Source organism: Arvicanthis niloticus, chromosome 7 (assembly GCF_011762505.2).
Source record: "Arvicanthis niloticus isolate mArvNil1 chromosome 7, mArvNil1.pat.X, whole genome shotgun sequence".
Classification (NCBI taxonomy): Eukaryota; Metazoa; Chordata; class Mammalia; order Rodentia; family Muridae; genus Arvicanthis; species Arvicanthis niloticus.
Window position 1 is genome coordinate 47,678,259 of NC_047664.1, and position 247,147 is coordinate 47,925,405.

The 247,147-nt window shown below is 43.8% G+C and overlaps 3 protein-coding genes, 1 non-coding gene and 1 pseudogene across 26 annotated transcripts in view; 2 read left to right on the plus strand and 3 right to left on the minus strand.

The window, feature by feature from the left end:
* Window positions 1-2,586, plus strand: part of Cd38 (CD38 molecule) — a 43,579-nt gene extending 40,993 nt beyond the window's left edge. The window contains exon 8 of the mRNA XM_034508256.2: window positions 1,314-2,586. Within this exon, the coding sequence (XP_034364147.1) occupies window positions 1,314-1,368 (55 nt within the window). The 3' untranslated portion in view covers window positions 1,369-2,586. The remainder of the gene's footprint in view (window positions 1-1,313) is intronic.
* A 1,617-nt stretch (window positions 2,587-4,203) lies between these two features.
* Window positions 4,204-6,038, plus strand: LOC117712391 (DNA-(apurinic or apyrimidinic site) endonuclease 2 pseudogene; annotated as a pseudogene).
* A 48,923-nt stretch (window positions 6,039-54,961) lies between these two features.
* On the minus strand, window positions 54,962-57,980 carry LOC117712825 (fibroblast growth factor-binding protein 1). The gene is made up of 2 exons (XM_034508992.2): window positions 57,872-57,980; window positions 54,962-56,094 (listed from the first exon to the last, which is right to left on the minus strand). The coding sequence occupies exon 2, from the start codon at window positions 56,072-56,074 to the stop codon at window positions 55,319-55,321; it is 756 nt and encodes a 251-aa protein (XP_034364883.1). The 5' UTR covers window positions 56,075-56,094; window positions 57,872-57,980; the 3' UTR covers window positions 54,962-55,318.
* Window positions 57,981-77,809: 19,829 nt separating this feature from the next.
* Prom1 (prominin 1) lies at window positions 77,810-217,271 on the minus strand. 23 transcript variants are annotated; one of them, XM_076938441.1, is made up of 33 exons: window positions 216,938-217,270; window positions 210,397-210,495; window positions 197,983-198,139; window positions 187,251-187,393; window positions 185,853-185,970; window positions 171,523-171,890; window positions 139,817-139,872; window positions 135,520-135,546; window positions 132,404-132,609; window positions 122,773-122,893; window positions 120,775-120,838; window positions 118,623-118,712; window positions 117,271-117,488; window positions 114,098-114,172; window positions 113,236-113,299; window positions 109,890-110,049; window positions 107,228-107,380; window positions 103,403-103,526; window positions 101,793-101,896; window positions 99,721-99,805; window positions 97,902-98,048; window positions 97,245-97,316; window positions 95,931-96,023; window positions 95,560-95,577; window positions 94,214-94,267; window positions 91,347-91,427; window positions 90,520-90,588; window positions 89,231-89,323; window positions 86,544-86,659; window positions 86,042-86,065; window positions 85,565-85,633; window positions 79,469-79,508; window positions 77,810-78,681 (listed from the first exon to the last, which is right to left on the minus strand). In XM_076938441.1, the coding sequence occupies exons 6-32, from the start codon at window positions 171,806-171,808 to the stop codon at window positions 79,493-79,495; spliced, it is 2,685 nt and encodes an 894-aa protein (XP_076794556.1). In that variant the 5' UTR covers window positions 171,809-171,890; window positions 185,853-185,970; window positions 187,251-187,393; window positions 197,983-198,139; window positions 210,397-210,495; window positions 216,938-217,270; the 3' UTR covers window positions 77,810-78,681; window positions 79,469-79,492. The 23 variants fall into 23 exon arrangements, with proteins under 23 accessions (XP_076794556.1, XP_076794554.1, XP_076794563.1 ...); XM_076938439.1 differs by having other exon boundaries at window positions 210,397-210,513; XM_076938448.1 differs by lacking the exon at window positions 86,042-86,065 and having other exon boundaries at window positions 210,397-210,513; window positions 216,938-217,271.
* Window positions 197,545-197,651, minus strand: LOC117713253 (U6 spliceosomal RNA). The gene has a single exon (XR_004607421.1). It is a non-coding gene; the product is annotated as a U6 spliceosomal RNA (small nuclear RNA).
* Window positions 217,272-247,147: the final 29,876 nt, after the last annotated feature.

Sequence of the window (247,147 nt, forward strand, 5' to 3'; positions counted from 1 at the left end):
GGTTAGGTCTTTCTCAGTGCTGTCTCTGAGCTCAGATGTGTGTGGATGCTTAGTGGTTAATTTTTGGTAGCCATGGAGGGTCTTCTTTCATTGATGAGTTGGGCCATAGTTACATCATTCTGTCCCTTTTCTCTTAAAATTGTTGTCACATTTATATTTATTTATTTACTACATATGTATGTATGTGCACATGTGTGGGACCGTGATAGGATAACTTGGGTTTTGGAAGTAGCCCAGAGACCCAACAGGTATCCATTGCCTGTGAGGGACGAGCATATATTCCGCTGCCCAGTTTAGTCACAGTAGGGCAAGGCTCCTACCCACCCCTCCACAGGTAGAGGGCATGACTGCAGGTCTCAGCTTCAAGAGATTTCCATATTAATGAGATACCTAAAGGCCAGAGGGCATAACCAATTAAGTATTCTTTCCCAGACTCTCCTCTCTCCTCCCTCGCTATTTAAGTCAGGTCCCTCCCCCCTGACCTAAGTGGAGGGTGCATCCAGACCATCTATCATTCACCTTGTCAGTAAAGCTCTTAGAACCCTGGACTTCCTCCTGTCATTGGGGCCTGCCATCGTGGAAAGCTTCTCTGTGTTTTTCCACAAAACTAGGAGGGCATCTTCAAACAAGCCGCCTTTCATCCAAGCGTGTACAACAAGCAGCATTTCCTACGGGGTGTGGCCCAGGCCTCTCTCTCCCTCGTTTCTCTCAGCTGCGGGCCAGTCCAGCGCTTGCTCATATGCTCCTCCTCGTTTCCGTTCCTCTCAGTAGAATCTGCATGCCCCTGAACGGATGCCAGTCGGTCCCAGGCCACCTCCTGGCCAGGGGATCCCCACTCGAGAGCCCTGCGCCCCCATAAAACCTCAGACTGAGTGAGAATTCCCCCACCAGGCGGGTCCCCCGCTGCTTCTCACAGCACAGCACCCACCAGGTGCCTCAAGGAACTGACTCAGTCAAACTTCTCGCACAAGCGCTTCTGCTTCTCTCCGAAGGCGTGCCACCCCCTCCCCCCCCGCTCCCCAGGCGCCTGCGAAGGACAGAAGACACACGGGACCCACAACACAACAGAGATCCACACCCATGCGCCTGCATGCAAGCCTTCATTTTCCACACACACGTGTATGCACATACTATAGCCTCCGTGTGGACATCAAAAGACAACTTGTAGGAGTCAGTGCTTCTTTTGACCACATGAACTCTGGGGATCAAACTCTCAGGTCATTGGGCATGACAGTGAGCACTTTACCCTGTGATCCATCTTGCCAGTCCTCATCCTGTTCCTGACTTCCTTTCTTGCTTCTTCTCTCCCACAGGCCTGTCAGGTTTCTTCAGTGTGTGAATAACCCTGAGCATCCATCGTGTAGATAGATTTATATGTGAAGGATTTGGATCTTAGACCACCTGTAGCCCAGATTGAGATAGAGGGGCTCAGAAGCAACACTGGTGGAAAGCTGAAGCCGTCAGGGAGAGGACTCTACTACAATGTGAACACCAGAGATGGAAGAACTTCCCAATACATTATGCCAAAATGACACGATCAACTTAGTGCTTATTGTATACTACCAATATTCAAGAAAAATTACTCCATAAACCAGAGTTAAACTTCTATGTTGTTATTTTGGTCTAACTTTCTCATGTGGTGCTTTTATATTGTTTATATATTGCTAGCATCCTTTTTCTCCCTCTCTTTTAATGAGCTCTCTCTCTCTCTCTCTCTCTCTCTCTCTCTGGCTGAGAATCAAACCTGAGAACTTTCACACATGGTGGATAAGCCTATATTCCACTGAGTTAAATCCTCAGCACAGCTGATAACATTATTTTTATTGAAAAATGCCCAATCAAAATTTCCATTAGACAAAGAAAGTCAAATGTCAACTTTATGAATGACTTAATTTCTGTAATGTTTTTTCATTCTTCCCACAAATATTATTCACATGGTAAACCTGAGGTCACTGGGTCGTTATAAGGAAGGTGCTCTGTGGGAACTACCCACATGCCCCTGCGCTTTGATCTTTAACCCATCCAACATGTCCCTGATAACTTTGAGTATTATTTTTCTTTTTTTTTTTTAAACAGAAGAAAATGGATTTTAGAGAGATAATTGATTTTCCTAAAGTCACATTCTTCAGATCATGGTTACATCTGGAATTAAATCAGTTCTGTCAAAGTCTACAACATATGATAATTTTTTTTCTTTTCTGAGCTGTTATTGCCAAATTGATAGTAGCCTGTGTTATTGTCTGGCAAATGCTTTTGTATTAAATTGAATATAATAAAATCTGAAATGTGATCTTTATGGAAGATCTCAAAACTAATTGCACTGTCTTTTTCTTCCTCCTCATTCTTGGTGCCTTCATAGGTAGACAGGAGTTAACATATATTTGTTGCTGACATTGACAATTTATGTTTTCTATCCTTTTTTCTTAGACCAGTCTTGCTCAGAATCACTAATTTTGCTATGTTGATGTCATGTTATTGTTGTTGTCTTTTTCAAAGCTCCAATCTTTAGCTTTCCTTGTTTATTTATTTAATTGAGCTTTTGTCTTTATTTTTAAAAACAGCAATTTCTTCTAGCTATCTTGAATATCTTCATTCAGTTTTTTGAGGCAAATGTTTAGACCATTGCTATTTCAGCCTGTTTTCTTTTCTTATGTATATATTTTAGGACTCTAGGTTTCCCCCTGAGCCCTGCTTTCACTGTAGCACGGGATTTCTGTTTGCCTTTACTGGTTAGTTACCATTCAGTTCAAAATAATTCCTGATTTTATTGTTATTTTGGGATGTGATATTTACTTTTCAACATCTAGAAAATTTCTTTAGGTTTTTTTTTTTAATGTCCTTGGTGGGTATTAATAAACTAATTTGAGAAAGCTCCAAAGAATCTGCTTTGTTTATTTAGAATAGCATAAATGTTGGAGTCAGGTGCTTCTGTGTTCATGTTTTGATACCGTTTTGTGATTTTGAACAATATATCTGTTTTCTAAACTGTTTAAAAACTACTAAAAGACATTAACTTGCTCCCTTGCAATATGTTGAGCTCTTGGGGACGGTTAAGTCCATTACATGTTTACTTCGTAAGTATGAGGGCTTGAATTCAGTTGCCCCAAACCATGTAAAGGTTAGGAGGCAGAAGCAGGTGAATCTCTGTGGGTTTGAAGCCAGCCTGACCCAGGACAACCAGGGCCACATAGAAAGACCCACGCCCCCCACACACACACACCTGCTACAGACACCTCAGATAAAACATTAAAAACAAAAAACCAGGTGAGTAGTGCACCACTGGAATCTCACGAATGAAGAAGAAGAGACAGGTTCCCCACTCCCTTCTTCATCCCCAGCCTAATGGATAAATCCAGGTCTCAGAGAGAGGCTTCTTCAAAATCAAGGTAGAAGGTGTAACAGATGACAGCTGAGTATTTTCTGTAGCCTTCTTATGCATGTACACACATAGAACCTGCTCTCTCTCTCTCTCTCTCTCTTTCTCAAATATGGCGTTAGACTATATGATAAAAATTGTTAACCTGTCACAAAGCCTTGACAAGTTGGGGGTTACACTGTTAGAATATATATACAAAAACTAGGTGGGTGGTACACTACTAGATTCTCAGTAATTAAGAAGCAGAGACAGGTTTTCCACTTCCTGTATGAGGGAATGAGAATTATATATAATTCTTATATATAATTATAACTATATATTATTATAATTATATATAATATATAATATATTCATATATATATGAATAGCCACAGTAGATAGCTCTCACTAGTGTCTGGACCACTTACGCATCCTTATAGAGAATTTAAGTCTTGGCTTCACAACCCAGTTCTGATAGGGATTCAGATTTGTCCCAACTTTCAAGTAGCTTCCCCTACAAAATGTCCTCAGAGCCAGATGCCTGCTGGTCCAGCCTACGACCTGGAACTTTTACAAAAGCCTTCCTCCCTTACTAGGAAGGTCGGTTGCTAGATTCAGGATTTACTAATGGCCTTGCTCAGGAACATCTTTTGGAGATGGCTGCTGTGTCAGCAACTGCTGGGCCTTCTCATCCCCTTTCAAGATGAAGTAGACAAAGTAGAAGTCAACTTGTAAGACAAGCCCAAGTTAGAAATCAACTTGTAAAACGTGACCAGCAACACTCCTCTGAGGGCAAGTTTTGGGCCAGTGGAAATCTCAGAGGAGGCAAATCCCAAGATTTTCACACGATGCTGAGGAGGGCCCTCAGGAGCCACAGAGGTGCCTTAGATGTTCTTCCCCTCCCCCCACCCCCACATCTCCCTTTTACAGCTGTTCTCATCCTTCTGAATGTTGCAACCTCTGAATGCAGTACCTAGTGCTGTGGTGACCCCAACCATAAAATTATTTCATTGCTATGTCACAACTGTAACTTTTCTACTGTTATGAATTGTAATATAAACATCTGATGTGCAGGATATCTGAGATGGGACCCCCAAAATATCATAAATAACCCACAGGATGAGAACTGCTCCGTTCTCACCGTAGCACACTATCCTGAACCTTTTCTCTCTGTAGTTCTGACTTTGAACGTCTATACCATCGACCCTGCTGCCATTTCCAGCCCTGAGAACTTGATGGTCTACGTGTACAGTAGGTTGTCCATTCCTCTTCTTATGTGACTGTTTGCTCATAGACCTTCTGTACCTGCTCTCCATCTCTGTCTTCCGTCATAGCTACTCAAGTGGTGTAGAAACAACCTCAGACCTAGTGTCCTTCTAGTTTCCTTAGGCTCACCCGTTTCCTATCGTGATAACTTTTGACTTTACAATGTTTGAAGCACAGTTTCAAAGAGTTCTGAAATGGTAGGCTGAATGCTTGAAAGTGTGTGTATGTGTGGGTGTACATGTGTGTGTGTGTATGTGTGTGTGTTTCTGACAATGTACAGTAATTACATCTATTGTTCTTAGCTGACAAGCAAAACTACTAAATATTCAGGGAACCCTGAGCGGCTGACCTTTAAGATGCGTATTGCTTGCTGCAGATCCAAGCAGAAGAAGCACTCCTGGCAGCTGACTGTCATGTGATAATCCTGGGGGATATGAATTCATCCCACCGTCCCATTGACCACTGTGATGCTGGCAGTCTGGAGTGCTTTGAAGAAGACCTGGGACGTAAGTGGATGGATGGCTTGCTTAATAACTGGGAATACCAGGCTGGGTCCCATAAAGGGCCTTTCATGGATAGCTACCACTATTTCTATCCAAAAACAGGAGAGGGCCTTCACGTGCTGGTCAGTCATCAATGGTTCCCGCAGTCTTAACTATGGTACCCAACTTGACTACGTACTAGGAGACAGGACTCTAATTATAGACACTTTACAAGATGCCTTCCTGCTCCCTGAGGTGATGGGCTCTGACCACTGCCCTGTGGGAGCTGTCTTGAATGTGCCCTGTGTGCCAGGGAAACAGTGCCCAGCTCTGTGCACCCGTTTCCTCCCCGAGTTTGCAGGTACCCAGCTCAAAATTCTTGGCTTCCTAGTCCCTATGTGGGGGCAGTCTATCCTGCAGCCCAGCAAACAAGTCCAACTACAGAAACAGCGAAAAGCCCAAGCCCACAGGTACTCAATCCAGGCCTCAAAAGCATCAAGGTGGTTCTAGAAGACGCCAGAAAAACCTGATGAGTTATTTTCAGCCTTCTGTTAGCCTTTTCCAAACTTCTCCTGATGTGGAACTACCTAAGCTGCCTCCGGTGGGCACCCTTGTAACTCCAACGATTCTGGAAGGGGATGTGATAGCCACAAGGACTGATAAGCAGGCCACGGTTTCTGAGGTCAGAAATGAGAAGGAGGCACAGACTTTGCTCTGGAAATCTGTGCTGAGTGGGCCCTCACCCATGCCCCTCTGCAGAGGCCACAGGGAGCCGTGTGTGATGCAGACTGTGAAAAACCAGGACCTAACCTGGGCCGCCATTTCTACATATGTGCCAAGCCACAAGGTCCTCCAAATGACCTTGTGGAGGTCATTTGTGGAGCTCATCAAGCTGCAACTTCCTCCTGTGGAGCAAGCCCAGACGAACCAACTGAGGCCTAGTGTTGCCTAGCCTGGTCATCCCTACACAGGGACAAAGATCAATGATTAATTGTAGCCATCTAGCAACCAAAGGACAAACTGGGTTCACTTGAATCCAATGGGGGCTGGAAATGAAAAAGAGAAAAGGGGGTGGGGGTGGGGCTAGAGAAGAATGAAGCCAAGACAAGGTTCTGATCAAGGCTCCAAGCTTAATATTCAGCACTGTATTTATACAGGGAAAGCCCTTGGAACCCATCCTTTGTTTCAGCTGGATTATGTTGCAAAGCAAGGTCAGCAGGCAGTCTATTCTTCTAAGTTCCTGTGGGAATTTACACAAGCAACCAAGGCAGATGACTCCACCAAGGTCAATAAGGTCCATTGTGGCAAGGTCTGTTCAGCCTGCTTAAGGCTGGGAAAGGGCCTGCTCAAGGCTGGGAAAGGGCCTGCTCACGGCTGGGAAGGCCACAATTAATAAACTGGACTTTATGAAAATAAATAGCCTCTGTTAGGCAAAAGATATCTTTCAATATGACAAAGTGGCAGCCTAAAGAACGAGAAAAGATCTTCACCAACCCTACATCCAACAGAGGGCTAATATCTAAAGATATATAAAGAAGGTACAGAGCTAAACAGAGAATTCTCAATAGAGGACTTTCTAATGGTGGAGACGTATTTAAAGAAATGTTCAAGGTCCTTAGTCATCAGGGAAATGCAAATCAAAATGACTCTGAGATTCCGTCTTACACCCGTCAGAATGGCTCAGATCAAAAACTCAAGTGACAGCACGTACTAGAGAGGATGTGGAGGAAGACAAACATTTCTCCATTGCTGTTGGGAGTGAACACCTTTATAACCATTTTGGAAATCAATGTAGTGGTTTCTCAGAAAACTGGGAACACTTCTACCTCAAGATCCAGCTATGCCACTCCTGGACATATGCCCAAAAGATACTCCACCATCGGATGCTTGGATCTCACTCAGAAGGGGAAATAAAATAGACATCGGACATTAATGGAGGGATAGAACTGCATGGGAGGGGGGATTTGGGTGGGGATCAGGTGTGGAGAGAGCAAGGGGTGGGGGGTGGAGGTGAGAGGGCCAGGAGAGAGAAAGGAAATGGGGGGGGGGCATCTCTGAAACAAACCAGAGACCAGTGACGGGGAGGCTCGTGGGAGGATATGGGGATGACCCTGAGACTTCTAGCAGTGCAGAATATAGAACCTGAAGTGGCAGTACCCGCAGTGGGGGGAGCAGGACACCAACCCACCCATAAAACCTTTGACCCAAATTTTGCCCTGCCTACAATATATGCAGGGATAAAGATAGAACAGAGATTGAGGGAATGGCCAACCAATGACTGGCCAAACTTGAGATCTACCCCGATAGCCAACCTCTGACACTAGCAATGATACTCTGCTAGGCTTACAGACAGAAGCCTAGTATAACCGTCTGCTGAGAGGCTTCATCCAGTAGCTAATGGAAACAGATGCAGAGACCCACAGGCAAACATTAGGTGGCGCTTAGGAAGTCTTGAAAGAGTCATAGGAAGGATTGTGGGAGCTAGAGGGGTCAAGGACACTACAAGAAGACTTACAGAGCCTTCTAACCTGGGCCCACAGGGGCTCACAGAGCCTGACCCACCAACCAAAAAGCATGCAGAGCATGCAGAGGCTGGATCTAGTACCCCTACACACACACACACACACACACACACACACACATACATACACACACACACACACGTAGCATATATTCAACTTGGTCTTCATGTGGGTCCCCTAACAACTGGAGTAGGATCTGTTTTTGACTCAGACTCTGTTGCTTGCCCTTAGATCCCCTTCCTCTAGCTAAACTGCCTTGTCTGACCTCAGTGGGAGAGGATATGACTTTATACACTAGGGAGGGTTGGTATGGTAGGTGGAAGGGAGGGTGGGGGAAGGACTCATCTTCACTGAAGGGAAGGAAGAAAGAGAGAAGGGGATGATGGTAAGATGGTACTGGAAGAAAAGGAGAGAGGGGGCTGCAATTGGGATGTAAAGTGAATGAATGAGTGAATAAATAAATGGAAGAAAATCATCAGATTTCATACCATGGGTGGATGATGAAGCTCTCTCACAGTAGCATCCCATGTAAGCCACAACTAGAGCAATCTGAGAAAACATTGTACTAAAGACAAGGTCACCAACTTGTCCCAGTTTTCTCAGGACAGTTGTATTTTAGTAGATAGTCCCATATTTAGGGAGCACTTTCAGTCAAGTGGAACAGTTGATTATTTAACTTGAAGGCAGAGCTTGGTGTAAATTTCCTATTCATTAGTTGTGGAAATCTGAGGATGTCACCTGGTTTCTCAGAATGTGCCACCTCTCTCCCAGAGCTGTCGTGAAAGTCACATGTAACTGTGCTGGGCCTGAAGAAGAGCTTGTGCTAAAATTCACACTTACTAGTGGCCGTTGGTATCAAGAAAGGCCATACTTCCTGGAACTGTGCTGGCCCACCACTCAGTGAGATGGGAGTCCTCTCTGATACATGTAATCCAAACTCTCCTTTTTCTTTTTTCTCCTTTGTCTATTTAACCGAAGAAAGTTCTGAGTCTTGCTAGTGTAAGGTGTTGCCCAACCTGAAGCCTGACATCTGGATATGCATGTGTATGAACCATGTGCTTGGCTATGAGACTGTGGTCTATCATTGAGTTTTTAATGTATGCAGGGTCATAGCAGAGAGAATTATGAAACAGGCTACTTGTGTTCAGTCATTTTCAGAAAGCCATGCTTTCGAATTTAAACATAGGTGTCACTCGATTTTCCAGGAAGATAGAAGTTAGGCCAAGTCTCAACTTAATGAAGAAAATTGAAATTTTCCATTTTCTGAGTCATTTAAGACACTGGCCTGGGTCATGGAAGAGGGGTGACCTGGGAGCTTTTCCTGGTCTGCTGAAAATATTGGTTGATGTGGAAGGGCAGTTGGCCTATTTTCCACATGCTCTGTATTTCACTTCATTTCTTTGCTGAAGACTAACAATTATTTTTTAACAAAGGCAATGAGGTAAAAACCTGGAAGAGGCCAGGACAAGTGCCGCTGGTTGATCCAAACACAAGGGGATTTGACGTGAGAACTCGGAGGAAAGGCAAACTGTAACCTTATGTCTTTAAGTCCAAGAAGCTCACCCATTTCACAATACCCTACTATCTAGGCAAGTCTTTGATTTCTTTAAATTTGGGGGTGGGGGGGGAAGAGAAGCTGTTATTTATTGATTAGATATCTAATAATGAGTAGCTGGGTGCCAACCTATCAAAGTACTTCTCAGATACTTCACTTAGTTCTAAGAAAAATCACTGTGGAGTAGACCATGTGACTATCAGCACGCGGTATAGAAAACGTATGTAGCTTGATGGGAGTTTTAGAGCTATCGTAGGTTGGAACTGACTTCAAACCCCGTGGCTGTACACCCTAAGACTTCTTAATCTACATGATGCTTCCCACTGCACTTGAGACCCTGTGATATGTTATTTATGTAAACTCTTGGTTATTTTCGTCTCCTCTAATGAAAATGTAAGTTCTAAGAAAACAGAGACCCTCTGTTTTATTCTATTCTATATTTCTAATATGTATGATAGCCCTAGCATGTACTAGATATTCAGTAAATATTTATTGGGTGAATTAGCAAAACAATTTATTAAACTACATACTAAGTAGCAGATAAGGCCCATGAAGGAAGGATTGTCCATTTGTGGTGAAATTCTAATATCTAGACAAGTCTTTGGTCCTAATCAGACTCTCAGCAAGTATTCCTGAACTGATGGCTACGTTTTTATCTTTATTACTTTTTAGGGTCAGACGGCCTCTGAGATCTCTGTGCTTGGAAGGCTCGCACTGCCCTCCCTTCATTCATGCAATCTCTCATTTAGTTTTCCTGCCTTCACAGACACCCTGAGGAAGCTCACTGATTCTCTCGCAAACACTAGCCTATTGTCTACCATTTCCAGCACTAGTAGGTGATGGTGAATTAATCCAAGGTCAAGAGAGTGTGTCAGCTGGAACATCCGTGGAGTGTGGATTGCTTAAGATATCTCAGTTTACTGGTCTTTTGGCTTTACAGCTGTGTAAAAGTGATACCCATTCAGCAGAAACTGTGCTTCCACTTTGGAATGAAACAACAGTGAGCCCGGCTCCCAGATAGCCACACTGCCACAATGAGAAGCAATTCATAAAAAGAGCACTGGGGACTAGTGGTGGAGCTGTCCTTGAAGATGGCATTGAAGTCTCTTGGCTTTGGTATTGATGGAAAGAGCCTACAAATTTGACAGATTGTTGACTAGCAAATATGTAGTTTAGGGAAGGTTTTTTTTTAAATAATGGCTTAGAGGATAGGAGCAGTATCAATAATTGCAAATCCCTTGAAAAAGAAAGACATGTGGGTAGCACACTAAACTCAATAAAGGGACCCTCTCCCTGTACTGAGTGTACCAAAACACTTAGCCCCTACTTGTGCTTCTGCCTGCCATCTGATGACACAGCTCCAGGAAGTTCACAGCAATGGCAGCCACCTTCCTTCATAGGATGGTTAAGTCATGCAATTCTATGGGGGAAACTGCAACAGCCTTGAACATGATGAACACTCTAATTCCCAGAGCCCTTGCTAGAGTTGTTATTTCCAGATTGAGAAAACTGGGGGAAAGTGTTTAACAGAGTCTCAGCCAGCTCTTTGAGCTTCTCAATCTAATTTCCCTCCTTAATTACACCATGTTCCATTAGACCAGACAGTCCCACCCAGGATACAGCATGGCATGGAATCTGAAGAACTAGTTTTGTCTTGTAATGTGGAAGGCATCCGGATTATCTTGTCTTTCTCTTGGCTGGACAGAAATTATCAACTGAAGAACTAAGAGAAGTGTCCCCATGTTGCTAACAAATTTCTCTCAAGACTGGTCATTATGAGAGATATAGGAAAGCCTATTTACTTATGCCAATAAAAAAAAAAGGCAAAAGAAATGTATTGGGAAAGCAGGAACATCCTAAGACATTTTGTTCAGAGTATCTGTTTATCCTTAAGTTATAAATATACATCATTTCCCCTCTCTGAAGTGAAAACTAGAGCAAATATATTCAGTGAAGAATACATCTGGATGGACAGGGAGCAAATTAGAGTAAGTGGTTATAATTTCTGCATGTCAGTTTCCAGACTGGTCCAGTAAAGAATGTCAAAATGTTTGAAGACTGGTCAAAAACTGTCAAGCCTGTTTGTGCTTTCTTACCATCTACAGCATCCTTGTCAAAGACAACTTCTGTGTCCTCTCTCCTTAGCCTGAGGTTGGTGGGAAGCAGTCACATCTGTTTTTCCCAGGTTCCACTTGCAAGTGGTTCATTAAAAATAACAGGCTGTTTAGCAGAGACCTGCTGACAAGCCTGCATACTCTAAATCCAGGAACGCTCAAAGCTTGCTCTTCCACTTCTTCTAGAACAGTGGCTTGGTTTTATGGGTCCTGAGCTTTTTGGAGCCTAAATTCAGGTACATGTCCTATAATCACAGCAAAATATGTCTAGTGAAATGTTGTGAGTAGATCTGCTTATATCTGCTTTTTTAAATGAATCATAAATTTTATTTCAAAATGTAAATGCCACTAAACATGCATACATGTTAAAACAATAAAATTTACAATTTCATTCATTTTTTTCTTTTGCATAGGACATTACAATATAGAATCTATGCCTTACAAAATATATAACAAAGTTTTATCTGAGCAAGCCAAGGCCAGACTGGGAACTCTACAACAGTAATACTTCACTGTAGTGATCCAGGAAAGATGGAACATGGCCTTTGGAAGCATGTTGGGGGCTGGGGGAAAAAAAAAAAGTTCCAATGGAAAAAGAACCTGGGGACTTGATGGAAATGGCCTTGGATGCTTGGATTTTGCCTTGGAATTTTGGCAAAGGATCCCACAGAAGTTCCACCGATGACTTTGGATGGGAAGCAGTAACCTGGGCCTGTCCAACAAAACCACAGCAGGGATTTCTAGTCACCAAGGAGGGAGAGGAGCTCTGACCCCTCAATGCATAGTGGCTCAGCAGGGAACCTTATGGTACATGGGGTCCCCACACTGGCTACCCAGAGCCTCTCCTGTGCACAATGGGGGAACAGAAAGATCCTTCCACCCTCATACTAGGGTAGACATTGTAAGTCAGGTATGCCCCTGGGGCAGATGACCAGGCAGTGTCTGAATCACGAGAAGTAGATCTAGCTACTCCTGGGGGAGGAAGTCTCCTAAGTCTAGGCTCTCAGTACTGAGACAAGCAACCTGGCCCATAGGCATTGAGTGAATGAGCACAAGCAGCCGACCCACAGCAAGTACTCTAGGGAAACAACAGGAAGAAAACCCGCCCCCATGCCTGACCTATATTTCCTGCCCACCCCAGAAATGCAGGGGAGGTATCTTCTCTGCCATCCTGTTAGTTTCTAAATAAAAGTAGTGAAGTTTTAAAGCTGTGTGAGATGGGGAAGGTTGGGGGGTGGGGGATGACACTATGAATGGGCTGGGCTAGAGAGTTCCAGAGCAAGTCCACTAACTCTGTAGGCGGCAAAGAAACCAAGCAAGCCTCTCTTCCCTGGTGGACTGGGGCCTCTAGGCCACCAAGAGGAAGGGCCTCTCCCTCATCAGTGCTCAGGCCTGTATCAGTAGTAAGCTGGACTGTGCATCCACGTTCGGGTACAAAATTCTCTGGAATGTGTCCAGGACAAACCTTCGAAGACTCAGAATTAGGAAAATTAGTCTCAGGACCGGGCTCTTCCTAGTGCCATTCTGATTTCAAAACAGTGCGTCAAACATCTGGAAACCCAACGGAGGAAAAGCATCCATAGTGTCTCTAGCTAATGACCATAGTTTGATATGTTTTATTTTAGAATAAGGAAAAAATATGTTTTTTTTTTCCTCTCTTTATAAAACAGGGAACTTCCCAAAATGCCACAGCCACAGCTAACAGGTACAACGCTTGTCACCCCAGAAAAGAAGCTTTGAGGGCAAGTGTAACTCTTTCTCCTGCCTTTCAGGGCATCAAGCATAAGCTGATGTGGAACACAAAGAAACACCGTATGGCCTTGGGTGAAGATATTGAAAAACAAAACAAAAAAGAGTTTCACCAGCTTGTGGGTGTGCCTGGGGAACAAATGTAAACAGCAGTTTTAAAGCTGTTGAAGATTCTAGTTTGATTAGGAATGAATTCTGAGCTAGCCACCCAGGTGGGTAAACAAGATAAACAAAGATCACACTAAATATGAGGAAATTCCCTAGAAGGAAATTTAGACACCCAGACCAGAAGACAAATACCCAGAGAACAATCAACAAAAGAAGAGTTAAGCAAAAGATGTTATATTTAGATACAGGAGAAGAAAACTATAACAAGATACTATGACGATAGTTAATACTGATTGTCAGCTTGTCCAGCTCTGGAATCACTTCAGAGATAAAGCCTTCGGCATGTCTGTGGAAAAGTTTGGAGACTTGCTTACTTGAGGAAAGAAGACCTTAGTAAGTTCCAAATGGAAACACATTTGGAACAACAAATATAACTGATTGCGTAAAGAAAAAAATATTTAGAAAAAATGTAGTTGGAAGCAATATATATATATAAAATATATATATACATATGTATATATATATTTTATATATATTGCTTCCAACTACATTTTTTCTAAATATTTTTTCTATGTATATATATACATATATACACATATATATACATATTTTATATATATGTGTATATATACATATATACACACATATATACATAATTTATATATATGTGTATATATGTATATACACATATATATACATATTTTATATATATATATATATATATATATATATATATATATATATATAAGTATAAAAATTCAGTGGAAGGAGTAAAAAAAAAAAAATCATTAGTTAAGTTAGGAAGAAAAGGTATTGGAAACGAGACAGAAAGGCAAATGACAGGGACAACCCAAAGGTCTGCACCTTAACAAGGCTGCAGGAAAACAACTGCAAGTCCAGAAAATAATGGGGACGAAACCACAAATAAAGGAGCCAAACATTTTTCTGAACAGAAAGACTTAAATTTCAAAGTCAGAAGCGGCTAGGGTGTACCCCATATGGAGCAGAAATGGATGGTGTCAAGGCTTAGCACTGTGAAATTCTAGAGAGTGGACACCATGAAAGACAGGGTGAACGGAAAAGAGCTACCCTTCTCAGGCAGAACAATGCAGAAGGTGGAGAGAAACCTGACCTCTGTGCTTTGAGAACCTCAAGGTCTTGTGACATCTCCTAACCAACAGAATTGAGCTCTCAGTTTGCTCACTGAGGCAGAAGATGAAGGACCAGCCATTTCCCCCAACTTCAAGAAAGGATAAGTGGAGCAGAAGCAGGGTCCTTCCAGGTCTGCTTCTTTTGTTGGTTGTTCTTTTCTTTTTGTTCCTGGAACCCCTCTTTTTTTTGGCCAGAAACCAGCTTATCTTACAACAGATGTTTCCAAGGACACATTTGTTACTGTCATTCCTTTTATATAATTCTGATGACCTACCTGTAGCATTGAAAGACTGAGCAGTATAGATTACTGTAGACTAGGACAGGCTTCTTATTTCGGGCTGTAATTTAGTGCACTTTTCCCTCATCTCCCTTGGAAATAATAGGGTAAATGCCATTCGGGTACTTTAGACCATTAAGAAGTAAATAAAATGTGATTGGAATATTGAATTTTATGGAGAAGGGAACTGACATCCAGAGAAATAAAAGAGCATAACATAGCCTCACATGTACAGAAAGACATATATAGTCACCAGGGTTCTTTTCTCAAATGTTTTTATTTAGTTTTTGAGAATCTCATATAATATGTATTGATCACATTCTAAATCTTTTAAATCATTCTTAATTTGCTTATTTTACAGAGTACCCTATGGAAATTGCATATAATATTTAATAAGCATATCAGGCTAATAAATACTCCCATTTCTTCAGCAATTGACCATTTTCAAAGTTCAAAACTGACAGCTGAAAGTCTTATAGTGGGTATCATTTTCTACCCCTCCATGCTGGAGCCATGTGTCTCCATACTCACTGATTCTAGTATTATTTGCACGCCCAACATTAACGTCTCCTCCGGGATTCAAGGATTCTTAATTGTAAGACCCTGTTAAAAAAAATTTTTTTTCTTAAAGTCCTCATCTTTATCGAATATACAATTCAAAAAGTAAATATTTCTATCCCAAAAAGGAGAGAGGAAAATAGCCAAAGCAGATTGGACTAAGTCAAGAACAAACCTCAGAATGGAAACACGAAGTTCTATAGTTCCATGTTTATCATCTGGGGTATGGGATGACACGTTATGAGCACCGATGGGCTTTGGCATTCTGGCCTCAAAATTCTTGTTATTTTCAGCTCATGTAGATTGCCTATCAGGTTATATGTATTCAATTCCTGTGGTGTTCATCAGAAGATGCTCCACGTTCCTAATATTTCCCATTACCGTGGAATATCCATTACATCTTTGTCTTCATCCCAACAGCTTGGATGTATTACAGACTTCGGAGCTGCCTGCAGAGATCCTGAACTGGCTATGTCTTGCCTGGCCTGTTGACTTTAAATCTTACTGGAAGTCTTCATGATGGTTTAACACATGCATTCTGCACATCTACTAACCCGGCATCACATAAATAATGCTAAAGTCTTCCACCAGTTGAGCAATATCCAAGTCCCACAACAACAATGTGGCTGAGGAAAAGGTAATCTGGTTGAGCAAAGGCATCCTGGAAACTCTTGGGAAAGCTCTTCAGGTTCTTTGAAGGGTTTTGGCATCATCATACAATGTTTCTTGTGAAGGAAAAAGATAGATGACTAGAATAATGTCTATTGTTCTTAGGCAAGGCACTGCACTGACTGACGAACTCCCTTCCAAAAGATACATGAGAAGAAAATACATCAAACTTGCACATCCCCCTGTTAAGTTCTTATTTAAAAGACAAAGTTTCAGGGCTGGGAATTGGCTCAGTGGGATCTTAGACTTTCATAAAAAGCCTGGTATAGGTGTACACACCTATAACCCAGCACTGTGAGAGACAGAGACAAGAGGACCACTGGGTCAGCTGTCCACCAGTCTAGCTCTTGGATCAATGAGAGACTGTCTCAAGGGTGAGAGTAATAGGGAAGGACACCTGACAGCCTCACTCTGGCCCTGTGCAGCCACAGAAGCGTGCACACACACACAGTTCCACAGAGTAAAGCCTCTAGAAATAGACAGAAGAATGTTGACTCCTTGGGACAGAAGAGGACATGGAGGAATAGAGATGGCCTAGTTGTGGGTATAAAATTATGGTTGAATAGGAGGCGTGTGCTTTGGGGCACAGAAAGGTTTGCCTTTTCTATCCTATCAGTCCTTGGGGTAGAGTAAGGAGACATTGTATGTGACTTTCCTCTGACTTTGGGTGACATAGCTCTTCCTATTGGTACTGTCATCTTCAACAGTGCTTCAGAAACCAACTGGATGAAAATCCCTGAAGAACGTTTCAGTTGCTGTCATGGAGATAAAACTATACACTTTTCTCCCATCCTCCTCCATGCTCCTGTTTTTTTTTTCCTGGGTGACAATGAATACCTGCTATTCTTGCCCAGCCCTCCTCCTCCTGCTGCTGCTGCTTTCTCCTTGGTCTCCTGTGTGCTGACATGTTCCATCTGCTTATTAGTATCCACCAGTGCTTTGAGGATAAAGGGGTTGTCATCACATATGAACAGTAAATGTTTGGTCAATGAATAAATGACAGAAACATCAATGCATTGACATAGGAACAAATTATCATATTTAGAATTTTTTTAAAAAGCACAAAACAAAGAAACAAAGAAACAAACAAAAAAAACCAACAGAGATTGACCCAACAGGTTTTATTGAGGAACAGAATGGTGATGATGATGATACAATGGCCACTGTCATCTTTGGCTCATCTGGCTCAAGCATAAGATTGACTATAAAGAGTGTAACAGAAGGTTCTTCACTCAATTAATTGCCAATGTTTGAAAGCTGTTACAGCTGTCCTGGGCATATGGAAAACCGACTTTCTGCAGTTATTGGAGGCATGGGCCTGTGTGGGTCAGGCTGATCTCAAACTCACTATGCAGACAAGGATACTTCTGATCTTCCCGTCTCCATTTCTTAAGTGTTGTGATTGCAAGTACGTAGTACCATGCCCAGTCCAAACTGACTTCCTGTAGTCATCATAAGTGATTCTGTGGCACATGGGGAAATTTATGTGAGCAGATGAGTCAATACAGAATTTCCTGGTGGGCAGAGAGGTCTGATAACCTGTCAACTGTCTTCATGTTCAAACACATTCAATACAAGTTTGATGGCTTGGTATTTTTACTACATTTCCTAAACAGGGAAGTTTCCATAGTCCAAGAATCATCTATAGAACAATAGACCTCCATTGGGACATCTGACTCACTCTTATATGTCAGAGTGTTGTGATTCTATGGATATGATACATACGTTGGCACACACATGGGAATGGTTATGAATCTGCTGTCTGCACTGCAGAAGCTGTGCTCTGAAGCGGCTGCTGATGCACCCACTGATGCCTGCACTCGCAGGCAAGCATTCATCCATCTCTGTTTCATGATGGATGTGATGTGACCAGCTCATTCAGGATCCTGCTGCCTTGATGTTTCCACCGGGATGGACTGTACATTGAACTGGGAGTCAAAATAAACCATTACCCCCCTCAAGGTGCTTTGTCGGTATTTTATCACAGCAACAGGCAAAAAAATGAAGGCAGTGACATTCTTGTTGGGAGCCGACTTTAGTAGAAAGCGGCTGGATCAACTTTGCAGCCATCTGGAACCATATACCCTGATGAAAGACTTGGTTGTCAAAAGCCTATAACAGCTGAAGCACACTCTGATAAATATCTTGTTTATCCCACATAGCTTGTTTTGCTGTTTAGTGACCTCAGCTGTATGGTGTACGTGGTAAAGTGTTTTCACCTGTGTTCTCCTGCTTGTGTATATAAATACCTCAGAATTCCCTTCAAGGAGAGACATGAGAAAATAAAAGAGACTGAATCACACCCTGTCTTGTCTCCATTCTTTGTGTCTCTTGCCCCAAGAGCCACACTCTCTCTTGACCAGAGCACTTAGCCCCAAAAGTGTTGAGGCAAAGTGTTGAGGCAGAATGTGGGCCTCAACACATTCTGTTGGCTCAAGTTACTGCAAAGAATCCAGATGGTCTTAGCTAGACCTGGAGACTCACACTATTAATATGGGTATACAATTAAAGATGTTGCTTCATTCCACTACTGACAGAATTGTTGGTAGTTTTCTTTCTGGTCCTCTAGTGTAGTGTCAAGAGTCTTTTAGTCTCACATGTCTTTCAGCCATATCTGATGGATGCTTCCTGCACCTACCTTCCTATGGTAGCTGTCAACTTGCAATAACCTAGAAGCAGCTGAAAAGAGTATCATCTCCCAAATGACCATGGCCTCCAAGAGGACAGCAACTGTTTCCCCATTGTGAGACCACTGTGAATCTACAACACTGACCAACTCCTAACACAGGATTGGCATTACCTGCACACAGGAAGAAGTGACTTGCGTTGCTCTGAAAGATGGATCCTCTTTGGGTCATAACACCTGCTAGTGAATCCTGGGATTACATCTCATGGTCACCAGAGCGATGGTGACAAGCTCTTTTCCACGCCTTTCCTTACTCTTTCACCACCCAGGGCTGCAAAGATCTCTTCTGGTCTGCTTTTCTGTAAGCCAGAAACAAATCTCCTCCTTGGAGGCCAGCCTGAACTCAAAGGAAGTACCACTAAAATGTTTGCTTGCCTTGTAGGAAGCTCTCTCTCCCTGAATTCTCTTTTCTATGAAGAGGAAGTAATCTACATATCTTTGATGAGTATGTGAATAGAATAATAAGGAACAAAACATAAATGAGAGGGCAGCAACACCCAATGTACGAAAGTTGGGGGCTCAGCCATTCTTATTTGACCTAACAACTAGGTGCCAGCAGGCAGCCACACCTTCCTGGAGGCTCTGAAGCTTTTCTTCTGTTTTCCATCATTTAGAGGTACCTTTTTCTGGCCACTCTTCATAGGCATGTTTTCCTTTTAACCACAGGAAAGTAAGATTACCTCTCAATAAGGGTCCATGTGATGGGCTTGGGCACCATTAAAATACTACCTCTGCCTCAAGAATGCCCTTCCAGACTCAGGTTTTTTTACCTTCATCTGCAAAGTTCCCTTTGCTATGAAGATGACAGTCTATGCACAGGTCCCAGGAAGAAGGCATTGACACCTTGGGATGGGAAGTGCTACTCTACTTCAGATGTGATCCTGCCTGTGTTACAACAGCAAGCTCATTGGTGAGCTTGATTAGTGAAACTCTATTAGCCCTCTGTTAGTGAAACTAAGTTTCAGGGAATTTGAAGACAGAAGCAGTCAGCAGAGCTGTAAACCTCAGAAGTCCTTTACTGTAAGGTAAAATTTACATCTCTCAGAGATTCTGATTCACTGGGCAGGCCTGATAGTCACAACTCCAGGTCTTTGTTAGGGCTTGAATATAAAATTTGTCCCACAGTATATATATGAAACCTTCAGTTTCAAGATAAAGAGAGCTTATAGAAGATTTAGGAGATGGATCATTCCTGAAAAAGTAGGTCAGTGTAAAGTGGCTCCTTGGAAATCTCTCTCTCTCTCTCTCTCTCTCTCTCTCTCTCTCTCTCTCCTTTCTACTATAGAGTGAATAGCCTCCACTAACATATCCTGTTGTCATAATATTCCATTCAAACACATGGAGTTAAATAGTCAAATACTGAATTCCATGAAACTGTGACTCCCAAATAAATAACCCCTGCCTTATGCTGTTTTTACCAAGCATTTGATGGGGAAAAAAATGTTACCAATACAGTTCTCTTGTCTCATTCAAAAGTTGGTGATTCACATTTGCACAAGCTCAGGGCCTGGCTCTGAAGGAACCAGGGCAAAGACACCGGCTTTTTTTTTTTTTTTTTCTTCATGTAGTAATTCTTTTTTTTTTTTTTTAATTTTATATTTTATTTACATTTCAGATGCCATCCCCTTCCCCAACTTCCCCTCCCTAGAAAACCCCTATCCCATACCCCCTTTTCCTTTTTGCTTTTTAAAAAAATGTATAAAAGACACCGGCTTTTGTCTTGATCTTTTGTCTTGATTCTCTCTGTGCTCCGGCCTCTCAGGGACATCAAAGTCATAGAGTTACCTTCTAACTTGTCAACAGTTACCAGCAAGCATGAACATTCAGATGACAGTCACATGGGTGAGTTCCCTTAAGGAACAGGCTGTTAACAGATCTCTTCTATTGGTGATGTCAATGTACCCATCCTTTCCAAGTAGGAAGACAAGGCTCAACAAGACCTCTTTGCCAGAGTCTGTCTCCCTCTGGGAATATTTGGCATTTGAATGATATGAATATATTTTCTTAATTAATACAAAAAGATAATACATGAGCAAAAGATTGAAAGACACCAATGTGTATAATATAAAAGGATAAGCAACCCTCCTTAGTTTATCTCTTTAGCAACAGTGGCTATTATGAGTCTCTTATGTTCCCTGCTAGGAATATACAAACATATTTAAGAGAACACATTCACTCAAGGCTAGCCTGGTCTACAGAGAGAGTTCCAGGATATCCAGGGTTACACATAGAAACCCTGTCTCAAAAGTGCCCCTCACGAAAGTACCCCCATGCCATCCCTTAAAAAAGAAGAAAATATATTCACTGATTTTTAGACAAATAAGACCATTTAGTTGTACACACCTTTTGTGTTTTTAGTTTATCCCTTAGACTTGGTCTTATGAGAGCATATAAGGCTGACTATATTACTTTTCACAATGGCAAATCCCAGCTGGATGGATGAGACTAATCTATTGCTTCCATAGTAAATGTTACTTGAAGTTGTTTCCAGATTTCACTGTCACAAAGACTGTACCATAGCCAAGTATGTATGGATGTTTCTCTTATGGCTGAGTCTATTTCCAGACAGATATCTAGAAAAAGATTTTCTGGGATTTACTCATTTAAAAGCTTAACTGCTGCCCTAAAGCTGAAAGCAGTGGACACACTTCCCCATCTCTAACCCAGAAGCTATTTCCAATTGACAAGCACTTGAAAACGAAATAGTAATTTTCTCGAATGGAATCTTACGTGGGAAACAAGCCACTCTTAAAGGCAGCCCCCACGCACAGCAGTGGATGGCCAACAGAAAATGAGTTCAAAGGCATCTTTGGAGGTCCTTTGTCTCATAATGCTAAATCAGGACTTCATTTTTTTTCCTACTTTATAAGTTGTTTATATATTCATTTTGGTCTCCTGGTTTGGGTTTTTATGGGATTCCCGTGTGTGCAAATGTATGCGTTTATATGCATTACTCAAGCTTTTTCTTTGGCTTTTTTCCTTACTTGATTGTTCTGTCCTGTTCCAACGTTTGTTTTTTATTTTATTTTATTTTATCATTATCCCTTAGATTCCTATTTGGTTTCTAAGGAGAGACAGAAATGTGGTGGATCTAGGTGTGAGTGGAGGGAGGAGGGAACTGGGAGGAGTACAGGGAGGGGAACGATAATCAGAATATATTATATAGGAAAATATATTTTTAATAAAAGAAGTCTAATAGGGAGGGCTAAAGAGATGATTCTGTGGTTAAGAGCACTGGCTGCTCTTCCAAAGGACCTGGGTTGGATTTTTAACACCCATATGGCAGTTCACAATTACCTGTAACTCCCAGAGGAGGTCAGTGCCTTCTTCTGGCCTCTCAAGGCACCAGGAACGCATGGCGTACATATGCACATGTAAGCAAAACACCCATACACATGAAAAAATAAAACCAAAACATTTAAAGGTTTGATTGGATTTTGGTAAGTTGCTTTCTAAAAGGTTACAGTAAATGCTCTACCACCAACAGAGTAGAAAGTCTATTTTCAAACACCCTATTCTAAGCCCATTCTTAAGAGATGAGAGTCTAGAATTGGACTTTGGTCTGGGAGGAGCCTTCTTCATGGGCTGAAGCTTTATGAGCATAAAAGAAACTCAAAACTCCCACATTCTGGTTCTAGCTCTCTAATCCCCTAAAAGTCTTTGGGAGAGTTTCCTTCCCCTCCTGGGACTCAAGTGTCTCATCAGCTAAAAATCCCTTTGAACTAAAGATATATTGATTCTGTGGTTCTGGGTCTGCAGTTTCCATCTGATAGGGCATGCTCAGACTTGCACTGTAAATGTCTCCATTAGTGAACACGGCATAAGTCCTACCATGAGCTGAACTCCAAATTTAAGGAGCTCTGTGAGTTACGAAAGGAGGCAGCAATTCTAAAGCAATTAGCAACAAAGGATTACAGACAACCCTGTATCCTATCTCATGACTGTGGGGGCTATATGGCCCTGGACACTGAATCCTGTAGGGGACTTCACAAAAAGATGCTACTTGGGAATAATGAGGGGGCTCAGTGGGTGAAGGTGTTAGCCATGTAAGCCGGGTACCTGAGTTCAATTCCAGGACCTTACCTAAAGGTAGAAGGAGAGAACAAACGCTACAAAGTTATCCTCTAATCTCTGCAAGCACACACACACACACACACACACACACACACATGTCCGCCGTCTATGACCACTGTAGCACATGCAGCTGCACAGAGCTATCACATACACACAATAATAATAATTAACAGATACCTTTTAAAAGTTGCTGTTTGCTGAAGTTGTTAAATACAAATAGAAATGTATCTAGTGGTGGTTATCAAAGGAATCTGGGCACATACTGGGCAGCAATACAAAAGGGGTCGGGGTGAGAGAGTCCAGTTAACATATTGAAAGAAGATGGAGGGAGAGAGAGTTATCATAGGAGCACACAATTGCTGAGGAACAACAGTGAACGTCCCATCCCCGCCATTAGCATTTTCTGTCTCAGGTGACAGCTCCCATCTCTCCAAGTCAAATCTTCAGTTCCTGATATTCACAGCCCATCAAATTCTACTGTCCCCAACTTCAAAATAGACCCTCAATTCTAGTCCTTTACTGCTCAGGAAAGGAGTCAGGAAATGAGAATGTCTAACTCCGCGTCTCAGTTGTCAACTGATCTCTTAGGGGTTAAAAGAGAAGGAAACGCAGTGGCTCCACTTCCTTGCCTGTCACTTCAATTGTTTAAAGTCACCCTCCGTTGATCTCAGATTCCTCATTTGCAACTTAAGAGCAAAGCACAGGTTTCCAAGGAATTTAGAAAATGAGTTTGCCCAGTAGCAGGATCTAAGAGGGTGCCCGCAGTTTCTCAAAAGCGCGGCAGATCTTAACTAATTAATATGGTATAACAGAGAGCTCACGGTTGCCCCCTAGAGTGCGTCAGAGTCACATAAATGACCTGCCTCGGAGGAAGTTCAGGATGTAGTGGGGAAGGGGATGGCCGTCTCCCACTCCTCTCAGTTCTCCTATCTAAACTCTCCTTCAGGCCTATTTCCTACTCCCTCCAATTACCTCTCACTTTTAGTCTTTGTAACATCTTAAGAGGCAAAATAATTTTTGTTAAAGCCAAGCCCCTTAAAAACAATGATAAAAACTATCTTCCTCCCGACTTCTCTTAGGAATGTAGGCAGCTGTCTTTCCAGCCAGATGGGGCCTCGAAAGAAATGAGCTAGGGGGAATCTTGGCAGAGCTGGGTTGCAAGTTCCCAGAGTTAGGGCTGGGAAAAGAACGAACCCTCCCGGTTCCCGCCCAGCTCGCTGCAGACGCACCCGCCTGGTACCAGCCGAGATGGCTGCGTTGCTGATTGGCCTGGTGTATATGGGGCGACATCAGGCGGTGGGGCAGGCAGGGCAGGGCAAGCTAGCCTGCGGCGCCACTGCTCCATTCTCCCAGGTGTGTTTAGGCAAGCCAGTGAATAACCCAGACCCAGCGGTTGCCAAGTGCTTGACTAAGATACCTGCGGGGAGGGGAGGAGAAAGTGAATTTAAAGTGTCAAAAGGTTCCTGTCGAGAGGTACTGGACAGTCTTCAAAAGGCGTTCCTCGACCCTGCTCTGTTAGACCCGCCAGGCACTGTATACAGCAGGCTCATAAGAGTTGCTTGCTGAAGCTTGGTTCCTCACCCATACCAAATGAATGCTATTTTTAATTCCTAATGTATACACAAGGAAACTGAAGCTTACAGAGGTTACAAACATCAGCAAGCCGCTACATCCGCCTACACCTCCCTCCTGCGTTTACCTGAACTGGAACAGAACCACCACTAGCCTCGACTTTTTTTTTTTTTTTTTTTTTTTTTTTTTTTTTTTTTTTTTGAGCAATATAAATTCAGCCGACTGCACATCTGGAATCCCCTGGAATCCTGAGACCAAGCCAGGGTAGAGAGAATTAGAGATTAGTCTGGGCTCTCTATTTAAATCCTGTCTTAAAAATGAACAAACGAACAAATAAAGCTATTAAACCTGTGTCGTTCTCCCAGATTTCCATAGGGACTTCCAATCAACTTCCTCCATTGTAGGCGGTGTCAGAATCCCCTCGGACCTCACTCTCTCGCTGGGAAATCCCTTGTATTCCATGCTTGGGGGTCCTTTTCAGTGCTGAAGTCAGACACATGGCTTCCCTCGGTCCATGTATTCCATGCTTGGGGGTCCTTTTCAGTGCTGAAGTCAGACACATGGCTTCCCTCGGTCCATCACTACTTCAGTTCTCCGGGCAGTCTAGCCGGAGAGGCGAGATCACGCTGTGGTGGTGCTGAGTGAGCCCTCTCTGTGAGTCGCTGCCTCCGCCTCTGCCCCTCACCTTCCCACTCCTCACACCGTAGTAATCTCTGGCTTTTGCTTTCGTCTTAAAAAATATGTAGAAAGCTTTTGTTTCCATGAGCTCTGGCTAGTCATATTTACTGGAATTAAGACTATGATAGAAAAGCCATCATCTGAGGTGAGTAATAGGCCTGGTCAGATGGCTTTGTTGGTAAAGTACCGGACTTAAGTTGGAAGCCCAGAACTCTCATTAAATAAAGCTGTTTGTGGTGGTGCTCAATTTGTAACCCTGGCGCTGGGAAGGCGGGCACAGGTGTATTCTTAAGGCTCCATGACTACACAATCAAGACAATTTGATAAGATCTCTGTAAAACAGAGACCCTGTCTCAAACACCCGAGTGGATAGCTCCTAAGACATGAGATCTGAGAATGTCACATGATGAACATGTCCATGCATACCTGCATATATATACCAATACACAAATAAATGAATAAAATAAATACTAAACACATGAAATGTCTAAAGAAACGATTTGGGGTGAAATAACTACCTTCCAAGACCAAACATAACTAACTATAAGAGCGACATCCTTTTCCTTTTTTTTTTTTTTTTTTTTCAATTCTCCTTCATGCTAGGCTCAGAGAATGCCAGCTACATCTCACCAAGTACAGTCCCACAGTCCCATCGTGCCTACTGGAAAACTCCACTGTTTCATCCAGGAGAGAGAATGAATGAGGCACATAGTATTCTCATTTAATAAGGCAATAGCTACTACCTCAAGAGTCCTTACAGGGGTCTCAGCAGTTCCTGGGCATCCTGGACAGTGGCCTTCTAGAAAGATTAGCTTTCTTTGTCTTAGTCTTTTCATTTCTAATTCATTTTCTGCCTGACATTTCTACTCTCTGCTCATGGTTGACAGTAAAAGTCACACAGGTTCTAGCCAAAAGTGGAGCAAAGGCTTTATCCTAAAACAGTGGTCCTTGACCTCCATACTGCTGCCACCCTTTGATACAGTTCCTCATGTTGTAGTGACCCCAACCATAAAATTATTTCATTGCTACTTATAACTGTCATGTATGAACCACAGTGTAAATATCTGACGTACAGGGTACTAAAGACATCACGACCCATAGGATGAGAACCACTGCCCTAAAGCAAACAAAATCAAACCACTTTAGAAAAAAGGTATTTTTTTTCCTTATACCAATTTGCATCCTTCCCTAACTTGTTTCTTGGTTAGTGTGATTAAAACTCTGACCCAAACCAACTGAGTGAAAGAAAGATTATATCCTCTTACCACTCCCAGGTAATAATCCTTTATGGGGAAAAGTAAGGGTAGAAACTTAAGACAGGAACTTGGAGGCAGGAACAGAAGCAGAGATCATGGAGGAACACTGTGTTCTGGCTTGCTTCCTCTAGCTAATCAGTTGGTTTTTGTATATAGCTCAGGCCCACCTGTCTAGGTATTGCACTGCCCAAAATAGGCTACCCATTCCTGCATCTATTAGTAGTTAAAAAAGTCTCCCCGCACATATCCACAAGCTATCTGATGGAGGAAATTCCTCAGCTGAGGTTCTCTCATTCCAGCTAACTCCAGTTTGTGTTACAACTACACAACAATATAATCAATAGTTGTTACTACCCACAAACTGCTATATCCAATGTTTGTAATTGTTACCATCTGCAAGGGACTGCCAACCAGAGCAGGAATGTCGTGGACTTGTGATAACAAAATAATACCCTCCCCTTAAGAGGTCCATATTTTTATCCTTGGAGCCTGTGAATATGCTTGCTTAACTGGCAAAGACGTCACATAGATGGAATTAAGTTTAAGTGTCTTAACATTCGGAAGAACATTTTGCATTATAAGGTGATCCCAGTCTAATTACATTTATCAATGAGAGGCAAGGGACTGTTTCTCAGCTGTAATCAGATGGCAGTGTGACAAAGGAGATAGGCAGAGAGGGAGGTGATGGTCTTGGCTGGGAGGATGGGAAAAGGACCAGCCAGGAGCCATCTTTCAATGGGTAGAAAAGGCTAAATCAGAAACTTTCTCCTGGAACCTACTAAAAGGAACAATGCCTATGGAGACCTGTGTGGCTTTTGACCCATGAGATAATGCATGTGAATTGTTTTTAGCCCCTAGGTTTATGGTGATTTGTTTCAGAGGCAATACAAGGCCAGCATCTTGCCTCACACCACCTGAGATGGCCTCAGTCCACCAGGGGATGCTTGTGAGGCCTAGGGGTTGGACCCACAAAGAACGGGGTGCTCCCTTTCCTCTCATTTTGAAAGTACCTTAAACCCCTGAATTTGTAGCATGAAACTACTTAGTCCAACCTATGTGAGCCTCTCCCGGGTCTAACCTCAAAAGGATGGGCCTGCTATTAATGTTCACATCCAATAATCTTAAAGGAGGCTACGAGTATTTAGTGAATGGGTTTGAACAGGACCTGGGTGTGTATCCCAGAAGGGTCCTCAGTGTTGGGTCCTGTGGCTAGCAAGAGGAGATACAGGCTGCTACACAGATCTGAGCTGAGACAGAGAAGGCTGCAGAGGAAGTGACTCCCCCTGTCACTGGAAGAGCTGGGGTTCACTTTGGGGGTTCTTAGTCTTATTAATAAAAGAATTTAGAAATGGACTCAGAAGGAAGTTTGAGGACTATTTTGTTAAAGTTGGGATAAAAACAACAGAGCAGGCAGGTGTGACTCTCAGAAACTGCCTCGAAGAGGGAATGTAGAAAAAAGAAAGCTGTGCCTTTGGACCTAGGGCCCCAGAAAGAGTCAGATGCAGCAGTGGAGACAAGCAATTGTCCCCATGGAGAACTAGCAGCTTGTGGCAGAAAGTGAGAGATGCCTTCAGAGAACAAGTGAGAAATCCTAAAGTGTCCAAGAAGACATGCTCAGGCTTTGGGCCAGTATTGGAAGGAAAACGGGAGAAAGAAAAAGTTATGCTTTTTCAGTAAGGACTCAGAAAAGAGCACAGGCTTAACGGTGCTACCCATAGAGAAAGGTTGTAGTTGGCTACACTAAAGGAAGGGTTTCTGAGAAGGGTGAGTATATCATCTCATTAAGGGGATAATTATTTCTCCCACCTCTTTAGCATAGCTTTAGCTGAATCAGGCTTTCTGAGAGGTAGTCCCCTGATCAGGTGATTGACAGGCCCAACTAAATTAACTCTTAAGAAGCAATAGAATGTAATGCTCCAATCTTTGAAGTAAGTCAGAGGGTCATATTTTTACTCTAACCCAGAGATATTCCATTCTTTTGTTCAGGTGGCCTAAGGAAGAGCAGTTGTGTAAAGAACCAACCGGAAGCCATTTTGAATAAAACTTCCATTTTGAATAGGGGTCAAATAAAGTTTTAGTTCCCAAGACCTTCCTGGATAATTGACATCCTGCTTGGCAGAGAGACATGCATGGATAACTGACATACTGCTTGGCAAGTTGAGACATGAATGCTAGGCAAATTGCTCTGCCACGTTGAATAAAGCAACCAATGAGAAGAGAATAAGTGACCACAAAGACAGACGTGCTCCTAAGGAAGTCCCCTATCTCTAAATTCTTATTGGTGGAGAAATGTAACTGGAACTTGACACAGATGTTTATGGTTTTTAAGCTTAAAAGTTCTATAACATTCTACTTTGAGGTTGCAGTTCTGCTCCCTAGTCCCTGTTCTGTCACCCTGATCGATCAGTAGTGGCTTGATTTTAATAAATTCTTGTCATCTGCATAGACCTGATGCTTGAGTTGTGTTGGATCTAACAGTTATGATCTAAGAGACCATAACAGTTGTAATGTGGCATTAACTTCATATACTTGTGTATTCTAGTTGCAAATACATTATTCAAAATGGTCCAAATTTAGTAGGTTAGATTTTTGTGTCCCAGGGTGTGTTTTCTAAATGTTTTTTTTTTTTTAAAATAAAGAAACGAAAAGAAAAAGAAAGAAAGAAAGCTGGCATGTGGAGGGAATCTTTTATGCAATGTATGGAAGGAAGTTTCACCTGTGGCCAATGAGCTGAGGCTCACTGAGGATTAGAAGGTAGGATATCAGGCAGAGAAGTGGGATGATGCTGACAAATACTCAGGTAGAAGATTTGCCTCAGAGTACTGTGGAAGACGGTCACATGAAAACTGAGAAGTGCCGGGCAGTGGTGGCACACACCTTTAATCCCAGCACTTGGGAGGCAGAGGCAGGTGGATTTCTGAGTTCAAGGCCAGCCTGGTCTACAGAGTGAGTCCAGGACAGCCAGGACTACACAAAGAAACCTTGTCTCGAAAAACAAACAAAAAACAAACAACAACAACAACAACAACAACAAAAAAAAAACAACCCCCCCAAAAAAAAAGAAAACAAATAAAAGAAAAAAAAAGAAAACTGAGAAGTGGTATCCAGCCATGTGGCACTCATAGGATAGAATAAATGGGATAGTTGACATATGAGCTAGTCTTCTTGGGAAAAACTGGCCTAAGCTATTAGCCTAGGCATTTATTCGTATATAAGAAGTTTCAGAGTTGTTGTTTTAGGGAACAAAGAGGATGGGCAGAAAAATACAAGGTTACAGATGGTACCAAATACACTAGAGGAAGAAATATAGCTCATTGGTTGAACATTTGTCTAGCATGGGCAAAGATCTAGATACAAATCTCAGCACAAGAAAGAAAAGAAAAAAGGGGAAAGAAGGGAGGGAGGGAAGGGAAAGGAGGAAGGGAGGAAGGGAAGGAGGAAGGAAGGAAGGAAGGAAAGAAGGAAGGAAGGAAGGAAGGAAGGAAGGAAGGAAGGAAGGAAAAAAAAAAAAAAGCGAGCAAGTTATGGGTTTTATGGAAGGAGCTTACTTGAGTGTTGGAATCTGACAAACCACCACAAGCTCAGGGCACACTGGGAAATTCTCCTAAACTTGCTCTGACTCACCCCCTTTTAATCCCACAGAAGCAGCAGTTTTAAAACATCAAAAGATTGAGACTAGTCAGAGACCTTCTTCCATCTAAATCAGCTAAGCTGTGTAGAAAAGGTTTCCAAAGTACCTCTAGCCTCCTGCACAAGGCAGGTGTTTATAATGCAGGCTTAGGGGCCTGAGGAGATGGCTTAGTCAACCAAGTATTTGCTATGTGTGGCTGAGACCTGAGTTCTGATCCCTGGCACCTAAACAATAGCTGGGTGTGGATGTGGGAGGATTTCTAGGGCTTGCTGGTCTGCCAATCTTGGCCAAACTAGTGGCAAGGTCAGTGAAAGTCTCAAAAAATAGTGTGGAAAATAGTCGTAGAAAGCACCCGTGTGCCGGGCGGCGGTGGCGCACGCCTTTAATCCCAGCACTTGGGAGGGAGAGGCAGGCGGATTTCTGAGTTCATAGGCCAGCCTGGTCTACAGAGTGAGTTCCAGGACAGCCAGGGCTACACAGAGAAACCCTGTCACGAAAGATAAAATAGAAAGTGTTGCGGCCCGCTCTGTCCCGAAGGTCAGGGTTTAGCAAGAGAGAGAGTGGGGGGGGGGGGGGGGAAGAAGGGGAAGAGACTCGAAGAATAGAGACAAACCAGAGGAGCTGTAGTCAAGTCTCCTTTACTGTTTCCCACAGACTATATTCACACCTCCTACTGATCACCACACACACCACACCACTACAAGGAAATCCTGGGTATTTATAAGCACAAACAGGAGAACACAGGTGAAAACATTTTACCACGTGCACCATGCAGCTGGGGTCACTAAACAGCAAAACAAGCTATGTGGGATAAACAAGATAGTTTATCAGAAGTGTGCTTCAGCTGTTGTAGGCTATTGAAAAACAAATCTCTATCAGGGTATATGGTTCCAGATGGCTGCAAAGTTGATAACTGCTTTCTAGCCGATTTCTGCTTAAAGTCGACTCCCAACAAGAAAGAAAGACGAGAGAGAGAGAGAGAGAGAGAGAGAGAGAGAGAGACAGAGAGAGAGAGAGAGAGAGAGAGAAAGAATCCAGTGTTAGCCTCTGTTTTCCATGTACATGCATGTGTGTGTGTGTGCGCACACACAATGTATATTTAGTAATTACTTAGGTTTGGTAAATCAACAGATCAGGTAATTACAATTGAAAACTGACTTGCAGTTCACAGATCCCCAAAGGAGAAGACCTAGTTTTTCACACCATGTGCATAGCCACATAAGAAAGCAGGAGGGTCAATGCGCTGGTTTGTTTTTGTCAACTTTCCTCAAAGGAGAACCATCTGGGAAAAGGAAGCTTATATCATACTTGCCAGTAAGCATGTCTGTGGAGTGTTTGCATGATTGATGAGTGACATGGGAGGATCCAGTCCACTGTGGGTGATGCCACCCCTATGTAGGTCATCCTTGCTGTATAAGAAAGCAGGCTAAGCCAATCATGAAGAACAGTAAACAGCATTTCTCCATGGTCTCTGTTTAAGTCCCTGCCTTGGCTTTGCTCAGTGATGCCCTGTAACCTGTAAGTCAAATGAACCCCTTCCTCCACAAAGCTGGTTTTCAATCATAATGTCTATCTATCACAGCAACAGAAAGCAAACTAGGTTAGTCATTGAAAGGTCATGGAGTTGGGATTCAAGGATGCTGAGTGTCTTCTTGAGTAACAGCTATTTATTAGAAGAGTTGTTTATGCTATGGAAAGACAGCATGGCGAGGGCTCTAAGGAAAGACAACAGGTCAATTAGGCAGTGCGTGTGCATGTGCATGTGCATGTGCATGTGCGTGTTCCTTCTTAGAGGCCTCAAAAGAAAAGGGTGGTATCATACCTCATGGTGGATTTTAATCTGTTAAGATTTGCAGTCAGGCTATCTGTGACTACTGGAGGGAGAGAAAAGAGAGGAGGGTCTTGAAGAAACCTCATTAATGTGTGACTTAAAGGATGTAGAAGTGGGGAGGAGAGACAAATTTAGTTGACAAATGTCCATGACTCTCTGGTATCCTGGAGGCTCGTATCCTGAACCTGTAAACTTCCCCTGGGGAAGTGAAACACAAGGTCTGTTATTCTGGAATCTGGGTTCCTGAGGAGTCTGTAAGACCTTTACAGATGGGCTCTCAGTAAAGGCCTTGCTGTTTTCTTTAACCTCATAGGCAGGAGGGAAGGGTAGGGCAGAAGGAATTGTGGCAACTGTCTTTACTGTGGCTTTATGGGAAATGCCAATGCAAAACAAACAAACAAGCAGTTTTCTCCTTAGAGGGAGTAAGAGATAGTTTATTCTGGAGCCATTTTGAATGACCATGACCCAATTACACCGATACCCCAAACTTAATGTTCCAATGTGGAGTTTCATATAGTTTTGTAGTTTTACAGAACAAAGACAGTTATAAATCAGGGCAAACTTCGAACACATTGAGGCAGTTACAGCAAGATGGAGGAAACTTTTGTCAATGGAGTGACTGGGGAAGGAGAATTCATACTGGAGCCCAGGAGTCTTATGAATGCTTTCAAAAGCTCTAGAAAGCAGGTGACTAAGAGAATAATAGATGTAGCGCACAGCCTCGCCAATAAGGAGAACGCCACATTCAGGATTCTTCTGACAGCATTTATTGAACAGCTCTTCAAGATGGTGAAAAGGGGAAGGACGCCGAGCTCAGAAAGCCCGCTGCTTAAATAGAGCTTTGTGAGACGTGCAAATCCCTCATTGGCTCAAATCTCTCATCCAATTGTCATACTCGGTTTTCGAGCCATGCGCAGGCTCATTCTCAAGTAAAGCTTCCGTGAAGAACCAGGAAGCAGAAGCCTGCGCCATCTTTTAATGGCAAATGCGGCTCCTCACAAATAGATCCCTTGTGTATTAGGGTTCTCTTGAGTCACAGAAGTTATGGAATGTCTCTCTATATTGAGGGAGTTTATTGGAATGACTTGCAGTCTGCAGTCCAACTAATCCAACAATGGGCAGCTGTGAATGGAAAGTCTAAGAATCTAGTAGTTGTTCAGTCCCAAAAGGCTAGTTGTTCCAGCTGATCTTCTGTATAAGCTGAAATCCTGAAGAAGTGGGTTCCAACAGATGTGCTGGCAAGTAAGTGCAAGCAGTTGAAGAAGAGTGAGTCTTCATTTCTTCAATGTCCTTGCGTAGGCATTCCAGTAAAAGGTATGGCCTGAATTAAAGGTATGTACTATCTCGCCTGGATCTGGAACTTGCTTTGTCCCAGGCTAACCTTGAACTCAGAAATCTGTTTGCTTCAGTCTTCTGGGATTAAAGGCCTGTACTACCTTGCTGGGGTTTAAGCTTTTCATGGCCACTGTGCCTCAAGATCTGGATCCCAAGTGTGCCCACCATTTCTGGATTGTAGTTCATTCTAGATGTAGTCAAGTTGACAACCAGGAATAGCCATCACACTTTCTGTCCTTAAGGAGTTGCTTTCAGGACTTTCAACAAACACCAAAATTCTTAGATGCTCATGTCCTTTATCATGTCCTTCCCCCGGGCCTGAGAAGGCCTGCAAGTCTTTTATCACAATAGACCAAGCAACAGTAGGACCTGAGATGCATTGCATTACCAGCTTTGGCCCTTGGAGCCTGCTACCTGAGCTAAGAAGAATGGACTGCCTGATGAGCTAGCCTTGACACCTTCCGGACTGCTATCTCCTTGCCCAGCCCCTGGGTTGAACCGAGAAGAGACTTTGGGGGGTGGGGCTTCCCCTTTATATGTGAAAGCAAATTATTAAACTTCGGGCCTTGATAGAATACTTTGTCTTGGCCCCACGTTTCTCTCGCCCTCCATTCCCGTTCATTCCCAGGTTTCCTCTCAGGAGAACCCGGTTTCCCATAGCTGCAGGCAGCTACACTTTATATATGACAGAACAGCTTTACATGTGACCTACATACTTCTTGTATACTTTACATCAATCCTAGATTACTTATAACACTTATCAGTGTGCAAGCTACAGAAGTGCTCTACTGATCTGCTGCAGCCTTGCATGTGAAAGGAGCACTTGCAGAGAGCAATTTGCTCTCTCAAGATATATGAGGCTTTGGGATGGGAATGCAGCTCAGTTGGTGGTGTGCTTGCCTAGCAGGTGTTAGGCCCTGAGTGTGATTCCATGTAGCCCATAAACCAAGCACAGCAGCACCCACCTGCAATCCCGGCACTTGGGAAGTGGAGGCAGGAGGGCTGGAAGTTCAAGGTCATCTTGAGTTTGAGGCTAGCCTAAGCTATATAATACCCTGTGTCAACAACAACACTAACACCTCTCTCTCTCTCTCTCTCTCTCTCTCTCTCTCTCTCTCTCTCTCTCTCTGACTTTCCTAGGAGTAGAAGTCTTTCCTGGCTCATCAAAGGCTACAGGAAGGAAATAACAGAAAATAGCTAAAATAAAGGTTAGTGTTGTATGTGTGTGTGTGGTGGTTTGAATATGCTTGGTCCCAGAACTTGCACTATTAGGAGATACGGCCTTGCTGGCATAGGTGTGGCCTTGTTGGAAGAAGTGTGTCACTTTTGGGGTGGGTTTACGACTCTCCTCCTAGATGCCTGGAAGACAGTCTGCTCCTGGCTTCCTTTGGATGAAGATATAGAACTGTTAGATTCTTCAGTGCCATGCCTGCCTAGATGCTGCCATGCTTTCTGCCTTGATGGTAATGGACTGAACCTCTGAACCTTTAAGCCAGCTCCAATTAAATGTTGTCCTTTATAAAAGTTGCCTTGGTCATGGTGTCTTTTCACAGCAATGAAAACCCTAACAAAGACGGCATGGCAGTTTGCCCAGGGCAACAGCGGGTCTTCAAGACACCGGTAAGATCCATAGCCTCAGCCAGTTCTGCCTTGGAGGTATGAGAGGTACTGGGGCCTGATATATCTTATTGGAGCATATTCCCCACTTTACTTCTTTATTTGCAGCACAGGGTAACAGGGTTAGGTCATCCTGTTCTCTATCAGAAACACAGTGCTCAGTTGGCAGCCACCAAAACAGGGGGTTGTGCAGAAGCAGGGGGCTATGCGTATACATGTATACATCGGGGCCTATGTAAATACAGGGGCCTGTGTAGAGCCAGGGGGCTGTGCATAGAACTTCTGCAGACTGTGTTTTTTCCTTCCTCCTAACTGCTTTGGCCTATATCTCTTTATTTCTAGGAAAAGACCACACAAAGCCTAGGGCCTGGTTCCAAATTTTGTTTTCCATTTACATCTAAGCTGAGGATCTGTGTCCACAGCTGTCTGTGGTTAATCTAAACACTGGGCCAAACACCCCCACAATGGAACAAGAGCTCTGACCCTTCTGGGCCAGGACAGACAGAACCTTTTAACATTTGCTTCTTCCTGACAGATTTATCCGGGTTTCTCTAAAGTTTGACATTACCCATATAAGAGCCAGGGCTCTACTTCAAAGGGGTTGGCTTGTGAGCTTCTTCCCCTGGAGGCACTGAGCACAAGTGAGGGTCCAGCAAGTAGTTCCCATCTGGAACAGGTGGCATTAAAGCACCTGAACATCATTTGACCAATTAACAGCTTTCAGAAACATGTGCATCACATTACTGTGCATTCAGCATTGTTTGTATATTTCAAGATACCTACAATATTTAATTATTACCTTACCGTGATCAAAAGTAGCATTTGTAAATATTCATATTCTAATTTTTTTAAGATTTATTTATTTTATGTATGTGACGGCTCTACCTATTTGCATACCTGAGTTCCAGAAGAGGGCATCAGATCCCATTATAGATGGTCATGAGCCACCATGTGGTTGCTGGGAATTGAACTCAGGACCTCTGGAAGAGTAGCCAGTTCTCTTAACCCCTGAGTCATCTCTCCAGCCTCCTCATACCCTATTTTTTTTTTTTTTTTATTGAGCATCAATTCTGCCTATATAAAATTGACATCATTAGCTGATTTTTCAATTAGTATCTCTGGGAGAGGCCTCTGCCCTCTGTTCTCTGGCCCTTGGAGTCCTAGCAACATTGTAGAAAGGCACCAGTTAACAGAGGAGGGCTGGTGAACTAGCTTATGATGCTTAGTTTTGCTTATCAACTTGACACTGTCTAGAATTGTCTGAGAACATCGTCCCACTGAGGAACTGGTTGGCTTATAGGCATGGCTGTGAGGGATCTTCTTAGTTGGGCTAATGAATGGGGGTGATATAGAAATATTGAGGTGTCTGTGAGAGATATGGGGCCTTTCTGAGCTCTTTTTGTGCTTGGATTGGGGATCTGGGAACTGGATGGATGATACCAAAGCTGCTGCAAGCCAGAGGCTTTTTCGTTCTTGTTTTGTGAATTCAAGAAGTAAAACTCATAGATCACAAAAGGTGAGTTTTAGAAATATTCTATTATAGAAAGCTTAAGAGAGAAAAATCCAGAGCTCTTGTACAGTAGGGGGGTTCCCTAGAGTAGTATACCATTGGGCTCCTCTGCGTTGGAGTTAACAAAACCTATGCTGGAGGGAGGAAGGGGGAGGGGAAGAGGGATGGTCAGTGCAGCTGCCATTCCAGGTGGTCCCTGAGAGTATTCCTTTAGGGGAAATAGATAAGGAAAAAGCAGATTCCCTTTCTGGCATCTGCAGCCTCTGGCCGTTGTGGAGCAGGAGACTTTTCCGCCTTTAATGCTCTGGAAAACTCAGGGTTGAGTATTACGTTTGTGGGGCAACCAATAAGGGCAGAAGCTGACCTCAGCAGGTCAGATCTGTTTGGTTTGCATGTGTCTGGCCACCAGGATGGTGTGACTCAGCAGTGAGGATGCTCTTGTCTATCATGGACCATCTAGTTCCTAGAGCCATACTGAACACAGAGAGGGGGGCTCAGATACTAACAGCCACACATTGACTTCTTTGTTGAGCCAGCCAACTACAGTTCCAAGATATTTCTACTGCTAGGTGAGAGGGGTGAGTACCGGAGACAAGGTTTTCCAAGCTCTTGATCCAACCTAACAAGAAGCCCACCCCACTCCCTCCCAACCCTGCCTCCCCTGCTCACATTGCAAGTGGCTACCCACTCCATTGCCCTGGGAAAGCAGTTCAACTAAAAACATAGTAAATGCTTTCAGGACAAATCAGTCATGCCCATGCCAAGATAAATAGCCATAAACAATAGCCACAGCACCCACTCACACCAAATTAAATAAGTAATGAAAAATAAATATCGGTGCCATTCAGACATCCAATTAATGTAAACTGGAGGATGTTGGCTTCCTTAATGTAAACAGGAGGAATGCTGGTTTCCAGCCTCTCTGATTCTGATCCAACCACAGAGACCTTCATCTACCCTGATGGGGCTGGCCGTGTTGCTTTCTTCACCACAGCCCATTATCGTACGTACTAACATTGTGGCTCTGTTGGATGGATTTCTATTGTCAGCCTTGACTTTGTCATGAAAGTTGCAGAATCTTTGCCCAAAACTGTTTCTCTTCTGTCTTATTTCAGGACATAACACCCATCCATCACTAGCTCATCGATCTACTACTACCCAACAAGCATCGATTGAGCATGCCTGCGTGCCAAGCATGTTGGCACACAACAGACAACCTGGTCCAATTCACTGACTACTCCTTCTCCTTGGAACATCTCCACTCTTATAGTTTTAACTGCAATTTTCTCACTGATGGTTTTCCAGTATAAATCTCCAGGTGGAGACCACCCAATTAGTTGTATGCATGCCTGAGTGTCTGCTGGACAATCTGCAGTTTGGAGTCCCATAAACAGGCTACATTCAACCGGTCCCAAACAAAACTCAACAATCACCTTCTCTAAATATGTTGCTCATTTCTCCTATAGTTTTAATCACTGGCCCATAAAAAGTCATCTACTTACAAACCCTAGCTTTTCTCTTCATTGAGATCTATCAATTCCTATTTGTTTTTAAGTCAAGGATTAATCGTATATCAGCTCATCTCTGATCTGGGAAGACTGTACCTCCTTTCGGCTTCACTCTTTACTGTCCCCTACCCATAACCCTTCACTTCGTTAGTTCATACCTCATCATCCATGTATGATGACTGCTCTTGGCATAGAGGAATTGATGGCTTTTTAGCCAATTACTATTAGTTCAAGTGTGTCTTTACCTGTTGTTGTTGGCTTTTTATTTGATGTGCCCACATCCTTGTTAATGGTATCTACTCTAACTGTGTTCCAGTCCTTCCACCCCCCATGTGGTGCATGTGTTTCCTGGCAGGATCCACTCGTTTGCTGACAAATGGTGTTTTCTTTGGCCTAGCCACTTCCTTGTGGCCTCCATACAATCTTCAGGCAGTGTATTCAGCAGCACCCCACTATGTCTGCTTAGGGAAGTGTTTCCAACCTGTGGGTCATGACCCCTTTGGGGGTCAAAAGACTCTCTCTCAGGGGTTGCCTAAGCCATTGGAAAAACAAAGATATTTGCATTATGATTCATAACAATAGTAAAATTACAGTTATGAAGTAGCAATATGAGAGTCACCACAACATGAGTAACTGTATTAAAGTATCGCAGCATTAGAAAGACTGAGAACTACTTGTTTAGGGAGTCTGTGCAGGAGCCCTGTGGCTCTTATCCAAGCCTTTGCCCAGGTTAATCCTCTACCTATTGGGTTCTTCTCACTATTCTGGGTTTTTAAATTCCTGTCTTAGTTAAGGTTCCTATTGTTTTTATAAAGCCCTATGACCAAGAGCAACTTGGGGAGGAATGGGTTTATTTGGCTTATACTTCTATATCACAGTCTCTACCAGCTGGTTTTGTGTCAACTTGATACAAGCTGGAGTTATCAAAGAGAAAGGAGCCTCCCTTGAGGAAATGCCTCCATGAGATCCAGCTGTAAGGCATTTTCTCAATTACTGATCAAGGGTGGGAGAGTTCATTGTGGGTGGTATCATCCCTGGGATGGTAGTTCTGGGTTCTATAAGAAAGCAGACTGAGCAAGCCAGCAAGTAACATCCTTCCATGGCCTCTACATCAGCTCCTGCTTCCTGACCTGCTTGAGTGCCAGTCCTGACTTCTTTTCGTGATGAACAGCAATGTAGAAATGTAATCTGAAAAAAGTCCTTTCTTCTTCAACTTGCTTCTTGGTCATGATGTTTATGCAGGAATAGAACCCTGACTAAAACAAATTGGTGCCAGGATAGTGGGGTATTCTGTGACAACCTGGCCATGAAGAGGACAGTGGAAGGACTTTTGAACTTTGGGCTAGAAGAGCAATTGGGTATTAAGAGCTCTGCAGGATGTTCTGTAGGAGCTTGGAAGATAATGTTGGAAACAGTGCAAATGATGAAGGGCTGAATTGTGAAATTTCAAAGGGAAGATTAAAGACTGTCTTATCAGGGCTATTTTGATTGTGAAGATTCTGTGGCTTTAGGCTGAAGAATCATCTGTGATTAACAAAATACCAGAACTACTAAAGTGAAATCTTTGCATTACTGGGGCAATTGATTCTGGTTAGCTGGAGCTAAGAAATTAGTAGTGAGTAAGAAGAGAACAGCATCACCAAGGTGAAATCTTCTGGGAAGTGTTTCCTGAGAGCACAGAGAAGCTGTGTTCCAGAGGCAGCCACAGTTGTACCTCATGTTGGTAGCCAGACTTGGTAATATATAAGGGCCACCCAGGTGGTACTGGTTTTGAAACATGAGGGAGTAGCAGCTGATGCTTGGCACTGTGAAGCCAGGAGAGACCACTGGTGAAGGTGCAGCCTCAGTGGCACTTGAAGGCTCAGGACTGAAGGGGTCGTGCAGAGAAGTTGAGGCTTGGCGCTGTGAAAAGAGCCTATGAGAGGTTGTTTGTGAAAGTGCAATCCAGTTGCAACAGAAGACAGCAGTGTTTTGGAGATGCCAGTACTATGAGATGACTACCAAGAACAGCAGAAGCAGTGGAATACAGGTAGCTGGAGCCTAGAAGACAAGGTGTGTGCTACAAAGTGCAGAGCTGGAGAAGTGACCCAAGCCCTTGGAGGAGCCCAGAAGATCATGAATGTAACCCAGACATTGAACAGTTAGAGTTTGATTTTGCTTTTGGTTGTGACTGTACCCTGATATTTTTCTTTCTTGAAGGAAGAACGTATTTTAATGGCACCCACAGTTGAGAGGCTTTGAATTGTAAAAAGACTTTGAATTTCAAAAGACATTGGATATTTTAAAGGGATTGAAATTTTTAATATATGAGAATGTAAAGACTGTGGGGCTTTTAAAGTTATATATAGATCTTGGGCTTGAACAGGAAAGTAAGGGTTGAGGCTTAATAGTGATGTGTTTGTGTGTCAGATTGATAAGGGGTCAGTTGTACTGGCTGGTTTTGTGTGTCAACTTGATACAAGCTGGAGTTATCAAAGACAAAGAAGCCTCCCTTGAGGAAATGCCTCCATGAGATCCAGCATTTTCTCAATTAGTGATCAAGGATGGGAGGCCCCATTGTGGGTGGTGCCATCTCTGGGCTGGTAGTTCTGGGTTCTATAAGAAAGCAAGCTGAGCAAGCCAGGGGAAGCAAGCCAGTAAGTAACATCCCTCCATGGCCTCTGCATCAGCTCCTGCTTCCTGAGCTGCTTGACTGTTTCCTCCTGACTTCTTTTCATGATGAACAGCAATGTGCAAGTGTACATTCCTCCCCAACTTGCTTCTTGGTTATGATGTTTGTACAGGAATAGAAACCCTTGGTTATGATGTTTGTGCAGGAATAGAAACCCTGACTAAACCCTAACACAGTCTATCATCAAAGGAAGTCAGGGCAGGAGCTTCCGGAAGGAGCCTGGAGATAGGAAGTAAAGCAGAGGCCATGGAGGAACACTGTTTACTGACTTGGTCTTTTAACTCACTCGATTTGTTTTCTTATACAACACAGGCACACACATCAGAAGTGAGACTGCCTATGATGAGTATCTTAGGGTTTCTCTGTCGCTGTGATAAAACACCATGACCTAAAAGCAAGTTGGGGAGCTTATACTTCCACATTGTTGTTCATCACAGAAGAAAATCAGGATAGAAACCCAAACAGGGCAGGATCCTAGAGGCAGGGGCTGATGGAGAGACCATGTGCTGCTTACTGGCTTGCTTAACATGGCTTGTTCAGTCTGCCTTCTTATAAAATCCAGGACCACCCACTATAGCCTGGGCCCTTCCCCATTGATCACTAATTGAGAAAATGCCACACATCTGGATTTCATGGAGGCTGCTAAGCACCTGGACAATCCCTCTAGAAATTAGGTTTTCCTAGAGGATTTTGTTTATCTCAGGCAGGTTTTAAAACCTTTATTTATTTGAAGTGGAGTGTTTAATGACAATCTCCTTGTGTTCAAACCCTGAACTTAATTTGATTTTCCCCTCTGAAAATGGAAAGCTGTCACCACATAGAAATTTAGTTCTTTAATATATGAGGTATGTCATGGTTTGGGCAACATAGAAAGTTGGCAACTACGAACTGGTTATCTCGGTTTGTCTTTTACACTTGACCTCCATGATAAAAGGGACTTTTTTGGGGGGGGGGCGTCGAGACAGGGTTACTCTGTGTAGCCCCGGCTGTCCTGGAACTCACTCTGTAGACCAGGCTGGCCTTGAACTCAGAAATCTGCCTGTCTCTGCCTCGCAAGTGCTGGGGTTAAAGGTGTGCACCACCACTGCCCGGCTAAAAAAAAGGGACTTTTTGTTGACCAAATTTTATCCTCCAAATACAGTTTAGCAACTGGTATGTAGTAGGTGCTTAATGAAAAGGTATTGGATGGAAGGAGGAGGAAGGAAGAAGGGATAAAAAGAAGGAGTGTAGAAGGAGGGAAATGTCATACAAGAGAGTGGGGGAGGGGTGAAACAAACTTCCTAGAGGCAAAGCAGTCCAATCAGAACCAGATGCATGGTGAGAAGGCAGCTTCTGGGAAGGAGAGAAGTTGGTCTTTGCTGGGCAATAGTGTCTAGCAGAGGCTTAAAGGCAGTGAGCTGAAGAGAGACTAGCGAAGCAGGGCTTCTGTAATCCGTGTTCACTTGGATGTATTGGAAGGCAATAGGGAGCTAATGGCATGTTAGACGTAGAGGATGGCCTAGTAGATGTACTGCTTGAAGCCACATCTGATCCTCAAGTAAGTGATTACCTACTTGGCATTGCCCATCTGATACCACGCATCTTCAATACTTGCTGCATCCAGTATAATTGTCAGAATGAACCTTGCTTGTATGAAGGTATACCAAGGTTCTGCACCACCTTAGATGGTCTCTTGATGTCATTTTTCTATGAAATAAGCAAAGTACCACCCCTTCCTCATGAGCTGCTGTAAGGCCAGGCATCAGTGAGATCAGTGGGCACACTTGGTGCCCACCAGCACTCTCTCCATTTACTGGTTTCTCTACTTTCTCCTAGCGCTTCTGTCCTGAACAAATCTCTCCACCTTCTCTGGAACTTTCTGTCTTGGCCAAAGCATCTGAGGGTACCCTGGGCTGCTCTTGTTGAACCTGAAAGTCTTGTCATTTATTGCAGGCTCCAGAAGTCCCTCTGGTAGTAAAAGGCCTTGGAGATTTTTATCATGAACTCTCAGGGTTGCTCAGGTGTCTTTTCCTGTCTCTGAGTGAAGAAAAATATATTTATGTTCCACAAACGTATGTACACAGTGTGCCTACAGAAAAGACAAGGATATCTTTTGATTCCTACTTTGATCCCTGCCTTTGACAGCATTCAGAGCTGACAAAAAACCATACTCTCTCACTTGCAGATACTATAAAGCTGTATTGAGAATTGGCAAGAGAATCATGTATAGTCATTTTTCAGAAGCCATTGGGCTCCTAGTTAAGCTCAGGGCCGACACAAATCACATATGGGTCTACTCCAAGTTTAGGAAACTGATCTCATCAGTTCCTCATACATTTTTTAAAATGAGCTATTTTATTTTAATCAATAGAGACATTCTACTTGAGCTACCTAAGAAACAAGCTTTGACTTGTTTGTAAACTGTTGGGACCTAGGTAAAATATTTAGGCCTAAATAGGATGTTAAAGCCTAGGTAACTGTTACCTAGATAGCGTGCCATTGTAAGAAAACTTTCTCATATGTTTCTTCTGTTACTAGGAAACTTTCTAATGCCAAGATATATTACATACTCTGTTATGTTCTGTGCCCTTGGAATCCAATCATGATAGAAGCCAGTAGAACTGTTTTATGTAATTACCCACAATAAGCTTGGACCCAAACCAACTACACTTCCTGCACCTATCCATAAGCGTTTATGGTATTTGCCTTTAGAAGCTGTCCCTAGGATGGATTCCAGCATAGGGGAGACATCTGCACCAATATAAACTATTTGAATTAAGATTTCTATTTTGGGGCTGGAGAGATGGCTCAGTGGTTAAGAGCACTGATTGCTCTTTCAGAGGTCCTGAGTTCAAATCCCAGCAACCACATGGTGGCTCACAACCATCTGTAATAAGATCTGATGCCCTCTTCTGGTGTATCTGACGACGATGACGACAGCTACAGTGTACTTGTAATAAATAAATCTGAAAAAAAAAAAAAAGAAAAAAAAGAAAAAAAAAGAAAAAAAAAGATTTCTATTTTGAGTAGTAGTCTATTAAAATTTAAGTTCCCAAGACCTCCCTGGGAACTGACATCCTACTTGGCAGAAAGAGATATGTACGTGGGAACTGGCATCCTGGTTGGCAAATTAAGACATGAATGTTAGACAAGTCCCATCCTGGTAGACAAGTTAGGACATGAATATTAGACAGGCAAGTCCCCTGCCACAGTTGACTAGCCCAACCAATAGAATCAGGATAAATGTAAAACAAAGACATGTTCCAAAAAAAAAAAAAAACAAAAAAACAAAAAAACAACCCCATCCCTAAATCCTGATTGGTGGGATACGTTGGCACAGATGTTTGTGGATTTGGAGCTTGAAAATCCTGTAGAATCTTAACTCGATGTCATGGTTCAGCTCTCGAATCTGGACCATGGCCCTGGTCAACCAGTCCTGGGGCCTGTGCTCAATAAACTATACCTGTCTGATTGAGATTGGTGTTGTGTGGTTTGTGAGGCAATTCCTGGACCTCAACATGAACAAAATAATCTGAGGTCTTGCTTCTAAACAAAGTGGTGGGTGAGGCGGGTGGTACACAGATTCAGGGAGACCACCATGATGTGACAGCTGAGCAGCGGTAACCTGCTTGAACACTGACCACAGCCATCTCTTTGTGAATGTCTGAATTTTCAGTTATAAAATGCATTCTTCCAAAAGCATAATTAGACTTTTCATTCTTCCTCATAGATATTTATTCTAAAGGAAAATAAATTCCTGAATGTTAAAAAAAATTGGTTTCTCTTTAGGAATGTTTTTAACATCATTCTTTATAATAAACAGTTACAAATGATCTAATTTTCCATCGTAGCATGCTCCTGTCAGTGTTTCTAATATAGCTGTGTCCTGAACACCACTCAGGCTTGAGAAGCTGGAGAATAAGAGAAACAAGCTTTTCAAGGCAAGGACTCAGTATGTACAGCCTGGTGATGGAGGGAAGGAGGGAGGGTCATAGAGAAGTAAGGTAGTAACCACACCACTTCTTTTGTTTTTTTTTTTTTTTTGAAGCCCTAATTTTTTTATGGTTCATAATGTTTTAAAATGAAAAATCATACAAAACCTTTTGACAATCCAATCAGATTTAAAAAAAAAAATTTAAGAGAGAGTCTCATATATCCCAGCCTTGAGCTCACTTTTCTTGTTTGGTTTCCATTGTTTTTTTGTTGGTTTGAGACAAGGTTTTACTATCCAGACTGACCTGGAACTGGCTCCGTTCTCGCTGGCCTCAAACTCAAAGAGATCCACCTTCCTCTGCCTCCCGAGTGCTGGGATTAAAGATGTGTAGCACTATACCATGTGTCGAAATCACTTGGTATCAGAGGATGACCTTGAACTTCTGATCCTTCACAGGCTCCACCTCCTCAGTGCTGAGACCAATAGGCGTGCATCATCATGCCTGGTTTTATGTGGTATTAGGAATTGTCCCCAGCTCCAGTTAAATCTTCATACTTGTCTAATGGAGAACTAGAAGGACACACTCAAGTTTAACAGTGGATGGTGCTGGCTGCTTTCTTTCTCCCTTTGATGGCCTTTGGATTTTGTTTGTTTTTCTTTTCTTTTTTTTTTTTTTTTTTTTTTCTGATTAATTTTCCTCCTGGCATCACGTTATGTATGACTCCTGACCTCTGAAACACATCACTTCTTCCTCTTTTCTGTCCACATCTTTCTCAAAGAACACCCCTCCCCCCCCTGCAGCCAGTGTATTGGAGTAGATAGTGAGAGAGTCTCCCTTCAGCTTCTCTTTAGCAAACGCCATTTATGTTGAGTTTTTCCAGGCCGGAATTCAGAGAGTATGTACAGGCTGGTGACAGAGGGAGGGAAGGGGAAAGGGAGGGAGGGAAAGAGAGAGGGAGTGAGGTTCATAGAGAAGTCAGGTGATCACACCACTTCCTTTGCTGTTTTGAAGCTCTGATTAGCCATGTGCAAGCTCTGGGGTAAGAATGTGCAGTGGTCACGGGGTGGGTGGGACCTGTGTGTGGCTCCTCCCACACACCCCGCTGCCCTTCTGAGTTTGGCTTTTACATTTGATCCTTGATCCTTGACCTTCAGCATAAGGGCTCTAGTTTGGAGGGGTGCACATTCTCTGCACCCACCTTCCAGACTGTGTACCCAGCTTTGACAGTGTGGATTCATAGGGATACATAAAGAAGCACCCTTGTAGGTGTCAGAAATATTTTTAGAAGGGGTGAGAAGGCAGCTCAGTTGGTAAAGTGCCTGCTTTGCAAACTGGCCACGGTAGTTACACTTATAATCCAAGTGCCAAGGAGGCAGAGATAAAGAAACTCTTAGGGCTCACGGGCTGCCCAGCCTGGCACAGCCCACTTCTGAGGTCTCCGAGGACAGGCTGCCTAGGGCGATCCTATTTTGATTGATGTTGGTCAGTCACAGATCCTGCAGTAGAAAGAGAAGCTCACCAAGATGTTAAGCCTTCACTTCCCAAAGGAGTAGAGGGGTTCAGCCTTCTTGGAGAAAAAAAAATAACACCCAGCTAGCTCATTCCAGTTACTTTGTTCAAACAAGGTTAATTGGAGCTGGGAAAGCTTCCAGCTACCAAAGTTTTATCTCGACTTTGCTGCCAGTGAGAGCAGACAGCCCCCACAAATCCCAGTCCCTTTTGACCATGGCTAGCCATGACCGAGAGTAAGAACTCCAGGTTTGTTAGGAGTAGCTTAGGACCAAGGTTTGCGCAGCTGCAAGCCCTCATGAAGCACCAAGGACAGACTTTCCTGGGAGACAACATTTCTTCAAGGTTCCAACAGTCTCAAAACAATTTCTCAGCCTCTTCTGATTGACCCAAACATAGCAAAGACTTTGCTGAAACATTTCACTCAAAGTCAGACACGAAGTCTTTACTATACATACACCACATACCACGTACACATCCTAGTCTCTGCCTCTCATGCAGTGTCCCTGGCAAGCATGGAGGCTCCCATAGCCCTGCTTTTTTAGTCTTAGGACAGTACTGACAGACAGGTATTTGTGGGGATAAAATGAGATAACACTATGGAAACACTTGGATCGGCGCCCAGTGGGGTGTAGCTCCACCTTGGCTGCCCATATCAATCACATGATTAATTTATCAACCGTCAATGGGTTATGTTAGTAGTCTGCTTGCTATAAAAGCCCATTTCGTTGAGTTTCCCACCACCCAACATCACCTGATGACTCTGCCAAAAAAAAAAAAAAAAAAAAAAAAAAAAATCTGCCATTTCATTCTCCCTAGCACACTCATTTTATTCTGTAGTCAGTCGATTTGTCTGTGGAATCCTATCTTCTCTCTTCCCTCCCAGAACAGATAAGCAGCCTAAGGGACCTGAGAAGTGATATCATTACCCCATGGTCTAATTGTTCTCAGCTGGGGATGACCCTCCCTTTAGGGATGTTTAGCAACTTCTGGGGGGTAATTTTGGCTGTCCCAACCGAGGAGAAGGTGGCTCTAGGCTTCTGGAGTTTAGGGCTTAATGTGGTTGCCAGCTGCACAAACCCTCAGCACAAAGTGTTATCAGTTCCAACTGTCGACAACAGGAAGGTTGAGAAACCCTGCTGTTATCTCTGAGATTTATTGAACATCTGCCAGGAGCCAGGTGGGTGCTAAGTCCCAAGAAGAGAGCGGGAAGCTAGACAAACTCATTTCCTGCTCACCTGTGGCTCACAGCAGAGGTGTGCTCATTCCTGTGAGTTGTTTCACCAAACACTCAGCCTAAAAGCAGCACAAATAGAGGCTTCTGCATCAAATAGAGGCTTCTGCATCATAGAAACCTGCCCAGTCTATGTAAGATAAACTAGACTTCAGTGTACCATCTTCTTACATAGATGATGCCGTAAGGGGTGGGGCGTAACATCAGTATTAGAAAGCTAAACTCTGGTTCTTTTTATCACAGGTAAGTTCTCTCTAAAACCCTGTCTGGGCCACGCCCTGATTCTTGGTTTCCCCAAACAGGCTCACTCTAAGAGTCTTGGTTAATCAATTTCCTTGTCCAAGAGCCCCCCCCCCTTTTTTTTTTTACTTTGATTGCTACTCATGTATCTTCAGACACCCAGTGTTCCTTTCTGATTGTATCCTGTTATTTTAATCTTAACCCTGTTTGTTTCAGGCTCACTCTAAGAGTCTTGGTTAATCAATTTCCTTGTCCAAGAACCTTTTTTTTTTTTTTTTTTTTTAATTTGATTGCTACTCGTGTATCTTCAGGCACTCAGTGTTCCTTTCTGATTGTATCCAGTTATTTTAATCTTAACCCTGTTTGCATCCCAATGACAAAGTTATGTTGGAGTTCTTGTCCTCCTCTATGTCATCTTTGACCATCCTTTCTTCCTCCTCTGTTCTCCCTTCTTTCATTTTTGTCTTCTAGTTTTTCTTCTCCTGTGGTACTTGAGGTCAAAACCAGGGATTATGCATGCTTGCACGTCAGCTATTCTCCTAGCCCTCAACTTCTTGACAGCTCCATGGTGGTCAACAGCAAGGTCCTTAAGATGCAGTACATGGATTTCACCTTCTATTCTGGTGCTTAGTAACCATGATAGTACAAAGTTTCCTATCTCTCTCAGCTTCATTATGTGGATAACTGTAGCTGTCATGAGTCCACTGTGTCAGAAACATAGACAGATATCCTTGTGTTTTCCATGATATCAAAATCTACTAACTATAAGTTGACAAGATATGGCTTGTCAAGATATGTCAACTATAAGTTGACAACCTTGGCTGCTGGTTGTCAAATATTTTGATTTTGCTCAAGAGACATTGTCAATCGCAGGTTCTTTCATTTGAATCTAAATAACTCATCTTAACTCTCATATACATTTTACTTGATACAAACTTATACAGGTTATCAAATGGCTAAGGATTTATTAGCTACAGAGAGCAGATACAGATGGGAAAAAGACTTCACAAATAGTTATAAAGATGTTCAAGGTCCAGAGTGCCCAATGTATGTTTTAGTAGCTGGCCATAGACAATGTCAGTCGTAAGTGGGGTTAGGTGGCACTGCAAGCAAGAGAAATTGCCCGCAAGCTGGACTTAAGGACAGAGGCAGAGGTTCTTAGCTGGCCATGTTCCTGGATGAGACTCCTAACAAGTAACCAGGTGATGGGTTGGCACAACTGACACATCTCAATCTTAGGATGCTTTCCATTTATAGTCCCAGGGAATCACATCAAGTGTGGTTCAGAAGTTCCTCCTGTTTCTTCTCTTACTTCTCTGATGTGATTGGCTTATTCAAAAAGCATCAATTTTACTGTCATGGATAAGTCATTTCTTAGCATGTGTTTCTTAGTGTGCTGGCCGATGATGGTTGTTTAGTTGGGTTAACAATATGCAGAGTTATGCTTTCTTGGTACTTACACTCAAAATGGTGTCACTCTTGTCAAGACTCTGCTTTATGGAGTGAGTCATGGCTAGAAGCTACTGCTTTATGTAATCCAGGGTAGCGGTGGGAGGCTGTGAGAATCAGAAAGATCATTCCTTTGTATAGCAGGTACCCGGCCCATGAACCCTGGATGTTCTTACTGTGTATGTTCACCAATAACATATGCTCAAACACTCAATCATGCTTGCTTAGGGACTAAAGCCAAGTTTTGGAGATGCTAAGGAATGTGCCCAGGACTCACAAAGCTAGAAAGTAGCTGAGCCAGCATCTGAATCCACACCTCTGTTGCTGGAGGCCACACCACTCCCTGCCACATCCACTCCATGGCTACTCTGCCATGCCCAGCCTTTATGAGCTACCTGGAGGGAATGCCAAGTACTTGATGGAGCTCCAAGTCTGCTACGAAGACCTGGCACACCTTTTGGATGGGGACCAGAATCTTCTGCCACTTGCGTTCTGAGAAAACAGCCCTCTCAGCCCCGTTCCCTTTGATTTAAGGCAGATGTCTCCCTGCCATGCAGCCCCTTACTCTCCCGTGCCCCTCTTGCCAGTTAGGGCCCCTATTGACCTCTTGGCAATGCATTACTTTAATTCAAGTCACGTAGGGGTGACTGGGATGAGAAATGCAGAGTAGGGTTGGGAACTAAGGTAGCTTTTGAGCTGAGATCTGAAAAAGGTAAGAGATCTTTCCTGGTGCAGTTGCCAGTAGGTACAAAGGGGTGTGTAGGGCAAGTTTCCGGAGCAGCATAGAGCAGTATAACCATGGAATTATCACAGAGGGAGTAATGCTGGTAATCAGTGAGGGAAGGAGGTCACATGGCTTTGTAAAGCATCTAAAGACCTTTTGATGTTTATTTTGCATGAGAGACAAACCATTAAAGAGATTTTTGCAAAAGAAAAAAATGATATGACAAGGTAAAAGGGATTATATTTTTTATTTTTGCCACTATGTTGAAATAAGCTACTTGAGATAAAACCAGAAACACAGAGGCCCATCAGGACACCACTACAGTCACCCAGGTGAAACAGGCTGAGCTTCCACAAGGCTGTGGAATTCTGACCAAGCAATTGGAAGGTTATGTCACCATGAGCTAAACAGAGGAAAGACATGATATGGAGGGGTGGGCTCTGGCTGGAGTTAGAAGTGTGACAGGTACCCAAAGCAATAGATTCCTGAAGAGATGAGCCAGGAAGTCCTGGTAGATGGCCCTCAGTTCAGACTGCCAAGTCGGGGTTAGGAAGAGGAGGACGAGGGGAGGGGGAGGAGAAAGAGAAAAAGGAGGAGAGAGGAGGAGGGAGAAGGAGAGAGAAAGAGGAAGAAGAAAAGAAGGAGGAGGAGGAGAGGAAGAGGGGGAGAGGAGAAGAAGGGAAGAAGAGGAACTGGTAAATGCTGGACAGGAAGGCACAGACAGGAGTCTCAAGGGTTGCCTTCATATACCAGATTTGTCACCACCTTGCTCCTAGATCAGAGACAATGATTCTGTCTCTGGCAGGTGTGGGGGGCTTCTGAGGACCATGAGATAGAGAGTGCTGTTGAGAAGGTGACTTGGGGACAGCCAGACTCACAGGCAAGCCAGCCCTGAGTTTTGCTTTCCTAAAAACCAGTCTTATTTCATCTCTTGACTATCTACTCACCAATAGCAAGTTCTGACTTAATGACAATCACTGTGTGTGCTGTTAGTGCTTTTGATATCAATCACTTACCACTCTTCTCGGATACCTTCCCCTTACTCCCATTTTTTGGAGGGGAACTTGAAATGGAAAAACTTGTCCCGGCTAGCACAGTCAGGAACTCTAACCTAGGTTTCTTTCACCCAAAATCTATTTTTGTCCTTGCTGTGATTTCTTCTCTCATTCCCTCAAGCAATATTTATGGAAGACACACCTTGTGGCGAGCCTGGCACTGAGTGTTGGCACTATGCTGCTGAGCCAGACAGGTTTGAGCGAGCGCTGCATTATCACACACATTTCCAAGTAAAAAAAAAATTTTTTTTTGCCCTGGATAGCCCAAATCCAACAATCCAGGTCCCAAATCAGCCTTTTTAGGGAATCTCCTATGCTTCTTGAGTCCCTATTTAAATGGACCCTAACAAATATGTTCTTGTATGTGCTTGTTGTATGACATATTCATTGAGGAAGATATTTCAAGGTTATTAAGGAAGATACTTCAAGGTGTACATAGAGACATTACGAAAAATCAAGACACTAGCGGGTGGCCAAACTTGTACATGTGTGGGAGTTTCAACCCCTGACATTTTGTATCTCTTGCTTATTCTGCCGAAAGCAATTTATGAGAGAAGTTAATGAAAGAAGGTAGATGGGAAGGAGGCCAGGTGAGATGTGCCTAATTCCAGCCATTCAAGTTTGTACTAGTGTTGTAGTGAGTAACTAAGCAGAGCTGGATGCTGGAGGGAAGGGGCCTCCTGCTCACTTATGGGCAGATAGGTACTCTCCTGGTGGTTTCAGAGGACACACATATATCTCCAAACAGAAGGAGGGAGGAAGGGAGGGGGAGGGAGGAAGAGAGGGAAGGGGAGAGAGAAAGTGAGAGAGAGAGAGAGAGACAGAGAGACAGAGAGAGACAGAGAGAGAGAGAGACAGAGAGAGAGAGAGACAGAGAGAGAGAGAGAGAAGAGGCAACTCCTTTTGGGGGGAAGGGCTCGTTTTGTTTTGAGATATGATTCTCTGTGTAGTCTAGGTTGTCCTGGAACTCACTCTGTAGACCAAACTGGCCTTGAACTCAGAAATCCACCTGCTTCTGCCTCCCAAGTTCTTGTTGCTCCACTACCACCCAGCTAGAAGCCTCTCTATTTTACTTTCAGAGAGAGATCTCAGGGAAACTACACAGTGACGATTTAGGTAGAATCCAACATAAAGTCGGATTATCTTTTGCTTTTTTTTTTTTTTTTTTTTTTTTTAATTTTTACCACCTTCCCTCAGGATGTGATTAGGATGAAAAGTTGAACAGAGATGCACGTGTTAGTTTCTAGAATTTTCTCTTTGTAAACGTTGGAAGGGGCTTCACATGGGGAGGGAACTGGTGGACTCTGTGTACATCCAGGTTTGGTTCATTGTCTGAATATCATAACTGTCAGTCTTAATCAGTGAAGAAAACTCTCAGGTTCCCCAGTTACACGGACTCATGAGCTCCCAAAGCACGTATTTTCCTCACAGGCTCTGGCTTTTCCGTAGCTCTCAGAAGTTCTTCCAGTCTCAGTCCCTTCATTTAGGACACGATGTTGAGGAGTCCTTTCATACTTGTTGAGAGATTACATAAGAGAATGAGGACAATGCCATTGTCACCTTGGTAACACCAAGGCAAACATGTTGAGACATGTCCAGATTGGCGATACTGAGGAGGTTGAGGCAGTAGGATTATGAATTTGAAGCCAGTCTGAGCTACAGACTCAGTTTATGAATAGCCTAGGTTGCATATTGAGATCATATCACAAACAACAGTTAATAGCACACAAACAACAACAAAACCAATGTCAACCTGAGGTTAAGGAGAAGAAAACCAATTCCCACCACCAAAAAAAGCCCATTACAAAAACTGTCTCTTCCCCCTACAATCTTGTCTCACAGCATGGACTCTGAGTGGCCACTTGGGGTGGGCCCCCACGATATGAAGGGAACAGAGTAATGTGTAGCTTTTTTTCTTTTTTTACTTTAGCCCTGGAAATTGACCTGAGAGATGCATGCATACTAAGCAAGTACTCTACAATAAGAACAGGTTTATTTTGGCTCCTGGTTTAATAGATTCTGTTCTCTGACCCCTAGGCCTTGTCCTTTAGGCTCTGTGGTGCTACAGCACACCATGATGGAATCAAATGCCAGGCAGAGAGAAAAAGGAAAAAAAAAGACTGGCTTTCCAGTGACTCCTTGAAGGACATATCTCTGATGACCCAGCTCACTCCCATGAAGCCCCGGTTCCTAAGGGTTCCACCACCTCCCAACAGGGCCCCAAATTCAGGGCCAACCTTTAAAAGGTATATGTGTCTGAGGGAAGAGTCCAGATTCAAGCTATAGAAGGGAAAGCCTGGGAGGTTGGTTCAATTCCTGCAGTTGATGGTTAGATTCTTAAGCCAGGTCTAGGGCCCCACCTTGTCATGGCAGTCCAGTCTTTGACATTCCAATAGTGTGTGGAGCACAGTCCCCATCATGGGAATACAGCATGAGGATGGGATACATTTTTTTTTTTGTTTTGTTTTCCCTGATGTTATTTTTTAAGTCGGGAGGAGGGTCTGGAAAACAGTGGAAATGTAACAGAGAACAAAGAAATTACCTGTGATGTCAGACCTTTGCTCTGACAGCTCCTTCTGGAACATTCTTAACCCTGACCATCACCTGGCTGGCTCTCTCTCTTTAGACCTAGACTCAGGTTCCTTGTAGAGAGGGGTCCCTGGCAGGCCATGTAAAACTCCTTCCCGTGGTTCACTTCTATTCCTACCCCCAGCTTTGCTTTCTTCTCTAACTCTCGTAAGACCATATTTATCACCCCCACCCCCACCCCCGCCAGTGAGAGCTGTCACAGCAGAACAACCATCCCTGCTGCCTCGCTGTGGCTGTGTGCCCAGCACCTGGTACACACCTAGGAGGAGTCTGTGCTCCGTAAACCACATTTGAATGAATGAGACGGTAAGGGAGTGAACATAATTACGGGAGAGTCTTGGCAAAGAACCAGGCCCATAGCAAGTGAGGGACTTTGGTTTTGGATTTTTTGTTGGTGGTGAGATTTTTTTTTTTTTTTTGCCTTAATTTTATTTCTAGTTCTTCAAGAATTAATAATCTATTTTGATCATATTTACTCCCACCTCCCAATTACTCCCAGATCTCCCCAACTTCCCCATCTGCCCATGCATGGCCTCTCACTGGAATGTGGTTGACTTACTAAGGACCACACCCTTAGAGAAAACTCCGCCCCCCCCTCCCTGCACCTATCAACTGATAATAGCTCCTTAGTTAGGGCCGGGACTCCCTTATCACCTCTCCTCACAATGTAGGATTTTGTCTGGATTGAGCTTGTGCAAATACTATGCATGTTGTCACAAGCACTATGAATTCATATAACTCTTGTTAGCCTTACAAAGCTGCGGATATCCTCCTAATGTCACTGTGAGGCCTCCTACATCCCTCAACACGTGTCCTGGGAAGATGAAAACAGCACAAGACTTTTGGCATCATACCATCAGAGATGCTAAGGGTGGGGCTTCTGCTAACTGACTCTTTCCCACTTGGTGAAACATAACAAGGCATTGGGGATAGTCCTCTCTCCTCAACTCCGGATTCAAAAATAGCTTCATCTCTTTTCTACTAACATGTACACAAGTAGGAGCTGTCTTGACTACATATCTCAACAAACCACCTGGCCACTCTCAGCTTCCGAGACTTTGCTCTAACAATGTGCTGTCATATGGAATGTGTCTTAATTTACTTCATCTTTTTAAAAAAAATGTGTTAATATTATTTTATTGTTTTGTATGTATGGGTGTTTTACCTCCATGTATGTCTGAAGAGTTTGTTGGATCCCCTGAGACTGGAGCTACAGATGGTTATGAACTGCCATATGGGTGCTGGAGATCAAATTCAGGTCCTCTGGAAGAGCTGCCAGTGGTCTTAAGTGCTAAGCCATCGCTCCAACCTCCCCGTCTGTCTCATTATTAAATATGCTCTCTCCAGAGCCCAGCTCTATCATTACTTCCCTGGGAAGCTCAGCCCACATCGCCCTCATCTCTCTGGTTTTCCATGCAGCACCCAACCTCCTGTTATAGCTGTTATCACAGGACAATGCTTACCAGGCCTCTGTTCCCAATAGGCTCTTTAAGGACAGTTCTACATATGATGGATGGACATGGGGAGATCAAAGGTGAATCCTCAAGCTTGTGTTCTCAATGGCTATAATTTCTGAGTCCCCGGGTTAGTGAGATGGCTCAGTGGGTAAAAAGTTTGGTTCGTGAGGAATTTTCACCTCTGGCACTTATGTAAAAATGAAAGCTACCCTACAAGGTGTCATCTAACACTCACATGCACACCATGCATGTACTCTTACACATCATATAGATATACACACAATAATACTAGTAACAATAATAATAAAATTAATTTAAGATATTCCTGGTTCTAAGGAATTACTGCCTCCTCTCTATTCACCTGCGACACCATGAGAAGCCACCATGATGCCATGCCCAGAGCCCATCTGAAAACAGATACTGATGACTATATTTTACTAAACATCAAACAATACTGGGCAGTGGATCCAAACAAAATATGGGTTGGATTGCCTCAGGGGATAACTTTGGATGGGTAAACCCTGAAGTGAGCCTTACGTGTCTCATCTACTCACACCTGGAAGCTTGTTAAAAACGAGCCACAAGCTCTTTCAGAATGAGAAGTATCAGAAGGAAACAGTGGTATTTCTGAGCATGCCCAGAACTTTATTATCCTGGTAAATACAGCCAACAATTCCTTGCATGGACATTATCACTTGGATTTATCCACTACTTATATGCACTTAGGTTTGTTGTCCGTGGAGGAATACGCTGAGGTAAACAGTCTCTGAAAAGCACATCCAAGGATGTGAAGAAAAAAAAAATAATAAAGCAAATTCTAAAACACAAAACCAAAATTTACAAAATCTGTTTAAATACTTCATTTTGTTCCCATATTGGAAATGTTTGTATCTTGTGGGGGAACTCTGGGAGATTTCAGCAGACAGCGGGGCTCTAATACCACATGTCTTAGGCGGCTCCCTCTGACTTCATTAGCACGATGTAGCCTGTAACATATTGAGGAAGAATGTGCACAAGGAGCTCCAAGATTCCCCACAGAACTCCAGGGCAGTCTTCCTCTGGTTGAGCATATCTGGGTCCTCTAGACACTCTGCATCCTTGATGGACACAGTTCTGGTCACAGCTGGACTGGAGGTGATGTTCTCTTTGACCTTGTTTGGCTCCATGGAGACAGCTTCTTGGACCTTGTTGTGTTCCCTTGAGGAGACCTCTGCTTTCTCCTTCCTGGGCTTCATGTTCCCATGTGCACTGGGGTTTACTAGCTTGAGGTTAGACTCTGGAAATTTCTTTCTGCACACTCTGGTCTTCAGGACACTCTTGGCGTTCCCACAGATATTCTTCTGTTTGCGCAGTGTGCGGGCAACTTGTTTCCAGTAGGTCTGGTCTTTGTCATGCTTAAGGCAGCCGGTTGGATCACCCGCAAAAACACAAGAAAACTCCTGATTGGCTTGTGTGCACTGGACCTTCAGGCTGATGCCCAGTTCCTCCTCGGTCACAGCCCATCTGCATGTGGCTTGGTCTTTGGTGACAAACTTGCCATGGGTCATAGATTTGGATGTCTTGCTTCTCTGCTTATTCTGGCCCTTCCCCAAGGAGGGAGATGTACCCTCTGTACCCTCCTCCGTTGAGCTGTGTGGTGCATTCTTGGCTCTCTTTCTGACCTTTTCCGAGAGCACCTGAGCAGCCAGGAGAAGGAAGGAGAACAGGATGAGGCTGTGGAGTCTCATGGCATCGGCTGGGTGGACACCTGTTTGACAAAGGCAGGTGAGTGAGTGGCAGCATCCAATGGCTGAGACTGCAGGCTGCCTCCCTCCACTCCCACAGGGCTGGCCCACTTTAAGGTCTGCCAAGCGGCCTGCCTGCTCTCATTTCCACTTTGAAGGAAGTTACACCTCCTCTCCTTCCCGGCTGCATGAGCCCATGACTCTCCTCCATTCACACAGCTTCTCACTTTCTCAGCCCTTGATCTATTCATGCAACAAACTCCAAGTGTCTACAACATAACAATGTCCTTAGCATTATGGCCACATGGCGCGAGAAAGCCCCAGGCCTTAAAGAATTCACCCGATACAATGATACAATCGGAGGCATTTAAATATCATCAGCTAGGGACTTTCTCCCTTCTCAGCCCTCAGTCTCATCTTGGAAAAGCCACTCTTCTCCTCTAGAAAATGTTGAATAAAATAACCACTGACCCCTTGACTAGCTCCAGAGAGAGTTGGGTTTCTACCTCATCATCCCCGTGGGTACCAATGACCACCAGTTGGGGAAAAAATGTATTAGGAGTCATAGAAGTGTCATGAAAAAGATATGTTGACTCAGCTGAACATGCACAGGGTTTGACGTACTGGGCTGGGTGTGGCTGTGGAAAGAGATGGGGGGGGGGTCATGAGGAAGAGCCCGGGAAGGCAAGAAGGTGGGGGAGGCCACTGAACTTGATGGGGTCAAGTTGAAACAGGGTGGAGAGGGATGAGTTTCAGATTGTAGAGACTGCAAGATCGAAGGTAAGGATCATGGCTGAGTTCAGTGGCACAGTGCCACTCATACAGGAAATATTTATTCAGTGCTCCCCCTTTTATAACAAAAATAAAATGACTATCAATGGTGTATTAAATAGCATGGTTTTTCTGAGGTATAAAGCTGTAGGTAAAGGCAGAGGAGGCCCTCGAGGTTATTTACCATCTCCTTGGTGTTAAGCAGTGCCTCAGCATATGATTCTCACCCCTCTTAATTCACAAAAGAGCTTGCACAGGGCTGTTAATGTCACACCCCCAGGCAACCGCTGGGACAGCTAGGGCTCAGACACATAAGCAAGTTGATCAGGGTCCCTGGATGAACAGAGACAGAGGCATGGAAAGCCAGAGCTGCCTTCCCTGGCTATCATTCCTTACTGCTCACTTCTTGCTTTTCACCTTTATTCTGCTCTTCAGAAAATAGCAAAAAGAAAACAACGGACTGTACAAGGTTTGGTACAGCATCAAACACAATCACTAGATAGTTCTTCTGAAAACATTAAATCTGTGTTTAAAAAAAAAATAGAGAAGTTTTGTCTGAAAGGTAGGAAAAGCCCAGGAAATCGCCACAATTTTATGTCTGCCCACCTGGAAGGTAAAAAAAGGAAAAGGCCCTGAGAGAGTTTGGGGTAAAGCTTGGCTAAGACAGGAGGCTAAAAGAGCCAGGGACAGACCTGTTTCTCCTGGCGTTGTGATATAGCTTTCATGTACCCGTAATGCGATTCAAACCCAAGGAGGTCCAGGGGCTAGGAAGTGAATAAAATAACTCTTAAGAGGGTACTGGATGAATGGCCCTGAGGATGGAGGCACTTGCCATGCAGGCCTGATGACCCAAGTTCAATACCCAGAGCCAGTGTAAAGATGGAAGGGGAGAACCAGCTTCTTTTTACATGTTATCCTCTGTTCTCAGCATATAAGCTCCCATCCCTGAAATCACACACACACACACACACACACACACACACACACACACACACACACACAGAGAGAGTTTAAAAGAGCCAGGCTCACCTTTCTATGAGTGGACAGATCCAGGTGTGCTGGGGAATGCAGGCTTCCAGTGCTCACGCTGGGGTGCAGGCTGTGCTATTTATACAGGAGCCCAAGCTGGCTTTTACAACTCAGTACCTTATTCACACTCCTCCCAGCCACACCCTTCCCGGAGAGCCAGTTCCTGGAGGGAAGGCTCTTGCCTTGCAGGGGTTTGCATTGGCCTGGAGCCCTCCTCCTTGGAAGCCCTTCCTTTCCCATCCAGTGGCCACAATCAAAGCGTAGCTAGTAGCTCGGCCTTGCAAAGATGAGGCAAGGATCCCAGCAGTGATATTTATTTATGAACAGAGGAAAAGAACCATACTATTTAATTGTAGCTGCCAAACACGGAGCCTATTTCCTCTAGTGCCTTTCCTCTAGTGCCTTTCTCTCTGCTTTCTCTTCCCATTTCATAGATGGGGAAATTTGCACTTAGTCATAGTAAATGGGTCAGGGTTCACAGAGCTGGTCAGAGTGGATCTCTGATTTACAGCCAGGACTCCCAACATCTGTGGTCAGATCTCATCCCACCTGGCTGACTTCAGGGAATATTTGGAGAATGAGTGACTAAAGTTACTGAAATCTGTCTCTGAGTTCCTGGTTGCTCTGAGCCAGATGGATTTACTGTGAAGACAGATGAATCTGTGGGTGCCACAGGTGGTAGAGAGAGAACTCTCCACTAATGGAGTTTCATTTGAAAATATTTGCCTTCAGTTTATCAGAGGGAGCTTGCACAGGTCATCGTGTTGCAGGTAGAGTCTCATTCCAGATACATGAAGGTCTGGAATCCAAGCCACAGCATGCGCTGAACTGCGTGACAGTCCACACTCTCCAATCTCCTTCTCCAGCCCCTATGTGGCTACTTTGTGCACAGTGCAGAGCTTAACAACAGCATCTCCATGCAGGCAGCCCATTGAAGTCTTTCCTGAAGCTGAGCTGTTTAGATCTCCTAAGCTGTTTTCTTGAAAAATGGGCATTTGTGTGAGAGCATGTCCTTTGTGAGTGTCCTTTTTTGAATGCAGTGTTTCTCATTAGATTGGAAATTTGTCATTGCGTAAACTTTTTATCAAAGAGTTGAAATAGCAAATGCAACCTGGCTTTTGGTGATGCTGAGCAAAGAACACAATGGATATTACTGATGACTTGGTGGTTGCCCACCAGTGAAGGCTGGTGACTGAATGCCTCTCTCCTCCAGGCTCATTGGTCACCGGGAGAGAATACCATGTTCAAAGCTGGTTTTATTCACATGCCTTTTACATATAACTGCTTGTCCTGAAGTCACCAGAGAGTGTTTGAGTGGGTGTGTTTGAGCTCCAAGGTGACCTTTAGCGAAGAGCAATGCTACCAAGCCATCCTAACCATCAACCCACCTCTTTGGAAGTAATCTTATAAACAGAAGAAAATGCTGAGTTACTTCATTAAAGCAATATCAATCTGTTGGTCAAATAAGTACATTGAAGCCTTTCTGAGTGACAGAGGAAATGGGGGAGGCGGGGGTGGGGTGGGGGTGGGGTGGGGTAGGAGGCGGTCGGGCTAAACAAACAGGAAAATCCAGTGAGTGCAGTAAACAGGTACTCATGTGGGAACTATGAGAAGAATTTGCATTCCAAGTTTTAATTCTGAGATTTCTGAATCCCCGTGTAGCAAATCAAAAGACACCTGCTGCTAAAGTCTCCCTTTGGTAGAGCATCCAGAGACAGTGTTGACACTACAGATGTGCTGTGTAGGAAGGCAGACTGAGGAGGACTTAAAATTCTCCTCAGAGAAATCTTAAAGAGCTTTTCAAACCGTTCAGTATCAGCTCCTTTGGTTAGTTAGGCTCGTTCAACTGTTTCAGATTCCGAATCAGTCTAAGAAATAGCTCTTAGCTTTAGTCTAGACTACTCGAGAAGAAATTACTAGGGATTTATTTTTTGTAGGTTGTAATACTATCATGCCAATAATTGAAAGTAAGACAATTTCACTCGTTCTTGTGTAACAGTTATTTCAGACACTACCCTTCTTTCTGCAAAAGCTTTCTATGGTGGTAGACGTGGTGGTAGGGGAGGCGGTGCTAGAGGGTAGTGAAGTGGGGGAGGTGCTGGTGGTGCTGGTGGATGTGATAGTTAGTAGGGCAGTAGGTGATAGTAGTTTTTTTTAGTTTTGCTCTTTTATAATTGTCCCCTCAAATCAAGCTTATAGACCATCATAGAACTTTTTAAAGTATATTATTTTTAACACCAAAGATTCCTTAAAGGAGTCAGAGTGATTTAATAATTTTTCACAGCCTCTCTCTGCGTCTACTTAGATGCACATGATCATGCACACGCACGATCTCATGACATATAACACACAGAAATACACATAAATATCCAGCATGCCACCTTATTATCCTAGAGCGGAAGATGGTTCTAGAGAGTCTCTTGTTTAAGGTTTTTGCCTTTCATCTCCGGGTTACCAAAACTCTGCTTGCTGCTCTAGGAAGGGGAGAAGGGAGAAGATAAATGCCCCTGTTTTTGTGGTGACACTGTCACTATGTGGGTTGACATGTGACCATGCTCCTTTACATAAACTCTGAAGATGTTTGGGTGAGAACCCCAGAAACAACTCTGGAATGGCCAGTAAAGGCACATGGATCCACAAAGCCAAGACACTTCCATGTAGGGGGTCTCTTCAGAGAGGAAGGGGAATAAGAGCAGCTTGTGAGACCTCACCTATTCCATTCAATCATTGTCAATTCCTTTATTTGTCTAAAAAAACTACTAAAAAAAAATGCAGGCTATTGGCTAACAGGAGTGTAATCAAGGCTGCTGGACTGTTTGCCCTCAAGGAAGTGGTGGGCAATAAGGAGATAGGCTTATCTTAGATGACAGTGCAGAAGTTAATTGCAGGTTGGAAGGAAGCCTAGGGGTCTACCCTTGAGGACATCTTTCATAACCAAAATAGAGAAGAATTTCTCAGGAGCCTGCAAAGACAGCAATAACTGGGAACTGGGGGTGGAAGCTAGTGATTCTATTTTTGTATAGTAACTATTCCAGGTAAGTCGCAGTATTAGGTACTCAAGGGAATGTCAACACAAGGTTGATTTGACTCCTGTCCTCAAGATCTGGCAGGTTTGCCTGGCTCTGAGATACTGATAGTTTTCATAACACATTCAAAAGCTGTGGGGTCATATGAACTGAGGTTGTGTCATATCCAGTGGTGAGCTTCTGAGATGCACAATGTCCTCTGAGATGCCTTTTTCATCTAAGAGAAACCCTACTGAGATTGATGTCTATCATAGCATTTGTAAAGGATCTATTCAGTTCATTCGTATACGATTAGTTTATTTATTTTTGGTGTTTAAATTTGTGAGTTCTTTATATATTCTGGAATTTAATCCTTTGTGAGATGAATAGCTGGTAAAATTTTTCTCCTATTTTACAGGTCATCTCTTCACTGTCTTAATTGTTCCTCTGTTAAACAGTTTGTCAAAGCTACGATGTCTCTGGAGAACCTGGGCTTCTGGATTGTAAATCAATAAAAGTGTCCAAATCTGAGAAATAATCAGACCGATGATCAGCCAGAACAGTCTCTGGGTGCACTAAGTGTTTTTGCTGCGGTTTTGGTGAAAGCTGAAGTTTAAATGGGTCCTGTATCACATGAGCAGGTCCTGGCTGATGAGCACTTACAGTTCATCAGTCCTAGGAGAGTTTGGACTCTCCACTGTTCCTTCTGTTACTGTGGGGTGACGGCAACATGGGAAACTCATAATGAAAGGTTAAGTCCTAGTGAAAATACAGACACTCTTTAGGGGGTTATTTGAAAAAGTTAAAGCTTTTTAAAGGAGTTGACTGAGGAAACCTCTACATCTTCTAATTAACCTAGTTTTTTGGGCTATGAGCCTCCTATTGACTGATGTTCTATTGAATGATGTTTCTTCTACCAGATATGCCTTTGGTTTCTGAGAGTGGCATATGTACCTTGGCAATTCTTAGTAATACCTATCTCCAAAAGGAATTAGGAGTGCCTTGGCACTTGTGTTGTGGGCTTGGTACATGTAGAGGCATGTGTAAGCTTGATTTATACGGTGACTATCTAGGAGATGGGAAATTCTCCAAGTTTTTTCAACATGGAGAGGACAAATGTTAGGCAAATGTCCAATGGTTTATAATAAATGTCAAGACAGAGCACTTGCTAGACTGGTAACCAAATGAAGGTGAGGTTTTTTTTTTTTTTTTTTTTTTTTTTTAAGTTTAGACAGTGAATTGTTTCCTGGGTTCTGCCCTTCATCAGAGACAGCCTCACTAAGGACCCAAAGCAGCTACAGACACATTCTGCAGAGCTCTAAGACATATGTTGACAAGAAGAGCCATTTGCATAGTCTGTGGCATCTCATCAGTTTTTAGCTAGCCAATTCCAAAAGGCTCCTCAGTTAACTGAGGGGTGATGTGTTTATAAAAACATAAAGAGATAAAGAGAGTATGTTCTGTGGGTATGTGAAGAGGTATGGGGGAAGGGGATGTCTCAGCAGGCCCATGCAGAGGCACCTCTTCCCCCTGAGGGACCAGTCACACACCAGTATAGCATAGAATAGAGTTTATTCAGGGCATGGGGAGGGGAGCCAGGAGGGTAGTAGAGGCAGAGAGAGAGAGAGAGAGAGAGAGAGAGAGAGAGAGAGAGAGAGAGGAAGAAGAAGAAGAAGAAGAAGAAGAAGAAGAAGAAGAAGAAGAAGAAGAAGAAGAAAGAAGAGGAGGAGGAAGAAGAGGAGGAGGAGGAGGAGGAGAGAAGAGAAGAGAAGAGAAGAGAAGAGAAGAGAAGAGAAGAGAAGAGAAGAGAAGTAGAGGCCAGCCATGACCACGTGGAGAGAGGGGGGAAGGGAAAAGAGGAGGGGCAAGTGGACAGAGAGAAGCTAGAGGCAAGAGATCAAGAGATCAAGAGAGAGAGAGAGGAAGGGGCAAGCAGCCCCTTTTATAGTGGGCCAGGCCTACCTGGCTATTGCCAGGTAACTGTGGGGAGGAGCATACCTGGCTGTTACCAGGTAACTGTGGAGGTGGAGTTTAGACAGAATACTAACATTCCCCCATTTTGGTTTAATTGAAAAAGAAAAATTAGAAAGAGGTGACAGCAAAGCAGGAATAGGGTTGTTGTGATATCTGGCTACTTCCTGCTGGCATTGGGGGTGATGTGTCTCTAGGGGGAACCTAGAAGAATGGGTATGGGGGATGTTTTTCTGGTCTTAGGAGAGTTGGCTGTTTTCTGCTGTCCAGAGTCTATGAGCCATCTGAGGACAGGTCAGAAGGAACAGGTCCAGTAGAAGCAGCTGTGTGTGTGACAGGAGATGAAGCATCTGGAAGTTGTTTCTCTGGAGCTGTTTTGGATGCACTTAGAGTTGACAAGATGTAGGGAATAAGATTAAGTACATTTGGGAGAAAGAAAATTTTTTTTTCCAAGATGTACATTTGAAACCCAGAGGGATCCACCCTTTGGAATAGGTATTAAGTGGGAACTTTAGGCAGATGTACTTATCTGGATGGCGTCTATTTGGTCCATGAGAGGCAGATCTGAGTGGGTTTCCTGTAGTTTATAAGTTTACAAAAGAGATAACAGCATGAGTTAATAACACAAGCAGTCTTTAAGATGAGACTTTGCTGGATCGTATAGTGGAATGTTTTATTAGAGTTAGGCAAGTTTATAGGAACTCAGATAATTTAGGACAGTGGTGTAGCAAGAAGAGGAAATATAAAGCATTTAATTGATGGTGACTGAGTTTAGGTAATGAGGTAACAGATTACATCTGTGAAAGCTTAGCTGTCAATGTAGTCAGACGTCTGAAAGAGTAAACAATAATCTACCAGTTATATATTATTTTTAAAAAAATGACAGAGTCCACTAGCCAACAGTTCCCGTGGTCTTCATAGTCTCTTGGGTGAAGTCAGTTTGGCCTCCAAGCATAGAAGATACAGGGCTTTTTTTCTGTGGAATGGATACGTGTGACATGAGAAATGACTTATCTTGGGTTAGCCAAGTCATTTGACTCAGGGCATCCAGTTTTGTTCACTGCGTTTGTTAGTGATTATATCATTGCATACAATCCAGGCTGTATCTTCTAGGTGTCCAAGTCTTCTGAAACCATCTTGGGTCAACTGTTAGAGGCTTTGGGAATTCTGTCGGCCATAAACTTAAATATACTATTATCAGACTTCTGACAAGATTGAGAGTTATAGGATTGGTTGTAACTGAATAGAGTTTAATAGCAGTAGTAAAAGTCTATTAAGACAGGATAGGAAAGAGTCTTAAGTCACTTTGGCAGGTTGTGTAGGTAGAGAAAAGCACATTTTTGTATTAGCAAAGAAACATTTGGTTAGGACCAGAATAAGAAAGCTGGCAACAATGGGATAGGATCATATGGCTGGCAGGTTGGGGCTGTGGGCCAGAGGCCATGACCTGGGGTTGTGCTATGGGCCCACAGCTGAGGGCATAGGTGCTGTGGGTGAGATCCACAGCGGCACTTTCTACCAGCGGCTGGAAGTCACTGCCCAGTGCCTCTGGCGGCTAGAGTCTGCAGTGAGCAAGGAAAAGCAAGCCTGTCCCGTATCACAGCAACATTCATGTTAGCTGTTCTTGTGGCAGAAGACACCGTAGCACCCACTTTATAGGTCCCAGGCAGAGAGGGAGAGAGGCTCCCTCGAGTGCATGAGCAGCCAAGCCCTTTGCGAGGGTGGTTGTGCACATGGGGAAGCAAGTCTCAGAGAGGGTCCCTGGCAGGGTGCAAGGAGTAGACCCAGAGCAGAGCTAAGGAACACAGAGGAGATGGAAGCAAGCAGGGTCCCGGACCCTCTGCTTCAGGCGAACCGGCTGAACTAAGTGGTTGCAGCTGGCCACAAATGACAGCGGAGCAGGGGAAGAGGCCTACACTAGCAGGCAGTGTGCAAAAGACTGACCCCTGGGGGAGACATGCTAGGGACTAGAGCTTGGAGCCGGTGCTCCTGAGAGACAGAGAGGACAGTCTGTCCAGGCCCGGCCTGAGGTACTCAGCTGCGAGAAAGAAAGTGTCTCAAGAAAATGAGAAATGTCTCACCCAAGGGAAGGAGTCCTAGAACGAGGGCCAGGGAAGCACAGAGTTAGCTCCGAGCTCAAATCTTTCCTGGGACCATGTAGATGGTTACTCTGACCATTGGGGGATGGCTAAAAGAACCTGGGGTGGGGAACAGGCAGAACACATGGAGAGATTAGAGCGAAGGTAGATGAATGCTTGGATACAGGGAATCTCTTTCCATTTACCAGACTGCTGGCAGTATGTATGAAGACCCTTTAAAATGATTGGGTCTAGTGTGCCATTAGGTGGCCATTTTAAACCATTATCTAGAGGGTACCGAATCCAGACCTTATTGCAGAGGTGTATCAGTTTGGAAGATCTCAAATCAGGCGTTAATTTTAGAGATTTGAGGTTTTTTTAGGAGACAATCCAGTGGGGTGTCTGGGGGTACAGTCAAAGACAATGTAGTGCCCATTGGGTGATAGGAAGTGGGGCTATTACCGTACTATTTGTATCAGCGTCCTGAGAGAAAAGTTGGTAACAAATCAGGCAGGCAGCCTAGATATCAGGTCATTACAAGAATATCTAGGGGCCTTGGGCTGTGGCAAACTCCCGGAGATTGCCAGAAAGCAGTTCAACCTGGTGCCAGGATTTTCTAGCTGCTTCAAGAGCTTGGGGGGAAGGGCTGTGAACTGTTTTCAAGGAGGAAAGTCACCCAACAGCCAAAGTCCTAAGTCGTAGGTCAGCCAGGAGGCCAGTCATATGGACTGGGGCATTGAAACACCAACTCCTCAGCCCAGGAAAGGCTGGCCAGGCGCTATCTGGACACTTAGGGATTTAGGGTCCCTCCTGCCAATTGGAAACTCCTTACCAATCAATATGCCAGTGTGTGTTTGTGGGCTTCCACAGTCTGGTATCAGGAAAGGTGGAACTGTGAAGTTTGTGTGGGCCTGTCTGGTTGCCTAGCCCACGTGGCAGAGCACCATGTGGGGGGCCACAGTGGCACAGCTCATGTGGTGGAAGTTTCATGAGCCTCGCAGCAATGGGTGGAGTTGGTCTGCAGCAGCAGTGGAAATTCACGGGGTCGGTGACGGCAGGTAGTGGCGGATGGAGTCCACATGGTGTAGCAGTGGCAGCAGGAAAGGTAACCTCCACTAATGCCATGGCATCTGGCAAGAAATAGAGAGCCCAGAAGTCATGTTCTCCTGCAGAAAGAATGTGCTAGAACACTCAGTTCCCACTCTATCCTACTTTGAAGCTCCTAGCAGCTGTGCTGAACATGGCAACTGGATGAGAAGAATCATGGGCTCAGGTCTTGAAACCATCAAGATGATCTGTAGGTGGCCAGGTATTGCTGTTTTAGTGGTAGCCAGCATGAGACATATTTTTATTGGCAAAGTTTGTAAATTTTTATTGGTATACATAATTATACAAAATAATGTACTTTGTTGTAACATTTTCATGCATCCATATACTGCTCATTAATAATAATCACCCTTTATTGTCTTCTTATGTCTCCACTCCGGTTGTTTTCCCTTCTCTGCCTTAACAGTCCTTTTTCTGTTTTTGTGATGTTTTCCTTGAGCAGATTCCATGCATAGAAGGAAGCCTGTAATATTTCTCTTGCTGAGTCTGGCTTCTCTCCTTTAAACAGGATGATTTCTAGATACACTTACTTTTCTGCAAATGGCATGGTTCCGTGTTTTATAACTGAGAAAGATTCCGTGATGATTCACCCATTGCTGGGTATCTAGGCTGATTCCATAAGTTGTCTGCTATGAATGACATCACATTACACATGGGTATGTGAGTCTCTATCGTATACTGACTGCTTTCTTTTCGTGTGTACCCACAGTGGTTGCTGGATCATATAATATGTCTAATGTTAGGTTTGAGAAGACCCTTCAAAGTAATCTCCATAATGGATGCACCAATCAACAGTGTATCAGAGCTCCCTTTCCTTCCACACTTTACCAGCATGGGTGTTTGCTTTCTGGATTGGACAGCCAATGGGATGATGGGAAATCCAGCAGAGTTCTGAGGAGCTCTAAGTTACATTTACCTGATGGCTAAACTTGCTGGACATTTTTTCCATGTATTCACTGTCAACTGTACTTTCTGTCTGTAATGGGGTCTATTCAGGTCATTTACCCTTTTGTTTATTTGATGACTTGGTTTCTGATGTTTAATTTTGGTATAATCTGACAATGAATCCTTGTCATATAGACAGGTAGGAAAGATTTTTCCCCCATTGTGTGGGTCATCCCCGAACTCTGTGAATCACTTCTTTCTTGGGTATGTATAGAGTGTGTTCAGAAACTCTTTGTTGTTGTCGTATCTTGAAGTATTTCTACCACCATGGAGCAAGTTCTTATATCAGAACCATTGGCTTCTTTGTAGCCATTAGGAGCCATGAGTAGTTGATAAGGCATGTACAGTTTCCGTAGAGGGCTCTCAGAGGCTCAAGAGGTGCTCCTGACTTTGAAATACAAATTTTAGCTAAGATATATATTGCCATCAGAACCCCCTAAAACCTCAATACATATTTTATTTGTATTTCCATAATGAGCATGTCTGAACATTTCCATGGAGGAGGATAGTATCGAGAGGCAAGCCTAGAGAAAGGTGAAAGCAGTTAGGATGGTTTAAGGTAATATACAATGTCCAAGCTGGTGAGGACCCTGTGCTGGCCTTGATGGTTCCACTGTATTCAGGAGTAGAGGCAGAGGCCAATGGCACTCAAAATGCTGTTGATAAAGGCACTGAAAAGAATGCATTGGTCAAATCTTCAAGAGCTGAATGAGCTGGAGAAGGTCAGGGTAGGCAGAGGAAAGGGGCAGTACCTACACACTGCAGTTTCCATCCTTCCTTCCTTCCTTCCTTCCTTCCTTCCTTCCTTCCTTCCTTCCTTCTTTCCTTCCTTCCTTCCTTCCTTTTTACTCTTTCTTTCCCTTCTCCCTCTCCTCTCCTCTCTTCCTTCTTTCCTTTCTTCTTTTTCTTTCTCTTCCTTCCCTCTTTTCATTCATTCTCTCTTCCCTTTTCTCCCTCTCTCCCTTCTTCCTTCCTTCCTTCCTTCCTTCCTTCCTTCCTTATTATATCCTTCCCTCCCCTCCCCTCCCCTCCCTTTCCCTTCTCTCTTCCTCCTTTTGTCTCCTTTCTGTGTCACTTTTCCTTTGGGGCATTTACCTGCTAAGCTCCTGATTTCCCCAATGGCCAGGGTCTGCCCCAAAAGGGCAAAGTTTGCAGTGTTCTGATTTATAAACAATAAAGTTGTTAAATGAGTGTTTTAACAGGCTGATAAGCTGTGGGTTCTTGAGGCCCTGAAATATTAGCCAGAAGATTGATAGCCTATTCCAAACTGGAAATGTTCTCTGGGTGCATCAGAGAGAGCAGAAATAAAAGGCTTTCTCCCTTTGCTCTTGTTGTGAGACTCAGGGCCACAAGGATGTGAGGCCTCTTGGACAAGGGACTAATGGCAGCAGCAAGGCAGACAATCACAAATAGAGGTAAGGTTAGGAGTCACGGCTTTTCATGAGGAGGTCCTAAGGCAAGCTCCCAACCACTAGGAATTAAACAGAGTAATGTCTGCAGAGGGTAGGACATCAGAGGCCCAACTAAGTCAGCTTCAGCCCCAAATAGACTGCAAAGGGGAGACCCTCATTTACCAAGGACTATTTGCTAGCAGAGGGGAGATTTGTCCAAATACAGAATTCTGCTTGAGGCCGGATACCTAGCTCCAGAGACATCTATGGTACTCGCTGTTGGTGTTCTCTGACGCTGCCCTCAAAGAACAACCAAAGAAACCACTCCCTGTCTCCCCTCTCTATAGAAAGATTTGCTTGCCAATTATCCCTGGAAACCTCTTCTCATCATATCTAACGGAATGCCTTTCCAACCACATGGTGTCTATGGGACTTTACAAAGTGTTATTCATGTGAGGTAAGAATCTGCAGTCCTCTTCGGTCCATCAAGGAGGGGAAAAGCAGTTATTGTCCATGTCCCAAACATACTCTCCAGGGATAGATTGCTGATGGGTAAAGCCAGTGACGAAGCAAGAGCAGATAGAAGCTGGCCTTCCACGGAACACTGAGCTACCCTGGTGGCTGACAGTTGTCTCAGTGTGCCTGCAGTACTTTATGAGGCTAACTGAGTGGTCCTGCAGAGAAGTTAAAGCCATGAAAATATGGCTTTATCACTTCAGTTACAATGAAAGGCAGCATGCCATACCACAGAGGGCCACAGTAATTTGTATAAAGCTTTGGTGATGGCAAGGAGTAGAAGTGGGGATGAGAGGAATGTTGGGCCACAGCCCTGGTTGTTTCCATGGGATAATCAAAGTTGGCGGGATTCTACCTGCTGTAGGATGGGCTGAACCAGACTTGGACTTGGAACCTAGCTGTCCCTGGGATAATTTAAGGGGGAGGAAGTTGGCTTGGATTGAGAGGGTTAGATAGGAAGAGTGGCCGGTTTGCACAGGAAGGGTGTGATCCCAAGTGAGATGATTATCTTCAGGAATTAGCTGACCCTGGAAGAGTCAGGCTCTGTAAGCTCCCCAAAGATACCATCATATGATACAAAAAAAAAAAAAAAAAAATCATCAAAACATATTAGGCTGAGGAGATGGCTCAGTTGGTGAAGCACTTGATGTGCAAGCATGAGGAGCTGAGTTTAAGCCCAAGAAAACACTTGTTATCCGAGCACTGAGAAGGCATAGACAGGAGGATCCATGGGGTTCACTGGCCTGCCCATACACAGCTGTCTGAGTGTAGGAAAGAGATCACCCTGGCTTCTTCTGGATGTTTTCATAATATCAACACCCCATTTGGTTCAGGCGAATGCTAAGGGGTTCTCCCAGCACTCAAGTATTTCATCAGTATGGGGGTTCAGGCAGCAGCTGAGTGTGTGTACATACGCCTGGAATTTGTGAAATACGCACTGCTGGATTCAGGAGCCCAAGGGGCTTGCTGTGAATTGGTTGTGAACTAAAACTTCTGGGATCATTTGACCTCTGTTAACATCTGCTTTAACTGGGAGGTAGGGGTCTGTACACCATTATTAGACTAAGTATAGCAATTTGGCCACTAATACAATGAGTCCAAAATGGACTTCTAGTACTTTCCCTGGAGGTGGAAATACCTCTGCAGGACTAGTGGTGTCTGTCGGTACATTGGCTTGTCAACGCTCAGCAGTGACTCTGTGAAAAGTACAGAACTGAGCACTTAAGGGAAGTCAAAGGCCAACATGACTTGGCTTCTGCCTTGTCATGTCTGTGTCTGCTTAAAGGTAAGCAAGGACCCCTGAACTCTGGTACTTGTTCCTTTTGCTGGGCAAATAGACCACTTGGTGCTCTGCTGCCATCCGGTGGCTACCACTGGAATGTGGCAGTATGTGGAACAGGGCCACAGATTTGCATTCTGCGAGGGGCAGATGCTGGCCACAGTCATGGTAGCGCCAAGAACCAACTATGTGTTTCACTTACCTTTTAGTTGATGCTATGCTGTTCAGGACACAGAATTACCAAGAGCGACCTGATTGATGTGTAAGACCGGTGGCTCACACCCTTAGCATTCTCAGCTTGTGGTCTTTGCAAGCATTGGAATGCGCTTTATTTGACTGAAAAAGATGCCGGACAGATTACATACTTGTGATGAAAGCATGCAAGGTGTTGGTGTGAGCAGCCTGCAGCTTTGCAGAGAAGACTCAACACTTAGAGAAAAGCAAGGGTCATTGTCGATGCTCAGCAGTGACTCTGTGAAAAGTACAGCACTTAAAGGAACACAAAGGCCAACGTGCTTGGCTTCTGCCTTGCCGTGTGAGTTCCAGGCTCATTCTCTGACCCAGATACACTGGTGACTGCTCATCCCTCTCAAGCTCCAAGCTCATTGTGTTAGTGGCCAAATTGCTATACTTAGTCTAATAACGGTGTACAGACCCCTACCTCCCAGTTAAAGCAGATGCTAACAGAGGTCAATGATCCATGGAGTTTTAGTTCACAACCAATTCACAAAAAGCTGTGCTAGCTTTCTGAACTTGTATTCACAGGAAGGTCCAGGCACTTTCCCTAATCCCAATTACTTCTCAGCTCATTCCCTGCATCTTCTGCACACAGGCTCTGAGGCTCAAGCTCTGGGGTAAAGCCGTCCACCATTTAAAGTTCTCAGGATGCTTTCTTTGTCTTTGCTAAACTTTTGGCCTGAAATCTCCTTCTCTGCTAGTCTACATGGAATCCTCTCTCCCTGACTTCTATGTTTGGTTCTTCATAAGCCAAGGTTAAGGGTTCCCATAACTTTCCTAGTGCTGTTAACCTTTGTCTGGTTGATGTTCTGTTCAGCATGGCACAGTGCCATAGTCAAAGCCCTTCACTGTGTGTTATTATATATCTTTAACTTAAAAAAAAAAAAGATGTGGGCTGGAGAGATGGCTCAGCAGTTAAGAGAACTGACTGCTCTTCCAGAGGCCCTGAGTTCAATTCCCAGCAACCACATGGTGGCTCACAATCATCTGTAATGGGGTCTGGTGTCCTCTTCTGGTGTGTCTGAAGACAGCGACAGTGTACTCACATAAAATAAATAAATAAATTTAAAAAAAAAGACTTGCTTTGTTTTGTGTGTATAAGCATTTTGCCTACATGTACGTCTGCACACCATGTACATAGCTGATGTCCCTAAAGGTCAGAAGTGAGTGTTATGGAAGTGGGGTTACAGACGGTTGTAAGATAGCATGTAGGTGCTGAGACCCGAACCTAGGCCCTCTGCAAGAGCAGCCAGTGCTCTTAGCTGCTGGACCATCTCTGCAGACTCGGATCTTATAACACTCTCCAGCATTTGCTGCGGATGCCAAATCCCCTCATGACTCTCCCGTTCCAGACATAACATTGGTTCTTGCTCTGTGGCAAAAGACTAAAAGTGATATGACAATGCTCAGCTAAGATTAACGGTATCTGAAAGCTGCACAAAAAGCCCAAACAAGTAAACAAACATACAAAATCCAACCAACCAACCAATCAAACAAACAAACAAAAAACAGCAAAGGCACAGCTTAGAGCATCCAGCATGGCCTCTGGAAGCAGAGAGGGCAGAGGAGAGAGAAGGAAAAAAAAGAGACTTTTCTCAAGACCTGTGAAGTAGAGGATTTGTCAAAGGCTGGAGGGGTGTGTGTGACAAATACACTTTTGCATAAACTAGTCACTGTCACTCACTAGTTCTTAATCTTTTTCAAATTCTAGTTACTAAGGTGTCAATAGATACACAATCGCTTCGGAGACACCTAAAAACTAATTCTGTTAAAGCAACAGCCACTTGACCTCTTGTATACCTCAGGATGACATCAGCTGTAAGATTTACATACAGGTGGAAAATACCCTTGAAAGGGATGCTTTGTGTCAATCAACTGTAACACTCCAGGGATCATAGATCTGAATGTATTTGCAACTAACACACTGAAAAAGCTTTTCATGCACGTGCACTGCGTAGCTCTTTCATTCAAAGCAGCAACACTCAAACCACAGTTAATGACGGTTAAAAAGATCAATAGCCATACCAATACCTAAACGGTTTAAAAAGAAATGGAATTGCTTAACATGAGAAGGAGATACTTAAATGCTTCAGTTCTATCACAGTGACAACTTTTTACTGAGTGCTTGAACATGCCCAGACAGGCTGGGTTATGTGACAAGTCCTTCCATCTGTAAAGTGGCAGAGTGGTTTGCTGTGTTATGTCAATTAATGTAATAAATGAACAAACTTCAAGTTCTGGAGGCTTAACACATTAAAAACTTCCTTCTGTCTTGCACGAACTCCAAAATAAATGCTTCTAACCCAAAAGGACAATGAATCATCACCAAACACATCTGTTGTCAATAGCAACCAACTGGACTTGTCAATGGTTAGGTTGATTGCACAGGTTGGTCATGGCCAATGCTTGCTCTCCAATTCCCTTCCATTGAGGATCAACAATTTCTTTCTCTATACCCCTCAAACTTGTCTAATTGTTCCTACCACCACCAAATACTGAAGTATTCCTATTTATTGTAGAAGGATGGGCGAAGACATGCGATAGCCATTCTTTTGAGTGATATCCTGCTCACAGGCATCACCAAAGGGCATGTGACAGATTCTTCAGAGTAACTGCTGTCCCATAGAAAAGCCCAGCCATTTGTGGATGCATAGAACCCTTGGACTGAGAGTCACAGACTGGTTCCTGAGAGAATCAAGTGCACCATTCATTCAACAGAGTCACCTCCAATACAGGAAGCCTTGAACTTGTTCAAACTAATCGGGAACAAGAGATAAGAGACACCTCAGGCAGATACTGTTTTGAGCTCTAGCTACAACCTAGCTCCAAAATTGGCCGAATTTATCTGAGGACCTAGCAACAGGCAACAGATGCATTTGATACAGTAGTCCAATAGGTTTCTCCTCAGTCTTTCTCTTGGGGACCACAAACTCCAAGGACCCACATGATTTTCAGGTTTGTGCTCAGTGGAACCTCTGGCCTAGGTACAGGTTCTGCCTTCAGTTACGCACTGAGACTCTGATCTCTTGGAACACAGCTCCTTTACAGCACACCTGAGAACCCTGCTGGAGCGTGGCTGGGCACTCATGGAAGCAAGAAAGTCTTAGAGTGGACCTTCATTTGTCTTTTCACTTAGACATCTCCTTGCTGTGTTGTGGTCCCTCAGATGCTAACGACAGGGTAGGGAAATGCCAGGAGACTTCTCATATTACATAGAAATGGAAACTTCCAGAAGGACAAGTTCTCTGAGATTGTAAGCTCTGAAATGATGCTAGTCCAGGCTGGTGTGACGCTTTTTGTGCCCCGAGTTAAAGCTCATTGGAAGCATGGCTGCCCAGAGGAGAGTTTTGTCATTTTTTTTAAAAAGTAACCTCCCTGGTAGCTGTGAAGTGGGCTCCTGTCACAGCTTTGAGCCGTCCTTCCCCAACTGATGGTGTTCTTGAGCACTTAGTCACTAATTTCCCATTTGTAGGCCTTCATTGGAGAAACAGATTTTCAAGAACTTGCTTAATTTTTGAATGGGTAGTTTTCTTGCTAAGTTTTAGAAACTGAAGAGATTGTTCCACTATCAGGAGCATAGCTCAGGAGTAGTTATCAGCAGTGCCATGCAGTATATACAGTTTTAAAATCTCGGGCAATTTCCCAGCCTTGACTGTATACTAAAATCACCAGTGGGAATTCAAATTCTTCCTGCTCAGGACCCACTCCTGACCAATTACATCCTAACCTCTGGGGTGGAGCCCAAGCTGCAGTGCAGGGCTTTAGGAAGTTCTCTGGGGCGACTTGTTTAGTGATGGTTGTGCTAGGCTCTCTGGGCTAACTAGAGACAGTTCAAGTTTATGAGTAACAAAATGCTGTACATTCTTAAACCAAGACAAAAAAAAAGTGGGGGAATGACTCAGTTTTTTGTTTATCTTGAGTAACATTTAATTTTTGTCCTTTCTAACTTCAGTAATTTTATTTTGAGCATAGAGATCTGTTCCTTCTAAGTTCATCTTCACTGTTTTGACCATGTGCTACTTTGGTAAGCGAACTGTGCTGGGTTGAATAGTGTCTACACAACATTCATGTCTCCCCAGATGCTGGGAATGTGACTGTGGAAACAGAGTTAACATATGGAATGAAATTTAGGTAGAGTCATTCTTGAGTGGGATGGGATCTATTCTTGCAACTAGTGTTTGTAACTTTATTTATTTATTTATTTTTATTTATTCTTGTAACTAGTGTTTGTATAAAAAGGAAATTTGGGCACACAGAGGAAAATGAGAACCGAGACAGCACCTTAGAATGATCTGTCCAGAAACCAAACCCACCAAAGGCTGTGAGTGTCGAGAAACTGGGGAGGAAAATCAAACAGGGACTCTGTTGCATATTCATGAGGAGCTAATCACATGACACCTGAAATTTGGACTCCTTGCCTTCAAAACTGGGGGTGAAGAGTTTTTATTGTTTTAAGCCAGGTGGTTTATACAGTTAAGGTTAGCTATAAGAAACTGCTGTGACCTAATGGTTACCTTGTAACTAACTTACAATGTACATTGTACTTATGATATCTAGGTATGTAGTTTTCCAAGAGATCCCCTTTCTCCCTTGTCCTCTTGCTTCCTCACTCACTTCTTCCTCCCTTTACCTCTCCCTCCTCTCACTTCCTCCTTTCCCCTCCCCAATCTGCCTTCCTCCTTCATCCTTTTCTCCATCCTTCCTTCATCTCTTCCTCCCGTCTTCCTTCCTCCTCCCACACTTCCTCTCAGTTCTTCCTTCCCTTTCTGTCTCCCTCCTTTCCCCTCACTTCCTCTTTTCCCCCTCCCCCAATCTGCCTTCATCCTTCATCCTTTTCTCTGTTCTTCCTTCGTCTCTTCCTTCCTCCTCCCACACTTCTCATTTCCTTCTTCCCTCCCTTCCTCCTCTCTCATTTCCTCCCTCTTCCCTTCCTCCCCTGGAACTCTCTATGTAGACCAAGCTGGTTCACACTTATAGTGAACCTTCTGCCTCTGCCTCCCAAATGCACATTAGCATGTCAGACCCAGATGGTCACAAGTCCAAAGTCATTCCTTTCTGTACATTGCTCCTTTCTGGACTTTAACAAGTGTGTGTCCCTATGCAATTGAGGATGGCACATTTCTGCTCAGAAAGCTAACCTGAAAATCAATTAGCATCTAAACATTTAAACTTTCATAGGGAACCCCACTTAGTAAAGGAAAACCTGAGCCATTCTTGACAGGCCAGTCTAAGATGGTCAGTAAAAGGCCCATTCCCCATCATTGCTTTTCCCTGTGGTGTCACTAAACTCCTTAAGTGTGTGTGTGTGTGTGTGTGTGTGTGTGTGTGTGCACACGCGTGCGCCCAAGCAAGAGAGAGAGAGAGAGAGAGAGAGAGAGAGAGAGAGAGAGAGAGCATGTGTTCATTTCCAGTCTTTGTAGGTTCTGCAGTCTGTTCTGATTTGAAACTCCATACATCCAGGTCATCTTTGGGAGACAATAAAGTTGTTACTGTGCCTTGACTTGAACACCTCTCAAACCAACTGTTGAAGTCTAACCTGTGCTAACTTGGAGATGGGATCTTACTGAGGTGATTACAGTTGGGGTGGTCAAGGTTGGAGATTAAAATGGAGATTTAAACCTACCTGGCTGGTGTTCCTCAAGAGGCAGTTAAGATCCAGACACTCAAAGGAAAGAGCTGTAAGCCATTAGGAGAGGGCAGCCACCAGCAAACCTGGGCAAGAGGCCTCCTAAGACAGCAGCCTACTCATGCTTTGACTTTAAACTACCATTTGAACTTCGAGAAAATAAACTCAATGCTAAGCCACACAGTCTGCGGTGAGTTTGTGTTGGAAGCTTTGGGAAGGTGAGGCAGAAGGCACAGGCATGAAGTGTATTAGATGAAGACACTGGTTTAGCCTGACAGGCCGCAGTACCTGTAGGCAGACTGTGTCCACTTCGGTCAGCATGGATATGCCTCTTGAGTGTTGGCATTATTACCTCTGCATGCAGGGACTGTGGGTGATCTCTGTGCTTCTCTATTGTGTTTGGTGTGTGTGTGTGCGTGTGCGTGTGCGTGTGCGCGTGTGCGCGTGTGCGTGTGCATGTGTTTACATACAGGTTTCGGTTGAGTATACATTTTTTCATCTCTAGGGAACTTGTTCTACAATAATATTGCCTCTTGTATGGGCACAGTCTTCTTTATCAGCAGTCAGGCTATGCCATGGTGTAGTAGAGATTTCTAGACAGGTCTGATGTCCTAGAACTCCTGCTGGTTTTTGCTGAGGTCCTTCTCTTGGAGGCCCGTGGGTTTAGTTAATCTAAAGGATGCTGAAGTCCTGTGAGACCAAGTCATTGAGATGGCCAAACAAATGCAACAATCAGACAAACAGAAAACCATGACTAGCCAAACAAAACTCACTAAGCATATGAGAGAGAGAGAGAGAGAGAGAGAGAGAGAGAGAGAGAGAGAGAGAACTGGACATGCTGTGTACAGGATGGGCTGAGAGCTTCAGGCACAGCACTTAGTAGCACTTGACCTGGTAGAAAGGGACACCCTGTTACCTACACAACAGAGGCCAGCAACAACTGAGTGACACCCAACTAGGTACGATGAATGTTGTTCACCATGTGACCCAAAATATATTTCAAACTGTGGGGTATATTTTAAATTAAAAAAAAAAAAAAAACCAAATACTAAACGTTAATTGTGATCCAGAAAAACTAACTTTAAAAATTGTCACTGGACTTACAAGCAAAAGAAATTGAAATGTTTGATTCCGTGTAAAGAATCCTACTGTGCCTGTCACAATTGTCTGTCTTGTAAGCCCTTTAGAGGATATTTTTGTAGGGGCATATTTGGGTCTGTATAAAGATCTGGACCATTTGTAAGAAATGTACTTTTGGAACTACAACGGTGCTAGATTAGGTAGCCCAGACTGGTCTTGAACTTGCCACCCTGTTGTGTCTGCTTTCTTCTGTGAGCTGGGATAACAGGCATGCGTCGCCATGCTTAGTAAAACAGTTATCTCCATTAGGTCTGAAAATCTGTTATCCCAAAAGACAACTGAGTGAGGAGGCAGGATGCTCCACCAGCTCTGCATGGGGATGCTGTAACCCCTCTGCCAGCTCTGCATGCATGGGGATGCTGTAATCCTGGAAAGTACGGGAATAATCAATCAGAGCAAAGGCTTCATCACAGGCAGTGCACACTACGGCTCCTTTATATTTAAATGAATCAGGACTGAGATCTCATATGTAAAGATCTGGTGTAAAACAACCCCTTTACCTGCAGGACACGGCGGTCTCTTTGACCTGAAGAGCTTTCCCCCACTGCTCACTTTTGGAAAGGTGAAGGCTAACAAGGATAACCCACAGCAAACGGAAATTCACTTTACACTTCGGTGCATTTTAAGGACCAAACGCCAAAGGCCCCTTCCATTCCTGCTTTATTTCAATTCTCAGAATCAAGATGGGAGCTCTCGCACCTCAGTTTAGAAGCTCACAAATGATCAGATGACACTGAAAATAATGCCCATCCTTACAAACCAGAGAGTGCCACTAAACTGACCCAGGACCGGTGACTGCGAAAATGATTCCAGCTGAGTGGCAGTTCCTTCTCTCAAGGTCCCTCATTCTGAATTTGGCAGTGGTGTCAAGCAGGACACTCCATGATTATTCTTGAATTCTATTTCTAAACCACAAGCAGATCCGCAACGAGCAGATGGAAGTCCACAAGGAAGGTTATTGCCCGCTCTAGGGTTGACACGCTTTTAGCAAATGCAGATACCTTTCTACAGCATCACTAAGTCAACCCATCCCAACAGTAACCTCATTTAGAAGAAAAATCTAGCGTATTCATTGGTTTAAAAAACTGAATGTGGTAAAAGGGTATATATACAATTTACTATACATAAAATACATCTCTTCTGTAAACTGGTTTGTGTTTAGCACACTTCACATATGGAAGTAAGTTAGATATCCAGCTATGACATCTGAATAGCTGGCTCACAGGGAAATGTATCCAGGGGGAACAAGCACCCCCATATGTTTTAGTGTCTAAATAGAAATTCAGTGTAAAAAAGTTAAAAATGAAACAGGAGAGACTCATTCTTGAATAGCAATGGATACGTGGATTATAACCATGACTTCATTCCCAACAAAGCACTACCCTATGACCACTGATGCCATGTTCCCAGTGCCCGCCTGAGTCTCCACCATGGTTTCTTCTGCACTTGGAAAGTTCTAGAAGACTCAGAAACTCTCCAAAGTCTGAGATTCTTTCCAGGTTGATTATCTTGATGCTGAAATGGAAATTAAACATAATTTTAGAAACCAGCTTTTAGTTACAAAGGAAAGCAAGAATGCAGACTCCTAAAATGGTTCTGTCAGAAGCCTGAGAACCACAGAAAACATAGATTTATTCAAGAGGCAGGTGGGTGGGCCTTGTGTGCATCATCTCATCATTACATTTCAGTTTAATTTCTTTTTTTTTTTTAAGATTTTATTTATTTATTTTACATATATGAGTACACTGTAGTTGTCTTCAGGCAAGCCAGAAGAGGGCATCAGATCTAATTGCAGATGGTTGTGAGCCACCATGTGGTTGCTGGGAATTGAACTCAGGACCTCTGGAAGAGCAGTCAGTGCTCTTAACCACTGAGCCATCTCTCCAGCACCCTTCAGTTTAATTTCTGACATTGATTTTTTTTAAAAAAAATATGTTTATAGGAGTTTATTGTTAAACACTGTTTTACAATATTAGCACAGTTAAAAAAAACTCTCAATTAATTCCATAATCCTCAATTACCGTGTGAATATTGAGCTGATCATATTTGCTACATTTAACACCATCTAATTTTATACCCTGTACATCTAGATGTAATCATGGTGCATGTGTGTGTATCCACACATATCTACATACACACAGTATCTAATCACATATATAGTTGGATTCCATGTAATTAAAAGCATGTTATATAATCTATATACTTATTTAGATTTTCTATTTAATATGTTAGGATTACTTGTGTTTTAGACACTAAAAACAATAGTCCTATAAATTCGCTTATATGAAAGCATGGAACTTACTTCAAGCAGTTTCAACTTCAGTTGTCAGTATCGAGACGGGCTAGAAACAAAAACAAAACAGAGGGCTGTAGCACTGAGGGCTAGGCTGCAGGTGGTTTCATCATTGTGCTGAGAACCAGGATGTGACTATAGTCACAGCTGAATACAGACCAATCCCCAGAGAGTTTACCAAGGAAAGAGAATGCCAGAAAAAGCAGGCTGTTCTATCTATCCGTGCTGCATTTGAACGTGTGGAGGACAGCATGAGGCAAGCTGAGACATGCTGTGGTTAAAAGAAGATGCGTGTGGTAAGGGTCACATGTGTGTAGTACATCAGAGTAACAGAGACTAGATGGCGGGCAGCTAACTGGCCACAAATGACTCCCTAAAACTTGATTATAGGATCAGGAGGCAGAAACCAATGGAAGTTCTGCAGGGATCTTGCTGGATTCCATGTGTGTGAGCCCAGATGTGTATATATCCTGTAAGTAGTTTCTGATTAACAACCAACACTAACCCCACCATCCTCTCACACTTTGTTATGACCATGACCTTGACCACCATGAAGAATTTGTGCAGGGGGAGATAGGAGAATTCCATCTGGAGGGCCCACCCAGATCACTGTATGGCAGAAGAATATCCAGGAACCTTCTATAAAACAAGCACACATGGAGCAGTGCAGGCAGGGATCCTGTGGCCGCACTAGCACTTCCCTAGGATCAAATGTGTTTTCTCCTTTGGGTAGGAGAAATATGGGGAAGGAGGGCTCTTTGCGTTTCTTCCAAAACATCCATAAGCAGATTGCACAAAAAGTACCCTCCACAGTCAGTGACCAGGCATAAGTTTGAAGACATATTTCATAAAAACGGTACAGTGTATTTTCCCCAATATAGTTTGGTAACATTAGATGAGAAAACATCAAGCAGGGTATAGTGGCTAATGCCCATAATCCAGTACTTGGGAAACTGACACAGGAGGATTGCCATGAGTGTCAGGCCAGAATGGGGTACAGAAATGAACTGGTGTGGAAAGGATACAAATCATGCCATCTCTAGTTGATTGGACCCAATTCTTTCTATGATGGTAACTTGGTGGCAGTTAGCATCACCATGAAAACACACCTCTGGATGTGTCTGCGTGGACTTTCGAGGTTAGGTTAATTGAAGTGGAAGACCCACCTCAAATGTGAGTGGTTCCTTCCTACAGTGTAGGGGTCCTAAACCAAATAAAAAGGAGAAAGCAAGACAAATACAAACATTCATGTTGTGTGCTTCCTCACTGTGGATACACTGTGACCAGAAGCCTCATGTTCCTGTTACCATGACTTCCTGCCATCACTGACTATACCGTGGAACTGTGAGACAAAATAAATCTTTCCTTCTCTAAGTGACAGGTATTTTGTTACGGCAAATACACTTCCTCAGAGGAAACTACCTCTCCTTGTTGCAGACTATGTGAGAGGCAGAATTAACCCTATGAAGAACGTCCCAGGCTTCATGGCTTAGCGGGGAGCCCATTGCTTTTTTTTCTTAGGCAAAAGCAAATGACAGGTTCTATGGCAAAGTAACTAGAGGCTGAGAAGGCATGTGTATATTTGCATGGCAAATATAAAAGGAGGTTATATTAAATTTGTTTATGAAGTTGAATTTACCACTAACAATATGCTTCTTACTTATGAACACTTTGCCCTGCCCAACTCCCCAAGAGGTAACAGCTTGGCCAAACTGACCCTACCTTGGTTAAGTGTCAGTGAGTGCTTTGCTTGTCACAAAGCTTTTCCTAAAGGGCCAAGCACCTTCAGGAAGCACTCACACCTAGCTTTGTTCTGGTTACAGACAGCATGTCAATGCTTAAATGGAATCATATTACCAAGTCCACTTGAAGGGATCAGGTATCCAGGTTTATGTGTATAGAAGGTCTCTCTAGGGGTCTTTCCCTGTAATCCATGGCTCTGTGGGTAATAAAGGGAGGCTGAGTGGAACTGGCTTGGCTGACAGGTGAGGGATGCACCTTTACTTATTTTCTTAACGTTTGGCTATGTTTAGATTCTGTCAGAATCATCCAGGGAATTAGAATGTCCCTATTATCATGAACTACAAACCCTCAAAAAAGGGACTGCACTAAATTGATTGAATATTTGACCCTCAGGAGCTCATTTTACCTCACAACTTCCAGGCAAGTAGGGCTCTTATTGACATCCTCTAAAGATGTGGCTTCTGGGGCTTAGGAACATCATTAGCTTTTCACAATGAAGCAAGCAAAGTGAAGATTTCCTCCAATCTAGACCTCAGAGTCTTCTGACAGGAGTTGGGGGTCTTGTTGAGGCTGAAGTGACTGCATCCCTAGGGCTTCTGAGGTGTCACTCTCTCATTTTCAAAACATAAGCAAGCCTTCTAATTACCAACTGACTTTGAGTTCTTTTTTCTGCCCAGGAAAGCAGGTTCCTCAGGCGACCCACCAGGTCCCCATAGGACAGCAAAAAATTTCAAGAAAGAAAGATGGTAGGTCTTGGTGTAACTGTCACTGAGAAAATGGCTTCTGTGACACAGGATGGGCCCTGCCATCTGTCTTTGGGACTTAACGGTATGGCACAATCAAAACAAAGCTAGCAAGACCTTCAACCTGTCTTTGAAGCTATCCTGTGGAATGCAGAAAGCCCAAAGGAATCCAGATGTCCTATGGAGCACCAAGGAATGACTTTAGGCACAAACATAGTCCAGGCTTCACCTCCCACAGGATGTGGAATCCTGTGTCCTTTCCAAAGACCTTCAAGGCAAGGTGTGTGCAGGGATTGTGCAAGCAGAGTCATCATCAAACCACCCTGACACATTAGGCACTTAACGCTGCTGGAGCTTTCTGTCTGTTTGGAACCTCTGCATTCATAGCCCCAGATGAACTGTTCAATAAGTGGCTCCCGTTTTTCCTGTTCTCTATCACAATCACCTCCTTCTCCTCTGCAGGAAACCAAACCGAAGCTTCAGCAAGGCTTCCTGCAATCCCTTTATACAGACATGAACTGTTATTCAGGAGAACCAATAGCCCAGAAAACCAAGTGTTTTGCCCTAGAAGCAGTGTGCCCGTGGAACTGAGTGGGGACTTAGTTACTTCATCTTTGATGCTTAAAGAGGACACCTGCCTCTCCTTTACACCGAAGGGCTCAGGCCAGGGCATGGCCGGATGGCTCCAAGGAAGAGAATTGGTGACTTCCTCACAGACGTGTCCAAACTTCCACCCTTCAGAGTCCCAGGTGAGCTAAGAATGGAGCCCAACACAAAATTGTAAACTTACTGAAAGCACGACGAGACTTACTTTATTTTATTTTACTTATTTACTTACTTTATTTTATTTTACAGCTTTTGTTTGTAACTTGATTGCTTGACTGCTGAGTGTGAACTTTGCACATAAGGATCATGTCAGTGTCAAAAGTTGGACACACCTGCTGACTCTGACACCATTTCTAAGTGGCAAAGTGTCCACAGCTGGACAGATGTACTAAAAGGTTCCCAGTTCTCAACGACAGTCCTACCACTGGCAAGCTAAGCCCTCTCTTCTTACTGGAAACATTTTGTGGCTTCAGCACACTCTGCCAGCCCTACTGGAGCTTTTACTCCCATTGCTTCTTGCACTATACCACCATGCCCTCTTCTAAGATGGGCTTGTCACCAGCTGTGGGGCAGTCAGCAGATAGTTCTTCCACTAGAGCCAAACTACTCCACCTGAGGCTTGAACAGATCTCACACCTGAGGGAGGTGAGGTACCAAGGCTGCATCTGGCCCATGAGGGTGACTTCTAACAGGCCACATTTGCTCCAGAGCTCCCCACAGCTGAGATGAGGCCTAAGGCAGGTCCTCCTGAACTTCTCCTCCTTCCTTTCACAACTACGGATCCTCATAAACATCTCGCACCTCAAGTTCCATCTCAGCATCTCTGCCAGAGACCCAACTGGCCACACCCTTGCACTCAAGCAGGCCTCTCCTCAGCACTCTCCATGCAGCCTCAATGAAATGTCCTGCTGGGGGTTTATATCTGTGTAATAAATAACTGGATGTATGAAAACATGAGAGGCCAGAGCCAGGAGAACACCAGCCAGTTAACGCTGGGATAGACAGAATTACACAGGCAGAACCAGACTTTCTATTGTTGGATGATCTTAAGGGAGTGGGTTTTTGGGGAAAGCACTGGGGGAAAAAAAGAGTCTAGAATATTTTACATCAGGGTACAATTTTTCTTCTGCCATTCAAATGCTGATAAAGGACACCCAGAAATCATGGAAGCCATGCTAATAGCCACTCAGCAATGTTAGCAATGCTATTATTATAGCCAAGAGGGTCTACCTTAAGTTTCTCATTAAATTCTATCACAAATCAAAAAAAAAAAAAAAAAAGTCCTGCTGGGAGTGGGCATTTGGAGACGTCCCACCCAGGAGGCCAGCACCAGACCAGACATCAACTCTACACACTCAGCAAGTCCTCAAAGCTCACCTCTGACCTGGAAAGTCTCAGTTGAGAAATGGAGACTCTCCAAGCTCGCCATGCCAGGAAGAGGGAGGGCGGTATAAAGTGTAGGCCATACCACTATGTGCACACTCTGGACAAAACCTCAGAAACTGATAATTGTCTTGAAGCAACCTCACAGCACTCTGGCAGCCAAGTTCAGCAAATTATCAGAAAAAAAAAAGTCTTTCTCTCCCACTTAAGAGCCTTACTGCCCCTCCCCAGCATCACCAGATGCTCTGACTTGTGCATCTACATAGTCCCAAATTCATCAAAAAAAGATTCTGGTCACCAGGATGGGGGTAACCAGAAAGCAGGGGATGGAGGTGGTTGTGGGGTGGTGGTACATGCTTTGGGAAAGTGATTAGGGTATGAAACACCAAAGAACTCACAGACCACCACAATGTGAAGACACAGTGAAGAAAGGAGATGTCCTGTATGACGTCTTCCCTTATCAGGCACTGTATCTGGGGGCACCTTGATCTCCCATTCCCCAGCCTACAGAACCATAAGGAAGAAGTTTCTGTTCTTTGTAAGCTCCACTGCTTAGAGTGTTTTGTTAGAGCAGCTCAGACATTAAAATGATACCTCTCCCCTCCCTGTATATGACAATTGAAACAAGGGGATCCTAAGCTTTTAGAATGCACCAAGTTGCAAGTTGGGGGTGGTGGGTGGAGGAACCCTTATCCTTCTGAAAGGAGAAATTTTAACCAACGTTCTTGTTCTCTTCCTCTTGAAACCTGAAGCTGATGTTTCTAGGCAACACTTCTTAAGATCAGGATGTCCCTGAGTAGAAGGGGAAGTCTTATGGGGAAGCATCAGGTAAGGAGCCCACACTGGGAACCTCCCTGAATGTGGTCTCTATTCTTTAAAAGGAATAAGCCCCATGTGGAGCATGGGGCTTTTGTGACAAGAATGATTTCACCTGCACCAATGTTCGATTCACTGCTTTGCAACATCTCCTGAGGAGCCAACCATTGGCTGACCATGGTCAACTCTGTGGACATGGGGAGGGAACAGTTCTCGACAAAAAAGTGGCTCCTGGTGGACTTGTCTAAAATTTTAGTGGGGTCCAAGAGAATTCACTTGGCAGGTAATACTCAAAGTTATCTGGCAAATTCATACCCACAGGAAGTCCCTTAACTCCACAGACCATAAAAGCATGAGGATTTTGGAGGAAAAGTTCGAGTTCTTTTTCTGGATGATTATAGTTAATTTGCTAGAGAGAAGGAAAGAAGGAGGGGAAGGAGGGAAGGTGGGAAGGAGGGAGGGAGGTGGAGAAGGTCTTCACATCACTGCTTTGTGATTTGGGTAGAGGAGGGCTCAGTAAAGGTGTTCATGCATGGATCCTATTAGGATCTAGAGTCGCTCACAGCATTTAAAGATGACATTCAGTCTAGATACTACTCAGTCCCATTGCTGAGAAATCCTCTGAAGATTTCTCCACTCAGCATCCTGGAATGCTGTGCAGAGCATGGTGGCTGGGGCTAGTCAGCGACAGTGCAGTGTCATGCAGAGAGAAGTGAAGGGCACCAAGAGCATGCAGACGACTCAGTGTCAGGTCTAACAGAGAGAGACAGAAGGCTCACCACAGACTAGGCATGCACTTCAGGCTTTGTTTTACCTTGTCATAACAGGATTGTGAACACCATATAAATGATCTTTATGATAACCATTACTACCGTTTTCCAAACTGCAACAAAAATAAATACACCAGAAACACCAAGTTACCCCTAGGATGAAATATTTACGTTACAGATCACAAAGACAATGTCAAGGTTACGAAACATGCGTCACAAATTGTTGGACCTGCAAAGAAGGTTTGAGGGTGTATTACATTTACGTCTCCCCTCTTTCAAAACCACAGGGGCTTTATGGATCAATACATTTAATATGAAAAGCGTTCATTCACCCAGTGAGCGGTTTGTAAGCACCTTCTATGTGCCAACCCTCTTTCTAAGAGGTGTCATGATTCATCTTTACGCAGATTTATCTACTGTTCTTTTCTCATATCAATTTAACTAAAGGTCTGCCATGTAATAGAAACCTCCCCCATCCCATCTGTGAAGATAGTTTAAAAAAAAAAAAAAAAAAGGCTTACTTTTTCATAGGTACAGTCTCAACACTATAAAAATACAAAAGGGGGAGACAGGGTTATTTACTTGTTATGTCACTATTAAGGCTCAGGATCTACCCCCTCCCAGTGTTTTCACTGCAGTGCGTGCTGACAGTTCCAACTGCAGAGACAATGAGGACAGAGAAGTCAAAAGGAAGCATGCATGTTCACCAGACACAGAGCAAAGGCGGGCGGCAGAACTGGCGGAAAGGAGCAACAACAGTTATAAAGTGAAATGCCACATCCCCGAGACAGACGAGCTGAAACAAGAAGGACACGGGTTAAAGAGGCTGAGATTAAAGAAGAAAAAGTCAGAATCGTAAGATAAGATCGGTTAAAAGCAAACAAAACCAAGAACAGCAACAACAGTAACAGAAACGATGGAAACGAGACAACCCAGTGCTTAAGCAGACGCCAAGTTTTCCTCTTGAGAACTCGGCTTGGGTGGCTGTCTGAGGACGGCGCCCCACAGAAACCCCACACTCACTCGTCATATACGTCCTCTGAATCCATCCTGCGGTAGTACTTGGCCAGCTTGGTAGCAATGATTACAGCAGGAAGTAAGAGTGCCGTGGCTTTCCCTATGCCGAACCAGAACAAATTCTGGGGAGAAAAATAACAACAACAAAATCAGTAAAATTAAATGCTTGAGATTTGGTAATAGGAAAGAACATTTGCTAGGGGGAAAATTCTTTGTGCTATTTTTGAAGTTCTTATTTTGCTCTCAAAATCAATTGTGAACCTAACAGGAGTCAGCCCCAAGGAAGAGTATAACGTATTAATGTAACCCAGTTATTCTTTCTGAAAGACGAGCAGATCCTAGGCTCATGTTTATTTTGTAAAAGAGGTATAGAAGCATCTAGTGGTGAAACTACGAGTTGGTCTAAGACAGTCAAAAAGCATATAATCACATACCACATAGGGTACTGCTGAGATCTGGTCTTTTGCTATGCATTACAGTGCTGAATACTGGCCCCATAGGTCTAGCTGCCCTAGGGACGAGGAGCTCCTCATGTACGTCAAGTGATGCTATACAACCCTGCTCCTTAGTTTAAAGCTATTGGTTGAATAAAGATGCTTACAGCCTATAGGTGGGCAGAAGAAAAGAAGGTAGAGCTTTGGTTCCTGAGCTAGGGATCAGAGGCAGAGACAAGAGAGGGAGGAGAAGATGCCATGGGGTAAGGAACTGTGAGAACTGGCCATGATGGCTGGCCAGTTGGAGGAAGAGCAGCCCAGGTGGAACATGGCAAGTCATATCTCAGGGTTATTGATAGAGGAATAGATACTAATGGTTAAGAGGGTAGATATCTGGCCAGCTCTGGTGCTGATCAAGGCTTATTATAAATATAAAAATTTTGTGTCTTTTATCTGGGAACAAAATGATCTAAGGTGGGAAAGAAACCCCCAACTGAGATCAAATATTTACTACAGCAGCATACTTTTGTTGGACAGGCTGTCTAATTAAAATGGTTAAAGCCAGAACATTTTGGGGGGAACCCTGGTGTGTGCTGAATGCCACTATGTCCTCTGGGCTGAACTGTTACAGGATGAGGATGCCACTGTCTTAACTATTCAGAAGTAGAACAAAATCAGAAAAGTCAACTAGCTGTGGTAACATTGAACTACATGGAAAGGCACTTAAACTTGAGTGTGTTGGCTGACCACAGACTAAAGTTTAACCATGTTTGCTCAAAAAGCAATGTTAACATTAAAAACAACCACAACAACAAAAACCCCTTGCTGTGCCAATATTTGTAAGTACACTTAATCCTGCACTATGCCTTCTTGAAAGTGGGAGGAGTTGGGGGAAGGGCCAATCGAAACTAAAGCTGTGTGAAAAAGCCACAAGAAAACCTAGTATTTATTAGGTCATTCAAATTCAAATTTAAAAAAATTAATACGAGTTTGTCCCTTGCATAGGTAGATAAAGCTACTCTCAAAACTTATAAATTATTAATGAATTTCCAATGCCAGAGCTGGGCTCCTGAGACCTCCAAAACAATACTGGTAATTGTCATTGCCATTGTGGGCAAACCAGACTGAACGGTAAGACTCCGTGACTGAAGCTACCACACACTCTTCCTGTGAGACATACAGAAGCCAGGCTGGAACTGGACTAGAAGCTTCCTCACTGCTGACTACACCTCCAAGTCACAGGGGATGCTGTGCAGGCTGCCGTGACTTCTGTCTGCAGCACTATCTGCAGGCCAGAGGAGATGAGCCCATAGGTGTAGTAGTGGTGACTCTGTGAGGGGGGTAACCAACCTACTTCTCACTGGATTTTGACGTCTGCTCCACAGGAGATAATTCCTATCTGGTACTAGTTATTTAGCCAAAGACTATGCCTAGGAGGTTACAGGCCCCAATGAGGAGGCTACTTCTGTAGCTGTGCTGAATCAACATGATGTACCCGTACAATGACCTTCCAAATAATTACATTTATGCTATTGGTTGGCGCTGCTGTCGGGTTTAGTCAGAGAGGCTTCTTTTTAGAGTGAGCAGTGGCAACTGCAGATGGTCATAATTGGTCAAAATCTCAATGCGACTTTTGAATATCTGACCATTAAGTGCTGCGTCTATATCACCCCCAGAAAGGCTCCGGAAATATCAGAGGAAGGGGCGCAAAGAATACAAGAGCTAGTGTTGTGTGGTGCTGTGGAAGACTGTCTTCCATGCATGGCACGGCTGTTGCACTCTTGAACAAAGAGCAGCTGTGGTTCCCTGCACAGGACCTGCCCAAGGTTGGATCCATCAACATCCTGTCACAAAGACGGTAGGGCTCCTGAAGCCTCCCAGGCCTCCCTGGGAGTTTATAGGCAGTTAGTGGTTGATGGGGAAAGAAAAAAATAATAATTCTTTTGTGGTATATCACTAGTAAGGGCACTCACACTTCTCTAAATGACCCTTCAGCCATGTTTCTGTAAACAATTCTAATGAAGACCATTAGGTTAAGAAAAACTAGTCTGGAAAAAGGAGCGAAGGGTGTGAGACAAGAGAAGATAATGATGGCATCCCACCAGCCCATAATCTTCAGAAAAATAGCTTTGTAAAGCTGTAAAACTCTCAGAAATAGGTTGAAAGCATAGAAAACTACCAATAACACAATATGGGGGGCTTGCTGGGAGAACATGTTTACTTAATATGTCTTCTCTTTTTGAAAGATGAAATTCTTACCAGAGGGTCAGCAACATAGCCACACAGAATGCCATTAACAGCAGAGTCCATTGCGGTGGTCATGGGTTTGCAGGGTGTCATCTTCTCTGTGATCTGTGGGGCGGGAAACACAGGCAAACATTCACTGAGCCAGGCTAACAGAAAAATCATGCCATAAGTCGGGACCCCTGGCTGGACTTACAAGGGCATCTCCAAGTCCCGGAAGCCATGAGGCCTGACAGCTGCTGAGCACTGAGGACTTCTACAGCTGGTACAATTACATACATTTATAGCAAGACCCTTAGCCCCCGTGAGCCCCACTTTTCCTCACTTATTATCTGGAATACTAAGACCCATCCTACAGAACTTCTGGGAAAACCAAAGAGCACGAATTCCCGGCCAAGGGTGGCAGTGGGCGTTTATCTGATGAAGGAGTGGGCAACAAATGAAAGATGCCATACAGCAAGCAAAGGTGAGCAAAGGGCTGCCGGGATCGGAGGGTGGGGTGCTTGCCCTTATGGGGAGGCTGTCCCACCCTAAAGGTTCTGGTTGCCCACAACCTCTCAACACATGCAACCAAATCCTCTCAATGCAGGCAAGTATAAGAAGTCTTGGCACTACAGGACTCCACTTGGCTTGATCTGTGCACTCGCCGCTTTGGCCTCCCACAGCATCAAGCTGAGCTGCGTGCACACCCCACCCCCAAGATCACAATATGTCAATTCACCACAACAACCTTTATGTAACTCCCCGAGTCCACTCAAAAACATTGGAGAGCACACCATGGGACCTGAAGAAGTGGCAGAGAAATGGGAATTCAGCCTGAGTGTATATACTAATTTGGGGTATATGCACAGTACAGTAAATTGTGTTCTCTGAGTGACCATTTAAGGAAAACCCTTACATACCTTCTTATGCCTCTGAGTAATTGGACATGTATATAATTAAAGTCACACACACCATGGGAAAGGACATGTGATTTACATAACCCGTGCCTTTAATTCAAAGAGAAAACCACCCCAGTCCCAACCCTAGCAACTAGCTTTTCCTTCTGAGGACCCCATATGAGGAAGCCTCAGAGAGCCTGCTGCTTCCTTTACCTTTGAATAAAATCCTTGCTGTTTTGCTATTCTCTTCCTCAAGTTCTCTGTATGAGATGTGGGGGACCTGGAACACCAGGTCCAGACAGGCACTTTTATCTATCTCCAGTTGAAATGACCAGGATTTTAATATCCTTCAGAATTTATACATGGACATGACTCTCCTGAGATGTGGCACTCTTTATGCTCATAAAAGACAATGCTACTTACGGCGTACAAGACCCACTGCAGATAATGTTCAAAGTAGCCTATTATTGTTCTCCCAAACTTCTTCGTCTCCTAGAAAGAAATCAAAGGTTAAGATTATTAGTAAAAGGACTAGAGCAGAGGTTCTCGACCCACGGATTGCCTATCAGATATCCTGCATATCAGATATTTATATTACAACTTATAACAGTAGCAAAATTACAGTTATGAAATAGCAATGAAATAATTTTATGACTAAGGGTCACAATAATATGAGAAACTGGGTTAAAGGTGTTTAGTTTCAGACCCGGGGACAAAGGGCTGAGATGCATATCTTACATATCAAAGCAGACATGGCCTCCAGGTTCTCCCAGCATCCTTCAGTCCCTACCTGCTCATAACCCTGAACTCTACTGCCCACAAGCCTGAACTTTCCAGCCCAGGGGCTGGGCTGCCCTTCCCCCAGATGCTCTTTCCTATATAATCCAGAAATTTTGGTCTCCTCTCTCTCTTTCTCTCTCTTCTCCTTCCTTTCGTTCTCTGCATGCACCCCCATTCTCTCTTTCCCTTCTCTCTCCCCCACCCCTCCCCATAATGACTTCCCTGGCCTTACGGCCAGTGAACTCACATGAGAACAGCTTCCCAATAAACCTGCATTTAATATAATCTAATCTGGTTTGAACTGGCTGATTTCACCAGCAGAAAAAAAATTTATCAAAAGGGTTGCAGAGTAAGGAAGGTTGAGAACCATTGGATTAGAGCATACTTAATGGGTATAGCCACTTTATCCTGTAATATACTCACAGGGCACATTATTTATCTACACATTTGTTTAAGAAAAGAAAACTCACTCCAATAACGATGGAGGAAATGTTATTGGTAAGGAAACTCTGAGCAGAATCCAAAGAGGCAAGAATCTTCTTCACTTTCTCCTGGAAAACACAATAATTGGGATAGATACAAGAAATTTAATTAGGCAGTTTGCAAAACAATTAGAGGTCCCCTGGGAAGGCCAGTTCTAGGATCCCCACTCCTCTTGATCAAAATTTGAGGGCCTTGGATTCCACTCTATAAAACAGAGTGGCACTGTCATATAATCCATGCAATCTGCTTGTGTACATATCTAGTACCACGTACCTGCCCCGTCAGTAGCTGAGATACTGTGACACAGCTGTGTGTGTTAACTATAACAAAACAGGGGTCTATACATGTTTGTGGTAGACATAAATCTACCCCTCTCCCATATATTTCCTCCTTCCTTCCTCTTCCTCCTCCTCTTCTTCTTCCTTCTTCCCCTCTCTCTTCCTCTCCCCCCCCCTCTCTCTCTCCCCCTCCTCTCCTCTTCCTCCTTCTCCTCCTCCCTCCCTCCCTTTCTTTTTTGTTTCAGTACTGGGGATTGATCTCATGGCCTGTGCTCACTACACAAGCATTCTACCACTGTACTAAATCCCAAGGGCCTCTATTCAATATATGACTCTTTGAACCCACCCACAGACACAGAATTCTTGTTGATGGAGAGCCATCTAGTGACTAGGGACTATAATGTTAAACCCTGGCTCAGCCTTCTGAGGACAGGAGGAAGAGATGAGATGAGCTCAGGGTGAGGATACACTTGGGCTACATGCCCCAGTGGGTCCTTGATGGGAATGCCCTAGTTGTTTGTGAATTCACATGGCTGGAAGAACAGCCTTGATGACTTCCTTTGGAGGAGACAGCTCCTTCAAGGTTGCCCAGCTAGCTGGCTTTTTTTTTTTTTGAAAATTTTGAAAGCTGACACCTGTTGAAGCGTCAGACCAAGAGGCAGCCACTCCAAACCCATGTGAGGGCTTGTTACAAACAGGAAAAAGAGGCTCCTTTTCCATAGAAGTCCAAGGGAACACAACTGGGCAAGTGAATCAGAACTGAGTTCTATCTACTGTTCATGTCCTAAACTGGGTCCCAATAGGGGGCTCACATGGAACTGCAGGGCTCATCCTGAATGTGCAGAGACAGCTGGCAAGGACCATGAGCTCACCAGTATGTTACCAGGTCCCCTTGGCATGGGACATACATGTATGAAGTGCACTGGGACCAGGGACACAGGCACAGCCCTTGGAGAAGAACAAATGTACTAATCTTCAGAGGGACCGTGTCTCAATATTGGCCTCACTAAAGAAAGCAGAAGGAGCATTTTTTTTAAAACCATGGGGTTCGCACCTCAGAGCTCAACAAAGATACTTATTTCTGATTCATCCACAGCAGTTCTGCATATAAGATGAACACAACACAGCCTTGGGGCTCAGTTTCTGTTTCAGGGTGCCTCTTGTGGTGGAGTAATGAACTTTTCAAGATGACTCATGCCCTTCCTGACACAGCTTCCCAGTTGTAAGATGGTATATGGTCAGTCCTCTCATCTAGGAGTTTGGAGTCTGCGACTCAACTAACCTTTTGCAGCAGGGAAGGGAAAGGTTTACTGAACGTGTAAGGATTTTTCTGATCATTTTTTTCCCTAAACAATACAGGACAGCAGCTATTCACATCCTATTTCTACTGCACTTCATGTAGAGATGGTTTCAGTACAGCAGAAGTACCTATGTTGGACACATATACTATGCAATTGATGTGAGGGAACTGAGTATTTGTGGGGTGTCTTGCAAGCCATCCCCTCCCCATACTGAGGCAGAACTGTACTTCTCATCTCACCATGGCAACAATGGTTGTGACCAAGTGACTTGTTCCAACTAACGGGCGGTAAGACAAGAAGAGGTACCCTGAGCAGCAGCTTAAAGGCAATCCATGCCTTTGCTTATGCCCTAAGCTTGTGTCAGTCTGTTATTGTTTAATAAATGAAATGATCTCCCTCAAAGCTGCAAACAGTATGTTTGTCCAGGGTGTGTGTGTGTGTGTGTGTGTGTGTGTGTGTGTGTGTGTGTGTGTGACATTATGGTGGATTGAATGAGAATGGTTCCAATAGGCAAGTGTATTTGAAAGCATGGACTCTGTTTGGAAAGGATTAGGAGATATGTTCTTGTTGGAGGAAGTGTGTTACTGGTAGTGGGAGGTTTAAAAAGCCCATGCCATCATTCTCAGTTTCTGTTTCTGTTTCTGTTTCTGTTTCTGTTTCTGTTTCTGTTTCTGTTTCTCTCTCTCTCTCCCTCTCCCTCTCCCTCTCCCTCTCCCTCTCCCTCTCCCTCTCCCTCTCCCTCTCCCTCTCCCTCTCTCTCTCTCTCTCTCTCTCTCTCTCTCTCTCTCTCTCTCTCTCTCTCTCTCTCCCGTCCTCTCCCTCCCTCCCTGTCTCCCTCTCTGCATGCCTGTGGATCAGATGCAAACTTTCATCTACTGTTCCAGTACCATGCCTGTCTGCCTATTGCCATATCCCCCACCAGCTGTGACAAGAGGCCACTCTTCCAGGCTGAGTCTTTTAGGGGATAAGCAAGTTGTAAAGCTGTGATACACCCAGCAGTGGTGGTGAACATGTGTGGTTAACAGTGCTGAGACTACCGCTGATATGCAACAGAGTCTTTATAAGGGTAGCCACACTTAAGCTTGCCTCCTACACAGCAAGACCCAGAGTCCTGAAACTTGAATTAAAAGCAGCACTTGAGAGATGGGAAGCCATGGGAAAGCAGGTTTAGTATTCAAAATACTCCCAACCTAACTTAAAGTACTTATGAAAATCAACACCCCTGAAATTCTAGGTGTGGTACTTGATAACAAACCTCATAGAAGAAACTCTTACCGGCAACTTGTTGCTTGTTTGCTCAAGGGTCCTGACACTTTGTTTTAAAGTATTCTGGTGGAGAAAGGAAAAAGACTTCAAAATTCTCATCCAAAACATCAATACCATAGGCCTTGGGTCAGCCCCTCTCCCAATACAGACATCAGATCTGACTGTATAGTGTCATGGCTGCATTCTAGAGAATAGAGCAGACATGAGCAACAATGTGGAACTTAGGCACTGTTCATGTGTAAGAAAACCTATAGAAGAAAGACAGAATCATATTCAAAGGGCTGCATATCACACACAGCATACAGGAACTCCTTCAAAAGAGGTTTAATAGGTGGGAAAGCTTAAAAAAAAAAGTCTGCCCATCAAGGCTGGTTTACCTAAATGGTTTAGGTTAAGGTAGGCAAACTTTATCTCTAAAGAGCCACATTGCAAATACTTCAGGTTTTACGGGCCATATTCTATTCTCATAGCCAACAGCAGCCAGAGAGTTTTCTAATAAACTCCAATGGCTGTGTCCCAATAAAACTTTATTAAAAAAAAAAAAAAAAAAAAAAAAACTGGCAGCAGGGTGTATTGGGTCAGGCTGTGGTTCATGGGGTTGGGGCGGGGGCAGTTTGCCAGCCCCTGCCTGGTTTGGATGATAGATCTATGGCCGGATTGTTCTAGCTCTGAAAAGACCAGGGTGTCCTGTCTACTTGAAGAAAAGCATTGAAGAAAAATGCAAACAACAGTAAGTATGCTCACATATGCTCACTACGTTCTAGGTGTGCACAAAGGCAGAGAACTGTAGAGAGCCAATACACAGAGTATATGAATACATAGGAAAATCCTGTGGAATTCTAGCAAACCAGGAAGGAGGAGAAGAGACAGAGACAAACAGAGTAAAAACTGAATCCATACATGTCTATATCAGAGAGGACAGACTTGCATGCATCGAAAACCCAAGCAGCTGACCTAGTGACCCAGTTTCCACAGTTCTCCTTTTGACAGCCACAGACAGGCCCGAGAGTAAGTGTAACATCAATTCCCCTGGTTCCTGAGTCCCCAAGTTCAGAGGTCGGACATTTCCATGAACCAAATGATAGTGAGTAGGAGCCACCCCAGTATCCCAGTCTTCTCGCTTTTATTATTCAAAACCTTACAGTTTGATGAGGACACTGGAAATCATTATGTTTTAGAAGGACAAAGGAGGGATTTGAAACCGTATCTGTGGGATCTCAAACTGCAAAGCACCTTTGGTTTCTATAGAACTATAGAAGTGAGGGAACAGAAAGTTGGGAGGTTTGGGGTAGAACAGAGGAGAGAGACTAGCCACGGATAGAGCCAACAAAACTAAAGGAAACAGAGGTACTTACCCTCACCCTCATAAATTTCTAAGCAGAGTTTGGAGAGAAAGAATTGGAGAATGTGTCAGCATGGGCAAAATCACACCACCCAGGAGGCCTACTAGCCAAGGTGCAGGCTAAAGTGAGGTGCTGGACACAGGTGTGGGGGGAATCTCACTGCTCACACCCTCATGGAAGGAAGAGAGTGGAGAGCAGTGAAGGAAGGCATGATTTAAGGTTGCGGCTTTTAAAGCCCAGTTCCGTATTTGAGGCTGAGACTGAGCGGACGGGCCTTCTCTCATATGAGTGTGTGTCTTGAGGCTATCTGCAACTAAACTAGCTAACAAGGTGCTGGATTTCACTCAGGCTGCCAGAAAATGCCATAGGTTGTTAGCTGTTACCAGTGACTGCTGCACAGGAGGGATGTGTTGCTGGTGGATGGCTCTAATATTCTGTGCATCCTTTAGCAAGGCCTGTTTCAACTTCCCTTCAGGCTACAAAGAAAAGAAAACATATAAGGATCAACAAGACCACAACACACTCTTTAACCATAAAGGATACCAAAAGACACTGCATAGCTACAGGATCCCCTCTTATACAATCATGACAAGGGTAGGCATCAGGGCTGCCCAGAGATGCAGCAACTTAGACAAATGTCTTCAAACTACGAAGCCACAGATTCAGCAACAATTCACACTCCTAAACACAAGATGCTGTGGTTTCTTTTCCTCTGCCCCCAAATGATATAGCCACTAAAGTTCCCTGTTTTACTATAGAGAAAAACCAAGGCTCACTTGAGAATTAGTCAAGTTAATTTACACTTAAATGATGGTCAGTATATGGACTATAACAATCTTGTAAGGCAGGTATAATTTCTGCCTCTGTTTTACAGATTGGAAAACTAAGGCACAGGTGGGTGAAATTCCTTGCTCAAGCTACTAGTATTAGGAGTAGACCGAGTCAGGGTTTAAACCTGGGTCTTCCTCCAGAGCCCAGCTTCCTTGTCACCACAGCCTACTATTTGTTAGAGGGGACTGGTTGGGCCATGTAGAAGAGCTGATGGGGGGGAGGTCTGTGGGCTATGATGGTGCCTCTGCACAGTCTTCTATGCTCACTGTTGGTGATGCAAGGGACATCTCAGTTACCACTCCTTACAATGCAAGAAAAATGTGCATGTGTAAATATGCATGTGTGCATGTCTGTATGCTGTGTATGTATATCTGTATATATGTGTATAGTTGTGTGTGTCCCTATGTGTGCATGTCTGTGTGTGTATATTCTGTGTGTGTGTGTGTATGTATGTGTATATCTGCATGTTGTGTGTGTATATATATATATATATATACACATGTATATGTCTGTGTGTCCCTATGTGCGCATGTCTGTGTGTATGAGTGTGTATATATTCCATGTATATGTATGTATGCATGCATATGTGTGTATCTGTGCACATATGCATGCTGTGTATGTGAATGTGTGTGTATGTATGTGTTTGAAGTGGAGGTGAGGATCTGTGAAAACACACACAAAGGTAAAAGCCTTCTGGACCATGTAGGAACAGTTACTGATGGGGCCTCTAATGCACTGGTGAGGTGCTTGTGAGACACTGTCAAGCCCTGGTGACAGGGACCTCTTTGTGGCTTACCAAACAATCAGTGCTAATGACATCTGCTGTTCCAACTACCACAGTGTTTAACCAGGCTACTCAAACTCACCAACTGGTTTGCTTTTGCTTCCAGAGAAGAGGCAAATGTCAGTAGATCCACTTTGGTAGGGGATTTCTCGGCCTATCAGGGAGGAAATGAGAAAAAAAAAACAAGACAAAACAAAACAAAAACAATTTAGACAAGGGCTTTTGAAATCTGAACTATCAAAACATAACATTTTGAACAGAGGGCCACAGCCATCAGATAACAGAAGCTAGAAACTGTTACATAGCTACCAACCTTCGCATTTCTATGTGTATGTATTATTTTCATGCCCCCATGAAGAAGAATGCTACAAATACACACTGTAATATTCATGGATCTTAAAAGCATGCTCAGTGGAATAATCTAGAATAACAAGCCACAAAGTATATGCTTCCACTTATATGGGTTATACAGAATAGAGCACAGATGGGTGGCCGCCAGGAGTTTGCAGCTGGGGAACGATTGCTTTTGGGTAGAGTGCTTCCTGTGGGCGATGAAATGATGCTGGGGCTGGAGGTGCTAACTATAAATACATTAAATGTCCCTAAATTGCTGCCCTGAAAAAGGCTGACCTTTATGCCATGTGAACCACCACTGTGATAAACAAAAATGAAAACGAAACACATGTGTGCAGTACTCTAATTTCTCCCCCAATACCATGCATCTGTATCTGACTCATACCTCCTCCAAGTACGTGGAATAACTGATTGCATCTATCCCAGAACCTGCAAAGTCCTCAAGGCTCTTCCTTCCTGTGTTATCCAACAGTTCGATGTTATCTATGTTCACATTTAGATTCTCCAGCTCCTTGACTATGTTTTCAGAAAGCTGTGTTAAAGAAAAGCATCGTTTCAGTCACTTACTCAGTGCCTTCAAGAAGAATGGGGGTTACTAGATCAAGAGAGATGCATACATTTTGATTGGAATCACCACCTCCTTCTCTGTCTCCATCAGCATTCCGTCTGGAGGTGCAATCTAAAGAGAAGTAAGATGACATCTCCCCCCCTTAAAGACCTCAGAGCAAAAGAATGAGTCATAAGAGAGGAACACACGGACTCTGTCAGAAGACCAGGCAGAGAGGACTCAGTGGAAATGGGCTGTAGAGAAGAAATGACCTCTAAGCATCTAGCCTTGACAGAGAGGCTAAAAGGACAGAGCAGGCTGTCATTCCAGAAAGGAGCAGCAGTAGGAAAGCATTAGAGATATCTTCTGGGAGACAAAGATCGTGGGACTGTGGTTACTGATGTGGGGTTGTTTTAATAGCCAATTAATAGTTTCCATCAGTGCCTGGCTACCATTCTCAACTGTTACATAGTGGGGAAAATAGCCCATGGCATGTTGGACAAAAGAATGCAAAATATCTATATCTAAATCTAATATATATATATTATAATATATAATATAATATATATATAATATTATATATATATAAGCATGCTTAGGACTTTGTCACAGGATAATATTTAGTGGAGGTAATGCATACAAAACTCACATAAACCTTTCAAACAAAAGGTCCTCACAATAAAAAGCTATATAGTCATCTTGGTTCCTCTAATGATGCCAAAGTGAGCAAGATGTGGGGCGGGACCTTCTCCCCTGGTCTTGCTTAGGTTCCAGACAGAATCTCATTATGGAAGCTGACAAGACTTAAAAAGGCCTCCTAGTAGGAAGACTGAGGACAACTAAGCTAATTGTTCTTTAGACCAAGAACGGGAACTCCTCCTCTTTTTTCTGTCCAGTGTGCTCTGGGGTGGCCTTTCCTCAGCATCTTAAGATATAAGAAGGGTGCGGGCTGGAGCACAGGTAAGAGTCATTCTCCTTTGGATTCCATCCTTTCTGCTCCTCATCACAGGTGGGTATGGCTCACATAACCTATTCAGGAGTCCTGGGGTGGCAGTGCTTAAGGTGTAAGGAATGAAGACAGTGGCAACCATACTTTTCCATCTCTAATTCCCAAGTCTGGGACCTGGCAGAATAGAGGAACTGGTCGTAAAGAGCCAATGTCCCTGGAAAGTGAGTAGGCGTCTTCTTGTAGAGCATGCTCGCTCAATGAAACTAAGGGTTTCGTCTTACATGAGACCTCTTTGGAGCATCTTGCATAGTCTATAGAATAACTGTGAAGAAGATAAGGACAACTGGTTGGCGGTGAGGAAATGTTTGGAGATTAACAGATCAGAGTGAGGATTGCACACAGCTGCCAGAATAAGCAGATCCTAAGCAAGACTGAAGGAGAAAGTCTTGGCCCACATCTTGCTCGTTTGGCATTATTGAAAGCCATTAGAGGAACTAAGGGGGCCATGATGGCTCTACAGCTTTCCCATGCGAAGAGCTTTTACTAGAAAGGTTTTGATGAATTTTGTACCCATTGGAAACTACTTGATGTCACTTTAAAACTGCGTTTTAACTTCTGTGGGCTTCACATCAGCCTTAACCAAAGGGAAGAAATAAACCTATGTTTAGTAAAACAAAGTCAAGGTTATGACTGGCTCTGATGACGCACCTTCTCAATGTTGAAATTCTCACTGATGTTGAAGACATTCTCAAGCTGAAAAGCAGCATACACACCTCGACCTCTTTTGCAATCCCTATGGAAAGAAACAGAGAAAACTCGACCAGTTCAGCAGCATGGCAATTTCAGGTTCTCATTAAAGATGAAGGAAGAGGTTTGTCATCCATCAGACTAGTAGGAACATTTCTCTACCTTGTCAAAACTGCACGATGGGAAGTGAGTACCCCCAGTTACTCCAGGTTTAGAAAGAAGGTAATATTACACACTATTTAAAGGCTTCCTCTAAAAGTTCAACTAAAGACAAAAAAATTTTTCTTTGAGTGAGTTCCAACAATGGAGAGCCCTCAGGCCTGATAACCATGAGTTTGAGGCGTTGAAGCAAGTCCTCTAGAAGTCATCTGGTTCTTTCACCTATGCACCCATATGGCTATTGAACATCAAAAGACATTTATGAACAAAAGTGGAAAGACACAAAGAGGACCATGAAAATGACCAGCTCTTCCACCCAAAAGGAAAGAAACATTATACAGAAGAAGATGCTTTCCAGGGCAAGGATGCTGATTGCTTGAATGTTTTCTCAGCCAACTCACTACCAGTGGGAGGGAAAAATGAAAGAAAAGTTTTAAAGTGAGGGGTCCATTACACACGAGGAGTCTGTGTCACTTTACTGCTGCAGGACTTGAAGATTTAAGGTTATAAAGGGTTGGAGATATCTATGTATTCAGTAGCATCACAGGGATATTAGTGACAGAAGTCAGGATATTCTGCCAATGTCAAGGGTGGAAGATGCATGGAAATGAACAATGCTAGAACACTATCTTATCATGTTCTTGAGTCAGGCACTACTGCAAACACATGCATCTCACTTGGCTCTAACAACTCCAAGGAAGGATTCCTGTGGTTATACATCATATTGAATGGAGAAGAATTAAATTGTCCAGATCCATAGGAACTAGGTTGGACACCAGGTGATCTGATTGCACAATGCACAAGCCCTAAGGCTGACTCGCTGTTGAGTGTCTGTGGTATGTGCCACTCTCTGAGTTCTTAAAAGATCCTGTTAATGCCTATTATTGTTACCTTAGCCAGGGAATCTTAGGGAATACCAAGATAAGAGAACGGGAAAAATCACCAAGACCGGGTCACAGGGGCTTTAAATGATTATACTTTGGGGTTATTTCTTATAATATTTTGCTGAGACTAGAAAACACCTTATTTCTGAAATTGTAACTTTATGTCATTAAGTGGGGGGAAAAACACTGAAAATAAAATTGTCATTTGTAAGGAGAGAAGATGAAGGAGAGGAGAAGCTAGGTGATGAGAGAGAGAAAGAGAGAGGGGGCATGGAGGCAGATGTTCACATGTCTCCACCAGTCAAAGATAGTTTTTATATCTAGGTTGGGTATTGGTTTACACTTCTGATTAAGCATTACCAAACTTATAAATCCTTTGATTAATATTAAAAAAAATGTATAAAAGCAAAAAGGAAAGGGGGGGCATGGGATAGGGGTTTTCTAGGGAGCGGAAATAGGGAAAGGGGATGGCATCTTAAATGTAAATAAAATTAAAAAAAAAAACAATAAAATTCTCATTCTTAGCAACAAGAAAAAACATTGTCAGCAGAAAAGTTGTTGGAGATTGGTTCTAATGCCTTGACTCTGTGTGTCCAGATGCTGAAGGCCTTTGTCCCCAATTGGTTCTAATGCTTTGACTCTGTGTGTCCAGATGCTGAAGGCCTTTGTCCCCAACTGGCTTTGATCTATCAATAAATAAAGATGTCTGTAGCCAGTGGCTGGGCACACGGTGGGATACTGAGAGTTGCATGGGTAGTGTGGGAGAAAGAGAGGACTGGAAAAGAAGAAGGGGACACAGTAGCATTAGGAGACAAAGCCAACTAGCCATGTGGTCACTGGCCACTTCCCCAGTTGGACCTGGGATATCAGGGGAAGGTTTAGGAGAACCCAGCCTTTGAAGTAGCCAAGGTAGCGTGGTCTGCCCAGGAGCATAAGGTGGGGTAGCAAAACCTACCCACAACAGAAAATGTCTATTGTGAGAATTAATACCTGTAGACTTGCTGAAAGGTCATGTTAATGTCTGGGTTATTGAGCAGCATGCCAGAGAGATAGAATTGCCATTGTTCCTTGAGCAGGTAGGGAGTGTCCAAGACCTGGAACAAACACAAAAGTTGGTTTAAAGACAGTTGTACAACGAACTCATACAATCAAATGTATCATTCGGTGAGATATTTTTGGGATATTTTCTACTGTGGTATTTCTTATTCATTTCAAGATCAAAATGAGAAAACAATGGCACAATTAGAATAAATCAGAATACGTGGAGCACCAAGTTAGCATCTGTCAGAGCAACGTCAGTTTATTAGACACACGTGAGGACCGGCCAGACTATTTAGCTTAGAAAACCAGGATCAAGTCATAAAGCAATAGTCTCAGTCCCTCAGGACAAAGTGAACATTTATTTTTCAGTTGCCTATGAGGGTGCTTGCCTTTAACCCCTGTATTTAACCCCTGCATTCTGGAGGCAGATCTCTGAGTTCTAGGCCAGCCAGAGCTACTTAGTGAGATCCTGTCTTAAAAACAAAACAAAGAAAATCAACCATCACTTTCCAATTCTGTGACACACATTAAAGAGAAGTACAACAGCGTGTGGCAGTGCATCTGCTGTCCAAGCCCAGGCTCAGCACCCCCTTCCAAAATGCTTAGTGTTGCAGATTTTGAATTTTTTTTTCTGATATTAAAATATTCACACAGGTGTAAAGAGACATCTAAGGTATAGGACCCAAGACCAAACATGAAGTTCACCTATGCGTACTTATTTTCCTGTGCACATAATTTGAAGGTAATGTTCTACCATTCTTCTTTTAGGAAGTTAAATAGAGATGATGCAATCCATTGGTGGTCTCAGTTTAGTTTCTCTCGACTAACGATAACTGAAGCGACAATTGGTTACCTGGCTTGTTACATTTGCTTGTTTTTATAACAGATGACAAGTGAAAAGCATACACACAAGAAAAGCGGGAGATATAAACAGGTTTCCAAAGTAAGGCTGTGTGGCTGGAAACAGGGCTCTGTAGGTAAGTGTTTACTCTGCAAGTGGGAGGACCTGAGTTCAGATCCTAGCACTGATCTAAAGGAAGAATGCAGGAGTGTAACATTAGTACCACAGGGCAGAGGAGGGCAGACCCTGGGGACTTACTGGCCAGCCAGTGTAGCCAACTTAGTGAACTCAAGAGCTCTTGTCTCAAAATGTAAAGGGGAACAGACAAAGACATCCGACATTGACCTCTGACCTTCAACCATGCATACACAATACTACACACACAAACATCACACACATGCCCACACACAAATCAGAATCTACAGAAAAATACTAGGAAGCCAGACATATGAACCAAACCTCTATATAAATGAAGAAAGTGAAAGTACAGACTGAGTCCTGGAGTCTTGTGAGTTGGTCTCGGGGAAAGCAAACCTGAAATTCAGCTCTTAACTGTGCCCCCTTGATATCTACCACACTGTGTGTGTGTGCAAGCAAAATTTCAACTTGTTGACTGAGAGCAAAGTCCCCATAGTTTTTCAGTTGATACAACCCACAAGATACGGTAAGATGCAACAATCTGTCCAAGCCTCCAATATAAGTAGGAAACCATATTTACCTGTAATAGTTTCTTGTTTTCATAAGGTTCACAGAGCAACTTTTCCACATTTGCACCAACAACAAAAGTAAGAACCACAAGGATCATCAATATCCAGCAAAAAAGGAAGCTGAATCCAACCCCACTGGAAAAAATACAAAGACATGAGTGATACCTGGGAGAATTCCACCTACTCGTCATGTACAGTGGACCTGCCATCTCCAGTGCTTTTGGGTTAAAAATACTTTGACCTACCACAAGGAAAGAGGCTTAGAAAATGCTTACAGAACACTTAGAATGATAGTGTTGGGTATACCTGTGGTCTCACATGGTCTAGAGCCTGGGATCTGGGGTCAGCTCAGAACTAATTCTGAGATATAATTATGTATATAATTATCTATCTACTGTCTATCTGTCTATCTGTCTATCTGTCTGTCTATCTGTCTATCTGTCTATCTATCTATCTATCTATCTATCTATCTATCTATCTATCTATCTAAAATATAATTATGAAGTATAAGCAGGAAGTGTGCCTGTGGAGATCCATAGTGCCAACTTCACAGGCTCTGGAATCACCTAGGAGCTAAGCCTTGAAGCACACCAGTGAGATATTGTCTTGGTTTGATTTCTACTGCTGTGATAAAACACCATGATGAAAAGAATTCACTGAAGGGCTTAGCTGGTTTACAGTTCCAGAGAGATAAGGTTTGGTCATGGTGGTAAAGCATGGCAGCAAGCAGCAGACATAGAGGCTACAACAAAGGCTGAGGGCTTTCATTCCAAACCATAAGCAGGAAATACAAGGCCTACGGTGTGGAAGTGACTTTCATTCACATTGTATTAAGGTGTGTCTCTTCATATTCAATTGTTAATTGAGGAAATGGCAGTGAGCTAAATGCTTAACAGATGCTGGTATTGTCATTAGTGTGACCCATTACTGGCCTACTGCTTTATAAATCTTAAAGGAAAGGTTACACTGTCCTCTATCCCAATTGTTTAAGAGCTGTATCAGATGTATCTTACTGCTGATTGGTTGTCATAAAGATCTGATGGCCAATAGCTAGGGCAGGAAGTGGAAAGTGAGACTTCTGGGCAGAGAAAAGGACTCTGGGAAGAAGAGTCTTTTCATCAGGAGACAAGAGAGGAGGGAGACATGACTATGGGCCTAGAAGATACAAGTAGCCCTGTGGTGGAGCAGAGCTAGATGGCCGGGTAAACTAATGTGAGCTAATTGAAAGTCTGCTCAAATAAGGCTTAAGCTTTGAAGTAGTGAAAAGTCTCAGTGTCTTTATATTTGGCTGGTGAGTCCCCAGGTTCCTGCAACAGCACTGGAAATGGTATGAGGCCTTTGAAACCTCAAAGCCTTCCCCCACCCTACACCTCACCCCACCCCCCCTGTGACATACATCCTGCAGCAAGGCCATAACAGTCAACCTAGTGCCCAACTCACAAGTTGCCTTTACTCTGACTAACTTGTCTGTCCCGCAGATGGACATTCAGACCTTACCACATTTTTGGTTTTTGGACACAGGGCTTTTCAGTGTAAGCGTCCTGGCTGTCTGAGAACTAGCTCTAAAGACCAGACTCCTGAGTTCTGGGCACCACCACCACCTGAACACAAACTATGGAAACACATCTTTGCTCAGGAGGGATCTTCCAGAACTCACTCTCCTTCCTTCCCAGAGTTGCTAGGATGTGAATTATCAGACAAAGGGCATGACAGTGTCTCTGTGGCCTTTGCTAGAGTCTGGAGAACCTTGACAATGGACAACCAGCCATGCAGATGTAACTATGTGAACCAGTGACTCTCCTGGAATTAATTTTTCTTCTGAAGTCTAGAATGATGACCTGGACACTCTAGTGAAGAGCTAAAGGAGAAAGCTTTGCAATGGGCTTCAAAGAAAGACACTCAAAAGAGCTTGTAGTCAGTCACTGCTGGGTCCCCTAATCTTTGAGGAAGCCTGAAATTCTATGCTGTGTTCACCATTGTATTCTATGCAGTCACTAAGATGCTCTGGGGACCCTCATAAGACACAATGAAAGCACCTCTAGATCTTCATGAGAAGCCTTTTGGGGAATCAATTTTTGAAAGAGAGCACACTTCCGAATGGACAGTGTTACTATGTGCACAGAGTATGTGGGGATGTGGTCTCAGCAGAACTGGAAATAGGTTCTGCAGTTTCTACAAGCAAGGACACAGTTTAGAAGCAGACACTGCAGCTTTCTCACGGGTCTGGGGTGAGCTGAACTGGAACCCAACCTTCCCTTTGTAATTGTCCAGTTGTCTATCAGATGTCTCAGGGGGTAGAAATGTCAGCAAGCATAGTCAAGCTTGCCATGAGCACAGTGGAGCTCAATGATAAAGAAGCCATAGGCACCTTCATCTGTGGCCCGCCTGGAATGAATCTGATGGCATCTGACACGCTTAGCATTTTTCCTGCCTCCATCCCAAATTTTTCTATGAGTCTTTGACTTTGTAAAGACTCCTTAATCTACAGAAAAATATCTAAACAGAAGTAGCTTGTAAGCCTTCGTCAACTTGTGGATGCTTGTTTGTTTGAAGCCAGATATCAGATTTTTGTCTTTGTTGTTGTATCCATAATTTTTTTTTTTAAACAATTTCATTAAGGGCGTAAATGTTTAGGCTAGTTTAAATTGACCTGATGGAGTATATATGCCACCAAAGTGTTCCAAACAGCTAGTTACTTGGGTTGTGAAAGTCTTAACATTAAACTAATCTACCTGTATCTATGACTAATTGAACAAAAAGCAAAGTAAATACATTTTTTTTTTTGGCTGGTGTAATTTGTTATTGCTTATTTCCTTCCCTGTTGAGAGGTACTCTCACTTGGAGATGGCTCCCTCACTCCCTCCATCCCTGCCTGGGTTGTATCCAGAGCCTAGCAAGGCCTTTATCTCTAGGCCATTTCTCCAGTCCTGAAGAAGAATGCTTTAAAACTACATGTGTGAGCAAACAGGCTTCTGGTGTGGAACACATTTTTGGGTCCTGACAGGTCCCAGGCCATTCATTTTAAGAATGCTTTTAGACGTATCTACATTAATGTTAATGAAGGCACATGATATAGAGCCTGATTCGGGGGAAATACTTAGAAACACAGAGCATAAAGAAATCTGATTGAAATCTGTGTTTAAAGAGGTAGATCAATGCACGACACCTGCTCTCAGGTCTTCCTCGTCATACTAGTGATAGTAAAAGCCCATGGCTGATAGTTTGGTTCTCCATCTCCCAAAGGCCGTGTTTCCAATTCTCACTTTCTCACTTCCCCTTGAGCCTGCTTATGTACTTAGTACTATTCTCATTGAGAGAACTGGAAGGCCACCCAGCTTCCTCGGAGACACATTCATTGCCACTGCACCTGAATGCCATTCTGGTGCCATCTTTGGACACACTGTTCTTCTTTGTCTCAACATCCCACAGGAAAGCTTTTCCAAATACATGAACGTATATATGGATGTCTTTAAAGCAGGGTTAGCCCCTCCTATCTTCCAATAGGCTCCCCACTGTCCGAGTACCTATCACCTACTCTGGCCCCTAATTCAGACTACCCATCTAAATACCAAGGGTGCTGACCTTAAATCAAACCCTGCTTTAAATCAAGTCCCTGGAGTTTGAAGTTAGCAGTACTGCTGACAGGAGACAATGGCGTCTCTGCTTCTCCTGCGTGAGTGGGTGAGTGAACGAAGATAATGAGAGAGCCATAGGTACTGTGCAGCTCGAGATGACTCTCGTGATAGCTGCTTTAAAAAGGAGCCCACCATATGTAAATAATGTGACTTCAGAGGCTCCAGTGTGAGCCCAAGAGGCTGTAGGTTCCATAAACTCACGCCATGAGGAAGATGCCTCCAGTGTTGGACACGCAGCCTCTTCTGGTTGGGGTGGCATGCTTGTCATAGCCATACATACCACACAGCAAGCCCAGGAAAAAGAAAGTCACAATGAGGGTCAACAGGAAGCAGACAATTAAGCCACCCAGCCACCTGCAGCAAAAGAAAAGAAAGAAAAAAGAAAAAAAAAAAAAGAAAAGAAAAGTAGTGTTATCATAGAACTTCTGGTTGTGAGTCTAGTCTTTAAAGCCAGTCTCTCCAGTGCCATGATTACGTCAAACAGGCAACGGCTATATTGGCTGAACATGGGCTAAGGCTGGTGTCGTCTTGCTCACCTAACATCAAGGGCAAGCCTTCATGACAAGAGCCCTTTCCACTCCTGCTTCTTAACCAAATCAGCCAATATACTTTCCTTTGGCTTAGTGGTGCCCTCTCTCTACGGTAGCCGTGAATACACACAAGCATCACATGGGGCTCATAGCAGAACCCAAGCTTCCTCAGGGCTCCGATCAAAACACACCTGAGACATTCAAACCCTGTCAAATTCTTCAGTGTTGGCAGCTGTGGCAATGGTTCAGGTAGGTGACGGAGAAAGCAGAGCAAGCTCCTCTCCCTTTCTCAAATCTCCATTGGGGTCACAGGAGTATTCTGGGGGCATCATGTTCCTTGCCGAACCATAAATACTCTGAGTGGCAGACGCATGAGACATTTAGAATTTTATGAGCGTCCTAAATCAAATGTCTGCAGAATGCAGAACTTAATTTTGTAATGGTCCTGGGAGACGTTTTCGGATAATGGAGCCTCAATTAGGTCTTACTGGCATTCCTGGGATACGTACCAACTTTCCCCCAAGCTGAGGAGCACTCAAGGCTAAGAATGCTTCCCAACATAAAAGACACTAAAAAAAACCCAGCAGTATCTGTTCATCTTGGGGCCTCCTGACAGAAGTGGACACTAAAGCTTTTCATACAATTAAAAGCAATTTTGGTAATTACACTAATAGCTACCAGTAGTCATTCTGTGGGAGGTTCATTCCAGATATCAGGAAAGCCAAATCAAATAAACTATGGGGCTCAGCTTCAGAGCTTTCGGGGGTTAATGAATCAAATGACTAGTTGAAATACTTTTTCTTTTTTTAAAGAAAAAAAAAAAAAACCGAAAACAAAAACAAAAGCTTTATGGTCTCCAAGCAAGGCTGGAGGGAGGAGCGGAGAGTAGCTGGAAGGGGCAGACAGATAAATGTGCTATGCTGTCTTATTTGTAAAACAACAATGACTTTGCAAGGTCTCTGAGGGAGGTTGTCTTATGTCTGCCCCAATGTCTGCTGGGGTGTCCTAGCCCCACAAAAGAAATGTGACATGAGCCCCTGGAGCCTTATCCATCGCAGTGATCTAAGGCAGCCAGATGGTGTGGCTTTAAAAGAGTCCTTTCCCTTTTCTGAGCCCCAAAGTCGTTATCTACAAAACAGCCATGCACAGAACATAAACTCAGCAGATGTAGGGGAGCACTGCTGGGGAGCACTGCTGGAAATATCATGCATAAAATGCTTAATAAATACGTTGAACCCCTTCCCCTAAAGGTGACAATCTTATCATCTGTCTTGTGTATTCATGCAAAAAAGGAATCCAGGTGAGAGAGAGCCTCTAAACTCTCCAGAGGACAAGTCCTAAGACTGTACCCTTGAGAGAAGAAAGTATACCTTATTCCTCATGCAACCCCTAAGTCCTTCCCTCTGCATTCTCTGTCTGGACTGTCCATCACCACATTCCATGTCCAACCACACAACCTGCATTATTTAAGCCCTGGGTACAGCAGCTCCCACAAGCCCCCCAGCCCCCAGCCCAGATACGAACGTAGTAGCCTCACATCACAGCTAAGAAAAACAGATTCCTTCAGCAAATACCAGCCTCTGTGCATTTGTTTCACAAATCAATGAGGATATTTTTTAAAATACACTTCTTGATTACGTTTACACTTCCAGATCCCAACACACCTTTGGCTTACTAACCATAGCAAAGATTCAAGAAGCAATTAACATCAAAACCCTAAACTGTTAGCTATGTGGCACAAGGATTTCTACTCCCTCAATGTTTGCTTTTAAATAAGGAGTGTTTCATGAATACACACGTCACCATTACCTGGAAACCGCTTCTATATTGTTCCTATTTTAATCTGTGAGCCGCCTTAGTAGGCATTTGGGATGTGTGTGTGCAGGGTACGTGGCTCAGGCATGTGTATGCTTTTATAGGGCAGAAGTTGATATCAGATGTCTTCCTCCATCACTCCTCGCCTTAATTTTTGAGGCAGGATGTCTTACTGAAGCCAGAGCTCATCAATTGACTGGTCCTGGACTGGTCAGCCAGCAAGCTGTAGGGTTCCATCAACACCCCTTCTATCCGGCCCCAGTACTAGAGTTACTCTGCCCCTCTTCCCTGACTTTATTTTTTACTATGGGCTCTGGAGATCCAAACTCAGGTCCTCACACTTGTCCTGCAAGCAATTTACCACAGTTCCATCTCCCCAGCACCCTCAACTTTGAAAAAGGAATACAGTTAGGGTTGCTCACACCAGCCCCATTTGGCTTCATAAGGTTATACTGGGATTATGTCATGTTTTTATACCCGTACAAAGCAAGCTTCATGGCCCTCATTTGCCAGCTCACCAGTATGAGTCGTATTCTTCCAGTTTAGGTATCTCCTGGTGGAAGTATCTGTTGCTATTATTAAGGTAGTGGGAGACCTGAGACAGCACCTCCTCAATAGGAATACTTTGGCTCATGTTCTTAACGTCGGAGCTAATGGAATCCAAGGTCTTCTTGACATCTGCAAACAAAGGGACCACAGTGACTCACTGTCAAACATAGAAGGACAGAGATCTTGTTTGGGCACAAGGAAAAGTCACTTAAGGTTTCTTCATGTGAGTTTATTTTATTGTTTTGTTTTGTTTTGTTTTGTTTTGTTTTGTTTTTTCGAGACAGGGTTTCTATGTATAGCCCTGGCTGTCCTGGAACTCACTCTGCAGGCCAGGCTGGCCTCGAACTCAGAAATACTCCTGCTTCCGCCTCCTAAGTGCTGGGATTAAAGACGTGCGCCACCACTGCCCGGCTGATGTTTGTTTTAAAGAAGTCCTATCATATGATTTCTGAAACAAGAAGAATGGAAATCCCACTACTTAAGAAATGGCCTTCAATGGCAGGCATGGTGGAAGTGTGTATACAGTAATTCCAGCACTTGGAAGGCAGAGACAGGTGGATTACAGCCAATCTGAGGACAACGTGGTCCATGTAGAGAATACCCTTTGCCAAAGACACAGGGGTGTGAAGAGGAGGGGAGTAGGGAGAAGGAAGGAGAGGGAGGGAAAGAAGGAACAAGAGAGAAGGGAAGTGGAAGAGGAATGGACTAAAAACAGGGAGAAATGGCATTCATGGGCATAAGGCTCTCACATTACTATCTTAAAAAGTGACCTCAGTTGTTGTTTATTTAAAAATTGCTTGCCAGTGGGGGCGTGATGGTGCAACCCTTTAATCTCAGCACTTGGGAAGCAGAGGCAGACAGATCTTTATGAGTTAGAGGCCAGCCTGATCTACAAAGTGAGTTCCAGGACAGCCGGCAGGACTGGTACACAGAGAAACCCTATCTCATAAAAACCCTAAATAAACAAACAAACAAATAAATAGTAGCAATAATAATAATAGTAATAAAGTCGCTTGACTCATCCAATTAAAGACTTCTTACAGAAGTCCACCTGTGTTTCCTACATTTCAAGAACAACACAATTCCTGTGCTCAGGTTCCACTCAGATCCATAATGGCTCCCCAGAGTGGAGATTTAAATCCAAGGACATAGCAGATTTCTAGAATGTGCTGCTCTGTCCCAACAGATCCTGGGTCACAGCCACCTGCTCACACTGTGTCACCTGGACCAGCACTCCCACAGAGCTTAGGTTCTCACTCAGATGTGTCACAAACACACACAATAGTTAAAAGTCTCCCGGCCCTGGCTGGCAAAGAAACAGAAACTGCCAAGGTAACAGCAAAGGTAACCAGGGCCAAAACTCTCCAAACTTCTCGGCACTCTGCTGGACTCTGGGTAAGTGGTAGAGGTCTGAGGCTTGGTTCAAAATGTGATTGTATATTAAAATGGTGGGAACCTTTTCAAACGTGTTTTCCACTGGGATTTGAAATTGAGAAACAGAGAGCAGCTCAGAGACCTCCTCGGCACCTCACTGCCTCCACATCACACTTGTACAAAAACTTCTTAACTGCAGGCTCTCCACCAGCCACTTCAATGGATGTAACATGAAGACCCAGTCTGCATTAATGGCCTGTCTTGCCTTTGACTTCACAGCAGATAAGACACAGCCTTGTCAGCGTTGGTATTCTTCAGGCCTCAGGTGCAGGGTGCCTTTTTGAGGAAGGCTCCTACTGCTGTCTCCCCAATGTGCCTACCTTGCACATACTTCGCTGTGTTACCAGAGTGTGATCTGTGTGTATGACTGGCTGAAGGATAGTCAATAGTCATGCCTAATGCTTTCTCGCAGCCCCAACACGTGGAAGAGCCTGATACAAAGCAGGCACTTAAAAAAAAATATTCAGGCGCGGTGTTGGGCGGTGGTGGCGCACGTCTTTAATCCCAGCACTTGGGAGGCAGAGGCAGGCGGATTTCTGAGTTCGAGGTCAGCCTGGTCTACAGAGTGAGTTCCAGGACAGCCAGGGCTACACAGAGAAACCCTGTCTCAAAAACAAAACAAAACAATATTCAGGTTAGGACTAAAGGCTCAAAGTATGAGAACTAAGGTCATAAACATAAACTAACATCCAGGCTGAGAGATGGGCACTTGTCTGGCCCTGGGATGAAGCTGAATCGTGTTTAAGCAATGACACCAGAAACACTGTGTGTTAGCTCATGCATGCAGCACACTTACAACAGAAGACTGCTCGTATAGGCAGAAGAGATCCAGGGAGGAGAAATAAGAAACCAAACACAAAGATTAGTAAGCAGGCATCCAGCATGCAGTAAGCAGCCTTCAGATGTTACCCAAGGTGAGCGTGAACTTGCCTTTAATATCTTTTTTTTATAAAGTTTTATTTATTTTCTTTTATGTGTATAGGCGTTCTGCCTGCATGTGTGTCTGCATCACATGCATGCAATGCCCGAAAGAAGACAGAGGGGGGAACCAGATGCCCTGGAATTGGTATTGGTGATGGTTGAGAGCTGCCATGTGGGTGCTGAGAACTAACCCTGATCCTCTGGAAGAGCAGCCAGTGCTCTCTCTTAACTGCTGAGCCATCTCTCCAGGTCCTAACATAGAATACAATGTTCTGAAAAATCATGTGGTAAGTGGAGAAAATAAGTACTGGGAAGATGATCTTCAAAGAGAGGCTGTAAACTTACTCATCTTCCAGCAAATAATCCCAAGAGCACGCCCTGCTTGGTATGAAGAGCTGCCTATCAGTCTGCAGCACCGTAACCTGAATGTAGCACAGTTTAGAAATTCCTAAAATCCCCTCAGCACAGACTTGAGTCTCTAAACTTCTAAGCAGCCTTGAAGCCTAAAGGACCATCACATCAGGACCATGGACAAAAAGAAAACACTTCCACAAAGACAAATTCTTCTGTACAGTCACCTCAGAAATATAATAATCTGGGGGTGGAGTTCCCCTCCCCAGGAAGATAATTATAACAGGACCTTCCAAATTGCAACTGTTGTAAGCCCCGGAAGAGACCAGCTTAGGGAGTGACCACCCAGTGACACCTTTACCATATAGCAACAAACATTAAATATGAAATTGGTGTTTTTCTTTCTCTTATCTATATCACCACTGACTACAGGTGGCATAATCAAAATGTCTGATACTCCATATCTGGTACTTCATATCAATACCTGATATTCCATAGGGTGTAGTGACAGACCTAACAGTAACATTTATAACAAGCCCTTCCTTTATACCCATCAATCATAACATTAACAAAAAGAGAAGCAGAATGACCTTGAAGTGGAACTCTTACCTTTGATGACATCCACAGTTTGGTTTTGTATCATATCGGGTATTTCATCAATCGACGTATACCCCTAAAAATATTTCAAAATGAATTGAAGATCAGTTGGCTTATATTCCATTTTATATTAAGTAGAGAAGCAAAATTAAGACATAATATTTGTCTTAAGATTGAAATTATTATCTTAATTATCTTAATATGACCATCAGGGGTCTAAACACAAGTGACCTTTCGAATAAAGTGCTGGTTTTTGTGTTGGGCATTGAACCCAGGGTCTTGCACTCGCTGGGCAAGTGTTCTGTCACTGCGCTGTATGCCTAGGCTGAGACCATGTTCTTTTAACTGGATAAATCATAGATCATCTTAAAGTCTTTTTACCCTAGAAGAAAGTCCTTTGGACTATATGCAGAAAGCCCAAAGAAGGATGAAGCTGTTGTTTTCACCAAGGAAATAAGAACCACAGGCCATTGGGACACTAAAGATGTCAAGCAAAGACATTCAAAAAGGGAAACATATACAATTTTTTTTTGTTTTTTAAGCAAAAGAGAAAGTCGTATATGAAGGCTAAAACCACAAAGTCGCAGATAAAGGAGAGGGAGTGAGAAGGGAGTGCCAGGCTGAGGGCATAGTGTATGAAAAAGCATAACATTTAGGAAAGAAATAAAACCAAGTCAGTAGAGCAGCTCCTGGGCAGAGCAGGGCAGCACTCCATGTCAAGAAGAAGGTTTGGTGTACATTTCCTGCACCCACAACCAAGCCTTAAAAGAGCAGAGGCTGAGGCCATCATGGAATCTCACTGTTTCCTATGTTCCTATGTACCGGACTGCCCTTGATATAGAGTAAGCTACCTTAGTTGTTCCAAGGAGCATACCCTTTTGACGAGATTCTCCAGATCAGTTCTGTCGACATCATTAATGGTGTTGAGTTCTTTATCCACTGATGGGAGCTGGAAATTTATGAAACAAATAATAAGAAAAGGTGATTAACCTTCACACATGTACACACACACACACACACACACACACACACACACACACACACGGAGCATCATCTTATATCCAGGTCCCAGGATGTTAACCTTGAAGGGCTTAACTTTATTTTCTTTTGAAAACAGAATAAGGTTTGGGGAAATTATATTCTGTTCAAGGTGACATCCGTGAGAAGTGGTTTTTAAAGTTTGCAATCAGCACAGATGAGGTATGTGTGGCTACTAGCACAAGTGCTACTGATGAACACATTTAGTGAAGTTATAAGCAAACTTAAGCCGGGCAGTGGTGGCGCACGCCTTTAGTCCCAGCACTTGGGAGGCAGAGGCAGATCGATTTCTGCGTTCCATTCGAGGCCAGCCTGGTCTACAGAGTGAGTTCCAGGACAGCCAGGGCCATACAAAGAAACCCTATCTCGAAAAAACAAAACAAACAAACAAAAAACACAACAAAGCAAACTTAATAAAATCACTTTTAGAAGTAAAACAGGGGCTTAGACTTCAGTCTAAATGAAGTGAAATATGCGCCAGGCTGGGTTGGATCCTTTACATTAAACAAAACAAATAAGTAAACAAACAATACTAAAATACACACCAAGGACACAACACGACTCTTGAAATAGGTCCTTGGTGAATGTGGAGAACTTGTCTCATCAGGAGAGACCACACATAAACCTAACTGAAGGCCACTGCCCTGAACAAATGGCATATTCAAAATGCCAGTGTCACAACACAAGAAGATTGAGAAACAAACCCCATATTAAAGAGGAAAGAAAGACTCAATACTATCATTAACAGAAGATTCGGAGTTGCAAAGAAAGAAGTGTCAGAAGCCATCTAGGATACACTAAAGCTAGCAGGTGACCTTCCTGGAGGTGGCCCACCATTTTTACATGGTCTGTGATAGATGAGTTCGACGGCAAGGTTCCAAAGAGACTTCATCTCAGGATTGCTTCTTACAGCCAATATGCCCTTCCTGTTATTATTAAATGAATATGATAATTTCCTGGGTGCCTGGGATATAATAATTCTGGCTGCTTGGACAGGGAAGGGAGCAATAGCAATAAAATTTTAACTGCTAATTCCCCACTACTAGGCAACAGTTGTTAGTTGTTCAAGCCAGTGGTTTTTAACCACAGAATAAGCAAGAAAGTTTTTTTTTTTTTTTTTTTTTTTTTTAGAAGTTATCAGCAAGCATTCAGTATAGTTAAAGCCAGAAAGTCAGAGACCATCAGTCTTTAAAGCTCTCTCTATTTCCAACTCTGTGTCCCACTTGAGCCTGTTCCAAGCCAGGCAGGCTCCTAGCAGAGAAGACATCTATAAATGCATTTTCATTAAACACTTGACATTGGAAGAGACCATGTAGAAGGGACGGGAGTAATGGTTCTGTGTTTTCTGTCCTAACTTTAATATGCACATGATGATTACACAAAGTTTAGAAACATATTAAATTATTTAGCTATAAAAGGAACAAGTCAGCAATTTACTGCAAACTTAGCTTTAAAGAGAAGAACTGAATACAGTATTGTATAACAAACAATATGAAGAAACAGATAAAGTAATTGAGACAAAATGCTGAACATTGGTGTCCTCCTTAGGTTTAACTGTCAACTTGACACAAGCACCAGTCAACGGAGAAGGAAATCTCAACTGAGGGGTTGTCAAGGTCAGATTGACCTGAAGCATGCCTGTGGGGTATTATTTTGATTAGTAACCTATATGGGAGGACCCAGCCCACTGCAGGGGGCACCATTCCCTAGGCAGGCTATGTACGAAAGCTAGGTAAGTACAAGCCTTCCAGCAAGCCAGCAAGTAATGTTTCTTGATGGTTTCTGTATCAAATTCCTGCTTGAGTTCCTGCCCTTATTTTTACCTTGAGAGCAGACTGTGATCTGGAAGTATAAACCAAAGAAATTTTTTTTCTCCCCTAAGTTACTTTTGGTCAGAGTGTTGTATTACAATATCAGAAAGGGAAGATATTTGTGAAAAGTATCCAAAAGCATGAAAGGAGTGCTGTGTATTTACAACTTTTCCACATATGCAAAAATCATATTAAAAAGCAGTAGTTCCAGGTGTGGTAGTGTATGCCTGCCTTCCCAGCATTAGGAAGCTGAAGGCAGGGGGTAAAAGTTTGAGGTCTACCTAGATTGCTTAAAAAGTTCCAGGCAGGTGTGGGGCTATTATGAGATCCTGTCTCAAAGAGGCAAACAGCAACAACAAGGTATAAAACGTTATTCTCTCAAAAGATCTATTCCAAACAGCTAAAATAGAACTGACCTTTTAAAAGTACATCTGATGACTCCAAAAGTAATTCAGCAGATATGCAATAATAGTATATGTTAAGTCCTTTTTAAAAAGACTCATAAACTATGAAGGTGAGAAAAAGTATTTTAAAATACTATTTTCTATAGACCATAATATATTAATTAATTAACAATTAATATCACAAATAGGAAATTGTATACATCTCAAATGAGATAAATTATAGAAAGTAATGGACTTGCTATTCTAGCATATATGGTTATTATGCCTGGTTTTGGGGTGTTTGTAGCATTTTATTTTACTTAGGCTTATTGTATGTCCATATGGATGTATGTACACATGTGAGTGCAGTGCATGTGGGGAACAGAAGAGGGCACTGGAGCCCCTGAATCTGGAATTTCGGGCAGTTGTGAGCTACCCAAGTGTTGGGAACTGAACTCAAGTCCTCTGCAAGAGCAGCAAGTGCTTCAACCTGCTGAGCCTTCTCCCACATCCCAGTGTGCTGAGTTTTAAAACTATTTAAATGTGAGCATGTATCCTGCTCCTTTTCAATCTGAATTTACCTTGATAAACCATCAAATGGCACAGAACTTCTCAAAAGCCCCCTCTCCTTCATACTGCTTACTTCTGTTACATCCATTCCAGCAAAGTGATTAGAGGTCCCGAGAAGACTCCCAGAGCACCAGATGTTACTCCTTTCCAGCCGAAGCCACTGTGCACTCAACGGGTGCACCCAGTCTTAGCCCCGCTTGGCTCCCTCTCGGTCTCCTGGCTGTGGTGCACTTACACCTGCTCACCTGACTCGAGTTGTAATTGCTCCCCAGATTGCTCAGCCCTGGTCTGAGGCTATCACAGATCTTGCTGGCTGGATCTGAAGCACAGTCACTGCTGTTGAGTGAATTCTCGATGCTGTTTCTCACAGAGGTCAGGTTGGTACTGAGCTGGGTGCTTGCATCCTGGAAACTTTTCAGGCTGCTGTTCATGTTCTGCAGGGCATTCTTGGTCTGTTTGATGACTGTAAGAAGACAGTCAGAATCAGAACTGACCAGAAGAGTACCTCAAAAAAATACTGGTTGGAAACAAATGCTATCTTTTCTAGAAGAGGAAAGTAGCTGGCACAGTAGCTCCAGGGTAAAGGTCCTGGCTATACAGGTCTGACAAACTAAGTTCCATCCCTGGGACTCTCTCAAAGGCAAAGGGAAGGAACCAGCCCCACAAAGTTGACTTCTGACTGCTACATGTGATGAGTGGTGTACGTGCATGCATGTCCACGTGCACAATATTAATAAATAGTGTTAACAGGAGGAGGAGAAGAAACTGGAGAAGTACATTCATCCCAGGAAATGACATTGGAGTGAAATGAGCAGAGGCAAGCAAAGGAGAATGGGAGAGAGAGAGGGAGGAGAGGAAAGAGGAAGGTATGGAGAGAGGAAAAGAGGGAAGAAAGAAGGAAGAAAGGAGGAAGAAAGGAGGCTGACCAGTCTTTGAGGTTCACATTTCTGGGTTTCTAGCCTGCAAAGGAAATGGTTGGGGATGGACAGAATTGATATCTGAAGATTTCAAAAGGCTGCCCCCTTTTAATTAATTAATTAATTAACCTATTTTTATTTTTTGATTCAAGGTTCTACATGACTCCTTCATAGCCTGGGGGGGGGGCCCTCAAAGTCATGGTGTCCTTGACTTTCTAATGCCAAGGTTTTAAGTGTGCTACCACATCCAACACATCAACAGATGTTTTGTTGAAAATCCAGATAGTAAGCGACCTATAAGCTTTGTGGGTCTAATCTTCTCAAAAACCACCAAACTGCCACTTCACTACAAAACCAGCCATCAACCATACATAAGCATGTGCATATAACTGTGTTTTGATAAAGCTTTATTCACAAAAGCAAGTGGCCAACCCCTATCAGATTGGGTCACTATTACCTCAAGTGACTTTGTTTTTCCAGTATCATAGGTTTAGCACAAGCTTTTAAAAAACGACACACATCCCGGGACGGCTCGCATCTTTGCCAGACCTGTTTGCATAGCGAAATTATATTTCTCATCCCTATCTACTACTGGAGAACATGCAAGTCAAAGTGAGGGACCCTGGGAAGCCAGAAATCCAGGATGGGCTATTCTTGGTCACTTTTGCCACCATGCTTACCTGTTGCCATGGCCTTAATCTCTTCGAGAACTGGAGTTACTTTGGATTTTAGTTGGTCCTTTATTCTGCCTCCCAGTAGAGAATCGATACCTAGATTCAAAGCAAAGGAGTTCATGAGGACAAGCTGACTTCACCGTCAGCTCTCAGGAGCTCCCCTCACACCCCAGGAATCTACATCTGGAAAGCATCTCACGGCCTGTCCTCAAGTCCCGGCCTCTACTCCAGACTGTGGGCCCTGATGTGAGATGCCATCAGCTGCCTAGGAATCTGCAAACCCTCATTCCCCAGGGGAAAGTTATTCCCCGTGGACCCTCGGACTTTGTGTGAAGAACACAGCATTTGCCATCTTGAATTGTGTTATGTAATCACTGTCTCTGGCTCTCCTTCTACACTGGGTTTTCTCCACTGCAGTACCACTGGCATTTGGGAGCAGATATTGCTTGGTTGGGGGTAAACTGTCCTGTGCACTGCAGGATGCTGAGAAGCATCCTCTGTCTTGGCTGACAGATATCAGTACCACTGCCCCACGATCCAGCAAATGCTGACAAATGTCACCTTGTGTTCATAATCACTTAACCAAGCTGCACGAGAACTTGAATGAGACATAGTCCAGCCAAGAATGGGGGCGGGCTATTTCTAAAGCACATCTGCTGGGGCATTTATCAGAGCTGCACATCCTCTTCTACATGAAAAATAACTAAAGGAAAGGAAAGGCTTTGCAATAAACAACATAAAATTGTATTTGCTTGTTTGTTTATTATTATTTGTCATGGTTTTAATATACTTAGCCCAGGGAGTGGCACTATTTGGAGGTGTGGCCTTGTTGGAGTAGGTGTGTCACTGTGGGTGTGGGCTTTAAGACCCTCATCCTAGCTGCCTGGAAGTCAGTCTTCCACTAACAGCCTTCAGATAAACACATAGAATTCTCAGCTCTGCCTGCACCTGCACCGTGCCTGCCTGGATGCTGTCATGCTCTCATCTTGATGATAATGGACTGAACCTTTGAACCTGTAAACCAGCCCCAATTAAATGTTGTCCTTATAAGAGTTGCCTTGGTCATGGCATGTCTGTTCACAGTAGTAAAACTCTAACTAAGGCACTAGTAGTAGCAGTAGAGACAGTGCTTCTTTGTATAGTCCTGGCTGTCCTGGAACTCACTCTGTAGACCAGGATGGCCTCAAACTCACAAAAATATGTCTGCCTTTGCCTTCTAAGTCCTGGGATTAAAGGTGTGCACCACCACTACCTGGCCCTGCAAAGTATAATTTTAAAACAGAAACCCAAGTCCCTCTACTTGTGAAACGTAAAAGTTGAGTGGCTGTTGTGGATTGCCCTGGTTCTGTTTGTATTTTGATGCTAATTCTGCTTCCTCAAGAGGGGCTGCTCTGAAGAGGAGTGGATGACATGTTCAGGTGACTTCAGGTGAACCCTCTCCCCATTTTAACTGGTTAAATAAAGGCTAGAGCCTGTGGCTGGGCAGTGGAAGGGAAAGGTGGGGCTGGAGGTTTTAGAGAGGGAGAGAGAGGATGAAGGAGAGAAAAGAAGACAGAGGAAGAAGGGGAAGATGAACCAGAAACATGTGGCCTGGAGGAGCCACAAGTAACAAGGGATTTCATAGCTGAGAAATAGAAGAGTAGATCTGCCCAATAGAGGCGTGCAACTTATAAATATTATAACTGAGTTGTGTGTTCTTTGCATGGGCTTATTGGGGTTGGAGATTTACTGCAACAAGTGGTTTTCCTTTTAAAGGTTTACTTATTGAATTTATGTGGATGAGCGTTTTGCCTGTGCGTGTGTCTGCGTACCAGGTGTATGCCTGCTGTCCTTGAGGAAAGCAGAAGGCATTGGATGTCCTAGAACCGAAATTATGGATGGTTGTGAGCCTCCATGTGGGTACTGAGAAGAGAAACCTAGGTTCTCTACAAGAGCAACAAGTTCTACTCACCATTACGCCATCTCTCCGGTCCCTAAAAGTTGGATTTTAACCATCCAATGACAAGTGGCAAACACCCAGTAGTTCTACGGCTTGTCCTGTCTTCCTCCTACCTTCAGTTGCTTCCTCCTTTGGTCTGTGCTTTATAAGAGGTAGGTAGCTAAGGCATCCTCTGAGCCAGAACAATTAAAATGCAAAGTGTCTTTCAATGCTACTCACCGTCCAGGTCTGAGAATGCCTTGTTCTTGGTGTTGGTGTACTGCTCCAATATGTAGTCAATTTGCTGGAAGACAAAGTTACATGGCATCTGCCCTCTGAGATGCAAAGTCATTATACAGAGACAATGTTTAAGATTTAAGATGATAAGAAGAAATTAACTCTGTCAGAGTACTTTGAAAAAGAAATAGCTAGGGGGCGGTGAATGTTCATCTTATCTGGTACTCTGACAGACACACTCCCACGCTTACTGCCTATCACAAACTTCTCTATCGTGCTTGCTTGTTATAACTTACTAGCTGTGATCATGTCTTATGTTTTATGACTCTGTGGACCAGCTAGATGGACCATGGTGAGGACTGTACGGATGAGCAGAGGTGGGTCTGTCTCTCTCCGTATGTTCTTACATCTTCCTTCTGACCAGCTTGGGTATCTTCACAAGATATCCTCAGGATCACCATCAATGATACTGACTCAAGGCTCCTAGATGCTGGAGTTTCCAACTAGCCCAAGGTCATGTCCACTGTGTCGTCCTGGTCATAAACAGGTCACAGAGACAGCCCAGACTCAAGAAACAATGAAGAAAAAGGCTTTCTGAAGTTTTGATGCATGAGTCCATGATATTGACTATTCCTGACTGTTCTTCTAGAGGAGTGTTTATCTTCTTATCTACAGTGGCTCAGATGACCTGCTTCCTACCCTCTCTGTGAGGCTGGATTAACATTCTTCTAGAGTTGTCAACCTTCTCAGTGAACACCACAGAGTTTAAATTCTCATCTCCCTGATTACCAGAGGTGAAACATCTTGTTCTGTTTGGAGACAGCAACACTCTGCCAGTTGCCTCTTCAATTATCTATAAAATTTCTATTTGTTAGATGTCTCCATATATGTTCAACCAGGTAAGTTTCCCCAAAGTCCCAGGAATTTACTCTCTTTATAAAAGAATGAGAGACAGCCTAGTTTTCAGGAGCTACTGTTGTTACTTTTGGCACTTTGGGGAGGGGAAAAGGAGTTTTCTATGGACTCTTGAGGATGTTACACGAAAAAACACGAGCTTTTGTTTACATGGTGAGAAAAAAGTAATCCTGCCTGTGCTAGACTGCAAAGCCATGCAGGGTGAAGCTCTCTGTTCTCCACCTCCCTAACACCGCCATTCGTTACTTCCGGCTTCTTCACACACTTGATGCACAGCATTTTGAAGACAGAGTCAACTCAGAAGGCCACATCTTGTTCAAGCATCCACAGGTTTGGGGGGTGGAAGTGGAGTCTCCCCAATGTGAACACCCACAAACATCATACAGTTACATCAGTTCCTGCTCGGATACTTTCCAAGTCATCTTCTGTACAGGTGGTGCATCAACACCCTCGTGAGATTCGGACAAAGGAAGCTTCCCCACCACTGCCTTCAGCCATTCTGCTTGCTGTCTTCCAAAATGATGTCTGTGTGTGTGTGTGTGTGTGTGTGTGTGTGTGTGAGAGAGAGAGAGAGAGAGAGAGAGAGAGAGAGAGAGAGAGAGAGAAGAAAGTTCTTCCTAAGCAGACTGACCTACCTACACAGATAATAATAAACAGGTGTGTATAAAGCTAATGAATTCCATCTTAAAAGTAACTATGTAAATGATAAGAGGTTAACTACACCCGCCAAATGAAAGGCAAGAGCATTCAACAATGTTAACAACAACAACCAAAGAAAACCCAAAACAACCCACAACGAGACTCTTAAAATTGTTAGGTACTTTTATATGTGCAGTGATTTTTGTTATGCCTAAATAAAATAAAGCAAAATAAGACACCTATATCTTAAAGCTATGGAAACCATATTTTCATGCTTTTGAGAACTCTCTGGTTGTGTTTCTTCATCTACACCATTAAAAAAGCAATGACTTTCCATGCGGGTTCACTGACTTCTTAAAAGGTTTGACTGAGCTTCTAAATGCACACACAGGTACTCAGAGCAGCTTATGCAAACCGCCATGGAGTGTGCAGGCTGTAGGTTTTTACCTTTGGGGTTTCAGTCAGGAGTGTTTCCAAGTCTCTGAAATTGCTCTCTGCCAGTTTCTGGGTCCTTTTGACGCGAGTCCTTGTCTGCTGGTTGGCCACAAAACCATACATGATGCCAAGGCTGCGGGGAAAGAGAAAAAGTGTTGGCTGAGATCCAGTGTCGTCAGCAGCACGGGAGCCACAGAACGGCCCCCTCAGCCACCTTCTACTGACAACACAAAACAGGACTAAGGCCTCTCTGAAGACACACCTCCGTTTAGGATGGAGTACTGTGTTATGATTTTCATAAATGAACAGTGTCCACGACAAATGCTGGAAGGGCAGTGACAAAGGCACAGGCAGTGCCAGGTGTGTGTGTGTGTCTGCGTGTGTGCCTGTGTGTGTATACGCCTCGTGGGTATACCCTCTTACACTCACACAAGCATTCTCATGCACCTGAGCTGTCCCTCCCAAAAGAGGGAAATAGCAAAGTGAATGGGAAGAGGGACTTGGGGATGTCTAGTGGTTTTTCATTCGATTGTTAGTTTCTGTATTGTCCAGATTGAAAAGAAACAAGGTATTTCAGCATTAAGGCACTATGGGAAGGCTTAGTTCCATTTCCTGTTGCTAGGATAAAATACACTCACAGTGATTTCCTCCCACCAGGTTATGTCAAGATGAGAATCTGAGGTGAACACACACAGAGAGGAATGCCTACGACATTCATTTATATAAAGTACAAAATCCACCCAAATGTTGGTGCTAGAAATATCCTGGTTCTCATGGTGAGGGTTGTGTTTTCCTCAGGGAACTTCTTGAATACATACTTATGAAAAAATGCTTTTCTCTATATAAAATACACATCAGAAGGGATTCCAAAATCCTTCACATGGCCACCTTACAGGAAAGACTACCCTATGCCAAAATGAAAAGCTTCTTCCTCATTATCTTAAAAAACTGTATTCAAATGTACTAAAAGCTCTTATGCTTATTAGCCACTGTCAATCTCTTGATTTAAAGTACACGAATTGGTCTATTTGTTGCAGCAGAGCCTCTGAACATTAGAATTTTATAGGCTGTAGGAGTAAACTCTCAACCAGGCATGGTGGTGTACAACCATTATCCTTACACTTGGAAGAGCAAGGTGAGAAGACCTCAGAGCGCCAGGCTAGCCTGAGGAGCACAGAGACCTTGTCTCAAAATTAAAACAAAACAACTCCCCGCTCCCCGCCCCCCCCCCCCCAAAAAAAAAAAACGGCAGGAGAGCTAAAACCCAAACCACTTTTCAGTTTGACCACTAGAGGGCAGCAATGAATTAATAAATAGCACAGCACATTTTACCCACAGACCCAAAAGATTAAAACTGTTATTTTGTAACTGTCCAGAGTACAATGTGCATATATTTTTTAGAACAGTTTAGAAAGTACCCGAGAAACCTTGGGAACACAATATGCAGCCTATCAGGTTACCAAGCAATTTCTTGTGTGTTATGCACACATATACAGGTGCCAGTAGGATAATAGGCATCCTGTCTTTTTGCTTTGAAAAATCCCATGTCACCAAAACCAAAACAAAACAAGAAAAAAGAAACACAAACAAATCAACAGCAACAACAATAACAAAAACATGAGTCCCAGGACAGATATTCACTCTGTTTAAGAGTACTAGTACACGGGGCTGGAGAGATGCCTCAGCAGGAAGAACGTATTCTTAACTGCTCTTCCAGAGAACCCAAGTTTAGTTACTAGCACCTGTGGGGCTGCTCACAACCAACTTGTAATTCCAGCTCTGGGGCATCCAATGCCTCTGGCTTTCAAGGGCACCTACATTCCTGTGCTCATACCCACGCACAGACACTTACACCCGTGGATACATAAGCACGCATGCACATGTAGGACAAATAACCACACGTAGCCACATACAGACATACACAGACACAGTAACAAAATTATTTTAAACAAATAAGAAGTACTGTTGCATCCAAAGGAGTGCTTAATTCTTTTGTGGCTTCTCTTTCTTAAAAACTGTCTTCCTGTGGCAGTGATGCAGTTTCTCTAGGGCTCGCAAAGTGACCCTAACATGCCTACGTGGCATGTCACTGAATAACTCTTTATTCCACCTAGTGAGCTACAGTGGAATTAGAAGAGAAGGAACACGCAACTTGAGTCTGATTCCTCATCTCTCCCCCCCCCCCCCCACACTAACTCTGTGAAGACCTTTTTCCTGTATGAGCCTCAGCCACCATCTCAAAGGGCAGTTTGGAGCTGATATTATAAACCGGCTGGGATCCACCCTAGGATGTATAAACGCTGCTCACACTGCAAAGGAGAGGGGATTCAGGGATGTCCACAAATTCCCTGGGACTTGTTTATTCTTACGTGTGAGTTCCATCTTAAGCGCAACCTCAGAAAATGAAGACAAAATGTCCTGTACCCTTTGAACTGCCATACGATCCACTACTCTGTCATAAACTTATATTTGCATATGAAGCAGACAGTGTGGCTCAGTTATAATCATTACTCACAGGCATGACACCCTAATCTTAAGCTAGGTTAGTGACTCAAGGATTTTAGAGTTATGTGCAAGACATGCATGCACGCACAAACACACACAACCAAGAACTGAAAACACGGTAATGTACAAGGGTCTTTATTTAACTAAGCCAGGTTGTTAACAGCCCCTAAATAGAGCTAGTATCCACCCTGGGGAGTCTTACTTTCTCTCCCTGCATTCTACAAACTACCTTAGTCATTCCTTCTACTGAGCAGCAGATCCATTTGGTCACAGAAGAAGTCAAGTGGACCCGGAAGTTCACCACTTCTTCCTATTGACCTATTCCATCCCCATGACAGGAGCTCTCCACAGGGATCTGTGGTGGTGTGTGTCGCAATGCCTGCTGAGGTTTATTCTTAGTTATACCTAGGTTCACTGTCCCTAAAAGGAGGTAGTAACTACCTCCCTGTCAACTTTGTCTTGTGTAGTCTGTCCCCATACAGGAGCGCTTGAAGGTTTGTTCTAAACTTGATCTGCTAACAATCACTGTGTGCTCAGAGCAGAAGTTAGAAACTGCCCTTGTCCTTTATTCTCTATGACTTTACTCACAAGCCCATCACTCAGATCAACGGACTGCCACACAACCTTTCAGAAAATATTCTTTCCAAACTTTCCAATTGTCAAGAAGGAAGTTCTAGAAAGACTGCCTAGAGACAATCAAAATCTCGCTATCAATAACTTTAACAAAAATCTGTGCTGAACAGAGTTCTGCAAATGAACTCAACGACTTTCCAAGCAACTTTTCAGTGTAAATGTTTATGTTTATGTTACAAATGACAAGCCCAGGGGCTGGAGAGATGGCTCAGCAGTTAGCAAGAATGCTTTTCCAGAGGACCCACGTTCAAATCCCAGCACCCACTTGGTCACTCTGTCATTCCAGTTCCTGAGGATCTGGCTTCTGCAGGCATCATGCTTGCACAAAGTGAACAGACATAGATGAATATAAAACACCCAAAGGTGATAACAACAATAATAATAACTTTTAAAATGACAAGTCCAAAAGCCCTCATGGTCAGACAGAAAGCACGAGAGGAAACAGGGTGGCCTGAGACCTGGAAGATGTCAGGTGGCTGGCAGAACATTTTCTATGTAGTTCTCCAAAGTGACACCAAAAAGGAACTTCCCAGCATCTACACACAACTGGAAACTGAGTTCTTACCTAAAACCTTCCAATGTGTAAATACTAGCAACTGGTAAAAACTGTACTATAGTGAACAATGCTAGTTTCCGATTAAGATCTCTAATTTAAACCTTCTATTTAAACAAAATAGAGAGTGAAAGACTCTATTCGCCATCAATTTGGACACATCCGTTGTATTTTAAAGCAAACATTAGAGTCATGTAAATTAATTTTTCTTCATTTTAACAGTTGCCAGTCAATGACTAGGGAACGAAGACACTGAGAAAAAAACGACCCAAGGCAAACAAGCCACAGAACATCAATGGATCCACGGTCTATAGAACCAGACATAACTCTTCTTAAACTACCAATGTGTGTCTTGGTGTAGTGTAGTAAAATGTCTTCAGATTTTGAGCAGAAGACAGGAACTTTTATTCGTAGGATAAATGGCATTATGAATTGTCTGTACACTGTGGAAAATTATCTCCTCACATACTTATAAATAAAGACTTAAGAGCTTTTATAGACTAATTCTTTAGAAAATGAAGCAATGTTTTCCCTATGTACGGCCTTAATGAAATTGGCCAGTGAAAAGCCAAATAAACGCTTTCAGCGAGCGGTAACCGATCTCTTCCTTCTTAGAAGTTACTTATTTAACTTTTAAACAACCAGATCTGTTGTTCCCATTAACAGAGACTCAAGATGTTCTGGCAGGATACAGTTTGATCCGTTTTCTGAGAATCTTTACCCTCCAAGCTGGGGAGTGGTAAGCACATCCTATACTTAGATAAATTTAGAAGCTTTAGTTCTCCGAGGGGAATAGTTACCAAAGCTGACTTACAATGATATCCAAAAACTTCCCAAAATTCAAGGTATGGATGGGTTTAGGCTTTTCTTTCTAGATTCATCTTTTTTCCTTATGTGCATGTTTGTATGTCTGTATCCGGGTGCATGCAACTGAGCCCAGTGCACACAGAGGCCAGGAAAGGCTGCTGGACCCCTGGGGCTGGAGTTACAGGTGGTTGGGAGCTACCCAGTGTGAGTGCTTCGAACTGAACTTGTGTCCTTTGCAAGAGCAGCAAGCCCTTGTAAGCACTAAGCTATCTTTCCAGCCTTCTTTTCTCTTACATAGCCCTTGGGACACTCTGACAAATGTAGTTGATGACAAGTGTGAAGGAAAGACAAGTTGTTTTTTATTGTTTTCCTGAGGAAGATACATCTGCTGACTCAGCCAAAGAAGCAGGAATGCAATCCCCTGCAGACAGACAGACTGCAGAAACTCATGGCCAGGTCCCAAGGTTCTCACATTCTATAGCTGCCTTTAGGGAAGACTCAAGAGAAAGCTCGGCCTCGTGGGCTTCCCCACACACCAGGAAGTCTTTCTCCTCAACACGTATGGTCTTGTTAAAAACAAAACAATAAGAGACTGAATGAAAATCCGTGAAATGAAAAGGTAAAACCAACATAACAAGCAAAGTGGTCACGATTAAGAGTCAGACCAACTGTACTGAATTATATGATTTCAAATGAACGAATGGAGCTGAATCCGGTGGGCACCTTCAAGGTTAGCGGGAGGATTAAGTTTAATCATAGCAAACATATTTATCAATAATATGTAATATCTGCTGAAGCAGAAGCTAGAAGAGTTGCTAAGAAATAGAGGACTGTCAGCATGGCCTCCGTCTGCCTCCCCTCTAACATGGCCTCCGTCTGCCTCCCCTCTAACATGGCCTCCGTCTGCCTCCCCTCTAACATGGCCTCCGTCTGCCTCCCCTCTAACATGGCCTCCGTCTGCCCCTCTTCTTTCGCTCAGTCCTTTGATTTTGGTGACATGATTTCTTTCCATTTTCCTTTGCTTTTTCACTTTCATACATACAGAGCCATTTCCTCTTCTAGTGCCTAATATCAACTGTCCTAATTACTTGCAAGTAATATTTAGCAATTTCTCAATCATGTTGAAAACTAATAGGGGTTTCAACAGAACATATCAAAATAGTAATAGCTTAAAAACAAAAATAGCTTAAAAATTGAGATTTTTAAGGCAAAAAGCTTATCAGAATTTAAAGAAGGAGGAGGAGGAAGAGGAGGAGAAAAAGGAGAAGAACAAGAAGAAGAAACCTATCTACTATTCTCATTTAGTTCTATAATACTTTACACATAAGTTTAACTTACAACATGAAGTCAAATTAGTTCTAAATTTGTCACACACTCAAACAGTAGATCAACTTTGACTTAATCATACTGAAACCTAAAATTATGAATTGAAAACAAATGTTTTATTTGGATTAGAAAAAAAAAAACGTAAGTAAATGTGTAAGAAACTAAAAAACGAACAGATTTTTAAAAGTAAATTTCCAAACTAATATATACTTAAAAAGCCTATCAAGATTTGTGTGATGGGTCTGCATTCAGGAATAAGATATGCGAGCTATACGTAAATAATGCAGACGCAAGCTAGGTTTACATCTCACTTTGTAGCTTTTGTGTTTATGTATTTTGGTATTTTAAGCACAGCAGATACTTCATCACTTCAGAATAAGGTCACTCAAAATTTAGAGAAAGGCAAACAAAAGTCTAACTTAAAACAAGAATCCAATACAGAAAACATGTTTCTTTTTAATCAAATAGAAATCCAATTATAGATATGCAGATTTGTTGAGGTTGATATAAATAAATCTGTATAATAAAAAAAATCTTCATGGTATTTTGACATGTATTCTCATAAGGCAAAAATGACTACGCTTGGGAGGGGGCACTAGGAAGATGGCTCCAGCTAAGCACACTGGCTACTCTGCCAGAGGATCCATTTTCAAATCCCTTGCAACCCCAGTCCCAAGGGATCCAATGCCTCTGCTGGCCTTTGTGGGTACTAGTCATGAACCCCATATGGTACACAGATGTACATGCAAGCAAAGTACTCATATACACAAGACAATATTTTATTAAAGAAATAACTAGCTTGCTAAGTAGAGAATTATCCTAAGAGAGGCAGTGTGTTCAAATGTCACTTCCTGATCCGAGCCTAGTCCTTAATGTCTAGAGTGTGTAGATGAAAAATATACAAGCCAAGTCTGTGGGTGAAGGAAACATGTGTCTCCAGCTTCTTGGAAACACTAGAGAACCCCTGTGGAGTCTGAGGGGTCTTTAGGCTGTAACTTACATTCCTTTGCTAACTATGCCTTCCCCTTCCAGCGATGCCCTGGTGGGTCTATGCATTCCTGAGAAGGCTTCAAAGGAAGTAGAGAGAGACAGACACTTCAGAAATTACCAGTGATAGAATAGATTTGAGTTGTTTGCAAGAGACAGATAGACAGAACAGACAAAGTCAGCGATGGAGAAGAGATGTCCACACTGGGTTCAAGTGGGTAAGGAATAACCAGAAGTGCAGGGAGTTAAGGGCACATGTATCTGGGTCCTGTCTGTGCACATATTAATACTTGGTTAATGTTTACATTTCTACTATTTTCAGGGAAGTCCTATCTTTGATCCAGCTGTCACTTCTCTGCGACAAGAGGTAATGAATTGGCTTTTATTGGTGATGGAAAGTCTTTGTTGCCCATGTTTAAATTTAAATTAATTCAATAGGTAACCCAGGTCTGTGCTAGTAACTCAGGAGTCAAGCAGCTGAGCGCCTTCCAGCTTGCCAGTAACTTTCGATTCCTTTTCTAGGGGCAGCCACTGGCTTCTGTCAATAATTTCACATATTTTTTTTTCAAATATAAAAACGTGTTTGGCCAAGTGTGGTGGCACATGCCTTTGATCCCAGCGTTCCTGGAGGCAGAGGCAGGTGGAATTCTGTGAGTTTGAGGCCAGCACTTTCAACATAGTGAGTTCCAGGATAGCCAGGCTATGTAGAGAAACACTGTTTCAAAAGCAAAAAATGAACAAAGTGTTTGTGCTCCTTCCTTGTTTTATCAGATCTGCACATTCCTCTTCTTTGTCGTCTTTCTTAGAGACAGATCCAGATCCGCAGAATCTTTAGTAGGTATATCTGTAAGCCATGCTGTCTTAGTCAAGCCTTTAACAGTGACCCCACCCACTTAAACATTTCCTCTGGATTTGGACCCAGAACTTCAACTGTAGGAGTTAACTGCTTTGTGCTTAAAGTCCCAATTATTATGGTTAGGCTTAAAATATCTTATAGTTGCTGAGCAAATGTGGTGGTTTTAGGAAGCAAAGTAGAATGCTCACTGCGAGTCCTGTGACTATAGCCATCAGGTTCAGCACGCGGCACCTCATTTCTTTTAGTGTAGGAAACACTCACTGAGGTCAGGCAAGATGGCTCAGCGGGTAAAGGCACTTACTGCCAAGCTTGATGATCCAAGTTCGATCCCCAGGACAGGCATGATGGAATTAGAGAGTTGCCCTCTGACCTCTCTGTGTATGCACTCTGCCCCCTACCCCACCCTCAGGAGCACACACATTCACCACACACACAACAAATTAAAATGTAATTTTAAAAGATCTAAAAAAGTACAAGCATTGAAGAACTGTGGAACAATAAGGGGGCAGTGGGGGTCCCTTGGGGGGGTCAGTGGGGGTCCCTTGGGGGGGTCAGTGGGGGTCCCTTGGGGGGGCCACTCTTTAGCCGAGGAATAAATGCAGATCCAACAAAACAGCCCCATCTTAAAGACATGTACGTTTCTGATCTGCATCATCAGCTGGATACTTCTATCAAAAGTGGGAATTACAGATGAACATCGTGGCTTATGAAGGAATTCTAGACTTCACAAGCGGGGACAAATGGCGAATTCAAGAAGAGCAGGTTTCAAAATGACAAGGAAGTTCTTCATGTTCAACAATCTTTACAAACTCACAGGGTTTGGGACTTGTCAACATTCCATTGGCAGCAACTAGCACACAGAGGCTCTCCTTCCTGCTTCTGCACTGTGAGCCTCCACAGAGGTGTCAGAGGAAGGAGGTAAATGCTTCCAGACATTAAGTTTGCCTGGGGATGGGGACCTGGCTCAGTGGGTAAAAGTGCTTGCCACACAAGCAGGAAGACTTGAACTCAAATCCTAGGACCCCATGCAAAAAGCTAGACATTTGTGGCAAGCATCTATAATCTCAGCACGCCTGTGGGGGGTTGGGAGGAGAAGACAGGACAATCCCTGGAAACTTGTAGCCAGCTAACCTAGAGTTCTCTCGGGGAAAACACAACAAAGAGGTCTTGTCTTAAGCAAAGAGGAAGATGAGGACCTACATCCAAGGTTGTTCTGTGACCTCATACAGGCCATGGCATATGCCTACCTGAATTCACACATTTCTATGTTCCTACGAAACACACACACACACACACACACACACACACACAATTTATCAGGACATCTACAAGAGGAAAAGCTGCCAAAAGGCCGACTCATGGAGTAAGGCAGCTTCCAGAGTTGTTTCCGTTCTCCCTTTCTGTTTCGTTTCTCTTTAAACTCGTGGATTCAGCTGGGTGTGCTGGAACATGCCTGTATTCCCAGAACTTGGAAGCCAAAGTAGGCATTATTAGATGTTCAGGCCTGGCCAGGACTTTTGCAGTTCTTACTAAGTTCAAGGTCAATCTAAACTCTATAGTGGGGATCTCCTCTCTCTCTCTCTCTCTCTCTCTCTCTCTCTCTCTCTCTCTCTCTCTCTAAAAAAAAAAAAAAAAAAAAAAAAAAAAAAAAAAAAAAAAGGGCTTGGTCTAGTGATGCATGCTTTTTCTTCCCAACAAGTTGGGAGGCAGAGGCACCTGTGAACTCACTCTGTGAGTTCCAGGCCAAACTGGTCTATATAGTGAGTTCCAGGATAGCCAGATCTACATTGTGAACTCTGGACAGAAGAAAATGAAAGAGGAAGAAAGAGACACAGGAGGAAGAGGGAGAAAAAAGACAAAAGGAGAAAGGGAAGAAGGAGAAAAAGGAAGAGGAGGAGGAAACTCATGGATAAAAGCAGATATTTTCCCCATCTCCCTGCAATACCCTCACAGCTGTGGTCCGAGTCTTGACTTGCCTCATGAGCAGACAAATCACAAAGAGGGAGATGCCTAGGTACTTCCTCTGGCATGGCTCATTCTGCTTCTGCCGCTGGTGCATCTCTCCGCCGCACTTGTTGCAACAACGGCACATACAGAAGAGGAAGCCCACGAGAGGCATGAGGATGATGAACAGCAGTCCCAGGATGGCGCAGATAAGAACTCCGATCTCATAGAGGGCAGCCTGCAGTGCAAAGGAAAGGCACAGCACATGTCACGAAAAACTGGGAAGAACACTCCACAGAGGCTCGCTATTGTGAGTTCCTCAGTATGCACTCATTTTCAGATTTTTCCATTTAGAAGCTCTCTGTAGAGTACTGAATTACCAAAATGCTGGCCAAGAGTTTAATATCCTTTCAATGGCCTGGAAGTTACCTAACAGCAAGGTCAAGTGGGAAAGGCTTTACTTACTTTCAATTCTAAAGGCATTTTGTTTTCCAGATGACTTAAAAAAAAAAAAAAAAAAAGTAGCTCTGCATAGAGAGTCATACACACACAGGGTATTCTACACCAGGAAGATAGAACAAGTAGAGATTACGAAAGACCCGCACCATGCTGGATGGGATTGATTAGTGACAGACTCCATGTTTCTGAAAGAATCTAAATGTTGCAATGAAGTCTAGACATTCTGAGTGACTCAAGCACAAGGCTTTTACCTTTTCCGTGCAGAGACTGGGAATAACAGTCTAGCTCTTATCAGGTCACTGTGAGAACTAGAGATAGGTACGGTTAAAGACGAAGCACCTAGGCAATCACCAGGCGACAGCAAGTGGAGCTTTCTACGCCATCCAAGAGGCAGACCTGGTGATTACCCGGCTTGGCAGCTCATGTCCACACTTGTCCTGAGTTCCAGGATCCAGCACTGCTTCCACTGACAATCCGTAGATAGACCTTAATATATTTTCATTCTCCTTACTAGCTTGGTCCCAGAGTACATGGAACAATATTCTGGAGGATGAAATGCTCTTTCATTCCAGTCCAGACACACAGTCACTCATGTTTCTCTTGTTTCTCTGCTTGCTCACTCCCTGATACTTTCTTTGGTTTTTGAGACAAAGTTCCCTATATCCCAGGCTGGTCTCAGTAGTAAAGAATGATCCTCCTGCCTCCGTCTCCTGGACACTTCAGTTACAGAATGTATGTCTCCATGCTTAGCTTATGTGGTACTGAGGATGGAACTCAGAAATTCACGAAAGCTACGCAAGTACTCTACCAACTAGAATCCCCCCCCCAAAAAAAAAAGAAATCACAGGATGACTTTTAACAATTAGTGAGCAAGCAAGATAGCAATGGATGATGCAGGCACTAAAATGAAGAGTCAGACAAGATACGCAGGCTTGCTCCTTTAGGTGTGCACCGAGACCTGACCTCACATCCAACTTCCTCTTAACCAACTCACTTTAACTTTCTACAACTGAATGATGTCTGGTTTTTCTTCCACTACCATGAGTGAGGCAATCAAAAAGGGAACTCAAGGCCACCGCTCCCAGTAGCCTGACCACAGTGGAACTTGGCAGTGACAAAATCAGCTGAAGAAAAAAGCGACTTCTGTCCTGAAATCTGCAGAGCTAAAACACATCTCCTGATACAGAGATGTGATCGTGTGAGCCCTCTGGCCACCTGTTGTGAGCAGCCACCTCACCCCCCGCCCCCCATCCCCAGTGTGCAATCCCCTACCCCACCATCTCTGTCATTACTACTCAATGTCCGGCAGAATGAGCTTGGTGGCAAACCTGCCATCCTCCCAGCTAGCTGGCTCTCCTCAGCTGCCTGCCTTGCCTCAGTGCCCGTCTTTTGGTTTAACGGGCCTGATGTACAGACAGCAGCCCTACTGGGGTAGACAACCCTGCCAGAGATGAATGTGATGCCTTCATAGAAAACTACATCTTTCTGGGAGCGCCTGGTTCCCTACACTGGGAAAATATCCATTAATATGATGTGCCTCATAGGAACAAGGCATGAACGTTCACAAATTCAAATCGAAAACAGATGCTCAGAGTCAACGTTCAATTGATAGCAATTAGCTAGAGACAAGTATTCATGTATGAATCCGGGTGCAGCTGGCGCTTGAATATGTTCACTTCAATATTAAGGTAAAAATGCTAAAAAAGCAAGGCAGCTGAGTTCATCCGAGGGTGGGTGCGTGTGCGTGTGTGTGTGTGTATGTGTGTGTGTGTGTGTGTGTGTGTATGTAGCTTCTTTCTCCTATCCATGAACACCCACTATTAACTGACTCTTTAGCATTTCCTTGAGAACCAATATCATTGGCCAATTAAGAAACCAACCCAGACACTCCAAATTTTCACATACTTACAGATTTTGTTCCTGTTTCTCAGCAAACAAAATTATTTAATATTTCAAAGGAATTTTAAATACTTTCTGAACCACAGAAAGCAATAAACTCAAACCCAGGAGAGAAGATGTGTTAAAATGTTCATGGTGCATTACTTTTAGCTTCAACTACAATAACAAAAGTTTATGGTTCTATACAACCTTCCCAATGTTATCAACCAAGTATCAGAAATGCTGTTCTAAGAGAACCTCAGGAAATTACCTGCTGTTCTAGAAAGCCTAGTCAGTACAAGGTTAAGAAAGGACCCAGGAACGTAAAGAAAGTCTGGCATTTCCAGGGAGCTGGTTACAACAACGACAGTGGGATGGTCTTAGTGGGATAGCCCTAAGCAATGACCCTCACCTAAACTTCCTGTTTTTGCTGTGTCTTTATAACCTGCCCCCAAAATTAAAGTTTCAGAGCTTGATCAGAACCCCAGACTAGGTCTCATTCTTTGTGTCTCTTGTCCCTTCATTCTTTCGCCCCCTTCCCTAAGGTCTCGTTGAATCCCCAGGGGCCGGGGCACAGAAAGGGTCAGGCATGAGGCTGTATAATTTCCTTTCTCTTCCTCCCACCCTGACATAGTGCAGAATTGAACTTAGGGCCTCACACACCCACACCGTAGAAACAACACAGACAAAAAAAATTGAACCACCACCACAGGGGAATCACCAGGGAAGATCAGAAAGTGCCAACAGAGACAACACTAGCCATTGACCTAAGACAGACAGCGACATGGAACACAGAGCAAGCGCAGTTTACCTTCAGAGCCAAGACTATGTTTTCTGGCTGTGGAAATCAAAGCAGTTGAGGAGTTTGTGTGTAGCAGAGGCAGCATGCATCAAAATAAAACAGAAGAGTCACATGAGTCATTCACGGTGACCAGACCACATCATAAAACATCGAGGGGGAGGGATACACATGAAAACGGAATAGAGATTGTTAAGTGCATATGGAGAATCAATGCTTTAGAGTCAAGTTTCGGAGTTCACATTTGGGTTTTTGAAAGGTTCAAAGTCAGCATGATCATCGGTTAGGGAAAAAGGAATCACCGGGCAGTTATAGATACTAACATGCTTGCTATATGATCTTCATGAAGCAGTAACAAGAACCAAAGACAACTCTTCCAAAGTGTCCCCTCTAGAATGAAATTTGGAAGTGTCCTTCCCTTGTTTAAAAGCATCCAATGAAGTTCCACCATTTCTAATACAAACTTCCCAGCATAGACCTTTACTAGCCAATCTGGGCTTCACCTACTCATTTTTCTTGGCCATTCTAAGTTGGCTGTTGTCGTTCTGGCAAATTATTTTCTCTCTTCCTTCCTCACTCTGACTTTTCAGGTTGTCTCCCTACTCAGCTCATCCCTCACTCACTAGATGAATTTAAGTCTCAGAAGAGATACTACCTCCTCCAGAAAGTCTATGCATTGTATATCTTCTTACATGTGACCCAGTATCTCTGAACTGGCTGTTAGAGATAATGTTCTCACTTAGAAGACCTGGCCGACATATTGCTATCTCCTGTCATATCAACTCCAAGACAGCAAGTCCCACATGCAATACTTACCCAATCAAAACTAAGTCAACTGATGTGCTAATGGAATAAAAGCCACAACCCAAGACCAGAGATTCCTCATCATGGTCCAGAGATGGAGACCAGTCAGTCAGTGAGGCAAATGAACCAGACCACAATGAGGAGAGGAAAATAAAGCAGCTCTCAATGCATTTTTCTTTTCTTTTTTGTTTTTGTTTTGTTTTGTTTTGTTTTGTTTTTCGAGACAGGGTTTCTCTGTGTAGCCCTGGCTGTCCTGGAACTCTCTCTGTAGACCAGGCTGGCCTTGAACACAGAAATCCAACTGCTTCTGCTTCCCAAGTGCTGGGATTAAAGGCGTGTGCCACCACTGCCCGGTGCATTTTTCTACAAGCTAAATTTGCCCAAGTTATAAGACTATCCCTTTTGGTCACCTGTGTGAGGAGGAAGAAAGTTGCTTCTGGTCTGGGTTTTTTTTTTTTTTTTTAAGATTTATTTTATGTGTATGAGTATTCTATCTGCATGTACACTTGCATGCCACAAGAGAGCATCATATCACATTATAGATGGCTGTGAGCCACATGCCACCATGTGGTTGCTGAGAACTGAACTGGAGATCTCTGGAAAAGCAGCAAGAGCTCTTAACCACTGAGTCAACTCTCCAGCCCAAAAAATTATTTATTTATTTTTTATGTATATGAGTGCCCTATCTCCATGTACACCTGCATGCCAGAAGAAGGCATCAGATCAGATTATATATCCCATGTGGTTGCTAAGAATTGAGCTCAGGTCCTCTGGAAGAGCAGCCAGTGTTCTTAACCACTGAGCCATCCCTCCAGCCATGCTATCACTGTTTCTGAATGCCCTCTGGAGCAAAATAAACCATAAACTGAGGTGGCTGTGTCATTCTCCATGTCACCATTTTGAAGTTTTCTGGTTAGGACATTTGAACATGTACAAACTTACCCAGGGCAGATCCTCAAACCTTTGAAATAACAATGCTTGTGAGTATAATAATTTTTTAACAGAAACACTGAAAATGTTGAAGGTTGGGAACATTTCAGATATATATGTCCCCAGGGGTCACCTTGACAAGTCCCATTCCGTCTTCCTGGGTGAGTCCCCAAGCTTGATACCATTCGAAACCTTGACTCCCACATCTATCAATCCTAAGGACTTCCCAGTGTAACTAATTACCAGGCTCCTCTTCCCTTACAGAATATGAGTCCAGGTCTGGGGAAGGCCAGGTATCTATTTTAAGAGAGCTCTCATGTGAAGATTACAACTGAGTAATTTGGAGAAATCTGTCCTCAGTCAGTATTGTGGCTGGTCATACTGGCTCTAGAAAGGTCATTCTACTTATAAGATATGACAAACTGCTAATTCTTTTGTAACTCCTTTTGTAACAACCTAACAATCAGCCTGTCTGGTATATTTGACATAAACACCTCCGTGGACTTGGGTGGGTGAATTTTCACTGATCTCTTTCCAAATGAGTTGTCATATGGGATACATTTATTTCTGTGTTACACAGCAGTTAAAATCGTGATTCTACACCTTGGTGTCCTATGATTCTCTACTCAGTCGCCTATTATAACCACTTAGGGATCTGTTAAAAAATACCAGTAGCCAGCCCTGAAGAACAACATCAAAAACTTTAGGGAACATCCTTAGTATTGCTACTAATGCCATGCTGAATCTTGGTCCCCTTACGGGCAGAATAAGCAGAAAACATACCCAATGAGGCTTTTGCAAAAACTAGAAAGGAAATGGCAGCCAGAGACATAACGGTTACTCTGCTGTCAGTGCTTCATCGTGTTTGGGATGAGCTGGTACTCGTGAAGGTTACAGGCTTGAGTTTACTGCAGACAGTAAAACCCAATCATTCCTGCAGTGTACTGTCTTCTAAATACTCTCAAAGGTCCCTGGGTTGGGCTTTCCTCATGGAAAATAGGATGTGAATTCAGACTAGGGGTGTGCCTTCTCCCTTTGAAGACATGTTGAACAGGTATAGCTGGACAACTTCCAGCCCCCTCTGTCATCTTGGAGTCTCCAGACAGATCCAAGTGAGGTGATATTCCCATTTCTACCCATTCCCAGAAGAAGCCTTGCCATTCGGGCTGTCAGATTAGCCAGGCATGCTAATGTTTTCCAGATACATGGAAAGCAACAGTCATTGTATTTTGCCCAGAGATGTGAGCCAATTTGAACAATGCTTTGGTGATAAAATGAAGCGAGAACACGGAAGGCGAAGGAATACTCTTTAGAGTTCTAGGAGGCTAGTAAGCAGAAGGTAACATAGTTCCCTCTTCAACAGTCCCACAGTGGGCCCGGCTGCCAGGTGAAATGGCTTCCACAGCAGTTTCCCTCTTTGGCTTTATAGTCACCCTTTCCCTGTATCACCCATTAGAAACTGAGGCGCTGATGAAGCCATTTCTAATTCCAAGATCTGGACTCATCAGCCATTGGGGCAGTGGGCATTCACACTCAGACCTGTGCTTCCTATCTCTTTGTCCCGCTGGACACCATCCTCAGAGCAACATTGGAAACAGCTACATGTCCTACTGACTTCCCTGGGGGCTGAGAATATGACAAACACGTTTCCCTGGTTTTTAACACCCAACATTCAACACACAAAGAGTCATGCATTTTCAGGGTCTTCTACTCACACTAACCAAAATCAAAGGAACTTTCTTTGGGTCCCAGAAATAAATGGAGGATCAGCAGTGCCTGGTGGGCTGGGCAGACATCAGCAAGATCCTTCAAAGCGCTCTGAAAACCTTGGCCACCCACCTCCTATTATTCAGCCTGGGTCACCTTTTTTTCCTCTCTGGACCAACTGTTCACCTTTTCCACATCTGACCTCTTCTCACCTGGTCACGAGCACTGCCAGAGCATCCCCTACCCACCCACCCCCTGTCCTCTCCACTTCTGCAGAAGTCACTTCTTGTAGTAAGGGCTTCTGCTCAGAGTGACTTCCTTCCCTCTGTTGCTCTGTGTGTTGCTTCATACCTATGGATTTTCTTATCACCCTTTGCACTGAACCCATAAGGCCCTGCCCCTGCTTGTCCAAGATCAACCCTGCTTATCTTTAATTCCAATCAAGTCTGCACACCTAGGCAGCTGCTCCACAAACCCAGCAATGAACATAGATGGAAAGTTGTTGTGTAGCAAACGGGTTTCGAACCTCCCTGTCATTGGTTCTGGCTTCTAAGGAGTCTCAAGCATTTCTGCTTCTAGAGTTTCCCTCCCTTAGCTAAAAAAACAAACAAACAAAATTTAGTATTTCTTTTCAGGACATTTTAAAATGACATGTAACTTCTTTCCCCTCAACAACCAATTTTGAAATTTCTGCTGCCGCTAAAATGAGGTTTATAAAATATGACAATATTCCATAAAAATCCTTAGTCAAAAAAAGTTACCAAGTTACAGGTTTTAAAAAGAAAAATGGTTATTTAAAGACCTGTGTTCACACCAGACATGACCTTTCTCCTATTTGCTATTCTTAATAACAAAAGCGAAAGGTTACCTCCTTGGAATCAACTGAGATGTCAAACTTCTTCTGTATGAGTTTTCTGATCAAATCTGTAAAGAAAAAAAAATCACAAAATAGAAAAATTATTTTTTCAGTAAAAGTATGCAATACATATACATAAGGTTTATTAGGTACTTATAAATTACTTCAGGTAGACATAACATCCTTATAATGGTAGTCCAGTTCCTAAGTTGGGTAAGTAATTAAGCTAATGAGACAACTTTACAGTGAAATTGCTAGGTTTTTTTTTTTTTTTTAACATTTATTTGAACATGTTCCCAAATGAGCATGGATGGGAAAGTAAACATTTCCCATGATATTTCAGAGTTTTCATACACTGCTTACAGAGAGGAGGAGAGATCTCTCACGCTAATAACTCCTGGTTGGCTTTTAAGACTCATTTGTAAATATTGCAAATGTTGGAAATAAGTTCATTTGTGGTTACAAAGAAAACTAGTGACTTCAGGGCTGGCAGACTAGTTCTGTGGGTAAGGGCACTTGCTACCCACAAGTGACCCAAATGTCATCTCCAGAGCCTGTGGAACTGATCCTTGTAAGTTGTCCTCTGACCTCCAATGTGTGCTACTGATGGACAGAGCGCCAGACCTTGTCCGTACTGTGTTCCTCTCCTACCATTGTGCTACACTCCTTCAATCAAGGACGGAGACCTCAGGCAAAGGGTGGGCATGGCAAGAAACACACTTCTAGGCAGGCAGCTGGGGAGTGTACACCATTGGCTGCGGCTAGGGGCTGGAAATGCCTCATTTGTATAAAGAAGAATTCCAGGTGCTTGCTGGACATGACCTGATAAGGAGAGGGCAAATTTAATCTAGCTGTGACTACAGGACCTCTTTCAGTAGGGATAAAGGTGAGAGGCTTAGGACATGGAGGCCCTAGACAGAGGAGGGAGTGGTCCTTACTCCTACCACTCTCCAGTTGAGATTTTTGAGGTTAGACATGATTTGACCCCACTCCTGGCTCCTGACTGGCTCTTCCCAATTCCATGGTATATCATCCCCACAAGTATCTATCCTTTCATTATTCTGTCGAAGAAAACAGTGAGTCTACACACCACATTATCATGGTACAAAGTCTGGAGAAAAAAACAAAAACAAAGCAAAACACTATACCAGTAGTTAGCTATGAGTTAACTAGCTACACATTTCCACAGAATACCATTTCTTTGCTGAAAGAAAGACTGAATGACAAACCATTTACTCTGTTTTAGATGTCTGGTAGATATTTTTCCTAAATTTCAGGTATATAGCCTGAAGCTTGAAAAAAAGACAATGACAACACCTATTACCAATGATTAAATAAAGCTTTGAAGCCAAAATTAGAGTTTTGCAAAACTCCATTCGTAAGCTTGCCTGTTATAACTAGTAGATATATTAAAAATGAAATGTGTCTGTACTGGAGAGATGGCTCAGCAGTTAAGAGCACTGGCTGCTTCTAGAGAGGACTTTGTTCAATTCTCAGCACCTACTAGGGTGCTTCCAACCACCTATTGCCCCAGGTCCAGGGATCCAATGCCCCCATATCAGTCAGTGGAGGCATCCATGGGAACACGAACAGCACGCAGACATACTTGAATATACATGCATAATATAAAACATGACACTTTTAAAATGAGATATGCTGGCACTGGAAGACTTGTAAAACTCAGTGAATCCCTTTTCTGATGAGAGTACAAGCGAGCACGGAGGCTTCCGTGGCAACATGGAAAATGGACCAATGATCATACATCAATACATCAAAGCAGGGAAAGTTCATTCATATCCCACATCGAAAACAGACTGAAAGCCGGGTGGTGGTGGTGGTGATGGTGGTGGTGGTGGTGGCGGCGGCGGCGGCGGCGGCGGCGGCGGCGGCAGCGGCAGCAGCCAGGCAGGTCTTTAATGCCAAGAATTGGAAGGCAGAGAAAGAGGGGCAGATCTCTGAGTTGAAGACCAGCCTGGTCTACAGAGCAAGTTCCAGGACAGCCAGGGCTACACAGAGAAATCCTGCCTCAAAACTAAAATAAAAAGAACAAAGAAAACAGCCTTAAAAGATGAGCACTTACACAGTTGGGGTAATATCAGAGAAAACACCTCAAGAGTTACAGAAATGACTGAGAGACTCTTTATTACCTATCTCTGCGTGCTCAGATCTCCACACCATCTGCAACCCGAGCTAGTGCCTGTGACAAACTGAACTGGGACATGGATAGAAGACAGTGACTGACTCCCACTAAGCCAGAGGTAAAAGAGATTTGCAAAGATGTAGAAACTGACACTGTTCCTCTCACTTTTGCATTATGTTACATATGAAAAGTCGGATATTTGGTTTGGTGGTTGGTTGGTGTTTTTGAGACAAAGTGTTGCTGTGCGGTGCAGACCTGTCTTGCCATCATTAGAATCCTCCTGCATCAGCCCACTTGCTCCCATGCTGGCTTTACATACAAGCCATGTCTAGTTAGGAAGGAATTCATTTTAAATTAATTAGAGAATGAGTGTTAACAATCTCCAGTTCAATTCCAAACTTGGTCAGTTTGGTGGTTTTTGGTTCTCAGGGAGTGGCACTGTTTTGGTACTAATTTTCACACCCATGTTTTCTCAGTTACTTCTGAACTGGTTCCTTTTTTACCTTGAAGCCAGCAAGCCAAGAAGATCATAAAATACAGTCAGACGTTTTGAGCCTGATAAACCAGGAGACTCACCTTACTGGCTACCCCAGTGCTGAGAGCAAGCTTAGAGAAGTACACTCATCCCTTCTCTCTTGCCTGGGACAAACTCCCTGACATCAGCAGTGTAAGGAAAGAGATGTTTATTTTAGCTTAGCGTTCAGCCATATGCCATGGCAGGAAGGCAAGCTGGCAGGACCCAGTCCTGCCAGTGGCAGCATGAGGCTGCTAGCTCACATTCTGACAGATCAGGAAGCATAGGAAGAGAATGCTAGAGCTTAGCTTTTTTTCCTGTTTTTCTCTTTGTTTCTGTCAGGGATGCCAGCATACCTCCACTCACCTCCATGGTAGGTCTTCCTCCACAGGAAAATTCCAAGAACAGTAAGGCCTTAGGTGCTCACACACACAAGTGGAGTTGAGAAGGCAACTTCCTTCTTAGGAAGTGGTTCCTGCCTTCCACTGTGCAGATCATGGGAATGGACTCAGGTAATCAGGCTTGTACCTTTACTGGTAAGGCAAGTACCTTTACTGCTGAGCCATACAGCTGGCCCTTCTGAAAACCTTATACTTTTTTTTTTTTTTTTTTTTTTTTTTTTGATGGAATATGATGGCCTTAGTACCTAGTATAGGATCTGAACACTCTCGGGCCCATTAAACATTTTTGAGAATGAGGTTGGACCATATCATTGAATGTGTGAGAAACTTTTAGGCAGAAAGGGGAGGTGACAGGCTCAGCATTCTAATGGAATCTGTAAATGAGAAGAACCAGAGCTAACGCCCAAATCCATCCCTTCCCAGTCTCAGGCTCTGACCAGTTGTGAACAGACAGTTGACAATACACTTAGTCACTTTAGACCAAAAAGCTCAGAGAGCTGTCTGTCTGGAACCCTGGACAGCTGCTACAGCCATCACCACTAACCACCAGTTCTGCACATACCATTCAGATGCTGTACACATGTTATGCATGTGGCTCAGAGTAAGCTTGCAAGGTAAATTATCACTTCCTTTTCCTCAGATAAAACTCAAACACAAAATTCAAGTGAATGGCTTGTGGAATCCTTCCACACGCACTGCGTGGTAACGTTAGAACAGAGGGTTGGAATCCAGGCAGGATGCACAGGAGAAAGAGCAGTGGGTGTCAGCACTAAAACCACTCTGAGTGTGAGGCTGAATCCCCAGTAATAGTTCACTCGGTGATCACAGACAACTTCTTCTCCAGCCAAGAGGAGCCTCAAAGTCATCTGAAAGGTTACCAGGATTCTGAGATATGGCTGCTGTCACTGCTGTCACTTAGGATCTTTCTGGTAACAGTCATAAGGTGGTAGCACTGAGTCTCAAGAAGTGGAGCCTGGGGAGTGTCTGTCATTTGACACACATTCCATCCAGTCTATAGCCTGGTAGTATTGCTGGAGGCAGAGCTGGAAGCCTGCTCTGGATCATTCCATGTTCCAGGCTCTGCTTCTCCTGCAAACCTGCCTGAAGCACTTAGCTTAGTAAGTGATTGGAGGTGCACAGCAAGGTATACCCTCTTTGTCCCCCCTTTTCCTCTAAGACCTCCCAGGGAGTTAGAATTGACAGAGTTAATCCCTTAGGACAGGTACTTAGGCACACAAGGACAGGTGCTTGCAATCCTCAGAACATTTCAAGAGGAATGATGTGTGGTTAAAATATTCCCCTCTCTTTCCTTCTCTCCCTTCCTCTCTTCCCTTCCTTCTACATATGGATTGATTTAAACAGCAGAACTAGCCCTTAGTCTGCACAGCTGTGGGTATCATTGGCACCTGCTTAGATATCATGGCAAATGGCGTACTTCATGCTGAGATACCGTGAAGATTGCTCCAGGTCACTTATCCTGCACAGATATGGTAAAATATGATTTTACATGTATAGGAACCAGAATTTTAACCATATTTTGTCAGGTATTATGTTATTTTTGTCTTCAGTTTGAAGTTGGACTGGATATGAAAGAATATGCCAATAAAATTATTTTAAATAATTTAAAGTATTTTTTTTCACATGACCTGAAGTATGTACAGACCCTCCACTCTTCTCCAACCATGACACACTGTTTCCACTTCCAAGCCTCAGTTGCGTATAACAAAGTGGATTTACTTGATCCACACACAGCCCCACAGCCCTATCATTGAGATCATGTGGTCTCCGGTGCAGATCAAACACGTAACTGGAACCACATGTCTTTTAAAGGTCTGCCAGACAATTTTTTTTTCTCCATGAAGAGCAGAAGCAAAGGCTAGAAGCGGAATTACCCTCTCGGGGGATGTTTTAGAGGAGGATGCGGATGCACACACATGGGAATCCATGGAAACATTCACAGTGGTCCTTAGCTTCCTCAGCCTGGACTCATCATGGGCTGCCATGCCGGAGCCCCAGACAGCAACAGGAAAGAGGTGACAGCCCCCCTGCAGCTCCTTCATAAATCAGAGGTCTCTCAGTCCTTTGTGCTTATCCGAGAGGTAGCCCTGTTAAGGATTCCCAGCTCCGGGAGACAGGAGAAACCTTCCCGAGGCCTGTGCAACCTCATAGCTTCCTTTGAAGAAGGTAGAAATGACTGAAGGGTAGCCTGAAGTAACAACCTGGCTTGGGTCAGACCATGAATTGGTGTGAACACATGGTTGGCAGACGCTAAAAGCGTCAGATTCGTCCAGGATGATTTCACAAGCAAAACTCTGTAACTATTTTTATTTTTCTTCATTGTTCATTGTACTGGCTAGTTGTAAGTCAACTTGACATAAGCTAGAATCAGCTGAGACGAGGAACCTCAGCCAACAAAATGCCTCCATAGGTCTGTCTGTAGATAAGCAAGTCTGTTTTCTTAATTAGTGACTGATGAGGACAGTGGGGCCAGGCACTACCTCTAAACTGGCGGTTCTACCTCTAAACTGGCGGTTCTGGGTTCTGTAAAAAAAAAAAAAAAAAAAAAAAAAAAAAAAAAAAGCTGGCTCAGCAAGCCATGGAGAACAAGCCAATAAGCAGCACCCCTCTGTGGCCTCTGCATCAGCTCCTGCCTCCAGGTTCTTGCCTAGTTTGAGTTCCTGCCTTGGCTTCCCTCGATGCCCCATGATCAGGATACAGGATATGTAAACCAAATAAATCCCTTTCTCCTCAGCTTGCTTTTCATCGTGGTATTTTATTGCAGCAAGAGTAACCCTAAGGTATTCATCCAGAGAGCAAGTGAACATCTTGGCTAATGCAGAAAAAAAAAAAAAAAAAAAAAAAAAGAAAAAGGGAAAAAAAAAAAAAAAAAAAGCCAGTGTGCATGGAGAAAGCACTCCAGCCAGTGAAAGAAGAATTAAATATGGTCATGGGGAGAAATTAAATATGGAGAATTAAATTAAAGGAGCAGAACTAAATATGACAAGAGGAGAAAAATAACCAAGAGTTGTTGATGTACCCTCATTCTCCTGCTCCATCCCCATCGTTCAAACTGCTTAAAATTCCTTAGCTGAAGTACTATTGCTTCCTCAGCCTCCTGAGAGTCAGGACCACAGACATGCATTGCTGTACTCCACTGTATTTTAAAGAAAAGGGAAGGAGGCACACCCTGACCAATTCGACCATGGACTTAGAAGTGGGAGCAAACACTTGATAAGTCTGATAAACCTGACTTAGCTTCTAAATGTCTGAAGCATCAATCTCTTTACTAAGAAGCAAACCAGGGGTTTAGTTAGGTTGATGTTGGGATTTGATTGGTCTCCTTTCTCTTACACAAAACTGCAAATTCTAGCAGGGCTGCAGCAGGGATTTAGACTGGCTCACTTTAGCCACACCAGCCATAGGAAACCAGGAGTTCAGTAGCAGACACATGCATCATGATAAATGATGGCAGACATATTTAACCTATCAGAACTGCTGGAAGATGACATCGACATTCCCCTATTTCTCAAAATAACACTTGACATTTCCAGCAACACATTTCTGTAGCTCTGTCACCTCCAATGGGAATCTTCTCAGAAGTCTTGGAAATCAGGGCCCCTTGGAGAGAAACATCACCATCAAATTCAACTCACTTCAGAGTTGAGTGTCGACTCTCACGCTTGCACTGCCTGAGACCTGGCTTGGCACAGAGACATCACATTGTCCAGAGATCAGCTGTTAAAAGCAGCACCTGACTGCCTTCCAGAGGACCCTCATTTGCTTCCCAGCACTTAAACAGCAGCTTTCAACCATCTCTAAGTGCAATCCCAGAGGATGTCCTTTTTTGGCTAATATGGGTGCTGCTTGCACAGTTTATGTACATTCATACATATATACATGCATGCACACGTACGTACATACATACATACATACATACATACACATTCACGAAGATAAAACCAGATGGGTACAAGCAATTCTTCACAGTGTCTGGAGATTAAGGTAGAAGAGTGCAGGGTTCTATAAAAGCGTGATCCTCTCAAGTCAGAATCAAATGACTCTGTCCCTTGACTCTCAAGCATGACTGGGGGATGCTCCTGAAGCTCCCACACTGTTTGGGCACAGTAGTTCTGTGAACCTGCAAGGTCATGCTTAGCCCCCTTGTCTGTATGGTTTGAGGTGGGGAGGGTGGCCATAAGTCTGCCTTTATTTTCTTTTAGGGCCTAAGGATCAAACTCAGAACCTCCTGCATGCCTCATAAGTGGTTTTTCCTATGAACACCCACAGCCCATTCAAAGATGTTATCTCGTGTGTGTGTGTGTGTGTGTGTGTGTGTGTGTGTGTGTGTGCGCGCGCGCGCGCGTCCCCGTGTCTGTGTGTGGCACACATGCTCAAGTGATATGGGACTTATATAGAGGTCACAGGACAGCCCTAGGTGTTGGTCTCTGCTGTTCACACTGGCAAACACTGGCCTCACTGGTTTATGAGTTTCTAGGAATTCTCCTCGGTGCTTCCCTTCTCACTATAGGAGTACTGAGATTACAGACACACTACTGGGTCTGGCTTGTAATATGGCCTATGGGGATCCAAAATGCTTTACCCACTGAGATTTCTCCATATTCTCATAGCTGCTTCTTAACTCACTTCCAGTAGTTTATTCAAAAGAGGATTTCATTCATGTCACATGATGGGCAATGAATGTGCATACATATATATGCATGCCTTAAGTTAAAATGGTAGGGTGTGACTCACTTCTTAGTTAATGAGCCCATCAGTTACCAGAACAAATCACACCCACACTGACTATCTTAGTTAGGGCTTTACTGCTATGATAAGACACCATGACCAAGGCAACTCTTATAAGGACATTTGATTGGGTCTGACTTATAGGTTCCTTATCATCAGAGGTGGGAGCATGGCAGCATCTAGGCAGGTGGGGAGGAGTAGCTGAGGTGCAGGAGTAGCTGAGAGTTCAACATCTTCATCTGAAGGCTGCTAGGAGAAGACTGGCTTCCAGGCAGGTAGGATGGCAGTCTTAAAGCCCATGCTCACAATGACACACCTACTCCAACAAGGTCATACCTACTCGGACAAGGCCACACTTCCAAATAGTGACACTCTCTGGAACAAGAATATTCAAACCACCACACCGACTCAACGAAAATGCAAAGATTTTCCAGCAATGAATTGACTTTTAAAACTTTTTAAATCAGTCTATTCAATTGTGGGACAGTTAAACCATGCCAGGAAGCTCGGTAAGATAGAGCAGGTTGAGACCAGGAGACTCAGTAGACACACACCTGAGACTTCGACAAGTCCTGCTCCCTTCCAGATTCCTAGACTGGAACGCATGACACATAGAAGGAAATGCGACCTGTAGTCATGTAGGCCCAGAACAGAGTTCTCCATGCTAATGAGGTACCTAGAGGCCCTTAGGGCTTAGCCAATAAGCTTCCCTCCCTGCAAAGGTATTTAATCTCAGAGTCCACCCTGAGAAGTGGGTACAGTTAGGTATGCATCCATTTTCTGCCACGAATGGTCAATAAACAGTTTAGAACCATAGACTGTCTCTTTCATCTACCTCTGCCATGGCGAACATGCAGAAGGTCTTCACTTATGGAGCCGCCCTTTCCCCTCAGCCAGGGCTAGACAATGTCCGCATCCCTCAGGCCCAACTCCATTCTTGGCATTTCCATGACTCACAGTGGTGCCTGGATGTCCAAGAGTCGGAGAACCCCTCGGCAGCACCTCAACACAGGTGTAAGGACTCCTGAACCAGGTCCAGTGTCCCCATATCTCAAACTGTGCTTCCCTTCCCCAACCTTCCCCCCACCCTCCTGTCTCTGGCAGCAACGTGGGATATTTTGCTGTGCCCAAGAGGCTGTGCCCAGTGGGAGGATGGGAAAGGGGTAGGCAGACATGGGCCCACATTCAACTAATTAGACACTTCTGTATTTGTTTGAAGTAATGAGATATTTTTCTGTTGGGAGTTTTCATTTTTAGAATTCTGACTCAGGAAGAGCATCAATTAACATAAACATAGAACCTAACAAGCTCTGGCCTCTAGTGAGAAGACAGGAAAGAACTACATTGAATTACATTTGCAGTCCAAGATCTTTCCTCCCAGGGAGGCTCTGCAGGAAGTGCTGGCCACCATGTATGAGCCACCCAGGGGCTTGTGTTTGCACCAGCAGGCTCCTTTAGGAAAAGCCATGTGGGTTTGTAAGCTGCTGTTCATAACCTGTTTATTTTATCAACCACTTGTTGCACATAACTCTTAAGGATGGAACCTGAGTCCCATTAGCCTCAGCTGCCATCTAAAGGGTTAAATATTTTAGCAGTACACATGTACTTGAGTCACTGGTTCGCACTGGTTATGAGCATGCATTTTGTAGATTAGGAAAATCTAGAAAGCTTATGCATGTATACAGCCTGTGGGGTGAGACCTCTTGGAGCTTTAAAGATAAAAGGATGAGAATCTGGTGGAAGGAATATTTTATAACTATACTTTAAAGTAATTTTTATGGTTTTCAATGGGTTCTTTTATGCATTCTATTTTATGATTCCATGATTCAGATCCTAAATGAAGATGACTTTAGAAGACTTAGTTTTTACATTTGTGATCTGTTGGCAGTGTCAGAGTCTGTATGTGGCACATTTGCATATATTATCTTCTGGAAAATGAGGGTTTTCTCATTTTTGCTTGGTCAGAACTCACTCGCAGAAAAGTTACAGAGCTAACCACACAGCATCACAATCTGGATAGCTTATTAAGGAAATAAGTTTATTTCAATTCCTGGTTCTGATCCAAAGTTAAGGTACCCCAGCTGGTGCTGGCCTTCAGGCTGGCAAGAGTATAGAGTTGAGGCAAGATGGCCCATGGTGAAGCAACAGGTAGTGTGATTGACAGCTGAACCCGATCACTTCTTAAAGGTCCTTCGTCCTAATGCAGTCAGCTTCAACACAGATTTGGAAGCAGACAAGTCATATTCAAACTGTGGCGAGAAGCATACTGGAAGGAAGGTTATCAGGGTGTAGCTTGTTTTAGTTAAAGGCTCAGTAATTCCATTTACCTTACCACTATCTCCAAGTTTAGTGACTTTGGGGGTGTTGTTCTTTTTAAAATTACATGTGCTGAGAGACAGAGAGAGACAGACAAAGACAGACAGAAACAGACACAGACAGACAGAGACAGAAACAGAGACAGAGAGAGACAAAGACAAAGAGAGACAGGGTGTGTTTGTGTACCGTATTATTCTTATGGAGGTCATAGAGTAACTTGTGGATTTGGTTTCCTTCCTCGACTGTATGGTTCCCTGATCAAACTCATGCCTGAAGGTATGGTGGTAAGCACAGCTGTCTATTGAGCCAGCTTGTTATCATCTCTCTTCTTTCTCCCTTTAAAGACATGGTCTCACACTTTAGCCCAGGCAGCCATATAACTCATTGCTTAGCTCTGGATAGTATCAGTCGTCTGGCCTCAGCCTCCCGAGTGCTATAATTACAGGCATGAGCCATTATGCCTGTCTCAGAAAAAAAAAAAAAAATCATTTACTTCTGTACATAGGCTCAGGTCCAGGGTACAGAGAAAGAGGTCTGGGGATCCTAGTTTGTCTCCCTGTGGCTCTGGTTCAGAAGGTTCTGTAGATCTACCATACTTGATAGAGATGGGGGGTGTGGACAAAGACAATGGCTGTGGAAGGATACGGAGGCCAGGCCTAGAAATGGCTCACACAGACACATCTTTTCACATTTTACACTCACAAGCTGCTATCTAATGACAAGGGACTTGGGATACAGAGTTGGGGTGTAGTCCTAGGGAGAAGAGGCCACGCAGTGATGCTGCCATGCTGCTGGGTGCTCATGCTCTGTATCTCTCCCTGAAGAGCCAGGGAAGGAAGAAGAGAGTAATGAAGGCATCAGTGGGTGGTGAAAGTTGCTGACACGCTGATTCAGTGTGTATAACACCAGGCTATGCTGACCCTGTGTCTGGGGCAAAATACTCTTGGTCTTCCTTCTTTGCACAAGAGCAGCACTTCTGGGAAGTTAGCTTTTGGGAGCTGGGGCATTACTAAACACTAAACAGCCTTGTGCATGCTAGGCAGATGTTCTATGACAGAGCTATATCCCCAGTCCCTTTGTATGTTTTACTTTGAAACAATGTCTCTGAAAGTTTCCTAGGCTAGCTTTAAACTGGCTCAGTAGAATTAAGGGGGCTTTGAACTTGTGATTCTCCTGCCTCAGTTTCTTGAGCAGCGGGAATTACTGTTCAGACTTGTGTCATAAAGCATGGCTGCATTAGCCTCTTATATGTTTACAAATTTATGTTTGGGGGCCTTTACATTATACTCGAGTATTGTTATATTATATCATTATAAAATGAATAGTTACAGTAAGGAACAAATAAGGCTTTTCCCTTTGATCAGAGATGACTTAACATACAAGTTAACGCTGCAGTTTCATAGCTTAGAGCCATGCAGGGGACCCCTGAACCATGCCTGGTTAAGACAGTGGCACTGAATGAGAATAAGTACTCCAGCTCTTCCACAGAGATGTGTTACACCACAACAGTCCATGAGTGCTGACTTATAAATCCCACCAGCAAAATCTAAAAGCACTTAAGCTCAGCGTAACTCTGAAGCATCAACAGCACAGTACCCTTTGGAGTTCCTATGCACTTTGGTGCAAGGCTCACTGGGCCCAGCTTGGGAACCAGAACCTAGGTATGAACTGAAAGAAGCCAGCTAGGGAACAGAAATAATCCTGAAGGCGAGAGAAGGCTGCCCTTGCTTCTTGCCATCTTGGCCACAGTTTGAATCACTGCCTCCTTCTCCATGTATGAATTCTACACAGCCTGCAAAGTCCAACTCCCTTGGTGACCCTGGGGCCCATTTGACACAATTCTCCTGTGCTGCTTTCATTCTTAATCTCTTGTCTTGCAGACCAGGGCAGTGGTCTAGATCCCCCTAGATCCCCACTACAGAGACAGGAGGTAGGTAGTGTGGCTTTGCAGGCTGCAGCTAGATGCACTGAGCTCCAAAGCTTTGGCTGGAGACTAGGATATGCAACCTGTTCAACCCAGAAGTCCTAACACTTTGGAGTCTCAGATACTTCTTTAAGCATTTAATGGTTAATTTGGGTCCTAAAGAAGCTCCTGTTTGTATTTGTCCATGCGTACCCTCTTAGTTGGGGTTTTATTACTGTAAAGAGATGCCATGGCCAAGGCAACTCTTATGAAAGACAACATTTAATTGGGGCTGGCTTACGGTTCAGAGGGTTAGTTCATTATCATCATGCTGGAAAGCATGGTGGCACGCTGGCAGATGTGGAGCTGGAGAAGCTGCTGAGGGTTCTACTTCCAGATCCGCAGGCAGCAGGGAGAGACAGTGACGCCCTTCCTCCAATAAAGCCCTATCTACTCCAGCAAGACCACACCTCCTAGTGCCGCCACCTGCCTCCTCCACCACCGCCACCACCACCACCTGGCTTTAAGTCTGTTTTCGATGTGGCATATGAATGAACTTTCCCTGCTTTGATGTATTGATGTATGATCATTGGTCCATTTTCCACGTTGCCACGGAAGCCTCCGTGCTCGCTTGTACTCTCATCAGAAAAGGGATTCACTGAGTTTTACAAGTCTTCCAGTGCCAGCGTATCTCATTTTAAAAGTGTCATGTTTTATATTATGCATGTATATGCAAGTATGTCTGCGCGCTGTTCGTGTTCCCGTGGATGCCTCCACTGACTGACATGGGGGCATTGGATCCCTGGACCTGGGGCAATAGGTAGTTGGAAGCACCCTAGTAGGTGCTCAGCTGACTCCTCTGACGTCGAATGCTTATAACTCATTGCCCAGTCGTGCCATTTAACAATCCCCTGTCTTACATTGACTACTTATTCAGCATCGACACTTCTTGTTTCCACCATCAATGAAACTGCTCATTCCTTACAGAAGAAAATGCCTTCTCTCCCACGTAAATCCCAGAGGCCCAACCCAGAACTGTGCATCTGTGCCAAGCCTGCTGTAAAACTTGCACGCCCTAGACAAGACGTGGAAATGAGATCCAGGAAACTAGCTTTTGTCTAAGTGGGAGTGTTTTCCTTGAAAACCAAAACAACAATCTAGAAATACAGCATATATTTAAAAATTAAGTTTTCTCTCATTTTGTTTCTTTCCCTCCGGCTTCCTTATTAAGCCACAAAGGGGGATGGGATGGATGATCCGAAGCTTCTTATGTACTCAAAACACAATCGCAGATCGTCACGGAACATGAAGACCCCAAGCACTCAGCATCAGTTAAAACCTGATTTTCTTACTCCCCCTCCAAGTTTATGCTTTCAGGCTGGCTGAAACATTAGGAAATGTGTAACTTTTTAAAAAGTTTCATGTATAATAATAATAATAGTAATAGTAGTAGTAGGAAGAAGAAGAAGAAGAAGAAGAAGAAGAAGAAGAAGAAGAAGAAGAAGAAGAAGAAGAAGAAGAAGAAGAAGAAGAAGAAGAAGTTGTTATTGGGGAAGGACTGTGGGAGGGATGATGACCGGGACAGAAGCAGTGAGCAGGATGTAAAGTGAATAAGCAAAATAAATAAATAAATAAATAAATAAATAAATAAATAATTGAATCCCCAAGTGTAGACAGTTCTAGATACATACAGGGAGACCGGTGGATAAATGTCTTAAAACTTGATGGATTTAGATATCTGCATTTTTTTCCATGTCCTATCTTGATTTGCATTCTATCTGGGAATATGGTATGATTCAAGCCTTTTTAACCAAACAACACAGTAGCTTGAGAAACAGCAGTCCACAATGATCACAGTTATCTACAGGTGAACACATACCCTTTCTGTCTTGTTTCTGTATATCTTATAGGAACATATACTTCTCTATAAAATAGAAATCAAGTAGATAGGTCTGTTGTGCTTGAGATTAATAACACTGCAAGGAAAAAAAAATGAGCAACAAGGTTCTGTCGTCAACAAAGCAGGAGTTTCCATTCTAGTCCAAGTGCCAGGAAGCCATTTTGGAATGACATAGAAGACACTCTGCCTCTGTGTGCTTAGTTCTCCAGAGCCAAACATGCCCCACCCACACAGGTACAGCTCACCCCTCCCACCCCTGGTCCACTCCCCTGCTAGCCTGCCCTATTAGCTGATATTTATGGTGTAGTTCTAAGAAAGCAAGCTTCCTGTCCCAGAGCCTTAGTGTTCTCTGTAAAAGAAAGCAACCGGATGTTTATGATCTCTCCTAAAGGACAATTTCCCTCACACCAAGTGGCCTAATTAGTGCCAGTTCCAAGAGACCAGGTGAGCCAAGGAGTTCTATAAAAAGCTCTGCTGTTGCAGAATCACAAATTTAAAAAAAAAAAAAAAAAAAAAATTAAAAAGAAAACATAACCCTTTTACAGGCAAACCCCCCAAAAAGGGAAACTAAGAACTAAGAATTGCCTCTGCCCTTCAACGGTTATCAGAAATCATGTCATGGTCAGCGCACACAGTTTATAGTTCACCTTACCACAGTTCAGTTCAGAAGTAGCATGAAGCATTACAGACCTTCTGATGAACTGCAAATCTTTCAAAACTGTTGAAAATGGCATCTCCTGCCTCATAACCCTGCTGGGGGCAAATATCTAGAGAGCAAAGAAAAGTTAACTACACGCATAACCCTAGTGTAAAACCCAATGAGATATGTGCATGTGTGTCAGTTTTCATGTGATCCCAGGTTTTCCTCTGAGATTTGGAAGAATGCAAGTAAGAGGAGAGACACTTGCTGCTGAAGAACCTGCTTTGGGGTTCTCTGTTTCTCCTAATTAACATGCAGCAGCTGACCACTCTCAGAACAAATTACAGCTCCACCACCTCCACCCACTTTACCTGCTTCCCCAGCTCTGCAAGAAAATACCCACCACTAAGGAGATACATTTGGACAGAAGGCTGGGCTCATGCCAACACCCCCAATGTCAGGAGGGAGTTTGCACAGTTTCTGGAAACTAAAAGGCCGGAGTGACTGCAGTCCAGAAAGCCAGGACAGAATGGCTGGGGACACTCAGAAGTGAGCAGAAGCCAGCACGGGGCTGGGGATAGGACTCACATAGCCAGCAAATGTTTACTGAGCATCCAGTAATATGTTTACTGTGTTCTCAATAAATTCCAGCTCTCAATAGATACCGTTCCAGGCTCTGGGGATACAGAACTATAAAGTTAAATGAACAAAGTCAGTTGAGCTCTTCCAGTAAGATGCTTTGATTCTGAGACATGAAATGGACAAACACTGTACAGGCATTATCCTTTTTTGGAGGGGAAGGAATATGTTACAAAGTCGCCCAGTGGATGCCTAATACTTCATATAGTTTTGTTTACTATATGAAATCTAATTATAAATCAGGCACAGCAAGAGATGAACAATAACTAGAAATAAATACAATTAGAACTATTATACTTTGCTGCAATAAAACCACTAGCATACCTACTCTTGTGTTTCAGGAATTATTTAGGAAAACAAAGGCTACTTGATATAAGTATTGTCCAACACATCCAATAAATGTGACAGCAGAGATGGCTAATGAGCAGGTAGCATCCAGAGCATGGATACTCTGGATAAGGAGATGGTCCATGACCTGGACAGAATGGACCAGGAAGACACAGATTTATTTTATCACACTGCTCTGAACAACATACAATCTGAAAGTTTATGAATTGTTTATATCTGAAAATTTCAATTAAACATTTTAGATCATCGGTTTCTGAAACCACAGAAGATAAACCCTAAGGAAAGGGGTACCCCTGAAATATTGGGGTGCCTAAAATGAAGAAAAAAATAGAGAGTGGGGTGATGGTCTGAATATATGAAATCCAAAAAAATATTGGAGGGAAATGAGAAATAAAGCATCCCAGAAAATGATTCAAGAGGAAATACAGGTACACTGGAGGCAGGGGAATGTTGAGCGCATTTCAGGAACAGCAGGGATGCCAGATAGTATAACCATCATAATCTATGTCTTTGCTACATGTATTGAAGGCCCACCTGGGCCGTGATCCAGGTGAGTGACAGTCTCAGCTTGGGAAGACAGTTCTGCTTAAAAGAAAGGGACAGATCTGACACATGCTTCTTACACAGTTTCAGTTTCCATGTGAGGAACGAGCCTGCCACTAGAATGAGCCTACAGCAAGAACAAGCAGCCCTGTTGCTGTATTATGGACTCAGGAATCTCCTATTTCCAAAGTCAGAGGAACTTGACTTGGTTTGAATGTCAGAAGAACATAGTCACTTCTGCTCAGCTTTATTTCCGTGCACAAGCTGTATTTGGAGTGGCTCTTTAAAGAAATACAAGACAGTGTCTGTCAGTAAGCCTGGAACATCACCCTCAACACGTCTCCCGCAATTACCCTCCAGATGCTCATGTCCAAATCTCATTAGGCTGAGCTTCTGGGTCAGCCAATTCCTAAGAGGATATTAAAGCATACACAACCACCCTTCCCCCCACACCCAGACTATACAAAGAGAGCCTTTGACTCAATTAATATACCTGTCATGAACGGAAATTTATAGATTCCTGCTAGAGAAAAATCAAATAGGAATCACATCATCTTTGAGATCCCAGTGTCAACTACCCATGCAGGCAGGCACTACTCCACCCCAGAGCACCCATCCATGTAAACCAACTGGAAAAAAAAAAAACACAAAGAAGGCCTCACCCTGGTGGTTAAAGGGGACAGGCATGGCTTTCCAGTTTCCTAACACTAGACACCTGGAACTACTCAGGGTAATTGGGTAAGAAAAACGAAAGACTGGAAAGAGGCCACTTTTGTTTTCTTGGTTTGTTTTCTTCTGAAGCACACACAGCAAGTGCCTCAACAACATCCTAAGAGGACAAGCGTCACAGAGAATTTCAAAGAACAGCAGGGAGAGACAATGCAAAGAGGGGCATTTGAGTCCACACATCACTCACGGCTCAGGACAAAGCCTGTGTGTACTCCAGGACATGCTGTTAAAGACATCAACATTTTTGGATAAATAGGCCATACCAACTTCATCACAATGTTTTAATAGAGTAAAAGTCCCTCAAATGGCACAAGTCACACTAGGCAAACAGGATGATGAAAACAGAAATTATAAATTACTAGAAAAAATAAGAATACCTCACAATACTTCAATATCTATAGGATGAAGCCCAAATGTTCTCAGGAAAACAAAACCAATTTAACTGTATTTATTAAGAAATAAGAATAAGGCTGGAGAGATGGCTCAGTGATTAAGAGCGCTGACTGTTCTTCTAGAGGTCCTGAGTTCAATTCCCAGCAATGACATGGTGGCTCACAACCATCTGTAATGGCATCTGATGCCCTCTTCTGGTGTGTCTGAAGGCAGTTACAGTGTACTCATATACTCAAATACATTAAATAAATAAATAAATCTTAAAAAAAAAAAAAAAGGAAATAAGAATCAAGTTGAATTAGGTAAAGTCTAGAAGAAGCTGAGGGGGAGTGTGACCCTATAGGAATATCAGTAGTCTCAACTAACCTGGACCCCTGAGATCTCTCAGACACTGAGCCACCAATCAGGCAGCATACACCAGCTGATATGAGGCCCCCGACACATATACAGCAAAGGATTGCCTGATCTGGCCTCAGTGAGGGAAGATGCACCTAACCCTAGAGAGACTTGAGGCCCCAGGAAATGGGGAGGTCTGGTGGGGTGAGGGTGGAGGGGTGGGGACATCATTTTGGAGATACGGTAGGAGGGATGGGATGAGGAACAGCTAGAGGGTGGACTGGGAGGGGGATAACAACTGGACTGTAAAAAAGATTAAAGAATAATAATAAAATAAAGTAACTAACCGGGGAGGGGGGAGAATCAAGTTGAAGCAGATACAATTCAAAAGTTCCACTGGTGGGTGGGAATGTTTGGGAAGGACTAGGAGGTGTGGCCTTGTTGGAGGAGGTGTGTCACTGGGGATGGACTTTTTTATTTTAAAAGATTTGTGCCATTCCTAGTGTTGTTTCTTTGCCTCCTGCTAGTGATCACATGTGAGCTCTCAGCTGTTCGTGCTGCGAATTCATGGACTTTAACCCTCTGAAACTATAAGCCCAATTATATACTTTTTTCTGTAAGTTGCCATGATCGTGGTATTTTATTACAGCAGTAGAAATGGAACTAAGACAGAAGAGCATTTAAGACCAGCCTGGGAGACACTATCTTATAACATTAAAAGTTTAAAAGGACTGAATAAACGGTATTAATTTTTCAGTTAAAAGTTATCTCTATCACCGGGGTTCTAAGGGTCACAGCCCAGGCCCTAGCAGCCCCCAACAAGCTAGGCTTGGCCGCTCATCCTCAGTACTCCACCAATCCAGCAGCAAGTAGTAGCAAAAAGGCAGAGAAAGGAGATGTATTCAGTGCAGTGACGCTGGAAAAGAAGGGGAACAAAGAGACCCAGTGACTCTCCCCCACCCCCCGCCCCCAAAGTACAGCTTTGGTCCTGACATGGGATTTGGTTTTAAACAGAAAGGAGGACATATCTATTTAATCTTGGTCAGGTGTGATTCTGCCAGCCACTGACCCATCTGTCTGCCCCAGTGGCTACTGCAAAGTATCTGACAAGTTATCAGCCTGTGTGCATCTCTTCTTAGGAGACAAATTCCTCCTTGGACAACTTTGAGACTTTTCCTTCTCCCAGCTTGAGATTCTTGGAAAGATTCCAGTTTCTTTAGGTTCTTTGTTTTCAGTAGTTTGATGGTCAAAGAGAAAGGCATAAGTTTGTCTAGTGTCTTCATTCCTGCCAGAATAGTTATACCCCGGGAGCTAGCAAAGACCAGCTGTAAATGCTGGGTCTGTTCCTATTCATCAGGGAAGACACAGCAACCTAGGTATAGCATTTTCCTTGTCTGTCTCCAGATTTTCTCCTCTGAAAGGACAAACACCACATGCTAAGGAAAGGGCTCAGCCTAAGGATGAAGACCTGAGATCCCCAGCATCCAAGTAAGAGCTGGGCACTACACTCACCTTCGACTCTAGCACCAGTGAGGCAGAGACGGGAGGAGCCTGAGGACTCACTAGCCAAGCAGTCTCACTTAAATAGCAAGCTCTATGTTCAGTGGGAGAAGGTGGAGAAGGATAGAGAAAGGCACCCAGTATGTATCTCTGGCCTTCACACACACACTCACAGATATGAGCACCCACATACACACAAGCAGAGAGAGAGAGAGAGAGAGAGAGAGAGAGAGAGAGAGAGAGAGAGAGAGAGAGAGAGAGAAACTCAACTCACCTCAACTCACACACAGAAATCCTCCTTGGCACCAGCCTGCTCTGGTATGGTGTCATCTTAACTATAAATTACATCCTCAATGACTCTTATTTGCAAATGAGGTTATTTTCTGAGGTACTGGGGGTTAGGACTTCCAAATATGGATTGTGGTCAAGTAGGTAATTCAGCCTATGACACTGAGTTTGCTGACAAGCTATTTTTTGACTTTTTATATATAATAAATATAGTTATGAATGTGTTATGACTAAATTTCACATGAAGTGAAGAAACATGAATGTAAAGATACTGAGTACTGAAAAACTAGGTCAAAGAGACTGTGATAGGGCTCAGTGGGGGCGTGGCTCAGTGGAAAGGCACAGGCCTTACATGTATAATGAAGGCCCCACACCACACACAAACACATACACATAAATCAAATATAAAGGCCAGTAATTTTCATGTCCAAGGAAAAAATAAACTACAAATCTGGCATTCTAATCTGAAGTGTTTTCGCTTTTGCTACACTTCAAAGAAATCAAAACAAAGAAACCTAAAATTATAAAGGATGAATTGTGAGCATGATTTATATCAGAAACACTAATTTTGGAATTTCAATTAAGTCAGAATAAAGGCAAAATTTAAGTCTTGGCCGTATATCAAACAACTGGCCAATGGATGTTTTAAATCCCTTGATTAAAAGGGACTATTTTTAACTTATGAAACATTATAATAAGAATAAGCATGGAAAGATGCCACGATGTGTGAAAATTTCAAGTCACAAATTTCCCAGAGTATCACACTCCTTCTCAAAGTTGAAACTTGTTAGAGAACAGGTTGAATTAATACGCTCTGGACCATCAGAACCACTATAGGAGGAACATCTGCAAACGATACAACCAAACATTATCTGACTTTTGGGTTGACTCTATGCAAATATCTATAAATTGTTTTGCCTCAGATGTGAACTTTGATCTGACCTTTGTAAATACAGTTAAGCCACCTGGTCCATAGATTCTGCATCACCACATTTAACCAGCTGTGGGTCAAATGATAGACTGGCTAGAATTTGTTTCAAAATAAAGAGAGGAGCATTGGGGAAAGGATGCTGATGGAAAGCGGTGGGTCCCATTAGACTCTGCCCCTGCTCTTGTATACATCTGAAATGTCCCCTAGTAATTCTTATTCATGTGTATTGAGACATATTTGTTAGTGTGTATACATGCAAATGCAGTGTGTGCATGTGAAAGCCAGAGGCTGACATCTGGTGTCTTTTCTGGATTGCTTTGCCCTTCTTTTTTTGAGACAGGGTCTCTCCATGAGCCTGAAGCTCACTGACTTAGCAGAGGAGGTTAAGAAATCTGACTGTTTCTCTCACATCCCCAGTGCTCAGGTTATAAGCATGCACCTTGCTTTTTATCTGAGTTCTGAGGATCTGAACTCAGGTCTCATGCTTGCAGGGCAGGCACTTCACAGAATAAACCATCCGGAGGCCTTAGTAATTTTTTTTTTTTTTTTTTTTTTAAAGATTCAGTTTATCTTTTAAAACTGGTAGTATTGGTGGGGGAAAAAAAAATCCAGCAACTCACATGAACAGAATTGTTTATAACAGTACAATACATAATGACTCAACTGGAAACCTTTAAATGCCAACTCAGTTGGCTGGATTAACAACTTCTGATATGTACACACAGTAGAATAGTATACAGTGAAGAAAGCTTACAGCTAGACACAGCAATATCCTCATAAATAACGCATTCGGGGAGAGAAGCCAGAACCAAGACTACACTTGGGATGATTCTACCAGGAATAATAACTAGTCCTTGTCACTGCAAGGTGGCAGACCAGCTAGTTATTCTTGTCAGACAGTGACCAAGAAGCAAGTTTCAAGTGTGGTCTTGAGGGAGACAGGTCTTTCCCTTGCTATGGATATGTGTCATTTGTGACAGGTCAACTTGATAGCCGATCCATGTTGATCTGTGCACACATTTTTGCTTTGACTCCCCCCCCCCCTCTTTTTCAGTGCTTTAAAAAGTAAGAGATTGCTGTAAGAAGGGTGTGAAAAGCCCAAAAGTCATGTTTCCACTAAACTCCCAGATGACACTTAAGTTAGAGGAACACTAAGCTAGCCCTACTCCAGACACACAAGGAATTTTCCAGAGACCGAATGCAACTGCGAGTATCTCTGTGACCTCCTGCAGGAGTGCAGGTTTTCCTAGTGATCCCTTACTCCTTGCTGTCTGTCTGTCTACACATCCTGCCCTGCCCCACATCCCCCCATCCCACCCTCACCCCTGCTTTCCTGCTCTCATGATCCTTTTCTGAGTCTGTGTTTCAGTTAGCATCCCTGCTTCTGGGACTCAACCATACACTTCGCAGCTCAGTTCAAATGCTAGCCTCTTTATGGAGCCTCCTCTACTTTCTCCACCACGATCAGAGCAGCCATGAGCACACCATTCATACGGCCTGTGTGGGAGCTGACTGGAGTCGGGTGAGGCGGTGATCAGCTTGTGAACCTGTTAGAAGGTGTGTACCCTCAGCCAGTGCTCTCAGCCAAACTGCACCAGGCTCACACCAGGAAGGAAGGCTTTGCAGAACTGGAAGGCGAGTGCTTGGAACCAGACAAACCAGGTTACAATCTGGTTCACTTTCTAAGAATAGAGGCTTGAGGCTGAGCATCTCTGAGCTGCACGGGGTTATTCAGAGAACTGGGGAGGAAAATGGGAAAGTGTAGTAGGTTGAATGGAGGCCGTTAAAGTGACTTATCGGACTCCCAACCCTAGGAGCTGCAAATGGTATTTGTGGAAAGTCTTCACATCTGGGTTAGGTATGCCGAGATGAGTGCAGAGTGGAGGAGCAGGACACTAAAGAGAGGAAGACAGACAGTTGGCAGTGAACCGGCATAGGCCAAGGGACACTTAGCACCATCAGACTGGAGGATCATTCTTCCCTGGGGTGTTAAGAGGGAGCAAGGCTGTACTTACACCTTAATTTTTGGACTTTTGGCTTCCAGTTTATTCCTAGCATATTTTAGGGCTTGTGTAAGTGCCCTGAACTGTGGACCATCTGTTGTTACCACCACACTGCAAAGCCAGTATTCAAGGGTCACATAACTGCTTCTCTTGTCTCTGTAATCAAACCTGGGTTTAACCAACACAGATTATAAACATTCTTATGTTATTTGCTAAACAAATAAACACCAATGAGTGTTACTATCAAGGGTTATTCTAAGTGCTTTATAAATATTTACTTAATACTTACATACTGTGACCTCCAAGGTAGAGCCTGTAATCAATCAACTGTCATCCTCCAGAGGAACAGAGAGGTTAAGTAACTTGCTCAATATCACAGAGCTGGTAAAGCTAGGAGGCTGATCCAGGGCACAGGATCTTTATCCTCACTCAGAGGAGGGTGATTTTCTAAATCTAAACCCCAGCCACACAGTGGAGTTCTGATTTTTCTGCATTCGTCTTGCTGGGCAGCTCTGACCTGGCATAGCCTTATGAAGGCCATACTTTAGTCTCCAGGCTGGTTCCCCACCAGCCTGTCTCCATCCTGCAGCTGCTCTGGTGCCTCCTCCCATATGTATATTCACAGTAATCTGCTTCCTACTGGGGCTAGGGGAAACTCATTCCAGGGCAGGGCCCCACAGAGCAGGAAGCCCTGCTTTCAGAGTCTTTTGAAGGACTTTTCCTGCTGCTGGTGACAAGCTAAAGAAAGGATCACATTTCAAACAGAGGGACATTGTGCACAAGGAAACAAGGCAATAGTTGGCAGGATGTGTCTTGCAGTTCGAGGCATGGCTATGCTATGAAGCTGGAGACACAGATGCAGTAGGAGTGAGGTGCTTGTCATACTTTGGCACACCTATCGCCCATCCAAGATGACACACCCATATGCACATGTGTGCATGCTCATGAACAAGCAAACACACACACAAGCACATGCAAGCACACAGAAGTACACAGGCACTCTCATATACACACATACATAAGCACATACACACACAATCTCATGAACACACACAAGCACACATGGAAAATACACATGATGCATACTCCCACATACACACGTGCATGCACACACAAGCACACATACTACACACACACACACTCACACACACACACATAAATGTAAAATAAGATGCTCAGTAGTGTTCTTTGGGCCATCAACACAAGGGACATTGCAGCCCTGTCTCCCTGTCTCTTGGGCCTTTTGAATCTCATTTTCCTGTGTGTCTAAAAGCTGCAGCCTATTGCTTGGCTGTCTGCAGAACCTGGGGAATCCACTCAGCGCTCTGACCTAAGCCTCTGTAGAATTAAACCCTTAGAGGTTAAACCCTAAGAGGACCTAGATCAGACTGGCTAACTTTTCTAATCCTGTAAAGCTGCTGGGAAGAAAGGAGTGGAGGAGGTGCAGCTGCCCATCAAAGACACTGACACAGGGAGAGAGAACAAGACACCATTTTTTTTTTTTTTTTTTTTTGCCTTTGTGACCTTATTTTTTGGCAAAGTCCAGGACCAACATGAGTCACGTGATCTACAAGAGGACAATGACTACATTGTGTGAATTAGGTGAGAACACTCAAGTGCTATCATCTAATGGTACCTAGATGTTACTACAGGTACACCTGTTGGGCTGTTGCCAGCAACTTTCCTGGAACCTTGTCTCTCTGCTTCTGATGTTGTGGTGACAACGATAGCTCATAGCATCCCCAGGCCCACTCAGCACCACCCTGGCCATGCTTATTGAGAAGGTCCAACCTTGATTGTCTTCCTTAGGGGGTTAGAATTGAGGATGGAAGAAAAAAAAGCTGCTGGGCTCTCTTTGGGAAGCTAATCTGAAGCCTGTAACATGGGCAATAAATTCTACACAACCAAGACTGTGGGAGTTGAGAGTTGGGGCGGAAATGCCAGGCTGGGAGGAGGCAGGAGATGCTAAGGTCTCAGGTTCTGATGAGAGGCAGAGGGAATCTCCACAGCAAAGCCACCTCATGCCTCACTGAGGGACATGGTGCAACCCTCTGTCCTGATGTTCTACCCTCCTGATCGCCTCAGCAAATAAGTTTATTTAAGCACAGGATAGAAGCGTCTGCATTCTAATGTCCTGAAGAGATCTCAAACTCATGGAAACCCAGCCTCACTCACCCTCATACTCCAGCTCTCCCTCCTGGCCAACGCCATGCCCACATGCGCCAGATCCCAGGGGCAAATGACATTAGTCTGGAAATACGTTTCAAAATAGGTCAACCATCCTAAAATCTAACTTAAGAATATGCTAAAGCAGGGTGAACAATTATTTTAGACTATTTCATAAAACTAAATGTAGACATGTCTTTTCCCCCACCCAAACCCCACCCCTTTGCTTGCTTCCTCAGAATGGCTCCTGGTCTCACTTTAGAACAAATTTGTGTTACTGCATAAAATTGGAAGAGGAACTATTTAACAGCTGCAGTGGACAGTCTGCAAGGCCCACATGTCACACACAAAGGCTATCTATCATTTTTCATATTGGCTCAGGGTTATTTTAATGCTTTCATTTTAAAATTCTGGTTGTTGTTCTTTTCAGTTGTTGTTATTGTTGTTGTTGTTGTTGTTGTTGTTGTTGTTGTGTCTAACCCCTGGTTATTTTAAGAGAGCCACGTTAAAATAAAAGGAAAAAAGAGATTACCCACAGGAAACCAAGGTTTACTGGAGAAATAACTAGTCCCAGAAACAAAGGTCTCTCTCAGTCTGCCTGTTTCTAGCAACTTAAACATGTATTCTTTCTGACTCAAGTTTCCCAACCTGCAAAGAGATATATTATTATAACTGACACTCTACCTATGGCCATCACCTACCTCAAAAATTGTGAAGATTTCAGTGAATTTATAGGTGGCAAGGCAAGCCTTGTGGGCTGATTGTTGGGGTCATCAGTAAAGAACAAAGCAGAAGAAACCTAAGAGCCTGTAAGACACTGAGAATGGCAGTAATCCCTGGATCTGCTCTGCTTTCTGCTCTGATCTCAGCGCCCACTCTGCTACTGGGAGGCCTGCCAATCAGACATGACTTAAGACACTGCGAAGTCACAGAACTGCTTCCAACGGGGCAACTCTGTGTAGAATGTTCTTGAGGGAGTAGCAGCAAGAACATTTTAATGATGCTCAGGGAGTCATCTTGTTCCATGTCTTCTCCCTACATCAACTTAAACATCATATTTGGCCAACTTTTCCTCTCAGATAATAAAGTTAATAGCAACCACAATTATTGATTCTGCCTGGTACCAATCAGCCATGGTTTTAAACGTAGGCTTTATACACAACATCTCACAAATAAAGAGTTCTAAAGTAGGATATAATTACAGCCAGATTCCATCTACAGGCAACAAAGATCTGAAAGTTAATGACTTGGCCTCAATCATCCCTGCAGGACATTGTAAAAACTAAGATAGAAGCATAGCCCTTTGGATACAAATTGGATGCTACATTCATTGCATGCATTCACATACACATTTTCCCTTTGTGTGTGTGTGTGTGTGTGTGTGTGTGTGTGTGTGTGTTTGTGTGTGTGTTTGTGTGTGTGTTTGTGTGTGTGTGTGTGTGTGTGTGTGTGTGTGTAATGATATGTTCATAGTTACCCCTCGAGACCACTATAGGAGCATCCACCTTCATGATCTACCTATCCAGAACCAACCAGATTCTTCCCCAAACCAAATTCCACTTAGACTCTGGTTCACAACACCTTTGGCTCTGGTTGACCTTAGCCCAAGTATTCCATGAACACCTGCCTTATCCACTGTGGTGGTTTAAATAAGAATGGTCCCCATGAGCTCATATATTGAATGCTTAGTCATCGGAGAGTAGACCTCCTTGGGAAGAATTAGGAGGTGTGGCCTTGTTGGGATAGGTGTGGCCTTGTTAGAGGAAGTATGTCACTAGGGGTGGACTTTGAGGTTTCAGAAGCTCAAGCCAGGTCCAGTGGCTCTCTCTTCCTGCTGCCTGTGGACGTGGATATAGACCTCTCAGTTACTTCTCCAGCACCATGTCTGCCTGTGTGCCTCCTTGCTTCCTGCCATGAGCATAATGGACTAAAGCTCTAAAACCATAAGTCAGCCCCAAATTAAATGCTTTTATTATAAAAGTTGCCTTGGTTGTGGTGTCCTTTGGCAGTAACAGAGCACAGAATAGGACACCCACTCTTTTTGCTCCTCTCAAATTCAGAAGCTGAGCTCCAATATGTTGGCATTTAGAGATATGAACTTTGGGGAATAACTAGGTTTAGGTGAAGCACATATGTAGTATGCCCATGGTGAGATTTCTTCCTGGTGAAAAAAAGCAGAAGAGAGGGTGTACTGGCTGGTTTTGTGTGTCAACTTGACACAAGCTGGCGTTATTACAGAAAAAGAAAGAAGCCTCCCTTGAGGAAATGCCTCAATGAGATCCAGCTGTAAGGCATTTTCTCAGTAATCAAGTGTTGGAGAGTCCATTGTAGGTAGTGCCATCCCTGGGCTTGGGTTCTATAAGAAAGCAAACTGAGCAAGTCAGGGGAAGAAAGCCAGTAAGTGACATCCCTCCATGGCCTCCGCATCAGCTCTTGTTTCCTGACCTGCTTGAGTTCCAGTCCTGACTTCCTTTGGTGATGAACAGCAATGTGGAAGTGTAAGCTGAATAAACCCTTTCCTCCAACTTGCTTCTTGGTCATGATGTTTTGTGCAGGAATAGAAACCCAGACTAAGAGGGAGATCACTGTGGGCTGAATGTCTGTTTCTGTCTCTGAGCACCCACCATGAAAGGACATGCAAGAGCCCAGCAAGAAAACACCTATTTACAACCAGGGTCATAGGGCCTATCTGAGGCCACATCTGAATCCACCTTGATTCCAGAATTCCCAGCCTTCAGCACAGTGTTACCCAAAGAGGCTCTCTTCACAGCAAGCCTAAGGTTAGCATGCAGTCTTACAGTCTCAGTAACTCCAAGCCAGGAAGATATTCATGAGATAGCCACATCAGGTTCTAGAACACATTGCACCATGGCTCAGTTACCCATAGTCTTGATCAATTCATATCTCTTCCTTTTTGTCCAAGAAGTCAAACTATGTCTCAAGTCCCATTCTATCAAGGCCATTCCATCTCAGCTCTCTTCAGGATGTAACATGGGCTTCTCACAAGAATGAATGATAAACTCAGTAAACTATGCTGGTGGAACACAAGACAGAGAGAACCAAGGCTCTGATGTCATTCCTTCCTTTACCAATCCTCAGTGTACACTAAACTCTTTATTTAAAGACCCTCAACTTTCAAGCAGAAGAAAAGACCCCATGGATAGTTCCATCTGTCTTAGTTAGGATTTCTATTGCTGCAGTGAAACACTGTGACCAAAAGCAAGTTGTGGAGGAAAGGGTTTATTTGCCTTACCCTTCCACATCATAATCTATCATGGAGGGAAGTTAGGGCAGGAATCCAAACGGCAGGAACTTGAAGGCAGGAGTTGATTCAGAGACCATGGATGGGTGCTGCTTACTGGCTTGTTCCTCATAGCTTGCTCAGCTTATTTTCTTATAGAACCCAGGACCACTCACAATGGGCTGGGTCCTCCCCAGTCTATCACTAATTAAGAAAATGCCTGGGGCTTAGTGGTTAAGAGCACCATCTGCTCTTCCAGAGGTCCTGAGTTCAATTCCAAGCAACTACATGGTGGCTCACAACCATCTGTAATGAGATCTGATGCCCTCTTCTGGGGTGTGTCTGAAGACAGTGACAGTGTATTCACATACATAAAATAAATAAATCTAGAAAAGAAAAGAAAGGAAGGAAGGAAGGAAGAAAGAAAGAAAGAAAGAAAGAAAGAAAGAAAGAAAGAAAGAAAGAAAGAAAGAAAGAGATGAAGGAAGGAAATACTTTATAGCTGGATCTTACAGAGGCTATAATTTTCTCAGCTGAGGTTCCCTACCTGCAGATAACTCTAGCTGCGTCAAGCTGACATAAAACTAGCCAGCACACTATCAACATAGTATACTTGTCTCAAATTTTTCTGTTTGAGTTAATATTCTAAGGCTGTTTCCCCATGATTTGGTGTATGCACCCCACACAAAAGCCATGACTGTTTGTTCGTGTCCTAGGTGACATAGAGCACCTATGGACACTTGAAGACTAGTATGGATGTAATCTAGTATTTGGGTAGAACGATGGAAAAGAAACTGGGATGGGAGAAGAAAATTGAAACCCTGAGGTGTCAACTGTCAGATTCAATCTCAGGCTCTGGAGATACTCTAGTAATCTTCCCCTTCAGAGGAACAACTGCTCTGCTTCTATCTGCTGCTGCAACTCAGGGTCATATCTCACTTCACAATGATGAGCCCAAGCTGCAATCTAAGCTAACACTCTCAGAATGTTCACGTTTACACACTCTCCAGACAGCTCTTTTCTAAGCTAGCAATGTTTCTGCTCGAGTTCAAACCCTTCAAATATATCCTCGGGTAGTCGGGTCACTGAAATGAAGACAGGGAAAAATGCATTGCTCTATAAAGACAAAGAGTAGGGCTGGAGAGATGGCTCATCGGTTAGGAACACCAGTTGCTCTTCCAGAGGTCCTGAGTTCAACTCCCAGCAACAACCTGGTGTCTTACAACCATCTATAATGAGTTCTAATGCTCTCTTCTGGCATGTAGGTGTACATGTAAAGAACACATAAAATCAATAAATTGAAAACAAAATAAAAACAAAATCAAATACAAACAACCTTCCTATGAAATCCAGAGCGAGCTACATAGAAGAGTGTATGGAAATAGACTGCAAGATTTGCTAATTATAGAATATGCCTTAAACTGAAACATGGACAGCGTCAACTCTTCTGAAACAACTGAATTCTAAGCTTTGTACATACATTTCTTAACATGATAATTAGGGACTAGGGAGATGATGGTTCAGTTGAAAAATATCTGCCCACAAGCATGAGGACCTGAAACTAGATTGCCAACACCCATGAACAAGACAGGTGTAGCAGCCATGTTTATAACTGGTGGAAAGCAGTAGAAGATAGCCAGCAGCAGCAGCCTCTAGCTTTTACACACATGCAGCTTCACCCATATGCAAACGTGCATACACATACATGAGTGACACACACACAAATACAAATTTTAAAATGATCAGGGGCCAGGAAGTGGTGGCACACACCTTTAATCCCAGAACTTAGGAGGTAGAGGCTGGAGGATCTCTGTGAGTTTGAAGCCAGCCTGATCTACAGAGCAAGATCCAGGACAGCCAGGGCTACTTGGAGAAACCCTGTCCGTAAAATAAAATAAAGTAACAATAAAAAATGACTAGGAACAATAGTAGCTACCTGTTTCTATAGTAACATTCACAGTAAGTCTATAAAAAAAAACAGCTATTTCAAATGGATAATATGTAATCAACATTAACAACTAACATCTCCTGTTTTCTCTTTTATCATTTGGATTTCCAACTTTATTCTTTTAAGCAGTGACAGAAACGGTGTTTAATTCAAGATCATCTTCAGCGACCCCAAAGGCCCAGACTGACTTATTTCTTAAAACTGAAATTTAAACAAAGACCTGATAAGAGTATTTCAGACTGTTACTGGCTAATCTAAAATAGATAATAAAAAGTCAATAAATGTGCATTTTAATGAAATCATAAAGGCTCCTGTTCTCATTTCATTTCTGCTGCTGTGGTAACACATCCTGCCAAAAAGCATCATGGGGTGCAAAGGGTTTATTTAGCTTGCAATCTCAGGTTACATATAGTCCAGCATTTGAGGTAAGTCAGGGCAGGATCCTGAGCACCCAGTCACATGTCATTCACAGTCAAGAGCAGAGGACATAGCCGGGCGGTGGTGGCGCACGCCTTTAGTCCCAGCACTTGGGAGGTAGAGGCAGGCGGATTTCTGAGTTCGAGGCCAGCCTGGTCTACAGAGTGAGTTCCAGGACAGTCAGGACTACACAGAGAAACCCTGTCTTGAAAAACAAAACAAAAAAACAAACAAACAAACAAAAAAAAAACCGACCACCACCACCAACAACAAAAAAAAGAGAGCAGAGGACATGAACACACATCCATGCTTGCTTACTACTTCTTCCTTTCTTCCCTAGCCTACAAGGCCATCTGTCCACCTTCCACCTTGGGGAGAGGGGTCTTCCATCCCACCTCAGTTAAAGCAGTCAAGACCACTTCCCCCACAGACATGCCCACACCCACAGGCCAACCAGATCTAGGCAGTCTCTCATTCTTGGTTGCGGCATGTGCTATTTCAAACCTAACCAGTCAGGACTGGAAAGACAGTCAAGAGCACTGGCTGCTCTTCCAGAGAACCCACATTCAATTTCCAGCACATACATGGTGGCTTATGACTGTCTGGAACTCCAATTCCAGCAAGATCTGGTGCCCTCACAGGGCAAACACACACACAGGAAAATCACCAAGGCACATAAAATAAAAATAAATTTAAAACTTACTAAAAACAACAACAACAACATAGCCCCATAATGTAAACAAATAGTGAGACTCAATAACCCTTGCCCCCCACACACACACACTCACACACACAAACACACCCCTCTTAAGACATCAGCCCAGGCCATCTAAGCTCTCCTTATTTTAATGTCTTCCATGTTCATCTTTTGGACCGCCACCAATGGTATAACCAATGCCAGTATTCAGATCTCTGTAGTTTAAAGACAAGCTTAGGAGAGGTGCAGCTTAAGGTCATCTAAAAGGCAGGCCACACGGCAGATTCTACACATGGGCTATTGTCCTCTTCCCAGGACTGTTCCAGTGATCACACACACCAGGGCACTTCCAGGTTAAAGAATTACAGACAGGGTCAAAGAAGCATCAGTATTGGGTACAGAGAACAAGAGCCCTGACCACAAAATGCCCTCTACTGTGAATGACCCACCCTCCCTTTCTCACACTCATCTCTTGGTATTGGGACAACTGATCATGGAAGCAAGTCTGGACATGTCTGTCCTTGCTCTAAGAAGTGTCAAAGTTGCTCTTCGGTGATGGGTGAAGAAGAGGTAGATTCTTAAGTAACACAACCAATAGCTGCCCAGTGATCATCAACCTCTCACTTCATGACAGCTTGCATTTTTACTCTAATTTTCCCTCTTGTGGGTATACACACGCAAACATGCACATGCACAGTTTGAAACAATGCATTGCTCTAGGCAAAACAAAGCAAGATAAAATGGAAAGGCAACCGGGCAGAAAGATTCAATTTTGTTTCTCACCCGGTTTAAACAAACACACACACACACACACACACACACACACATCTTTCTAAATTCTGTATAAATATTTTCTGTCCCTGTATAGTCAATGCTTCTGAACCTCACACTGTACAGTGCTAATTATCTTCCTTTTGGTTGACATGGTCATTAAGAAACCAACAGAGGCAAATCAATCCTCCCTGTGGTCAACACTCACCTAGAGGGAAGTCATTCGGCTGCACCACGTTGAGGAAGTTGTGAACCATTTGGTAGAGAGGGCCAACAATCCCGGCATTGAAGGTGTCTTGGGTCTCATATTCTGTGGTAGGCAATTCATAATTCAAAGCCCCAGGAGTGTTATCGAATGCAGGCTGACCTGAAGCGAGCTTTCCACACAACCCCAGCAACAGCAGGACACTGAATCCAAGAGCCATAGTTGGCCTGATCTCCCAAGCATGAGGTACTTTGTGGAAGCTCAAGGGAAATGGGCCTTTCCTGGACATGTGGAGTCTTCTGCCTCCTGGCTGGTAACAAGGGAAACAGAAGAATGGTCTCCAAGGAGGTCATTCACTCAAAGTACCGTCCCTGGTAGGGAGAGAAAGAACACGGTTACTCAGAGACAACCAGTTACCTCAGGAGCCCACCCCAGAGGAAGTGACATGGTTTAGAATTAAACACTTAGGCCTAACTAGGTGGAAACCAAGCACACAGCCCACTCCAGAGCTACAGGTAGGGACTAGGAGGAGTCTCCTTCCTCCAAGATAGAAGACAGTCCTTTCTGGGGTCCTTTCTGGTGTCGAGAAACACCAGGCACAGTTCAGGAAGCTGTTTATTCTTGGAAACAGACGTTCGTCAAAAACTCACTGTATTCCAGGTACATCCTAAATGCTTTTAAGGCATAATCCCACTTTCTAGATGACGGAACATGTGCAGAAAGAATTTTAGTAACCTGCACAAGTTACCAGGCAGTTGCAGTATGGCCAGAATTTCAACTCAGTATTTTCCCTTAGAGTCTAAACCCTAATCAGAACAGCAGGGTGCTGATGCCCCAGCTAACCCTCCCAAGCTCCAGCTGGTGCTGTAGAGGCCCCCAGCCACGGAATAGTGCTTTGCTTTTCTAAGTTTTTATTGCCCTTCTTACACTGAAGGTGCTGCTTCCTTACATCCTGTTTGCAAACAGATGACATTCCAACGTCCATCATTCCATCTAACCTAAGCCTGAAGGGCACGGCCTCAAGGTCATGGACAAATAGAAAATTAAAATCAGCTTTTCTAATAAGCTCATCAGGTCATCCTATGGGACACTTCCATTCCAAGTCACAGTCTCCAATGACTAGGCACCCAGGAAGTGAGAGGCAGGGCCAAAAGAGGCTTCCTGTCCACTCTTGAAGAGATGGTAAGAAACAAGAATCCTAATGATAGTCACCACTGTCATGTCTGGGGACTCAGAGTGACAGAGCAGTGACAGAGGAATGTGGGTTCTTTCTATTCTAACAGAAGGCATCTCTACTCAGCAGATAAGTATATGAAAGAAAGAATCCCAAACACCTGACTTCTTAACACCATTTCTTGAGAGTAAATAAATCAGTCAGCAACCTAGATGTACTAGATCTAGCATGCACAGCCCACCAGTGTCTCGTGTCGCCACTGCAGCCTTGGTTCTGAACACACAACACACAAGCTTTGCTCTGTAGATGCCTTCCCTCGTGCCATGAAACACGAATGAACACTGCCCGAAGTGCCTTAGTTCAGATTCCAGACTGCCGCACCTTATGGTGGGCAGTGTTTTTACTAACACACACAGAGTTCTGTTCTCATGGAAACATGATGGTTTAATTACAGAAAACAAGGACCCTTGATATTTTCCTTACCGCCATTCCTCAGTATGTTTCATATTAGTGTATCTTTGGGTTGTACTGTGTTAAACAAACAAATAACCACACTCACTGCATTGGCATGCAGATTTGCTTTAAGTAAATGGTAAATTGAATAGATGCTAAAATTTGTTTTAAAATAAAATTATCATCTACTATCAGTAAGCATTTGATATGTGTGCCTAGATTTCCAGATTTGCATTAAAAAGTTCTTGGGTAAAGTAGTCGGAAGTGCCTTGGTCTAGAAGACAGGCTTTCTTGTTTTGCACTAGATAGATACCAATTTTCAGGGTAAGTACAAAGTTTACTGGGAAGAGGACATGGGGATGCTCAAGAACTCAAAGTCAGATCTGGCTGAGGAAGATGAGAGCACAAATTGCAGGACAAGACACACTATGAACGTTTAAAGCACGTGCACATTAAAACTAGCCAAGAGGTAGGCTTTCTTGAGCAGTCTGGATGAAGAGGTGAATGCCTGTCTAATCCCTTCAGATATTGCTTCCTTTTGTAGCTACCATCTTGCACTGATTACTTCTGTACAGAGCTACAATAGAATGTCTCTGAAGTCTTTCTTTCTCCAGCAAATCACCAGCTGCCTTAGATCTCCAGGTGGCTTCTGGAATCAAGCTCCAACACAGTCAGTGTGCCCTATGACCCTGATGATGGCACCCAAGGGCTCCCTCTGCTCTTCCCTAACACACATACCACATACACAGTACACATACTTACACAACACACACATACACACTAACACACTACATACACAAGTCACACACAACACAAACGCAACTACATACACAAACCACACACATGCACCACACACACAGACACAAACCACACACAAACACACCACAAACACAAGCCACACACATATGCAACACACACACACCCCTACCTCAGCCAGTTCTTTGCTTAAGGGCCTCAGAGCTGGACGGATTAAAGGCTCAGGAACTGAGGAAGGCACACTTCCTGGTAATGAGACCAAGCCCCAGACACAGACAGAATCTCCCCTAGCTTTATGAACAAGCATGCTTCCAAACTCAGGCTCCTTTTATGGAGTTTGGAAACCCCAAGCGAGGAATGAAGCAAGGAAATTCCAAAGGAAAGAAACACCTTTGTTCACCAGGGCAGAGGTGGAGGTGCTCAGGGCTTCAGAGGCCAGGTGAGATTCAAACATATACATTTCTCTTCATCCCTCTGCAAAAAGTGTCCTTCTTCAACACTAAAATTTAAGAAAACATCAAAGTCCCAAGAGTTATGAAGCAAGCAATTAATGAAATTCAAGGGAAAAAGAAAGATTTTCGCCTCAACTTTAGTGGATATGGAAACCCCAGGCAGGGGTGGGTCTCTGTGTTCAAGGTCAGCAAGGTCTACAGAGCTACTTTCAGGACATTCAGGGCTACACGGAGAAATCTTGTCTCAAAAAACCAGCAACAACAACAACCTAGGAAAAGAAAGCATTTTGTTTAGGACCCACTCAGCTGGTAAGAGCCACTGCTAACAGCAGAAGCCACTGCTGAGGGCAGCCCAAAGAACACAAAATGTGCTACACACCCTTAACACAGTCTTTGGGGGCTAGAGAGATGGATCAACGGTTAAGAGATCTTGTTTACTTGTTGCTCTTGCAGAGGACCTGGGTTCAATACCCAGCACCCACACGGCAGCTCACAACCACTCAAAACTCCAGATCCATGTGATCCAGTGTCTTTTGGCCTCCACTGGTAACAGGCACGCACACAGTGTACATTCTCAGATGCAGGCAAAACATTCATAAAATATGTTTCTTAGTTTAAAAAAAAAAAAATGGTTGTGGACTTAAACTATCGATGACCAACCTAACTACTGGAATGGGGTTTATTAAACTGCACTTTAAATTTTATTTATTGCAGGGTGGGGTGATGTGTACTGTGGCATCTAAGTCAGAGGACAATTTTCAGAAGTTTCTGGGTTTGGTACTCTCCTAATGTGGGTTCTGGGATTGGACTCATAGCTTTGACAGTTACTAGATTTTTTCCCCCCATTGAGGCACCTTGTCAGCCCTAATTTCAGTTTTAAACAGCATCCCTGAAAGTAGCAAAAGGCTGAACCAACACTATTCTTAGAACACCTTTCTTCCCCATTCCTATCACTTTCCAAGGACAAGGCATGTTCCCTGGATATAGCGTCAAGACAATAGACCAAGGTACCAACACCCTGTTCCTGTTACTTTGACCTGACCTGTCCCAGATGCAGGGTGACGTGCTAAGGATACTGACTCCTCCAGGTATCCCCAGGTCCTGGTACACAGGAGATACCCAATACAGGACTGCTGAAGAAGTAAAATGGAGACGAGGCTGGCACAAAGTTGTCACCTTTACCTCTTCTAAAGCTGAGCCAAGCGTCTTGTTGGCAGGCTTACACTCCTGGGAAGGATAGATCCTAGCCTACCTCCAGGATTGCTGTGGCTACTTCCTCAAATCAGGCAGCAGGCCATCTCTTCAGGCCATTTCTTCTGTCACCCAAGGCAGGACTACTCATCCACCCTTCAGGGTAGGAGCACGTCTCTTGAGACCCTCACCACTGCAAGCTTTGGAATCTGCTTCCTCCAGGTCTGTCCCCTTAAATGGGTCATAGTTGGCAAAGTCCGCCTGGCTGTTTTCCTGGTTAACTGGGCACATTATTGGTTTCCACTCCAAATATGCTCTATTCAAACAGGGAAAGGAGCCCACTAAAGTTAGTTTTAAACAAATACCTTACATGATTCTGAGACTGAAGTCCAGGGGAGCTACATTTCTGCAAACACTGGTTTTAGAAGAAAACGGGGTGACCCACTAGCTTCATTTTCTTCTTTTGATGGGAAGTTCTCACTCTTTATCTTACAAGGGTCCCCGTGGTGGATGTAGGTTTCTGTCTTCGGGGTGCTGCTTTGGGGATGAGAGGATACTTGACTTCAGAGCCCACCTTTGTGAGTCCTGTGGAGAGCATCCCTACCTCTCATTGTGAGGACAGCTGGAGTGCCCAAATAGGTCCTGGGGGTGAGTCAGTCTAGGCTGGTCAGATCCTTTCTCTTGGATCTGAGCCTGAAACGTATACTGAAGCTGAGTGTTTTAATTCATTCTAGAAAGACAGTGGCAATACAGCAGCCATATCCAACACCTATCACACCTACCATAATTATTCACCAGTCAGGGGGCCTGACAACCTGTTTTGTGTTATTAAGACTGGCTATCCAACTTTCCTGACACTTCCTCTAAGTCACTGACCCCACCCCCCCCACCCCCAAGAACATCTGTTGGTTACACTCATGCTGGGTTAGTTTGTATCATTTGTAAGAAAGCTTCCTGGTCCTTAAAAACTAGGTGAGTTCTTGACAACTGACAAAACCCGTTTGTCTCAAATTGTAAACAAAATCAACCATACTTAAAGCATTGCAATTTACTTGTGTTAAAGATTTATTTTATTTTATTCTATTTTATGTGTATGGGTATTTTGCCTTCCTGGGACTATGTGTGCACCGCGTGCCTGTTGCCATGGATTCCCTGAAACTGGAGTTACAGACAGTTGTGAGCTGCCAAGTGGGTGCTCCTCTGGGGGAGCAGCTAGTGCTCCCAACAGCTGGGCCTTTTCTCCAGCTCTTAGTGTTGTCAACCTGTCCTTTGATCTGTTTGTTTACTTCACTGAACTACAACATAGAAAACCATAAAAAACCATAAAAAACAGAAGGAAGTCAAAAAAAAAAAAAAAAAAAAAAAACCACTATGGAACACTTAAAAAGAAAAAGAAAGTAAAATACTTTGCTAAATAGCAAAAATCCTGTTTCAAACAGGACCAGGTTTCTGGACCCACTTACTAATACTGCGACAGCCCACTTCACTCTGTGAAGTGAACTTTTGCATGGGGTTGGCGGGTTACCATTCTAACAGGTAAAGAACTCGGTACAATGGTAAAGTTCTGATGCTCCAGACTAAACACCGTGAACCCCTTAGGCTCCTGCAGACAGATATCAGCTCCGTGGTGCTTCAAAGAGCTAAATTCACAAATGAATAAGAAAAATAAGTAGTCAGCCTAGCCAATGTTCAATTGGTCAATCAAAACAAAAAAGTTTTCATATGGTTCAATGCAAATTCGTTCTTCAAGTTGTTTGGGTCTCTAGTGAGTTAGGGTTGGAGGGGCCTGGAAAGGACTTTTAATCTTTCGCTCGCTCGCTTAACAAAGGCCAGCAACCACCTACAAGAAGCCGAGCAAACCATTGTCTGCCAGGGCATGAGAAAAGTCCACAACTGAACACGAGAGGAACAGAGTGAGCTCAGGGAGTAACCAGGAGCTGCAGGAAGCGCGGGCACCTTTACTCCGCTGCCTTTTTCTACAAGCTACCACCAGACCCGGTGCCCTCCCACCCTTGTCCCCCTTCTCAGGGGCCTTTCCGGGCTGCGGAACACAAAAGAACCAACTGAGAGGCGGCGCGAGAAGCTGGGAGCCTCCAGGAATCCGCCGTCGCCTGGGGGAGGGGATCGTCCCTGAGTCCAGCCGTCCAAGCGCCACCAAGACATTTGCCCACCGAGTCCTCTTTGAGCGCAGGTTGAGGATTGGGACCTCTTCGACCCATTCTCGGAAACTCAGCCCGAGCCCTGATCCTCCAGCAGCCACGAAGCTCTGGTCAGTCCACATTCCTCTTTGTTGTCCCTGGTCCCCGCATTCTGTCAAGGTATGCCCTGAGCGCCTCTAGTCTCCATCTCTAGGAAACCCGAAAGTCTCGGTCCGCTTTGTGTGTCCTGAGGGCTGATTGGAGCCAGGACTTCCAGCCCCGGTGCGTGCGCTAGGCAACGGCCGCGGGGAGGCGGTTTGCTCTTGCACCCGCATACCCCTCACGCTCCGGCCAGTAGCACTGGGCGCTACACATAGGTAGCAGATGGTGGCTGGTGGCCCAGAGTCTCGCGTCCCTCCCCCCGCTCCCCAGCCTTTCCTGGAGCTTTCCTTACCGCAGATGAGTTCTCAAGACCCGGACCGAACCTCTTTTCGCCGCCTTGCCCGAAAGCGAGCCGGTCACCGCCTCCTGCTCGCGTCGCCGGAACCCAGCGACCTCCACCCCTCCACAGGATGGAAGGAGCACCCGAGCGGAGCAAGGTGGCGGAGAGGAGCTGGCCACCGCCGCGGGAAAAAGTTTGCTCGCTCAAACCGGCTCTCCAGACCTTGGGATAGCCCCGTGGCCGGGACCCACACAGCCCTGCAGCCCCTCCAGTTCCGGGAAGACAATCTTAGGTTCCCGCCACCTGCTGTGGAGGCAGAGGGAGACTCGGGTCGACCTTCTCCACTCCCCATCCCTGCCCTGGGTGTTCTAGAAGAGTGGGAGCTCAACCCCTGAGCTGGGTCCGCACTCTGAGCAACTTACCGCTCCGGTCCAGCTCCCGCCCAGGTCTCGGAACCTCCCAGCCCCTCGCCTCCAGGCTGGGCTTCCTCCACCTAATTCATGAATTATTTAAAGTCCCACCCCAGGGCACCACAGGGGTGATTGGGTGAGGGCCAGCCCCACTGCTCCAGCCAGGGTAGCCTAGGGGTGCCTGAGGCAAGACTACGGGACCCCAGGACTCTGAGAACATGTTGCATCCTCTAGGGTCTCTAGGCAAAGGTTTGGGGATAGAGCTAAAGGAATACAGTGACTCCTTTAGAAAGGTACTTACTGCGGGCTGAGCTTAAGGCCAGGTGCCAGGGTCTCCTCAAGACTCCGTAATTTAAAGAGCTGGAGCCGAGGGCTCTGAGCACGCTCTGATTGGACCTTCTGAGCGGCTAGGCTACAATGCCCTGGGGACGCACACGGGACAGAGCTTTTACTTCCTGTTGAAATCCTGGCTCAGTCCCAGAACACCCTTCTCTATCACCTAATCCTAAATCGCTCCTTGGAAGGCCGCTAGCTCCTAAAATCCCTAACCCCCACACACTCTTTCCTGGCTCTTTAGACACAGCACTTGTACCCAGTACATTTTATTAAAAACAACTAAAAAGAAAAAAAAACTAAAGGGGGTGGGGAAAGAACAAATTATGGGCTGGAGTGTATCCCTGTGCTATGAGGGATGGATAGGGAATAGACCGGGGAAGAATATCACCGTTGGGACATTTTTTTTTAACCACCAAAAGAATGCGTGTTAATTGTATGTGGTAGGTTAGGTGAGTGGATGGATAGATGAAAGATGTTGGAAGCATGGGTATGTGGACATATGACCTTTTAAAGATATTTTATGTGTATGAATGTTTTGCCTGCATGAATGTATGTGTCGCACATGACCGTGGAGTTGGTCAAAAGAAGGTGTTGGCTTCCCTGTAACTGGAGTTACAAACAGTTGTGAGCCACCATACAGGCTGGGTGTAGGGAATTGAACTTTACAAATTCTCTGTAAAGAGGGAGTTCCCCTCCAAGAACAACCAGTGCTGTTAGCCACTCACCGGGCCCTGACAAATGAACTTTAATTTAGCAATCCTCTCAGATGGGCAGGGGAAGGTGAAATTAGCCTTGGATGTTCACGTGGCCAAGGTCTAGAAAGAGTTCTCATTCAGAAAGATCCCTGAAAACCCATGCAAAGCTGTAGCAGGCGATGTTAGAGTACCAGAGGTGTCTATGATGGCCCATTACCCCCTTTGCAGTCTCTTGTGCTCCCAGGCTCCACAGTTTTCCTGCTCTGAAGCAGACGTGCCACTGAGGCCAGTGTTAGGCTGAGACTTGAATTCTCTCTCCTGATAGTTCCTAGCTGGCTCTAAGCTTCCTATTTTACCAGCATAGGCACTGATGGCCTTATCACTCTGAATCCAGCTTCTGTGTCTGCAAACCATCACATGGCTGACTACACACACTCCTTCTCATTCCCTATAACATCCACAAGATTAGGACAGTGGTATAATACGGCTCTAGGCCATGTGTTCTGGATGGATTTTTATATACCCTTATCAACAAGAGCTTTCTAATTGACCAGGCTTGCCAGAGGCCATGTAGTTACTGAAGCCCCAAAGTTGGACCCAGCTCTGGCCTCCAGAACCCAGAGAATAGGTGACATCATCTCTGACCGGTGCCACATTGAATTGAAATGGATGTTCATTGCTGTATGATTTTTCCTGTGGAGATGTGAACAAGTGGCTATTCAAATAATACATTCATCGACATTAAACTAAAGATGCATCTTTCTAAATCTAGCTTGATGAACTAGTTTGGGGGATTATTTATAGGAATGTTAGAGGCTCCTTCCAGGAGTAGGGGTAACATAAAGGTGGCTACATCAATGGAAAAAGCCCAGCCCGGCATGGGTGACAGTTCATGAAAGAGCTACATGAACTGGGTGGTGGTGTATGCCTTTAGTCCCAGCACTTAGGAGGCAGAGGCAGGTGGATCTCTTGAGTTTGAGGCCAGCCTGGTCTACATAGTGAGTTTCTCGGGACAGGACTACTCTGGAAAAACCAAAAACAACAAAAAAAAAGAGACATATTGCTGGAGCTCGATGCACAGCTTGCAAGCAGCTCCACAGAAGACTGGAGCAGTTGTGTAATGCTACCCGAAGCCTTGTGAGTCTTGCAACTCTCTGAGCTGCAAGGCTGTTCCTTGGTTTTCTGAATCTTACCAACCTCCCTCCTCCCTGCAGGAAGGGCTGGTTCAAGCCAGAGGAAGTAGCTACACAACCATCTGCCTTCAAATCATTTAGGACACAAAGCTTCAACCGTTCCTCAGATTTTTGTATTCTCCCTTAACCCCTTCTACCGGAACCATTTTCTATGTTTAACATGAACAAATGAATAAGCACAAAACCCATCCGTAAGATATATCCTTGGTAGCCTTAAGTCAAAGAGACAGCTAGCTCAGCAGTTACAAACTCCTGCTGCTCTTGCAGAGGATACAAATTTAGTTCTCAGTACCACGTGGGTGCCTCACAACAGCCTGTAACCCCAGCTCTAGGTCTATATCTCCACCCTCTGGTCTCCTCTGGTAACCACACTCAGGTGTACATACAAACCAATCCACATAGTTTAAAATAAAGTTTTTAAATGTAACAAGGGCCATATGGTTTTATAAATGAAGCATTGGGTGGATGGGTATGATAGCTCAGTAGAAGAGCATGTGCTTAGCATGTCTGAGGCTCAGGTTCTAGTACCATATGAAGAAAGGAGGCAGCATGCAGACAAAGTGGTATATGCCCATAATTCCAGCCCTAGGAAGACCAACATGAACTGCAAAAGCAAAAACGTCTTATTTAGCTATTTCCAGAATGCATACAAAAAAAAATCAATATTCGATAGTCTTCTTCTTGGTTTTAGATACTGTAGTCACTAACACTAAAACAAAACATACTTGTGAATAATTATTCTGGTTAACCAGACCATTTCTACCATGAACAAGGGTGTTCTGAAAGGAACAATGTCACTTTACACATTCCCTGGGCAGTGCTGCTCTAGGGATCTTCAAAGAAGGCTAGTGGTCTCCATGGTGAAGCTGACAAAGGGGGCCTGGCAGAGGCTGCAGTAGCTCAGCCTGGAGTCCTTTGCTCTCTGTACCTGGAGCTTGCTTTTTTGCACTTACTTGGGATTTAAGAGAGGTGCTAATTCTGAAGTGCCTGAGTCAACTATTTTGAGCCTGCCCTGGGGATACAGGACTACCTGCTCATCTAGATTTCAAAGCAGGCGTGGGACAGGACCATAAAAGTCATGCTTCTCAGATGAAAGGAAGCTGTAGGGCATAGGGCTGGGACAGAGTGGAACTGTTAGGAATGTTTGTGATTGATTAGAGCAAAATGAATATTCTTAATAATTAAAATAGTGTTTTGCATGACTCAAAATATGGCATCGTATCTTTTGATTAAGAAAAATTTACATCTCAACGCTCCTATTAAGACCAAAACTTGTGTTAACAGGGAGCCAGGGAGAGAGGAAGAGGGAAGTGATTAGAGAAGACAAAAAAGGAGATGGAGAGTGGGCCAGTGAATTGCTTCAAGCCAGCCAACGTTTTCCTGTAAATATTTTACAGCATCATTTCCTGTTCCTTTTGCTTCTTCTCTGCCTTACCTCTGGGCTAGGCTGCCAAGAATAACATGACTGGCTTAATAACCAAAGGGTAATAAAACATTAGTCCTGTACTTCAAGTGCGACCTGTGTCTGATCCACCAGGCACAGCTTAACTCAAGGGCAGGGTAGAATAAAAGCTTCCACACAGCAAGGAAAGTAAAGCAGAGGGGCCAAACAGAGCAAAGCAAAGACTGCAGGGACCTCACTGAAAGCTGCGGAGAGGTTGGAAACTCAGCCAGTGGTTCCCTGGGAGTGATGCGGGGTACAGGTGTGCTTTATGCTTGGGAGCCTACCCTCCAGTCGGTAACTGCTTCAAATAAATCCCTGATCCTTAGAGACCATTTTTATCTCAGGTGATAGTAATATGCTCTAAAACAAATGGGGGAATTCATTGTTAATAACCAATTAATGGACCTTTAATATCCAGTAAAGACAATGGGAGCATCGGAAAACCTGAGTTATGCGTCGCGAGGGCATCCTGCCCACCAGAACACTTCACTTAGCACAGAAGAGGTTCCAAGTAAGTGAGAAGAGAAGTGGCTACACACAGTAGGTAGGCACAAGGCCATCACTCGATTCAAAGGCTGTCAACTGTCATAATCCACTCAAGAGGCAGCCAGGAACTCAACCTGCACTGAGCAATGTGTTTCTCCTCATCAGCTGAAAGTTGACAAGCTTTTCATCCAAAAAAAAAAAAAAAAAAAAAAAACAACAACAACAACAAAAAAAAAGAACCAAAAACCAACCAAACAAACAAACAAAAACTTCAGATTCCCAATTACCCAGACAAATGTCATTCTTCAAGTCACTCTTCAAATTAATCCAGTTACAGCCTCTCTCAGTGGCTACCTCATCGATCCATGGGCCGAGCAAATGCTTTCACAGTCACTGTGTATTTGCACAGGAGTCGTGTGTTTTTTTTTTTTTTTTAAATCCTTGCAAATTAGAATTTAGAAGCCCTAATGGGTCTCATTATCCTGGGGAGACAAATGGCAAAGCTTTACATATTATACCACTGCTTTTTTTTTTAAATAATTAAAATTAGACCATGCACAGGAAAATTGAACCCCATGGTTACTGCTAAACAAACTTTAAAGAGCTTCTAGCACCGACCTGGGATTAGAGCAATTGTCTTTGCTGGCACATAATTGCTGCATACACACACCAGAGGTGCGGGTCATACATCCTTCTAAATCTTTCCCACGACAACCCCATTCAGGATAGTCTTTCACTCACTGTCCCAAGCAGCTGCTGGAAACAAAGGGGAACAGCAGAAGAGGTAGATGCCAATGAATTCCCTTTGTCTACTGAGAACACAGAATGATTTCTCATTTTAAATTAACAAGCATGAAGGATGTTTTCTGCTTTGTTTTGCTTTGTTTGAGGAACTGTAGATTAAACCCAGGACCTCATCATGTTAAGCCACACCCCCAACACAAGCATGAGGTATGTATTGGTTGGGTTTTTGTCAACTTAACACAAGCTAGAGTCATCTGAGGAGAAGGTACTTCCATTGAGAAAGTACACCCATCAGATTGGCCTACAGGCAAGCCTATGGTGCATTTTACTTGATGATTGATGTCTAGCCCACTGTGGGTGGTGTCACCCTTAGGCAGGTGGTCCTGAGATATGTAAGAAAGCAAATTGAACAAGTCAGGGTGAGCAAGCCAATAGACAGCACCACTCCATGGCTGCTGCCTTGAACCCTTGCCTTGACTTCACACAGTGATGACCCGTTGCCCGGAAGTGTGAGATGACATAAACCTTTTCCTCCCCTAGTTGCTGTTGGTAGTGATGTTTATCACAGCAACAGAATGCAAACTAATTTCTTAAAGCAAACTGGTTCTTTTTTTTTTTTTTTTTTTTTGAGGGTGAAAAAAATGCTGGCAAATTTAATGTTACCACTCCAACCATTTGCCAACAGTAACACTGGTGTATTTTGTAAATGTACAATACAGAGCAAACTGGTTCTTAAAGACCAGTATCCGTTCTCAGCACGTGAATAGACTGGCGTTGACCATGAAGACCAGAGAGCATCAAAACCAGTTTGCTAGAGGGGGATAGTTGTAGAAATCATGACTAGAAATGGTTACAATGGGTAGATGGTTTAACATTATCCAGTGACAGGGAAGGAAGACAGCAATTTCTAAAACTGTTTACGTTATTGGTGAGGAAAGATACAAGATGAGGAAAAAACAGTCTAGATTCATAGTGTTTTGTTATTTTGTTTGTTTGTTTTTTAACCTCAGTATCTTAGTTCTGGAGGTTGGAAACCTCCTCATTCTAGGAGAGAGCTGTTCTGTACATGCAGAGTTGTTTAATGATATCCCAAGTATCAGCTCCATCAGATATAAATAGTAACCTCTACCCAAGTTGTGACAACCCCAAATGTTCAAACTCTAGAGTTTGGTTTCTTTTAAAGTCCTGAGGCTGAAAAGATGGCTCTTCCAGAGGACCTGAATGAAGTGGAAACTTCTGGTTTCTTTGGAAAGTCAGTTGTGTCACATGGTGTTTTGCTGGGGCAAACCTGTGAAGGAGTGTTTCCCTGAATCTGACACAGGTGACCTTTCACCTGCATGTTTCACTAAGGCAAATGTGTGAAAGGACACATGATGTTAAGAAGGACCCAACAGACGATGGATAACACTGAATGGTATTGGTATGCTTTACCATGTTTATTGGTCATTATAAGGACTCCATAGAGAGAAGCACGCCAAAATACTTCTGGTGGTGTGCTGGTGGCTTCTTGCCACTTCCACAGACTTGGATCAATGGACAGAGTGATGTCAGTTTTACTAAGACAGGCTCATGTACTGAGGCAAGACACGTGGTGAGATGAGACGTGTGGAGGACATGTGATGTTTAGAGGGAGTATAAATAGGACTCAACAGACTGTGAGAGGAGCTTACATGTAGAGCTAGCTTTGCAAGGCTTCTTGGTCTCACGTCTTTGCTAATCTTTGCTTTGTTGGGAGAGGCACAGCAAAGAACTTCTCCTGGTGTCCCTGGCAGTCCTGGTCCCTCCTGCTGACTTGTACTGATTTGCCGAGGCCCGGCTGTTTCTGCTCGGTTGTACCTCTGCTGCTGATTCGTGTTTGCTATCCCAACACTACAAAACTGGATTGCTGGTATATATTCATCAAGTGTCTGCGAGTGGATCAAGCTGCTGCTGCTGCTTATTCCCGTGGACTGAACTGCTGATTTCCTGACAATGTAGATGAGATTTGCTTCAAAGAACAATTTCTAAACAAGTCCATTTCCCCTGTATCCTAATAGCCTTTCTTTTCCACTCTCTCTGGTGGGTGGTGGGCTAGAAGAGAGGTTAAAATGTTTAGGAACCGTTATTAAAAGTAGGTTGAGAAAAATAAAAATAACACCTGAGTTTACTTCCCAGCACTCATTGAGCAGCTCACAACCACTCTATCTAACCTCAGATCCAGGGGATACAATAACTTCTGGCCTCTGCAGACACCTACACTCATGTGCACACACCACACACAGGCAGACATGCATATATGTAATTTTAAAAACAAACACAAATTGCAAGCACAAAATTAATATTGAACTTGGACAGAATATTATCAGACATATACTATAAAGATCCTGATAGCAATTTTGCAAATGCCAAAGATTATGATTGTAGTCTGAAAGACCTTTACCATATACTTAGCCTGCAAGATCCAATGCCATTCCCTGTGTACCAGCCCTGTGGGCTGGAGACTCTGGAAGCTCATAGCCAACCAGCCTGGTACACACAACGGTGAACAACAAGAGACCCTGGTGTAAACGAAATGGAAGGAGAGATTCAATATCTGGGGTTGTCTTCCGACCTCCACACACACACACACATGTTAGAAAACAAAACCAAAACAAGACAAAAAGGAAGGATGAGCAAAGAGGCCCTTAGAAAAAAGGAACAGAATTCTTACTGAATCAAATATTTCTCAGCACATGATAGGTCTTCAATAAATACCAGAGCGGGTAAAAAGGACCACAGTGAAACGTTAAGCTCTGAAGAACTCAAGTAACCATGGCAACAGCCAAAGCGTCCTGAATGATCATGGAATACACTGCAAGGCAGCCTGAGGCACCTGTGGCTGTCATTTATTAACGTACTGGCATTTGCCATGCACTGAGTTACCTACTTTCTTTTAATTAAAGCCTACCAATTGGGGGAGGGGCTGTTTTATTTGTTTTTCCAAGAGAAGGAAGTTGAGACTTACAGACTCAGGCTTTACTTAATAAAACCAACCCTCATGATTAACTGAAGCAACTTTCATTTTAAGCACTTCACAGACACAATATTTGAGGTAATTTTAGAAAGTATTATCTAAAAGAACCAAACCAAAAATATGTTGAATCGCCATTTGATGCTATGATAGTGCTTAGTAGTGTAGAGGGGCTTTCAATCTGGGCTCTGTATTCATTCCTTGAGATTACTGTGACGGTACTGTAGAAAGGGTCACTTAACCGTGCTATCTCACAGCTTCGAGGCCCAAAACAAAGCATCTGCAGGACTCCTTCTGGAAACCGTGAGAGACAATCTGTTCCGGGGCCTCTCTCAGCTCTTTCTCTTCTCTCAGCCCCAGATATTCTTTGCTTCACAGGTAAAATGACCCCATGTGTTTTTACACCACCTTCCCTCTATGCACAGCTGCCTTTGTCTCTACATTTTCTCCTTATTGAAAGGACCACACGTACCATATAATCTCCTGACCTGACCTTCTGAAAAGACCTTATTTTTCAGTACGATCCTGTTCGTAGGCCTAAGGACACTGACATCATTTAAAGATACACAACTCACCCAGAACCACATCATTTCACAGCTGGAGCAACTAATGCTCTGAAAAGTCTTGCCTGAGACCGCTGCCTAGCTGGCAAGTGGCTGAAATAGGATTCTGAGTCTGGCTGACTCTAGGGGTGTCACACCTTTAAGCATGGTATGCAACTAGTTCTCTCTCAAGGAGAAGTCTTGAGGGGAAAAAGTGGTTCAGAAAGTATCACCTAGTGCTTAAGAACAAATGTATTCATCCAACCAACAGCTACTGATGGTATACCTGATGATATGCCTGTCCCAGCCTGATGCAAGCACTTGAGGTCCATTCACAAACAAAATGATGCTTTCTGCTTCCTTGGAGCCATTGTTGCAGACAGGAAAATAGGTGAGTAACATGAAAACTGGTAGAGATTGGTGAAAGCCCTAAAAAATAGAACAGGCAGGATAATAGCACCGCTGAGCATGCTGGCAGGGATGGGTCTCAGGTGATGAGGATGGAGGGGATCACAGGGCAGAGGCCATGAGTGTGAGCTGGGTGGCCTGACTTGGGAGCTCCCCTGGGACCTGCTGATATCCAGAGAACTGTAGGGCTTGCTCTAAGTCAATGTCAATTAACGGCTAATTCACTTCCAAAACCCAGTCTGACTTCCAAGTGGGAGACTCTTAGCACAAGAACAGAGACAGAAGAGCTGAAATCTAGGGCCATAAGAAGCACTTAGACTGCCCCGGGGCCAGCCTTGCCTTGGGCACTGTAAGACACAGAGGTGATGTTACCCCATGTTGATGAGAAACTCATTGCTTAAGTCTGGCAGCTCCTGTACTGGAGTTGATCAATCAAGTTCTATTAAATGGCAGATTAAAAACAAACTAATAACTTAATAAGAAAAATGTGGACTGCAGACATAGTTCAGTGGTACAGCGCTTGCCTAGTGTGAGCATGTCGGGGTTTTGATCACAAGCACCCCATATAAACAAATGAATACATTTCCCCATGTAATCCCTGGATTTATTTGGAGGCTACAAAGTAACAGCAATAAGGCTGGAACCAAGGCTTTGAAAAACTGAGGTTAGAAGAGTCAAGAGATTAACAGAGACACAAGAGCAGAGTCACAAATTTTCATGCAAGGACATTGATGGGTATCTCATACTGCCTAAGATTTCACTCTCAGGATACACAGCTGTAAAAAACAAGTCATCCCTTGGTTAACTTGAAGAGGTGGGGAAACACAAAGAAAGGAAAACTGACCCAGGCTTCTATAGAAAAGTCCCCCAGCTAAGCAGAGGTATCTGCAGGGACGCTGGGGCACGCTGGGGCATGCCCTGAGGTACAGTTGTCAGACTCAGGTCAGTGACAGCACTTAGGCTGGGTGATGAGTCCTGGGCGTGCTTTGTGGAGGTTGTGAAACATCCCGTTCTAGAAAGGTAAAAAGGGAAATATGCAAAGTGGATGAAGGGAACACTGTGGAATGGAGGTGCCTGCTTCCCAGTGAGTTGCTCACAGTGTATATTAGTGGCTGGCAAGAGGCAAGAGTGAGGGACAAGCTACAGTTAAAAAGCAAAGGCAGCAAGCAAGAAGAGGTCTGTCCGGGAGCTGTTTTCAATTGCTTGGGTCGATACCCCCCTCCAGCCTCCCTCTCTTCCCCCTCACCTTCTTTCTTTCCCTTCTTTTGAGACAAGGTCTCACTATATATTTCTAGCTGGGATACAAATTGTTATGGTGGCCTCAAACTCACAGAGCGTTGCCTGGGTCTGTGTTCCAAAGGTGTTTGCCACCACATGCAGCAAATCAAGTATTTCTCAGGAAGGAAAATGTCAAGCCCTCAGAGCTTACTAAATAAAGTCATCTGTCTGTGATGGGTAGGATAGTAATGTGTCTTTAAATGGACCAACCTGGGGTTCTCTCTGATTATAATACACCTAACTAAGCACCTGTGTCCCATTGAGCTTCCCAAGGTGATGGCAGTAACACGTCAGAGGGGTCTAGTAGGCGTGAACTCTCTCCTGACCACTGCAACCTGGGTGTTTGGTGGCTATGTGATATATAATGACTCTACCTCAGGCTCTGGCTGCTTCCTCCTCCCATCCTACAAACCTGTGACTGGTGGGGGAGCTGGACAAAATAATACCAGAAAGATTAGCTCTGTGGAGTCAGCAAAGCTCTGACCCCAGACCAAGGAGCTGTCCCTCCTATAGCATCATGCCTGGCCACTCAAGGTGGGAGTGGGGGTTAGGGGATGGGGGCACCTGCTCTCCACAGCCACCTTTGCCATAGAAAACAGTTCCATGTGCTTTCTAGCCTTCACATGTACAGATGGGGCCAAACACATGTCTAAAAGTGAAAAGCAATCGACTACATTTTTTTCCCCATACCAATTGGCTCTGAATCCAAAGATACAACCAACTACAGATGGAAAATATTCATGAAAACATATTGTTCCTGAAGGGTGCTGTATAGTTTCCCTGTGGTAGCCTTGTCTGTCCTGAACTATCTTCCTCATCTGCTAAACAGTACAGACAGACAGCTATTTATGTAACATTTACATTGTATTTGGTATTGTAATTGGCTAGAGGGGATTATGGTTGGGGGGAGGGGGCGGGGAGTATGAAGATTATGTTCAACTACTACAGTGTTCTGTAAGAGAGTCTGGAGCAGCTGAAGACTTCAAAGTCTAAGAGGGCCTCTGCCACCACCAGGGATCCCAAGGGGAAACTGCATTTTCCTTCTGCTGTAGAGTGAAAAATTATAAAGGCCATTTTATGAAATATGTGTAGATTTTTCCGAGTTTTAGAACTCGGAACTGAAAATAAGATTTCAGACCTTCACATTCCAGGTGAAGGACACTTGCTGGATTACATTCCCCAAGCCTCACCCAAGGCAGGAAGGCATTCCTGACTACAGATAAAGATGCTATCACCTAGGTGGGGCCATAGCCCTATAGCCGGAGGAAATGGCAGAATAGGACACAATAGCATGGTGAAAACCACATTTTTGAGAAGAATGAGTGTGCAGAGTGATCTCACATGACTCTAGATCATTTGGGCTAGATTCTCTGAAATGTTCCACTGTTCTTGGTTACCCCTCCCTTGGCCTTCCCAGTGCTATGTTCAAAACAACCAATCATGTGTAAGCGCGCGAAAATGCCTTCCTCCCCCCACCCCATGCTATAAAAGACCCTTTAACCCACCACACGTGGCCAAAAACCCTGCTCTTGGAGCTAAAGAGCTTGTCGTTTTTGACCGCCGGCTCCTCCCCTAATAAACCTCTGCTGATTGCATCCAGGTATGGTTTCTTGTGATCTTTGGGTGGTCGCGATTCCGGAGGCTTGAGGAAGGGTCTCCCGAGTATGGGGCTCTTCACTGCCATATTCCAAAAGCAAACCCAAAATCTCTCTCAAGAATCTGTTCTAAAATGTTTTCCCACAGTTTTTTCCCTGGAGTTGTCTGTCTTAATTAATGACCTTAAGATGCCAAACAGACTTTAATTTTTTTTCTGGATTCTTTATCATTTTTAGTGACATCCCTGCTGCTGCTCCCCACTCCCCACCCCCCACCCCGTCCCCATCCCCACTCGACCCTTCTCGCCAAAAAGAAACTCCTGGTGGAGCAATAAGTATATCCATTCCAGGTCAGATGGTCACAGAGCCAAGTTATGGGTTTCCCATTCATCTCCTTTTGGGATCCTGCCAATGGTCTCTTCCACACTGGACTTTGACCCTGGGCATGCAACCTAACCCAGTCAAAGGAATAGCCATGATGATCTGGGTGTGGCTAGCCTTGTCCCAACCAGGCTGCACCCACACTTGTTTCTCATCCTACCTTCTAACACCCAGCCTAGGCTTTCTAGTACCCTTCTGATATATTTTAAGATTAGCCAGAAATAGCTTTCTTTAAGCTCTGGTTGCCAGCCACACACCTCTGACAACACCTTCACTTCAGTTGTGGTCCTTCCTTTCTTCACCAGTCTCAGTGTGGCAATTGTAAATTCAGCCACAGGGCATGTGTACTGCCTGGTGCTCCTCCTCAGTGCTCAGTGAAAGGGTTTACAGGAAGCAAGGGTAGTAAGATGAAGATTCACAGCCAGGTCCTGCTGTATCCAATGCATTGAAACAGAGTTTTGCTATAGGTTTTTAAACACAGCATTAAATACTATTGTATTAAATACTATTGTATTAAATCCTATTGGCCCTAATTAATGAGCTTCTTGGGCATCTCTTTAAATCATGTACTGCCCGTTACATGATCCTGCCCAATAGTGGCCCAAAGAAGCACTTGTCCATGCAGAACCACTCAACACTCAGCACTCACAGATTCTGTGCTCAACTCTACTTTGCTATTAAGATGCAGAGGTGATCCGCAGTATCAAGGTTGTCAGAGTGAATGTTGAGTCACTTATAAAACTCTCTTGGCAAAAGGCCACAATGCATGGACCTTCAATGAAGACCCCCAAACTTGGGAGAGCCTTACTCAAGTCTTGGGAAGTCATGGCCACCCAAAAATCGCAAGACACCATACCTGGATGCAATCAGTAGAGGTTTATTAGGGAGAGTTGGCTGGCCAAGGTCAATTCATTTGCTCACACAGGAGCTGAGTTGACAAAAGCCCAGCAAGCTGAGGGGCTTTTTATAGCACGGGGTGGGGAAAGGGAGGAATTTTCTCGAGGTTACACATAATTGGTTACTTTACAATTTTTGAACATCAGCAGGCTGTACCAGTCGATGGGGGCAGAGGGCAGTTCCTGCAGGCAGAAGCTTATCTAGGTTAGCAGAGCATCTAGTTAGACTTAAATTACAGCTTTCTGGAACACTGGGAAGACCTCAAGGGGGGAGGGGTAACCAAGGAAACAATAACATAAAAGCAGTGGAAAGTTAGCTAGTTCCTGGAACCACCCAGATGACTTGCATCTTTCTTTGTGGTCAGGAATGTGTCTTCCTGCTTTGGGCCTTCCCCACCCACAGGTGGGTTCTCTTCCCTGAGGTCTGAGGAATGTTAATCCAGCAAGTGTCCTCTGACTCAGGGATAATGTACTCCTCCTGGAATATATCCTGGGGCAGTGAAAGCCTGAAATCTTACATTCAGTTCTGCTTTCTGGAACTAGTGAACCTGCATTCTTTTGCCCAGGTCTAGGGGTAAAGAAAAAGCCTGTATATATTTTATAAAATGATCTTTATAATTTTTCACTCTACACATAAACCAACCACTGCCGGAGAGCAGGAACTGTTTCAAAATAAAGTCAAAACTAAGACTTTGCACAAACACCACCATGACCTCGTTTGCATACAGTTACCTCTATGAGGAAGCCCACCCTGCAATTGTCTGCTCAGCCTCCAGCTGACATCTGGGTTATTGATCCTGCAGGTAAGGAAAATTGTTTCAAAACAACTGGGTAATCTTCTTCACCTTTGTCTCTCTTGGGCACCTTGGGCATACCCATAATTCACCATGGCACATGTGATCCATTGCAATCCTCTGACGTTTCCAGTGGGACTTGTTCTCATTAGAGTCTCTAGCCTGGAAGTATGTCACTGTGTAGTGGGGGGGGAGGGGGGGGACTAAATACCAGTGTGACTTTTAGAGGCCCCAACAGTGGGTGACTGCAAAGTGACTGGCAGTAGCTGCTTTATCCTCAAGTGGATTAGAAGAGGTTTCCAGTGGCCTGTACTTGGTAGCATAAGCCTGTAATCTCAGCTATTAATGAGGCTGAGGCAAAGAGGATCACAAGTTCAAGGCCTGATTGGGGTACAGAATGAGTTCAAGGCTAGCTTGGACAATTTAGTAAAACTGTCTCAAAATAAGAAGCAAAATGAGAAATCTGGAGGTGTGTAGATATAAGAGGTCTTACCTCCTATATATAAGGCCTGTGATGGTTTTAATGAAAATGACCACCAGAGGTTCATAGGGAATGACATGTTTTGAAAGGATTAGAACTTGTGGCCTTGTTGAAGTAGGCCTACGGACCTACATCCTCCAGCTAGATCCCACCCACTAAGTTTTCTAGACCCTTCAAAGTACTGCCACAAGCAGGAGATGAAGGCTCCAACACACGAGCTTTTGGGAGCATGTTACTTACCTTTCATTGCTGCTAACAAAATACGTGATAAAAGAGAAGGAAGGTGGAGGAAGTGTATCACTTGGGAGTAAGCTTTGAGGTTTCAGAAGCCCAGTCCCCCCCCACCTCTCTCTCTCTCTCTCTCTCTCTCTCTCTCTCTCTCTCTCTCTCTCTCTCCTCCCCTCCCCTCCCCTCCCCTCCCCTCCCCTCCCCTCCCCTCCTCTCCTCTCCTCTCCTCTCTCTCATTGCTGCCTGTGGATCTGGATGTAGAACTTTTGGTTTCTTCTCCAGGACCATGTTAGGAGACTATGTTCCCCCATGTTTCCCACCATGGTGACAATGAATAAAACCTCTTTAACTGTTATCTAGCCCCATCAAATGTTTTTCTTTATAAGAGTTGCCATGGTCATGGTATCTCTTCACATAGATAGAAACCCTAACTGAGACAAAACCTTAGTTTTAGTCCATGATGGGAGAGGGAGGGAAGGATGGAGGGCAGGGGAAGGAATTATGTAGCTGTTGGTTAGAGATAGAGGAGGGCTGAACAGCAGTGAGCTGAAACACAGTGCAGCAGAATGAAATGAGCAGTTGGAGAAATCGAGAGCTCTAGGGTGGAGACTCCATTTCTAGGGAGGCTTATCTGCCAAGCCAAAGAATCAGGACCATTGGAGGTGAGAGAAAGAGAGATCTGTAGAAGGTTTTCAAGTGTGGCAGTGTTGGGGGCCGACTTTTAGCAGAAAGCAGCTATCAGCTTTGCAGCCATCTTGACCCATATACCCTGACATGAGACTTGGATTACAATAGCCTACAACAGCTGAGCACACTCTGATAATCTTGGTTTAGATACCTTGGGTGTGTGAGATTAAAGGTGTGTGAGATTAAAGGTGTGTGACTTAAGAGTGTGACCTAGAGATCAGATTTAGAGACAAGACCTAAGGGCATGATTAAAGGTGTGACCAAAAGGCATAGCTTAGAAGTGAGACATATAAAAGGCAGAGGCAGATGGTAGAGAATCAGACACTTAGAGGAAGAGAGTCTGAAGAATAAATGGGATTGAATCACACTCTGTCTGGTCTCCATTCTTCTAGTCCTTCCTCACTCTCTCTCTTGCTGAACCCTGACCCTCGGACCAGAGCGGCAGCTTGGACCGGGATACAGTGGCCACCAAACGCTGGGCAGCCCAAGCCTCAACATTTTGCTCGGGCCGCAACATATTTTGGCCACCCAAACGTGGGGCTAGTGCGGTTCTCAACATGGCAGTACTAATCTAACATCAGTTTGGGGTGGTAGTTCCAGAAGGCGGCCAAGAGAAATGAAGATAGTGTGAGGAATGAAAGGCCAGGCAGGAAACACACCAGAACCTCTGGAACGGGTTGACAAGAGTTGAGGCATCCTAAGAAGAGCCTGAAATAAGCCTGAATAAACCTCTGCCCTCTTGACTGCCAGCAAGGAAAATACAAGTATTGCATGTGGTCACCATCTCTACCCTTAACAACCTTCACTACAAGCTAGTGTGGGTAAGCCTTAGATGACCTGTCTCCCATATGATGAGTTAATCTTGATTGTCCACTCAACAGGATTTAGAATCACCATGGAAAGAAACCTCTGGGTATGTCTGTGAAGATTAAGTTAGATTAAGTTATGTCCTAAATTAAGTTAGTTGAAGTAGAAAAGGCCACTAAAACTAGGGACAGCACCATTCCATCGGCTAAGATCTTGGACTGAATAAAATTAAGGAGGCTAGCTTCACACCAGCATTCTCACTCTCTCCTTCCTGGCTCAGGTGGAGTCAGTGTGGCCAGCTGCCTCACATCTCTGCTGCTATGCTTTCTCCAACATGATGGACTGTGCCCTCGAACTCTGCAAAACAAATCTCTCCTTCCTTCCCACCTTCCTTCTCTTTTATCAGGTATTTTGTTACCAGCAAAGAAAGGTAAGTAACATGCTCCCAAAAGCTCGTGTGTTGGAGCCTTCATCTCCTGCTGGTGGCAATACTTTGAAGGGTCTAGAAAACTTAGTGATGGGATCTAGCTGGAGGACATAGGTCAGTGGCCTTTCCTGCACTCTCTGCTTCCTGTCGCCTATGAAGGGACATTCTCCACCATGATGTTGCCTCTAAGTGCATGAGCCCAAGCAACCACTGACTGAACCTCTGATTCTGTAAGCAAAGTAAACTTTTCCTGCTTTGGGTTGTTTTTGCCAATTGGTCACAGCTATTCAAAAGAAACTAAGATAATAAAATCTCATTTAACCTAGTGTTCCAACTGGACAGAGTCCCCGCCCTGCCCCTCCTCCATCTAGGTAGAAGAGTAGCCTTCTTTTCAGGCACTTGCAAGGTATATCTGAAAGTCTGGAACCATGGAGTTCACTCTTAATCCACTTCTGCATATCACACCACTTAGAGTCCTATGTGTACTCCACTCTGTGTACCTCACTCCCCAAACTACCTGAAGAATGTTTCTGCTGTCCCTTCTGCCAGAGACCAGCCTGAGACACAGCCATGCTAACAGCCATCTCAAAATCCTCCAGAGGAGTCCCAGGCTCCAGGTGCTGCATAGATCTGGAGAGAATCGTCTCTTCCCCAGAACTGAAGTATAATTCAGAAATCAAGGCCCCTACGCATTCTCCTGAACATTCTTAAGTAGCTTGGGAACTGTTTTGTTGATCCCAGGGTCTCAAACACCCAAGCATCATGCATGGATGGGCAGGAGAAAAGCTCTGGGTCTCTCTGTTGTTCTTAGTCCCCTCTCCACGTTTCCTCTCCCCATATCTCAACCAAGGAACTGGTGCTCTCTCCCTTAGTGCTCAACACATTTGCTTTCTTCACGGAAGGGCTTGAGTTCATTGTGTAACTAGACACCCTGTTACACACTGATTTATTAATTAATCAACCATGATTCATCTTTTCTTCAGAGAACTGCTCAGCTTTCAGTTGCGAAGAGCTGAAACTCTTTTGTAGGACTGTGAAAGGCAGTCTGGTTTCTGGTGGAGCACAGGCTAGAAACTGCTGGAAACCCCAGAGGATCCTTAGGGATGGCAGGAATTTCAAGACATGCTCCGACTCCAGGCTCCTGACACGAGGCCACTGCCCTCCATAAATTTGTGTCCTTTAGTCACGTAGGGCAATGCCCCCAGCCACTTCATAGGTAGAAGGCATGGCAGGTCAAGTAGTCTCAAGACAGATCTCCATATTAATGAGAAACCCAAAGTCCAGAAGGGCATAGCCAATTAAGCATTTCTTCTCAGACCCTCCTCCCTGTAAAAGGTATTTAATCTCAGACCCCACCCTGCAATACTAGGGTACAGTTTCTCGTCTACTTTCCACCATGGCAATAAACATCTTAAGACCATGGACTGTTTTTTGGTTTTGGTTTTTTGTTTTGTCAGGATCCGCAGGGGAGAACAGTGGGACAGGCCTTCGCCTACAGAGCTGCCCATCTAATCTCCTGCAGAAGATCTCTCTGCGGTCCCAGCCACAGCGACCACCAACCCAAGCAAGCTGACTGCAGTGACAAGCCAAGAACTCTCATCCCCCACCCCTTGCAGGACACAGCCAGAGCTCATCTCTCTCCCTCTCCCCTTTGGCCACCGGCAAATCCAACCTGGCTCTTTCATGGCTCCCAGCAGCGCCTGGAGGCCCAAGAGCCTGAGAACCAGCTGGTCCCCTAGCCAACTCCTCAGACTGTGCTCCCCGAACCTCAGGGTGGGGTCTCACAGCTTCCCATAGCCGGAAACCTGCCCTGCACTGGCGTGGGCCTCTGTCTTCCCAAGTGGCGCTAGCCCCGTGGCAGGGCAGACTCAAGACACACTTTAACCCAACACTCTTTGTGGCTGAGGGCTGCTTAATGCCCCACACCAGTGAACATCTTGTGCCTGAGGGAAGGTTTCACATAGTACAAGGCCAGGTGAGGTGGTCTGGAGTGGGTTGGTCTGCTGCTGCTTCTATTCAAATGCTACATTCTGTACCCTAAGATCTGGTTGTTTCAAGATGAGCAGTTTCTCATGTGTACCAGCTTTTGCTGTATAAACCTTGCCCCCAAATTATCTGTGATTGGTTAATAAAGATGCCTACAGCCTGTAGCTGGGCTGGAGAGAGGAAGGTGGGGCTTTGGTTCACAGGTTTGGGGTCTCAGGCAGAGACCATGAGGAGAGAGGAGGATGAAGAAGTCACCAGGGGGTAAATGAGTCACTGCTGGTGTAGAAGGTGCCCAGAAGGAACATGGCAGATGGTATCTCAGGGCTACTGACAGGGAAGTAGACAAAGTAACACAAAGGATTGATATGTGCCCAGCTCTAGTGCCTTCCTTTCTTTCTTTCTTTCTTTCTTTCTTTCTTTCTTTCTTCCTTCCTTCCTTCCTTTCTTTTTTTTTTTTTTTTTTTTTTTGGTTTTTCTGTGTAGCCCTGGCTGTCCTGGAACTCACTCTGTAGACCAGGCTGGCCTCGAACTCAGAAATTCACCTGCCTCTGCCTCCCAAGTGCTGGGATTAAAGGCTGTGGCACCACTGCCGGCGGGTGGGGGCGTGGGGGGTGGGATATGGAACGATTCACGAATTTGCATGTCATCCTTGCACAGGGGCCATGCCAATCTTCTCTGTATCGTTCCAATTTTAGTATATGTGCTGCCGAAGCCAGCATGCTCTAGTGCTTTTAAGGCTTATTATTAACATAAAGGTTTATGTCTTTTATTTGGTAACTAAATGATCTGAAATGGGATAGAAATCACGAAATAACAGTGGTCAGTCCAGGATGACTTCAGAGGGTCTGGTTCCTCCCTTGTATTCCAATTTTAAGCCATTGTCCCTGTCTGTGTGGCACAGTGCTGAAACTTTAAATCACCAAGAACAAGGTTCTCCATCTGGTTCGGTTCAGTAACATATCCCACAAGCCTAGAACTGCATCTGCTATTGAACTGGAGCTCAGTAAACTCAAGTCGAATGAATGAATGAGTGAATGAATGAATGCTTACCTTTGGCAAGCAGGAGGCTGTGCAGACAGAATATAATAGGCATAAGTGCTCAGACCAGACTTCCTTCTGTGCATGACTGAGTCACTTTAGTCAGGTACTTTCTCTTTCTGTACATGTTTCCACACTGGAGATGAGCCTTGTGAAGCATAGTCCTAGACTGGAGAAAGAAAGCAAGAGATGATTCAACACAATGGCTGTGACCACAGAGACAAACAGCACACTGCTGGTGCCAACAGGTGTTTCTCTCTCCTCCCTTCCTTCCTCCCTCCCTTCCTCCCTTCCTTCCTTCCTCCCTTCCTTCCTCCCTCCCTCCCTCCCTCCCTCCCTTCCTTCCTTCCTTCCTTCCTTCCTTCCTTCCTTCCTTCCTTCCACCCTTCTGTTTCCACCTTTCTTTTTTCAAAATCATCTATGGAACATGTGTCTGACATTGTCCCCCACTGTTAGGACACAGCGTTTAGACAAAAAGGAGAAGAAGTTGACGCTGGCGGTAAGAACCACAGAGGTGAGGTAAGAGTAAGTATAAGGTGTGCGTGAGGCTCGCTCTTGTCTGGGCTATGGACTGATGTTGGATGCTAAATGAGACAGGACCTGGAGGTTTGATTCTGACACTGCCCTGTTCAGACACAGATGCTTGAAGAGCTTCCCATGATCTTTGGGCTTGATCTGAGGGTGGAATCCAGGACTCTTCTCACAGCCTGAGATTTATATTCCCCCACTTCTACCGGGAAGGTGAGCAGAATACTGGACTGAGTCTGTCTGTGATGCATAGGGAGCTTAATATTTTAACTTAGAAAACGACCATTCAATCATTTAATAGACATCATCGGGCTGTTCGGCCGCTTCATTAGTCAATTTTGTCCTGAGCCTTAAATACAAACCAAGAAACCTCATGCAGTTGCAGCATGTTAATAACAGGACAGCATTTATGTGCAAGCTTGTATTATATCTCCCAGCTTCTTCGTTCTTCAGGAAGCACCCTTGGCACTCTAGCTCTGTGTATGTCACAAAGCTTTGTTTGCCATGGCCTTGGCAGTGGTTCAAGGATAGGACATCGTAAGAAGCTGAACACTCTAGAAGCCTAGGTATACAGGTCCTTGAAGCCTTCTTCACAGAACAAGTGAAGCTATTCTATGGAATGGCTGCAGGAAACAACAGGGAGGAGGTGTGGAAGGGAGAGTAGAGTTTGAGAGCTATACAGAGCTTTGTTTCAAAGCAAATATCTGCCGCACATTGTGTGTACACATCCTGTCACAGATTTCAGTATTACCAGCAAAGAAACCATGGGAGTACCCACAAGGATTCCATTGTGTCTGACTACTGTGTGATTGTGCAGGCCTGCTGCTCGCTGGAGCTGCACATTCTTGAGCCTCTGTCCTGCCTGGATTCTCCTCTGTCCCCCAGCTTTCCCATCTCTGTCTCCTCCTCAGGTTCCTCAGTTCAACATGAACCCCTGAGAACTTCTGAAACTAAACACATCAGTTGTATCTTGGTCATAATCCCAGCATTAAAAAAATAATAATAAAATAAAATAAAGGTTTTCATGTGTCATCTGAGCTCCTGTACTCTCCCCCCCCATGAGCAGGACTGAGAGACCTTGGTTGCCACAGCAAGGTCAAGTGACGGGATCTAGGTGGAGTTACAACACCTTGGCTGCCCGGAACACAGCAGAACTGCCCCTGGGCTTGCCTTGAGACATCCCCGGCCATGACCTGGAAAGGACTATGGATTATCCCACCCATCTGAAACAAGGAGGGGTTGTGGGTTGGGTCTTCCCCTTTAAATTGAGAGCTGAACATTAAAGCTTTGGGGGCCTTGATCAGAGAACTTTGTCTTGGCCTCATCTCTTCTCGCCCTCCTTCCCCTTTCATTCCCAGCCCGCCTTTCAGGTGAATCCAGTTGACTTGTGGCCGCGGGCAGCTACAAGCTCCATGTCAGGGTAGCTATGAACATGGCCCAACACAAAACCATAAACGTGTTGGAAACATGAAATTTGGGAGTTATGGTTTTGTTGTTGTTTTGTAACTTAGTTGTACAATCGAGCATTGATTTCATAGATAACGTTGTATCATACTGTCAAACAGTTAGGCAAACAGGCTTATTTACCCTTTTTGCATTCAGTGCTGAAGTGTGTATGTTAAAGCTAGTCCCTAACATAAGATTGTGATGGTTACATGAGTTTATACACACCAAGAGCATTGAGCACCTCGCCTGACACATGATCATCATCCTTCCTAATGCTGTAATTTGGGTACTACTGTATCCAAAAGATGTCTTCACCAGAGGGACATTGTTGGGAGATGATGACATCTTTAAGAGGTGGGTCTACAGAAAGGTTCTTGGTTCACTGGCCCTTGAAAAGGATTAAGGTAATTCTATTTTCATCCTCGGTAATTGTTACAGCTGGCTAGTTATAAACAGAGCAAACCTGGCCTCTCCCTTTCTCTGTTTGCTTCCTGTTTGGAAAGTATTCTTGCTATGATGTAAAGCCATCACAACGGTCACCAAAGGGCCAAACAATATGGCTGCCTGTTCTGAACAGTCTGTGGGTAAAGAGTTGTTAGTTGTTTCCCATGGATCTGTCTCTAACTCCTTGGCTACCCCTTACATTGCTCGATGTAGGGTGAAGTAAAGCTACAGAAATTCTGAGAATGCCTCTCAAACCCTCCAGCACCAGCACAGAGCGTAGGGTAGAAGAATTTCTCTCAGGGACACACTCACAGCAAGCCTGGGTCATTTTCCCTTTAGGGCCCACCCTCGGCCCCCTCACTGTAGCTCTCAGAACACATACTTCACTTATCTCTCCCTCTCAAATGTCCTAGTGTGATGATGCCAGCCACCTTGGAGAGCCTGACAACACTACCTGGCAGTGAGCTTCTTGCACACACACCCTTACCATTCACACCTTCTCCCCAGTCTCTTCTTTCCACAATTCCCCTTGTACTTGCACTTGATCTAGGTGACAATATCAGCATGGGTCACAGATTACTGGAGTAGATTATTGGAAGATGGGTACCCCAGGTTCCCTCAGATCTGGGGATCTTTCCTTCAGTGTCACAATAGGAGAAACTAGAACGTGAGAAAGACCCATCCTCTGGTGCTGGAAGTGGCACTGGCCACTGGGAATTTGACCATGTTTGGGAAAGTATATGGACAACAAACAAAGGACTTGATTTATGGGGGGGGAGGGGATTTGAGGATGGGACAAGGGGGTCATAGAGGAGGTGAACAGACATGGAAAGACTGGGAGGTGAGTACAATTAGAATACATACTGTGAGATATCCAGATAAAATCAATTATAGATGATAGATAGATAGATAGATAGATAGATAGATAGATAGATAGATAGATGAAATAAAAATAATTTTCTAATCTTCTTACATCCTTCTATATGGGAGCTGGTGAGAAAGAAGTTCTCCAGGATCCATTGCCCAACAGTAGGTCGGTCATCAGACTCCCATTTCAGAAGGACCACTGCCCTGTACCCTGGAGGAGGAGTGTCAAGGAGAGCCCACAAGCATTTGTGTAGGCAGGCTGCGCTTGTCTCCACTTGCTCTACAGTTAGCATTTGTCACCTGCTTGATCCAGTCACATTTCTGCACAGTTGACCAAGCTTCAGTTATGCTTATGTAATGAAGTACCCATAGAAACCCCAAAGGACAAAGGGTGCCACGGCTCACCCCTGGAGGTCCCAGGAAAGTGGCATGCAGGGAGAGCATGGGATGGGAAGCATCTCTTCAGACCTCACCTAGACATCTCTCCTGTAGTCCTCATTATATTCACTATAACAGGTAGTAAATTTAATTTTTCAGAGTTCTGTCACACTTTCAGTAAGCACAATAACAGACTCTAAAGAGGCAAGGCATGTCTAATGTATAGACCATGGCCAGAAGTGCAGATGAAGCAAGTTGGGGCTTGTTTGACATCTAGAGGAGGTAGTCTTGGGAGTAAGGTCCTCAGCCTGTGAGATCTGATGTCATTGTCAGACAGACAATGGTACAGCTGAGATAAGCCCAGCTGAGTTTGCTGCAAAACTGTTTGATTGTTAAATAGAAGTACCTCCCCCACCCCCAACCCCCACTCCATGACTTGTGTGGTCACAAGAGTGGTGAGCACCCTGGAAATTGAGCTGGAGAAGTTTGCTTTTTCTCTGTAGCCATAGTGAGGGGCTCACTGAGAGCGTGACTTGCCAGCTACCACACGTGGAACCCTGGAGACTAAATGGAAGTTGTCCTCCAATTTCCAGCTCCATTTCAAAGCAGTCAAATGCAGCTGTGTCATTCAAGGGTGGTAAGCTCCTAACACAATTTTTGTTCAAGAAAAAAAAATATGTTCTGTCATTCTCTTGCAGCCCAGAATTGAAAAATAACTGGCACCAAGAAAGCCCTGGGCTTGGCTAGCATTCAAGCAGAGAAATACAGGAAGGAGGTAGCCAAGACCACAGACTGTCTACAACATTCACTCTCCCTGCTTTTCTTTTTCATAGAGACTTGGACAAAGCAAACTTCCTTAAGTAAAAATTACCTTTTTTCAGCTTTCTTTGTAGCTAAGAGTTCCTGTAACTAAATTATAGCCAAATGGAATCTCTGAGGAAAGGTCCTCAGAGGACAACAGTCGCCCCTGCCCCAGCTCTTCCTCCTATGTGGTGATCCAAATTTGGACTGATGGCTGCAACCCCAACAACCATTGTGGCTTATCAGTTGATGTTGAAGTTACAAGTTTCACACACACCAGCATATGGAAACCGAAAGGCACCCAACATAGCAGGGCACCCAACCTCTCGCCCTGCCCTGGCTTTCATAAATTTTATTATTTTATTTTTCTTAACAGTTGTGAACACAAATGACCAGTTTCCTAGGGATTTATGCCACTGTTGTGGAGAGTTTTCTATTGCTAGTGGCCAAACTTCCTCATAAGAAGGAAACTTTAACATACCTCATTGAGTGGAAGCTGGAAGGTTCTGTGGCAAACCTTTGTCTTTACTGTTCACATGTGCGTTCTGTTCATGTAATGTATTTGGACTCATTTTGTCACCCATATCATAGACTCTTCTCTTGGTTAAGGTCCAGCTAAAACTGCCCCACAGTTGATGGAAACATAAGTTTCCGGAGGGACAGAGAATAAGCCCCAGGGATCCAGAGCTGAGCAAACCCACCCCTCCTTGCATACATCTGTAAAAAGCAGCATGGACCTGATTCGGTGCCAGGTCCTGTTTAATGTCTCTCCTAGTCTTGCCAACCACACAGGGATGAGGGCAGCACCCTGCTTTCTGATGAGAAAGCTGGGTAACCACGGCATAAAGAAATGGAAGGGTGGTGAGTCTGTGTTTGTTGGGCTAGTGTTCTAGATTTAGAATTATATTTGCAATTATCCAGCTTAGGTCTATTTAATGTATTGTATCAAGTTTTTCCAACAAGATAAAAGATCCACAGGTCTGAATAACACCCCATTCCCAGGATGGGGCTGAGTAGAGGTGGGACTGGTCAGTCAGACAATTGCTATCAGAGGTTGTCCTTGGGATAGATTGCCAGTTATGTAGGGCAAATAAAGCATCCTTCTGAGCATGGACCTCACAGTTTTGTGTGCGGAATTCCCACTGCCCAGATTCACCCTTACATTCAGGAAGGGAAAATACAGGTCAGGGACACAGAGCACTGTGTCCCTCTCCATCTCTACCCTCTACCAGCTATGTATCTTCAGGTAGATTGGTTAACATCTCTGGGCCTTAGATTCTCCTTTCTCTGAAATGGATCTCTGAAAGTTTTCTTCTACCCTCTATCCCCTGAATCTTAATTCAGACTTGGTCATAGCTTGTCAGGACAATGCTATTCAGTGTGCCCAGGATGTTGCACATTGGGTGGAAAATCAGGAACCTTCCATGAATCCCCCTCTGCTGATTAGTTTTTAATCAACTTGATACAAACTAAAGATACCTGGGAAGGTAGAGCCTCAGTTGAGGATTTGCTTTCATCAAACTTGCCAGTACACAAAGCCTGTGGGACGTCTTGATTGATGATGAATACGGGAAAGTTTATGTCACTGTGGATGATGTCACCCCTGAGCATTCTGAGTTATTTACAAAATTAAGCCAAGCAAGTCAGGAAGCAACATTTCCCCCATGGTATCTGCTTTAGTTCCTGCCTCCAGGTTCTTGACTTTTTTGAGTTCCTGTCCTGACTTCCTTAAGTGATGGACTGTAACCCATAAGCTGAAATGAATGCTTTCCTCCCCCGTTACTATTGATCATGATGTTTTTTTCAGCAATAGAAAGCAAACTAGGACCGACACTGGTGCCACAGAAAAGGGGTTATTGCCGTGACAGACCTGACTGTGCTTTGGGGGCAGATCGTGGAAGCATTTGGAACTTTGGTATAAAAAAGCCACTGAATACTCAGAGTTTAATGTTTTTCTCTGTGGGAACTTGGAAGAGAATGTTTAAAAAAAATGAAGATGGTGGAGGTCTGGCTTGGGAAACTTTAGAAGGCTAAGTCTGGGCTGTTCATGTGATATCTTGAATTAATAATCTATGTTTTATGCTCAGCTGGAGTTGAAGAATCAACCATGATTATAGCAAGAGACCAGCACCACTAAACTAACCCCTTTGTGTTACTGTGTCAATACATGCTAGTTAGTTGTGGCTGAAAATTCTGGGTATGCTTAGTAAGAGTAAATTATTGTTCAGATGAAATCCTCTGGGGAGTATTTCCCAAGGGTCAGGACACAGAGCTGTGGTCTGGAGGGTCAAAGCTGCATTTTAAGCTGGAAGCTGACTTTGGTAATGTATGAGTCTCCGATGTGGTACCGGTTTTGGTGGCATGAGAGCTAGAGGTTTGAAGGGGTCTTGGTGAGCAGCTGAGGTTGTGCATTGTCTGACAGGATCAGAGTTCCTGTAGAGAAGCTAGAGAAGCCCCTGGTGAAGGTTCAGCCTCAGCTGCAGTGGAGACCCAAGGATACTGAAGGCACCAGGGCCATTTTAATTTTAATTTAGCCTTAGTCAAAGCTTGTTAGGACCATGCTATTCAGAGTGCCAAGGATGTTATACTTTTGGTGGAAAATCAGGACACTTGATGCCTACCAAGGACAGTGGCAGGTGTGGAACGGAGGAGACAGTATGAGACTACCAAACAAACTATATGTTGGAATTGGAAGAACCAGAGAAGTGAACTGCTTAAGTCTTTTGGATCCCAGAAAATACTGAGCTTTTTATATTGTTGGTCTTTTGTTATGCTTTCCTCTGAACTATACCCTGGTTTTTCTCTCTTGAAATACAAGTTATTTAACTCACTTTGAATTTTACGGGAGCTCTCAGTTAAGATATTGAATATTAGAAAAAAATTGAATCTTTAAAGAGTTAAAAATGTTAAAATGTTGGAACTTTTGAAGTTGGACTATGTTTTATGTTGTGATACTAACATGAAATATTAGGGATAAACAAGAAAGAGAAGGTTATGGTTTCATAGTAATATATTTGTGTGTCAAGTTCATAAAGGGTTAGTTGTGGTAGTTCGTTTTTATAATGTGCCACAATCTAGAGTCACCTGGAAAGAGGGAACCTGAATTATGGAATTTTCTCAGCCAGTCTGGCTCATGGGCATGTCTCTGTGTCATTGTCTTGGTTGCTATTTGATTTGGGAAGGTCTAGCTGACTATGGAAGTTGCCACTTGTTGGTAGGTGGTCCTGAGTTGTATAAGAAATAAAACTGAGCAAACCATGGAGAGCTTAATCTTAGACATGGGAGGTTGTGGAAGGATGATTTCCATGAGTTCAAGACTAGCAGGTTCCAAGGATTGGAGGCTACCTGATAAGTTTCAGGCTAGTCTGTGCTACAGAGCAAGAGCCTATCTCACAAAGGGATGGGAGTATAAACAGAAGGACAAATACAGTAAGCAGTAATCATCTGTGGTTCCGCTTCAGTTCCTTCACTGCCTTTCCTGGATGATGGAGTATAAGCATTAATAATATAAACCCTCTTTCTCTCTAAGTTGCTTTTACTTGTGGTGTTTATCAGAGCAAAAGGAAGCAAACAAGGACATCCCTAAAATAATTCAAAAAGTAAATACCAGGCTCCAGTTGCAGAGGTTCCTTTTATAAAAGAGAGAAGACGCTTGGAGAGGAACCATTGCATGGAAATCGTCACCTATATCTGGTTTTGCACCTCTTTTGCTTTTTCTGTCTCAGGAGCATCTTTTTCAAAAAGTGTATAGAAACGGGTGTATGTGTTTATTTGTGTACAAAATGGCAAAGTGATCACTCAGTGGCAGGGCTAAAGGAAATGTTTTTACTGTAGATATGAGAGAGAGAGAGAGAGAGAGAGAGAGAGAGAGAGAGAGAGAGAGAGAGAGAAGCCAGAAGCAACCGGAAGAGTCCAGAGCAGAGAGAGAAAGCAGTAGACTGAATGTGGCCAGCAGACTGGTTGTGACTAGGGCTATCTCTGGGACAGGGGAGAATAGCAGGCGCTACAGAATAGAGAAAGCATAGTGAGAGGAGCAGGAACAGAACAGAGAGAGGGAAGAGGAGAGCTGAGGGACAATAGCAGAGTTATATGAAGAATGAGTAGCTAGAGGAAGGAAGCTGGTAGATGGGGGAGTTTAGGTGGATGGACAGAGGAGGTGAGAAGAGCTAGGAGGCTAGCATAGACTTTGAAATATGTAACAAGTACTTGTCAGGCTGAGGGAACCTAGAGGCCAGCATGCACTTTGGTATGCTAACAGGCACCACAGGTAGCCGAATGTCCCTTATGCCTCATGAGAAGGGAAATGGTTCCTTTTGGTAGAGAACTAGCTTCAAAAGTTCCTGAGGAATGCTGGCTTTTATCTAACCAGAAGAAATCTTCCTGTAGTCCAGGTTGAGCCCATTTTTTGGATATTTTGACTGCCTTTTGGAGTTTGAGGAATTGAAGTCCCCTTTGGAAAGTCCAAATCTGGTGATAAGAAACCATGCAAGGTCTCTGATTAATTGAGCAAATAGCTAGATCCCAAGTCCAATCTGCAGCTCTAATCCTACAGGTGGGAGTGAGGTCAGAAACAAATGGTTTTTTTTGTTTAGGTTTTGTTTTTAAAATGGGGGTTTCAAGTAGCCCAGGCTAGCCTCAAACTAAATAGCCAAGGGTGATATTAAACCACTAATCTTCCAGCCTCTGCCTCCTGAGTGCTGGGATTTCAGGTTTCTTTCACCACATGGAGCTTTTGCAGTTTGGAGGATAGAATACAGGGCTTGTTCACATCAACAAGCATTCTACTGAGCCAACATCCCCAGACCAAAAATCAATATTCTTTAGAAGTGTCTTAGGCACTTACAGGGCATGTAGTTCTGGAAGTTTTAATTTATGTCTGGGGAAACTAAGTTTAGGAAAACTGCATATGTCATTATCAACTATGGAATGCTGGGGCTAAACCACGCCTTGTTGGGCTGTAGAGAAGTCAGAACCAATTGTGTTTGGTGCCTCACACCTGTAATCCCAGCATAGGAGGTTGTGGAAGGATGATTTTCACGAGTTCAAGATTTGCAGGTTCCATGGATTAGAGGCTACCTGATAAGTTTCAGGCTAGCCTGTGCTACAGAGCAAGACCCTATCTCACAAAAAGATGGGGGTATAAACAGAAGGACAAACAGAAAGTTAGATGTTTGATCCTTGATTTTCCCTATGACATTGGGCAAGTATTTCCTTACAAAGGTTTAGCACTAAGTGTTCAAAGAACCCAGGGCAGTAGATTCATGAGCCTGGGTACCTGACCTAAGTTCTGATTGCTGGAACAGAGGGACTTGGCAATTGGGGCACAAAAGGGGAAGCCAGTATATGGAAGGAACTCTTAAATGTAAGGAATGGACTATAGGCACACTGATGTTACCTCACCCACTCTTCTGCAAGCTGCAGGCAGTATTCCTGAGACAAGATGGCTAAGAATGCAGAGGCTGGCGAGGACTCAACCAGGCGATGAGGCAGTGGGGAGTCGTAGGGCATCAATGTGCAAGGCTCGTGGGAATCAGAAACAGAGACATCAGGGAAGCCTCAAACGTGATCACTAATATGAACACTGGGAGAAGGTGGAGCAGAGTATGCAGGCTCTCACAGATACCCAGGCTCTGTCTTGACTGTAAGGGGGGGGGGGGGGTTCTGAAGAGCAGGTCAGCTATGGTGATATCTGAGATACACTTATGAAGTATCATCTGAAAATGTGGGTTCTCAGGTATTCCCTGGTTTCAGGGTGCCCATCTGTGGTCTGAGACTTTACCCAACCAGCCATCATGATGCTCTCAAGACAGAAGCCTAATCCCATCATTGTTTGCCTTAGAGCCCACAGGGTTTCCATCTCCTCTCCTACTGAGCATTAAGTTTAAAGTGTGCAGTGTGCCTAGGGCCCCCAACTCCCACACCTCTGTACTGCCAGCTAGATACCAGCCACTGTCCCTAAAGTGCTTTCCACTCTGTGTCTGCACACAGTGCCCCCACATCCGCACAGCAGCCTCATTCTGACCTTTGCTTATTAGTTCTTCACTCCCTGTCTTTTTGGGCAACACACACACACACACACACACACACACACACACACACACACACATACACCCTTCTGTTTCTTTCTCATGATATCCTATTAGAAGCAAGCTCTAGGGTAATGGGAACCTGTTGTCTCTGCTGTTGTCCCCAATGTCTGGTATGGAACCTCAAATGGCATTTGTTGCATCTGCAACTGAATAATCCCTCAAATGTTCGTTGCAACGCTGAGAGAATAGAACTGCAGCACTGTAGCACCAGCACAGCAGAGTGCTAACCAGATCATTTCTGCCCCACGTCCCTTGCAGACTCCCAGTTAGCAGTTCTTCCCAGTGAACCATTTTCTAATGGTCCCACTCACCTCCTAAAACCTTCTATGTGACTTGTCTGTACCCAGCTCTTTCCCTGGTAACTTAGCTAACAAGCATTGCCAGTTGTTGGCTGTGTCCACAGGGGAGGGCACATGTCACCACACCTTATGGTTGAGGTGGTTTGGAAGTCAGCACCTTTTGGGGCTTGTCATCACCTGGTTACTCAGAACACTGTGTGGTCAGATACCCCAGAGGTGGGGAGCACACCAGAAGGCATTAGAGGTGTGCCAGGGTGGGTTGTGAACCAGTACAGTTTTCCAGGAATAGAGAAAGCTAAGGTTCCCTTGATCCTTGAGTGCTGGGCTTTGCCCTGTTGACCCCATCACAAACAGGGCAAGTCGTGGTCAATGTCCCTTGACCTGTAGGCTCAGGATGGTGCCAAATGAACCAACTGACTTCCTACAGAAGGGTCATGCCCAGCTCCATTTACAGAAAGGTCCCACCCCAGCTTCCCAAAGTCTTTTCTATTCTTTCTTTTCCCCTCTTTAAATCTCACAGTGACTTAAATAATTGGGGGAGGCCTGGTGAGATGGCTCAGCAGTTAAGAGCACTGACTACTCTTCTGGAAGTCATGAGTTCAAATCCCAGCAATCACATGGTGGCTCACAACCACCTGTAATGAGATATGATGCCCTCTTATGGGGGGTCTGAAGACAGCTACAGTGTACTTACATATAATAAATAAATAAATAAATAAATAAATAAATAAATAAATAAATAAGGCCAGAGTGAGCGGGGCCAGGCCAGAGTGAGCAGGGCTGGAGCAAGAGGAAGAAGGGAAAGAGGAAAATAAAAATTAAAAAAAAAAAACATGTGGGAGATGCAAGCTTCTCTAGGAAGACAGGATTTCAGTCTGCGAAAGGGCATTTTAAAATCTCTGGTTTGATGCTGTTTAGTAGGTAGACTGCTTGTCTAGCACAAAGCTCTATGTTTGATCCCCAGCCATATATAAACCATGGATAGTACACACATCTGTAATCCTCACACTCTGGAGATGAAGGCAGTATAATCTGAAATTCAAGGTCATTTTCAGCTACGGAAGAATATATATTTATATATTTATTAATATATATATATATTTTTTTAAAACCTGCATAGCTCTAGCTGTCTTGGAACTTGCTCTACAGACTAGGCTGGCCTCAAACTCCTCAAGATCCACTTGCCTCTGCCTCCTGTGTGCTGAAATTAAAGGCTTGTGCCGGCAGCATCTGGCAATCAGGGGAAGCCGACCCATAGATTTTTTTCATCCTTTTCTTCTTCTTCTTCTGTTTTTAAAGGTGATTTGTTTTTATTTTATGGGCATTGGCGCTTTGAGAGAGGGTTTCAGATCTCCTGGACCTGGAGTTACAGATAGTTGTGAGCTGTCATGTGGTTGCTAGGAACTGAACCCAGGTCTTCTAGAGAACAACCCAGTGCTTTTAACCACTGAACCATCTCTCCAGCCCTCCTAGATAATTTCTTAATGGGCTTGTACATGGCCTTGAGTGTTTACAAAGCCTGTGTCTGTGTGTCTGTGTGGAGAGAGGACCTGAGGCTCTTGTCAGTCTCTCACCTGGACTTGTGTATGCTTCTGGTCCAGAGATGATGGACCTGCGGTCAGAGTATCCATAGCAGCTCAGCTTCTGCATCCCGCTGGGGCTTGTATCTCCATCTGCAAGGCCATTTGCTGCTGTTTAGAAAAACATGACTTAACAAACAACAGCAAACACAAAAATTACAAAGAGTAAGATTAAGGAGGAAACAGACAAACCTAGGAAGAAAATTCAACCACACACCAACCGCCATTCTCTCTACTCAATGGGACAAAATTTCTTTTTCATTTTTATTTCTTTGTACTTTCCTAATTTGCTTTTTTTTTTTTAAAGTGGAAGAAGCCCCCATTTCTCAGAAAAACAAATCACAAAAATTACATAAAAGTGTCTGCTCTCAGCCCTGATTTTTATATTTTTGAACACTTTTTTAATGTTGCAGTGGCTCAGGGTTATAACTAAAACATTTGAGAGCTACTCCCCTCGACCCCACCCCCAGAAAACAAGCTGAAAGTTTAAAAACTCATTTATTTGACTTGTATCAGTGTCAATGTGGCAGAATAAATAGAAACACTTAAAGGACCACATCAATGTGGACAGAAAGGTGCTTTTCCTACATAGTTTTGACTTTTAATGCATTTAAAATTGTTACGACTTTTTTTTTTCTTTTGGGGGACAAAAGTTCAGTGAGCTAAACTTACCCTTAAACACCCCTCTGTTTTTCTATTAACTTCAACGAGGTCCTGGTTTTAAAGATATTAATTTTAAACTGTTGCTTCAGCTGGCAAGCCTGATAAGACAGTGATTAACTATAATATTATAAGATCTCCTAGAATTTTTTTTTTCCTAGAACTTCATAGGCACAGGAATCATTGTAAAGAATTGTCACATATATCCATATATCTCCCTTGCCTCTTCCTAGTCTTATCCCTGAGGAAAAAAATGTCCTTAGGTGTCAGGAATAAATGATGTGGAGCTATATACACCATAATTTGATTCTTCCAGGGCTGTGTCTACGTAGTTTTGTAGTTTAGAAACTCCTCTCTCTCTCTCTTTCTTTCTCTCTCTCTCTCTCTCTTGCTCTCTCGCTCTCTCACTCGCTCTCTCTCTTGACTATGCAAGATTCTCCTCCTCTTCCTCCTCCTCCTCCTCCTCCTCCTCCCTTCTTCTTCTTCTTCTTCTTCTTCTTCTTCTTCTTCTTCTTCTTCTTCTTCTTCTTCTTCTTCTTCTTCTTCTTCTTCTTCCTCTTCTTTTTATTTGCAAGATTGTTCTTAATCTTGTGGAAAATGACACTCTATTTGTGTTGGGCAGCATGAGAGCTAAGACAGTGATTTCTTTACTCCTTAGCAGGTTAAAAATCTGGCTTAACAAGCCGTGCCTTTTTTATTATAGCTATTTTATCTTGTAAAATTCCATTAATGCATAGGGATCAAATTAATGTTATGGAATACAGGCCAAGTTGTCATTAAATACATATATATATATCTGCCTTCAAACTTTATCTCTGCCTCCTCCATGCTGTGTGACCCTGAGAAGCTCACCTAATTGCTCTGAAAAGACTTCTTGGAGGATTGTTGGAACAAAAGCACATGCCAGCATTATCAACGCTCTTCGTTACACCTGATGAAGATATAAATTCATTTCCATTTTTCCACTCAGTTCTCAGAGAATGGCAGTTTTGTTCAGTTGAGCAAACATTGACTGTGTTTGTGTACAAAGTCCCGGAGACAGCAATGGTCACTCATCCTGTAAGATTCTCTCCATCTTCTGGGGCAAATGGAGCCTTGCTATGTCCTTCAAGGCAGATGAACACATCTCTACCTGTGTGTGAAGGAAGCGTGCTGGGATCCAAATGGTAATTTCACTTCATATGCTTTTACAGAAAAAAAAAAAAAAAAAAAAAAAAGACAATGAGACTCCAAGGAGCCCTTGAAAGACCAAAAAGTTCTGGATCTAAAGAAGAATGAGCCTTTTGGAAAGTGACGAGGAAGAGTAGATGTAGTGTAACTCAATGAGATACAGCAGGTCCCTGTTTCCACAGGAGCAACATCTCTGGACTGAATCCTAAGTGTGGATTGAAAATGGCTGGAAAAGGTTGTGGCTGTAAGGCCCGAGAGGTGGGTCTGTGGTTAAGAACTCTTGCTGTTCTTTCAGAGGACACATTCAGTTCCCAGTCTTCACGTCTGGTGGCTCACAACTGCTTGGAACTCCAGGTCCAGGGCCTCTGACACAGTCTCTGACCTCTGTGAGCACTGGCATATATTCGGCATACACTCTCGCAGACATACACACTTAAGGAAGAATAAATCTGTGAGACATCACTTTCTTGTCATCAGTTTCCAAAGAGAACAGTATAACTACACGGGACGTTTTACACCAGATTATACGTTAGGAAGGATGGTTTGGATCATGGGAGATGACTTAGGACTGTACTACGCAGAATGTATTTAGTTATTTATTTAGTTGTTTAGTTATTTATTTCTTCCATCATTTGTTTGTTTACTTGTTTATTCTTGAGCATTCATGGATTTGGGTATCTAAGATGGTTCTGGAATCAATCCCAATGGATACCCAGGGGAAAAGGATGACTGTACCAAGGAGAACTGAATCTCCTCAGGGAGGTAGCAAAGTAGGAGAGACAGAGATGTAGAGACAGATAGAGACAGACAGACAGACAGTGGAAGAAAGGAAGGAGGGAGAGAAAAGAGAGGGAAGGAGGAAGGGAGAGAGAGAGAGACAGAGAGAGAGAGAGAGAGAGAGAGAGAGAGAGAGAGAGAGAGAGGAGAGAGAGACAGAGACAAAGACAGAGACAGAGATATGGGGAACTAGTCTCTAAAGATGAGGTTGAATGCACTGGTTTTTCCATGTCTCCTCAGCCTGACCCTCCACAAAGGAAGTCCTACAACTCCAGAAGAAGTGAAACCTTTGCCTTCAATCATGGATTCATGGTTGTTTTTCCAACTACCTCCTGTGTGCCAGTCTCATAAAAGTCAATAGTGAACAAGGTACAGTTCCTCCTCCACAGGAGTTGACACTCCTATGGAGAATGAGTGAGCACAGAAACAAATGGGAGTGATGGGAAATGGAACCTCAGAGCCATAGTCTTGCTTAGCACAGCCACCACAATACAGGATTGTGTGCCCTACCAGAGAACCCACGTGTTGAAGTTCTCAGTCACAAGACATCAGAATGTAACCTAGTTTAGAGACAAGGTCTTTAAGGAGGAAATTGTCAAACTAAAATGAGGTCAAGTGGGTGGCTCTTATCATGACTGCCTTCTCCCCACAACAAAAGAAGGGGACATCCAGATACATGGACTGGCATGTTCATAAAGAAGAGGCTCTTAAGAGACATAGAAAGATGTCAGGCTCAATGGCAGGGACACACGCCTCCCTCAGAGTCTGCACTTTCTGGTACTTTCAGCTTCCTGAACTAAGAGGCACTATGTTCTGTTGCATAGGCCATGCAGTTGATGGCAATGTCACATCAGGCCTGACAAACGACTTCAAGTTGAGGCTTGGAAAGAAGGTAAGTCACCCCACAGGGCCCTTCTGTGTGGGAACACAAGCTCCAAGTGTCTTGTTTTGCTTTGTTTTGTTTTCGCTCTGGGATGTGGTCTTCTCTCAGTGTGGGTCATCAGAGCCCTGTAGTAGCTGCAATCCAGAACAAGCTGCAGTGTAATCAGAGAAGCCTCTGTACTTAGCACAATTCAACCCCCAACATTGCCAATTTTCTTCCATGGTGCCTCAAGGACAAAGCACCTGCTTCTCAAGGGGCCAGAGGATCTGATTCCCTGTAGTTACTTCCTTATTTATGTGACAAAGCCCCATGTGTGACTTGGCCTCCTTCAAGCCCAGAGAGTCCATTAGACAGGAAAAGGAAATATTGAATTCAAATGCACGGACATGCAAAAATACAGGTTCAATGCAGGGTCTCCGGGGAAAGCCTGCTTCTTGGCTACACCTTAAGGCAGAGATTAGCCTTACAGTCCCCATTCACAGCCAAGAAAAGCAAAATTCTAGGAAAGCAATAAAACTTAGTGTCAAGGAGAGAAACAATTCTCACCCCAAAGAAATAAAAAAGATGGTTTTATTTTGGAGCCAAATAGGACTGACCATAGCCTGAGCACACAGACCTGGGTGTCCCCAGATGGCATGTTCTAATGAAATAGCTATCTCCTGAGCTTATATAGTAATAGAACAAAGAAGGTTATACGAAAACACTTGTCAAATACATTGCTGGGTATAGCTTTTGGCAAGTTACAGCAAAGCAAGGGCGACTGCTATAAGCCTTAAATGCTACCTGACAGCATTCTTAGTATTTGACTAGGGAAACTAGGAGTCTGTTCATAAATGCCAAATAATTTAATCAACAGTCACAAAAGATCATAAACAGAGTAGGACATTAAAAGGTATCCAGATGGCAGAAAATGTCCCAAGGTGATTTAGCCCCTGCAAACCCTGTTTCCTTGCAGGAATTCTCTTATGTTCACAATGCTGGTAGCTGTCCAGCTTCTGGGGCCATAGAGCAGGGAGTCAAACACAGTCCTTTGTTGTTTCTATTTGGAATCCATCTGGTTGGCTGGGGAGACAGCTCAATGAGTAAACTGCCTATCACTAAAGCATGAGGACCTGAGTTCGACCCCTCACACACATCTGAAAAGTAGAAATAGGCACGTCTTCAGGTAGATCCTGGGGGTGGGGGTCGGAAAATCTAGGTTCACAAGGTGTCAGAGATAACCACTATACATATATATGATACAAGCCAACTTTAGTGAAACGGACTTTTCTCAAAGGGCAACAGAGCACGTAGAAAGTTTCGGGTCACTGGACTATCTGGGACTTTCAAGTCATTCCACCCACTTCGACATCATGGCTCCCATGAGCTCAGCTCTCCAGATTCATGGTGGGTTGTAGGGGTGAAGCAGAGTCAGAGGACAAACGCTTTCCCCTGAACATTCAAGCACTGGTGAGGAAGAATCAGCAAGTTCGGTTGTCATCACAAGCATTAGCCATTTCCTCCACCTTGGTGATCCCAGGGCAGCCTGAAGACCAGGGGTGGGAGGGTGGGTGGGATGGGTGTCTAGATTCTAGAGTTCCCAGTGAAATGGGGCACCAGGGTGATGAATAAGCATGCATGCCATGACAGAAGTCCTGATGCCTACTCTTGAGGGCTGAGGTAACACAGAAAAAGGTGGTTGCCCTTGGTCAGGTGAAACCTGGGATCAAGCTCTCCCCAAAGCTCCTCAGAAGAAAGAGATCGTCCAAGAGGACCAGATTGTGGAGCAGAGATCCACTGTCACAGCCCCCTCAGCTTGTTTTTCTGTGTTTTAATTGAGGTTAAATGCCCAGCGGGGGGGGGGGGGGAAGCCACTTAGGGGCTGTGTAGCTATGTGTTTAAATCAATCTCTCTCTCTCTCTCTCTCTCTCTCTCTCTCTCTCTCTCTCTCTCTCTCTCTCTCTCTTTCTCTCTCCCCCAAAAATATTTAAAGTGAATGATTCAGGGCTCAAGGTCAGGTGGTGGCAGGTGGATCTCTGAGTTCAAGGCCAGCCTGGTCTACAGAGCAAGTTTCCAGATAGCTAGGGCTACACAGAGAAACCAAACCCTGTCTCTAAAAACAAACAGAAATTATTTGATGGCAATTAGCATACAGTAAATGTTGGTTAACCACCAACTCCATCCAGCTTTCACATCTTTCACCACTCTTAAGAAAGCAGTTGCTCCACAGAGCCCTTCACCAGCCTTCCCAGGCTCTGGTAACCGCCAAGCTGCTTCCTGTCTGGAGATTTCCCTATACAAACAGAGCTACACAGCACCTCCTTCTAACTGCCTGCAGAGTGTCAGGTCGAGAGAAGGACTGAACCGTGATTTTCCACCTTCATTGACATTATTTTGTCTACTTTACTAAAAGTTACACATTTCATGGTTAAAAAGCAAAACAAAACCTTGAAACAGAGGAAAAACTAAATGAACACGGTTAAAAATCATTACAGCGTCAGTCTTGTACATGACTACCCTAAGATTTCAGAGACAAGCTTTTTATGTGCCCCTAGAAAAATACAGTGGAGTAGCTAGGCTACTGGGCGTCCTGGGCTGCTTTCTCAGCTTCCCTGTATTGTGTTCCATTTATAAAAACAGACTTGCTAAGAGCATCCTCTTACTTGGAGTCTTATTTGGAGCACAGATGATGTGAGCTACTGAGATGCTGACTTGTGCTGCAAACACAACTCTTTGCTTATGTTTCTTGCTTACAACTCAATGGAGTCAGAAGTATTGTATTTGCAGAAGAAATCAAGGGTCAGGGAGGTCAAGTGTGTACCAAAAGGCACAGGGAATGAACAATCCTTTTCTAATACTTCCTTGTCTAGGTCATTCCCATCACACCATTCTCCAGTGAGGGAAACTGAGGCACAGAAAGGTCAAGAGCACCCAGAATCTCATGCCTCCCGACTAACTAGATAGAAGGTAAAACAGGTTGTGTGTGTGCTCCATCTGATTCTCTTGTCTATCCCTAAGAAGTAGGCCTTTTATCTAGGGTTAGTACCAGTGGGCAGGGCTCCTCACCTCTGAGTGGTTCCAGGCATCTTCCTGGTTGCCCCAGCCACTGTTAGCTCTGATTGCCTCCTGGCTGTGACTGGAAAAGCTCCTGCTGTTCTAGAAAAGAAGAAGCTGTGCTGTGGAAACAGACTCCTTGGCCCCTGGGTTCTGTTCAAGTCACTCAGGCACTGTTGTGACACCATGCAAGGCCCCGGGCAATGCTACAAGATACTCCTTGGCCTGTTGGCAGTCCAGTCATTGAAGTCTTGGGAGCAGGGCTAAGAACTCTGATAGGAGAAAGTGAAGCTTCTAGGTCAGGGCAAGCAATGAAGACTCGTTCTTGGCCTGCATCAGAGGTGGAACCTGCTCACTGGTGGGTGGGTGGTTAGTACTGTTACCAAAACAATTCAACAGGTCTGCTGAGCATTCTCTCAGATCCACCAGAGAGCTCTAAGGCTGAAGCCTTTTCCCAGGATGCTAATTAAAATCATGACTCACCCAAAGCCAGCATCAAAAATAATTCAACTTGGAGGAGAAAGGGGACATAGTAACTCTGATGCTCAAAACAGAGGTTTTGCAGTCCCATCTTTCTAGAGAGCACTCCCTTGGGAGGATATCTCCCAGGAGATAGCTGCTTCCCAACCTCCAGGAGCCCTGGGACCAGAGGCCCACATAGCTGCCAGGTTGCCCTGTGGCTGGTCCCACAGGTCTTGAGTTTGCAAACAGGATCTTTCTCCTTTGGTCTCTGGGAAGGGAGGGCTTGGCCTGAGCTCAGAGAGACACTCTGCTTTCTGAGTTTGCAGGGAAACTTATGACACCTATCCTGTTCTTGACAGCTCCTAGGAACCTGACTGGCATTCTTGGTAGACTTCAGGCCTTATCTTTTCCTTTCCATAGAACCCAATGAGTTACCATGGCCCAAGGGATCATGGGTCTTGAGAGGTAACAGAGAGAGATGCTAAAATCATCTCAGTTCTAGTTTGGCTTTCTCTACAATTACCATCCTCCCTGCTATGGAGATCAGCATTGAGTCCTCCCCTCTACTACCCTGAACACTTCATGCCCAACTCAGCCTCTCTTTCTTCTCCATGCTTGCCGATGTGTGCTTCCAGGAACCTCATTATGTAAGACCCCACTCTGATTCACAGTGGCTGCACATGGTGTCAGTTAACTATGACACACAGAGGCTCCCAAGCTTTCCAGTTCTTTGACTTGACAGTGACTAAGAGATCCTAGTGACAAAGCCAACACCAGTGGCATCTGTGTCCATGCTACAGTCTGGGGCATGTGGAGAGGAGCCACATGGTTTTTCCTTTCATCATGTCAGCCCTGTCTCTTGGGGACAAAGCTATGGCCAGACCTGGAGACTCACCCTGTCATACCCTCCAGGGAGCAGGTTGTTCAGTGGCAACAGAAGACAAGATGAGTGTTTATTGAGAGCCTGTGCTTTCTCCGCCAACAGCATCCTCAATCCCCTGTCTGTGATGGCTCATGCATGACATGCAATGAAGCATCAGTTTCTGAGATGAAGCGAGATCCCCTTTGAGGGTTTCTGGGAAATGAGTTCCACCCCCCACCCCCCACCCCCAGAGAAAGGACATGCAAGGATAAGTTACCTTTCCTATCCAAGGCCATGATTCTGAGAAACTAAGCTATGGAGAGCTCAGACTATAACTTTATACCCCTGGGCCAAACCTGAGGACACTGAGTCAGTAAAGGGAGGGCTGCCTGCTCTTGGGTAACATTCAAAAGGACAGCAAGAACTAAACCACCCTCTTAGCCTACTCATGCATTGCTCCTGACACCAGAGAAGAAGTCCTTTGTTTCTAGATGTTGAAATGCTAGTGCACACAGAACCACTTAGAACCAACAGCAGCATTGGATTCAGTGGAGCTAAGTGAGTCCAAGGCTTTGCATGTTGAACAATATCTGGAAGGATGCTCTTGATGCTGATGCTGGTACTGGGCTATGCCACACTTCTAGGAGCCATGGCTGAAACTAATTTTAGGTGCTTGCTTCAAGTGGAAACTTCTGGTTTGTTTGAAAAGTCAGTTATGTCAAATGATAGTTTGCTGGGACACACAGGTAAAAGGATGTTTTGCTGGAGCAGACACAGGTGAAAAGATGTTTTGATATAGCAAATACATGAAAGGACCTGGGATGAAGAAGTATAAATATGACTCCACAGATAGTAGGAGATGGGCATAGAGCATTGGTTTCATTTGTTCTGACTCAATATTCTTTGCTAACAACACACATGTATTGGTTTGCTTACATAGCGTTGTTGATCTCCACTAGTGGTGATGCCACAGAGAAACTTGCCAAAGAACTGTTCATGGGGTTCCTGAAGCAGCTTGCCTCTTCTGCAGCATATTCCCAGGCTGGTTGGTGAGCTTGGTGGTTTCTTTTTGAACTACAGTTGCAGGTTCATGCCTGGTATCTGCCTGCCTGCCTAGAGGACTGGTTTGCAGCTTCTGAGTCATATTTGGTGTTTGTTACAGGACTGAACTGCTACCAAAGAAGATTGAGCTTACCCGCCAAAGAACTATTGCTGAACAGGTCCACTTCTCCCACATTCTAATAACTTTTCTCTTTCACTCAGAGATCTGCTTGCCTTGGCCTCCTAAGTGCTGGGATCAAAGGCGTGAGCCACTACCTCTCTGCTACAAAATTTTGAAAAGCTGCACATTGGTTTTGTGAAGACACTGACATAAGACTCCAAGAATTTACCTAAAAGGCCAGAACCAATTTTTAATTAAAAAAAGTTCAAATGAGTAGTTGCCAACATGGCTGAAAACTGGGAGACATGTTCATTGAAAACAACTTAGTTATATTATTTTAGAGATGTGTTTGGTTCCTTTTGTCTGGTCTAAGAGTGAAGAGTTCAGATCTTGAAAGAAGAAATAGAAAAAGGCTGCCCTGTGTTCTGGAGACCAGGTTGCTAAGGTAAAAATGTGGGCCTAGAAGAAGCCAGCTGTGGGGGATCTTCTAGGGTGAGGTGGTCTTGGGATGGGAACCATAAATACCTCCTCCATTTCTGAATGTCTCCTGAGGATGTTGCCTTCAGAAATACTTTATTAGCTCTTTCAGCTTGGGTTGGGGATGAGGAAGGAAGGACATCTCTATGCGTGGGAAAGGTATCATCTTAGTTAATTTTTTCTTGCTGTGATAAGACACCATGACCAAGGCAAGCTACAGAAAAAAAAAAGCATGTGAATCCATCATCATCATGGTGGGAAACATGACAGTCACTATACCCAAAGTTATGATTTTTACAGTGAAATAACACAGATAAGAATTAGCAGCAGGGCGCTGGAGAGATGGCTTAGTCATTAAAAGCATGAGCTGCTCTTACAGAGGATCCAGGTTCAGTTCCCAGCACCCACATGGGAGTCTCTAACCAGGGCCATGGTGGTCAGAGGTTTTACTGTGTATCAGCCATATGGATAGAATGGACAGCTTAGATGGTCAATTTCAGTTCTCATGCAGCATCTCCTGAGACAAAGCTGAGACTGCTTGGTCCCAGGCCCTGACTGTAACTCACTGCATTAAAATAGACAATCAGACAAAGTTTAAAGCCCGGAAGATCACATAATCTGACAGACTATCCCAAGGGTGAGGAGTCACCTCCCAGATGTCTTAGAGCAGAGTACATAACTTTCTTTGGGCAATGTTAATCCTTATCAAGATCCATTTTCCAGTGTTCCCAGACATTCTTACATATGACCTAAGACTTAAAAAGAAATTTATTTTACTTTTAAGTGTGTGCACACACACACAAGTTCACAGATGTGTGCATTTGAGTACAAATGCCCTTGGAGGCTAGGAGAAGACATCAGATACCCTGTAGCTAGGAAGTTCAAAAGCCACTGGATATAGGTAATGGGAACTGCACTCAGTTTGAGTTTATGCTCTTAACCACTGGGTCATCTTTCTAAGTTCCCTAAGCCCCCCTTCAAAAAAATCTTTCTGAAGTACATGACTGCCTCTATCTTTTTAAAGCCTCCTGAGGTTGGCAAAGCAGATTTTTCTTACTGAGTTAGCTAAGACACAGAGAGTTCTAGAAACTTCCCATCAAAGACACACATCACTGGCATGTTCTGTCCTGGCATCTAACACGATGTCCTCTCTGGCTCCACTCAGCTGCCATAGGCATTCTTGCTCCACTGAGCCAGCAGTTGACCAGGAAGAATGAGTGGATGGAAAGATCAGGAGACAGGTCAGCCAAACCCCATCGCAAATATTTGGAAAGCTGAATGTTTGCAAAAGCCACATAAGCTTGCTAGAACCAATGAGTTGGCTCTCTTTTAGCACCCCAGGGAGATTACAAAGGCAGTTTCTGTAAATAAATAGGGCTTACTGTAGATTTTAACAGCTGTCACACAGAGCCTGCTTTCTGTATGATCGAGAACAAGGCCAGACTTGCTAGGAGCTTTGATAATACCAGGTGACACCCTTGACTCTGTGCAGTGGCAATGAGCCTGTAGCACAGACAGGTGACGTTTGTAGGCAGATGTCTTCCACTCTGACCTAGAATTGAAAGTCTTTGATTGTACAGAAGACTTTCCCCTTGGCCAGGGGACAGCTCACCCATAGTCCTACTGCCAGCTGGTCTCATCTGTTGCTGCAAGCTCTAGGAGAGAAATGATTGCTAAGGTAACCATGTGGCCCCAGGGATGGGCAGACATGAACACACAGCAGCTGCTGTTACTGGGCATGTAGCCTGGGCTCTGCTCTAAAGGGATCCCTAGGACCCTCTGCCAGCTAAGCCTTTGACATACTGGGGCATGCAGAGCTGCTTGGATAGAACTAACTTCCTGGGCTTTGCAGTGTTTGTGAAGGGCCATAGAGACAACTCTCTCATCTGGGGAGCAGTAGGTGACATATCACTTCATAGTGAACATTAAAAAAAAAAAAAAACATTAGCCTGCTAAAATGAATTCAAAGTTAGCTTTCTAACAGCATTTTTAAAAAGATTTAGATCCCCAAATATTTGCTATAAAGTCCTCTTAAGGCCAACTCCAAGGTAAGCTCTTGATGCTCTCCAGAACTACACAGAAAGAAGCTGGATGCTACACAGGAATGGCACAGAAGTACCTGTAGTTGTGCATGAAACACTCACTGAAGGTCAACCGTCTCTGTTTCTTAGGAGATGCTACAACAAATTACCACAAACTTGGGAGTTCAAAAACAATACAACTGGAGCCTAGTGGAATTCCAGTACTACATGGAATCTACAATCAGCATGTTGATAGACCCTCTCTGAACAACCTAAGGAAGATGCCTTCCTGCTTCTTCCTCTTCTGGAGGCTCCAAGCAGTTGTTGTCTGTTTCTATATCACTCCACAACCTGCATCATCTTCATATGGGCTTCTTCTCTGCATCTCCTTCCATTCTTTCCTCATCAGAATGTCCATCATTGGACGTAGAGCTTGACTTAACCCAGGATTATCTTCATTCAAAGTCCTTAATTTGGGTTAGGGTTGTAGCTCAGCAGTAGAGCCCCTTGTCTACCATGTACAAGAACATGGATTTGATCCTCAGAGCTTCAAGAAATTCATAATTATGTTAGCAATGACTGGTCTCCAAATGAATTTTAAGAATCACAGCTTCTGATTGATGTATCTGAGTAAAGATGGAAATACCACAAAATCCATTCTATCTTCTATGAAGATAGAATGAGGGTCCAGCTCTGTTTTAAACCCTGGGCAGCAGGAAACAGAATATAGAGGACTCAGTATTCATGACATTTCCACTCCAGTAGAAAGGAGACAAACCAACACCCTATAAACTTAAGATGCTTTCAGTAGTGAAAATGGCTGTATTATGAAGGGCAGGGAGACCATCTGGATAGAGATGGCTTCCTCTTTGGATAAAGTGATCAGAGAAGCTCTCTTACAATTGTAGTCAAAGGATAGGAAACCAGCTGGCTCACATCACTCACACATAAATGCCTATTTTCCCAAGTTCAGGGGATTGGAGTCCACAGATGGTACCCTTAAAAGATGAAAACTTGGTGACATGTCTTTTATAGGGTATGCATTAGAAGAGAAAGAAAGTCCCCACAGGGCTGTAGCTGCCCATGACAGTTGGGGGACTGTGAAAGGAGCCAGTGGCAGGCCTGCAGTCTAAGGAAGGCTGACTCTCAATGTTCACCCACTGGGTGCTTGCCACAAATGTGGCGTTTTATGCTCCAACTAGGTGTGGAGGGGAATTTGTCATGGGGGTTGTGATTTCCTGAGTCTACCCAAGTGTAGACAATGGTTCCCTCACCCATTTTAAAAGAAGGCATTAGATCTCCTAGAAATGTCCAAGCTACGATCTCGACTCCCTGTTCTCTTTAAGCTACATCAAAGAGGAGACATTAGGAAGACTGATGGAGAAGACTGTCTTTCAGAATAGCTTTCAGTGTCTCCTCTTTTGAGGGGAACAAAAGAGAGCAAGGTCTCTACCCTTGAGAAGAACGTGTGAGAGAGGTGAGGGGTAGATGCCCACAAGCCAGGTTGGTGTCTGACTTGACAGTGATCATCTTCTGAACATGCTGATGAAAACATGTTGTAATCTTGAAACTAGGCAGGAGTTTAAGTGACCCTGCTACAAGAGAGCTAGGCTACAGGCTGGCAAAAATGTCTTTCCCAGAACTGTCCAAGGGGCCAACAAGAATCTGGGCCAGCAAGGGGCAACCCGCTTTCCCAGAGGCTGGCAGGGACAAGTGTGTGTAGATTCCCCAGGAAACACCAAGAAAGGAACCAGATAAGAGCTACCTGGATTAAAAGTCTTTGACAAGAGGGCTATTGCAGGTGAGGAGACTTCCAGAGTCAGCTCCTATGGCAGAATAAAAAGATGAGAAGACTTCGTGATTGGCCAGCAGTGACAGGCAGGAGTAAGAGTAGAAATAGGGGCAAAACACGGCCAAATACTGTGGAGCTTTAAGAATCTTCCAGAGGAGGGGAAGGGAAGGATTGTAGAAGTCAGAGGAACCAAGGACACCACGAAACACAGCTCACAGAATCAACTAAACAGGGCTCATAGGGTCTCACAGAGACTGAACCAACAATCAGGGAGCCTATACAGGGCTGACTTATGACCTCTGAATATATATTATGGTTGTGTGGCTTGCTCTTCTTTTACTCCTAACAGTGGGAGTGAGGGCTGTCTCTGACTCTTTTGCCTGCCTTTGAGACCCCTTTCCTTCTACTGGGTTGTCTCGTTCAGCCTTAATATGAGGGTTTATGTCCAGTCTCATTGCAGCTTGCTGTTCTCTTTTGACCATTATCCCCCTGCAAGCCTTGTCCTTTGAAACAGAAGAAGAGTGGATCTGTGGAAGAAGGGAGATGGGGGAGGGCAGGGAGGAGAGGAGGGAGGGGAAACTGTGGTTGGGATGTAATACATGAGAGAAGAGAAAATAAAAATAAAAAATAGGAACAATGAAAAACTGATAAAAAGAAATTTCTTGGGAAAGAAAACACAGAGAGTTGCTATGGATTGAATTGTGTCCCTGAAAAGCTATGTCAAATTTTTAACTCCTCAGCTCCCATGGCTATGATCTGTGAGATGAAGTGTGGTTGATGCAGTTAGTTAAGTGAGCAGGGTCAGGTGTCAACAGATGTCCTCAGAAGAACAGAATTTGGGCACAGCTACAAAAGACGATGCTGTGAGGCCACAGAGGCAGACTGAAGTGATGCACACACAGTCAAATATAGCTTGGTCTCCCAGAGCTGCCTGAGGTGAGGAAGGTTCTAGAAGCACCAAAGGAGGATATTCCTGCCAATAATTTGACTTTGGATCACAAGCTTTCAAAACTAGAGAATTAGACTTACATGCTGTGAACTATAGTCTGTAGGACTTTTCCAGGCCTAGCCACTAGCATGAGTGTCAATGTTTAGATGTCAGTCATACAACAGGGGCCCAAGGCCAGGTGTTCCAACAGAAGTCAGTCAAGATGCATCCTCCTCACATTTCCTTTCTGGTTCACTTTGCTCCCTGTCCTAGAGGACCCAGGCACAGCATGTGTAATTGGTAGTTTTTAAAATGTCAACTTGACAGTTTAGAATCACCTGGAACAAGGGTCTTTGAGCATGACTAAGAGAAAGTCTTCCGATTATGCTAACTGCCAGAGAATCCTTGCCAACTGTGGGTGGTAACATGACTTAGCAAGGAGATTCTGAAGTGTGTAAGACTCTTGTGGAGAAAGTGAGCTGAGCCTCAGCTGTCTTGTTTTGGCTATGGATATACTGTGGCCAGTTGTCTCAAGTTCCTCATGTGGTGACTCCTCTGCAGTAATTGACTGTAATTTGGAGTTCAAATAAATCCTTTGTCCCCTAAGTTACTTTCTTTTCTAGGGCAATAGAGCAATAGAGAGGGAACTAAGACAGATGGCACTGAGGGGTGAGATGGTTGAAAGATTCATATGGTCCTATCACTGCATCTGTCTGGCCTAAGATGAGGGAAGAGAAACTTCTTTGAAATGGACCTGGGGGCTGAGGATTTAGTTCAGTTAGTAGAATGCTTACCCAGCATGCATCATGTCTAGGTTTGACCCTCAGTACCACATAAACCAGGCATGGTGGTGCACGCCTACAATCCTACCTCTTAGAAGGCAGAGGCAAAGGATTAGAAGTTCAAAGTCCTCTGAGATTTTTTTTTTTTTTACCAACCTGACAATGACCCAAACAAGTTATTTTCTACAACGAGAGTGAGAGCATTGTCTTAAAGACTCAAGAATGGAAAAGATTTCAGCAGGAAACACTTAGGTAGAAACATTTGATGGGCACTGGTCCAGTTTCCTCTTAAACTCTGGTTGCCCCATGCACCAAGAGCCTGAATCTGCAGAAGCAGGAGGCAGGTTTGCTCAGATTTCCATCATCTCTAGGGTTTTTTTTTTTTTTTTTTTTTTTCAGTAGATACTGCTGTGAACTTTCTCAGCTTCACTGAGATGGCAACTCCTGTTCTCCATGGACTGATGATTAATCTAAGGCCCAGGTCAGCAAGGGAAGTGATCCAGACCTCAAGGAATGTCAAAACACTTGGTGGGGCAATAGTGTTCCCTGGAGGCTGTCCAGCATACGGTACACAATGGCCACAGAACTGATCCTGAGCTGAGGAAATGCTTTCAAGGGAGGCAGTCCTTTGAGACCAGCCTGTGTACAGCATCTAATGAAATGATAATGTGGTTCTTTTCTTTGAGTTTGTTTATGTAGTGAATTACGTTGATGGATTTCCGTATATTGTACCATCCTTGCATCCCTGGGATGAAGCCTACTTGATCATGATGAATGATCGTTTTGATGTGTTCTTTGATTCAGTTTTTGAGGGTTTTATTGAGTATTTTTGCATCAATATTTATAATAGAAATTGGTCTGAAGTTCTTTTTCTTTGATTGGTCTTTGTGTGGTTTTGGTATCAGCACAACTGTGACTTCATAGAACAAATTTTGTAGTGTTCCTTCTGTTTCTATTTTGTGGAATAGTTTGAAGAGTATTGGTATTAGGTCTTTTTTGAATATCTGGTAGAATTCTGCACTAAACCCATCTGGTCCTTGGATTTTTTGGTTGGAAGATTTTTAATGAGTGCTTCAATTTTATTAGAGGTTATGGGACTGTTTAGATGGTTTATCTGGTCCTAATTTAACTTTGTTATTTGGTATCTGTGTAGAAAATTGGCCATTTCATTCAGATTGTCCAGTTTTGTTGAGTATAGGTCTTTGTAGTAGGATCTGATGATTTTTATAAATTTCCTCAGTTTCTGTTTTTATATCTCCCTTTTCATTTCTGATTTTGTTAATTTGGATACTGTCTTTGTGCCCTTTAATTAGTTTGGCTAAGGGTTATCTATCTTGTTGATTTTCTCAAAGAAACAGCTCCTGGTCTTGTTGACTCTTTGTATAGTTCTTTTTGTTTCTACTTGGTTGATTTCAGCCCTGAGTTTGATTATTTCTTGTATGTTCATGGGCATCTCTTTCTTTAGGTTAAGGAAGTTTTCTTCTATAATTTTGTTGAAGGTATTTACTGGCCCTTTAAGTTGGGAATCTTCACTTCATCCATACCTATTATCCTTAGGTTTGGCTTTCTCATTGTGTCCTGGATTTCCTTGATGTTTTGGGTTAGGAGCTTTTTACATTTTGCATTTTCTTTTACAGTTGTGTCAATGTTTTCCATGGTATCTTCTGCACCTAAGATTCTCTCTTCTATCTCTTGTAGTCTATTGGTGATGCTTGCATCTATGACTCCTGATCTTTTTCCTAGGTTTTCTATCTCCAAGGTTGTCTCCCTTTGTGGTTTCTTTATTGTTTCTATTTCCAATTTTAGATCCTGGATGGTTTTGTTCAATTTCTTATGTTTTTCTGTAATTCTTTAAGGGATTTTTGTGTTTCCTCTTTAAGGGCTTCTACTTGTTTACCTGTGTTCTTCTGTATTTCTTTAAGGGAGTCATTTATGTCCTTCTTAAAGTCCTCTATCATCATCATGAGATGTGATTTGAAATCAGAGTCTTGCTTTTTTGGTGTGTTGGGGTATCCAGGGCTTGCTGTGGTAGGAGAATTGGGTTTCCATGATGCCAAGTGGCCTTGGTTTCTGTTGCTTATGTTCTTGCCCTTGCCTCTTGACATCTGGTTATGTCTGGTGTTAGCTGGTCTTGCTATCTCTGACTGTGGCTTGTCCCTCTTGCAAACCTGTGTGTCAGAACTCCTGGGAGACCAGTTCTCTCCGGGAGTAATTTGGCTATGGAGAGCTGTGGAACAGGGTTAGCTCCCAGGCGCAGATGGAAACAGGAAGGATGCTGTCCTTGGCTGTTCCTCGGTTCCTGTGTCCTGATAGCTCTGGGCACATCTCTCTTGGGCCAGGAATTTGAGCAGAAGTGGTGGTCTTACCTGTGCTCACAGGTGTGCCAGTACTCCTGGGAGACCAGCTTTCTCCCAGTGGTATTTGGGTATGGAGAGATGTAGCACAGGGTGAGCTCTGGGCACCATCACCTATGGAAACGGGAAGCAAGCTTCCACATTTTACCAATGCCCTCAGGACATCAATATCTCCAAGTGTCTGTGACTTCATCTGAAAAGTGGGACTAATGATAACAACTGAGAACTAAGGGTCTCTGAGCATCAATTGAGGAAATATTTGCAAGGCACTAGGTTCAGTCACAAACCTTTATTAGGTATCCAGTATAAGGTTGTCTCTTTCTTGTGGTTAAGAATCAATTCTAAGGACAGGGATGTTTTTCATAGTGCTCAAAAAGAGCAATATGCTCATAAAATAGCACAAACTATAGTGCCTTTTAAAATCTGGAATGTTCAAATAAATTATAGATCCTCCATAGAACAGAGTTTCATGCTGCTCTTTTTGAACATAGGGAAGTCTTTAGTGGCATAGGAAAAAAAATGTTTAAATGTGTTGCTAAGGGAAGAAGGAATAGCATTTAAAATTATACAAAAAAAAAAAAAAAAGAAGAAAATCATACAAAAATTGGTCACTGTTAGACATACAAAGGTCTTTGTGCTCGCAGATAGTAACAGGGAAACCAGAATGTTGAACACACGAGATTGTCTTCTTAAAGGAAAAGATATATAACCTGTTTTCTGCCCAGAAGGCTGAGAATGAATTTGGCTAATAATTGAGGTAACTCCTGTGCTATCTATGGGGCCAGGTCTGGCTCTCCCAAACTCCCACAACTAGGACTGAAGATAGCTGATAGTCTAAATGACCTTTGTATTGTCTGTATGTCTGAGATCACACCAGATCCTCCCCTAGGTCCTTAAGATAACACATAATTCTATCTGTAGAACCCATCTTTATGGAAAAAGTGACATGTACTTTGAGAAGAGTTTCACTGTAATTATGCTTTCTTGTACACATGGTATTTCATTACACCAGAAAAATGTTTTTCAAATTGTACTGTACTTAAATATGCCTACCATAAACTTCCTAGTGTCAGACTTTAGACATTTGAAACAACACCAGATACTGAGTCATGCTGAACCGGATTTTCTTCTTGCCTCACGGGGATTGTTACTTGGCCAACTCTGGTACCTGCGGAGACCCCCACAAGTCACACTGTTGAATGATCTTAGAAGTGTGCACAGTCAGGATGCTAAGTGATTTTTTCCCATCTATCTGATTTTTTTTTTAAATAGCTTTTTTAAAAGGCTATTTAGTCTTAGCTTCATGTCAACATTGAACACGAACTATTTGTCTTCCACTTTACATGAACCTCACCTCTGTTACCACTGCTATTCCCTACCCACCACACTGCTACCTGCCAACAGGCCTGACTTAGCTCAGGTAAGCTCACCTCACCCATACTCTACAGTGGTCATTAGAGCTCACCCTTGGTGCTGTACATTCTTTAGGTTTTAAGGGATATATAACGCTATGTGTCCACTGAGGCAGCATTGTATAGAGTACCTTCAGTACTCTAAAAGCCTGCTGTGCTCCACCTGTTCACTCCCCCCTCCCTAATCGCTGACATATTTCTTTTTACTGTCTACTTGGTGTTGCCTTTTCTGGAACAGGGATTTTCTCAGAATGTCAACAGGCATCACACAACAACACCTTTCCAGACTCTCTTCTTTCACTTAGAGACAAATATTTGAGGTCTATCCATGTCTTTTTATGACTTAATTAGCATTAAATGAAAATCTACATGTTATAGACACCGCTGTATGTCCAGAAATTGTCTTAGTTAGTTGTTTTAAAGATTTGATAATTTAGAATAAAGCTGTTGGGGGGGGGAGGGAGGTTGAGGGAAATTAATTAAAATTAATAGATTAATTAATTTTTAAAAGGAACAAAGTTGTTGCCAGCATCTGTGTGAAAGCTACTGTATAGATATGTTTTATGATTTTTATAATAGCTTCATTGATGTGTAGAGTGAAAAATTATAAAGGCCATTTTATGAAATATGTGTAGATTTTTCGCCTTACAGAACTCGGAACTGAAAATAAGATTTCAGGCCTTCACATTCCAGGTGAAGGACACTTGCTGGATTACATTCCCCAAGCCTCGCCCAAGGCAGGAAGGCATTCCTGACCACAGATAAAGATGCTACCACCTAGGTGGTAAAGTAAAGTAAAGATAGTAATCTGAAATGGCAGGATAGGACACAATAGCATGGTGAAAACCACATTTTTGAGAAGAATGAATGTGCAGAGTGATCTCACATGACTCTAGATCATTTGGGCTAGATTCTCTGAAATGTTCCACTGTTCTTGGTTACCCCTCCCTTGGTCTTCCCAGTGCTATGTTCAAAATTTGTAAAACAACCAATCATGTGTAAGCGCGTGAAAATGCAACCATTCATGTGTAAGCGCGCGAAAATGCCTTCCTCCCCCCACCCCATGCTATAAAAGACCCTTTAACCCACCACTCGGGGCCAAAACCCTGCTTTTGGAGCTAAAGAGCTTGTCGTTTTGACCACCGGCTCCTCCCCTAATAGACCTCTGCTGATTGCGTCCAGGTATGGTTTCTTATGATTTTTGGGTGGCCGCAATGTCCTAAGACTTGAGGAAGGGTCTCCGGAGTTTGGAGCTCTTCAGACGTACATCTCTCATACCATATAAAACATCCATGTAGTATACATTCAAGATCTCCTAGGATATTCACAAAACTATGCAATAATGACTGGAACCCATTTCACAGAATTCTTGTAATTGGAGGAAAGACATGCTACTCATTTTTAGTCACTCACCAACCCAACAAACACAACCCTTGCCAACCACTAACCTGCTTTCTCTTATGATAGGTCTCTTTCAATTCTCTCCTGAGCATGGAATCTTATAGCACATGGTCTTTTATGACTGGCTGCTTTCTCAGAGCCCAATATTCTCAAGGTTGGCCCACATGATAACCTGCATAAGTGTTTCACTCCTTTTTGCCTGAGTAACATTGGATACACCATACTATCTCATGGCCATCTGTGCTGCTTCCATTTGGGGCTGTTCAGAATCACCCTGGGAAGGATATCCGTGTTGAAGTTTGTTCTGTTGCTATGTACCGTGATGCTAAATTCTATACCCAAAGGTCTAGGTCTACAAGTGACTTCTCATGTTGACAAGCTTTTGTTGTGCAAACCTTGTTCCTTTAAAACTATTGGTTAAAGAAAATTGGCTACAGCCAGTTACTGGAGGGATTAGATATGCGTGGGTTTGGAGTGACCTGGTTGGGAGAGAGAGAAGAGAGGAGGAGGAGGAGGAAGAAGAGGAGAAAAGGAGGAAGCTGCTAGAAGGGACATGGAACATGAGTACATGGCCAGGAGAAACAGCAAGTGGATTATACCACTGGGAAGGTAGCCAGGCCAATAGTCAGAAGAGGGATTAGGGGTTAGCCCTAATAAAACTAAATAAAATAACTGTAGTCTGAGTCTCATTTATTTGTAAGTTGGCGATAAGCTTAAATTGATTGTACTATATTCATTTCTCTTGGGCGTATTCCTGGAAGTGGACTCACTGCATTTTGTTAACTCTTTTCCAGCTGAACTCTTCTTTGTAGTGGAAGTGCCTTGCATTCCTCCTGTGTGATTCCAGCAAGTGTTCACACCCAGTTGACGGCTGTTATTGTCTGTTTTTATGATAACCATCCTGGTGGGCGGGGTGATTTGCATCCATATACATGTCATTGTTTTACGGGAAGTCATATATCACTTTAGTAATTGTAAAGAGTATGTTATAAAAAAAGACTGCAAGTAAAAACAAAACAAATAAAAAAAAATAAAAACAAACAACAAAAATAAGACAATACTCCAGTGGGTAGGATTTTCCTGAGCAAAAGTGCTTAGAAAACCAGTTCCAGTTGGGAAGTGGGCTAGGCCTCTGCAGAAGGACGTGGTGGCCTTGTGCTCTTTGGCTGCTACCGGTCACTTCCTGAGCTATCTGGATACCTGGGTGTGCCACTAGCAGCCCTGGCGTGAGTACTTTGCTTTATAAAGGCTGTGAATTATGGCTGCAAGCTCCTCCCCCTCAGAGTTAGGTTCACCCCATGTGAACTTTGCTGTAGACCTCTACTAAGACTAACTTCCTAACCCTTGGAATCCTCTATGAAACTGAGATGAAGCTCAACCTTACAGCATCTCCAAGGGTGGAACCTCTTGTGACCAGCCATGTGACTCCAGAGAACCAAATAACCCTATTAAAAATGGGGAACAGAGGTAAACAGAGAATTCTCAATTGAGGAAACTCGAATGGCTGAGGAGCACCTAAAGAAATGTTCAACATGCTTAATTATCAGGGAAATGCAAATTAAAACGACCTGAGATTCCACCTCATACCAGTCAGAATGGCTAAGATCAAAAACTCAGGTGACAGCAGATGCTGGTGAGGATGTGGAGAAAGAGGAACACTGCTTCATTGCTGGTGGAATTGCAAGCTGGTACAATCACTTTGGAAATCAGTCTGGTGGTTCCTCAGAAAATTGGACACAGCATTACCTGAGGACCCAGCTACACCACTCCTGGTTATATACCCAGATGCTCTAACATGTAATAAGGACATATGCTCCACTATGTCCATAGCAGCTTTATTTATAACAGCCAGAAGCTGGAAAGAACCCAGATGTCCTTCAACAGAGGAATAGATACAGAAAATGTGGTACATTTATGCAATGGATTATTACTCAGCTATTAAAAACAGTGAATTTATGAAATTCATGGGCAAATGGATGGATCTTGAAAATATCATCCTGAGTGACATAATCCAGTCACAAAAGAATACATATGGTATGCACTCACTGATAAGTGGATATTAGCCCAAAAGCTTGGAATACCCAAAATACAATTCACAAACCATATGAAGCTCAAGAAGAAGGAAGACCAATGTGTGGATGCTTCAGTGCTTCTTAGAAGGGGGAACAAAATACTCACAGGAGAAAATATGGAGACAAAGTGTGGAGCAGAGACTGAAGGAAAGGCCATCCAGAGACTGCCTCACATGGGGATCCAGCCCATATATAGTCATCAAGCCAGGGCACTATTGGAGGTGCCGGGGGTCCTTGCTGACGGGAGCCTGATAGAGCTGTCTCCTGAGAGGCTCTGCCAGAGCCTGAAAAATACAGAGGCAGATGCTCGAAGCCAACTATTGGATTGAGCAGGGGGACCCCAATGCAGGAGTTTGAGAAAGGAGTGAAGGAGCTGAAGAGGTTTTCAACCCCATAGGAAGAACAACAATATCAACCAACCAGACACCACAGAACTCCCAGGGACTAAACCACCAACCAAAGAGTACACATGGAGAGACCCATGGCTCTGGCTGCATATGTGGCAGAGAATGGTCTTGTTGGACATCAGTGGGGGGAGCAGCCCTTGGTCCTGTGGGGGTTCGATGCCCCAGTGTAGGGTAATGTGAGGGCAGGAAGTTGGGAGTGGGTGGGTGGGGGAGCATCCTCATGGAGGCAGGGGGAGGGTGATGGGATAGGGGGGGTTCCAGAAGAAAGACCTGGAAAATGGATAATATTTGAAATGTAAATAAAGAAAATATCCAATAAAAGAAAAAAAAGTGGAAGCTTTAACCAAATTTAAGATGGCTTGATTTTAAAACATGAGCTGTTAGTTTGTACCATTAGATATACTGAGTCAGCTTATAGATCTTTTAATTTTTAAAAACTTTTCTTCAAATAGTTCTTCAGGAGAGTCATACTCATTTGTTGTCACTATCAAAAATATAAGCATTATATTTTCTTTTTATCCCCCCCGCTACCTTCTCTTTCCCATCTCTTCTCTCTCTCTCTAACCCCAATGGTCTCTTCTGCCTTTGTGACACACATATTCCAATACCCTCTTTTGTTCCTCCCTGCTCCAATTAAAGGTCTTAATAGAAGACCTGGAGCTGTCAAACTGCTTGGGGGGAAACAGGCTGCACACTTGAAGATGCACACAGAAAAGGGGTCTTTCTGAAAAGGATGCCAATCAGCCAGAGAGCAAAGCTAAGACTTGACAAATGGGATTTCATGAGAATAAAAAGCACAGCAAAGCAAGAAATCAAGAGACTGAAGAGGAAGCCCACAGAATGGGAGAGTCTTTGACAGTTGTACATCTGACAGGTTTATCTCTAGAGCACAGAGAAGACGTTTAAAAATTAAATAATCAAACCAAACCATTATTCAATAAATGTGCCGATGAATTGAGTAAACAGTTCTCAAAGAAGAAAACACAGATGGCCAATCTATTTAAAAAAGTTTTCAGCATTCTTAACTAGTATGAAATTCAAATGAAAACTATGTTTAGATACCACTTCACCCCAGTTAGTGAGGCTATTATCAAGAAAAAATGCTAGTGAGTATTCGAGGAAAGAAGAAACCTTATACACTGCTGGTAGGAATGCAAAATAGTGTAGCCGTTATGAAAATAAGTATGGAGATTCCTCAAAAAATTTTTTTGAGTTACCATAGCTTCAGCTAAACAATCCAGGGTATATACCTGAAGGACTTCAAGTCAACACAGCACAGAGATGCTTGCATACTTGCAACATTATTGCAGTTTTCACACTAGCCAAGATATAGAACCAGGGGTACCATCAACAAATAGCTAGGTAAAGAAGACATGGTACAAACACACAATGGAATTTTATCCAGCTACAGAGAATGAAATATTTACATTTGCAGGAAGATGGAGAGAACTTAAACAGTGTTAAGCGAAACAAGACAGACTCAGACAAATAGTGTCTATTTCCTTTCACATGAAGGATCTAGATTTAGATATGTACGTATGTATGTATGCACACGTGAATGTATGTGTGCACCTATGATATAAGGTGCAAAGAGGCCTGTGGGAAGGAAGGAGCTGGTCAATCGCTTTAAACCACCAGACATTTATGTGTAATACAATGTTATACATACAGATCCAAGGGCATCAACTGTATCTCCCATTGCAGAAGCATTTGAACTCATCAGTCACAACAGACTCAGGCCGTAGCTATGCTGGTTGTTACCTTTCACATGATAGATGGTAGGTAACAAAGAGGTGCTTTATAGATCCTCTGTAGGAGGAGCCTGGTCCACAGCTGACAAACATCTCAGAGAACGGCCCCCACCAAGGGCTTTTCTCTTAAAGTGCCACCTGATGGTTCCTAAGCCTCACTTTCGATTCTCTGAAGATCCTGCATCCTCATCTCCCCCATAACTCTGCTACCCCTGGCTTCCTTATATGTTTATAGCATCCTTATAGAGTACAAGGATGTAGATCAGTAGTTCTCAACTGTTCCAATGCTATGGCCCTTTAATACAGTTCCTCATGTTGTGGTGACCCTCAACCATAAAATTATTTTCATTGCTACTTCATAATTTTGCTAGTGTTGTGAATCACAACATAAACATCTATGTTTTCTGATGATCTTAGGCAGCCCCTGTGAAAGAATTGGTAGACTCCAAAGGGGTTGTGACCTACAAATTGAGAAACAACCATGTACACCATTCACTAGGACTTTCATATTTTGACCTTTAGAGGCCTGGAGATGGGAAACATGAGTTTAGAGAATATTCCAGGCTTTCTTGTCAGCCTGTGGAGTTCTCTAGGCCTTCTGCCCCAACAGGGCTCACTCATAAACATAGGAATATCAGCCTGGAGATTTCACTATTTACACCCAGACCAATACAAAGGCAGTGGCTGCCTTCTTTCCCAAGGCGTTCTAGGTCTGCTGAACTCTCAAGAGAGCCCAGACAGCTGCTCTCATGATGGTTTGGGTAGTTTCTTTACCAAGGGGTTGACAGTTCTCATAGATGTTGAGGGCGTCAGTGGAGATGCCATCTGCTGTCCTCCTTTCCTAATGTTGAGAGGTAGAGGTGAGCACCATGTAAATCAAGCCCACTCCACCAACCTGCCTTGTAGCAACTCAGCTTACAGCATAACTCACTGCCTCCACTTGGGGCACATTTCCCACTTGGGGCACATTTCCACTGTGGCTATGAGTTGCACAGACCCCCCTTTAAAAGGTCCGGGCCACCCCAGATGGCTCTCTCTGTCTTGTTCATTTTCTATGTCTCCTGGACACTCTCTCTCTCTGTATCTCTCTCTCTCTCTCTCTGTATCTCTCTCTCTCTCTCACTGTCTTTCTCTCTCTCACTCTCTCTCGCTATCTCTCTCTCTCTCTCTCTCTCTCCCTCCCTCTTCACTCTGTGATGGCATTTTACTCCCCCCCCCCCAACCCCTAATAAACCTCTTGTTAGATCAGCTGTGTGGTATGACCAGCACCATACCTTGGCTCTGGACCCGCTAAAGTACCCACTCTGCTTTATCCCAAGAGTGCATCTGAAGGAAGTTCAGGCCTCATGTTTCTCCATCTTCCATCTCATGGAGTTTTTCTACTACAGGCTTGAACTAAAAACTCACCCTTTTTATTGTCATTTCCTTTTATGTGTCTTTTTTTTTTTTTTTAAGATTTATTTATTTATTATGTACAGTGTTTTGCTTGCATGTCTGCCTGCAGGCCAGAAGGGGGCACCAGATCTCATTATAGATGGTTATGAGCAACCATGTAACCACTGGGAATTGAACTCAGGACCTCTAAAGAGACTCCTAACCACTGAGCCATGTCTCCAGGTTTTATGTGTCATCTTGTGTGGCTAGTTGTCATTTTTTAGACTGTAGGAGTCTTGCTTAGTCTCCTGCTGGAGAGGAGAAGCTAGATTGCAGTTGTTACCTGGAAGGAAAACCAGAGGAGAAGCTAGATTGCACAGTCGTTACCTGGACAGAAAACCAGCCTGACAACATAAGTGTTGGTTCCTTTTGGGAACAACCAGAGCTCCTCATTTCTAAGTATGTTCCATCTGTAGTGATGCTTGAGAAAGTCCAGGAGTCCAGGAGTTTTCCTCAGGAGAAACTCCTCAGGAGACTTTGTTTTGGTCTGGGCTTGGCTTATGCTTCCATTCATAGGAGTTGGCTCTTTCTGTGGTTGAAACCAACTCCATCTTGTAATGTTGCTTCTGACCTTGCATGGAGCAATGTTGCCACCTTATACAGTCTGCCACTGGTGTTAGGCAAACTGACATCATCTTTACCAAATCTGCAAGATTTTAGGGGCTGTCTTGTCCTTTCTGGACCCAAGCCTCCTTACGTAGAAACCTGAGATAAATTTGTCCTTGGTTTGCAGATGAACACAGTATGTGGCTAACAGCCCTCTGCCTGCACAGTGGTTCACCATGCCAGTCCTTGAATAGCCAGCTGATGCTTAAACAGTCCCATAGGAGTAGAGGGGTCTATAACCTTCCTCGGGTCTTATGGTCCTGTCTGTTCTATGGACAGAGCCGTGGGCTAAATGGCCAACCTAGTCCTCAATGGCACAGACAGGCTGTAGATAGAGTTCATGGGCCAATGATGCTATGGATGCCAAAGCCAAAGCACCTGAGCTTTATTGATCCTGTGCCACCGACCATATTGTCACTATGCACTTTCAGCTTTTTTTTGAACTCTGTTTCATCCATAAAAAGTGATTCTGACAGTACCTCCCTGAGAAAGGATGTGTGTGGAAGGAACAATCTCACATACCCACAGAACTACAGCAGAGTGCAGATACAAACACTCTCCAAACACAAAGCAATACTAACCTACTGGGACCTTAGGGGCCAGCCTGGCCATTCAGTGAGATCATAAGATGGAGCTCTTGGTCAACCACAAGTGGCTAGTTAAAATGAGAGCTTCCTGTCATTGGATTATAACCAACAGAGTGGGGATGTGACAGGGTCTAAGATGAAATCTGAGGGCCGGGAAGCTGCATGGCAGAGCCAAGACTGAGATTCAAGCTCCTAGTTAGGAACCACTTCAGCAATATGATACAGACACAGCTTCCCAACAGGATTTTGGAGGCGTTGGGAGGGGCAGTGATTATCTTGTAGCACAATTAGTAGGAAGTTACGAGTCCTTCCCCAGGGTATTTCCTAGTCTCAGAAGCGAGAATAATCAATCCGCTAACTAACATAATCAATAAAAACTGCATCCAGAAAGTATTGGATCATACAAAAATATCAGAGTTGGTCATTGTTGCTCTCCAGAGGCCCTCCCTTCCAAGAGAATGGTAATATTTTTTCTATTTGTTTTTTATTTTCCATAAGTCTTTCAGATAACACAGAAAAATAAATATACATCATTCCATAATGGGTTTCAGATTTTTATTTTTTATTTTTTTGAGACAAGGTCTCACTGTGTTTCTCAGTCTGCCTTCGAACTCCTGGTTTCAAGTCACCCTCTTTCTTTAGCCTGGGAGATAGCAGGGAGTGTAGGGAGTGTAGTAGACTACATACTACTGCAGCCAGCTCAACTAGAGCCGTTTCTTTTTTCTAAGACTTATTTATTTTTATTTTATGTATAGAAGTGTTTTGCCTGCATGTAAACCAAACAAATGCCTGGTGCCCCAGGAGATCAGAAGAGGGCATCAGATCTCCTAGAACTGGAGTTACAGGTAACCAAAGATAGCCTTGCACTCTTTATCCTCCTGCCTCTACCTCAGAAATGCTAGGATTACATATGGATTGATAGGGTGCTTCTGCAGTAGCCAAGGCCCATAAAGAACAGCAGGGTCCAATGTACCTTCAGGTATTCCAGACTGGAGCTGGCCTGGCACTGGACATGCAGAACCTCTGCCTCCACTCACAGAACCTTCACTACTGCTGAATGTCTCCTCCTGATAGCTGCCTCCCTTAGAGTCTTTGCTAATGGTCCCTGGTGGTATTTAGAGTTGGTATGTTCCAGGTGATTGATTATGCTCAGGATAAATGAATGTTTTTTGAACTATAAGACATGCTCTATCAGCCGGGCGGTGGTGGCGCACGCCTTTAATCCCAGCACTTGGGAGGCAGAGGCAGGCGGATTTCTGAGTTCGAGGCCAGCCTGGTTTACAGAGTGAGTTCCAGGACAGCCAGGGCTACACAGAGAAACCCTGTCTCGAAAAACCAAAAAAAAAAAAAAAAAAAAAAAAAGACATGCTCTATCATCAGAGTATGAAATCAATTTAGCATGTTAAGACGAGCACCAAAAAGCTACAAACATAAGACATTCAAGTAAATTCAAGTAAAGGCAAGTATTCTATTTAGGTTTACTTTTAGAGATGACCGTGTATTTCTCAGGGTTACAATGAAATTTATTTCTTATTATGGATTGCAGTCAACATTCTTGGAAAATGCTGCTTCAGTTCAGTCACAGGGTCTGGGTCCAATTTCCTGGTGCCTCTTGTTGAACATAACCACAGTATTTCTAGTTAGTTTGAGGAACGTTTCCAGCTGCAGATGAAGTGTCTAGAGAGCTGTTGCCTTCCTGGTTAGAGGACAGGCATGGGTTAGCATGCCTTCTGTCTCCTCCTTGTTTCCTGTCTTTAACAAGAGTGTGATGGTTTGAGATGCAGCAACCACCTTGAGACCACTAGGGACAATGTCAGCTCTGGAACCATTGTTGCCAGACAGCCATGATGAAGCGTCTCCCTGTGTGAGACACTCTGCCGCAACTGACCCCTTGCTAAAAACTGCAGGAGTTTGCTCACCTACCACATGCAGTTTTGCGAGAATTCAGTTTTAGATGCCTCCTTTGCCACAGGGTTTAGCCCATTGTATTTATCTCTGTCACAGACTGCCCTCACACTTACTCTCGCTGTCTGAAGGTTCTTCCTGTGGTGACTCTGTATCTACAGTTACAGTGACATATTTGATTCATCGTTGTAGCTTCACATCATTTCCCAAGGCAGTGAAAACATTGCAGATAAATACTTGTTAGGTGAATTTGACAAAACAGGCAAGACCTTAGGCCACTTGTATCTTAGACTGGAAGACAGCAGAGCAAGTGAAGTATTATTCAGTAGCATCTCTGTGTCTCACTACATCACTTAAACAGGCAGCCATGCTGGAGATGGGTGCTATTCCCACTATGCTTATAGGGGAGGAAGCCTCAGATAGGTGGGATGCTTGACCCAAGTCCTTCACTGGGGTAGACGTGACACTGCTGGTCATTAGACTCAGGTCTCTTCTGATTATAAAGCCCAGCTTGTTCCACTGCCTCCAGCAAGGAGCCTTCTGAAAGAAAACAAAACAAAATAAAACTTGTTTTTGAGAAAAGAAGAGCAAGCTCTTTTTAAAAGAATATTATTTATTTATTTTTATTTATATGAGTTCACTGTAGCTGTCTTCAGACACACCAGAAGAGTGTATTGGATCCCATTACAGATGGTTGTGAGCCACCATGTGGTTGCTGGGAATTGAACTCAGGACTTCTGGAAGAGTGGTTAAGTGCTTTTAACCACTGAGCCATTTCTCCAGCCCAAGACCAAGCTGAGTTACTCCTTAGAACAGATGTCCAGGACTTCAGAACGCCTCCGAGAGAGTGTAAATTGGGGGCCAACTTTCCCAGACCCCTGCCCTCAGTGATCTTTGGGATGAAGGCTGGTGGCTTCCAGGACTCCAGGAGTTGGAAAGCTGCCAAGGAGTTGGTTCATCTCTTTCTTTTTGATCTCTTTTCTGAAGGATGTGCCATGGAAAGTCTTTATCTTTGGCTTCACTTGGCTTCATGACTTAAAACACAGAGTTCAGTGGTTATCTCTAGACTCTGAGGCAGGTTATTAAATGGAAGAGAACAGTTATTTAATTTTTAATATTCAATATTTATTTATTTATATTTAATAATATATTATTTAATAATTATATAATTATTAAATGGGGAGCTGGGTGGAGGCAAGTAAAACTTGCATTACCATAGAATAGCAAGACGGGAGAATCTTCAGGTTAGCTAACTGGTTAAGGTGTGGAAGCTTCTACGCTAGCTGCAGAAGCAGAGAAAGCAGAGGTTTAATATAGCCAGGAAGCCATCCAGTACTTTCCAGTTTTGCTTCTTCAGAATTTGTTTATTTTCCCCTAGCCTCCTCCTCCCATTCTTCCTCCTCCCTTTGCCTTCGTTTGTTTTTGTTTTTTGGAGAAAGGGTTTCTCTGTGTAGCTCTAGCTGTCCTGGAACTTACTCTGTAGACCAGGTTGGCCTTGATCTCAGAGATCTGCTTGCCTCTGCCTCCTGAATGCTGGGACTAAAGGTGTGCACTACCACTATGTCCTGGCTTTACCCTGTCTTCATGCAGAGCTTTTGCTTAGAATTTACTCTTTTCCATCCTCAACAGTTTTTTTCTCAGAGACATGCCACATGACAGACTCTTCATGAATCTACTCTCAAGCTTCCTACCAAGGCTCTTGCATTTAGCATGTTAACATTTTTTTCTTTTTTGTTAATAACATTTGTGATTTGTATATGCTTGGCCCAGGGAGTGGCACTATTAGAAGGTATGAGCTTGTTGGAGTAGGTGTGTCACTGTGGGTGTGGGCTTTAAGACCCTTATCCTGGAAGTCAGTGTTCTGATAGCAGCCTTCAGATGAAGATGTAGAACTCTCAGCTCCTCCAGCCCCACATCTGCTTGGATGCTGCCATGTTCCTCCTTTGATGATAATGGATTGAACCTCTGAACCTGTAAGCCAGCCCAAATTAAATGTTGTCCTTATAAGAGTTGCCTTGGTCATGGTGTCTGTTCACAGCAGTAAAAGCCTAACTAAGACAGTACATTTCAAGGGTACACACTAATTTATGAGTGCCACTGAGGGACTGACCAATCTTGGATGGGGCAAGGAACTTCTACCTGTGTGAACTCATTTTGATGCCCTAAAAGTTGGGTTGAACCTTCATCAATTTTTTAAATAATAAAAAATGTTAACACTAAGAAGAAAAAAAAATTACAATATGAAGTGGGGAGCTAGAGAGATGGCTCAGTAGTTCAGAGTTCTTGTAGAGAACCAGAGTTTGGTTCTCAGCACTGACATTAGGCCCATAACTTCAAGTCCCAGAAATCTGCCATCCTCTTCTGCCTCTCTTGGCACCCATGTACATGTGCTTATGCATGTACACACTCATACACACACACACACACACACACACACACACACACACACACACACACACTAAAAATAAATCTTTTTAAAAAGGACACTTTTTAAAAAAGTGTCACTTTATGACAGCACTAAGTGATGTGAAAGAAATGAAAAGTATCTACTACACATATTACATATATTAAAATATTTACATGTACTGAAGCCGGGTCTCCTGTTTCTGAGTTAGCAAGGGTTAGTAGGCCAATCGTGTAACCCAGGGCTGCTGAGAGTATGGGATCTGGGCATACTCAAACCCTCGATGCTTGTGCAAGGTACAAGACCAGGTCTTTAGGCAGCTACTACCTTGTAAGTAAGTCAGAACTTAATTATAGAAGAAATTCCAGATTCAGGGAAGGGCCTTAAGGAAATAATCAGAAAAATGACCAAAGTAAAGGAACCCTTCAAACAAATTATGATCTGGCTGTACATGGAATTCTACACAGCTATTGAAAATACTTTAAATTATTGGCATAGATGAATGCCAGCCACATATAAAATAAGAGGAACACGCTATAAGCTAGCATATATGATAGATTCCTGTTGTGATATATTCACTTGCGGACACCTGGACCTATGCATGTATTACCAGTAACAGTTTGAAGAAAGACTCTAAACTAGATGGTGAAGCTGCAGTGTGTGTGCGCAGGTGGGTGTAGGTGCCTGTGGAGTCCAGAAGAGATCATCGATTCCCTGAAACTGGAGTTACAAATGGTTATGAACCACCAGATATGAGTGCTCAGAAGAACTGGGCTCCCCAGGAAGACCAATAGATACGTTTAACCATGAAACTATCTCTCTATTCACCCTACTTTTAAAAAAATTGTCTTAGGCCTTTATCTATACTAAGTCAGTATTACTTAAGGATCTAAACTAATAATACCTTTCAAATGTCTGGTATGTGCTTGAGCTAAAAAGAGCTTGCTCTCTCCACAGCTTATTCTCAGCATGGAGACAGCAGTACTGAGTATATTCTGCCCATGAACTGGAAGCCCTTTATAATAGCCAGCAGGGCAGGCTTTTGTAGTGCCCGTCCTCCCCAGGCCTGCATTACACCTATTGGGAAACCAGAGCTTCATCAGCCCTATTGGGCACATCCTGCAGTGTCATAAAAGAAGACAGAGAGAGTCCATTTAACAAATACTAACATCACATAAGTCTTTGGTATTCTGCCTTCCACTGAATGATTCCTTAGAGAGAAAAAAGACACTTCAACTGTATAAGCAGGGTAACCAGAACAATCCATTCTTAATCCAATTCTAAAAATAACACTCTGCAAAGACCATCTATGGAGAATTTGGATCATGTGAGAGTCAGAAATGTAAACTGACAGGAATGTATAAGGGACAGAAAACCACTTATCTGGGCATGCTTTTGTTGGAAAATGGTTAATGTTTGTCAAGTAAGTTCTCACGCAGACTTTTACACAGGGCTGTCTGAATGTCTGGCCTACTCTGTAAGCAGATAGACCCTGTGAATTCTTGGTTCCAACCTTAGTGGCTTAGTTGAGAAAAGGGCTTTCTGAATCTCGGCTTCCACATCTGCAAGTGGGGGCTTTGCAGGGACACAGCACAAGAGAAATGAGGGAATGGACTATAGGAGGAGCCTTGCATGGTGGCTGTAGTAATTTATAAGTATTGGTTTAAGCACCTCGATTAATACTGCAAGACAAAGCTAGGAGGCAATTGCTGAGAGGTACTGAGAAGATGTTTGCCTCAGGGAGGAGTTGGGTGTTTTGTTAGAGGTGCTTTAATAATGGAACTTCCACCAGCTCAAGGCCTAAGTTGTCTCTAAGCTTATGTTTGAGCACAAAGTGACTCATGTTTTTATAGCTATTTGCAAGGGAAAGAAGGCCACATTCTTTCGTACTTCTCAATTCAATATGGTGGTATGCCTTGACTATTTGATATCTCTCAAAGGCCTGTAATGTATCAAGCCCCAGTTCCCAGTTGGTGCTGTTGAGGGAACATTTGGAATGCTGAGCTTTGTGGGAGGTGTGTTGTATTTGGGGGTGCAGTGTACTTTGGAGGCAGGCCCTTGAAAGGGACTGTGAGACTCACATACCTTTCTCTCCTGGTTTTAGCTCTGATAGTTAGGTAAGCAGCCTTGCTCTTCCTCACACTCCTGCCATCAGGTGCTGCTTCACCACAGGCCCAAAGCAACAGGGAAAGTTGACTACTGACTGAAACATGTAAACCTGAAGCCAAGAAAACCTTTGCATGCTAGACTGAGGCATCCTCTCTAACGGTAGGCAGCTGAGACCTCTGGGTGGAACCTGAATGGTATGGTTTTACTTCATTTTTACCAAGGCTTTAGCAACCTAACTTTCTGCTCTGCTCCACAGGAGACAGCTCAGCTCATTCTGGTGTTCATCATGGGGTTCACAGACCACAGTCTTAGGGATCAAGTCTGGGGTCAGGATCCTCTTTGGATTCACCAAGGGATATTAGAAGGCACCAGTCTGGACAGTCTGGAGTCTTGGCACTGCCCTAGTATGGCCCCAGGTCTGCATGAGCCCATTGCATTTCACACAGACAACCCACTAGCCTCCTTGAACCCATGGCAGCTGCACTGGGTACCTGCACCAATGATACCTTAGTTTCTCTGGTCCTGAGGCTGGTATAGATGTCCCTAGTGGCTTCCACACAGGCCCTCCTTTTCCCAATCCTTCTCTTGCAGAAGATAGCGGATGGCACAGGCCAAGACTGCAGAAAAGGGGTCTAACGTCCTGCTTTGCTACCTGTGTGGTTGGCACATGTTACTCTTCCTTTCTACATTGTGTTTTCTAGCTGTAGGATGGGACAACAGCATGCCCTCTGTAGGGGGATGAAGATGAAATGATGTGGACGATGAGAACAGCGCTGTGCCTTCACTCAAAACTCCAGAAGCTATGAGGTATTAGTCCTCTGTTAGGTCATCAGCCTCACTTTCTTAACACACTAATCTGATCACCGTACTTGACAGTTTACAAAGTTGCCTCTTCATTTATCTTCTGTATAACTGAACTTAAAGTCCCACTCCAGCTCCCCTCTCCCCAGCCTTTGAGCAGGATCAGGTTCAGAATCCTCAGCAAGGCATTAAGAGCTCTCAAGCCATCTCCAAATAGACTCCTTGCCACCGCCAGAGCCTTCCTCTTTGTGGTTTCAGTAGTGGCTGGCTCTCAATAGGCACAGTGAGTGAGTGTGTGTGTGTGTGTGTGTGTGTGTGTGTAGGGGCCAAGGCTGTGCTGTAGACAGCTCTTCCTTCTTCAGTGATAACTGCCTTGCCCTCCCTTCCCTTCCCCTCACTATTCTAACAAGGTCTCTTAAGTGCACGTCCCTCACAATGACTTTTTAAATTCTTGCAACAGGTACTTCTGGCTATCTCTATCAGGAGCTGAGGGTACCAGGGATGCAGCACCATCTGAATAAGATGGTCTCTCGTGATCAGTATCTACAGACAGGAAGAAGAGTGTCTCATTGTCAGGTGTGCATGTAGCTGCCACCTCCCTTACCCACTAGACAAGATCCGCTCATGAACATACAGCATAACTTGTTCATTTTTGTGCCTCAGAGTAACTGGGACAGTAATGCCGATGAGCTTTCCTGTCTGCATCTCACTGGCCTTGTTAACTCTATACAACAGCATCTCTGACTTCCTCAGTATTTACACTCCTGTGATGACATAGTTAAGATAGGAGAATAGGTTTATTCAGAAAAATTGTGGTCTAGAAATTATTTACTCATTTTGCACACTGATGACCCTGCAAGTCTGTTTTGCTTTCCTAATCTAATCCCTTAAGATGCCAGATATCTGGCTAGCTCGGTGAGAGACCATGCCTCAGTGAATGAGGACATCAACCTTGGGGCTCCATACACATGTGCCTGTGTATGCATACTAGCATACATGTTCACCTCCACGGAACCCTCCACCCCCAATGCACGCACACCGCACATGGACGCACACACAGAAAGTCAGGTGCACCCTCGTGAGCTACTTGGTTTCCTTACTAGATGAGCTTGTAAACTGATGCTCACTTTTCTGTTTCAATGACTGCATCTCAAGGGCATCCTCACCAGCTGGCAGAAGACCCTGCCTCTCACTACCTGGCTTACATTTCTTTTCCTATGGAAGTTTAATCAGTCACGGCTTGTCTGTTCACCAACACCTGAGCATTCAGTTTCCCATCCTTGAAGCAAACATTTGAGAATCACTAAAACCTCACCATGCCCGATTTCTTCTGAGTAACTCACACCCTCCTCCGTCACTGACACTCCTCCCCTCCCCTAGGTGTTTTACAAGAAAACACTTTAAACCAGTGATTCTCAACCTGTGGGGACCAACCCCTTTGGGGGCCAGATGACCCTTTCACAGGGGTCACCTAAGACCACTGGAAAACATAGCTATTTATATTATAGTTCAGATCACCAGCAAAATTACAGTTATGAAGTAGCAACAAAAAATAATTTTATGGTTGTGGTCACCACAACACGAAGAACTGCATTAAACTATATTGAAGGGTTGCAACATTCTGAAGGTTGAGAACCACTGCTCTAAACCATCTTGGATATCTGAGGCATTTAATGAATACCATATAATAATGGTACACTGAACTGTACCACGGGGCTATCTACAACAACCACTGGCATGGCACCCTGGGCCTCCCAGATTTTTACTGCTCTCTTGGCTCATTAACTTTCTACTTCTGCTGGGCCTTTTGTGTGAATGGGCCTCTCTCTGTGTGTGTATGAGATGGGGGGACCACTTGTGTGAATTGTTTCACTTCTTCCAGTGAGGATTCTGGAGATTGAACTCACATTGTCAGGCTTGGCAGCAAATGTGCTTGCCTGCTGAGCCACATTGCTGGCTCCTTATAAGTAAACTCTTACACATTCTTTCCTGACATAAAGGGCAAGAAATACCTGCTCATTAACAGTCTGTGAACAAATCAGACTTTAATGTTCATCTCCAGGGCGTGTGGGGTGTCAGCTCTGAAATACAGGGAGTAATGACCCTTACTGTTTCCTCTACTGACGACTCACGGTCAACAGGGGTGTCCATAGGGAGTGGTGCTGAAGCCTGAGTTCTAGAGATGGGTCTGACCCTCTTCTCCTTTACCTAATGCTGTCAACAGATCTTCTTGGATTGGGGTGGGGCACAGACCTGCCCATCAGAGGCTGAGAACACAGGTGTTTCCTGAGCTTCTTTCTTTTTCATGAGTCTTGAGTATTCTAAGTCAATCAGCAATTTTCCTTTTCATAGGCATCCTGGGCCTCAGTTTCTTGACCCTGCCACTCTGGGATGCTGTGCAATACACATATGATTGAGGATAGCCACCAGCTTCTCTGGGTACCAAGGGGTGGGAAAGGGACAGATGTGAAGGTGACTCACGGTACAATTGGC

Excerpts from the sequence above, each read along its gene's own strand:
- Prom1 (XM_076938441.1), bottom strand. The coding sequence starts at position 171,808 with ATGTCCAGGAAAGGCCCATTTCCCTTGAGCTTCCACAAAGTACCTCAT. Across the intron at positions 101,897-103,402 it reads AAAACAAGAAACTATTACAG|GTCTTGGACACTCCCTACCT; the intron begins GTAAATATGGTT and ends TGTTTGTTCCAG. Across the intron at positions 96,024-97,244 it reads AAGCAAAAGCAAACCAGTTG|CCTGAAGGGAAGTTGAAACA; the intron begins GTGAGTTTGAGT and ends TTTTCTTTGTAG.
- LOC117712825 (XM_034508992.2), bottom strand. The coding sequence starts at position 56,074 with ATGAGACTCCACAGCCTCATCCTGTTCTCCTTCCTTCTCCTGGCTGCT.